General features: G+C 44.6%; 4 protein-coding genes, 1 long non-coding RNA gene and 1 pseudogene across 13 annotated transcripts in view; 2 read left to right on the top strand and 4 right to left on the bottom strand.

Moving 5' to 3' along the window:
• Positions 1 to 25,545, top strand: part of RELB (RELB proto-oncogene, NF-kB subunit) — a 52,162-nt gene extending 26,617 nt beyond the window's left edge. For all 7 annotated transcript variants that reach the window (XM_056540066.1, XM_056540064.1, XM_056540069.1 and 4 more), the window contains 9 exons: positions 2,838 to 3,118; positions 6,791 to 6,951; positions 7,988 to 8,079; positions 11,075 to 11,206; positions 11,289 to 11,393; positions 12,861 to 13,073; positions 17,029 to 17,094; positions 17,186 to 17,257; positions 25,141 to 25,545. In XM_056540066.1, coding sequence (XP_056396041.1) covers positions 2,838 to 3,118; positions 6,791 to 6,951; positions 7,988 to 8,079; positions 11,075 to 11,206; positions 11,289 to 11,393; positions 12,861 to 13,073; positions 17,029 to 17,094; positions 17,186 to 17,257; positions 25,141 to 25,460 — 1,442 coding nt within the window. In that variant the 3' untranslated portion in view covers positions 25,461 to 25,545. The remainder of the gene's footprint in view (positions 1 to 2,837; positions 3,119 to 6,790; positions 6,952 to 7,987; positions 8,080 to 11,074; positions 11,207 to 11,288; positions 11,394 to 12,860; positions 13,074 to 17,028; positions 17,095 to 17,185; positions 17,258 to 25,140) is intronic.
• Positions 25,546 to 26,993: 1,448 nt separating this feature from the next.
• On the bottom strand, positions 26,994 to 47,131 carry LOC130290566 (proton-coupled zinc antiporter SLC30A1-like). Of its 2 annotated transcripts, none has more exons than XM_056538387.1 (3): positions 46,911 to 47,131; positions 34,881 to 35,264; positions 26,994 to 28,010 (listed from the first exon to the last, which is right to left on the bottom strand). In XM_056538387.1, exons 1-3 carry the CDS (start codon positions 46,966 to 46,968, stop codon positions 27,439 to 27,441), a joined length of 1,014 nt encoding a protein of 337 aa, XP_056394362.1. In that variant the 5' UTR covers positions 46,969 to 47,131; the 3' UTR covers positions 26,994 to 27,438. The 2 variants fall into 2 exon arrangements, with proteins under 2 accessions (XP_056394362.1, XP_056394363.1); XM_056538388.1 differs by lacking the exon at positions 46,911 to 47,131 and adding an exon at positions 40,017 to 40,168.
• A 28,367-nt stretch (positions 47,132 to 75,498) lies between these two features.
• On the bottom strand, positions 75,499 to 145,442 carry PPP1R37 (protein phosphatase 1 regulatory subunit 37). Of its 2 annotated transcripts, XM_056539231.1 has the most exons (14): positions 145,218 to 145,442; positions 131,850 to 132,512; positions 103,004 to 103,101; positions 99,620 to 99,665; positions 98,955 to 99,055; positions 98,615 to 98,734; positions 96,867 to 97,017; positions 93,023 to 93,178; positions 83,033 to 83,145; positions 82,744 to 82,885; positions 79,286 to 79,452; positions 77,465 to 78,131; positions 77,054 to 77,149; positions 75,499 to 76,946 (listed from the first exon to the last, which is right to left on the bottom strand). In XM_056539231.1, exons 2-13 carry the CDS (start codon positions 132,454 to 132,456, stop codon positions 77,055 to 77,057), a joined length of 2,463 nt encoding a protein of 820 aa, XP_056395206.1. In that variant the 5' UTR covers positions 132,457 to 132,512; positions 145,218 to 145,442; the 3' UTR covers positions 75,499 to 76,946; position 77,054. The 2 variants fall into 2 exon arrangements, with proteins under 2 accessions (XP_056395206.1, XP_056395207.1); XM_056539232.1 differs by lacking the exon at positions 75,499 to 76,946 and having other exon boundaries at positions 76,993 to 77,149.
• Positions 145,443 to 145,548: 106 nt separating this feature from the next.
• On the top strand, positions 145,549 to 172,215 carry LOC130290959 (uncharacterized). Its single transcript, XR_008847748.1, has 4 exons — positions 145,549 to 145,594; positions 147,991 to 148,087; positions 171,818 to 172,006; positions 172,099 to 172,215. It is a non-coding gene; the product is annotated as an uncharacterized LOC130290959 (long non-coding RNA).
• On the bottom strand, positions 147,591 to 147,700 carry LOC130292098 (U2 spliceosomal RNA; annotated as a pseudogene).
• NKPD1 (NTPase KAP family P-loop domain containing 1) lies at positions 171,299 to 198,089 on the bottom strand. Its single transcript, XM_056539233.1, has 3 exons — positions 198,022 to 198,089; positions 188,174 to 188,305; positions 171,299 to 173,444 (listed from the first exon to the last, which is right to left on the bottom strand). The coding sequence occupies exons 1-3, from the start codon at positions 198,032 to 198,034 to the stop codon at positions 171,397 to 171,399; spliced, it is 2,193 nt and encodes a 730-aa protein (XP_056395208.1). The 5' UTR covers positions 198,035 to 198,089; the 3' UTR covers positions 171,299 to 171,396.
• Between the last annotated feature and the right edge of the window lie 31,911 nt (positions 198,090 to 230,000).

The raw sequence follows: 230,000 nt of genomic DNA, 5'->3' as shown, positions 1-230,000 counted from the left end.
AAAAATTGTCAGTTTTTCCCATTTTACCCCCAAAAAGCATAAAATGTTTTTAATAAACATATTTAATATCGCTGCGTGCGTAAATGTCCGAACTATCAAAATATAATGTTAATTATCCCGTATGGTGAAAGGCGTAAACGTAAAAAAATAAAAAAAAAGTCAAAAAATTCTGCTTTTTTGATCTGACAGTTTTATATATGCAAATGGGGTATCTAAAAAAAAGTACAGATGAGTACCGCCCTATATACGGAAAAATGAAAAAGTTATAGGTGGTCAAAATAGGGAGATTTTAGATTACTGATTTTGTACAAAAAGTTTTAGATTTTTTTTAAGCGGTACAAAATATAAAAGTATCTAGCCATGGGTATCATTTTAATCGTATTGACCCACAAAATAAAGAACACGTGTCATTTCTACCATAAAGTGTGCAGTGTGAAAACAAAACCCTCCAAAATGTGCAAAATTGTGGTTTTCATTTAAATTTCCTCCCTAAAAAATATTTTGGGTTCTGGGTTCGTCGTACATTTTATGGTAAAATGAGGTTTCATTACAAAGTACAATTGGTCACGCAAAAAACAAGCCCTTATATGGGTCTGTAGATGGAAATATAAAAGAGTTATGGATTTTAGAAGGCGAGGAGGAAAAAACAAAAACGTAAAATTCGCCTGTCCCTTAAGGTGAAAATGGGCTTGGTCCTTAAGGGGTTAAGGCCAAAATGGACTAAATTATTAAGGGGTTAGAAATAATAATAACAAATATTATTATATTGCTAATAATAATATTGATAATAATTATGATGATGATGATAATGAAATAATCATCATAATAATATGTAACTCTAGCTGACAGCCGCTCAACAACTCTAAAAATGCATTCTGGGATTTGTAGTCTTGAAACGAACTATTCCTCCGAGCTCTATCGCTGCGTAGACGCTCATCGCCTCTTTATGGTACGTTCTCTCCCCGGTCCTCCTTCGCCTCTATGGTGGCTGCTGACGCGGCAGGCGCTGATTGGCTCAGCTGTTTTCTGGCGTCGCAGCCTGGCAAGAGACCTGAGACAGAGACATGTGACCCGGAAACGGAGTTTAAGTTAAAAGCCTCTGAAAAATAAAGAAGCAATCTGATTGGTTGCTAGGGGCAACTGCACCCCTCTTCCTCTGCACAGCTTTTGATGAATTTCCCCCTCGGAGTATAAATTCCGGGTAAGCTTGTTCATACATGAGCCTGAAATCCTTCTGAACACAATTGCCGCTATGAATGCTGGGTAGTGGGTATATCTAGCAGTGCCCCCAGTCTTGCGTGTACTTTTTCATTGTAGAATATCTGGAAATTCAATCTTTTCCAAACTTAAAAATGGGCCCAGGTATTATCTATTGCAAAAAAAAAAAGAGAACCTAAATGGTTATTTGGTTCCTATATAGACCCATCCCTTCCTACAGGTATATTCGAAGACTCACATTGGATTTTTTTTTTTAAACTACACAATGTGTGGATAAAAAAACCCCTGCGGGTTAAAACAATATGGGCCAGTAGCTGTTTTCATTTTATTGTATGCTACTCCTGAAAATCTCGCACATATTGATGGTAAGTTAATACCTGGAATCCCAGCCACTAGTATTTAGAGATGAGCGAACTTACAGTAAATTCGATTCGTCATGAACTTCTCGGCTCGGCAGTTGATGACTTTTCCTGCGTAAATTAGTTCAGCTTTCAGGTGCTCCGGTGGGCTGGAAAAGGTGGATACAGTCCTAGTAAAGAGTCTCCTAGGACTGTATCCACCTTTTCCAGCCCACCGGAGCACCGGAAAGCTGAACTAATTTATGCAGGGTAAGTCATCAACTGCCGAGCCGAGAAGTTTGTGACGAATCGAATTTACTGTAAGTTCGCTCATCTCTACTAGTATTATTCAGCTGCTAGCTCAGATTATTTAAAATGAAAAAAAATTCACATCCAGGACAATGTCCATTCCTCCCCAACATGTTTCACTGTAAGTACAACTTCCTCAGGGGACCAGGACATAAAAGTATTATCCATGGTAACCTTTGCATTCCTTAAGAGTATTATAGTTTTGAAAATAAGAGTCATTGTATAATGAAAAGTTGTTGTAATTTTCTGCTTCCAGCGGATATACCCTGTCCAGGTCATGTGATGCGCACACACAGGTGCATGGCGCAGTACACGACGCAGCGCTGATAACTGTACGGTAACCTGCTCTTTACCTGTGTGATCGTCACATGGTCAGGACAGATTTGTATTTATTAGAAGTAAACAGGTAAAGGGTTACTCCGGTGCTGAGCGTCCGGAACAAATAGTTCCCAAAGCTTAGAGCCTGCGTTGGGGCCTGTGACGTCACGGCCCCCGCCCCCTCAATGTAAGTCTATGGGAGGGGGCGTTGCCCCCTCCCATAGACTTACATTGAGGCGGCGGGGCGTGATGTCTCGCGGGGGCCGTGACGTCACGAGCCCCGACGCCGGCTCTAAGCTTTGGGAACTATTTGTTCCGGACGCTCAGCATCGGTGTACCCCTTTAAGGTTTTCAAAAATATACCAGGACCTGTAGTTCTTCAGGTGCCGTATAAGTAAAATATTATCTGTTTACCTGATGCCGATAGCAGCACATAGTGCACCCGTAGTGTGAATCTGTCCATCCTTCGTGCCCTTATCTGATGGCACTGCATTTGACGTGGGCATCAGGAGTCAGAAGTTGTCGGAGGCAAGCAATGTTTTACATGCTGCGTGAGAATAAAGAAAAGGGATTTCCCAGCCCGGGGGGAAGGTGGAGTCCATATTTAGCTGGAGGAGTATGAACTCACGTTGTGCTTTGCATTTGTTGTTATAGAAGAAGTTATGGATTACATTACTGCAGACTCTGGTAGACCTACATGGGAAGGTGAATCCAGCATCCTCAGCACCGTCACGGTCGGCCAATGGACACCCCCAGTGGAACTTCCCCCCCAAAACTGGGTACTAGGCCAGAACACTCCAGCACCACAACTTATCATTACAGAACAGCCAAAACAGCGCGGGATGAGGTTCCGGTACCAGTGTGAGGGGCGGTCTGCCGGCAGTATCCTCGGAGAGAGCAGCACTGACCACAGCAAGACGCTTCCCGCTATTGAGGTGAGGACATTAGTCGCTTAGACCAATCTGCCTGCAATAAAGGGGTACTCTGGTGGAAAATCTTTCTTTTTTTAATTTTTTTAAATCAACTTATGCCGGAAAGTTAAACAGATTTGTAAATTACTTCTATTAAAAAATATTAATCCTTCCAGTACTTATTAGCTGCTGAATACTGCAGAGGAAATTGTTTTCTTTTTGGAACGCAGAGCTCTCTGCTGACATCACGAGCACAATGCTCTCTGCTGAGTAGGAGAAAATCCCCATAGCAAACATATGCTGCTCTGGACAGTTCCTAAAATGGACAGAGGTGTCAGCAGAGAGCACTGTGCTCTTGATGTCAGCAGAGAGCTCTGTCTTCCAAAAAGAAAATAATTTCTTCTGTAGTATTCAGCAGCTAATAAGTACTGGAAGGATTAAGATTTTTTTTTAATAGAAGTCATTTAAAAATCTGTTTAACTTTCTGGCACCAGTTGATAAAAAAAAATAAAAATAAAAGTTTTCCACAAGAGTACCCCTTTAAGTAATAGCGCTTATGGTGCTGAAAACTTTATCATCTGTTGCACCGTTCTTTCTAAATATACAAAACAAGAAGGTTGCATCAGCACTCTGGGTCTAAAATTGGAGGCTCTTAACGCACTTTTTGATCAAAACGTGTCCCCCATCCACCACACGGAGGTGGCCTCACTTTGGATGGGACCCTAAGATGCTAATTTCAAATTCTTTATAAATATGGGTCTTAGGTAAATCCCCCAGTGCACGAAGGATGCTCATTTGCATATCTAGAATAACCATATCTAGTTACCACTATTAACCAATACAGGCAAGATAGTACAGTGGTCCCTCAAGTTACAATATTAATTGGTTCCAGGACGACCATTGTATGTTGAAACCATTGTATGTTGAGACCAGAACTCTATGGAAACCTGGTAATTGGTTCTGAAGCCACCAAAATGTCATAAAAAAAATAGGAAAAAGTGAGGATTAAATAAAAATAAGTAGATAACTAATATAGATAAAGCAAATCCTTACATATAAAAGTAAGAAACATCTGCTGGGAGCTGTAATCACTGTCTATGTCAGTGTTTCCCAAGCAGGGTGCCTCCAGCTGTTGCAAAACTACAACTCCCAGCATGCCCGGACAGCCAAAGGCTGTCCGGGCATGCTGGGAGTTGTAGTTTTGCAACAGCTGGGGGCACCCTGCTTGGGAAACAGTGGTCTATGTAGAGGACAGGAGCTTCTTCAGGGTCCTGTACAGTACAGGCAATGTCCCAAAAAAGTAACATGGAGCCCCCCCTCACCTGGTGTCCAAAGGAGCAGGTAATCCTGGTACAGGTAAAGAGTACAGAACATGTAATACCTCCCTGTACTGTAGGGGGCGCTACCAGACATCAGTCAGTGCATACGCTTCAGTAATACAAGGGTTTTACCAGTAAATGTCCATTGTGATTGGTCAGTTCTTCCGGCCATTGACAGGTATCACAGATCTGGACTGTCTGTACATTGTATGTTGAGTCTGGTTTCAACTTACAATGGTCCAGAAAAGACCATTGTATGTTGAAACTATTGTATGTTGAGGCCATTGTAAGTTGAGGGATCACTGTATAGGATCCCCTTTTAAATGCCCCCCCAAAAAATTCCAAAATTGCATTTAATGCAGATTACGATGTTTTATTTGCGTTGACATCCGGGTGAAGCGTGACCTGTGTGAACGTGGCCTAAGAGTGGTGCCAGCATTCTTACCTTCTTCTCTAACTCAGTTACCGTAGGTGCAGATATGACTGTGATTGTAACATGGTGGCATAAAACAAGAAGCAAAGCTAAAGGGGTCTGTGCACACTTTTATACGTGTGTAGGGGGACTGAAAAAGAATGTCACTGGCTACTCTAGGGACTGGCTATGGCCGCTGATCCTTAGCAACTTCCTCCTGTTACTGGCTCTGGAGCACAAACTTCTGCTCTCTCGAGTGGAACACTGTGCCAACTAAGAGGAATCATCATGTGCACTTTTAAGTTTATTATTTAAAGGGGTACGTTGCTAATGATATCACGCCACGCCCCCTCAATGCTAGTCTATGGAAGGAGGTGTGACGACTGTCACACCCCCTCCCATAGACTTGCATTGAGGGGGCGGGGCATGACATAATGAGGGTGCGGAGCTATGATGTCACAAGCTCCCGGCTCCAGCGTTCGGAACAGTTTGTTCCTAACACTAAGCAGCAGAGTACCCCTTTAAAGGGTATTCTAATGGGGCGGTCAGTTTTCTGAAAAATCTATTTCAATTTTGGCGCTTAAATGTCGAAATGGGGCGCCATACTTCCTGTTTTCTTCCCGTTTCGTCTTTATAGCAGCTGTCTCCGGTGTAAGACCCAGCACTGTAGAACAGCATTATGTGGGTTCTTAAAGGGGTTCTCCACTGGCCAGCGTTCGGAAGTAAATGCCGTCACGAGGGGCGTGGGCGACCCCTGCAGCGCGAAAACAGCATTCGGAACATTTACTTCCGAATGCTGGCCAGTGGAGTACCAACTTTAAATGAAGACAGCTGCTATGGGTACAGAGCAGGAAGCTGCACTCATATGCGACATGCAGCAGGGAGACCGGCGCCTCGTTCCGACATTAGGTGCCAAACATTTAATACATTTCAGTTTGAAAAATGACTATACCGCATAGTGCTCCACAGTCATTTGCCAAATCCACATGACCACCGTATCTGAGCTCAGCCAGTCACTTGCTTTCAGAAGTCACATGTGTCGAACATCATTGCTGGAGCCGGAAGTACATGGACCGGGGTAGCATTGGAAGCAGCAGAAAGTGAGTATACTCATTTTATATTCAGTGTTTTTTCTGACAGATTTCTCTCGTTCATTCAAGCAGCATTTTCTGCAGCAAATCCGACCCGTGTGAGTGTACCCTAATAGCAGGGCATTAGTTTAGCTTAGTTTTACCCTTAGCAGGGTATTGCCTATACAGTTCACAGACTTAAAGGGGTATTCCGGGCAAAAACATTTTATCCCTTATCCAAAGGATAGGGGATAAGATGTCTGATCGCGGGGGGCCTACTGCTGAGACCCCCCGCGATCTCCCTGCAGCACCCGCATTCTATGTAGGTGCTGAATCTCCAGTTTCTGAAACCTCCAGGTTTCCGGGACTGAGGACGTGACGTCATGTCCCCTCCCATAGACATGAATGGAGGGGGTGTGGTGTGACGTCACGTCCCCAGTTCCGGAGGTTTCCGAAACCAGAGACGCAGTCCCCGCATAGAATGCGGGTGCTGCAGGGAGATCGTGGGGGTCTCAGCAGCGGGCCCCCCGCGATCAGACATCTTATCCTCTATCCTTTGGAAAGGGGATAAAATGTTTTTGCCCGGAATACCCCTTTAATGCATATAAAGATGGCAGGGCTCCCAGGCACCGTGCCCTTCATCCTTCTCTTGTATAATTTACTGGTGTTGCCTTTTTGTGCTGGCACCATGCCGCAGCGTGCCCATTTTATGGTGCAGGAAGTTGTTCTATTGACATAGTTGCCATGTACAGTTTGGTTGGTTAGTACACAGTTACTTGGCTGTAATTTGTAGTTATATTTACTGCTTCGCCTCCTTTGGAAAGTACCTGAGATCCCCGCTCCTTCCCGACTTGCCTCACCTGTTACCTTTCTTCTGTTATCACTTCTGTTGTAGCTAGTGAACTGCGAGGGAATTCATGACGTAAAAGTCAGCGTCTGCCTGGTTTGGAAAGATCCCCCTCATCGTATCCACCCACACGGCCTGGTGGGTAAGGATTGCCATGATGGTATTTGTGAGGTTATAATGCATCCTGATGAAGGACAGACTCAGCATAGGTGAGCTGAACACTAAAAAAAAAGGAGTTACCTTGCGAATCGTACTCTTACCAGCCTTTCTCGAAAGACTGTTTATAGTTCCTTTTAAGTCATTTACAGTGTTCCTAGCATAAAATATAAACCAATTTCTTTATTTTTGCTTTAAATTACCCCCCCTTTTGGTGCTGCTTCTAATCTGTGCTCCTTGGAGCTCTGGAGAGAATCAGTGTCCTTCCACCTCTGGCAGCTGACAGTATTGTCATCCCCTGCATGGCTTTTCTCAACCTGAAGCTGTGGCTGCAAACAGTCAAGGTGCTCACTCTCTTAAGACATTGGTGCCATATTGCTAGGTGGAGGTCTGACAAATGTAACCCCTAAAGTAATGGCTCTAATACTAATGGCCCTAAGTAATGCTACCAATAAAAACTACAGCTCTTGGCGCGAAAAAATGAAACATGGTCAAAAATTCTGGATTCCAATATTTTTTTTTGCTGTTTCCTGATTTTAAAACAAATCTGTCAAGCCCTGCCCTAGAGGACCCCATGCCACCATATATTATGGGATCAACTGTTCCACTAAATTGGCGCTATATGCTACAGGTTAAACTAGAAAAATTTGAATATTGTGCAAAAGGTGAAACTAATATATGAGAGACTCATTACATGCAAAGAAAGATAGTTCAAGCTGTGATTTGTCATAATTGTGGTGATTATGGTTACAGCTCATGAAAACCCCAAATCCCCAATATATGATATGATTTGGGAGCCATGTCACCTGCTGGTGTTGGTCACTGTGCTTCATTAAGTCCAGGGTCACCGCATCCGTCTACCAGGAGATTTTGGGGCACTTCATGCTTCCTCCCGCAGAGGAGTTGCATTACTGAAATAAATGAACTTTTGCACAATATTCAAATTTTTCGAGTTTCACCTGTATGTGCAGCAGGAGATACAAAATATTAGAGGATCTTTGCGTTTACACGTACAGTACATAGTTATTGAGTTGACATTTGGCAGTTTTGAGCCCAGTTTAAAATGTGGTTTTATTCTCCATCCTGCAGCTTTAGCAATCTGGGTATCCAGTGTGTTCGGAAGAAGGAAATTGAGTCATCTGTGAAGGCGAGACTGAGTCTGGGCATAGATCCCTACCATGGTGAGCACTGACCCCCGGGTCCAGGATGAAGGTGCAGATGTGGAATATCAATGGCTGCCAAACTTTACGTTTCACTGTTTCCTTCACAGTACAGTTCAATTTGCTGTATACAAAAACTTAGTCAACTACGCTATTACATGCAGCAAAAACCTTATAATCCAAATGTTTTTATTTTTCATCTTTTTTTTTTTTTTAAGATAATGTAAGAAACGGGGATTCAATGGGAAAGGATTCTACTGTATGGCATACAGCAGAATCCATTTTTAGCATCTGGTAAAGTATACATTTTCATCCAGGACTATAGATGATTGATTGATAGATAGATACAGTCATGGCCGTAAATGTTGGCACCCCTGACATTTTTCTAGAAAATGAAGTATTTCTAACAAAAAAGGATTGTAGTAACACATGTTTTGCTATACACGTTTATTCCCTTTGTGTCTATTGGAACTAAACCAAAAAAGGAGCTGTACTTGGATACAGTTGTTACAACTCTCCTCTGTCAAAACTGCTACAATCGCAACAGTAACTTCTTTACAAATATCTACTTACCCAGTGGAGGATTGGAATCATTCTTTGTGTAGCACTTTGAACTTCCTATTTATTGTACTCAGCACTTTGAATTATGCTACAGTGAATTTTGCACAAGCACTTTGAACTCTACATGGCACTTTGAATTTTGTTACAGTGCAGAATCATTGAAGAATTATATTCTCACATAGAACTTCATCTCCAGCTGCTGCAATTAGGGACTGCTGCTCTTTTATTGCATTAATCTCTATTGGATCAATCCATTGTATCAACATATTACAGCTATCTATTGCATATATTTATATTTAGTATATGTATTTTATCTTTTTTGTTTTAATTAGTCATTAAAGGTGAGGTCAGTGCAAGGGCCCTGCACAACCACACACGAAATAATAAATACATTAAAATCTATATTACTATAACTTTTATCACTTAGCCTGTATTCATTCTATATATAATTTATTTATTAATACTAAATTTATCTAATCTAACTATATTTATTAGTTATGTTATTTTGGTAATCTGACATAACATCCAGTCAGTAATATACAATAATTAACATACTATCACCACATCCCGACACCAGATCATTAATCACTACATATTCCATCTTGACATCCCACATAGAATATTAGCATATGAGTATCTAGAGGTCTGTATCTCCATATATATTCCTATATTATACACAGACACGTAGGGTTAACGAGTATCATACAGTCCTGCAGGCTCAGGGAGCATCAGTGTCAGCGCAAACTATCTGTCGACATTTAAATGAAATGAAACGCTATGGCAGGAGACCCAGGAGGACTCCACTATGGAGGAGACCCAGGAGGACCCCACTATGGAGGAGACCCAGGAGGACCCCACTATGGAGGAGAACCAGGAGGACCCCACTATGGAGGAGACCCAGGAGGACCCCACTATGGAGGAGACCCAGGAGGACCCCACTGCTGACACAGAGACATAAAAAAGCAAGACTACATTTTGCCAAAATGAACTTGAGCAACCAAAATCCTTCTGGGAAAACGTCTTGTGGACAGATAAGACCAAGATAGAGCTTTTTGGTAAAGCAAATCATTCTACTGTTTACCGAAAACGGAATGAGGCCTACAAAGAAAAGAACACAGTACCTACAGTGAAATATGGTGGAGGGTCAATGATGTTTTGGGGTTGTTTTGCTGCCTCTGGCACTGGGCGCCGTGAATGTGTACAAGACATCATGAAATCTGAGGATTACCAACGGATTTTGGGTCGCACTGTACAGCCCAGTGTCAGAAAGCTGGATTTGTGTCCGAGATCTTGGGTCTTCCAGCAGGACAATGGCCCCAAACATACGTCAAAAAGCACCCAGAAATGGATGGCAACAAAGCGCTGGGGAGTTCTGAAGTGGGCAGCAATGAGTCCAAATCTAAATCTAAAGCCCATTGAACACCAATAAGAGAGACCTGGAGCAGTTTGCAAAGGAAGAGTGGTCCAACATTCCGGCTGAGAGGTGTAAGAAGCTTATTGATGGTTATGGGAAGCGACTGATTTCAGTTATTTTTTTCCAAAGGATGTGCAACCAAATATTAAGTTAAGGGTGCCAATAATTTTGTCCAGCCCATTTTTGGAGTTTGGTGATATTATGTCCAATTTGCTTTTTTTCCTCCCTTTTTTGGTTTAGTTCCAATACACACAAAGGGAATAAACATGTGTATAGCAAAACGTGTTACTGCAATCCTTTTCTGTGAGAAATACTTAATTTTCTTTAAAAATTTCAGGGGTGCCAACATTTACGGCCATGACTGTAGATGGATATCCAAACAGAGTTGAGCACCACTACCAGTAAAAAAGTTGGCGGGTGCAAGCAGTCCCACGGCCAAGTCACAGGCACTAAAAGCTATGTATGCTTGAAAATGGCCGCATTGGGCAACGTTGCATCTTGTTGGATGGAATAAATTTCATAATTTTTCACTCATCTGGAGTGCTGCAGTATTGTCTTCTGCATAGATATATATGAGATAAATAGATATTATTGGATATGAGAATCAATCAATGAAAAATCAATGAAAAAGTAGTACAAATAATAAAAAAGAAAAAGAACAAAATGCGAATATGTGAATTTCGCGAACATAGGACAAATATTCATCCATATATTTGCGAAATACTACAAATTCGAATATGGCCCCTGCCGCTCATCACTTGTGGGGAATATGGCACAGATCCAGTGTTCTATGCTGACTCTGCATTACGGTGCCATTCAGTACATAATAGCACAATACAGTGGTCACATGACTGATTCAGTGTTCTGTCCTATCTCTGTAGAATGATACCATACGCCGCCTCTGCTTACAGACAAGAAGGGCGGCCATGCATCTGCACTATTCGTGTTATCCTTCTCAGTGTCTTGCCGCTGATCTATGTCATTTATTGATTCATAGTGACTATCATGGCTTCCTGATGCATTTATTATTCCCCCCAATAGCTGGCATGTGGCGGCACCATGAAGAGGTGGATCTGAACGTTGTTAGGCTCTGCTTCCAAGCCTGGTATAATACCTCAAGCGGAAAGGCTTTACCCATTGGCCCTGTGCTGTCAGAGCCGGTGTACGATAAAAGTAAGCATCCTGGTGAATCGTACGCTGCGGTGTTACCGTCTTGTCTCACGGCTAAAATATTCCATCCGTCTTCACCCCCCAGAATCCACTAACACATCAGAACTGAAGATCTGCCGGATGAATAAGGATAGCGGCCGCTGTGAAGGCGGAGAGGAGATTTATATCCTGTGTGACAAGGTGCAGAAAGGTGAGAGGTCACGCTTCTTGTCAGGGTGTAGGATACTGTGGGAGATCCATTGCTGCATGACAGGGAAGCTTTATATCTGTGATTTCGCTTTAGGGACAGTGTCCTGGGGGGCCGCTTCTTGTCAGGGTGTAGGATACTGTGGGAGATCCATTGCTGCATGACAGGGAATCTTTATATCTGTGATTTCGCTTTAGGGACAGTGTCCTGGGGGGCCGCTTCTTGTCAGGGTGTAGGATACTGTGGGAGATCCATTGCTGCATGACAGGGAATCTTTATATCTGACTGTGATTTCGCTTTATGGACAGTGTCCTGGGGGGCCGCTTCTTGTCAGGGTGTAGGATACTGTGAGATCCATTTCTGCATGACAGGGAAGCTTTATATCTGTGATTTCGCTTTAGGGACAGGATCCTGGGGGGCCGCTTCTTGTCAGGGTGTAGGATACTGTGAGAGATCCATTGCTGCATGACAGGGAAGCTTTATATCTGTGATTTCGCTTTAGGGACAGGATCCTGCACATATTTTAGGCTTTAGATTTCAATGTAAACTAAGTGACTGAACCCAGCTTCAAATCCTGCGCATCAAATAGGAGGATACTCCACGTGTAAATACACCCCTAGGGTAGGGTCACAGGTGGCGTATACGCTGCGTAATTCACACTGCAGGAAATCCGCCGGGCAGCAGGCAATAGGCAGACAACCAGGGCTTCTCCACCGCATCACTGTGTGTGCAGTGAGGTTTAGAGACGGGCTCATTGCGCCAATGTAACTGTGACCCGCGGGCCTGCCTCTGAACCTCACTGCGCACACAGGGCTGGGGCATAGAAGACCTGTTTTCTGCTCATAGGAGAAAATACTGCCCGGCGAATTTCCTGCAGCATGAAATACACAGCATATATGCTATGTGTGATCCTACCCTTAAAGGAATCTGTCAGCAGGTTAGGACATCGAACATAGAGGCTGTTACCACAATCATTTTAGGACATTTAATATGGTGCCTTGTTTATCTGTTTTATGGATATGCAAATTAGGCTGTTCATAAAGGAACATCTCCAGTGTAAAACTGAACGTATGAGGCTATGGAGTCGAGATATGAGCATGAGATATAAGGATGGGATAGGAGGACGAGAGCGCCATTCTTGCTTTTCCTCTTCCACAAGGTTTAGTTAGGAAAACCGGGAAAAATTGGGTACTCACCCGAGTGCCATAAGAAATCTTCTATTATGCTAATGGTTAGACCCCTATTAGAGTCTATCAGCAGAATAGGATAGAATAGGATACCCTAACCTACTGACACATCCCCTAAAGGGAAATCTAGTCAATGACCTGTGGATCTCCCTAAATTTCTACGAATAGGCTCAGACCCCTTTTAGTCACTACTTACAGATTTCTTGTACTGGAACGATTACAATTGTATAAGCCAAGGATCCCTTATATGCCATGTAGACAATCATCTCCTTTTTCCACTTAGAGGATATCCAGGTTATGTTCATAGAAGGCAAATGGGAGGCACGAGCCGATTTCTCACAGGCCGATGTTCACCGACAGATCGCCATCGTCCTGAAGACGCCTCCATATTATGATTTACACATACAAGACCCGGCCCCTGTCCAAGTATGTCTACAGAGGATCACAGATGGGATCCGCAGCGATGGAGTGACGTTTACGTACATACCACGGGACGGTGAGTGTGGGTCCGGAATATTATGGATTGACACATCTGAAGCATTTCCAGTATATTTTCTTTAGTCCCTCATGGATATTCTTGTACAGCATGCTGCCGCGACCACCCAATCCCAATCCTTCATTTTTCACAAAAGGATTTATTTGTAAAGCAACGTTATTCGCCTATTTATTTATTTTTATTTTTTGACTTTTAGGGTACATTCACGCGTACAGTATCCTGCGCAGGATTTGAAGCTGTGTTTACATTGAAATCTGCAGCATCAAATTCTACACATGAAATATGCGCGGGATACTGTACATATGAATAGACCCCTAAAGAGGTTATCCAACATTAGAAACACATAGCTGCTTTCTTCCAAAAAAAACAGCACCACATCTGGACTCAGGTGGTGTGTAGTATTACAACTCATCGCCATTCTCTTAAAGGGGTTGTCCACTGCCCTGACTTGCGGAGCTCCACTCGCAGCGTCCGGAAGTTCATTACTCTGAATGCTGTGTGCGGGCTTCCGTGTTCGAGGCCGCCCCCTTCCCATAGACTTTCGTTAAAGGGGGCGGGCGTGACGTCACGAGGGGGCGGCCTTGAACACGGAAGCCCGCACACAAGCGGAGTAATGAACTTCCGGACGCTGCGAGCGGAGCTCCAGAAGGCAGGGCAGCGGAAAACCCCTTTAAAGGGGTATTCCAGAAAATAAAATAAAAATTATATCAACTGGCTCCAGAAAATTAAACAGATTTGTAAATTACTTCTATAAAAAAATCTTTATCCTACCAATAATTATCAGCTGCTGAAGTTGAGTTGTTCTTTTCTGTCTGGCAACAATGCTCTCTGCTGACATCTCTGCTTGTCTCGGGAACTGCACAGAGTAGAAGAGGTTTGCTATGGGGATTTGCTTCTACCCTGGACAGTTCCCGAGACAGGTGTCATCAGAGAGCACTTAGAAAAGAACAACTCAACTTCAGCAGCTCATAAGTACTGAAAGGATTAAGCTTTTTTTATAGAAGTAATTTACAAATCTGTTTAACTTTCTGGAGCCAGTTGATGTATATAAAAGTTTTTTTCCTGGATAACCCCTTTAATTGGAACTGAGTTGCAAAGCCACAAAACCTGAAGACAAGAAATGGCGCTGTTTCTGGAAGAAAGCAGCTTTGTGTTTCTATTCCTGGATAACCCCTTTTTATAGCGCAACTGTCACCATTTTTTTTAATCCCCATTCTTTAACTACCATGATAGTACTGATGACAAGAAATTAAATGCAGCCTTACCTTTGGCGGCGCTTTTTCACACATAAAATCTTTATCTTCTGTGGTCAATCACAGTCGCATGGCTTGGGGTTTGCAATGCCCTGCCGCCACCACGCCTATCCTCTCTACGTCAGTGCTAGAACCACTGTGTGATAAGGCCCAGCGTGAATTCACAGAGCGAGCGCTCGCTCCCACCTCCATGTACCTGTGCAGTGCTAGAGGCAGGGAGCAAGCGCTCACACTGTGATAAATGTAAGGTAATGCACATGGGGAGGAAAAATCCGGGCTGGGATTATGTATTAAATGGGAGCACACTTGGGACGACTGACGTAGAAAAGGACTTAGGAGTCTCAGTTAACAGTAAATTTAGCTGTAGTGACCAGTGTCTGGCAGCTGCTGCCAAGGCAAATAAGATCATAGGGTGCATCAATAGGGGCACAGATGCCCACGACAAGGAAATAATTCTACCGCTGTACAAATCACTAGTCAGACCACACATAGAATACTGTGTACAGTACTGGTCAGACCACACATGGAATACTGTGTACAGTACTGGTCAGACCACACATAGAATATTGTGTACAGTACTGGTCAGACCACACATGGAATAGTGTGTACAGTACTGGTCAGACCACACATGGAATACTGTGTACAGTACTGGTCAGACCACACATGGAATACTGTGTACAGTACTGGTCAGACCACACATGGAATACTGTGTACAGTACTGGACAGACCACACGTAGAACACTGTGTACAGTACTGGTCAGACCACACATGGAATACTGTGTACAGTACTGGTCAGACCACACATGGAATACTGTGTACAGTACTGGTCAGACCACACATAGAATACTGTGTACAGTACTGGTCAGACCACACATGGAATACTGTGTACAGTACTGGTCAGACCACACATGGAATACTGTGTACAGTACTGGTCAGACCACACCTAGAATACTGTGTACAGTACTGGTCAGACCACACCTAGAATACTGTGTACAGTACTGGTCAGACCACACATAGAATACTGTGTACAGTACTGGGCACCAGTGTACAAGAAAGATATAGTGGAGCTGGAGAAGGTTCAAAGACGAGCAACCAGAGTAATACGGGGAATGGGAGGACTACAGTACCCAGAAAGATTATCAGAATTAGGGTTATTTAGTTTAGAAATAAGAAGGCTTAGGGGTGACCTAATAACTATGTATAAATATATCAGGGGACAGTACAGAGATCTCTCCATGATCTATTTATACCCAGGACTGTATCTATAACAAGGGGGCATCCTCTACGTCTAGAGGAAAGAAGGTTTCTACACCAGCACAGACGTGGGTTCTTTACTGTAAGAGCAGTGAGACTGTGGAATTCTCTCCCGGAGGAGGTGGTCATGTGAGCTCTGTAAAAGAATATAAAAGGGGTCTGGATGCATTTTTGGAGAGTAATAACATTACAGGTTATGGATTCTCGATTTATAGGGACAGAAGGTTGATCCAGGGATTTATTCTGATGCCATATTTGGAGTCGGGAAGGAATTTTTACCTCTAGTATGAGGGTTTTTTGCCTTCCTCTTGATCTACTCAGTAGGGACTCATTAGGGTTATAGGTTGAACTTGATGGATTCTGGTCTTTTTTTAACCTTATGAACTATGTAACTCACGCTGCCAGCGCGCACGTCCAGGACATCAGCGGCACTTGCGCGGAGGACCTCTGTATCTCGTCACACAGCAGTCCCAGCGCTGATGTAGAGAGGATACACGTGGTGGCGGCGGCGGGGCATTGCAAACCCCAAGCCAAGCCTAGCCGACTGTGGTTGACTGCAGAAGATAAAGATTTTATGAGTGATTAATGATGAAAAAAGCGCTGCCAAAGGTACGGCTGCAATTCATTTCTTGTCATCAGTGCTATCATGGTAGTAGTTTAGGGGGTTAAAAATTGGTGACAGTTGTGCTTTAAAGCATAACTCCAATGTTGGTCCTGTTCAAATCTCCCAGCAACTTCATACTTGCCTGAGACTACGAATTTGCCCGGCCATCGCATAGACTTGCATGGGACTTCTGTATCCTGATTGCTTTAACAGGGGGGAAAGTCTCAGGCTACGAACAGATACCTTGCCGCCAAACGAGCCTCAGAGTTACACTTAAGTGATCTCCAGCTTTTATTATTCTGTTGATTTTTAGGTTTAAAAAAAAAAAAAAAAAGAAATGTAAATGTTTTACTGATACAGAGCTCCAAGATAACATCCTGGTTACTTGCCAAGTATAGCGCTCCATTCACACTACTCAACCTCTGTTCTGGATGCCAGAAATGGGACCCCAAGGATTATACATTTTTTTACTACCTACCTGCGAATGAGTATGTTGTGTAAATAGGCAGTAAGCTCTTATGCTCCCTCTAGTGGTGGCTGCAGGTAGCCAACATCTTATCTTTTTGGTAATGTCTATGCAGGGGATTTGGAACTCTGTATTAGGAAAGGATTTTCTGGAATCCTTGTCATTTAACCTCTAAAGGCAGTGTTTCCCAACCAGCGTGTCTCCAGCTGTTGCAAAACTACAACTCCCAGCATGCCTGGACAGCCAACGGCTGTCCAGGCATGCTGGGAGTTGTAGTTTTGCAACAGCTGGAGACACAGTGGTTGGGAAACACTGCATACTGTTCTTCATTTATACCAGTCCTGTGGATCTTCTAGCGTTGTCAATCTCTTCCTGCAGATTCCTATGGAGTGCGCAAAAAGCAACCACGTCTCTCTACTTCCTACGAGGATCTTAGCGTCCCGGGTACGTTGCATGATCCAGTTATTTAGAAGGAACAGTAGGTACAGGGAGAAACAGAATTGTAATCCCTGCAGCTGACTTTTTTTTTTTGCAGATCCTCATTTTATTGAAAGTAAAAGGAAACAAGTCAGGCCTGACTATAGAGAACACTGCGCTCCCATGACAGGTAAATAATCCTTATATACTGTCATAGAGACACGTTAAACATACTGATATATGGAGAGGAACAGCAAAAGATTCCTGCGCTCTGCCTATTCCATAAACCTAGAATTTCATTTACATGAGACATTTGTACAAACATGTCAGCAGGACAGGAAAAAAGCTTGACTTGTTTTGGGGGGAGTCACCCCTTAGTCATAAGCAATAATAATAATGCTTATGACTAAGGGTGACCCATTCCCCAAACGCGTCAAAATTTTACCTTTCCTGCTAAGATGGTTGTGCGGCCCGGCCTGCTGAGATCTTTTGCTGTTTCTCTCCATACTTCTCACAAGCACCTTGGGTGAGCTGACTGAACCTACTATATATATGATGGGAGTTGTAGTTTTTCAACAGTTGAAGGGCTATAGTTTGGAGACTACTCAAAATATATAATATATATATATATATATATATATATATATATATATATATATATACACCAGTAGTCTGCAAACTATAGCCCTTCAGCTGTTGAAAAACTACAACTCCCTGAATACCAGAAGTTGTAGTTTTGCAACATCTGAAGGGCCACAATTTGTAGACCACTGCTTTATACCGATATATAATGTAATAAAATGCTTCTCAGCTTGAATTTAAAGGGGTACTCCTGTGGAAAACTTTTTTTTTTTTTTTTAAATCAACTGGTGCCAGAAAGTTAAACAGATTTGTAAATTACTTCTATTAAAAAATCTTAATCCTTTTAAGTACTTTTAAGGGGCTGTATACTACAGAGGAAATGCTTTTCTTTTTGGATTTCTCTGATGTCATGACCACAGTGCTCTCTGCTGACCTCTGCTGTCCATTTTAGGAACTGTCCAGAGCAGGAGAAAATCCCCGTAGCAAATATATGCTGCTCTTGACACTTCCTAAAATGGACAGCAGAGGTCAGCAGAGAGCACTGTGATCATGACATCAGAGAAATCCAAAAAGAAAAGCATTTCCTCTGTAGTATACAGCCGCTAATAAGTACTGGAAGGATTAAGATTTTTTTAATAGAAGTAATTTACAAATCTGTTTAACTTTTTGGCACCAGTTGATTTAAAAAACAAAAACAAAAAAGTTTTCCATGGGGAGAGGTCTCATAAGTGATCAGTGAGAAATGTCCCGGGACGAAACCAGTAGAGATGAGCGAATTTACAGTAAATTCGATTTGTCACGAACTTCTCGGCTCGGCAGTTGATGACTTATCCTGCGTAAATTAGTTCAGCCTTCAGGTGCTCCGGTGGGCTGGAAAAGGTGGATCCAGTCCTAGGAAAGAGTCTCCTAGGACTTTATCCACCTTTTCCAGCCCACCGGAGCACCTGAAAGCTGAACTCATTTATGCAGGAAAAGTCATCAACTGCCGAGCCGAGAAGTTCGTGACGAATCAAATTTACTGTAAATTCGCTCATCTCTAAACACCAGCATAGTGAGGGTCCAATACCTCTACTCCTAGTATATTGCCTAACCTAGACAAAGAGTGTAGTGCAAGCTATGGCCGTCATGTTTTATAAAGAGCATTGGCAGTCAGACTGCACAGTCAGCGGTACATTCAGGACTAGGACGGATCTAGTTATGGACCTGGACTGAGTGTTCTGATAAAAATAAAGTGTGATGCTACAGGGTGCCATACTTTGCACACAGTCATGTAGTGGTTATGGTGCATTGCAAAACACTGCTGTGAGAGCGCTATACTTAGCACAAGTGTACAATGCCCCCAGGGATCAGCTGTTGACGAAACTGGCATTAGGTGTTCGATTTCCCTACAGTGCCTTCACCGGAGATCTGAAGCATTACACAGTGACCATTCACATTAAAGGGGTACTCCAGAGGAAAATCAGTGCCAGAAAGTTATTCAGATTTGTAAATTACTTCAAAAAATCTTAATCCTTCCAGTACTTATCAGCTGCTGTATACTACAGAGAAAGTTGTGTAGTTCTTTCCCCTCTGACCACAGCGCTCTCTGCTGACACCTCTGTTCATGTCAGAAACTGTCCAGAGCACTGTTGTCAAACTGGAGAGAAATACACAACTTCTGTAGCGTACAGCAGCTGATAAGTACTGGAAGGATTAAGATGTTTAATAAGTAATTTACAAATTTGTATAACTTTCTGGCACTAGTTGATCACATTTTTCCCCCTGCATTGGATTCCCATAGACTTCTATGGGATGGAAATGCAAAGATTTCATAAAAATAAAAAAAAATTGTCTCAACATGCTGCGGTTTTGAAAGTCACACACTAAGCCCAAAAATGCTGAAAAACGCCAAAGTGGAGTGAAGATGGCAAAGACAAAAATGCTAAGTGGATTTGGTGCTTCATAAATCCTTACGGACTTTCACCTAACATCTGGCTGTGGCTTTTATTTTCAGCGAAAAACATTTGTGGCTTTTTTTCTGTGTGTTTTTTTTTTTTCGGTGGCTACGTGGAATGAACAGTATAAACAGTTAAAGCTTTTGGAAGGCTTGGATCAAAACCCTAAATTGCTGTGTTGATAAAGGAGTTAAAGAGGCTAAAAGTTCAGACAGATTTTTTAAATAATTTTTTAAGGCCGGCGAATGCGCCCCGACCAGAATCACATGCAGCAGCACTGCCTCCTAGAGGTGAAAAAGTGAAGGAATAGCCAATAATTGAAGACATATTTTACCTACAATCTCGCTTTATACCGCATGTTAAAATATTGCGCGTTGTATTCTGTCTCGAGTAAAAACAAGGGGAAAAGAGGCAACAAAAGGAACCCGTCACGTAAGTGAATTCTAGACGCGGTAAATTCTGTTCTGCCGCCCACTCAGGACACTATAACAAATGGATCCGTTTACTCCCGGACTGAGCTCGGAGCCTCTTGGGATAAAAGTGCATTACAAATGGTTGTTCTCAGGGTTTATTTGTTGTTTGCACCTTTATTACCATTCAGATATATTAGCACAAGGAGTGGATATATTTCATTATGTAGTGTTCTACATCAGATTCTGTATATATTACTCCATATATTTCCCAAAAGCACCGCTTCCAGGGGAGATATATAGTCACGCTATGTTGCAGTCTGAAGAACTCCAATACTGTTCTGTATTAAATAATGCATTCTATAGGTGTGAGTGGGGCCTAAGATCAGTATTTTCCAACCAGTGTGCCTCCAGCTGAGGAAAAACTACAACTCCCAGCATGCCCGGACAGCCTTCGGTGAAAAAAATTTTTTTTTAATGATCTGGTGCCAGAAACTTAAACAGATTTGTAAATAACTTCTAATAAAAAAATCTCAATCCTTCCAGTACTTATCAGCTGCTGTATGCTCCTGAGGAAGTTGTATAGTTCTTTCCAGTCTGACCACAGTGCTCTCTGCTGACACCTCTGTCCATGTCAGGAACGGTCCAGAGCAGAATAGTAGGGATCGACCGATATCGGTTTTACAGGGCCGATACCGATAATCGGTGGAGGTTAGGGCCGATAGCCGATAACTTATACCGGAATATCGGTATAAGTTATCAGCTATTTAACCCCCCGCGACACCGCTGCAGATCATTGATTGATTTAAAGCGGGCGCTTTAAATCAATGCACTGCAGTGGCTTTTGCGGTGCCATAGGCTGCCGCCACCACCACCCGCTACTCTCCCCCTACCTGTCAGGGTGGTCCGGGACATCCATCGTTCCTGTAGTGTCCGGGGGCGTTCCTGGTGAAGGGTGAACCAGTCCGGGCTGTCCTTCTCCGGCGGTCATCTTCTCCACTCCGGGCAGGCTTCGGCCTAGTACACTGCATAGACACCGCTGCGCAGTGACGCCTGTGCGCAGCGACACACCTGACGTCACGGCGTCTATGCAGCGTACTAGGCCGGAGCCTGCCCGGAGTGGAGAAGATGACCGACTGAGAAGAAGGACAGCCCGGACCGGTTCACCCTCCACCGGAAATGCCCCCGGACACTACAGGAACGATGGATGGTCCGGGCCACCCCCGTTACAGGCAAGTTAAATTTTTTTTTTTTATTGATTGGGAGGGGCCTGACCAGTATAGCGGTATGGGCAAAAATCCATACCGGTATACCGCCCAGCATCACGGTGGGGGGTGCAACGCGGTGTGGTGGGTCGGGGGGGCGGGTGCGGTGCGGCAGGGCGTTCGTGGGGTGGTGTGGGGGGGGGGGGCGGGGCTTTATCGGCAAGGTAATTGCCGATACCGATAATGCCCAAAATCGTGATTATCGGCCGATAATATCGGCCATACCGATAATCGGTCGTTCCCTACAGAATAGGTTTGCTATGGGGATTTGCTTGTACTCTGGACAGTTCCTGACATGGATAGAGGTGTCATCAGAGAGCACTGTGGTCAGACAGAAAAGAAATTCAAAAAGAGAAGAACTTCCTGTGGAGCATACAACAGCTGATAAGTACTGGAAGAATTAAGATTTTTTAAATAGAAGTAATTTACAAAATTGTTTTCCACTGTAGAACCCCTTTAAATCCATAGTTTGCTATCTGCAAATACATCCTATCGTAGCTAATTGTAAGAATTCACTAAAGAGAATTTGGTCTTTATATCTCCACTTTATAAGAAATACGTCCTTTTATCTGACTAATATATTCAGCTAACTACTGCCCTAAATAGGACAAAAAAGAAAGCATCAATAACAAGAAATAAGTATTTAGTATGTTTTCCCACTGCCAAACAAATGATCAGTCTAGAATTTCATGGTCGGTTTATATGAACAGTGAGAGGATAAGAACAAAAAAACTCCCCTGCAATCTACCTCAACACGTAGCGTTCTAAACAAATACCGGGTTCTGGTGGCAGTGGTCATGACATCACAGCCACACTATTAATGACATCACAGCCACGCTCATAATGACATCACAGCCACGCCCATCATGACATCACATCCACGCCCATCATGACATCACAGCCACGCCCATCATGACATCACAGCCACACCCATAATGACATCACAGCCACGCCCATCATGACATCACAGCCACGCCCATCATGACATCACTCCACACCCCCTCCATTCATGTTTACAGGAGGGGTGTCCTACAAGCCCCCTCCCATAGTCCTGAATGGAGGGGCGCAGTGTGACATCACAATGGGCGTGGCTGTGATGTCACGGCCGCCCATTCAGAACGCTGGGGCAGGGGAGTACCCCTTTAACAACAGAAAAGAGTCAGATCACCCATTGCACAATGGACACCAACAGATCCCATTGACTTTAATGTGGCTCATCTGTTTATTAGCGGGAAAAAAGTCAAAAGCTTTGCTCATGTCCCGCTATTTGAATGATTCTCCATACAGAGTTCCACAAATGGAGCTCCAACCCAGATGTGAACTCAGAAGAAGTCTAAGGAGAAGAGCGGGAAAAAATGCCTTATACAAGTTTGTACATATACACATTCTTATCCTGAATAGTTACCTGAAAATACAAGTACACTGTAAAGGAGTAGTGCAGTGAAATATAACTTATCCCCTATCCAAAGGGGATAAGTTCTAGATCGCGGAGGGTCCGAACATCCTCCCCATCCCCTTGCAATCTCCTGAACGGGGCCGTTCCGACCTCCGAAGGAAGGGGGATAAATTATGTTTCACTACAGAACTCCTTTAGGGTGTAACAGTACAGTATACTGCGCAGATTTTCTGCTGCAGATTTCAGTGTAAACTGAATGACTTCAAATCCTGCGCATCAAATCTGCACAGAATACTGTTCGTGTGAATAGACCCTTAGGGTGTATTCACATATACAGTGACCCCCCCCCCGACCTACGATGGCCCCGACATGCGATCATTTCAGCATACGATCACTCTCAGAGGCCATCGCATGTTGAAGGCAGCATCAACATATGATGCTTTTGTATGTCGGGGCCATCGCATAAACGGCTATCCGGCAGCACAGACTGCTTCAGCTGCCACCGGATAGCCGTTTACGGTGCCCCGTGTGGTCCGCTGACGATCACTTACCTGTCCTCGGGGCTCCGGCGCGTCCTCTTCAGGATCCCCTGCATCGTCGGCGCTCTCCATCTATGTCATCACGTCGCTGCGCACGCCGTCCCGTCATCCAATAGGAGCGGCGTGCGTAGCGATGTGATGGCGGGCGACGGAGAGCGAGGATGCCGGGGAAGCAGAGGCCTTGCCGGAGCGTCGGGGAGACACCCCGGGGACCCGGCGACAGCGATGGAAGGCGACATCCAGGGCAGCGGTGACGAGCAGTGAGGGTCCGGAGCGGCGGGGACAGGTGAGTACAACTTCCTATAACAGTGGTCTACAACCTGCGGACCTCCAGATGTTGCAAAACTACAACACCCAGCATGCCCAGACTGCCAACGGCTGTCCGGGCATGCTGGGTGTTGTAGTTTTGCAACATCTGGAGGTCCGCAAGTTGTAGACCACTGTCCTATACTTTACATTGCACGGATCCCTCAACATACGATGGTTTCAACAAACGATGGTCTGTTTGGAACGGATTACCATCGTATGCTGAGGGACCACTGTACAGTATTCTGCACATATTTGATGCGCAGGATTTGAAGCTGTGTTCAGTCATTCAGTTTACATTGAAATCTGCAGCTTCAAATCCTGCGCATCAAATATGATGATACCTTGAAGGGTAATGATACAGAATTCCAGACCTGCAGTGATGAAGTATGTTGTTTGTAGCCACTCTATAGAGATTAGAAGATTACTGCTTACTATGATATGACTGTTTATCTGTAGACAGAGATCTTCTCCTTGGTGACAGCTACATCTGGTCTGAACCATTCAACTCTCTGGCTGAGGGAAAAGAAGCAGCGGGTTTGGAGTTTAGTTACAGCAAAAAACTGAACTACACACACATATTATCAGTCATGAGTTCTTAACCTAAAAACTTAAAAGGGGTACTCCGGTGGAAAACAAATTTTTCCCAAATCATCTGGTGCCAGAAAGTTAAACAGATTTGTAAATTACTTCTATTAAAAAATATGAATCCTTTAAGTACATATCAGCTGCTGTATACTACAGAGGAAGTTGTGTAGTTCTTTCCAGTCTGACCACAGTGCTCTCTGCTGACACCTTTGTCCATGTCAGGAACTGTCCAGAACAGGAGCAAATCCCCATAGCAAACCTCCCCTGCTCTGGACAGTTCCTGACATGGACAGAGGTGTCAGCAGAGAGCACTGTGGTCAGACTGGAAAGAACTACACAACTTCCTCAAGAGCATACAGCAGCTGATAAGTACTGGAAAGATTAATATTTTTTAATAGAAATAATTTACAAATCTGTTTTAACTTTCTGGCACCAGATAATTTGAAAACAAATTGTTTTCCAGCGGAGTACCCCATTAAAGGGGTATTCCAGGAAAAAACTTTTTTTTAAATATCAACTGGCTCCAGAAAGTTAAATAGATTTGTAAATTGTAAATTACTTCTTAATCTTAATCCTTTCAGTACTTATGAGCTTCTGAAGTTAAGGTTGTTCTTTTCTGTCTAAGTGCTCTCTGATGACACATGTCTCGGAAAACACCCAGTTGAGAAGAGGTTTGCTATGGGGATTTGCTTCTAAACTGGGCGGTTCCCAAGACACGTGTCATCAGAGAGCACTTAGACAGAAAAGAACAACCTTAACTTCAGAAGCTCATAAGTACTGAAAGGATTAAGATTTTTTAATAGAAGTAATTTACAAATCTATGTAACTTTCTGAAGCCAGTTGATATATATATATATAAAAAAAGTTTTTTCCTGGATAACCCCTTTAAAATTGTAATATTTAAAATCAGTACAGCTCGATAAGTCCCAGAGAACCCCTATTACAGGGGATACCTGACAATAACTTTCTTGTGTTTGAATGCACAAATAGCATTTTAAATCAATGTATTGCTGCATTTGTTTAATATTTAAATTTCTTTGTTTTATTTTTAAGATGTCTTTTCCACACATAAACCCGCCTTTTCTGGCTTTGATTATTTGCCTGTGATGAATATGATGGGCACCAATGAACCTGTATACCATGAACCTTCTCATATCGAAGACACCACTGCAAATTTCGAAACCCTAATGTCATGGTTTCCCTCAGGAATCAATGATTTAACGGACCCGGCGACCTTTGACACCTTGCTGTCTGTTCCGGAGGATGAAGCGACAGCCAGTTTGGTGGGAAACAGCCTGGCCCTTACTGGGGAGCTTGGACGGCAGTTCCCGGATTGCGCTTTCTCAGAGGACTCGAGAATGGGCGGCTGTTGACCACTGTTAAAGAGTCACAAAACTTTCATGAATGCACTTAAAGGAGTACTCCGGCGCGCACTTTTTTTCCTTTTATCCCGTCCGGGCTGCAAAATAAAAGAAAACACACTTTCTCTTACCTGCCAACGAGCCCCCGGAGCTCCGGTACACTCCGGTACAGGTGTTCGGTCCCCGGCTGTATTCTTCTTACTTCCTGTTAGCCCAGCACGTCACACGGAGCTTCAGCCTATCAATGGCCGAGGCGGGACATCGCTGCGGCCGGTGATAGGGTGAAGCTCCGTGTGACGTGCCGGGCTAACAGGAAGTAAGAAGAATACAGCCCGGGGACCGAACACCCATACCGGAGTGTACCGGAGCTCCGGGGGCTCGTTGGCAGGTAAGAGAAAGTGTGTTTTCTTTTATTTTGCAGCCCGGACGGGATAAAAGGAAAAAAGTGCGCGCCGGAGTACTCCTTTAATTATCCTGAACTCCATTTTGAGACCCCAGTAGGATCCCATACATTGGACAACTTCACATTGATCTCAGAAGAATATATTTCTGGTCCTGGTGTAAATATACAAGTCAATGGAGCATCCACTAACAGATAAAAAACAGCATTAACATCCCACTACATCTTTCTACTGTAGAAGAAAACTGGATGGTTTATTGGACTCGCCTCACTGGGTCTTAACCGCTGTACAATGCTACCATTAGTTTTATCTTCCATGGTAGGTGAATATAATGGACTATAGTGAGGGAAGACCGTGGGGATGCACTTTATGTACAGTTACCCCACAAGATCTAAAAATATGGCTGCAAAGTGGTCACTGGTGTATGGCTGGGCGGAATACCGGTTCATACCGAATACCGAATTTTTTGGGCTGCATGATATGAATTTTCCCCCATACCGCAATACCGGTTGGGCCCCTCCCCCTCGGGAATGTATTATCAGCCTAGCGCAGCGCTGTCCCCACATTGGGGAATTAATCCTATCTGACCCGCCAGCACTGTTCTGCCCCCCCCCCCCCAATTAATGATCAGCCCAGCGGGGTACTACTCACAGATGTCAAGCACTGCCCTCCTCCTCTTTGTTATGGGCCGCCGGGCGCTGGAACTCACTGTACGCCAGTGGTCTCCAACCTGCAGACCTCCAGCTGTTGCAAAACTACAACTCCCAGCATGCCCGGAGTTGTAGTTTTGCAACAGCTGGAGGTCCGCAGGTTGGAGACCACTGCTGTAAGCTGTATCCCTATGCCAGGGCTGCAAAAGATACAGAAAATAAACTTTTAGCTCACCCACCTCGGCCGCATGCAGGGGACGGGGGAGGACAGCGCTGGCAGGTCACATGATTTGGGGGGGGTGAAAATACCGTTATATACCGTGGAACCGCCGTAAGTTAAAAAAATACCGTGATACACATATTTGGTCATACCGCACAGCCCTACACTGGTGTAACTAATAGGGTTGTAAAAAAATCAATTGTGGTTTTGTATTGGGAAGCAGGGATTTGTATTGGAAATCTCGTCTGTGAAGTAAAAAAATAAAAGCACCAAGTCAAAGCACTAAGATTTAATGTAGATATTAATAAAAATCATATTTTGTAAAAACACTTTGTGTTACATGTGTTTGGTCTGAGGTTAGATACCGAGCAAAAGAAAGGTCACGAGTTGTGAAGAACTATCGCCCTGGGGAGAAATTAGAGGCTATCGGTTCAGCTGGCTATCGGTTCAGCTGGCTATCGGTTCAGCTGGTTATCGGTTCAGCTGGCTATCGGTTCAGTTGGCTATCGGTTCAGTTGGCTATCGGTTCAGTTGGGTATCGGTTGAGTTGGTTATCGGTTCAGCTGGCTATCGGTTCAGTTGGTTATCGGTTCAGTTGGTTATTGGTTCAGCTGGCTATCGGTTCAGTTTTCTATCGGTTCAGTTCTTTCTAATATTCCATAAATCTCCTTAGAGTCCATTACCAAGCAATGAATTTCATCTTCATGATACAGATATATTCAGGTGCAGACGTTGGCCAAGACTAAATCATTACTTAATGAATGAGGAGCGCGGCAGCAGGAGTGGTGGGCACAAGCGGGTCCACAAGCCAAAGCACATGCTCCTGGACTGCCAAACTCTGGTTGTATGGTCAACTCTCTTATACCATGGCGCTTAAATAGAACTTTAGCCTGGCTTAAGATGGTCTTGTATTCCTCCATTCCCGAACAATGAACATGTAGAGATGCCACTCCATGGTCTGGCGCAAGGGCCCATATGTGAAGCTCATGGTGTCCGTTAGGTCCACAGAGTAAGTCTAGATCCAGCTTTAGGCTTTGTAATTTAGTAGAGGGAGGCACAGCTTGAAGGAGAATACTGCCATTTTGAACAATGTCCGAGTAAACCGAAGCAACCATGATCGCTATAGAAACCAAGGAGAGAGCAGGATCTAAGTAGTGCACGGCCGGGTGACTGAAAAGGTGAAGCAGCAAGCTGCTGGCGAGGAGGAGCGATGAAGGAGCAAGGGAACAAAGCATGCGTAAGACCAGATACCACCTGGGCTGATACTGCTGTAGTTCCGAGAGACACAGACCTGGTTTTATCAGATGGATATAAGAGAAAATAGACGTTAAATGTCTGGTATACAAAAACACATTACTTTTTAGTATCATCGGAGGCATAACATAGACCCCAATACAAAACTGTCCCTGAGCCTTCCACCTATCATGTGACATTTAGAGTACTGGGGTTTTCTTACATTATAGAAATGCATTATAGCCCCCTCAGGTATCGGAGCAGGTGTAATCGCCACCTCTGTACCCTATATATATACAGTGATCCCTCAACTTACAATGGCCTCAACAGACAATAGTTTCAATATACAATGGTCCTGGACCATTGTAACTTGAAACCAGACTCAACATACAATGTACGGACAGTCCAGATCTGTGAAACGTGTCAATGGCCGGAAGAACTGACCAATCAGAATTGGCATTCACTGGTAAAACCCCTGTATTACTGAAGCGTATGCACTGTCAGGTGTCTGGTAGCGCCCCCTACAGTACAGGGAGGTACTACATGTTCTGTACTCTTTACTTGTATTACTGAAGTGTATGCACTGACTGGTGTCTGGTAGCGCCTCCTACAGTACAGGGAGGTATTACATGTTCTGTACACTTTACCTGTATTACTGAAGTACATGCACTGACTGGTGTCTGGTAGCGCCTCCTACAGTACAGGGAGGTAGTACATGTTCTGTACTCTTTACTTGTATTACTGAAGTGTATGCACTGACTGGTGTCTGGTAGCGCCTCCTACAGTACAGGGAGGTAGTACATGTTCTGTACTCTTTACTTGTATTACTGAAGTGTATGCACTGACTGGTGTCTGGTAGCGCCTCCTACAGTACAGGGAGGTAGTACATGTTCTGTACTCTTTACTTGTATTACTGAAGTGTATGCACTGACTGGTGTCTGGTAGCTCCCCCTACAGTACAGGGAGGTATTACATGTTCTGTACACTTTACCTGTACCAGAGTTACCTGCTCCTTTGGACATCAGGTGAGGGCGGCTCAATGTTACTTTTTTAGGACACTGGGTACTGTACAGGACCCTGAAGAAGCTCCTGTCCTCTACATAGACCAGTGTTTCCCAATGAGGGTGCCCCTAGCTGTTGCAAAACTACAACTCCCAGTATGCCCGGACAGCCTTTGGCTGTCCGGGCATGATGGGAGTTGTAGTTTTGCAACAGCTGGAGGCACCCTGGTTGGAAAACAGTGAAATAGACAGTGATTACAGCTCCCAGCAGATCTTCTCTTTCTTATATATAAGGATTTGCTTTATCTATATTAGTTATCTACTTATTTTTCTTTACTTCTCACTTTTTCCTATTTTTGGATGACATTTTGGTGGCTTCAGAACCAATTACCAGGTTACCATAGAGTTCTGGTCCCAAACATACAATGGGTTTCAACATACAATGGTCGTCCTGGAACCAATTAATATTGTAACTTGAGGGACCACAGTATATATTTATTATGCTTTATATATTTTAGCAAAAAGTTGAAGGGTGCAGAAACTTGGCCAAACTTTATGACTAGACTCCTAGTACAGTATTTTGATCAGACAGATTCTATAGGGCGGGTATATGAATGTACATGTAGCCAATTGGTTGCAGAAATGTATAGTTCCATTTATAGGAACGAGGTTGTTTTTGCCGCATGTGCATGGATTTCTGCAGATTCCATCCGGATAAATGGGGCAGTTGCAACAATTTCTTCAACAAATCATCTACCAAGTGTGATCTGTTGTTAGGTCAGTGTCAGGTAAGTGTGATATGGCCACATTGTCACTTCTGTATTATGGGCACAAGTCACAAAATGACTGTAGGACTGATGGCCTAAGCTGAAAAAGATTATAATGCTAGTGTCACCCCATGATTTGTGCCTCCGAGATAAGTCAGAAACTGTCAAAACGAGGTGGATGTATCCGTGCTTAGACAGGTACGGGCCTTATTGCTGCAAACCACCTTTCTCAGTCCGAACCAAAATTGTAGAACCTTGGGAAATGACCCGAATGTAGTGACCAGCTGACTACGCTCAAGCCATTGAAATAAATGGGGCCCGTGCCTGTCCAAGCAGGGATACATAGACTTGTCATCTGGACAGTTTCCTGACGTATCCATGCCTCAGACGCACAATTGGTGGCGTGAACGAGGCATAAAGGATTTAAGGTGCTTTCAGTTCATATCATAAGATCCACAGTCAGGATGAGATTTGCGGCTGTAATAGAAATGCAAAAGTGAAGTCATGTTACGCTAGTTAGAAATCAGTCTTAGGAAGGCCTAAAAATTACCCTGGACAAACTATCGGTCTGGATGAGATACAGTGGGGCAAAAAAGTATTGTCAGCCACCAATTGTGCAAGTTCTCTCACTTAAAAAGATGAGAGGCTGTAATTGTCATCATAGGTTATAACCTCAACTATGAGAGACAGAATGAGAAAAAAATCCATAACATCACATTGTCTGATTTTTAAAGAATTTATTTGCAAATTATGGTGGAAAATAAGTATTTGGTCACCTACAAACAAGCAAGATTTCTGTCTCTCACAGACCTGTAACTGTTACCAGCGGGGGACAACTTCTGCAAGCCCCCCCCCAGGACCATCTGTGGATGGTCCTGGTCAGTGATCACTGTGATTGGTCCCTGTGGACCAATCATAGTATCTCAGCTGACTGGGGGGGGGGGGAGGTTAAAGTTCATTTCCCCAGCTCTGCTCGCCCCTAGAAGTCAGGCAGAGCGGGGGAAGAGGATCCCGAGAGCTGCGGTGGGACCGGCGGCAGGCACACGTGGACGCGGCAACCAAGTGAAGGCAGCAGTGAAGATCGCCAAAAAGTGATCTTCACTGCTGCTTCTAGGAGTTTCAAAACTACAGCCTTTGGCTGTCCGGGCATGCTGGGAATTGTAGTTTTGCAACATTTTGAGGGCCGCAGTTTGGAGACCACTGTGCAGTGGTCTCCAATTTGTGCTCTTCCAGATGTTGCAAAACTACAACTTTCAGCATGCCCAGACAGTCCAGGCATGCTGGGAGTTGTACTTCTGTAACATCTGGCCCTTCAGATGTTGCCGGGCAGTCTGGACATGCTGGGAGTTGTAGTTTTGCAGCAACTGGGGGTACACTAGTTGGGAAACATTGTCTGTTAACTAAGTCAGTGTTTCCCAACCCGTGTGCCTCCAGCTGTTGCAAAACAACACTGACAGTACATGCATGCTGGGAGTTGTAGTTTTGCAACAGCTGGAGGCACGTGGGTTGGGAAACAGTGAGTTAAGCAACAAACTCTGTGTTTTGCAACCAGTGTGCCCCCAGCTGTTGCATAACTGCAACCCCCAGCATGCACAGACAGCCTAAGGGCATGCTGGGAGTTGTAGTTTTGCAACAGCTGGAGGTTTGCCCCCCCCCATGTGAATGTACAGGGTACAGTCACACGGGCAGGGGTTTACAGCGAGTTTCCCGCTGCAAGTTTGAGATGCAGAAAATTTTCCGCCGCAGCTCAAACTCCCAGTGGGAAACTCGCTGTGAACCTCCGCCCGTGTGAGCGTACCCTAAAAACACTACACTACACTACACAAAATAAAGAGTAACACTACATATACACATATCCCTACACAGTCCCCCTACACTGTGATTTTATGGATTTTTCTCATTATGTCTCTCATAGTTGAGGTATACCTGTGATGAAAATTACAGCCTCATCTTTTTAGGTGGGAGAACTTACACAATTGGTGGCTGACTAAATACTTTTTTGCCCCACTATATAGGAAGCAGCAAGATCATTATCTATAAAAAAAAAAAAAAAAAAAAAAAATCTCCAGGACTCTAACCTCCAAAACTCTCCCTAAACCACAGTAATCCATAAATTGTTCAAAAGACACTGATTCAAAATGTCTAATTTTAGACTTTTTGCTCACTTGCATTCCCCACTGTAAGCCTGCAAATGGGGTATGATTATGAATAGATAGGACTACCAAGGTCAGCACTATAACAGTGAGGACTACCAAAGTCCCTTTAAAAACTTCTGACGTGTCATAGTGATAGGTCAGAAGTTTTTATTGGTGGAGGTCCAGGTGATTCCCACGATAACTAAAATATCGGACGGAGTAGGATGGAGAGGTAGAACGCATGTCCAACTACCTTTCCATCCAACCAGGAGAGACATGACCTTAACTAGACACTCATCACCTATCAACTACACTGAGGAGTGTAGTGGGGGTAGAGCATATATGCCAACACCAAAGTCTATGGGACTGACAGAGATAGCTGAATACAGTGCAGGATTATCTCTATTAGTCCCATTGACTTTGAATGGAGCAGCAGCATGCACTGTCACTTATTTGTGATGGAAATGCTTAGACCACTGCATATAGGCTCACTGACCACTTTATTGGGTACTCCTTGCTAATGCTGGGTTGAAACCCCTTTTGCCTTGAGAACTGCCTTCAATTTTTATGGCATATATTTTACAAGGTGCTAGAAATATTCCTCAGAGATGTTCCTCCAAATGGACATGATGACATTGCACAGTTCTTCTATATGGACATGATGACATCACACAGTTCCTCCATATGGACATGATGACATCACACAGTTCCTCCATATGGACATGATGACATCGCACAGTTCCTCCATATGGACATGATGACATTGCACAGTTCCTCCATATGGACATGATGACATCACACAGTTCCTCCATATGGACACGATGACATTGCACAGTTCCCCCATACGGACACGATCACATCGCACAGTTCCTCCATATGGACACGATCACATTGCACAGTTCCCCCATACGGACACGATCACATTGCACAGTTCCCCCATACGGACACGATCACATCACACAGTTCCTCCATACGGACACGATGACATCGCACAGTTCCTCCATATGGACATGATCACATCGCACAGTTCCCCCATACGGACACGATCACATCGCACAGTTCCTCCATACGGACACGATGACATCGCACAGTTCCTCCATATGGACACGATCACATTGCACAGTTCCCCCATACGGACACGATCACATCACACAGTTCCTCCATACGGACACGATGACATCGCACAGTTCCTCCATATGGACATGATCACATCGCACAGTTCCCCCATACGGACACGATCACATCGCACAGTTCCTCCATACGGACACGATGACATCACACAGTTCCTCCATACGGACACGATGACATTGCACAGTTCCTCAATATGGACACGATGACATCGCACAGTTCCTCCATACGGACACGATGACATTGCACAGTTCCTCAATATGGACACGATCACATCGCACAGTTCCCCCATACGGACATGATCACATCGCACAGTTCCCCCATACGGACACGATGACATCGCACAGTTCCTCCATATGGACACGATGACATCGCACAGTTCCTCCATATGGACATGATGACATCACACAGTTCCTCCATATGGACATGATCACATCGCACAGTTCCCCCATACGGACACGATCACATCGCACAGTTCCTCCATACGGACACGATCACATCACACAGTTCCTCCATACGGACACGATGACATCGCACAGTTCCTCCATATGGACATGATCACATCGCACAGTTCCCCCATACGGACACGATGACATCGCACAGTTCCTCCATACGGACACGATGACATTGCACAGTTCCTCAATATGGACACGATCACATCGCACAGTTCCCCCATACGGACACGATCACATCGCACAGTTCCCCCATACGGACACGATGACATCGCACAGTTCCTCCATACGGACACGATGACATCGCACAGTTCCTCCATACGGACACGATGACATCACACAGTTCCTCCATACGGACACGATGACATCGCACAGTTCCTCCATATGGACATGATGACATCACACAGTTCCTCCATACGGACACGATGACATTGCACAGTTCCTCAATATGGACACGATCACTTCGCACAGTTCCCCCATACGGACACGATCACATCGCACAGTTCCCCCATACGGACACGATGACATCGCACAGTTCCTCCATACGGACACGATGACATCGCACAGTTCCTCCATGTGGACACGATGACATCACACAGTTCGTCCATATGGACATGACGACATCACACAGTTCGTCCATATGGACATGACGACATCACACAGTTCGTCCATATGGACATGATGACATCACACAGTTCCTCCATATGGACATGATAACATCACACAGTTCCTCCATATGGACATGATAACATCACACTGTTGCTGTAGATTTGTCAGCTACACATCCATGATGAGAATCTCCTGTTCCACCACATCCCAGCGGTGATCTATTGGAGGAGATCTGGTGACTGTGGAGGCCATTGGAGTCATGTGACCTCATTGTCATGTTTGAGATTACGTATGAGATTGTATTCTGCATACCTTGTTAGTAACAAGTGGTTAGTGTTGCCTTTCTGTCATCTCAAACCAGTCTGCCCATTCTTCTCTGATAAACAATAAAAAAATGTTGTTATCCACACAACTGTCGCTCAATGGATATCTTCTCTTTTTCAGGCCATTCTCTATAAACCCTAGAGATGGTTGTGTGTGAAGATCCCAATAGATCAGCAGTTTCTGAAATACTAACCCGTCTGGCACCATCAACCAGTCACTTGAATACACTTTCTTCCCCATCCTGATGCTCGGTTTGAACGTCACCAAGTTGTCTTGACCACATCTACGTGTTAATGCATTGAGTTGCTGCCATATGATTGGATATTTGTATTAACAAGCCATTGATCAGGTGTACCTAATAAGGTGGCCAGTGAGTGTAGGTTCAACAGAACATCCATTTGTCATTGAAAACCTCAACAACTTCTTTTTACACTGCCTCCCACAAGAAAATGAACCAAATGTATTTAGGGTGCTTTCCCCACCCATGTAACATCCCCTAGAACCTGTCTTACCTTGAAAAGCTCCAGTAACCGCCATATACGTCACATTAAACAGCAGACCGAGGACTCCAGCCACAAAGATGAGAGCCGGACGGTGAGAGTGGTGCGGATGCACAAGATGTCCAAGTGACCCTAGGGTGAGAGACAAACAAAGGGAAGAAAGAAAAAGCGGGGAGAGTAGCGAGAAGAGAGTGGGAAGGCGGGCCTTGGCCTGTGGAGGTATGGAGGGTAAGTAGGTAACAATAAGACTGGGACAGAGAGCAATGACGATAGAGATGGTGTGAGCAGAATCAGCCAAAGTGAGCAGCGAGTCCGACAGTCTGCTAAGTACGATCTGCGTTAAAAAGACAGCAAATGAGACAGCAAGGAGCACAGCGTGCGAAACCATCGTGGAAACTACATGGAAAGCAGAGGAAACAGGAGAAAGAGATAAAAATACAGTCAGAAAAAAGCATTACCAGATTATAAAACAGGTTTATCCTCTAACAAAAGGTAGTAAGGCCACTTTCACACTGAACTTTTAGGAATTATATGGCAGAACCAAGAGAACTTCTGTTTAAAGGGGTACTCCGCTGCTCAGCATTTGGAACAAGCTGTTCCGAACGCTGGAGCCAGGAGCTCGTGATGTCATAGCCCCGCCCCCTCAATGCAAGTCTATTGGAAGGGGCGTCACGCCCCCTCCCATAGACTTGTATTGAGGGGACGGGGCGTGATGTCATGAGGGGGGGGGGGGGGGGCTATGCTGTCAAAAGCTCCCGGCGCTGGCCACTGGTGCCAGAAAGTGAAACAGATTTGTAAATTACTTCTAGTTAAATATCTTAATCCTTCCAGTACTTATTAGCCGCAGTATGTTCCAGAGAAAGTTCTTTTCATTTTGAATTTCTTTTCTGTCTGACCACAGTGCTCCCTGCTGACACCTCTGTCCATTTTAGGAACTGTCCAGTGTAGAAGCAAATCCCCACAGACAACCTCTCCTGCTCCGGACAGTTCCTAAAATAGACAGAGGTGTCAGCAGAGAGCACCGTGGTCAGACAGAAAGGAAAATAACTTCCTCTGGAACGTACAGCGGCTGATAAGTACTGGATGGATTAAGATTTTTAAACAGAAGTAATTTACAAATCTGTTTCACTTTCTGGGATCAGTTGATTTAAAAATAAAAAGGTTTTCCAGTGGAGTACCCCTTTAAGCTATTACCGTATTTACTTCATTATAAGACAAGGCAATTTTTTTAGGAGATAACTGCTGAAAAAAACGACTGTTATTAATATAGGGAATGTTTCTATTACACAGTTAGTCTCTTTAGTCTGCTCCAGTCTGGTATCCTCGTTTCCCATACAATCCGTTTACTCAGTAATATATGTGACATAAACACATCCCAACCCTTTATACACTACTAAAGTAACACACAACCCTCGCAGATATTTTTATAAATAAAAACACTTTACATTGCACAGCACTATACATTACATTACATTACGATACAATACATTGCATAGAGAACACTACCACACACAGCTGCCTCCTTTCCTATCTCTCTGGATATCAAGCACATGTGGCCAATAATGTGTATGTGCATATACAGTATAATATAAATATATATACTGTATATATACAGTCGTGGCCGTAAATGTTGGCACCCCTGAAATTTTTCTCACAGAAAAGGATTGCAGAAACACATGTTTTGCTATACACATGTTTATTCCCTTTGTGTGTATTGGAACTAAACCAAAAAAGGGAGGAAAAAAAGCAAATTGGACATAATGTCACCAAACTCCAAAAATGGGCTGGACAAAATTATTGGCCCCCTTAACTTAATATTTGGTTGCACATACTTTAGAAAAAATAACTGAAATCAGTGGCTTCCTATAACCATCAATAAGTTGGACCACTCTTCCTTTGCAAACTGCTCCAGGTCTCTCTTATTGGAAGGCGCCTTTTCCCAACAGTAATTTTAAGATCTCTCCACAGGTGATCAATGGGATTTAGATCTGGTAGTAAGACGTAGATGGGATGGGCACTACAACACCTGAATTAAATCAGCTGTAAGCAAAGACCATGTAAAGGAGACTCGGTGTGAATTAGGTTCTATGGGGTGCCAGATAAAAAGGAGTAGAGTCAATTCCACAATTCCAATAGTAGAGAAAAAATAGTCTGCACTCACCATATGCTTCCTTTTAAAATCGGACTTTATTCAGCCGGCAGGCAGTGTCCATACATAGAAAAGTTCACACCCGAGTGCACAGGGAGGGGGAGCAGCTAGCGGCTAGGCAGCCGAAGTATACTGGAACAACTGCACCGTTTCTCGTCTGTGACGCTTCTTCCGGTTCCGGACGAGAAACGGTGCTGTTGTTCCAGTATACTTCGGCTGCCTAGCCACTAGCTGCTCCCCCTCCCTGTGCACTCGGGTGTGAACTTTTCTATGTATGGACACTGCCTGCCGGGTGAATAAAGTCCGATTTTAAAAGGAAGCCTATGGTGAGTGCAGACTATTTCTTCTCTACTATTGGAATTGTGGATTTAGATCTGGACTCATTGTTGGCCACTTTAGAACTCTCCAGTGCTTTGTGGCCATCCATTTCTGGTGCTTTTTGACTTATGTTTGGGGTCATTGTCCTGCTGGAAGACCCAAGATCTCAGACACAAACCCAGCTTTCTGACACTGGGCTGTACAGTACAACCCAAAATCCATTGGGATTTCCTCCGATTTCATGATTCCTTGTACACATTCAAGGCACCCAGTGCCAGAGGCAGCAATACAACCCCAAAACATCATTGAACCTCCACCATATTTCACTAGGTACCGTGTCCTTTTCTTTGTAAGCCTCATTCTGTTTTCGGTAAACAGTAGAATGATGTGTTTTACCAAAAAGCTCTAATCTTGGTCTCATCTGTCCACTAGACGTTCTCCCAGAAGGATTTTGGCTTACTCAAGTTAATTTTGGCAAAATGTAGTCTTTATGTCTCTGTGTCAGCAGTGGGGTCCTCCTGGGTCCCCTGCCATAGAGTTTCATTTCATTTAAATGTCGACAGATAGTTTGCGCTGACACCGATGTTCGCTGAGCCTGCAGAACAGCTTAAATATCTTTGGAACTTGTTTGGGGCTGCTTATCCACCATCCGGACTATCCTGCATTGACACCTTTCATTAATTTTTCTCTTCCGTCCACACCCAGGGAGATTAGTTACAGTGCCATGGGTTACAAACTTCTTGATAACGTTGCGCACTTTGGACAAAGGAAAATCTAGATATCTGGAGATGGACTTGTAACCTTAAGATTGTTGATATTTTTCCACTTTTTTGGTTCTCAAGTTCTCAGACAGTTCTCTTTCTTTTGTCCATGCTTAGTGTGGCACACACAGACACACAATGCAAAGACTAAGTGAACTTCTCTCCTTTTGATCTGCTTTCAGGTGGGATTTTTATATTGCACACACCTGTTACTTGCCCCAGGTGAGTTTGAAGGAGCATCACATGCTTGAAACAATCTTATTTTTTGCCACAATTTTGAAAGGAGCCAATAATTTTGTCCAGCCCATTTTTGGAGTTTGGTGTGACATTATGTCCAATTTGCTTTTTTCCTCCCTTTTTTGGTTTAGTTCCAATAAACACAAAGGGAATAAACATGTGTATAGCAAAACGTGTTACTGCAATCCTTTTCTGTGAGAATACTTCATTTTCTAGAAAAATTCAAGGGGTGCCAACATTTACGGCCATGATTGTATCCAGATCCTCATGCATACATTATAAATAAAAAAATATATACATGTAGCAACACATACTTACACCTAGATTATCCATATGTACACATGTACAGTCTGATGTTCTTATACTTTATATACACACACATAATATACCTGATCTTACTACTACTTGTTTGTCCATAGCATCAGGGCAACAGGGAGAGACGCTACAGTCCACATGGCTTTAATCCCCTCCTCCTTAAGACCACACATATATGTATCTTGCAATGTGAGAGGTAGGAATGTTGACCAGCTGCCCAAATCTGTCATGGCTTCTGGACTCACTGATCCCTCTCGGTGGCCTAATATCACTGTCTATTATCAGTACATACTATATAGAATTGGTAGCTAAGTGCTACAAAAAAAAACGGTCTGTAGGAGGCGCTGCTCGCATATGTAAAAGGACAGAGAAACTCAGGTCAGCACAGGTAAAACTTGTTTATTGTGCAAAAAAGTGGACAACGCGTTTCGGCACACACAAAGTGCCTTCCTCAGGTCCAAAAAGTACAATGAAAACTCGCTGTGCCGCTGCACACAGGATCATCACCAGTAACTCTGCATATTATCAAAGAAGTTTGCATTGTACTTTTTGGACCTGAGGAAGGCACTTTGTGTGTGCTGAAACGTGTTGTCCACTTTTTTGCACAATAAACAAGTTTTACCTGTGCTGGCCTGAGTCACTCCGTCCTTTCACATATGCGAGCAGTGCCTCCTACAGACCGTTTTTTTTGTAGCACTTAGCTACCAATCCTGTTTCTCCACTGGCTCTTGCATAAGAGCCCAGACCCGGTCGGAGCGCCGCAGCTCCCATTCATCAACTCACAACCACATTCTGTGAGCTTCAAGCTAAATCTGTAACAAGATTCTGCATTGCATTTTTCTCTGGGAGCGCCCCCTTTTTTTGTCTTTCTCTATATATATACTATATACTGGGTATGTTATATGTGGTCCCAGGAACAATGTTCTCCTCTAAGGCAAATTTCGTTCTGCAAAACTTGCTACGGAATTTTTGGAGTTAAGAAATTTTAGCAGAACTTCGGTGTGATCAAAGCCCCATTCACTTCACGGATTCCTCCACTGAATTCTGCAAAATTTAAAGACATGTTCAATCTTTTTGCAGAATCCATAAAGCAGAATTTCTGCAGCAAAAATTCTCCACAATGAGGGGAATTTATCAAGCAATTTAGACCGCTTTTTTCATCTAAATTTGTTGCAGTCTGGTTCCATGCGACTTTTCCAGCGACATTTCATTTAGAACGTTTAATTTTTATTACCACAAAGTGATCTAATTATTCTGTGCAGTGGTAACTAATTTATCATGTGCAACTTTTCTGCAAAAAATTCTGCACAGAAATTCTGCCGTGTGAACATAGCCTCACACTTATCGGGTTAGTTTTAGAATCTGTACCTTCCCTTGTTTCAGCCTGGAGCTGGCTCCCAGTAGTGCCTAGTTATGGGAGGAAGTGATGTTCCATTTGATGAAGTAACTTCTTCCCAGTCCCAGAGCTCTATGGTACCGATTTATGTGGTGGATCCGCATGAGTGGGAAGAAAAGACAGCAGAGAAGTTCCCCGACTTGAAATCGCTGAATCCCATCCAGGTATGTATATTCGACATTATGTGGAGGAATGAGGGGTACATGGTATGAGGGGCGACACGGAATGAGGGGCGAGACGGAATGAGGGGGACACAGAATGAGGGGGACACGGAATGAGGGGGACACGGAATGAGGGGGACACGGAATGAGGGGGACACGGAATGTGGGAACATGACATGGAATGGAGTAAATTTGATACGAAAGGGGGGAATGGACATAAAGTAGTCTTACATTCCCGGCCTTTTAGGGTTGTCTTATAATCAAGCAATTACGGTATTATGCACATCTATAGAAATTCCACATTTACATTTCTGTGAACATAATTTATGTAAACTTGACATTGTCAGAACAATGTATTATTCTTTTTCTTCCACTGGAAAAATTGATGGACTTTTGAGTATTGTGACACAGCACATCAGTGGGGCTAACATCAAGGCTACCTGACTATTTTAACGCTATACCTGACATCTCTTTAGACACTACCTCCCTCTCTCGTTCTGTCTCAACCACCCTTTCCCCACTCCTATATAAGGAAGAGCTATATGAAATTTGGAGAGTGCACCATGATATTGAAAGGGATTACACCTTTTTGTCCACGGTTCATAATTCCTATTCTCGTATAGATTTGTTTTTAGTCGACAGGTCCCTCCTCCCTACATCACTCAAATCTACCATACAACCCATCTCCTGGACAGATCATACTGCCGTAACACTGACACTATGCGAAACGGTCTCTTCTCCTCATACTTATACGTGGAGGAGTAACCCTTTCATTTGGTCCCACCCCAAATATGCAGAGTGTTTACAAAAAGACATTGCGGAATATTTTTCCCTTAACTCAGATTCGGTCCCTGACCCCATTATAATTTGGAATTGCCATAAAGCTGTTATTCGTAGTTTCTGTATCAAATATGGGTCCTTATTAAAAAAGCAACGAGATCAAAAACTGCATGACATAATGCAAAGCTTACAAGTAGCAGATCGAGCGAATAAAGCTGCCCCATCTGCGGACTTGGTGTCTGAGATTGCTTCTCTGCGTAGAGACCTTCGTTGCATTTTATTGACGACTTATGAAAAATCAAATCGCAAGTTGCGTGCAACCTACTACTCCCAAAATGATAAAGCTTGCAAGCTACTTGCCCATCGACTAAAAAAATAACAGGCTAAATCCCGCATCCCATACCTCCTACACCCAGATACCGGTGTTAAACTAAACACCCCTTCGCGAATCGCTAATGGCTTTCTTTCTTTTTATGCTCAGCTATACAACCTGAAAGATTCCATATCTTCTTCCCCAGACTTATCCTCTCTAACCACCAAGTTCTTAGATTCCTTGCACCTCCAATCATTGACACCTTCTCAACTAGAAGCCCTGAACTCAGAAATTACTGTAGACGAACTCCTTAAAACTATTAAATCCCTCCCATCTGAAAAAGCTCCCGGCCCTGATGGCTTTGTTAATGCATATTACAAAAAGTTTCAAGCCCTGTTGTCCCCCCATTTGACTAAGTTTTGTAATGCTGCAATGTCAACTGGTCAATTACCCACAGAAAATTTACAAGCCACCATCACAACATTACCTAAACCGGGCAAGACTTCGGACCCCCAAAATGTTCGCCCTATTTCACTCTTAAACCAAGATGTCAAAATGTATGCCAAAGTTTTAGCTACACGCATATCACTATTACTACCTCACCTTCTATCCGCGGACCAAGCAGGTTTTGTAGCGGACCGGCAGGCTTCTGACAACACCAGACAGTTAGTTAATGTCTTTGCCTTTCTCGAGCGTTCTGGCACGCCGGCAACTGTTTTAGCGCTAGACGCTGAGAAGGCGTTTGACCGCCTCCGATGGTCTTTCGCATTTTCAGTCCTCTCCCGTATGGGTTTTTTAGGCCCAGTAGTCTCAGCAATAGCTTCTCTCTACTCTTGCCCAACTGCCAGAGTGCTAGCGAACGGTTCCTTATCTGACACTTTTCACATCACAAATGGGACTCGGCAGGGCTGCCCCCTGTCGCCACTCTTGTATGTTCTGTCCATGGAACCGCTGGCTCAAGCCATCAGGCAACATTCCGAAATCTCAGGGATTAAAATTGGAGGCGGTACACACGTCATATCTCTCTATTCTGACGATGTGATTTTGACTTTCACCAACCCACTTATATCTGTGCCAGCGGTGATGGATGTGATATCTAAGTTTGGTGATATCTCCTATTACCTACTGAATGCAACTAAAACGCAAGCCCTCTCTATCAACTTACCGACCGACCATCTCAAGCTTTTGCAAACACATTACCTGTTTGAGTGGCGTTCTACGTCTATTCAATACTTGGGTATTCGACTTTCCTATCCCCACAGTACGCTTTACTCTGAGAATTACCTCCCCCTACTGCAGAAAGTTAAAGCTTCAGCGGAACAACCCTCCAAGTCAGAAGTTTCTTGGGTTGGTAGAATCGCAGCTTTTAAAATGTTCCTCCTCCCATTATTTCTTTATTTTTTTTGTACCCTTCCCATCACGCTACCACCCACTTTTTTTTACACGAGCTCAAACAATATTTACCTCCTATGTTTGGGAGGGCAGGCGGCCAAGACTTTCTGCGCACATTCTTCAGAAACCAAAATTATCGGGGGGTCTAGGGTCTCCTAATTTAAAATACTAACACGGCTACTTTGGTATGAATGTTGCGGCATTGGCAGCAGGGATGTACAGCCCTACCATGGGTAGATATTGAACATGATTCCATACGGCCCCATAGTATCAGTGACTTGTTATTTTTTCCCTATTGGAACATACCAACACCTTTGTTTTCTAATCCGTTGGTGAAAGCATCTTACTCGGCGTGAGTTTCTTACATTTCACGAACACTCACTACGAGCAAACCCAATCTTCGTGATTTGCCGCTCACATTTTTGCAGGGTTGCATTTCCAACATAGAATTGACTACATGGATCTCTAGAGGCGTCACCCACGTTCGTCACCTTTATGAGGGTTTCTCCATGCTTCCCTTTTCTAGCCTCATGTCAACATATAGCATACCTAAACATGATTTTTATAAGTATCTACAGGTGCGTCATTTGTTGAATAATATGCGGCCATCAGTGACCCCTCTGGATTATTCGGCCCTTAGGTTGCTATCCTCTCCGACGCCAGGTCTTAAACCATTCTATCAAAGTTTGTTGCACACTGAGGTTTTTTCTAAGACCTATCCCTTGAGACTATGGGAAAGAGACCTGGGAATCACACCCTCACTTGAGAACTGGCAGAAAGTTTTTAAGACCATAAATAAAGCTTTTCAGTGTTCCACACATATGGAATCTGCTTTCAAAACAGTCCTTAGGTGAAACTATACACCAGACCATTTAAACTATATTTACGGTGATGTATCGGATGGTTGTTGGAGGGGCTGTGGAGCTAGGGATACCCTTACTCACATTCTATGGTTCTGTCCTAAGTTGCAACCTTTCTGGTCAGCATGCTCGCAATTAGTGCAAGAACTCTTTGGTAATCTTGTCCCCTGGTCTCCCCAGTCAGTACTGTTCTTTCTGGAACTCCATGATCTACCTAAAGAGTATCAAGATCTCTATTGCATAGTGTGTATATTAGCTGAGATTGCAATTGTGAGCCATTGGAAATCCACTGCTATTCCTACAATAGAAACATTAATACACAAAATACAATTAACCTACGCTTATGAAAAAATTATAGCACTAGGATCAGGTAGATTGCCTTTTTTTTTTTCTTTACGTTGGCACCAATGGACACTCTCCCAGCATTGCCAAGAAATGTGACACTCGGAATACTTGACTAATAGTGGTAATAACCCTCTGAGACTAATGCGATTAGCCTATTCACTGTTTGATACATATACAGGCCTTCGTTCTATTTAAGATCGATCTCGTTCAAGTGGTGTATACGCTTGATAATATAGTAGTTTTTCTTTACTATTCATTCATGCTGACTACCTAATATTTCTATAGCGTTGTAATAACTGTGTTCTCCTGTTTGGTTTTTGTTCCCAATGTTGGACTTCACTGTCCTTGTTTCAGGACTGTATTGACTACACTGCATATACCTTGTGCCTTCCCTTGCATGTATTCCATGTATGTACGACAAGCTTAGCGGTGTATACCATTGCACATTCTTCTCATAAGCATACAGTCTTAAGTTTTTATTTTGTAATACGGAAAAATCTCTTAATAAAAAACTATTTAAAAAAAAAAAAAAAAAAAAAGCGGCTACCTGACTAGGAATTCACACGAGTTCCTTGTCAGAGAAGTAACGCATCACTATTTTGTTTCTGTGGCACAAATTTCATATCTGCACCAGAAAAGACATGCACTGCAGCTTCCCATTACAATCCAAGGGAAGAAGAATTCACGAGGTTCTCACAAGTATTATGTGTGAACAAGACCTTATGTGCATCCACCTGACATTGCACTGGATAACATTCCCAGAATTACCATTCTTTCCATAAACCTTCCCTCTATATGTACCATAAGTCCTAAAATACAAATGATTGGGCTTAAAGGGGTACTCCGCCCCTAGACAATGCAAGTCTATGGGAGGGGAAGTGCACACCTCCTCCCATAGATTTGCATTAAGAGGGCAGGGCGTGACTTCATGAAGAGGCGTGGCCGTGACATCACCTTCCTCTGGCCCCTGCATCGCCAGTCATCAGGCACGAAGCAAAGTTGGCTCTGTGCACCAGATGTCTGGGGGCTGCAGGAGAGATCGCTAACTTTGCTCCGTGCCGATGACTGGCGATGCGGGGTGGAGGCTTGTGACGTCACGGTCACGCCCTGCTAGTGACCTCACGGCCACACCACCTCAATGCAAGTCCCATTGACTTGCATTGAGGGGGCATTGCCGTGATGTCACAAGCCTCCGAAGCTGCACTTGACGCTCTAAACGAATGCCGGGTGCAGCAGGGAGATCGCGGGGGGTCCCCAGTGGCGGGACTCCCGCGATCAGACATTTTATCCCCAATCCTTTGGCTAGGGGAAAAGAAGTGTAGGGGCCGAGTACCCCTTTAAACCAAATGCATATGCATAGACTTTATTTATAAATGTCATTACCTCCTCCCTATACCTTTCTTTTATTTGGGGTGCAACCACTAGGCCTGAAATGCATCTTTCATTTTGCGCTGTGTAAATCAAGTTTATTTTATCCCTATTTGCCTAGGTGTACATCATGTCTACTTCTCCAACATTTTTTCAAAGATGTGCACGTTCTTCATAAATAGGCAAAGTAGCTTAGATGCAGACAAGTCGCTATACGTGGTCCGGGCTGGTGTGAAGCTACCTAAAAATACACAACATTATGCAGCTTTACTACCAAAGTGAAAAAACAAAGATAAATCCCCCCCATTCATGTTTTGTCTGAAAGGTTTCTTCAGCAGCTGCACTGTTCATATAGATCTGTGTCCCAGCTGCTGCAGAACATCACAATGCATATGTAACATGGCATTGAGACATGAATTCAGGAACCTATAAACGTTAATAAAAAATCTTTGCACCAGCAACATTTCCATATAGCGTATGTAGTGGAGTTATTCCATTTGGCATAGATTACCAATGGATAAGCTGAATATTAAAAGGGGTACTCCGGTGGAAAACTTTTTTTTTTTTTTTTAAGGAACTGGTGCCAGAAAGTTAAACAGATTTGTAAATTACTTCTATGAAAAAAAAAATCTTTATCCTTCCAGTGCTTATAAGCAGCTGTATGCTACAGAGGAAATTCTTTGCTTTTTTTTTTTTTTCTTTTTTGTCTTGTCCACAGTGCTCTCTGCTGACACCTCTGTCCGTGTCAGGAACTGTCCAGGGTAGCAGAGGATTTTCTCCTGCTCTGGACAGTTCCTGATACGGGCATCAGGTGTCAGCAGAGAGCACTGTGGACAAGACAAAAAAAAAAGAAATTAAAAAAGAAAAGAATTTCCTCTGTAGCATACAGCTGCTAAAAAGTACTGGAAGGATAAAGATTTTTAATAGAAGTCATTTACAAATCTGTTTAACTTTCTGGCACCAGTTCATAAAAAAAAAAAAATATAATAATAAATAATAATAATAATAAATAATAATAATAATTATATATATATATATATATATATATATAATAATAATAATAATGTTTTCCATCAGAGTACCCCTTTAAACACACATTGCTGCCCTTATCTTCTGCTCCTGGTACTGCCAATGCATGAATGCTTTTGTGAGGGATGCAACAGGTTATTTGATGCAGTGGTATCCAGAACATTGCAGCCTGGGCAAAACCCCAAGGAATTTGAGAACGGTACTCAAGTCAGTGTTTCCCAACCGGGGTGCCTCCAGCTGTTGCAAAACTACAACTCCCAGCATGCCCGGACAGCCTTCGGCTGTCCGGGCATGCTGGGAGTTGTAGTTTTGCAACAGCTGGAGGCACCCTGGTTGGGAAACACTGACTTAACTATTCACTTGAAACAAAGTAGTACTACAAGAGCAATGGAGCATCTGGTTGCTAGGATTTCTCTAATAAAAGAGTGAAAGGGCATGCAACCGCATTCCTAAATCTGCAGGCAGTGTAGGGGAGACAAGAGGGGGCCTTACACCAGCAGCTGATCCCTGCTTCTCATTGCTGTCACGTTTATGGAAGTTTTCTGCCCAGTTCTCCATACACTGCTGTATCCCAGGATGGTTGCAAACCCTTTTTCCATATTTCTTGGATTCGCTTACCTTTCCCGACTTGTCCCACTCTCTGCTCCTCGGTTGTGTCTGCGGTGCCCCCCTCCATGGATCATGCGCTTGTCACACTCCCCTTTTCGTGTTGTGCCCCTGGGCCACTGTCAGCAGGGCTCCTCCACCCCTCGCTCCCTGAGGCACCACTTCTCCCACCTTGGCTCCAGCAGATCATGTGCCGGCTCCTTTTCTTTTCAGGAGTTGTTTTATTAATCATATTTCCCTCTTTTCAGCCCCTATCTCCCCCCCCCCCCCCCTCCATCTCCTCCCCGTCCATGCAATCCCTTCTCAGCTGACACTAGACTACAACAATGGCCATTTATATAGGGAGAGGAGAGCAGATGAGAATATCCAATGGCCTGGTACAGAATGAACTGTGTCACCCCATCTCAGCAATAAAGTCTCCTACTCTGCGTCAACATATCTAAGAGATCACACAGAAGTCCCAAGTCCAGGAATAGGTGCATGTCAGCTGTTTTTAGCCCTTATACTGTACACTATATACTGCACACATTAGTCTTTAATGTGTGAGATTAAGATAGCAACCTAAAGTTAATGTATCACCTACTGGGGGGGGGGGATCAACGAAGGATGGAGGATAGCCTCCGTATTCATAACATACCACAAACTTTATTAAAGGGATTTTCCAGGATTTTTTTTTTTTTACACACATTATATATATATATATATATATCTCAACTGGCTCCAGAAAGTTAAACAGATTTGTAAATTACTTCTATTAAAAAAATCTTAATCCTTTCAATAATTATCAGCTGCTGAAGTTGAGTGGTTCTCTTCTGTCTGGCAACAGTGCTCTCTGCTGACATCTCTGCTTGTCTCGGGAACTGCACAGAGTAGGAGAGGTTTGCTATGGGGATTTGGCTTCTACTCTGGACAGTTACCGAAACAGGTGTCATCAGAGAGCACTTAGACAGAAAAGAACAACTCAACTTCAGCAGCTAATAAGTACTGAAAGGATTAAGATTTTTTAACAGAAGTAATTTACAAATCTAATTATTGAATTGGCAAGCGCTGTATCAGACACAAATCTATTATGGCTATTATGGCTAGGTGGTGGGGACTAACCTGATGCTGCTGTAGGAGGAGGGAAGGATCCTGATGGTATGGAAAATACTATTGATGGTGTGAGGAAGTGCTCACCTGGTGATCGAAAAAATTGGGAATGCAATGACTGGATTACATAAAGATATGCATATTAATTTGAATGAACTCTATCTGTAAAACATGGTCTACCTTTAAATGATCGGTCACGCTGGTGCGAGCGATGGTGGTTGGAATGGCTGATGTGGTAAGCTGAAGGAGTGATATTCCTACGAATTAAACAATCTAGTTATGGTGAAAAGTATGATGGATACTTTCAGCAGTGTCGTTCTTATTAATACCTGTTCATGAGCTGTATTTCTGATTCTGTATGGGTATTGTAGAGGCAGATGCTTGATGCTGTGGGCTCTCCCTGAGGGTACTCCAGAGGTTTAAAAGAAATGCAAATGAAGCCCCTTTAAACCGTTCAGCTCTGTATAATTTATAATAATAATATAGTCACAGCAGAGTATTGTAAGCTAATGGAATGTCCACAAAGTATAGGGGTATTTGTATAAGTAGATGATTACTATTAGGACACTTAGTGGCGTACCTGGTAAATCTCCCGTGACTTCTTTGAGTAGTTGCAAAATGTGCGCCGTATCTTTCAGATAGGCTGGTAGTTGTATGACACATGGTTGGAGGTGGGTATCTATATATCTTGATAGGTTAGACGTAAGGCAACCTATGCCTGAAATAATAGGTCTCCCTGGTGGATTGTCTAAATTTTTGTGGACCTTCGGAATTTGATAAAATATGGGGATCCTGGGGTCTTTAGTGTTTATAAAATCCCTTTCTTCTTTAGTGATAATGCCCATTTGTGTTCCCCTATCTAGTAATGATGCGAGTTCTTTCTGGTATTTAATAGTTGGGTCACTTTTTAGTTCTTGATATGTCTGTGTATCGCCCAGGAGGCGCATACATTCCTGGTGATACATGTCATAATTTAAAATCACTACACTTCCACCTTTATCCGCTGGACGGATCACTATATTATTATTGGTTTGGAGTGTTTTTATTGCTTGTTGCTCTTGATGTGTTAAATTATTTTTCTGGTACTTGTGGTTAGTTTTAATTTTTCTAAGATCCCTGCTCACCAAACTTTCAAAAGCTTGCATAGCCTCAGAGTATTCATACTGTGGAAAGAACGTTGATTTCTTTCGTAAATTAGTATGAATATAGGGTGTAGTAATTGCATTACCCGATACTGTTTCTGCAATTATGGGATTTTTGATAAAATACTTCTTGAGAGTGAGTTTCCTCATGAATTTTTTGACCCCTATATAGGCGTCTAATTTGTTGATGGGTGCAGTAGGCGCAAATTTTAGGCCTTTTTGGATCAACGCTTGTTCCCCTATAGTGAGAGTATGGTGGCTCAGGTTAAATATTTTCTGTTGTTGTTGTTGAGGTTGTTCTTGCTGACGTTCTGAAATTTTGGTTAATGCTGTCTTTTTTTGGGAGTGTTTCCCGCCCCTTTTACCTCTTTTTTTGATGTGTTTGGTCCTCGTTTTTGAAAAAAATCCTGTTTAATATTTATCTGTTTGGGTGGCATATTGGTTTTTTGTTTTGGTCTCGTGTCTCCTGTTGGGTCCCTATATTCTGGCGTGATGCTGCTAGGGTTTAATTCATCCTGACGTAGTGGTGTATATCTGTTTGCAGTCTGTACGTTATATTGACTCACAGTAGGGATCATGTCCCTATTGTTGTTTATAGGGTCTAATATACTGTTGTGTACCTCCATCACGACTGGGTTGTGAGTACTAGAATCCTGGCTTAAACTAGGCTCATGAATAGTGAGGATGGATAGATCTAAATCGTTAGGGGGTTCAAGTTCTTCCCCTATTTGGTCTACTGTTTCTAGTTCTTCGAAGTTGTAAGACTTTTCCCTATTTGGATCTACATTTATGTTGGTCACGTCTCTACTTAATTTACGTTGTTTCTTTTTGATGATATCGTTTTCTTTTTGTCTGATTCTGCCTTTTATGCTACTTGATAATTTTACAATATCTTCATGATCCGTATATGGTCTAATGTTGTCAAACAGTTGTGCTATTGTTTGTTTATTTCTTAGTAGCCCCTTCTTGCGTTTATTGATGATAAACTGGACAGCCTGCTTGGAGAATTCATGTAGCATTCTGTCCCATTCGTCAAGGGTGTCTGGATCTCCCAGGTCTCCTGAGAGCGCCTTATGTATGATCAGCCCTTTGGGTACTAAGTCTTTTTCTAAATACTGTTCTAAAGTAGCTACCTCCCACATGTCTCTCATCTCCGTGATGAGTAATCTTTCTAGTTTTTTCAAATTCATTTTTGCCTCTATGATTTCATCTAAGGTAGTAGTGGGTGCCTCCAAAGTCGTTTTATGGAGATTGGTTTTGTAGTAGGTTTGAATATGGGTGATTCTATCTCTACGATCCATCCAAAGTTCCATCCTGCCGCTCTGTGATTTACAGGAGAATGGATAGGTGCTAATTCTCCTGTAAATCACAGAGCGGCAGGATGGAACTTTGGATGGATCGTAGAGATAGAATCACCCATATTCAAACCTACTACAAAACCAATCTCCATAAAACGACTTTGGAGGCACCCACTACTACCTTAGATGAAATCATAGAGGCAAAAATGAATTTGAAAAAACTAGAAAGATTACTCATCACGGAGATGAGAGACATGTGGGAGGTAGCTACTTTAGAACAGTATTTAGAAAAAGACTTAGTACCCAAAGGGCTGATCATACATAAGGCGCTCTCAGGAGACCTGGGAGATCCAGACACCCTTGACGAATGGGACAGAATGCTACATGAATTCTCCAAGCAGGCTGTCCAGTTTATCATCAATAAACGCAAGAAGGGGCTACTAAGAAATAAACAAACAATAGCACAACTGTTTGACAACATTAGACCATATACGGATCATGAAGATATTGTAAAATTATCAAGTAGCATAAAAGGCAGAATCAGACAAAAAGAAAACGATATCATCAAAAAGAAACAACGTAAATTAAGTAGAGACGTGACCAACATAAATGTAGATCCAAATAGGGAAAAGTCTTACAACTTCGAAGAACTAGAAACAGTAGACCAAATAGGGGAAGAACTTGAACCCCCTAACGATTTAGATCTATCCATCCTCACTATTCATGAGCCTAGTTTAAGCCAGGATTCTAGTACTCACAACCCAGTCGTGATGGAGGTACACAACAGTATATTAGACCCTATAAACAACAATAGGGACATGATCCCTACTGTGAGTCAATATAACGTACAGACTGCAAACAGATATACACCACTACGTCAGGATGAATTAAACCCTAGCAGCATCACGCCAGAATATAGGGACCCAACAGGAGACACGAGACCAAAACAAAAAACCAATATGCCACCCAAACAGATAAATATTAAACAGGATTTTTTTCAAAAACGAGGACCAAACACATCAAAAAAAGAGGTAAAAGGGGCGGGAAACACTCCCAAAAAAAGACAGCATTAACCAAAATTTCAGAACGTCAGCAAGAACAACCTCAACAACAACAACAGAAAATATTTAACCTGAGCCACCATACTCTCACTATAGGGGAACAAGCGTTGATCCAAAAAGGCCTAAAATTTGCGCCTACTGCACCCATCAACAAATTAGACGCCTATATAGGGGTCAAAAAATTCATGAGGAAACTCACTCTCAAGAAGTATTTTATCAAAAATCCCATAATTGCAGAAACAGTATCGGGTAATGCAATTACTACACCCTATATTCATACTAATTTACGAAAGAAATCAACGTTCTTTCCACAGTATGAATACTCTGAGGCTATGCAAGCTTTTGAAAGTTTGGTGAGCAGGGATCTTAGAAAAATTAAAACTAACCACAAGTACCAGAAAAATAATTTAACACATCAAGAGCAACAAGCAATAAAAACACTCCAAACCAATAATAATATAGTGATCCGTCCAGCGGATAAAGGTGGAAGTGTAGTGATTTTAAATTATGACATGTATCACCAGGAATGTATGCGCCTCCTGGGCGATACACAGACATATCAAGAACTAAAAAGTGACCCAACTATTAAATACCAGAAAGAACTCGCATCATTACTAGATAGGGGAACACAAATGGGCATTATCACTAAAGAAGAAAGGGATTTTATAAACACTAAAGACCCCAGGATCCCCATATTTTATCAAATTCCGAAGGTCCACAAAAATTTAGACAATCCACCAGGGAGACCTATTATTTCAGGCATAGGTTGCCTTACGTCTAACCTATCAAGATATATAGATACCCACCTCCAACCATGTGTCATACAACTACCAGCCTATCTGAAAGATACGGCGCACATTTTGCAACTACTCAAAGAAGTCACATGGAAAGAGGAGTACATTATAGGAACTCTGGATATTACATCCCTGTATACGGTAATAGAAAACAAACAAGGCCGGCATGCAGCGGAATATTTTTTAAATAAACAACAAAACATGCCACCGACCCAAACTAATTTTATCGGAGAATGTATTAATTTTATACTCACCCACAACTATTTTAAATATGAAAACACGTTTTTTAATCAGGAGTGGGGAACCGCTATGGGGTTTGCGCCCAGTTACTCAAATTTATATGTCTGACTCTGGGAGGAGGAAGTAATCCACCCAGGAGGAGTCTTGTGCGCAAACCTCGTCCTCTGGCGTAGATTTATTGATGATATTTTATTTATTTGGAAAGGGGGGCCTGACAGTCTGGCTACATTTTTAATAGATATCAATAAAAATTCGTACTTTTTAAATTTCACCGCGTCCTTTAGCCAGACTTCTGTTCACTTTTTAGACCTTACTATCAATATTTTTAACAATCAGATAACTACACATACATATTCCAAACCAACAGATAGCAATTCGTTTATCCAGAGAGATAGTTGCCACTTACCAATTTGGCTGAAAAACATCCCCAGAAGTCAATTCCTTAGGCTAAGAAGGAACTGCACAGAGGTAACACAATATAGCCAGGAATCCGAGGACCTAAAGAAGAAATTCATTAATAAGGGATATATAGAGGAAGATTTAAATCTAATCCAACAACAAGTATTTGAAGAAGACAGAGAAAAATTACTAATACCAAAAGATAAAACAACTGGAAAGAAAGAAGGCACAAATTGCAATACAAAAATCCCAATAATAACTCAATACAATAAACATAGTCTGCAATTTCAAAAAATAATCAAGAACCATTGGGACATTCTACTGGAAGATAAAATCTTGGGGGGCATTATACCAAAGGTACCGACTTTTGTCTATAAAAAGGCCCAAAACATCGGAACATTCATAGCACCCTCAATACAGAATAAAACAACAAAAAAGAGGAATATAGAAAACACCAGTTGTAACTTTTTGCCCCTAAAAAATGGTTTCTATCCCTGCAAAATGTGTAATGCATGCAAAGCTATGGAGAATAAAGATCCTACAACAAGTGTGGAAAACAGCAAAGAACAAACAGAATACAAAATCAGAAGTCACATACACTGCAAGACACAGGGAGTCATATACGCAATTAGATGTCCCTGTGATAAAATATATGTGGGTAGAACCAAGAGGCAATTAGGTGTGCGTATTAAAGAACATATTTATAATATACAACGAGGCTTTGAGGGTCACCCGTTATCTGCACACTATAAAACTATGCACAAACAATCAGTTAAAATGTCCCAATTTTTCGGATTAGAAAAAATCACCCCCCACTGGAGGGGAGGTAATTTTATTGCACAACTATCCAGAAGTGAAACCAAATGGATATTTAACCTCAATTCTTTAGTACCTCACGGTTTAAATGCTGAACTGGAACTGTTCGCATATCTGTAACTACGAGCAACAACACATTGCTAATCCGGTCAGTAGGGGGTTAACATCGGAGACACGCCGCTATAAGAACTGGACCAGCAAGCCACTAGTTCTATCCAGACGAAGGAAGCCGACAGCCTTCCGAAACGCGTCGATAGGTTTGTGGACCATAGAGGATACCGTAGTGACGTCACTCAGATCCAAATCACCTCCACCTGATTCACCTAATAGCGAGCGTGCAGGTAGGTTGAGACGCCACCGGCCGGGGCGCACTCCCACTGCCGTCAAACGCTCCCTTGAACTAACCGGATTACAACCAACGATTTCCCGGACTGAACTTCAACTCCACACTTGTTTACTAATCCAGGAAAACCTTAATTGAGGGCCCGCAACAGTGCTGACCGCGCAACAGGTACCCGCGGGAGATTTACCAGGTACGCCACTAAGTGTCCTAATAGTAATCATCTACTTATACAAATACCCCTATACTTTGTGGACATTCCATTAGCTTACAATACTCTGCTGTGACTATATTATTATTATAAATTATACAGAGCTGAACGGTTTAAAGGGGCTTCATTTGCATTTCTTTTAAACCTCTGGAGTACCCTCAGGGAGAGCCCACAGCATCAAGCATCTGCCTCTACAATACCCATACAGAATCAGAAATACAGCTCATGAACAGGTATTAATAAGAACGACACTGCTGAAAGTATCCATCATACTTTTCACCATAACTAGATTGTTTAATTCGTAGGAATATCACTCCTTCAGCTTACCACATCAGCCATTCCAACCACCATCGCTCGCACCAGCGTGACCGATCATTTAAAGGTAGACCATGTTTTACAGATAGAGTTCATTCAAATTAATATGCATATCTTTATGTAATCCAGTCATTGCATTCCCAATTTTTTCGATCACCAGGTGAGCACTTCCTCACACCATCAATAGTATTTTCCATACCATCAGGATCCTTCCCTCCTCCTACAGCAGCATCAGGTTAGTCCCCACCACCTAGCCATAATAGCCATAATAGATTTGTGTCTGATACAGCGCTTGCCAATTCAATAATTTGTTTTGTCATATCCATTATATATTGGTGTGCATTATCAGGAGAGCACATCTATTGGCCAAGTCCATTCAGCGCTAGTGAATCTTTCTAATTTACAAATCTGTTTAACTTTCTGGAGCCAGTTGATTATATATATATATATATATATATATATATATATATATATATATATATATAAAGTTTTTTCCTGGATAACCCCTTTAACATAAAAAAAAATAAAAAATACACTCTCTCTAAGTTTACATTGGTGACAAGGCAGATCTCTAGGCAGTAGTGCAGCCAGCATATCCTCAAAGAAGAACTCCTCTATTTTAATGATACGTGGTCTCAGGTCCCTCCGATACAGTCCTTAAAAGGGTACTCTGCCCCTAGACATCTTATCCCCTATCCAAAGGATAGGGGATAAGATGTCTGATCACGAGAGTTCCACCGCTGGGGACCCCCGGGATCTCCCTGCTGCACCCAGCATTCATTTAGAGCGTCAGGTGCAGCTCCAGAGGCTTGTGACATCACGGCCACGCCCACTCGTGACATCACAGCCACGCCCCCTCAATGCAAGTCAATGGGAGGGTGTGTGACTTACGTCACACCCCCTCCCATAGACTTACATTGAGGGGGGTGTGGCCGTGACATCACAAGCCTCCACCCCGCATCGCCAGTCATCGGCACGGATGTCTGGGGTGCCATAGCAGAGATCGCAGGGGGGGTCCCTATGGATAAGAGATAAGATGTCTAGTACCCCTTTAATATAGCCCCACAGAATGAAGTGGAGGCCACCATAACATTGGTGAATTGTTTTTCCAAAATTGTGGTACAGTTTCATTCAGATATTGGTGAACATCCATATGGAAATGTGAAGGTGACCATACTAATAATTGACTATGTTTGACAGATCTTCCTCAATTAGTGGCATAAGCCTTCTTTTAAAGAGTACCTGTCATGATGGCCCAGCGGTAGGATATGTTCAAACTTCCCGGGCAATCTCATAGCCAAGACTTACCTTGAGACTAACTCGATCAGAAGTAGAACGCAAAGTCTATGGAACTTCTGGAAATCTGTCTTCTGATCGTGTTAGTCTCGGCTACGTGATTGCTTAGGAATTTTAAACATATGGTCCGGCTGGACAATCATGACAAGTATTCTTTAATATGTCCAGATAGGAGTGACCAGTTACCGTGTCCTCGGCAAAACAAAAAGAAGGGACCATAGACTTTGCGCCGGCTAAGTACATATTTACTTTGGGGGAATCTATCATGTGCTCAATAGAGGCAAATGGTTTTACTGAACCCCAAATGATAACATTGTGGTGAATGACCTTCCCACTGAGGAGAAAGGTCACCTCATCGCTGAACCGGCCGGTCAGTAAATTTGTTCTCTTCCAATAACCAAGCAAAAGTCAATCCACATAGGAAATAATAGACTGGCGTGGAATTTTTTTTACTTCTGTGGGAGAGTTTTCTAGACATGCTTTGTAATCTGTGCAGAGGTCCTAGTGCAGACAGAAAAGGGAGGGGGATCAGTGACAATCACCTGTTGTGAATGGCCTCATCTTCTCTTTTCTATCTACTGGTGTTAACTTTTATTTTAATTCAAAGTTGATTGCGGCATCTAAAAGTGCCAAAATAGACTTGTCGGTTAGCTCAGGGTGTTGATTGGGACCAGTGCAGTGAAATTGCGGGGACATGGTCAGAGGATGGCAGAAGGTCCCTTATCTGTGCAGGCAGCCTCAGGAGCCTGTACAAGTGGAGCATTGGTCACACTGATGACACAGCATTGTTCAGTGTTTGCAATTGAAAGATTCCATATTATAGTTCCATATGGGTGCTAAAAATAAGTGAAATTTAATTATTATTTTTTTTTATAAAAGAAGGGGGCCCTTTTAAAGGGGTACTCCACTTGAAAACACATATATATATGTATATGTATATATATAAAATGGTGCCAGAAAGTTAAACAGATGTGTATATTACTTCTATTACTTCTAACCCTTCCAGTACTTATCAGCTGCTATATGCTCCACAGGAAGTTCTTTTATTTGTGAATTTCTTTTCTGTCTGACCACAGTGCTCTCTGCTGACACCTCTGTCCATGTCAGGAACTGTGCAGAGCAGGAGAGGTTTGCTACGGGGATTTCCTCCTGCTCTGGACAGTTCCTGACATGGACAGAGGTGTCAGCAGAGAGCACTGTGGTCAGACAGAAAGGAAATTCAAACAGAAAGGAACTTACGTATGTACAAGTAGAAATGAAGTGGACGGCAACTCACTTGAATCCACGGCTTCTTTATTTGCTGGAACGAGTGCAAAGGCAAACAGGTACCCGAACTAAGAAAAGAACTTGCAGTAGTACTGGAAGGATTAAGATTTTTTCATGGAAGTAATTAGGGCTGCACAATATGGGGAAAATGTGCGATTGCCATTATGGGCCTAAATATTGCGATTTCGATAGGCGATGGGATATAATAAATAAATGGTGAAATCCCACCATTTCATGTCCAATCTCCTCCCTTTTACATCTATCCACTCATTTTATGCCCACCGCCCATTTCACATCTCCCCGTTACATTCACTCCCCATGGTCACATTTTCTCCCATCACATTTTCCTCCTATGTCACATCCCCCCCTCCCCTGCCACATTCTCCCCCCATATCACATCTCACCACCCAGTCACATTTCCCCCCCCCTCCTCCTGTCACATTCTCCCCCCATATCACATCTCCCCCCCCAGTCACATTCCCCCCCTCCTCCTGTCACATTCTCCCCCCTGTAGGTAGCTTTTTGTACTGCAGCAATACACAGGGTTTCCCGGGCAGTTTTAAAATCTACCATCGGATCTGGGAAACCCAGTGTGTTTGCAGCCGAAAAAGACCTTTACCCATCAGCCAATCATTGGCTTGACACGTGACACAGCTGCAGACAGTGATTGGCTAAAAAGGGAAAGATCCTACTACTTATATAGTAAAGAGGAGACATCGGACCGCACAGAGACGAACCGCATCTGCAGGGACCAGGAGTAGGTGAGCAGAAGTTTTATTTTTTATTTTTCTCCCTGCGCCCTTTTACTTAGCTCAGTGTTTTTATACCAGGGTGCCTCCAGCTGTTGTGAAACTACAACTACCAACATGCCTTTGCCGGTCCAGGCATGCTGGGAGTTGTAGTTTTGCAACAACTGGAAGCACCCTGGTATAAAAACACTGACTTTTAGCATTTAAATTTGTTTTACCTGCTCTGCCCGGCCCCAGCCTGCAGCAGCTTACGGGAGCCGGCCCGAGCAGATAATCGTAAGTTTTCCCGGGGGGCCGTATCGCTATATCGCAAAAAGCAAAAATCGCGATTCGATTGCTTTTGTGATATAATGTGCAGCCCTAGAAGTAATTTACAAATAATTTACAAATGTTTTCCAGTGAAGTACCCCTTTAAGCATAAAATTTCCTAACAAAAAGTTATAATTTAGTGAAATAAAACAAAACCTATATAAATTGGTCATGATTGTAATTGTATGGACTTACAGAATAAATATAAATGACCCTAATTTATCAAAAATGTGTGAGAAAAAGTGGAGAGATTTTGCCCTTAACAACCAATCACAGCTCAGCTTTCCTATCTTAACAAGCTTTGGTAAAGTGAAAGCTGAGCTGTGGTTGGTTGCACTGCGTGGAAACAAAACAAAACAAAAAATTAGCAAAATGACTTTTTTTAATCTTGTCCCACAAAGTTGTTTTTTTTCGCAGATCTTGTGGTAAAACGAGTGATGTCATTACATAGTACAATTGGTGACACAAAAAACAAAAACAAAACACAACCTCTCATATGGGTCGGTATGAGAGCGTTATGACTATTGGGCAGGGTTCACATGGTGGAAAATGTGCAGAATATGTGGAACTTGCAGACATTACATACATTTGACTAATCTGGCGGGCGCTAGGACCGCTCGGAAATGCGCCGTCCCATAGACAGCAATGCATTTCCTTGCAGAATCCGCAGAAAGAATAGAATTGGTAAAATTTGGTAAAACTTTTAGTGACAGGAAAATGACAGATTGCTGAGAAACCATATGGAATTTGGATTTACCACACGTTTCCCTATATACAGTACATGTGGACCCTATATGGAGGACATGTTCCCCAATTTGCAGTACATGTGGCCTGTAAGAGATGGTTTTGACGGTATACCCTCCATTTATACAGAACGTATACATCCCAACAGTTAAGAACTAGACCCTAGTGATCTTCTCCAAAGTCATTTTCTTTTAAAATGGGTCTGGAGGACCCTTTGTTACACTGCTGGGTTAGTCTGACCCTTTTCTCGACACAGTCTTTATAAGAATTACTACTCTTCTCAAAAATAAAATAAAGGGAACACTAAGATAACACATCCTAGATCTGAATGAACGAACTAATTGTATGAAATACTTTCGTCTTTTCATAGTTGAATGAGCTGACAACAAAATCACACAAAAATTATCAATGGAAATCAAATTTATCAACCCATGGAGGTCTGGATATGGAGTCACACTCAAAATCACAGTGGAAAACCCCACTACAGGCTGATCCAACCTTATGTAATGTCCTTAAAACAAGTCACAATGAGGCTCAGTAGTGTGTGTGGCCTCCACGTGCCCGTATGACCTCCCTACAACGCCTGGGCATGCTCCTGATGAGGTGGAGGATGGTCTCCTGAGGGATGTCCTCCCAGACCTGGACTAAAGCATCCGCCAACTCCTGGACAGTCTGTGGTGTAACGTGGCGTTGGTGGATGGAGCGAGACATGATGTCCCAGATGTGCTATTGGATTCAGGTCTGGGAAACGGGCGGCCACTCCATAGCATCAATGCCTTCCTCTTGCAGGAACTGCTGACACACTCCAGCCACATGAGGTCTAGCATGGTCTTGCATTAGGAGGAACCCAGGGCCAACCGCACCAGCATATGGTCTCACAAGGAGTCTGAAAATCTCATCTTGGTACCTAATGGCAGTCAGGCTACCTCTGGCAAGCACTTGGAGGGCTGTGCGGCCCCCCAAATAAATGCCACCCCACACCGGTCATGCTGGAGGATGTTGCAGGCAGCAGAACATTCTCCACGACATCTCTAGACTCTGTCACGTCTGTCACATGTGCTCAGTGTGAACCTGCTTTAATCTGTGAAGAGCACAGGACACCAGTGTTCTCTGCCAAATGCCTAAGGTCCTGCACAGTGTTGGGCTGTAAGCACAACCCCCACCTGTGGACGTCGGGCCCTCAAACCACCCTCATGGAGTCTGTTTCCGACCGTTTGAGTGGATACATGCACATTTTGCAGCCTCTGGCAGTGCTCCTCCTGCTCCCCCTTGTACAAAGGTGGAGGTAGCGGTCCTGCTGCTGGGTTGTTGCCATTCTACGGCCTCCTCCACGTCTCCTGATGTACTGGCCTGTCTCTTGGTTCCTCCTCCATGCTCTGGACACTACGCTGACAGACACAGCAAACCTTCTTGCCCCAGCTCGCATTGATGCGCCATCCTGGATGAGCTGCACTACCTGAGCCACTTGTGTGGGTTGTAGACTCAGTCTCATGCTACCACTAGAGTGAAAGCACCACCAGCATTCAAAAGTGACCAAAACATCAGCCAGGAAGCATAGGAACTGAGAAGTGGTCTGTGGTCACCACCTGCAGAACCACTCCTTCATCGGGAGTGTCATTTGCTAATTGCCTATAATTTCCACCTGTTGTCTGTTCTATTTGAACAACAGCAGGTGCAATTGATAATCAGTGTTCTTTTGCTTCCTGAGTGGACCGTGTGATTTCACAGAAGTGTCATTGACTTGAAGTTACATTGTGCTACGTGTTCCCTTAATTTTTTGAGCAGTGTATAAAGCGACCCCCCCCCCCTCCTGTTATACCTTTCATAAATATGAGTAGCAAAAGTGCATTGCAAGGATTAAGGTGCCCCCCTATGGTGAGATTATCGGGGTATTTCATGTCACCTTGGAGCTTGGTGCTTGTGGTATTAGAAGCCCTTATACTCCTTCTGCAAGTTTTAATCATCTTTAAACTGTAACAGCATAAAAAATACAATAAAAAAAAAAAAACACCCTGAAAAATGTATCCTCAGCGTTCTTAAAAATCATGAACCTAAAGGTTGAAGTACTGGTAGTGTCTGAGGGAAATAATAGAATATAGAGGGTAGAGCAGTGTTTTCCAACCAGGGTGGCTCCAGCTGTTGCAAAACTACAACTCCCAGCATGCCCGGACAGCCGAAGGCTGTCCGGGCATGCTGGAAGTTGTAGTTTTGCAACAGCTCGAGGCACACTAGTTGAAAAACACTGGATTAGAGCCTTGTTTTTTCAATATAAAGAACCAAATACCCTACATAACCATAGAGTTGAAAGTGTTTTTCTGTCTATGGCCACCACTAGAAGGCGCTTACTACATACTGTGTTATTGTTAAAGGGAACATGTCACCAGTTTTATACTGCCCAAACCACGGGAAGCATAAAACTGGTGCAGGCAGCATGATCCCGACACATTATCATCTACTCTGATAGTTCGGACGTTTCAGAGAAATCATTTAAAATCATTTAAAATCGTTTAAAAATGCCACCGGGACTCGTGGAAATAAATGCCGTAATTTTCTGGGCGGATCTTTATGTCCGCCACCCTAACGTTTTTGGTTTCCTGTGTCTTTGTTATACCCTCCTTAACATTGAAATTGCAATAGCAAGAAAAAAAAAAAAAAGTTGTGGCGTTATGGAAATAAATGGATTGATAGACATGTTTATGATAAGCAAAACATCTCAATTTATTCAGTATTAAAGGGGTACTCCGGTGGAAACCTTTTTTTTTTTTAAATTAACTGGTGCCAGAAAGTTAAACAGATGTTAGATGTCAGATGTAAATGACTTCTATTATAAAAAAAAAATCTTTATGCATCCAGTACTTAGCAGCTGTATACTACAGAGGAAATTCTTTGCTTTTTGAATTTCGTTTTTGTCTTGTCCACAGTGCTCTCTGCTGACACCTCTGTCCGTGTCAGGAACTGACCAGAGTAGCATCGGTTTGCTATGAGGATTTTCTCCTGCTCTGGAAAGTTCCTGATACGGGCATAGAAATTCAAAAAGAAATTCAAAAAGAAAAGAATTTCCTCTGTAGCATACAGCTGCTAAAAAGTACTGGAAGGATAAAGATTTTTTTTTTAATAGAAGTAATTTACAAATCTGTTTAACTTTCTGGCACCAGTTTATTTAAAAATATAACAATTTTTCCACCGGAGTACCCCTTTAAGTATGAGTGCCTCACGTAGAAATGCATACATTAACATGCCTTAGTCATGTTATCAATGAGGTTATTAATAGTTGTCTGAGGAATGCTCTGCCACGCTGAACGCACCTGGACACGCAAATCACCAGGATTTTCAGTTGCAGACCAATGCTGTCCCAGTTGTGCTTGATGGAAGACAAGTCCAGAGACAAGACAGGTTAAAGAGGAATGGCAATACCACTGGTTCCCCAACCAAATTATACAATATACCATGCCCCACTATATTCCCAGGAGTAGGACACATGTTCCCTCGTGAAGGCTTCTCCATGACATTGATAATGTGGTCTCCAGACCAATTTCTGGCTATTATTGTTCCCGGGACAAAAGCAGGACTCATTGCTAAGGAGGATAGACCTCCGTTCCAGTCTCCGCTACGGTCTGGAACTGCACCATGGTGGCCTTTGAGAGCAGTGGCATGCAAGAGCCTTCTGATGGTTTGTGCAGACACTGTTCGATGCCCTAGGCTTGGTATGTCAACTAGTTTCACCCGCAGTACAGAATGAAGCACTTGCGCCATTCTTCTGATCTGATTTTTCCGTGCAGAGTTTTGCCTCTGTGCACCTCTTGTAGCCTTTTTTAGTTTGTCTTTGGTCTCCCAACCACTGGGAATCGTGCTGACATCTTGATTTACGCATGCAGCGATCTACCAGAGTGATAAACCAATGTCTCTCAGTTCAAAGAGTCTGCAACACGTCGTGATAACTTGCACATCAACGAACAGGAGGCATCACACAATCATACTGTGCTGACTTGATCCGATTTCTGAGGTTTCATGTGGCTGAAAAAATGTGCTTTTGCTTTTTTTTAACCTGACTTTTATACCACTGAAACCCTCTCCTTGTGTCACAGATTGGTTTTACGTAACTTCCTTGATTTACGTAACTTTACGCCTTGTCCTTCTTGGTGTTGCAATTTCACTGTTGAGGACTGTAAATACCCCAATACATTGTGTCACTACGATGTGACTGCTACAGGGTAACAGAACTAAGCTGCAACTTTCCGATGGTGTAAATAGGACAACAGCCCAAGCACACAGGCGGATTGCCCTGGCTCTGCAGCAACTAACAGGGCCAAGCTCAATTCAGAGGTTACATGCAGTTATGGATCACAGGGGAGGATGGAAAGTAAATGTGGTAGATACTAAACAAAATGCTGATCACAAAGGATTAAAAAAACACAAAAAACAATGGCTTCATTCAGAAACCACAATTCTACCACATGTAAACACAGCCTTGAGGAGTCATTCTAGTCCTGAACTCTCGGACTGTCATGGCAAGGCAGTACCGCGTGGTTTCTTGATCTGCTCCGGGCACATTGGATGTCCACTAACTTTAGATTTCTGACCTATTTAATGACTTCTCACTGTACATGATCTCCTATCACATGGAGTACTAATAAACAAACCCTGTGTGAGAATAGTACCATGCATACAGCAGTATACCAGCACATAGCATAGTTCATAAGTTTAATAGGAGGGTGTACAGCATAAGTATTGTATCGGGCCATAGATTTACTGCAAAGTGTAGGATCTGACCCTATACTATAGGTAGGGCTCCTCTACACAGGTTTTGATGAATCTCCCCCGTAGGCACTACTAGAACTCAATGGCCACACGATAGATCAAAATAATAAATGCCTTGCGACCAGCACCCATTAATAATCAATGTTAATGGCTGAAAGTTTTTTAGGACAAAACTCCAATTAAGCCCATAAACCTCTGTATAGGATGACACGGTATGAGTAGACTGTTAGCAACAGCTGGTAATTTAAGATTTTAATGCAAAAAGGCGAGCAGTGCAGTCAAATACCCGGGACAGAAGAGTTCAATACAAAATGGTGGACGGACAGAGGGCCAGGTGGAGTCTTCTTGTAGTGGTTAGTGGTCAAGCGGTTAGGACAGGCGGCAGACAGAAAAATGTGGTCAGGAAACCAGCCATGTCAGGATCTGGGTGATCAGAACAACTTTGCACATCACAGAAACCTTATAGCTCAGGCAAGGAGCAATCTGTGCTTGAGCCTAAGGGTAGGGTTACGCAGAGTGTACACTGCATATTCTCCTATGAGCAGACACACAGGACTACCCTGTGGCAGCTGTGTGTGTGCAGAGGTTTGAAGGAGGGCCCAGCGCGCTGACATGACTGTGCCACAGGGGCCCATCTCCAAACCTCACTGCTCATAGAAGACGCAGCATATTTCCCGCTGCACAGCAGATTTTATTCTCCATTATTACGCTGCATATACGCTATGTGTTACCCTACTGTAGATCCGGCTTCACACTGCATAAAATACCGCATGGTGCATTTTCTTCTGTAGTCTTCAAACAAACTGTCAGAAAAAAATTGCAGTGGTTTTTCAAAGATTATGGATGTAAATGCGCTGCGTAAAATAAAACATGTTGCCAAACTTTACACCTTGTGACTAGGAAGCTTCCCTGGTACACTAACCCCACCAGCCTACATACTGTATGAAACAAAAAACATACCAAAGATATTAAATCCACACCGCAGGGCAAGGCAGAGCTCAACTGGAACTAAGCAACTAAAGGAGAGAAATGAGAATAATCACCTCCAGGCTCTCACCGCTGCAGCTTCCTTATTACGTCTCATTTCACTGATAGCGGGTTATATGTAGCTTTAATCAGCTGAAATAATAGGTGCCGGTTCCCACTCCATGAAGCAGATGCTGGTTTCACATGTGCTACTGTAAAACAAAAGCATAATGTTTAACCTGTTCAATGATAAAACCAACAGGAGAACCAGGCCCGATTCAAAGGTTTACGTTCTCCGCAGGTAGGTATAGGACCACGTTGCTTGCTTTTAGATTACATTTACATATATAGTTGAAAAAGACAAGTGTTTATTAAATCCACCTTAATGGTTAAAAAATAAGAACAGGAGGAAGGTGCTATCTGGTGCCATTATTCTCAAAGAAAAACGGCTTACTGACCACATGACCACATGACCAATGACCATAAATGTTCAAATTCACCAACGGGCCCGCCTCCAACGCGCAATTCAGCGCAGAAAGAAGCTGATCTTCAGAGGGACCGGGCGCCGGACTGCGGGTATGTATATTAGTCAGAGACCCCGCATCGGTCTCCTGTTCACTCGCACTATAACCTGGTGTATTGGGTTTAGTGTGGGTGAACAGGACGACCGTTTTCCTTTAACATATAGAGGTGAATAGAGAAAAAGTGGTGGTACACTCACCTGGCTAAGTTGCGCTCTGGTACATGGATATAATATTAGTCTAAGAGCAGCGTGCATCTGATACAAGGGGCCTGGAGAGGAGCGCTATAATACCAGAAGCCAGGGAAGAAGATCCAGAGAGATCATGGAGAAAGTGGATGTTCTAATCGGTGCAAACCTGATGAAGAGGGTTTCACTCCTCGAAACGCGTAGTTTAAATAAAATACTAGTGATGGTTAAGGAGGATCTGTGGCCAATTTCGATTGCATTATCATTAAATAGCTTTCGGGGCCCTGATCACACAGCATTTTACAGTTTCATGAAACACCCTTTCATTCCCGAGACATGAGAATTTCCAGTTTGTCTGACAATTTAGGGAATAAGTCAAAAGTACAACATTTACACCATGACTCTATAGAGGTTTTACTGCAGCTCCTTCTGCCTCCTCTCACGAATGCACATGAGGGACTTATAAAAACCTCTCTGAAAGACCCCCCAGACCAGATTTTCAGTTCCTCAGTTGTTATGCATTATTTGAAAGACCAGAAGACAGCCTATTATGTATTACCCCAGTGTTCAGTGACCCTGCTCAGGGGTCCACACAGAAAACAGACTTTAAGTCAGGAGTAATGTTGAAATCCAAAGTGGACTCTTATTTGCAGTACAGTAAAATAATAAAAGGACCAATAAGCATTTTGAGGTGCACTCCCCTTTCCTCAGGTTTACTAATCTGAGGAAGGGGGGAGTGCAGCCCTTAAAGGGAATCAGTCCTTAGTGTCATCCACACTAACCTACTGGTACAGGCTGGAAGTGCAGGAGACACTGATAATAACGATACTTACCTATCCCAAATCCATGGTCCTTTTCCCCATTATCCTCCTTATTTAGGTGGCAGGCTTAGTGTGTGGACGGCGCTCCAGGAGCACACTGATGTCATGACTGTTGCTTCCTCACTCGGCCCGGCTGTGAGCAGGTCTGTGACCAAGCAAACGGGACCAGGGGATAGGTAAGTAACATTATCATCAATGCCACCTGCACTACCAGCCTGTACCAACAGGTTAGTGTGTGGGAAACCGATGACAGCTTCCCTTTAAAACTAACGTCAATGTGATATGTATGCACTGTACACATGTTGAACTCTCATTTTTAAGGTGTGGTACATATAAACTGAGCTTTTATTGACTCTACAACTCGAAAACCTTCCAGCTTCTGGATCACAGTGTCTAATAAGTTGAAACATGTATTCAACCCCCCCAAACTGCTATCCAACAGCAATAAAAATACAATTATACTTATCAGCCCTGATCCCGAAGGAGGATGGTTCCAAAGGAGCAGAGATTCATGCCTTCCTATCAACATGCAGGAGGGACCCACTTAGCAAATTACTGGACATAGCCGGTGGTAGTGGGAACTTTAAAAACAGAAGCCTTAGTAACAGCTTATTCTTAAAGAGTGCTTACTGAAGCTCTCCACTCCATCATATTACAAGGGGTTATCCACCATAAGGTGATTTTAGTACTTACCTGACAGTAACAGAAAATGCTTGGGAAGGATCCGTGCTAGTCTTGGAGCAAATTGCTGTGTTGTGAGTCCACTATAATGCTGCTGATTTCTTTCTGAAAAGTGGCTATTTTCTGTTATGGTTCCCTCCCAACTACAAGTCCCAGGATCCCTTGTTTGTAAGTGTGAGGTCACTTTTCTCCCTTCCACACATCAGTCACCCCACCCATTGAAGCAAACCTGGGACAATCTCCTGTAGCCCTGTGGAGATCACCCTTCCACCCAGCGGTTGCTCCACCCATTGAAGCAGACAGACACCCTTTCAACACCTGACTAGTGATATAATGTCTTGGACTGCACTGGAACCTGGGAAATCAGGCTGACCTTTCGTATGCTGCTAAAAATAAACATTGAGGCAAAGATCACATAAGAATGGGGAGACCATCCATCAAACACAGGTACAGACATATTATGAACTAAACTAACTTTATTCCACCTGCATGGTGGAATAAAGATAAAATCCTGGAATACCCCTTTAATGCCATTAGACCTTGCGGTTAAATAAAGAACTGTACCGTCCACAGTCAAAAACTGATGTAAGGAGGTGTTTCACAACCAAGGTGCGTTCAGCTGTTGCAAAACTACAACTCCCAGAATGTCTGGACAGCCAAAGGCTGTCCAGACATGCTGGGAGTTGTAGCTTTGCAACAGCACGAGGTGCTCTGGTTGGGCAACACTGGTGTAAGGTTAAAGCAACTGCATTAGAATTTTACACACAACTGTCAGGGCCCGTGCACACTTCAAAAATTCAGCTCGGAATTATCCCGAGAAGAATTTCGATTGCGGCATTCTTTGCCAGAATCAGCGCTTAAAGGGGTTATCCACCATAAGGTGATTTTAGTACGTACCTGGCAGACAGTAACGGACATGCTTAGGAAGGATCTGCGCTTGTCTTTGGGCTAAATGGCTATGTTGTGAGATTACCATAACACTGTGGCTAGCTGTTTGTGAACTGGTATTTCCTAAGTGTTTGAGTTTTCTTTTTTGCCTACAAATCCCATAATTCCATTTTCCTCCCTCCCACACATCAGCCACCCCACCCACTGAAACATAAATGATCTGCATCCATTCAAAAGACCTGTGGTTTTCAATCAGGGTGGCTACAGCTGTTGCATTAGTTGCAGATTGATCTCTCTCCCACCAAGTGATCACTCCACCCATTGAAGCAGACAGGCTCCCTGTCATCAGCTGACTAGTGAGTCAGGTCTCGGCCGCATTGCAACCTGGGAAAAATCTGAGACAACAGTCATTTTGTATGCTGTTAAAAATAAAAATTGGAGTGAAAATGACAGAAGAATTGTGAGAAAACCGTCACACACAGGTACAGACACTATATTATGAACTACACTAACTTTACAGCCCCTGTAGCATAGTCAAATAAAAAACATTCCTGGAATACCCCTGCAATGTTTGGGCTGATATTTAGCACAGTCCTATTGACTGTAGTAGTTCCAGGCAGATTCTACCAAAAGACATGTTCATTTATTTGGCAGAGTCCAGCTCTGCCTCAGAAGTTCCTCTACAGACCGTCAGAAATGTACACAAATCAGTGGAATCCCATGGAAAACAATGGGATTCTGCGGCAAGAAGGAATTTTCATAGTGTGCATGGGCCCCCGCCGTAAAGTCTTGGAGCACTTCATAACCAGAGATGGCTACGTGGTCAGATCCAGCTCCGGCACAGTAGAGAGAAACGCAATGAGACATATAAGAAATCATTTTATTTTGACAATAGGAAGAAAACCCTTTTAAAACACAGCACATAATTGTAGGGTGTATATAAGGGGTGACCATATAGGTAACAAGAGGTGTGCAAAGCTATGTGTAGTGTTCAGGTAACAGGGGGGCTGTATTGCACATCATTTTAGGTTTGCATTTCCCATATCGCACCTTTTGAGGATCATTTCTTTTAGCATTTTTCCGATATCTAGAAAATGGGGGCGGCGATCAATAAAAGGAGATGGTTAAAAACAGATGAATGTGTGCTCTTTTTATACAGATTCATACACACAGACTTGCATAAATATAAATAAATTACAAATAAAATTACTTCTGTAAACATGCCAGTCTCTTACACTGTACCTGACCATTACACTCGGCCGCCGTTCAGTGAATGGAGTCTGTGCAGGTTCACAGGTCTAGTAGTGCACGGCAATGGCGGAGGAAATGGGCTGCTGGAGTCTAATGGACAATACAAAGACAACTGCAGCTTACGTTAACTTTAACACCACATAATCCTTGGGGGGAGTTAACTTCTTGCTCCATTACAAGTTTTGGAAAGTGAGGGAGGAGAGAATCTTCTTTTGCGGAATAGTAAATATTTTTGGGGAATTCATCCGTGCCTGTTGGAGATCAGTGGCAGATGCCGAAAAGAACACTTCATCCTAAAAATGATATAGGGCCCTTCGGTCATAGCCCCAAAACACTTCCCACATTGGTTGCCACTTTTAGCTTTTTTTAGGGTCCTAAATGGCAAATTACACTTATATGGCTGCATCTGTTTTGTCACGCATATTTTTTTTTTATTTTTTTTTTTCAAAAAATGGAAATGTATCTCAGCGCAGGAGAGTGAATACTTTCCTGAACAGGCTTTCTCCATCTCCCATACACTGGGATCCATTCTCGTGTTTGACCAGACAGGTCTCCTTGACGGCACCGTATATCCAGCCCTAAACGGAAAGGTATTCGAAAAGCATGGCAGTAGAAAGGAGCTTAGTACACAATTGCCAAATCAGAAACTCTGGCTACGGAGATCGAATTTTTTTGGTCTATAGCATTGTTTCCCAACCAGGGTGCCTCCAGCTGTTGCAAAACTACAACTCCCAGCATACCCGGACAGCCTTCGGCTGTCCGGGCATGCTGGGAGTTGTAGTTTTACAACACCTGGAGGCACCCTGGTTGGGAAAACACTGCTATAGACAAAAGTAGAAATATGAATGTCCAGCGCAATGCAGATCCAGCGTAGCAATTTATTTAAGGGGTATTCCAGGAAAAAACTTTTTTTTATATATCAACTGGCTCCAGAAAGGTAAACAGATTTGTAAATTATCTCTATTAAAAGTTCTTAATCCTTTCAGTACTTATGAGCTGCTGAAGTTGAGTTGTTCTTTTCTGTGTAAGTGCTCTCTGATGACACGTGTCTCGGGAAACGCCCAGTTTAGAAGCAAATCCCCATAGCAAACCTCTTCTTAACTGGGCGGTTCCCGAGACAAGTGTCATCAGAGAGCACTTAGACAGAAAAGAACAACCTTAATCCTTTCAGTACTTATGAGCTTCTGAAGTTAAGATTTTTTAAAAAAAAGGAGCCAGTTGATTTATATATAAAGTTTTTTCCTGGATAACCTCTTTAATAAAACCTCAGTACATGGACATAGCAAGCACAGGTGACGCGTTTCGGCCTACCTAATGGGCCTTAGTCATACTAAGTATGACTAAGGCCCATTAGGTGGGCCGAAACGCATACTAAGTATGACTAAGGCACATTAGGTGGGCCGAAACGCATACTAAGTATGACTAAGGCCCATTAGGTGGGCCGAAACGCATACTAAGTATGACTAAGGCCCATTAGGTGGGCCGAAACGCGTCACCTGTGCCCGCTATGTCCATGTACTGAGGTTTTATTAATAAATTGCTATGTTGGATCTACATTGCGCTGGACATTCATATTTCTTCAGTTTCTGCTTCTGGCACTGCCCATGCCAGTTCGAGCACATTGGCGTTTGAGGTAAAGAGCTGGGAACACACTGCTATATATAGACAAATGTAGTTTGGCTTTTCAAGTGTTTCAAATACCTGGAATTTGTCCAGGGAATCTAAGCACTTGAAAAGCGTAACTACTTTTTTCTAGTCTAAATAAACTGATGTCCGCTGCTTGAGATTCAGATTTTGGCGATTCCTACCGTAAGTTCGCTCATTAATATATGGAAGCGTCGAGAGAGTGCCATCTTGGCTGTGTCTGGTATTTTAGTTTTTAGTGAATGAGCTGCAGTACCAAACACAACCTATGGACAGGGGTGGTGCTTTTCCTGGAAATAAGCAGCCTTATTTTCTGTAATCTTATCCAGTCTTCTGGACTGAAAACACATAGCTGCTTTCTTCCAAAAAAAAAACCAAGAAAGCGTCTTTCCTCAGGTTGTGTGTTCTATATTAAAGGGGTACTCCAGTGGAAAACATTTTTTTTTTAATCAACTGGTGCCAGAAAACTAAACAGATTTGTAAATTGCTTCTATTTGAAAATCTTAATCCTTCCAGTACTTATCAGCTGCTGTATGCTCCACAGGAAGTTCTTTTCTTTTTGAATTTCCTTTCTGTCTGACCACAGCACTCTCTGCTGACACCTCTGTCCATTTTAGGAACTCTCCAGAGCAGGAGAGGTTTGCTATGGGGTTTTGCTTGTACTCTGGACAGTTCCTAAAATGGACAGAGGTGTCAGCAGAGAGCACTGTGGTCAAACAGAAAGCAAATTCAAAAAGAAAAGAACTTCCTGTGGAGAATACAACAGCTGATAAGTCCTGGATGGATTAAGATTTTTAAATAGAAGTAAATTACAAATCTGTTTAACTTTCTGGCACCAGTTGATTTTAACAAAATATGTTTTCCAGTGGAGCACCACTTTAACTCCATTTCTACTGAAAGCAAGCACACACACAACCAGTGGACAGGTGTAGCCTTGCTTCTAGAAGAAAGCAGCCATGTTCTGCTACTCCTTCAACATGCAAAAATAGTAGCAGGGCATGTGTCATGGCATTACCAGACAGATTTGTCATTCTGGACTCCAAGCTCCAGAGCAGTCTAATGGACATAACACCTTCACACTGTAGGGCACAGTCAACTGTTCACAGATATGGAGTTCCATTAAAGGGGTACTCCACTGGAATAAAAACATTTTTATCAACTAGTGCCAGAAAGTTAAAACAGATTTGTAAATTACTTCTCTTAAAAAAAATCTTAATCCTTACAGTACTTATCAGCTGAAGTGTCAGCAGAGAGCACTGTGGTCAGACAGAAAGGAAATTCAAAAAGAACTTCCTGTGAATCATAATAGCAGCTGATAAGTACTGGAAGGATTAAGTTTTTTTAATAGAAGTAATTTACAAATCTGTTTAACTTTCTGGCACAAGTTGATTTAAAAATAAAAAATGTTTTCCAGTGGAGTACCCCTTTAAATATGTGGATTAGAAAAGTTGAATCCTCTTCAACTGTATCTTATTTTGGAACAACAGTGTATTCATTTGGGTAATGCCTAAGCAAGGCTAAGATGTTGCAGAGCAAAAATGGAATGCAAAATATGAGACCGTTGTACAGGATACAGCTCTTCTGATCCACTCATTTAATGGAACTTCTGTGGACAGATGACTGCACCCTAGGGTGTGGCGGTGTTTCATCCATTAGCCTGGTCCTGGCTGCTTCTGATTTCCATTTTGCATCTCTGTCGTGGTCTGTGGGAGTCTCCACAAGGTGCTGCAGTGATTAAGCCTCATCTTCTAGCGCTTAATGGTGTCGTGCCCGACTTGAACAAGCTTAGGTCAGTCTGTATGGGCTGTGAGAAATGCTGATAACCAATATGGCAGCCATTACATCTCCCACAGGGGTTATACACCAATTCACCCCAAAGGGCATAAGGGGCCCTCCTCAAACCCCAGGGCCATAGCCCGGGGTAAAACACCCCTATAAGAATACCCCTAAAATATTAGTGATGTACACCAGGGTATAAAACCCTCACGCTCCAAAGGTTGGGGTACTGCAGATACCCTACAACCCTATCTGGAGATCATTAAAATAAACACACTGGATTGCCAGCCTCTACATGTTTCGCCGTTACAACAGCCTTCTCAAGAGGGAAACAAACAAAAGAGCCATTGTCACTGTTTGCCTGTGGAGAACACTGTTGTAATGGCGAAACATGTAGAGGCTGGCAATCCAGTGTGTTTATTTTAATGATCTTCAGATAGGGTTGTAGGGTATCTGCAGTACCCCAAGGGTTTTATACCATTAAGTACATCACTCATACATTACCCATCTGCCATCTGTTTTTAATATTTCTGGGTTTATATAGGTTTTAATTGAGCACTGATTAAAAGTTATATTTTAGGGGTATTCTTATAGGGGCGTTTTACCCCATGCTAAGGCCGCAGGGGTTATCACACAGCTTTCTCAGAATCACCTGGCGGCGATAACTCAAAGGTCTCAATCATTGGTAAAAGGGAAATGCTATATAACTTACGCTTCGTTGTATACGTCATGCACAATAAATGTCAGTGTGTCTCAATCGGGAAAAATCTAATGCCAGACATAAATCTGCATGGTTTTAACAAACATGTAATGTGCCAACACAAATCCAATGACGTATGCCTCATCACAACATCATATTGCGTGTGCTTCAACAATACGTGCAGGTTCTTAGCCAAACCATTTTGGTGTGCATTCTACTTCACTGCAGAATTATATATATATAAAAATGTGCCCCTCCACACCTGACGGGACAGGACAGGACAAACTACATATAGTTTAAGTGCATATTTACCTTACTAGGGCCAGGAATGGAATGAGTAGGGATACATTGGTATGGACAGTCATCCTTTGGCTCCAGAACTGAATACAATTTGGGAAATTTACAAAACTGGCATGACTAAGGAAAACAATTGTATAATACATCTAGTCGGTGAGGGGTTGGGGTGGAATTACAGTGTTCCTAAATGGGTTAAAGGGGTACTCCGGCGCAAAGACATCTTATCACCTATCCAAAGGGTGTGATCTTCCACGCCGCACCCAGTTAGAATCAGCCCCCGGTGCTCGCTCCGGGTCTGAATACTGGTGATCACAGGGACGGAGCATAGTGACATCAAGGCTCCGCGCCGTGTGAGGTCACGCTCCACCCCCCCTCAATGCAAGCCTATGGGAGGGGGCGTGACAGTCAGTGATCAGACCCGGAGCGAGCACCGGGGGCTGATTCCAACGGGGTGCGGTGTGGAAGATCATGGTGGTCCCCAGCGGCGGGACCCCCGCGATCAGACATCTTATCCCCTATCCTTTTGATAGGGGATAAGATGTCTTCGCACCGGAGTACCCCTTTAACCACGAATAGAAAAACAGCATTTTTTTCCAAAAACCGCTCCACCTCTGTACTCCGGATGGGCATGGCATTTGTATTGCAACTTGACTGCATTTTAAATTTGAGCTGCAACACTACAAACAACCTGAGGATAAGTGTAGTGCTATTTTTTTTGGAAGAAATCAGCTCTGTTTTTCTAATCATGGATAACCCCTATAAAAGTCTTCATGTAAAGACATCTGAGTCAATCCACATAGTTCACCATTTAGCAAATTTGCCAGTCTATAGTTGCTGGATATTTGCCAAGGGTAAACCACAAAGTGTGTGACAGCGAGCATATAACTATGAATTTGCTAATAAATTCAATCATTTCTGTTTATAAATGCTCTATATCAGTGTTCTCTGGTTGCAAAACTACAACTCCCGACATGTCCTTTTGCAACAGTTAAGCCAGTGTTTCCCAACCAGGGTGCCTCCAGCAGTTGCAAAACTACAATTCCCAGCATGCCCGGACAGCCAAAGGCTGTCCGGGCATGCTGGGAGTTGTAGTTTTGCAACAACTGGAGGCACCCTGGTTGGGTAACACTGAGTTAAAGCGCAACTATCATGAAATCTGGGTGCTATAACCTGCACACAGCCTTTGTACTGTGTGCAGACTCAGATTGTGTGTACAGCAATGTTTTTCCAAATTTTTGCAGGCTTTCATGACCCCCAAAAAATGCTTTTGATCACAGCCCGACAGTCGGATAGGCGTGGCGCGAGGTACGCGATGCCCCGCCGCTGCCGCCGCCACGCCCACCACCTATATGTCAGCGCTTGGACCGGTGTGCGATTGACACACGGGTCCCAGCGCATGCGCCCTTCAGCTCATCTAACGTGCGCGCCTCTGCGTTTTACCCAGGCAAGCGCTTGCTCCTCCAGCGAGCTCTCGTTCCCGCCACCGTCTGCCTCCTCAGTATGCCTGCGCAGTGCTAGATGCAGAGAGCGCGCTTCTTCTCTGCCTCTAGTATCGAGATTTGAAGGGCGCATGTGCTGGGACCTGTGTGTCAATCACACAGCGGTCCCAGCGCTGACATACAGGTGGTGGGGGTGGCAGCGGCGGGGCATCGCGTACCTTGTGCCACGCCTTTCGGACTGTCAGTGGCTGTGATTAGAGATGAGCGAACTTACAGTAAATTCGATTAGTCACGAACTTCTCGGCTCGGCAGTTGATGACTTATCCTGCGTAAATTAGTTCAGCCTTCAGGTGCTCCGGTGGGCTGGAAAAGTTGGATACATTCCTAGGAAAGAGTCTTCTAGGAATGTATCCACCTTTTCCAGCCCACCGTAGCACCTGAAAGCTGAACTAATATATGCAGGAAAAGTCATCAACTGCCGAGCCGAGAAGTTGGTGACGAATCAAATTTACTGTAAGTTCGCTCATCTCTAGCTGTGATCAAAAGCATTTTTGGGGGTCATAAAAGCCTGTAAAAATTAGGTAAAAACATTGCTGTACACACCATCTGCACACAGTACAAAGGCTGTGTGCAGGTTATAGCACCCAGTTTTCATGACCGTTGCGCTTTAAGCACTACTATATATTATAGCTACTCCCTAAAACCTGATTGCTTTTTTTGACAGTCACTAGCAAAAACAATAGGTAGCTATTTAGAGGAGGGGGGGATAACGCTGACAAATTATTGGGAGTCATGTCAACGGCTGCACTTCCTCCAAAGAGGTGTAAAGAAAATTCTGTTTCCCTGATTTACAAGGCAATTGCCCCAATGTTACATTCACTATTTACCTGGTATATGGACATAAAGGAATATTGCAAGAATTTTTTCTTTCTTTCAAGGGATCTCACATCCACCAGCATGTTAACATATTTATGCTGACATAACATAAGACTGAAAAAGACCCCACTGCTATAGCTTTGCATTTGTGATTCTCCATAAGCTTCTTTAAAGGAACTTGTTGTAGAAAGAGTCTGGGCACTAATCACAGATACCAATCACCATCATAGCTTTCTGTAACCCTATGTAACTTACTAGCTAACAAGGTGATCTAGGTGGTGTGCCAGGGATGGTGGTTAACAAGAAATACGAGCATCTCATCGATCTACGTTTGGTGGATGATGGTCCTTAAAAGAGGATACTGGAAAGAACATGCTTTGGGAGTAAAACTCTAAAATAACCAGAGCAGTATAGGGACAAGTAAGGAAAAAAAAACCCTCAAAGAATGGAATAAATAGGGTGTTTGTTCCATCAGTCATTGATTCAGCCCTAGTAACATCACATGGCTTGAAGCAGGCAGACCAGTTATTCACTAATAAGGAAGTTTTCACTCCTATATGCATGAACCCCTATATCACCCTATATTGTCCCGGCCATAGAGAACGCCGTTTTTTTTTTATATAGAACACAGTCAGACAGGTTAAATCCCAAGAGGCTGATGCTATTGTGAATGTAGTGAATTCTGTACCCATACATGTAACTCAAGCAGTGGGATGTACATAAGGTAAGGCTGAAAACCCTATTATGTTGTATAATGTAGATGGATGGATGTTCCACTGAGTGTGGGCAATGGGGAGGGTCAGTTTATTTGTCCTTAGCAGCCCTCGTCTGCAGATTTCCCCAGAATCAGTAACAGTCCAGTGTGTTTCGGAGAGACCAGCCACGTCCCTTTCTCCGGGAACCCGTAACGCAACCTTCTGTCTGGGGAACATCAGCTTGAAGCAACGTTTACTCTGTGCAAATTCCATTACCTGCAGGATCGGTGCCTGTCCTTATTGCCATTATATGAGGGGGGGGGGGGGAAGCAAATTTAGGATCAGTTGAACGTTCTCAAAAGGGAACTCGTGTCATGTGATCCCATAGGGCCCCATTTCTTAAGGCGAGATGAATGGGGTTGTAAAAAGGATTCAGGGTGTGAAGAAAAGGTAACCCAAAGAGCCGGAAGAATAAATCCTAAATAGGAGGAAAAAAAAGACAATGTAAACCACCCCAATGGGAAGACTCTAGTGTCACAGAACGACACCTGCTTTGACAGTGCTTTATTTAAGACATAGTGATACCTTATAGTGCTATAACGTTCAGAGAAGGGTCTGGCTCTGTGGAGGCTTCGCGTAGTAAATCCTCCAACTCTGTATCACAATATGATCCATGAGAACCTGTATAAAGAAACAGAAGGGAAAAAAAAGGTACACTTAATGCAACATACAGACTGTGGTCATTGCTTATGCTTCTATGGCAGAGAAATAAAAGAGCAAAATATAACTTATTAATAATCCAGGATACTGATACACTTATGCCTGTGTCAGGCAGTGTCTTCACTAGACATAACAATGTTTCCCTTTTTTTTTGAGTGTTTCTTAAACTGTATTTTAACATACAAGTGTTAAAGAGGTCCAGTCCGCTCTTCTGACAAGTCCCCATAATAGCAGTACAGAAATGGCTTAGAATCTAATAGCATATGTGACACCCACCCTTGTTATCACAGCATGTTGGTGCCCTTTCAAATTCAGCCTGAAGTCCATTGGCAAGGGCAGGGCTTGCTGGCGCAGCCACACCTGTCCCTGAAGATTCTCTATTTTCCGGAACTCCCTTTCCTCCATCAACTGTATTTGGATTCTCCACCCTTGTAACCAAAAATACTTTATGGCCTCTACCCGGGCTGGACACTGCCACGGGTGCCGGGCTGGACACTGCCACGGGTGCCGGGCTGGACACTGCCACGGGTGCCGGGCTGGACACTGCCACGGGTGCCGGGCTGGACACTGCCACGGGTGCCGGGCTGCTCTGTACAGGAGGTTCAGCTGTCTTTTCTGTCGCCTCTATTACTTCTTCTTCATCTTCTGTATCAGAGTCAGAATCTTGACCTTGGGGGTCTGGGGCAGGAGTTATCTCTTCTTCCTCTTGGTCATCAGAGTGAGGTTTGCTGTTTTCATTGGCAGTGTTGGAGTCCTCAGTAGCATGGCTAATCTCTTCTGGGGCAGTGCTTGTATCCTCCTCTTCAGCAGCACTGGCGATCTCTGCCATTGATGCTGAGTGTTGGAGACGTTCTTCTTTCTCTTTGGCTAAGACAAAGTTTCTCCTGCAACCGTTCTGAATTTCTGTCAGCAAAGCCTTCTGTGTTTCAATAAAGCTCTTGACCTGATAAAACAATCAAAATGGTCACTAAAAGCAATGAATGAACTTTAAACACACATACTATTTTATCAACATATACGGCAACATTTTGGGGAGTAAACAGTGCAGACTTCAGACACCCTTTTGGGTGTCTGGCTGGGTATTTATCTCATTTGTGTATATATAAATTCTAAGGAATTGTCTCCAAGTCCAAAATTGGAAATATATTAATTACTTAAAGGGTAAAGGTATTCCAACATCAGACAAAGGCCTGGTTCCACTTGAGAAGCTCCGAGCGATGACTAAATTAGCCAGCGCTAGGACCGTCCAGGCATTGCCGTCCCCATATACAGCACCTATATGATCACTAAGGGTCTCCACTATAACTTACACGATTACAGGAATGGGGGTATGGTGCCTTCCCAGCGTAAAACAGGGTGGTGGCAGAACACGTGCACTGTTGCTCTAGTCACTTGCTATGGGACTAATGGAGATAGAGCACAACACTTGGCTATATTGAGAAGTCTTATAGCAAGTGAATACATTAGCAGCCAACTATGGGCTCTGCTCCTCTATTCACTTGGTGCACAGGGGATCCCTGTTTTCATGATCAATGGGGATTGTAAGTGGTTGGACTCTCATCAGATACTGATCCACCCCATAAGAATGATATTCTTGGCATAATCCCTGTGAGGAGCTTTTGACAATGTTTGAATGAAATTTTAACTTTGCAACCATTAAATTCTTAAAGTTATTGAAGGAGATGTCTCATGCAGAATTTTTTTTTCAGTATTATGCCTGGGCTGCCTACATATAAAACAATAACTCAGACTCACCTGTCACCGCTCCCTCGGTGTCCGGGTATCAAACTCTAATCCTCCACTGCCGTCTTCTTTGTGATTTGCCGGTGGTCAATGTATCACACTGGCACTCAGCCTATCACTGGCCAAGGCAGGACATCGCTGTGGCCGGTGATTTGAGCCACAGTGTGACGCATTGACCTCAGGCAAACCAGGTAGAAGACCTCAGTGGAAGACTAGAGCACGATACCAGGATACCAAGGGAGCAGCAGCAGGAGAGTCCGCATTATTGTTTTATGTACAGGCAATCCGGGTATAGTAATAAAAAGAATTTCAGCATGAGACCTCTCCTTTAATGAAAAAAGAAGCAACTCTTACAGTCTCTTTCTTGGGCTCCCTGTCCAAATCCATCCTGAGAAGAGACTGGTTGACGCGAAGAGCCAAGGACAGAGCCATTAAACCTCCAGTCTTTATTTCATTCTCCCTCAGATCCAGACGCAATAGACGGGGGGATTCAGCAACAAACTCCGCTACAGCCACAGCACCTGTAAACACAATAACGTATATACTATATAATAGTAACAGTACTATTCACTTATCTTTAGAATTCAGAGACAAATGATTGTCTTAGTGGCATGCATTAGAACAATTCCAATAAAATAATGCCCATTATCTGGTTGTAAAGGCTAAAATGGGGGAAAAAAGAAGTGGTCTGACTGGTTGCAATGGGCAATACTGACCCTTTTTGTGTCATAACAGGTTTTATGCATGTGGCCCATTGTATTCTTCTACTGCTTTCCTGATGAGAAATCCCTTATAACTATAGCGATGCTGTATGCCATAACTAAAAGGGAATCATGGTAGCCATACAGCATCGCTACAGTTATAAGGGAATCATGGCAGCCATACAGCATCGCTATAGTTATAAGGGAATCATGGCAGCCATACAGCATCGCTATAGTTATAGTGATGCTGTATGGCTGCCATGATTCCCTTAAATTTATAGCAATGCTGTATGGCTGCCATGATTCCCTTATAACTATAGTGATGCTGTATGGCTGCCATGATTCCCTTATAACTATAGCAATGCTGTATGGCTGCCATGATTCCCTTATAACTGTAGCGATGCTGTATGGCTGCCATGAATCCCTTATAATTATATGGGAATCATGGCAGCCATACATAATCGCTAAAATTATAACGGAATCATGGAAGACAGATGGTGATATAGTGGCAATAGCGATACAGATGAGGCCAGCTTTATCAATGGCTGAATTCAGCTGACCATAAGGAAGGTGGTCTTATACAGGCTATCATTTTGATTGGCATGTAGGTAGTGCCAATCACAGCAAGAGAAAAAGGTCAAGTTATTTGGTACAGGAAAGTAATCATGTCCCAGGAGAAAGAGAGTCCTGACACATGAGGCCATTAAACGGGTACTTTGGTGGAAAACAATTATTTTTTTTAAAATAATCTGGTACCAGAAAGTTAAACAGATTTGTAAATTACATCTATTTAAAAATCTTAATACTTCCAGTACTTATTAGCTGCTGTACACGCCACAGGAAGTTATTTATTTTATTTTTTTAGGAAAAAAATTTCAGAGCAGGCGCAAATCCCCATAGCAAACCTCTCCTACTCTGGACAGTTCCTGAAATGGACAAAGGTGTCAGCAGAGAGCACTGTGGTCAGACAGAAAATAAATTCAATAAGAAAAGAACTTCCTGTGGAGCATATAGCAGCTGATAAGTACCGGAAGGATTAAGATTTTTAAATAGAAGTAATTTACAAATCTGTTTCACTTTCTGTCACCAGTGGATTTAAAAAAAAAATTTGTTTTCCACTGGAGTACCCCTTTAACCCCTTAACGACCACGGACGTAAATGTACGTCCTGCTAGCAGCAGCCGGGGACCCGCCCGTAATGGCCGACATCCGCGATCGCGCGTATGTCCACCATTAACCCCTCAGATGCCGTGATCGGTACAGATCACGGCATCTGCGGCATTGCGGTACTTTGATTGGATGATCAGATCGCCCGCAGCACTGCTGCGGTGATCCAATCATCCAGCATGGCGGCCGGAGGTCCCCTCACCTGGCTCCGGCCGTCTCCCGGGGTCTTCTGCTCTGGTCTGCGATCGAGCTGATAACACTGATAACACTGATCAGTGCTGTGTCCTATACATAGCACTGCACAGTATTAGCAATCAAAATATTGCTATAGATAGTACCCTATGGGGACATAAAAAGTGTAAAAAAAAAAAAAGTTTAAAAATGTAAAAATAAAAAGTAAAAAAAAAACAAAAAAAAGTGAAAAATCCCCTCCCCCAATAAAAATTAAAATTGGCAGTTCTTCCCATTTTACCCCCAAAAAGCGTAATTTTTTTTTTAAAACAAACATATTTGGTATCGCCGCATGCGTAAATGTCCGAACTATCAAAATATAATGTTAATGATCCCGTACGGGGAATGGCGTAAACGTAAAAAATAAATTAAAAAAAATGCTGCCTTTTTGTCACATTTTATTCAAAAAAAATTAATAAAAAATGATCTAAAAGTTTTATATATGCAAATGTGGCATCTAAAAAAAGTACAGATGACGGCAAAAAATTAGCCTTCATACCGCCCTATATACAGAAAAATGAAAAAGTTATAGGTGGTTAAAATAGGGCGATTTTAGATTACTGATTTTGTACAGAAAGTTTTAGATTTTTTGTAAGTGGTACAAAAATATAAAAGTATCTAGCTATGTGTATCATTTTAATCGTATTGGCATTTTTACCTTAAATTGTACAGTGTGAAAACAAACCCCTCCAAAATGTGCAAAATTTTGGTTTTCATAAAAATTTCCTCCCTAAAAATGTTTTTTTTTTGGGTTCGCCGTACATTTTATGGTAAAATGAGGTTTCATTACAAAGTACAATTGGTCAAGCAAAAAACAACCCCTTATATGGGTCTGTAGATGGAAATATAAAAGAGTTATGGATTTTAGAAGGCGAGGAGGAAAAAAACAAAAACGCAAAAATAAAATTGGCCGGGTCCTTAAGGTGAAAATGGGCTTGGTCATTAAGGGGTTAAAGTGAATGGACCCGCTGCCGTGAGCCTCAGTATATGCTGACATTTTTTTTTCTTTTGATGGAATGCAGACAAATAGCTTCAATATACACGGCTCAAAAACTAAAGGGAACACTAAGATAACACATCCTAGATCTGAATGAATGAACTAATCGTATGAAAAACTTTCGTCTTTACATAGTTGAATGTGACAACAAAACCACACAAAAATGATCAATGGAAATCAAATTTATCAACCCATGGAGGTCTGGATATGGAGTCACACTCAAAATCACAGTGGAAAACCACAATACAGGCTGATCCAACATTATGTAATGTCCTTAATACAAGTCACAATCAGGCTCAGTAGTGTGTGTGGCCTCCACGTGCCCGTATGACCTCCCTACAATGCCTGGGCATGATCCTGATGAGGTGGGGGATGGTCTCCTGAGGGATGTCCTCCCAGACCTGGACTAAAGCATCCGCCAACTCCTGGACAGTCTGTGGTGCAACTTGGCATTGGTGGATGGAGCGAGACATGATGTCCCAGATGTGCTCAATCGGATTCAGGTCTGGGGAACGGGCGGGTCAGTCCATAGCATCAATGCCTTCCTCTTGCAGGAACTGCTGACACACTATATAATGACTTCTGACATGTCACTAAGACATGTTAGACTTAAAAAGTAATGGGTGCTCTTTAAGTAAAGTAAAACACAAAATCCAATTGTAGCACTTTTACAACTGCAGAGAAAGTCAAACATATTAACATACAGGGAATTTTTACCTTCACATGTGAGTTTAGCACATGCCAGGCCAAGCCGGAGGACACTGCGATTTCCAATTAGACCATTCTTAAGATGACGGACACCTTCATTACCGATTGCATTATGACCAAGGTTCAAAGTCTCTAAAGTCTGAGTGTGAGGCTGGGACAAACAGAAGAGTATTATTGCATTAATACAAGAAAACCACAGATTTAAACTATACACTAAAACTATACACAATTGGAATGAAGCACAGACGGGACAATAATTTTAGCTCCCTGTACTCCCATGTAAGTAGTGAAGTCTTACCAAGCACATGCTCATGTAGACCATGCCGGCGTGAGTCAACTGATTGTTCCAGAGAACAAGGGTCACCAGTCCCTGACGTTGCTCTTTCAGCCCCTCACAGATATAAGCCAGACCTGAAAATTGGGAAAGCCTATAGTCAGCTGACATCACCAGTGTTTCTAATATATAAGTAAGAACAGATTCATAGATAAAGAGAAATCATATGAACATCTAAATAACTAAACTATCATTTTTCAAACCCAGGATGACTGATCCACCACACCCAAGGGGTAAGAATCACCCCAAATCCTAATTGAAAGAGCAATAAAATAGTTTAAAATGATAATGCCTTTTTGGAGCCTTTGAGAGACCATGCAGTGTCTACCATCAGCTGAAATTTGCCTTATAGGGGTACTCCGGCCCCAAGACATATTATCCCCTATCCAAAAGGATAGGGGATAAGATGTCTGATCGCGGAGGTCCCACCGCTGGGGACCCCCGCAATCTCGCATGCAGCACCCACCTGTGGGAGCTGCATGCAGCGCTGCAGCATCAGAGTCTGTCGGGTCGCGACTACGGGGCTGGAGTATCGTGACATCACGACTTCGCCCCTGTGTGATGTCACACCCTGCCCCCGCCATGCAAGTCTATGGGAGGGGGCGTGACTTCACAATACTCCGGCCCCGTAGTCATGACCCGGCAGGACCCCCGCGATCAGACATCTTATTCCCTATCCTTTGGATAGGGATAAGATGTCTTAGGGCCTGAGTACCCCTTTAAAACAGGTCTTGCGTGGCATCTCTAAGGCTGAAGGCCCACTGCCAAGTTCTGGACCTCCCTCACCCCTTCACAGTGACACACAAACAAGGGCGAATGAGCCTCAGAGTGATCGCAGAGTTCCTCCTTAATTAAACCCTAATACCATGAGTATGCTGTGTAATCTACAGACATTTTATTATAGAGCAGGAGTTGCTAAACAGACTGATCTATAGCTTTATTGTACAAGATACTAAATAACTTGTCTTTTTCAATTAAAATCTCTGCAGTTTCTGGTCTTGAGTCCAGTGGGTGGTCTCAGGTATTGTCAGCCTTCTCTTTATAAGTATGCATACAGACACGGCTGTCAATCACTGATTAGGAACGCCAACTGGACTTAGCCCAGAATGATTTCGGGGACTTAAATCAATACATTTATACCAAATCTTTTCCCACACAGCAATACATCAGTTTGCTCCGCTCATCCTGTTCTATAACATGATTCTGCCAGATCAGACTGTTTGTTCAAAGTGATAGTGGGGCAAAAAAGTATTTAGTCAGCCACCAATTGTGCAAGTTCTCCCACTTAAAAAGAGGAGAGGCCTGTAATTTTCATCATAGGTATACCTCAACTATGAGAGACAGAATGAGAAAAATCCATAAAATCTCATTGTCTGATTTAAAAGAATTTATTTGGGGGCGTGGCTTGGCGGTTGAGATGAGCGGTCGCACGCTGTGAGTGCTCCCGCTTAGAACCTGCATTTAACTTATCCTGAGGTGAATCCTGGAGTCCCTGACCCCACAGACTCGGCTGAGGACCCGCATTATGGCCTCTAAACAAGACCCGACGAGAAACAGGGATCGACCGGCCGTGGAAAAGCTCCGGGACTATGCCCGCGCTGTCAGGCAAGATGGCGCCGCTCAGGCCGGGGCGCGTGTTCTACTAGCGGCTGAGGAGGAAGGAGAGGCTCCACATCGTGAAGAGGGAGCAGATTCTACTGACCTTACCCTTCGAGAGGTGAGCGATACCCTCCTGATGGCGATCCAGACATGCCGCACTTCTCTCACCGGAAAGCTTGAAGAGGTCAGGGTGGACGTGGGCCTCCTACGGCAGGACTTTCAGACCCTGAGGGAGCGGGTGACGGAGACTGAGACGCGCATCTCCACCTTGGAAGACACGGTACAACCTCTACCCTCTTCACTCCGCGAGGTACGGGAGCAGCTGGATCTGGCCCGTCAGAAGAATGATGACCTCGAGAACCGGCTGCGCCGGAATAACATTAGAGTGATCGGTCTTCCTGAGCGGGCGGAGGGTCAGAACCCGGGGGCCTATGTGGAGTCCTGGATCAAAGAGCTTTTTCCGGATGCCCCATTCTCAGCTGCTTACGCCGTGGAGAGAGCACACCGAGTACCATCTAAGCCTCCGGTCCCTGGTGCACCTCCTCGTCCTCTATTGGCGAGGTTTCTCAACTGCAATGATCGGGACTTGATCCTCCGCTCTGCCCGGCGGCTGCCGGAGATCATAGTGCAGAACGCAAAGGTGTCCATTTTCCCGGACTTCTCCTCTGATCTTCAACGCAAGAGGGCCTCGTTTACTTCTATCAAGGCGCGGCTGAGAGAGAGAGGGGTACCATATTCCATGGCGTACCCTGCCCGGTTGAGAATCGTGGATGGTGACCGGGCGATTTTCTTCACTTCCCCGCAGGATGCGGATGACTGGCTACGGCGCCAACGTTGATCCGGATCCTGTAGGTGACCCCGAATTACGAGGGGAGATGGAGATGCTGGTACAGGACCTCCTGCCGTCTCCCTCTCCTTACCTCTACCCCCCTGTATGGCCCCGGTCTCCTGGACCCCTCTGCGGAGCTCAAGGTACTGTGCTTCCTCTTCCCCCCTCCCCGGGAGCCTAGTCTCCCCAGACCCTCCACTCTCCCCATGCACCTAGTGCCTCCCTGATGATCCCAGGCCTTACCTCTCCCTTCCCTCGCCCCCATCCTGTTGCTTACTTGGGACTGCTGTGTGCCCTGATTCAGGACTGATCCTCCGGGACTGCATGAGGGCCCTACCCTGACCCTCTGAAGGGATTCACTCTGTCCCTCTCCAGTCTACCTTCCACGTCACCCTGTCCCTTTTTCCTGGGTTGGTCCGTTTTTTTTTCATTTTTTTCCCCCCCTTTTTTTTTTTTTTTTATTTATTATTTTTACTTTTTGAGTCACGGACTTGGAGGACGTCGGCCGCAGGACTACCAGTATGCGATCTTTCTCAGGTCTCCTTCCCCCCTCCCTGATGTGCCATTTTCTCCCTCCCCCTTCCCATTCTCCCTTCCTAACCAACAACCCCCCCCCCCCCCATTTTAGTGCCTTAGGCCTTTTGTTCCTCGCCTACCTGGACTGTCCCTTGCTGTGTGACTCCTGTTTGCTGGGGTTATTTAAATATTTTTTTTTGGTTTTTTTTCTTAATTTTTTATTTTTCCATTTGTGGGGGGGTCGGGGTGGCGGGTGGACAATCTCTTGAGGAGGGGATGGGATTTACTGTTGATCATATGAGTTTCTCCTGTTCTATTTCCTCTCTCTCTCTCCTGCTTCCCCTATCCCTCTTTCCTTCGTAGGACCCTCCCTCCACCCCCTGTTCTTCCCCCTCCCGTCCCCCCTCTCTCTCTCCTTCCTCTCTCCCTCCTCTCTCCTTCCCTTTCTCTTCCTCCTTTTCCCCTTCCCCCCCCCCCCCCCCCCCCCCCCCCTCGTTTTTTTTTTTTTTTTTTTTTTTTTTTTTTCTTTTCTTTTCTTTCTTCCTGTATTCTCCTCCACTTCTTCTCTCGGGTCCCAGTTGGACTGCTATTCTCCTACTGATTGTTGAACATACTCAGGGTTCTCCACTGTTAGCATGTATGAGCAGGTTCTCCCCACTAGATGGAGCTGTTGCTCCACTGATGCTTATGCAACACTGGTATAAATATGTTTACTGTTTGATTTATTTACTGTTCCCCTACTTAGTTTGGGGTTTTATTTTGCCTCCAAGATACCTACCCGCGAGGTCGCCTATTAGTAGGGTTTTGTGTCTAGCCACTTCAGTACTATGGTCTATATATGGTCCCGCGCATCCCTGTCAGTATTTCTCACCCCGGCTGGGGCATGTATGTCTTCTCTGTCTTTACCTCTCCCCCTGCTGTTTTATGTGTTGTCTCTTCTTATGGCTGATATTAAGATAATGTCATGGAATGTTAGAGGAGCACGCACCCCGCGCAAGCGCACTATGATATTCTCCCATATTAGGAAGTATCAGCCTCATATTGTGGCACTGCAGGAGACACATCTTACTCCAGATAGAGCTGGTCAGTTTTCTAAACCCTGGGTCCAATGGTCCTTGCACTCCTATCACACGTCCTTCTCAAGGGGGGTTTCCCTACTAGTTAGTCGGAGAGTGAGGTGGGACCCGGTTACAGTACGTAAGGATTCACAGGGTCGTTTTATCTTTGTATATGCATTTTTAAATAATGTGCCTTTTGTCTTCTTATTCATATACAACCCCCCTCCCGCCTCTATGGATATACTCCATAAGGCGGTTACATTCGCAGCTAGTTATCCCTCTGCCCGTGTCCTCTGTATGGGGGACTTCAACATGGTACCGAATCCGTCCCTAGATCGTCATAGCCCCAGGGGGATCCCGGCGGGAGTTGGGGGTGGCCCTTTATCGCTGTTTCTGGAGGAGGTTGGATGGGTGGACATTTTTAGGGCCAGGTACCCTCAGGCTAGGCAATACTCTTGTCACACTCTGGGCAGAAATGCGCTGTCCAGGATTGACCTTGCATGTGGCAACCCGCTCCTTCTTCCCCAAGTTTCTGCGGTTTCCTATGAACCGCGGGCTATATCAGACCATTCCCCCCTAATGCTTGATGTCTCCATGGTAGATCCTGGTTCACCGCGGAGGTGGAAAATCCACCCTTTCTGGCTGGAACAGATAGGCCCCTGCGACCGTATTCCGGACCAGCTTCGAGTCTTTCTTGAGGCTAATTCCCCTGGGAGTTCCCCCACCCTGGTATGGGAGACACTGAAAGCGTATTTGAGGGGGTGTTTGCGCTCCACTATCTCCTTTCTCAAAAAGTCAGCGTCTAGGCGGGAGGAGGAGCTGGCTGGACGATGTGCGGAGCTGGAGGCCCGATACGTTGCGGACTCATCCGAGGCTAATAAGGTTGACTGGCTGTGTGCGGGGCGGCAATATATGTTGCACCTCTCAGAGAAGGCCAATAGAAAGCTGTTTTTCACAAAACAATTCTTCTTTGAACATGGCAATCAATCTAGTAAGCTGTTAGCACATATAGTCAGGCAGAACTCTTCTGCCCCTGCGATTCTTAAGATAGTGGCCTCGGATGGGTCCGAGCTGTTGGGGGTTGCGGACATTGCGCGTTGCTTTGCCACATACTACTCTAATCTTTATTCTTCACAGGTGCAATATGGTGCTGAGGAGCTGGACACCTACCTGGACGGTATTGACTTTCCGGTACTATCGGATAGTGATCGGATGATGTTGGAGGCCCCCCTCTCCTTACTGGAGATACAGGATGCTATGGGGGACATGACTAAGGGTAAATCTCCGGGCCCTGATGGCCTTCCACTGGAGATTTACTTGCGGTATTCCGACATGCTCCTTCCTTCCCTGCTTGCAATGTTTGAACGGGCATTTGAGGATGGTATTCTACCAGCCTCTATGTATGAGGCAACCATAGTTGTCCTCCTAAAACCTGATAAAAATCCTGTGGAGTGCGGTTCTTACAGACCCATTTCACTGCTGAATCTGGATTATAAGGTGCTTACGAAAGTTTTAGCTAACCGATTGAATAAGGTAATCCTATCCATAATTCACCCAGATCAATCCGGCTTTATGCCTGGCAAATCCACATCCGATAATATCCGTAGGGTGCAGGCGGCTGTCCAGGTGGGTAACGCTCTGGGGGGAGATTGGGCTTTGGCGTCGCTGGACGCCGCCAAGGCCTTTGATTCCGTGGAATGGGGTTATTTGCAGGCTACCCTTGTTAAATTTGGTTTTGGTCCTAATTTTAGAAAATGGGTGTCCCTCCTGTACAGATGCCCGCAGGCCCAGATCCTGGTGAATGGTGTGTGTTCCTCCCCATTTGCTCTCGGCCGGGGCACACGTCAGGGGTGTCCCTTGTCCCCGCTTCTGTTTGCGGTGGCAGTGGAGCCCCTCGCCCTCCGCATTCGGCAGGATCCTGGCTTCCGAGGTATGTCTACGGGGGGCCGGGAGGAGCGCATAGGCCTCTATGCCGATGATATGGTGTTATTCCTCTCTGACCCTACATTGATGCTACCTTATGTCATGACACTCATGGACCGATTTGGGTATTTTTCTGGTCTACTCATCAACTGGACTAAGTCTGCAGTGATGCCGCTTCTGTCTAGGGATTGGCCCCCGGTAATGAATGGCCTCCCGGTGGTTTCCTCATTTAAGTATTTGGGGGTGCACATTCACAGAGATCCTTTGCTTGACCTGTCCGCCAACATACTCACTCTACTTCCTTATGTTAAAGCGAAGTTCTGGGTGTGGACCACGCTCCCATTGTCGGTCGCTGGCCGAATCAATCTTATTAAACTCATTGTCTTACCTAAGTGCCTTTATGCGCTGGAGCATGCCTCAGTGCCTGTACCTAGACACTTCTTTGATTCTCTTCAATCCCTTCTTTCACCATTTATTTGGGGCCCCAATAGACCTAAAATTCGGCTAACCACGTTACAACGCCCCAAGCTGGCGGCGGGAATGTCACTCCCTGATTTTTATTTATATTATTTGGCCGGTCAACTTCGGTATATCAGGCACTGGATCTCTGGGGATGTGGTGCCGGACTCCGAACAGTCCCTAGCTAGGTCTGTCCCGATGATGTCCCTTAGGATGCTGCTAGATAGTCCGGTCCTGGGTGGTAGAGCTTATCTCCAACTTCATAAGCTGGCTATAAAGGTGTGGCGGGCTGTTAAGGGGATATATGGATATACTGACATCGCTGAGGATACCCCTCTATGGCATAATCCTCAACTTCCTCAAGTGAGCGATGCTCTGGACCCAGTCTTCTGGCAGAACGCGGGGGTGCTCACCTTGGGGCAGGTTTATCGTGACAATGTGCTCTGTTCATTTGATCAGTTGCAATCCGGTCATGCTCTTCCCAGAAACAGTTTTTTTAAATACCTCCAGCTCCGACACGCCCTGAATGCCCAGTTCCCCATTGGGAGCCCATTGATATCGGCGTTTCCCCTCATCGGGGTTCTGAAGTCACAGGGTCCCAGGGGGCTGGTGTCCATCCTGTACACGCACCTTATTCAGGCCAAGAACTCCCGCACTCCAGTACCGGCGGTCCGGCATTGGGAATCCCATATCCCTAATTTGACTAAGGATGTATGGGAGGACATTTTTTCCTCCCACATGTTAGTGTCCCCGGCGGCGAATAATAAATTGATCCAATTGAACATTATACACTATAGTTATATCACTCCTTTAAGGCTCAATAGAATGGGTCGTTCAGACTCCGATGCTTGTCATCGTTGTAGCGCTGCCAGGGCAGACTTTTGGCATTTGATTTGGGCCTGCCCATATATCGCAGCTTTCTGGCATGCAGTGCTCACTTTTTTAGCTACTCTAGCCCAACCTTCCCTATCTCTTGATCCTTTGATCTGCCTTTTTGGTATCTTAGATGAAGAGATATGGACACATCACGTACGTACGTTTTTGCGGGAAACTCTGTTCTTGGCCAGGAAGGCTATTGCTCTTAAATGGATGGACCCCGGCTCTCCTACCCTGACTCAATGGAAGGCTATGGTGAATGCTACATTGCCTTTCTCACACATAGTGTACAAAAATAGGAAGTGCCCGGGTAAATTTTATTCAGTGTGGGGTGGTTGGTGTTCCTCTCCCTTGACTCAATGCTCGTATTCTGTGACTCCCTCTGGGACAGTGTAAGATACATTGATGCTATGCTTGCTCTCTGTGGTATCTACTAACCTTCGGTTCTCTTTCTGTGTAAGTTTGTCGATTCTCTTTCTACCTCTTTGGATGCGTGGGTGCCTTTCGGGATTATTTATCATGGGTTATTTGATGGTACCGCTAACTAGTGATAGTATTGGTGCTCCTCGCGGGATGGTATACGATTGCTAATTTTGGCGAATGTTCGCCTTCATGTTCTATATTGTTTTCAGTCTCCCTACCTCAGTTGGGTAGTGTTTTATGACTTCGACGTTTACCATGTGATGTAACCTGGAGTATCCTGTCGCTTACATTCTGTAAATTGATGTATGGTCTCATGACCCTTTTCTATGTATTGTGGATATGCTTCATGTTCACTTTAATGGGCCTGTGGTCTACAGTTATTTACTTTTCAATAAAACGAATTTAAAAAAAAAAAGAATTTATTTGCAAGTTATGGTGGAAAATAAGTATTTGGTCAATAACAAAAGTTAATCTCAATACTTTGTTATAAATACCCTTTGTTGGCAATGACAGAGGTCAGACGTTTTCTATACGTCTTCACAAGGTTTTCACACACCGTTTTGGCCCATTCCTCCATGCAGATCTCCTCTAGAGCAGTGATGTTTTGGAGCGGTCGCTGGGCAACAGGGGCTTTCAACTCCCTCCAAAGATTTTCTATCGGATTGAGATCTGGAGACTGGCTGGGCCACTCCAGGACCTTGAAATCCTTCTTACGAAGCCACTCCTTCTTTGCCCGGGCAGTGTGTTTGGGATCATTGTCATGCTGAAAGACCCAGCCACGTTTCATCTTCAATGCCCTTGCTGATGGAAGGAGGTTTTCACTCAAAATCTCACAATACATAGCCCCATTCATTATTTCCTTTACACGGATGAGTCATCCTGGTCCCTCTGCTGACAAACAGCCCCAAAGCATGATGTTTCCATCCCCATGCTTCTCAGTAGGTATGGTGTTCTTTGGATGCAACTCAGCATTCTTTCGCCTCCTAACACCACGAGTTGAGTTTTTACCAACAAGTTCTACTTTGGTTTCATCTGACCATATGACATTCTCCCAATCCTCTTCTGGATCAGCCAAATTATCTCTATCAAACTTCAGACGGGCCCGGACATGTACTGGCTTAAGCAGGGGGATACGATTGGACCTGCATGATTTGAGTCCCTGGCGGTGTAGTGTTACTGATTGTAGACTTTGTTACTTTGGTCCCAGCTCTCTGCAGGTCATTCACTAGGTCCCCCGTGTAGTTCTGGGATTTTGACACCACGGGGTGAGATCTTTCGTGGAGCACCAGATCGAGGGAGATTATCAGTGGTCTCGTATGTCTTCCATTTTCTAATAATTGCTCGCACAGTTGATTTCTTCACACCAAGCTGCTTACCTATTGCAGATTCAGTCTTCCCAGCCAGGTGCAGGTCTACAATTTTGTTTCTGGGGTCCTTCGACAGCTCTTTGGTCTTGACAATAGTGGAGTTTGGAGTGTGACTGTTTGAGGTTGTGGACAAGTGTCTTTTACACTGATAACAAGTTCAAACAGATAACGAATGGAGGACAGAGGAGACTTGAAGAAGTTACAGGTCCGGGAAAGCTAGGAATCTTGCTTGTTTGAAGGTGACCAAATATTTTACTGAGGAGTTTACAAATTAATTCATTAGAAATCCTACAATATGATTTCCTGTATTCTTTCCCTCCATTATGTCTCTCATAGTTGAGGTATACCTATGATGAAAATTACAGGCCTCTCTACTCTTTTAAAATGGGAGAACTTGCACAATTGGTGACTGACTAAATACATTTTTGCCCCACTGTAGGTTCCCTTTCAAATCATGTTACGAAAAATGTATGTCTTAATTTAATCTACTTGGCCCACAACTAGGTCTATTTAAAAAAAAAAACCTTGACAATGATATATTTTTTATTTCATGGCATCATTAAGTAGCTGAGAGAGCATAATAAAATAATGCCTGTAATAAGATTTGACATGTTCTAGGGCAGTGATTTGCAACTAGGGTATATCCATTGTAAATCCACTTCGTGTAGTCTTCTCCGAACTTGTCCTAGAGATTAGTCAGGACCTGAACACCCAGACCTGAACTGATGAAAACTTCACGTCTCTACACAGTCAGTGGACAGTGCCCATTTAAGGGGTTTCTCTGTGGCCACAATCATTGAAGTTGGCCACAGTGTTAACCTTCAGTGAAAATTGTATGTCTAAATAAAAATGAAAGGAAAGTAATCTAACTTGTTGCCCTGGCGACAGACGAGTCACTACTAACCTGAATCCATAATGTGGTTGTTCCGCAGGTCCAGGATCTGTATACAGCTGTTGAACTTTAGTACATTTCCCAGCTGGGCCGAGTCTTGTAAGCTGTTTAGACGGTTGTCAGCGAGGTAAAGCTCCCGTAATACTATGTTCATCTTTAAAGCAGTGGCTGATGTGGAAAATCAAAGGCAATTTTTTAACCATGCAAACCATACGTCTGGAGAACAAAAACTGTTTATTCAGTAATGCAAACATGTCTATATCCACTGCCTGCTTCTCTGAATGGCCCCCCTGCTGCCTCTTGTGCATGTATACTAATGGATACATCTATAGCTTTCAAATGCACCAAAGTACAAAAGAATTATATATAAACTTAAACAGAGTCTGTCATAAGTTTCATGTTGCCCTAACCAGGGGCATTCTTCAACTGGCATTACAATACACTGTGGCATTTTAGAGAAATGCTTATTTTAAAGATGAGCTGAGAACATAGTATACAGTCAAGGAGGGGACTCTCTGCACTATATCTTACCCTATATGCGTATACTAGAGTGTTTCCAAACCAAGGCCCCTTAGCTGTTGCAAAACAACTCAAAGCATGCCCGGACAGAGTTGAAGTTTTGCAACAGCTGGAGGCACCCTGGTTGGGAAACACTGGTACAGTGATCCCTCAACTTACAATGGCCTCAACATACAATAGTTTCAACATTCAATGGTCTTTTCTGGACCATTGTAACTTGAAACCAGAATCAACATACAATGTACAGACAGTCCAGATCTGTGAAACGTGTCAATGGCTGGAAGAACCGACCAATCAGAATGGGCATTTTACTGGTAAATCACCTCTATTACTGAAGTACATGCACTGAATGGCTGTCTGGTAGCGCCCCCTACAGTACAGGGAGGTATTACATGTTCTGTACTACTCTTTACCTGTGCCAGGGTTAGTTGCTCCTTTTGGACACCAAGTAAGGGCGGCTCCATTTGGGACACTGTGTGTGTACTGTATAGGACCCTGAAGACGCTCCTGTCCTCTACATAAACCATTGTTTCCCAACCAGGGTACCTCCAGCTGTTGCAAAACTACGACTCCCAGCATGCCCGGACAGCCAGCGGCTGTCCGGGCATGCTGGGAGTTGTAGTTTTGCAACAGCTGGAGGCACCCTGGTTGGGAAACACTGACATAGACAGTGATTACAGCTCCCAGCAGATCTTTCTTACTTTCATATATAAGGACTTGCTTTATCTATATTAGTTATCTACTTATTTTTCTTTAATCCTCACTTTTTCCTATTTTTGGATGACATTTTGGTGGCTTCAGAACCAATTACCAGGTTTCCATAGAATTATGGTCTCAATATACAATGGTTTCAACATACATTGGTCGTCCTGGAACAAATTAATATTGTAACTTGAGGGACCACTGTATAGTGACAGTAGGTGACATTTGTGGCTATAATACACAGGTGTAATAGGATATTAGTTTTGCTATTTTCTGTTGGATGCTCAACATACATAAAGTGGTATAAGACAAACAAAAGGAATCATAAAAGCTTTGAAATAGATTATTCGGCCTCAGCCAGAGTTTGCCTGATAGAAAAGGGTTTAAGAGTGGTACTCCGCCCCTAGACATCCTATCCCCTATACAAAGGATAGGGGATAAGATGTCTGATCGCAGGGGTCCGGCCTCTGGGACCCTCTGGTATCTCCGTGCATCACCCGCTGCTCCCATAGACATGAATAGGGGGGAGATTGACCGCTAGGACTCCTCCTTCATCTCCTGTTTGGGATCCCACTCTCGGGGCTATACTTTGCTACAATCTCCTCCTTCAGTCTTGGACGGTAATGGGCCAACACTCCTGCCAATCTCAGAAGTAGTGGTATTGATGAGAAGTCAGGTCCTATACAGGAGATCACGGGGTGCCAGAGGTCAGACACTTATCCCTTATCTTGTGGATAGTGGATAAGTCAGGTTAGGTAGCGGATGTCCCGTAACTTTAGCAATTTAGTGAATTGCTGGGACTGGTAACGGGTACCCAGTGATCTCGTAGCTTTAACCCTTGCACTATCACTAACTCTCTAGTGTCTCTCTTTTTCCATTTTTTCGAATAAAATAATGTAAACGCAAACAAATATTTGGTATCATTTGTGTGCGTAAATGACCAAACTATTAAAGAGTAACTTTCATGAAACCTTTCTGGTCACTTCATATACCAGGGAAAAAAAAAAAAAAAAAAGAACAGAAATCGATCAAAAAGTACAGTTGTGTATATGTAAAAATAAAAAAAAGTGTTATAGGGGTTACAAAAGGACAATTTTAAGCATACTCTTTTTGAAAAGTAGTAATATAAAATAAAACCTATAGAAATTGTGTATCGTCATTGTATGTACCTACAAAATAACAATAACATGTAATTTTTACCGACAAGTGCACTGCGTAAAAAATTAAAACCACCCAAAAGTTGCGAAATTGTGTTTGTTTTTTTATTTTATTCCACAAATAATAATTTTTTGTTTCACTGTAGATTTTGTGGTAAAATGAGCCATGTCATTATGGCTATAAAAAGGCGAGAAAACACACATATGAAAAATCGCTGCATCCTTAACCCAATTAAGGACCAGGCCAATTTTATTTTTGCGTTTTCGTATTTTCCTCCTCGCCTTCTAAAATCCATAACTCTTTTCTATTTCCATTCACAGACCCATATGAGGGCTTGTTTTTTGAGCGACCAATTGTACTTTGTAATAGGGATCGACCGATTATCGGTTTGGACGATATTATCGGCCGATATTCACGATTTTGGACGTTATCGGTAATTAACTTGGCGATAATCCGATAATGCCCCCCCCCACCGCACCGCACGCCGCCCCCACCGTCGCTGTCCCATTGCCTCCCCCACCAACTCCCCCATCCCCGGTTTTATAATTACCTGTTCCCGGGGTCTGGGGCCCGCGCTACTTCTGGCTCCTGCTGCGTCCTGTGTTACGCTGTGCGCTGCGCAATGACAAGTGATGTCCTCACGCGACGTCACCATCAGTGCGCACAGTGACAGCGCAGGACGGGAGCCATAAGTAGCGCAGGCCCCGGACCCCAAGAACAGGTAATTATAAAGCCGGCGGTGGGAGTGGGCGTCAGCGGCGGGGGTGGGGGTTAGCAGCGGAGGTTGGGAGGACCCCCGGACAGGCAGGGGGAGAGAAGCGGGTGGCGGCGGCAGTATCTGGCCCAGCAAAAGCTGCTGCAGATCATTGATTTAAAGCGCCCGCTTTAAATCAATGATCTGCAGCGGCTTCTTCGGGGCCGGGGGGGGGGTGTGATGAAATAGCCGATAACTTATACCGGAATATCGGTATAAGTTATCGGCCTGAAAGGCCACAGATTATCGTATCAGCCCTAAAAATCAATATTGGTCGATCCCTACTTTGTAATGACATCACTCATTTTACCCTAAATGTATGATAAATCCCAAAAAATATTTTTTTACACTGTACACTTTACGATAAAAGTGACATGTTTTCTTTATTGTGGGTCAATACGATTAAAGTGATACCCATGGTGACATGCTTTGCTATTATTGTACTGCTTCAAAAAAAAAATCTCAAACTTTTTTTTTTTTTTTTTTTTTTTTTTTTTTTTTTTTTTTACAAAATCAGTATGTTTAAAATTAACCTATTTTGACCACCTATAACTTTCTCATTTTTCCGTATATGGGGATGTGTGAGCGCTAATTTTTTGTGCCATGATCTGTGGTTTTCTCAGTACCACTTTTGCGTATATGTGACTTTTTGATCGCTTTTTCTAAAAAAAAAAAAAAAAATGAGAACTTTGCTCTCAGAATAAACATCTATCAATCACTCACCCAGCAACATCAGGGGTCTTCCAGAGAGACTGGTGTTCTCAAGGTGCAGGACAGTCAAGCTGCTGCTGATGCGTAGTGCCCGAGCCACAAATGGCGCAGAATGGTCCAGCAAGGGGGTATTTCTTGCATCCAAATACTGCAGGCAATTTGTCTGCAAAAACAAAACCTCATGGTTACATCATTGACAAATTACTTATGTACAGATGCTTAAATATACTAACATTCTCACATATATATATACACATATACATATATACAAACACACACCTACATTAGATATATATAAAAATATATATCTAGTACTAGTAACATAGTTCATAAGGTTTAAAAAAAGATCAGAGTCCATCAAGTTAAACCTAGATCCCTATTGGGTCCCTACTGAGTTGATTCAGAGGAATGCAAAAAACCCTTATACTAGAGGTAAAAATTTAAGAATTAAAAGGGGTATTCCAGGAATTTTTTTTTATTTGACTATGCTACAGGGGCTGTAAAGTCAGTGTAGTTCATAATATAGTGTCTGTACCTGTGTGTGACTGTTTTCTCACAATTCTTATGCGATTATCACCCCAATATTTAACAGCATACAAAATGACTGTTGTCTCAGATTTTTCCCAGCTTGCAATGCGGCCGAGACCTGACTCACTAGTCAGCTGATGACAGGGAGCCTGTCTGCTTCAATGGGTGGAGAGATCGCTTGGTGAGAGAGAGATCAATCTGCAACTAATGCAACAGCTGTGGGCACCATGATTGAAAACCACAGGTCTTCTGAATGGCTAATGTGTGGGAGGGAGGAAAATGAAATTATGGGTTTTGTAGTTAAAAAAAAACTCAAACAGGAAATAGTTCACAAAAAGCTAGCCACAGTATTATGGTAATCTCACAACATAGCCATTTAGCCCCAAGACAAGCGCAGATCCTTCCTAAGCATGTCCATTACTGTCTGCCAGGTACGTACTAAAATCACCTTATGGTGGATAATCCCTTTAATTCCTGAATCCAAATATGGCATCAGAATAAATCCCTGGATCAACGTGCTGTCCCTATAAATCTAGTATACATAACCAGAAATGTTATCACTCTCTAGAAATGCATCCAGACCCCTTTTGTACTCTTTTACAGAGCTCACATGACCACCTCCTCAGGGAGAGAATCCCACAGTCTCACTGCTCTTACAGTAAAGAACCCACGTCTGTGCTGGTGTAGAAACCTTCTTTCCTCTAGACGTAGAGGATGCCCCCTTGTTATAGATAAAGTCCTGGGTATAAATAGATCATGGGAGAGATCACTGTACTGTCCCCTGATATATTTATACATAGTTATTAGGTCTCCCCTAAGCCTTCTTATTTCTAAACTAAATAACCCTAATTGTGATAATCTTTCTGGGTACTGTAGTCCTCCCATTCCCCGTATTACTTTGGTTGCCCGTCTTTGAACCCTCTCCAGCTCCACTATATCTTTCTTGTACACTGGTGCCCAGTACTGTACACAGTATTCCATGTGTGGTCTGACCAGTACTGTACACAGTATTCTATGTGTGGTCTGACCAGTACTGTACACAGTATTCTATGTGTGGTCTGACTAGTGATTTGTACTACTACTACATGCAATACACATAAGTATAGATATTCTCTGATCAGAATGCAGCCAAACTACAGAAAATAAGATTCCAGCATCAAATATAGGTAATTGCTTGAAAACAATGACTTCAGCCTTGGAGAGGATTCAGTCACAAGATGAGCCAGCCTTACCTTACGCATCATATGGGCAGCAGCCTGCCATCCCCGAGTGCCAATGTGCTTGTTAAAGGAGATGTTCAGATGTGTTGCTGATTCATAATACTCAATCATGTCAAACAAAGCCGAGGCTCCCTGTAAAAAAAAGAAGAGGTAAAGAAGGAATGATAAAACTATAGACCTAGCAGGTACAGATATGATAAGAAACAAGTGTCAATAGTGTATGCTAACAGGATCGTGCACACTCAGATGCCTCCAGATCTTCCAATTAAATGATCAGAAGGGACCAGGTCACAATCTCTGGGTTCCTGTACTAAAACTGCAATGATCATATGCTCCACTCTTAACAACTTACATCCTCGTCCAGGTTTGTCTGCTCCAAATCCACCATCTTAAACTGCACCCGCTTAAAGATTTCCTCCAATGCCTCGCATGCCTTATGGTCCAATTTCTCCCCTGTGGAAAAAAATGGTTGAAGAAAACGGTTTACATCAGTGTATGCAATCCAGAGTACCTCCAGCTGTTGCAAAACTACAACTCCTAGCATACCCGGACAGCGGAAAGTAGCTCTGTGTGTCCACTCATAGAGGACATAGAGAGCTACGGGGCTGCAACCATGAGCTCGCTCTGCAGTCCCTTTGTTACTGCTGTCGGTGCATCTGTTAAATATGCTGCGGATGCGCCTTGTGACCCTGCCCTTGAAGAGACTGTTTCTTCAACAAAACCCCACCCAACCTTAGGACAGGTATTTTATTAAATATGTAGGGAAAGCAACTTTAAATTTAAAAAAACAAACAAACATATATGTTTCCGTGGTAACAGACTACAAAGAAACCATGTGTAGTCTGACCTTGCATTTATACTCTGTTCTGTCCTTAATTCACACTGATGTGGTCCACAAAAAAAAAAAAAAAAAAAAGCAGAGGACAGGTGGATGTATAGGTGACAGCCAGACTGTAATCACAGATGGCTACAAGAGACTACACAAAGCTTTTGGATCGGAGACATAAGAGGTCTTACCCTTGAGATCCAGGTTGTCAACTCTCCCTGAAAGATCAGTCAGATCCTGCAAGAAACAGAGCACCCCAGGCTTAGATCACTTTAGACGCTCTACACTGAAGAAAAGCATTGGATTCAACAGTAAAGCATGAAGTTCACAATAAAAGTCTAAAAATGGTTCAGTTGACAAAAAAAGACAAAGTACTGCTGGCTGAACACTAGAGATGAGCAAACTTCCAGTAATTCCATTCGTCACAAACTTCTCGGCTCGGCGGTTTGCTGTCTTTATCCTGCATAAATGAGTTCAGCTTTCAGGTGCTCCGGTGGGCTGGAAAAGATGGATACAGTCCTAGGAGAGAGTCTCCAGCCCACCGAAGCACCTGAAAGCTGAACTAATGTATGCAGGATAAAGTCAGCAAAACGCCGAGCCGAGAAGTTCGTGACAAATCGAATTACTGTAAGTTCACTCATCTCTAGTGAACACTTCATCATCTTGGTTCCACCAGAACTTTAAACAAGGGAAAGCTCCTGATGTGCATGTCCAATGTATTTATGGGGCCACTTGGCCCACATCAGGCAGATATAGGTCTATATACCTTTTTTTTTTTCTACAGTATGGAAAAGTGCAGTATTGCATTATTCGACTCTCCCCTCAAGGAAAGTGCGATGTTTCAGCTAACGGATGTTAGCCGAAACGTTACACTTTATGCTCTGATGCGATAAAAGACTTTTAGCCTGCATTCTACTGGACCTCGTGACTGGTGCTGTTTCCTTGAGGGGAGAGTCGTATTTGGATCCAGTATGGAAAACTGTGGGATACCATGCACCGCACTAGAGGCCATCCTGTGCTGAATCTCCTACAATCCTCATTGTACTGAGTTATTCTATACAGAGGTAGTCATCAAAATTGTATCCTGCCTTCCTCTTCCAACCATATATGCCTTCATTTTAATTACAACAGCTGGCTATGGTAACATAAAAGGGGTACTCCACTGGCCAGCGTGGAACTAAATGTTCTGAATGCTGTTTTCACGCTGCGGGGTCGGCCACGCCTCCTCAATGCAAGTCTATGGGAGGGGGCGTGGTGACTGCCCCTCCCCCTCCCATAGACTTGCATTGAGGGGACGTGGCCGTGATGTCACGAGCGGTGTGGCCGACCCCCCACAGCGTGAAAACAGCATTCAGAACATTTAGTTCCACGCTGGCCAGTGGAGTACCCCTTTAATATAAGCAGCTCTGTTGAGTGTGACTGATGGGGGAATAAAGCAGTAGTGCACTCACTACTGCTAATATGTGACAGAAATTATTAAATGAGTATTGTGCGTATGCATTTGTAATAAAAAAAAAATAATAATTATATATATATATATATATATATATATATATATATATATATACATACACATACATATACACACACACATACACACACACACACACACACACACACACACACACGGGCTGGACAAAATTATTGGCACCCTTTCAAAATTGTGGAAAAATAAGATTGTTTCAAGCATGTGATGCTCCTTTAAACTCACCTGGGGCAAGTAACAGGTGTGGGCATTATAAAAATCACACCTGAAAGCAGATAAAAAGGAGAGAAGTTCACTTAGTCTTTGTATTGTTTGTCTGTGTGTGCCACACTAAGCATGGACAACAGAAAGAAGAGAACTGTGTGAGGACTTGAGAACCAAAATTGTGGAAAAATATCAACCATCTCAAGGTTACAAGTCCATCTCCAGAGATCTAGATTTGCCTTTGTCCACAGTGTGCAACATTATCAGGAAGTTTGCAACCCATGGCACTGTAGCTTATCTCCCTGGGAGTGGATGGAAGAGAAAAATTGATGAAAGGTGTCAATGTAGGATAGACCAGATGGTGGATAAGCAGCCCCAAACAAGTTCCAAAGATATTCAAGCTGTCCTGCAGGCTCAGGGAGCATCAGTGTCAGCACAAACTATCCATCAACTTTTAAGTGAATTGAAACACTATGGCAGGAGACCCAGGAGGACCCCACTGCTGACACAGAGACATAAAAAAGCAAGACTACATTTTGCCAAAATTAACTTGAGTAAGCCAAAATCCTTCTGGGAAAATGTCTTGTGGACAGATGAGACCAAGATAGAGCTTTTTGGTAAAGCACATCATTCTACTGTTTACCAAAAACAGAATGGGGCCTAAAAAGAAAAGAACGCAGTACCTACAGTGACATATGGTGGAGGGTCAATGATGTTTTGGGGTTGTTTTGCTGCCTCTGGCACTGGGTGCCTTGAATGTGTACAAGGCATCATGAAATCTGAGAATTACCAACGGGTCGCACTGTACAGCCCAGTGTCAGAAAGTTGGGTTTGCGTCTGAGATCTTGGGTCTTCCAGCAGGACAATGACCCCAAACATACATCAAAAAGCACCCAGAAATGGATGGCAACAAAGCGCTGGAGAGCTCTGAAGTGGCAGCAATGAGTCCAGATCTAAATCCCATTGATCACCTGTGGAGAGATCTTAAAATTGCTGTTGGGAAAAGGCGAAGAGATGAGCGAACTTACAGTAAATTCAATTAGTCACAAACTTCTCAGCTCGGCAGTTGATGAGTCTCCTAGGACTGTATCCACCTTTTCCAGCCCACCTGAGCACCTAATTTATGCAGGAAAAGTCATCAACTGCCGAGCCGAGAAGTTCGTGACGAATCAAATTTACTGTAAGTTCGCTCATCTCGAGCGCCTTCCAATAAGAGAGACCTAGAGCAGTTTGCAAAGGAAGAGTGGTCCAACATTCCGGCTGAGAGGTGTAAGAAGCTTATTGATGGTTATAGGAAGTGACTGATTTCAGTTATTTTTTCCAAAGGATGTGCAACCAAATATTAAATTAAGGGTGCCAATAATTTTGTCCAGCCCATTTTTGGAGTTTGGTGTGACATTATGTCCAATTTGCTTTTTTTCCTCCGTTTTTTGGTTTAGTTCCAATACACACAAAGGGAATAAACATGTGTATAGAAAAACATGTGTTACTGCAATCCTTTTCTGTGAGAAATTTCAGGGGTGCCAACATTTACGGACATGACTGTATACACACACATATATATATACACGCACACACATTTACATTATATAAATTTCCTGATCCCATAGAGGTTGCAGATGGAGCTAGGAGGGGTCTGGTATTACACAAGAAAACTAGTGATGGTGAATGTGCATAATATGGACAAAAAAAATAAAATAAACACAAAACCTGGAGTGCTTTAAGTGTACGGTCAGCTTTTCTCAAGTTATATAGTCTCAGTTGGACTATTGCATTTATACCTCATTGTATACTTTCCCCCAACATAAAGCCCTGGTGTCAGTAAGGTATTCATGGCTACTATCATAGTTTTGCACGTTGAACAATAGTATACAGCCATCTTTACCTGAAGCTGTCGGATAAGCTTTGGGCTCTGTTTACAGTTCAGTTTCTGGCAGGCTTGTGTATAGGACGCGATGACATCTTCCACAGTGACATTCTGGGCTAAAAAAAAAAACAGAAAAACATACATTAATCTCCGCTTGGTGTCATATTTCTGGAAAACAGTTTTGCTGATATTGTTCTAACATTTCCTACTTCTGTATCTGCATCTTAAATGGGCACTGTCTGATCCAAAAACGTTTTATATGTTGTTACTGATATAATGAAATACCTTTTGTAATATGGTTGTTTAAAATTTCTTTACCATTTAATAAAGAAAAGCGCTCCTGAAAATCCAACCACTAGGGGTCCCCATACCAACTGGGACACTAACCAGCCCTACAGCAGCATCAGGCTTGTCCATGAGTCACGAACAAGAGATGACTCATGGACAAGGCTGCATGAGCAGGTGCACCAATCACCTCCCACCACAAGGAGGGACACACCCATTCCCTGTGAGAGGATTTCTAACACTGTGAGCTAAAGTAAAGAGGTATTTTTACAATAAATATAGGCGCTAGAGGCATAACAAATAGATGCACATGATCAGGATTAGCTACTGAGTAAAAAAAAAAAACTTGGGAGCTACGTGGGATCTGACAGGTACAATTTTAGGCCCCATTCACACTACAGAGATTCTGAGCTGAATTTCCAGGCAGAATGGAATTTCAATGTAATTCTGTAGCTTAATTCACACACAAGTTCCATACTGGAACATTCGGCAAGGAATTGGATTCTGGAGGAATCGCCAGAAAAATGTCAATGGGAGGGCACTTATGTCTCCAAACATTAAGCACAGATTCTGAAGAGCACAGAACGGACCCTATAGTGGTTTTTTTTTTGGGAACATTTACAGTGTAAAAGAATGAAAAGCAGCTAAAAGAGTAAAATAATAAACCTAGCATATCAGAGAGGACGTATTGTTTGGCACGTTCGCAGTCACTTTAATCTTGAGATGGGTAGGCATCTCAGACAGTGGATCACCCCATTGCTAAAGACGCACACAAATAGTTGGCCTCAGGAATTCTCCGCTCTGAGCACTGGACCATTCATGGCTGCAATTTACACCTCTTTTAATGTCCAGGGTGTGGTGCTTCCACCAAATCCTACTGTTGTTCTATCTTCAGATCAGAGATCTAGCCAGGCAACACTGACTTTATCACGACCCCTCAATGCACCCATTTTAAATAGCTAGTCCTAAGGCTAAGTTTCCACTTGGTTTTTTTTCCTGCGTTTTTTTGTGTGGAAAAAAACAACAAAAAAAAAATAAAAAAATAAAAAAAACGCCAGTGCAATTTTTGGCTTCCTCCTTTTTTGTCTGGCATTTTGCATTTGAGTGGAAATTGCATTTTTTGCCCCTTTGGCGCTATTTAAAAAAAAAAAAAAAAAGGATGCAGTAGTGATGGGAAATAATTTATTTAACGAAATTTATATTTTTTATAACAAAATTTTAATCCATTTTTAAACAGGGATCAATTTATGTGGGCACTCATGATAGAAATTTACCTCACTCATTCATATTTTCCACCTAGAGTGGGGATTGGCCGGATGGTGGCAGCCAATCACCGCTCTCTGTGGGAAATATGAATGGTGAGTGGTCGGCCGGAGCACAGAGCAGAGATGCGAGCGCAGGAGAAAGCCGCTCCGCATCTCAGGGATGAAGGATAATCGCAGCGGGTGTCAGTAGTTATACCCGCTGTGATCTTTCCTTAACTGCAGGTACTACTACTCCCAACATGGAGCACGCTCTGCTCCATGATGGGAGCTGGAGTACTTGCATTAATAGACAAATCACAGTGAGTGTCACTTCTGACACCCGCTGTGATCCTCCTGTATAATGCATAGATGCGGCCACTCTTCTATGGTCCCCTACAATGACGTATATATACACCTATTCATATTTCCCACAGAGAGCTGTGATTAGCTGGAACCATCTGGCCAATCACATCTCTCTGCGGGAAATATGTGGATACCGATAGGTGTATATATATAAATAGGTGTATATATACATCAGTGCAGGGGACCATAGAAGAGCGGCTGCCCGTATGTATACATTATACAGGAGAATCGCAACAGTGTGTTCCATGCTGGGAGTAGTAGTACTACCTAAAAAATGGAAGAAAAAAAGTGAAACACACACACACTACATTTTTATTATTGTTGGCAACATTTTAGGGCCCTGCCTGCCCACATCAATTGATCCCTGTTTAAAAATGTATAAAAATGTAGTTAAATACGATTTTTTCCATCACTACTGTATCTTTGATTTTTTTTTAATGGTACCCTACGAAATTTTAATAAAAAAAAGGTATCTCCACCACTTATTTTGGATCGCTAAAGTCCAAAAAAGAATAAAAACTGCCTGAAAAAACACGCTCAACATGCTGCGACTTTGCAAAACCGCCAAGGAGCTGAAAATCGGCAGAAAAAAACAAAAACGCCAAAAGGAAAAAAAAAAATGCCAAACTGAAAAACGCAAAGTAGAAGAAGAATTTTGCAATTTCTCAATGATTTACAGCTAACATCTGGCCACAGCGTTTTTTGGCCGAAAAAACGCCATGTGGTAAATTAGGCTAAGTTTCTACTTGTTTTTTAGGGGGAAAAATGCCAGAGACATCAAAGGCATTTACAAGGTATAATGTATGGCCCGTCTTCCTGATATTGAAATCTATAGGTATAACATGGATACATGATGAAATAAGAGCAGCGCCAGGGCAGAGATATACCTTCTACAAATGGGAGATAATCGGTCACAAAATCATTCTTCACTACACCCTATATACTGAGAACCCATAAAATAATGCAACAGTACAAACATCCAAAAATATTGCAACATTTAACCCTTCCATTTTTTAGACATATGCCCCAGGTCCTAAATGTATATATATATATTTTTATAATTATGGCTGGGGGTGGTGTAAAAAAAATTTTTTTTTTCAAACTTAAAAAAAGAGTCCTACTCCCTAGCCGTGTGCCATCTCAGTCAATGTGGCCAATTGTTGTTGAGACTGAGAAAGCCAAGTCAGGCTGGGTTCACACCACGTTTTTTGCAATACAGTTCCCATATACGTATTCAATTTGAAAACCCGTACGGAACTGTATTGAGAACCGTATGTATTGACTCTCCACTGAAAACCGTATGCCAAACGATGCATCAGGTCGTGTCCGTTTTCCATCCTGTACGGTTTTGGCTGCATTCACATCTTGTTTTTGCAATAGGGTTCCCGTATCCAGTTTCAGTGAAAAAACCGTATGCAATCGTATGGCAAACCGTATGTATAGACAGTTCATAGAAAACCGTATGCCAACCGTAGTATCCAGTGGTGTACGTTTTGCATCATTTACGGTTTTATCAGTTTTTTTTCCCATACACAAAACATTTTTTTTATTTTTTACAGAATAGGGACATTTAGTTTTTCTTATTCTCCTTTATTTTTCTTTTTTCAGGTGGGGACTCAGGAACATAGCGTTCACTGTTTCCCCATTTGCGATTGAGGGGGCACAAGCATCGTGGATGTACTGTTAACCCCCTCTCGCCAACAGTCAGCACTTGGGGTGGTACCTTATGGGTCCGGGTCCCCCACTTTTCCCTGCTTGTCTCGCTTTTCAAGCCCGGCATGACGCAGGTGACAAATAAGCTGGCTGAAGACTTAATGAGGTGAGTTCTTCAGATTGAGGTGAGTACAGTGACCCCCCGACCTACGATGGCCCCGACATACGATAATTTCACCATACGATGCCTTTGAATGTCAGGGCCATCGCATAAACGGCTATCCGGCAGCGCAGGCTGCTTCAGCTGCCGCCGGATTGCTGTTTACGGTGCCCCGTGTGGTCCGGTGACGATCACTTACCTGTCCTCGGGGCTCTGGCGCGTCCTCTTCGGGATCCCCTGCATCGTCGGCACTCTCCATCGTCGTCATCGCATCGCTGCGCACGCCGCCCCGTCATCCAATAGGAGCGGCGTGCATAGCGACGTGATGGCGGCGATGGAGAGCGAGGACGCCGGGGAAGCAGAGGCCTTGCCGAAGCGTTCTTTCACAGTTATCAGCAGCCGCGGCTGCCTTTTTTTTACTTTAGTTTCTTCTGTGCTCTGGCCGCATCCTGCCGCCCCTGCTAGTGTTCTCTCTCTTCTCGTTCCCATCCTCACAGCAACTGCGTGAAGGGACACGGACGCTGGTGAGGCTGTTTCATTTTGTTTTATTCATGTCCGAGCCCAGAACTGTTCCTCCCTCTAAACAGGTACCTGGGGCCCTGGTCACCTACTACACTTGTAAGGGCTGTAACTCCAAAATGACTGGGTCTGCTGTACCCACTTGTTCCGCCTGCACCACTGCACCTCCCGACCCGCCCCCCCCCCGACCCACCGCGTCGCACCCCCACCGTAGTGCTGGGCGGTATACCGGTATGGATTTTTGCCCATACCGCTATACCGGTCGGGCCCCTCCCCCACCCTCCGAGTCAATAAAAAAAAATAATAATAATTTTACCCGTAATGGGGGTGGTCCGGGCCATCCATCCTTCCTTCCTGTAGTGTCCGGCGCCATTCCAGGTGGAGGGTGCACCGGTACGGGCTGTCCTTCTCCGGGGGTCCTCTTCTCCACTCCGGGCAGGCTCCGGCCTAGTACGCTGCATAGACGCCGCTACGCCGTGACGTCAGGTGCGTCGCTGCGCATGGTCGTCACTGCGCAGCGGCGTCTATGCAGCGTACTAGGCCGGAGCCTGCCCGGAGTGGAGAAGAGGACCCTCTGAGAAGAAGGACAGCCCGGACCGGTGGACCCTCCACCCGGAATGCCGCCGGACACTACAGGAAGGAAGGATGGATGGCCCGGACCACCCTGACTGGTAGGGGAGAGAAGCGGGTGGTGCCGGCGGCGGCCTATGGCACAGCAAAAGCCACTGCAGTGCATTGATTTAAAGCACCCGCTTTAAATCAATGACCTGCAGCGGTGTCGAGGGGGGATAAATAGCCGATAACTTATACCGATATTCCGGTATAAGTTATCGGCTATCGGCCCTAACCTCCACAGATTGTCGGTATCGTCCTTAAAAAACCGATATCGGTCGATCCCTACTCCTGACCCCCCTGGTATTTCTATTCAGGATGCTCCCCCAGACCCAGTGGGTTCTGCTGCCCCTCCAATATGGGTGTCTTCCCTCTCTCAGTCTATTTCTGACTTGGCGCAGATCTCCCGCTCCGTGGTGACTGCCTTAGAGAGGTCTTCCTTACACCGTTCCCCTAGAGAGCCTCGCTCTCCCTCACCCTATTTTAAACGCTCTCACAAGCGTAATAAGGGTCATTCCTCTGACTCCTCTCTGGAGTCTTGGTACAGGCGTGGGAGTTCCTCTCATGGGCACCGTCCCTCTGCTACGTCTCCAAGCAAGTGTCTTTCTTCTAGAAGACGCTCCCCGAGTGGCCGTTCTGAATCTCCAGAGCGGCGCGCCAGGTCAGTGTCTCCCTCCTCTAAGGCTGCCTCCACCAGTTCCCACTCCCCTGGTGAACTAGTTGATGAGGCTGCTTCTGTCTTTGACTCAGAAGACCACGCAGACATGACCGATACGGTGGACTCATTGGTTTCGGCCATATGAGACACTTTTCGCTTAGAGGACCCAGGAACTTCAGACACTGTCCCTGAAGTTTCCTTTTATCGTGCCCGTCCGGCACCCAAAACGTTCAGCTCCCATGCTGAATTTGAAGCCTTGCTAGAGTCTGCCTGGAGGCACCCTGACAAGAGGTTTCAAGAAATGAAGGTTCAAGCGCGTTATCCCTTTGCTAAGGACCTTATGACCCAGTGGACCTCACCTCCTACGGTGGACCCACCAGTCTCCCGTCTTTCTAAGACCACTACCTTACCTCTGTCCGATGCTGCATCCTTTAAGGATCCAGTGAACAAAAAGGTGGAAACCTTGGCTAAGTTTGCCTTTGAGGCTACGGGTTCATCTCTTCTCCCTACCTTTGCCTCTGCCTGGGTTTCCAGGGCCCTGGCGATTTGGGCATTTCTTCTGGGGCTTCCTCGGAAGAACTGGCCGATTAAATTTTCCTGCTTTCTAAAGTTCTGCGGAATCTGTAGGCACTATATAAATAAATTATTATTATTATTATGTTCTGCTTCCATGCAGTCGGCCCGCTATTCTGTTTTTGCCATGGGTAACCTTGTGGCTCTCCGTAGATCCACGTGGCTTAAAGCCTGGGATGCGGACGCAGCTTCTAAAAGGTCTCTCACTGAGCTTCCTTTTACTGGCTCTCGGCTTTTTGGCAAGCGCCTAGACGAGATCATCTCGGAAGCCACGGGAGGTAAGAGTTCCTTATTACCTCAAAATAAGGCCCGTACTACTGCCTCCCGTGGTAAATCTACCTTTTTTCGGTCCTTTTGGACCTTCGGGGGCACGAAGGGGACTAGGCAGGCGCCTTCTGGGGACAAGAAGGCTCCCTTCTTCCAGATTCGCCCATTCTGGAAATCGGATAACCGTTCGGGCCGCTCTGCGCCCAAGGCGGGTACCCACAATCCCACCTCTGCCCGAAGGGACGGCACCACCCGCGGATTTTTCTCGGGTGGGACCACACAGGTGCAGGACTCCTGGGTCAGAGACGTGGTGTCCAACGGTTACCGGATCGAGTTTGCCTCTCTTCCTAAAGGTTCGTTTTTCCATTTCCCGAGCTCCGCGGTCTCCCTCTTTGGCAAAGGTTTTTCGGGGTGCACTGCAGTCCCTCCTCATTCAGGGGGGTCATTGTCCCGGTTCCTCCCAGGGAACGCTTTCAAGGTTTTTATTCCAACCTCTTTGTAGTTCCCAAGAAAGGGGGTTCCGTACACCCAATCTTGGATCTAAAGCTTCTCAACAGGCATCTCCTCCTGCGCCACTTCCGTATGGAGTCTCTCCGTTCGGTTGTGGCGACCATGGATCAGGGGGGAGTTTCTTTCCACGGTGGACATCAGGGACGCCTACCTCCATGTTCCGATTTTTCCGGGACACCAGCGGTTCCTCCGATTTGCTGTCCCGGACGGACATTTCCAGTTTGTGGCTCTCCCCTTCGGCCAGGCCACAGCTCCGAGAGTATTCACCAAAGTCCTTGCAACGGTGATCGGCCTGCTTCGGACAAGGGGGGTCTCAGTGATCCCTTACTTGGACGACCTTCTGATCAAGGCTCCGTCCAGAGACCAGAATCTAGAGAGCCTCACCCTTCAGGCCCTGTCTCGCTTCGGTTGGTTGGTCAATCGGGAAAAGTCCAACCTATCCCCCACTCAGTCCCTAGTTTTTCTAGGACTTCGGTTCAACACCCAGTCCGCCCGGGTTCACCTCCCATCGGACAAGCGATTGACCCTTCTGTCAGGGGTTCGTATACTTAGGAGCCCTTCCCCAGTGTCCATCCGATTTTGCATGGAAGTCCTGGGTCGGATGGTGGCGGCCATGGAGGCCGTTCCCTTCGCTCAGTTTCATTTCTGTCCCCTTCAACTTGCGAGTCTATGCCGGGGGAACAGGTCTCCATTGTCCCTCAATTGTTCCTTGGGCATCTCCCCGCTCCCTTCTGTGGTGGCTTCGATCCCCCTTGCTTCTTCAGGGACGCTCCTTCCTGCCCCTCCATTGGCTGGTAGTCACAGATGCCAGCCTTTCGGGTTGGGGGGGGGAGGGTGTCTTCTGAGACCGGACAGTCCAGGGCCTTTAGTCTCCCAGGGAGACGCTCTTCTCGATCAACATCCTGGAACTGAGAGCATCTACCTTTGTCTGTTACATTGGGAGAACCTTCTCCAGGGCTGCCCAGTTCATGTCGTCGGACAACTCCACTGCGGTGGCATACATCAATCGCCAGGGCGGCACCTGCAGCTCGGCGGCGATGGCCGATGTTTCCAAGATCCTTCTCTGGGCGGAGCTCAGGGTTCCGGCCATCTCGGCTATCCACATTCCAGGCGTAAACAATTGGGAAGCGGACTTCCTAAGCTGGTCCTCTCCCGATCCCGGAGAGTGGTCCCTTCATCCGGAGGTGTTTGCAGAGATCTGCGGCCTCTGGGGAACTCCAGATGTGGACCTCTTTGCATCCTGCCACAACAAGAAGGTTCCCCTCTATGTGTCAAAGTCACGGGACCCCTGTGCTCTAGCAGCGGACGCACTGGTAATTCCTTGGTAGGGGTTCACCCTTCCTTATCTGTTCCCTCCTCTTCCTCTCCTTCCCAGGGTACTGGGGAAGCTCAGAATGGAGAACATTCCCACCATTCTCGAGGCTCCAGATTGGCCTCGGAGGGCGTGGTACGCCGACGTCGCCCAGCTCCTGGACGACGTTCCACTGCGCCTTCCACTTCGTTCAGACCTTCTCTCTTGGGATCCCCTGTGCCACCCCAATTTACCATCGCTGCATTTGACAGAGTGGCGGTTGAGACCGTGGTACTAAGGGCCCGTGGCTTCTCAACACATTTGATTCGCACCATGCTTAAGGCACGCAAACCCTCTTCCGCAAGGATTTACCACTGTACCTGGCGGTCTTATTTTTGTTGGTGCGAATCCCAATCTCTTTCTCCAGTCATGTTCTCCCTTCCTCGACTTCTTTCATTTTTGCAGTCAGGGCTGGATCAACAATTAGCTCTCAGCTCCTTAAAGGGTCAAGTGTCTGCCCTTTCCATTCTTTTCCAACGCCCTCTGGCATCTGATTCTCATGGTCGGACTTTTCTTCAAGGAGTGGCCCACGCGGCTCCTCCTTACAGGTCTCCTACACCTCCTTGGGATCTGAATTTGGTCCTTGGCGCTATACAGGGCGCGCCCTTCGAACCCCTCAGGGAGGTTTCCCTTCGTCTCCTTTCCTGGAAGGTGGCGTTCCTTGCGGCAATTACCTCCATCAGACGGGTTTCGGAATTGGCGCCTCTTTCTTGCCGCTCTCCCTTTCTAATTGTCCATCAGGACAAAGTTGTTTTTTCCGGTTCCTTCTCTCTTGCCTAAGCTGGTTTCTGCTTTCCACCTTAATGAGGATATTGTACTCCCGTCCTTTTGTCCCGCACCATCTCATCCCGAGAGCGTTTGCTTCATAAACTTGATGTGGTACGGGTGGTGCGTACCTACCTCTCAGTTACATCAGGGATGTGGAAATCCTATCGCCCAACGCCTGGGACAAGTAGTTTTGGGTGCCGGGCAGGTGAATTGTTCATAGATTTAGCCCTGTATCGGGCTAGCAGGGACAGACCAACTTCCCCCTTATTTTTCTTTAATGCTGGTGTGAGGCGCAGGAGCCGATGCAAGTCTGCACCTCACAGCGGCCCCCAGCTGACCGCAGAGCCCGAGGTCGTAAGTTTGCATTACATAATTAAGCCACGTCCCCTTATCTACCGCTCCCGGAGGATGGAGGACGCAGCTCTAAATTACACAAGACAACACAGCAGGGGGAGAGAAAGGATGTACACAGCTCGGTACACAGCTCCTCCCCTCCCCCGCACACAGCTCCATCCCCTCCCCCTGCTCTGTCTCCACAGGACCTAATCCACCATGTGGAGGCTTCTAGTTTGCACGGGGAAAACACAGAGCAGGGAGGGGAGAGGAGGAGAACGGAAATCTCACCTCACACCGGCCAGTGTGACTACAGCTCTGATCTTCACTCATGGCCAGCTCAGGTGAGGAGACCGAGAATACAGGCGGCAGGAAGGGTGGTTGTATATGTAGGGTGTGAGTGGATGTGTGTATGCATGTAATGTATGATTTGGGGGGAGGGGCAGCGGCTAGTGTATGTATGATGTGTGAATATGTATGGTGTGAGTGGATGTGTGTATGATGTATGTGTGATGTGTGTATGTGTATGATGTCTGTGTATGTGTGGTGTGTATATGTATGTAATGTATGATGTGGGGGGGGGGGGGGGGGGGCAGCAGCAGGTGTATGTATGATGTGTTGTAGTTATCTAGTAACTAAATGCAACTTCCAGCATTTTCTGACACAAAATGCACCACATAAACTGGAGAAGCAGAACACATCCCAGTAAAACATAAGTCTCTATGAAGACTGAAAAATAGTGATTAAAATATTTTTTAAAGTGCGTATATATGTGAACAGGCCCCTTTCCTAATAAAAGTTTCCAATTTTCTTTAAATAAAAATAATGTACAAAAATAAACATAAGTGGTATCGCTGCATGTGGAAATGTCCAGACTATTAAAATATAATGTTAATTAAACCGTACGGTGAACGGTGTAAATGTAAAAAATAGTCCAGAATTGCTCATTTTTGGTCACTTCATACGAGAAATTTTTTATAAGGCGATCAAAAAGTTACATCTAGACTTTTCTGGGCTTGTCTCTGGCGTAAAAGGATCTACAGCTCTCCCGCTGCTAATAGCCTGGCATGCTGTAATCGCTGCGGCCGCTATTAAACCATTAGATCACCGCAGTTGACAGCAGTGTCTAAAGGGATCTTATATCCATCCCTGGTGGTCTAGTAGGGTGAATCGTATTATTTTGGTTGAAATTATTTTATCTACCAGGACAAGTGGATTTTCTTGAGGGACAAGTAGTTTTTTTTTAACATTTCCACACCCATGTACATCTTCTTTTCGTCAGTGTGTTTCCTTTTTTGTTCTTACGGACGGCCACCGTAAGGGTCTACCTGCCTCTAAGCGACCATTTCGCAGTGGATTAGGTCTGCCATTTCGGAAGCTTACCGTTGTAGGGGGAAGACCCCTCCTTTCAGGGTTACAGCTCACTCCACGCGTTCTGTTGCAGCTTCCTGGGCTCTTCATAACAGAGCCTCAGCCTCTCAAGTCTGTAAGGCGGCTACCTGGTCATCCTTGCACACTTTTACTAAATTCTACCAGGTTCATACCTTTGCATTCGCGGATGCTAGTCTGGGCCATAAGGTTTTGCAGGCAGTGGTGGCCCAGCCTGCCCCTTGATTGTTTTCTGTGCCCACCCTAGGGACGGCTTTGGTGCATCCCAAGGTCTGTGTCCCCCAATGGAGCCGATAGAGAAAGAGGGATTTTTGTCTTACCGTAAAAATCCTTTTCTCAGAGGATCCATTGGGGGACACAGCTACCGCCCCTTCTTTGGTGTCGCGGGGGGATAAATAGCCGATAACTTATACCGATATTCCGGTATAAGTTATCGGCCCTAACCTCCACCGATTATCGGTATTGGCCCTAAAAAAACTATATCGGTCGATCTCTAGCTAAAATGATGTGTTATTTTTATTCTGTAGGTCCGTATGCTTACAACAATACCCCATTTATATAGGTTGTGTTGCTAATTAAAAAAATAATAATTATAAGTTTCTGTATGAAAATTAGTCTTCTTAAAATTGTCCGCTTTACGTTTTTTTTTTTATAAAAGGGTAACTTTTTTTTATTCCCCCCCCCCCCATTATTTCTTAGCCCCCCCTCCCCCACACAGGGGTTTATTACATGCAATCCTTTGACTGCATACACAGTTCACAGTTGATCAGAGTTATCGGCCTTTGCTTTTTCTGGCTGCGATGGCTTCCTCTATGGTAGTGTCAGTGACCTCTGGCAGTCATCCAAGCTGGTCAGGACCCTGCGATTATCCTGCAAAGGTCCCGATTTTACCTTTTACATCCTGCAAACTTTGGAAAGGGGGGTTAATGCCAGGCATCGGTAGAAGCCATTTCTAATCATCTATAAAAGCGATTACAGATTCATTAAGCGTTAAAACGGTCATACGAAAATGTATGCCCTGTTGCGTTAACGTATTCCCATCCATTATGTAATTATCCATGGGCTGGAAGGGGTCAAGACCGGGGGGAAAAAAAAAAAAGGGTGGGAACTCACTTAAGATTTCCAATTAAAGGCTGGTCCTGCTAATGGGAATGGGGTTCCTGCTGAGGAAAAAGTGCAGGAACTCCGTTCCCACACATTCCTGCAAGACTTGAGCCCTGGTTAAAAGGAGTTGTGTCGCACAACAATTTTCCCCTGTTCACAATTTAGTTGATAAATATATAATCGCTGGGTCCCATCGGTCGGACCCTTAGGTACAATCTAGTCAAATAAATGTTATTTGTGGTAAAACCTCCCTTAGTGTAAGAGCAAACATGAGCACCAAGAGAGTCTCATGGAATTTTTCACTTATTACCTCTCAGACCGGTATTTTCCAACCAGAGTGCCTCCAACTGTTGCAAAACTACAACTCCCAGCATGCCTGGACAGCCTTCGGCTGTCCGGGCATGCTGGGAGTTGTAGTTTTGCAACAGCTGGAGGCACCCTGGTTGGGAACCACTGTCTCAGACGCTGCATTTATCAGCACAGACTGTCTTGTAGTACAATGTTTATTTGCACAGTTTATTGCGCTGACATTACAGGTTATCACTGTTTACCTCCCTGTGTAAACCCCTTTTCTTTTTATTTCCTTTTTTATAACAAGAAAGCAATTAAACGTGACCTTGATGCGGAGCTAAGATATTGTATAACGCTTCCCAAACTCCACTTCTCACAGGCAGCCATACGGCTTTAGGTATCTGTCAGCCAAAACGTTCTCTCCAAATGAGCACAAGTATAAAAATAGGTTTGCAACCCCCTCGACAAGAAACAGCGCCACCCTAGTCGATTGTCTGTGTCACGTATTGCAGCTTGGACTCCTTTCACGCCACCTTTTTCGCCCGGTAGGTGACGTCCGTTAGGAAAATAGCAGGAGAAAAATTTGTGCATGACAAGTCTTTTTCTCCCTCTATCTTCGGCCACAATAACGGGAGTTATAGCGGATATTAGAGAAATCCTCTTTGCCCGTTGGGATCCTATTTTGCCTGTTATAACTCCCGTTAGGCTCCATTACAATAACGGACGTTAATGGCAGGCAAAGTAGAAAAAAAAAGAGCCATTAAAAGGGGTACTCCAGTGGAAAACTTTTTTTGTTTAAATCAACTGGTGCCAGAAAGTTAAACAGATTTGTAAATTACTTCTATTAAAAAATCTTAATCTTTCCAATAATTCTCAGCTGCTGAAGTTGAGTTGTTCTTTTCTGCCTGGCAACAGTGCTCTCTGCTGACATCTCTGCTTGTCTCGGGAACTGCACCTGTAGAAGAGGTTTGCTATGGGGATTTGCTTCTAAACTGGACAGTTCCCGAGACAGGTGTCATCAGAGAGCACTTAGAAAAGAACTCAACTTCAGCAGCTCATAAGTACTGAAAGGATTAAGATTTTTTTAATAGAAGTAATTTACAAATCTGTTTAACTTTCTGGAGCCAGTTGAGAAAATTATATATATATATATATATATATATATATATATATATATATATATATATGTGTGTGTGTGTGTGTGTGTGTGTATGTTTTTTTCTTGGATAACCCCTTTAATATGGAAGGCTCAGCAGTGAGGAAGCACAATATGAAGTGCACAGTGAGAACTGTAGTTCGCTTTAGCAGCCGGCTAAAGCCAATTTCACACTGCCGCTGGGCTCCGCCACAAACGGCCATATAGGCTTTTTTTTTTTTTGCCTTTAACCCCTTAAAGGACCCAGCCATTTTACACCTTAGGACCCGGCCATTTTTTGCACATCTGACCACTGTCACTTTAAACATTAATAACTCTGGAATGCTTTTAGTTATTCTGATTCAGAGATTGTTTTTTCGGGACATATTCTACTTTAATATAGTGGTAAATTTTTGTGGTAACTTGCATCCTTTCTTGGTGAAAAATCCCAAAATTTGATAAAAACATAGAAAATTTTGCATTTTTCTAACTTTGAAGCTCTCTGGTTGTAAGGAAAATGGATATTCCAAATATTTTTTTTTATTCACATTTCCAATATGTCTACTTCATGTTTGCATCATAAAATTGACAAGTTTTTACTTTTGGAAGACACCAGAGGGCTTCAAAGTTCAGCAGCAATTTTCCAATTTTTCACAAATTTTTTTAATTCACTATTTTTCAGGAACCAGTTCAGGTTTGAAGGGGATTTGAAGGGTCTTCATATTAGAAATACCCCATAAAAGACCCCATTATAAAAACTGCACCCCCCAAAGTATTCAAAATGACATTCAGTCAGCGTTTTAACCCTTTAGGTGTTTCACAGGAATAGCAGCAAAGTGAAGGAGAAAATTCACAATCTTCATTTTTTACACTTGCATATTCTTGTAGACCCAATTTTGGAATTTTTACAAGGGGTAAAAGAAGAAAATTTATACTTGTATTTGTAGCCCAGTTTCACATACCTCATATGTCTATGTAAAGTGTTCGGCGGGCGCTGTAGAGGGCACAGAAGCGAAGGAGCGACAAGGGGATTTTGGAGAGTACGTTTTTCTGAAATGGGTTTTGGGGGGCATGTTGCATTTAGGAAGCCCCTAAGGTGCCAGAACAGCAAAAAAAACAAAAACACATGGCATACCATTTTGGAAACTAGACCCCTTGGGGAACGTAACAAGGAATTAAGTGAGCCTTAATACCCCACAGGTGTTTCACGACTTTGGCATATGTAAAAAAAAATAAAAAAAATAAAAAAAAATACAAAATTCACTAAAATGTGTGTTTCCCCCCCAAATTTCACATTTTTGCAAGGGTTAATAGCAGAAAATACCCCCCAAAATTTGTAACCCCATCTCTTCTGAGTATGGAGGTACCCCATAAGTTGACATGAAGTGCACTACGGGCGAACTACAATGCTCAGAAGAGAAGGAGTTCTATTTGGCTTTTTGAGAGAAAATTTTGGTCAGGGGGCATGTCGCATTTAGGAAGCCCCTATGGTGCCAGAAGAGCAAAAAAAAACACATGGCATACCATTTTGGAAACTAGACCCCTTGCGGAACGTAACAAGGAATAAAGTGAGCCTTAATACCCCACTGGGGTTTCACAACTTTTGAATATGTAAAAAAAAAAAAAATGTTTCACTAAAATGTGTTTCCCCCCAAATTTCACATTTTTGCAAGGGTTAATAGCAGAAAATACCCCCCATAATTTGTAACACCATTTCTTCTGAGTATGGAAATACCCCATTGTGTGGATGTCAAGTGCCCTGCGGTCGAACTACAATGCTCAGAAGAGGAGAAGCGCCATTGAGCTTTTGAAGAGTGAATTTGTTTGGAATGGTAATCAGGGGCCATGTGCGTTTACAAAGCCCCCCCCTGTGGTGCCAGAACAGTGGACCCCCCCACATGGGACCCCATTTTGGAAACTACACCCCTCACAGAATTTAATAAGGGGTGCAGTGAGTATTTACACCCCACTGGCATTTGACAGATCTTTGGTACAGTGGGCTGAGCAAATGAAAAATAAAATTTTTAATTTTCACGAACCACTGTTCCAAAAATCTGTCAGACACCTGTGGGGCGTAAATGCTCACTGTACCCCTTATTACATTACATGAGGGGTGTAGTTTTCAAAATGGGGTCACATGTTGGGGGTTCCATTGTTCTGGCACTATGGGGGCTTTGTAAACACACGTGGCCTTCAATTCCAGACACATTTTCTCTTCAAAATCCCAATGGCGCTCCCTCTCTTCTGAGCATTGTAGTTTGCCCGCCGAGCACTTTACATCCACATTTAGGGTATTTTCTTACTCAGAAGAAATGGGGTTACAAATTTTGGGGGGCTTTCTTCCTATTTTCCCTTGTGAAAATGAAAAATGTAGGGCAACACCAGTATTTTAGTGAAAAAAATATATTTTTCTTCATTTTCCCATCCAACTTTAACGAAAATTTGTCAAGCACCTGTGGGGTGTTAAGGCTCACTATACCCCATTTTGGGGGTCTTTTTTTTCTTTTACCTCTTGTGAAAATAAAAAGTATAGGGCAACCCCAGCATGTTAGTGTAAACATTTTTTTTTTTTTTTACACTAACAGGCTGGTGTAGACCCCAACTTTTCCTTTTCATAAGGGGTAAAAGGAGAAAAAGCCCCCAAAATTTGTAGTGTAATTTCTCCCAAGTACTGATATACCCCATATGTGGCCCTAAACTGTTTCCTTGAAATACGACAGGGCTCCGAAGTGAGAGAGTGCCATGCGCATTTGAGGACTAAATTAGGGACTGCATGGGGTGGACATTGGGAATCACTGGCGTAGGATAAGCCTAACAGGGTGCCTCCAGCTGTTGCTAAACTCCCAGCATGCCTGGGCAGTCAGTGGCTGTCCAAAAATGCTGGGAGTTGTTGTTTTGCAACAGCTGGAGGCTCCGTTTTGGAAACACTGCCATACAAGACGTTTTTAATTTTTATTGGGGGGCGACAGTGTAAGGGGGTGCATATGTAGTTTTTTACCCTTTATTATGTGTTAGTGTAGTGTAGTGTAGTGTTTTTAGTGTACATTCACACTGGCGGAGGTTTACAGTGAGTTCCCTGCTAGGAGTTTGCGCTGCGGCGAAAAATTTGCCAAATTTGCCAAATTTTCAAATACTTGAAGCAGAACGCTTACTGCAAGCCTGCCCGTGTGAATGTACCCTGTACGTTCACATGGGGGGGGGGGGAAACCTCCAGCTGTTTCAAAACTACAACTCCCAGCATGTACTGTTAGACCATACAGGCTGGGAGTTGTACTTTTGCAACAGCTGGAGGCACACTGGTTGGAAAACCTTCAGTTAGGTTCTGTTATCTAACGCAATATTTTCCAACCAGTGAGCCTCCAGCTCTTGCACAACAACAACTCCCAGCATGTACTAATCACCGAAGGGCATGCTGGGAGATGTAGTTATGCAACAGCTGGAGGGATCGAAACTACAACTCCCAGCATGCTGGGATTTGCAGTTTTGCAACATCTGGAGAGCTACAGTATAGAGACCACTGCAAACGGTGGCCCTCCAGATGCTGCAAAACTACAAATCCCAGCTTGCCCAGACAGCAAACAGTTGTGTGGGCATGCTAGGAGTTGTAGTTTTGCAAGATCTGGAGGGCTATAGTTCAGAGACTACCATATAGTGGTCTCAAACTGTAGCTCTCCAGCTGTTGCAAAACTACAACTTCCAGCATGCCTAAAACAGCTATCTGGGCATGCTGGGAGTTGTAGTTTTGCAACGACTGGAGTGCTACAGTATAGAGAGCACTATATAGTGGTCTCGGACTGCAGCCCTCCAGATGTTGCTAGGCAACTTACCGGCTTCCGTCGGATCCAGGGAGCCTGCTGCACGACATCGCCGCCCGCCGATCTCTGACGCCGATAGTCGCCCGCAGCCTCCGCAGATCGGTAAGTGGACTCCGGCGTCGGTCCTCTGTCGTTTCCCCGTTCTGCCCCGCCTATTGTGGGTGGGCAGGACGGGGAAAACGAAAGATAACCTCCCCGCCCCCGATCTGCTATTGGTGGTCGCGTATAGACCACCAATAGCAGGGATAGGAGGGGTGGCACCCCTGCCACCTCACTCCTATCAGTTCAGGGGGATCGTGGGTGTCTTAGACAACCACGATCCCCCTTATATTACGGGTCACCATAGACCCGTAATGACCCGGAATCGCGCAAATCGCAAGTGTGAATTCACTTGCGATTTGCGCCGATCGCCGACATGGGGGGGTCTGATGACCCCCCTGGGCATTTGTGCAGGGTGCCTGCTGATCGATATCAGCAGTCACCTCGGTCCGGTCCCCGCCAGGGGACCGAAATTCCCACGGAGTACGTGCCTGGTCCTTAAGAGGTTAATGTCCGTTAGTGTGACGGAGCCCAACAGGAGGCATAACTGGCACAGAGGATCCCATTCACTTGAATGGGATTCTCTGATGCCCGTTATTGAGGCCGTTATTCCGCCGGAAAATAACGGGAGAAAAAGACGTCGCAAGCACTAATTTTTCTCCCGCTATCTTTCAACGGACCCGGCCAGTAGCGGTGGTGTGAAAGGAGTGGATTGCAAACTACAATTTACGTCATATTTGTGATTCCTCACTGCTGAGCCTCCCATATTAAAGGAGAACTCCAGAATATAAAAATTGTCCCCATACTGCCGGCAGTAAGAAAATAAAGATGTACATACCTTCCTCTGCTTCCCGGGGCCTCCGGTAACCGGCTATGGTCTCCGCCGTGATCCTTTTCCTGGTTGCTTTGTGGTTGGCGAGTCATCCTGCGCTCAACCAATCACCGGCCGCAGCGAAATCCCGACTCGGCCGGCTATAGGCTGAGCGGCAGAGTGAGAACGCTTCAAGAGACAAAATTCTTCACTACACCGGCACCTGCTGCCGGGGCCAAAAACGTCACACTGCCGCTCAGCCTATCGCCGGCCGAGTTGGGACTTCGCTGCGGCCGGTGATTGGCTGAGTGCAGTATGACTGGACGAAAACCGGCAACCAGGAAGAGGATCATGGCGGAGACCGGAGATGGTTACCGGAGGAGCGAAGGAAGGTATGTACATCTTTATTTTTTTTACTGCCGGCAGTATGGGGGACAATTTTTATATTCTGGAGTTCTCCTTTAAAGGGGCTATCCAGCTATTAATCACTTATTCCATATCCACAGGACAGGGCCTTACTCTCCCGGGTGAACCCTCCAGACTCCACCTTCTGAGAAGTACTCATCCCGGCATTAATGGCCCGATCGGCCAATCAATGACTGGCTGAGCAGACAGTCACTGCAGAGATAAGTATGTCTGAGAAATTGGGGGACAGAGGGTTCAGCAAAGAGTTGGGGCCTGTTCTGGAGACATATTTTTAATAGCTGGATAACCCCTTTAATTCTCATCATCTGCTGTTTCATAGACAAAGAACTCCATAACCCTCCAATGACACCTAGAGCTGCAACTGAGCATGTGCCCTCCTGACATTTTTTTGGGATGGAATTTGGTGCATTTAGTTTTTGCGCAAAGCATTTGTGTGCAATAGACACTTTCTGCAAGACTGTGAAATACAGTGAATCATTATTGACACTGCAGTAAGAGATATTTACCATGTGCGCCTTTTTGAAAAAGTGTACAAAAAAACAAAAACGCTTTTTCATACCACGTCTGCCTTGCTTTATAAAAGGGACAGTCTACAGCAAGTTCTGATGTAATTTTTAATTTGCGCAAAATGTATAAAATGCCTGTTCGCCTTTTTGATAAATTTGGCGCAAGTAAGCCAAAAACACCGAAAAAAGGCAGGAAGGAATGAATGCACACAGCCACACTATGAGAAAATCCCCACCTATAGTTTGAGCCAGTAAGGTTTAAAATACTATATATTGAGGATCTTTCCTTGTACCCCATACTTTTGTATACCAGACCACCTCTTTAACAGAAGGGTAACCATGAGTGTTGTGATTTGGTAGTTTGGATAGATTTGGTAGTTTGAGGATTTTAATCTTTAAAGGGGTACTCCGCTGCTCAGCGTTTGGAACAAACTGTTCCGAACGCTGGAGCGTGTGACATCATAGCCCCGCCCCTCATGATGTCACGCTCCCATAGACTTGCATTGAGGGGACTGGGGAGTGACGTCATGAGGAGGCGAGGCTATGACGTCACAAGCTCCCAGTGCCAGCTACAGCGTTCGGAACAGTTTGTTCCAAACGCTGAGCAGCGGAGTACCCCTTTAATGAATTCTTCTTAGAAGATAACACATTGAGGTCGGTCTACAAATCTGTCAACATAGTAATTTGTCAGGAACATTCAAACTCAAGGGAGACCAAAAATTCACTCTCTCGACACGACCCTCACTCACCAACCAAGATCACTCTGGTTAACCTCTCTAATTCTAAGGACGTGGTCCCTCTACTAGACCCCAGTCCCTCTACTAGTCCCCACTGCATCTGGACGTGTCCATGGGACAGAAGGTTATGTTCTACTTTACAACATACAAGACATAAGTAGGATCCTCTATTCAGAGCTGTCGTTTTTTTCCACATCCCATCAATTCCAGCGACCGCTCTGCTCATTTTCCAATGTGATGTCTTCTCTAACTAAAACCTCTCCCTCGTACACTGACTCAGCTGCGTTGGCACATTTTGGGCATCAGATGACTCATAAAAGTGACATCTTCTAGAAACACTCCTGTTTGTGTTAAATCCGATTTGCTATAACGCACCCGCCATGCCAAACCTAAGGCTTTCAGGCTCTGCTAGGTGATAAAACCCAATTCTACTTGTGTGGACTGAAAGGTGAAACTAGTAACTAAGGCGATTTTCAAATAAAATATTAGAGAACTAACAGGTGCAGGGTTCCCCGAGTAAGACCCTCATCTATAAAATGGGGTTTTCCACCAATAATGTTAATCACCTTTTTGCAGAATATGTGCTGAGTATCTGATCGGCGGGTTCAGACCCCTGAAACTCCAACTCCACTGATGACAAGTACAGGGGTCTTGTGTCCCCCTGCAGGAATGGAGCAGTGATCGGACATGTTCAGTGCTGCTCCATTGAACTTTATAGGCCTGACATAGGATCCAGCCAATTTCAGCATGCACGTCCCTCTGCAGCTTCACCTAAATGGGGAGAGGGTCCACATATTGGTTGGACCCCAATCAGGTGATGAGTATTATAGGTGAAAAGCCCCCTTTAACCAGAGAGAAAGGAAGCCTCTGGAGAGCAAACCCGTCCATGTTCTTCACTGACAGCCCACTGTTTCCTTTAGAATTAGTTTTCCATGCGGTTGGTTTACCCACAGATTACAGCACTTGAAAACCTTATTGTCAAGCGGCACTTCTAGTAAAATGGAACTCTCCAAACTGGACAATCCCTTAAAAAGTGGTTTATGGTGTACAAACGTTATACTCTCCTAAAGCAAAACCAATAGAAGTTAATGAGTCCTAATGATTTCCTAAGTCACCCCTAGATCTACATTGCACTTGTAAATTCTTTAGATCCTTTTACTTTTTCCACATTTTGTTATGTTGCGTCTTGGTCTAAAAAAAATATATAAATTTCCCCCTTCATTCTGCATTCAATACTCCATAATGACCACGTGAAAAACGCAGAATTTTTTTAAATTTTTTTTTGCAAATTTAATTAAAAAGGGAAGTCTAAAATAGACACTTTACTCTGTACTTTGTTGAAGCACATTTGGCAGCAGATTACCACCTCCAGTCTTGTTTCTGTACTTTTCTCCATTCAGCTTTACCTTAACCAGTCCCCCTGTCTTCCAGACATGATGCTGCCCCCACCATGATCACTGTAGGGATGGTATTGGGCAGGTGATTGGCAGTACCTGGTTTCCTCCAGACATGATGCTGCCCCCACCATGATCACTGTAGGGATGGTATTGGGCAGGTGATTGGCAGTACCTGGTTTCCTCCAGACATGATGCTGCCCCCACTATGATCACTGTAGGGATGGTATTGGGCAGGTGATGGGCAGTACCTGGTTTCCTCCAGACATGATGCTGCCCCCACCATGATCACTGTAGGGATGGTATTGGGCAGGTGATGGGCAGTGCCTGGTTTCCCCCAGACATGATGCTGCCCCCACCATGATCACTGTAGGGATGGTATTGGGCAGGTGATGGGCAGTGCCTGGTTTCCTCCAGACATGATGCTGCCCCCACCATGATCACTGTAGGGATGGTATTGGGCAGGTGATGGGCAGTGCCTGGTTTCCTCCAGACATGATGCTGCCCCCACCATGATCACTGTAGGGATGGTAATGGGCAGGTGATGGTCAGTGCCTGGTTTCCACCAGACATGATGCTGCCCCCACTATGATCACTGTAGGGATGGTATTGGGCAGATGATGGGCAGTGCCTGGTTTCCACCAGACATGATGCTGCCCCCACATTGATCACTGTAGGGATGGTATTGGGCAGGTGATGGGCAGTGCCTGGTTTCCTCCAGACATGATGCTGACCCCACTATGATCACTGTAGGGATGGTATTACACAGGTGATGAGCAGTGCCTGGTTTCCTCCAGACATGATGCTGCCCCCACCATGATCACTGTAGGGATGGTATTGGGCAGGTGATGGGCAGTGCCTGGTTTCCTCTAGACATGATACTGCCCCCACCATGATCACTGTAGGGATGGTATTGGGCAGGTGATGGGCAGTGCCTGGTTTCCTCCAGACATGATGCTGACCCCACTATGATCACTGTAGGGATGGTATTACACAGGTGATGAGCAGTGCCTGGTTTCCTCCAGACATGATGCTGCCCCCACCATGATCACTGTAGGGATGGTATTGGGCAGGTGATGGGCAGTGCCTGGTTTCCTCCAGACATGATACTGCCCCCACCATGATCACTGTAGGGATGGTATTGGGCAGGTGATGGGCAGTGCCTGGTTTCCTCCAGACATGATGCTGCCCCCACCATGATCACTGTAGGGATGGTATTGGGCAGGTGATGGGCAGTGCCTGGTTTCCTCCAGACATGATGCTGCCCCCACCATGATTACTGTAGGGATGGTATAGGGCAGGTGATGGGCAGTGCCTGGTTTCCTCCAGACATGATACTGCCCCCACCATGATCACTGTAGGGATGGTATTGGGCAGGTGATTGGCAGTACCTGGTTTCCCCCAGACATGATGCTGCCCCCACATTGATCACTGTAGGGATGGTATTGGGCAGGTGATGGGCAGTACCTGGTTTCCTCCAGACATGATGCTGCCCCCACCATGATCACTGTAGGGATGGTATTGGGCAGGTGATAGGCAGTGCCTGGTTTCCCCCAGACATGATGCTGCCCCCACCATGATCACTGTAGGGATGGTATTGGGCAGGTGATGGGCAGTGCCTGGTTTCCTCCAGACATGATGCTGCCCCCACCATGATCACTGTAGGGATGGTATTGGGCAGGTGATGGGCAGTGCCTGGTTTCCTCCAGACATGATGCTGCCCCCACCATGATCACTGTAGGGATGGTAATGGGCAGGTGATGGTCAGTGCCTGGTTTCCACCAGACATGATGCTGCCCCCACTATGATCACTGTAGGGATGGTATTGGGCAGATGATGGGCAGTGCCTGGTTTCCACCAGACATGATGCTGCCCCCACATTGATCACTGTAGGGATGGTATTGGGCAGGTGATGGGCAGTGCCTGGTTTCCTCCAGACATGATGCTGACCCCACTATGATCACTGTAGGGATGGTATTACACAGGTGATGAGCAGTGCCTGGTTTCCTCCAGACATGATGCTGCCCCCACCATGATCACTGTAGGGATGGTATTGGGCAGGTGATGGGCAGTGCCTGGTTTCCTCCAGACATGATACTGCCCCCACCATGATCACTGTAGGGATGGTATTGGGCAGGTGATGGGCAGTGCCTGGTTTCCTCCAGACATGATGCTGCCCCCACCATGATCACTGTAGGGATGGTATTGGGCAGGTGATGGGCAGTGCCTGGTTTCCTCCAGACATGATGCTGCCCCCACCATGATTACTGTAGGGATGGTATAGGGCAGGTGATGGGCAGTGCCTGGTTTCCCCCAGACATGATACTGCCCCCACCATGATCACTGTAGGGATGGTATTGGGCAGGTGATGGTCAGTGCCTGGTTTCCACCAGACATGATGCTGCCCCCACTATGATCACTGTAGGGATGGTATTGGGCAGGTGATGGGCAGTGCCTGGTTTCCTCCAGACATGATGCTGACCCCACTATGATCACTGTAGGGATGGTATTACACAGGTGATGAGCAGTGCCTGGTTTCCTTCAGACATGATGCTGCCCCCACCATGATCACTGTAGGGATGGTATTGGGCAGGTGATGGGCAGTGCCTGGTTTCCTCCAGACATGATGCTGCCCCCACCATGATCACTGTAAGGATGGTATTGGGCAGGTGATGGGCAGTGCCTGGTTTCCTCCAGACATGATGCTGACCCCACTATGATCACTGTAGGGATGGTATTGGGCAGGTGATGGGCAGTGCCTGGTTTCCTCCAGACATGATGCTTACAATTAAGGCTAAAAAGTAAAACTTTGGAAGAATACAAGAAAATCTTGTCTTTTACTGAGGAGAGGCTTCATTCTGTATTCCCTGCTTATACTAGCCGCTGACTGTGCAGCCTTCCATTAAAGGATTTGTATAGGTCTTAAAGAACCTGCTGACGCCTGCATTTCTCAGGCATATTTCTAATTCATTTTGTCAACCTTGAACAGGCATAGTATTGCAAATGCCTAAAAAAAAAAAAAAAAAATTATAATAATATAACCAAATAAAAAAAATAATAAATGAATCCAACTGTTTAATTGGATTAAGATTACCAATTAGACCCTGATCCTCTGCACAAGAATTTGTGGTAAAAAATTCCAGGAATGTAATTCGGTAAAGAGAACACATTACAATAAAAGCATCGGGATAGCAAGCGGCTACGGTTAATAAATAACTAATAAGAGCTCGGGTCCGATTTATAATTAATCAGCCCAGAAAGAGGTCAGATTTGGTTACAGACCAATGTAACAGTATAGGTGCAGAACCATCCAGCGTTGCTGGGCTGTGTTTACCATGCCTCCATGGTACTTGTCTACAATGCATTCAGAAAGTCTTTAGAAGCTTTCTCTATTTGTTATGGGGCAGCCATGCGTGTAGGAATAAATAAATATTAAAAATAAATAGAAATAATGAAAAAAAAAAAAGTTATATACATATTATATATATATATATTGGGGAATATGCAAAGCAGCTCATTACACAACCTTTTCAGGTAGTGTTCCCTGGTATCAGCTTAGCTCCTGTTAAGGAATATAAAAAGCTGATCGGGATTTTATGCCAAGCCAGACTACTCCCCAAAAGGGAAGTTTCTACCCATCTGAGAGCTCTCAGGCTTCTTAGCCCAGCCAAGCCAGATCACCCTGCTCTGTACTGACGAGTGGCAAAAACCACGAAACAGCTGTCTGCAGATGGGTAGAAACTTCCCTTTTGGGGAGTAGTCTGGCTTGGCATAAATTCCCGATCAGCTTTTTACTGTGACTTTTTTTTTTCTATTTTAGCACAAGGCCGCATCACAACAAAATGTGAAAAAGGTGAAGGGTACAAAAACTTTCCGAATGCCCTGTAAGTGAACATCATGAGGAATTTTGATAGCAGGATGTGTCACAGTGTACCATTGTTCCCATCGGTTGTGAACCTTTACCGCAGCATTGTAGACACTTACCATGTTATTTACTGCTTGAAAAATAATTGTGCCCTACATTCCATACATGTTATAGTGTATTGGCGACTCATAAGGGTCCATGTCCTCAATCTAAGTTCCAACTTAACCTATAAGTATGTTCATAGAATGTTAGAGGAAACCTGGCAAAAAAAAAACAAAGCCCTGCACACACGGGGAGAACATACAAACTCCAGATATAGATGTTGCCCATGGCAGTATTTGAACCCAGCTATCCGGGCTCTAAGACCCCCACCAATCACTAGGGACACAGGTATGAAACTGCACCCGCTGTGCCCCTTCCTTTCTGCTTAGCACAGATATAACAAGTGACAATTTAATATACCAGAAGTCCCATAGACTTTCATTGTAGCCATTGTATCACACTTGTGTCCTTTCATTCCAGTGATCACTGGGGTCTCAGCATCTGGACCCCCCCCCCAATGCAAACTTCTGACAAATCACTATGATAATAGGTATACTTTAAGGGTATTTATTTTATTCTATTTTTTTTAAACACACATGGCAGAAATTTCTGTACAGAAATATATGCACACTCTGCAGAAAAGTCTGCAACATTACTGTGGCATGCAAATATATACCTTAAAGGGGGTACTCTGCTGGAAACATCTTACCCCCTATCCAAAGGATAGGGGATAAGATGTTAGATCGTGGGGGTCCCCATGATTTCCGGCACGGCACCCCTGTCATTACGTGCACGGAGTGAACTCCGCTCCGTGTCCGATGACTGGCGATGTGGGCAGCCCTCCATTCACTTCTATGGGAGGAGGCGTGACGGCTATGTACCAGCCGTCACTCCCCCTCCCATAGACATGAATAGAGGGGGCGTGGCGTGAGGTCACGAATGTGGAAAATGCAAGCTTCCATGTTCCAGACGCCGCCGCTGCCAGCCCGGAGATCTCTACGATGTTACGAACGGAGTGCCCCTTTAAGGCTGAATTCACACTGCAGAATTTCGGCGCTGAATTCTGCATGAATTTATAGCCCACTTCAATGTAATTCGTGCAGAAGAAATTCTGCTGTGTGACAGTGGGACAGTGGAATCCCATTGAAGTGTATTGGTTATAATTCATGCAGAATCCAGCACAGAAATTCTGCCATATGAATCTGGCCTAAGGCTGGGAACATACATTGCAGATTTTCTTTTAGAAAAATAAATACATGAGTGAATTCAGCAGGAACTTAGAAGTATAACACCCTGCTTTATATTTCCTATTCCTCTACTGGCTTATTTTCTGGTAGCCCCGTGGTACGCTTACACGTAGTGCACACAATTTGGTATTAGGGCCCATGCACACTACAGAAATTCCACTTGGAATTATCCACTTGCAGCAGGATCCCATTCATCTCAATGTGGTTCTGCTGCTTAGTGCACACAAAAGATGTTCTGTAGTGGAACTTCTGTCGCGGATCCGGATTCCACAGAATGAACATGTCCTATCTATTTATCATACACTTTTTCAATTCCTGTTCACATCCACCATATGCCACGATATCTATACACATTTTAAAACATACATTTTAAAATATCCTTCATAAGAAGTTGATTTTAACACATCATCCACGTTTTGCCTCACAACACTAGGACTATCAGAATCATCTGTATACAGTCCACATTTTATGTACGACAACAAACACTATCCAATCAGAAGGTTGCTGCAGGTATATATATTACCTTTCCACAAGCAGCTGGCCATTGCTATTGAAAAAGAGCTGGAGGAGTACTTTGAAACGCGTCTAGCCTACCAGACAACCACCTGTACCCCAATATTGGCAAACTCGACGATCCTCCCCACCATTCACCGGACTGCAAGGATCACACCAGAGCACGCTCTCGGGACTGCACGCATCCCGCCTGCTAGTGCATGTCTCCCCAGTGAAAACCCACGTCCGGCAACCACGCTCCAGGACATTGCTGGTAAGAGGCACAGTGTGCCAAACCCCTAATCCACTTGCAGTGACTTTCCCCATACCACCGGGATAGTGGTCCACATTTGAGCGCAGCCGCATATAGCCAGAGGATTACAAATAAGAGACTATCCCACTCACTAATCTCTATCCCTGCACAGTCAGGGTAGAGTGGGACATCGACGAGGAGTTTCCAGTGCTGCAGAGCAAACACAAATCCAGTCATAGTCCTACTTAGCCTTTACTTACCAGCACGCTGCCGCACGCAGTATCTCTATAACATACGAGCCATACAGAGACATTGTTGCTCAAACTGCGAGACATTGTATCCTACTTGCACAGTAGATCTCCGTGCATGTACCTATAGCGCTTCATACAATTTGCCAATTGGGATACCGGTACCATATTTAGAGATGAGTGAATTTACAGTAAATTCGATTAGTCACGAACTTCTCGACTCGGCAGTTGATGACTTATCCTGCATAAATTAGTTCAGCTTTCAGGTGCTCCGGTGGGCTGGAAAAGGTGGATACAGTCCTAGGAAAGAGTCTCCTAGGAATGTATCCAATTTTTCCAGCCCACGGGAGCACCGGAAAGCTGAACTCATTTATGCAGGATAAGTCATCAACTGCCGAGTCGAGAAGTTCGTGACGAATCGAATTTACTGTAAATTCGCTCCTCTCTAACCATATTGTATAATATATGCTGATTTTATTGTATGAGTATTATATACATTTTACTATATTCTTATCGTGGTGAGTCCGATGTAAGGGCCCTTCATAAGGACACCACATGAAGAATTACCATTGTTTTACAAATAAATTGTATTAATTGAATTCACTGGACATACATTATCCTATTTTTATACTATATATTTTACAACATTTACCCATTACCCTGGTTTAAATTAAAGCCCAGGCTTGAGGAAAGTGTACCCTGACTCTTTACATGTTTATTCTTTTTTGTTGGAATTCCACCCGAAAAAGCCCATTGTCAATTATACTTTAAAATGCAAGGGTTTATTTTCACTGCAAATTCTACGCAAAATTAACCCCAATTCTGTGCCGGGTTCACACAGAAGAATTCACTAAATTTTTTCTACTTCTCCATGCAAAAACCATGGCACACAAGTAATTTGAGGAAGATCCAAGCAGAATACCCATGAGAAAACTCTGCCAGGAATCCTTGTGGAATCAACGTCCCATAGATGTCAACGGAAGTTCCTGAAGATTATTTTCAGTGTGGGAAATTCTGCCATGTGAACCTAGACTTAGAGCATCAAAATGCAAGAATCAGACTAGATTGTTTTTATAGTCCAAAATCGGGTTCCTCCAGAGATGCAGGAAGGCCGCTTATCTCCTCCTGCTGCGCAGAAATAAAAAAGCCAAGAAAAATGCTTCAATCCTTGTTTAATGTGTATGCAGGTGCCAAAATCGCTGATTGGTCAAGCACCCCACTGATCAGATACTGATGGCCTAAGGGTACGTTCAGATGAGCGGATTTTCTGCGCGTATTGCGCTGTAGATCCGCCGCTAAAGGCCCTCTGTATGCAGCCTTTACATGTGCAAGCTCAGAGCGCCAATACGCCGCTACGAGCAGACACTGCGATGTCGCTGCGCACATGCGCAGTATACTCGCACATCACGGCAGCTCTCGGCCTAGCTCATAGAGCAGAGGAGCGGCCGCCATGTGTGCGAGTACACCACGCATGCGCAGCGACTCGCACATGGCTTCATGGTATCTGCACGTGCACTGTAAATCCGCTCATCTGAATGTACCCAAACATAGCATTTCCCAACCAGGGTGCCTCCAGCTGTTGCAAAACTACAACCTCCAGCATGCCCGGACAGCCGAAGGCTGTCCGGGCATGCTGGGTGTTGTGTTTTGCAACAGCTGGAGGCACCCTGGTTGGGAAACGCTGGCCTAACATATGGATAGGCAGTCAAAAAAAATTTGGAAACGCAGTTGAATATAAATATTATAACAGTAAGTAAGGGATCACAATCCTCACCATGTCTCCATGGGTCTTTGGGTTCTAGGGCACCAGAAACAATGTCATCGTCACTAGGAAAGGTGACCCTTTTCGGCCCCTGTTTGCCACGACCATTATCGTCCTCTGGAGCCCCTTCCTCCTTGGCCCCATCGGTATCATTCCCTTGGTCCGCTCTTTCAGTAGGTAGCGTGCCCTCACCACCCTCAGCCTTTGCTTCATCTCTAATATCCGGACTGGAAGAAGCCGGTTCGGTCCTGTGAGGCAAGGCCTCCAAATCCTGGTTAACTGGCAATGAGGCATTGGAAGACAACTCCTTGGTCTGTTCATGGGCACTACCCGGGGAACATGCAGCTCCTGAAGAACTGTCCACGTTTAGTTCCACCCTGGTGTTCTCTTGAGGAACAGGGTCTACATTTCCTAAATTGTCTATACCGTCTTTCTGGGCAGATACCTCGCCGACATCATCTGCGCCCTCTTCTTGTTTAGCGTTTTCTCTCGGACATTGTTCATCACCTTCCTGCGTGCAAAAAGAGTCACCATTGTCCTCTGCCTCGGTATGTTCCTCCTGGTTGTGTGACCCCTCAGAGGGAAGATTCGCACTTTCCAAGACAGCAGGCATCTCCATAGTAGCAGGTGCTCTATCCAGCCATGGAAGCCATTGTTCGTTTACGCACCGGAAGCCTGAAATACATCAGATGCATTAGATTATAAAGATGCTTAATAAACTGCTTTATATAGTTTACCTGTCATGATGTCTGGCGGAAGACTAGGTTTGAAAACTATCTGAAATCTTGTAGCCCGAGATAACGCAGTCAGGAGAGACATGGCCGAAACTCCAATAGATTTGCAGTGGAATTCTGAAAATAAGTCTCCTGATTGCGTCATCTCAAAGCTTTGCTCTATCTGTATACTGCGGCTGCTGCTATCTCTGTGGGATCAGGATATATAGTAGTTATACATCTCTCCTCCAGCTCTCTCTCTCTATGAAATCAAAATATATAGTAGTTATACACCCCCCTCCACCAGCTCTATCTGTATACTACTACTGCTGCTAGCTCAATGGGATCAGAATATTTATTAGTTATACAACCCCCTCCTCCAGCTCTATCTGTATACTGCTGCTGCTATCTCGATGGGATCAGGATATATAGTAATTATACAGCTGCCGTGATTTCCCCAAAACATGGTGATATTTTACCACAATTATGCAAATCACAGTAAAAACCTGTAATTTTTTACTTAGGTTTTTGGAGAATCACAGTAAAAATCTAAATACAGTAAAAAAAAAAAAAAATTTAAGAAATAAAAAACAACATGTGAACACAGCCTTAAGACTTGAAATCTTTATAAAACACCAAGTCTGAATAAAGATCAAATCACTTTTGCCTCATGGAAATATTTCTCATAAAAACACACTTGGAATAGGAAGAGGCATCCGAACTGCAGTGTGAACTGACCCCAATCCACTTATGAGTCTAATAAGTTCACATGAGTGACCTACAGTAGCAGCAGCCTGATTAGACGACCTGGTGCAGTGATCAAACGTCCCACCCAAAACCTGAGTTTACATAGGCTGCAATACAAAACCACTTTAGCGATGGAATTGCAAACCAACATGGAGCCAATCTCATGCCTGCTACATCAGCTCAAAACAGGTAAGCACGAGGTATACACAAAATCCTCTATATTATTGTCAAATAGTAGTCTATGCTGCACTATATTAGCAGAAAAAAAAATATTTGGAGTGCTTCTGTAAAAGAATGGAACTGAGCTTTAAAACCAGCCAAAGCTGCTAGAAGTACAGAACAATGCAAACTAAGAAGGGTATGAGGCACTCCCCAAAGCACTAGAGTTCCTTCAGGAAAAAAAAAAAAAAGCTAATCATTGGGGGTGCCAAATATTGACAAACTACTCTAGTCCCACTTTCCATATTTGAGGCAGTCACCACAATCTAGCCATTTATGTAACTCTCAAGACTTCTGCGCCTGTCTCCAGGTATCTTGGCCCACTCCTCATAAGATCCTGCTCCAGCTGTCTCAGGTGTGAAGGTGTCTTCTCCAGACTGCAGGTATCTTGGTCCACTCCTCATAAGATCCTGCTCCAGATGTCTCAGGTGTGAAGGTGTCTTCTCCAGACTGCAGGTATATTGGCCCACTCCTCATAAGATCCTGCTCCAGATGTCTCAGGTGTGAAGGTGTCTTCTCCAGACTGCAGGTATCTTGGTCCACTCCTCATAAGATCCTGCTCCAGCTGTCTCAGGTGTGAAGGTGTCTTCTCCAGACTGCAGGTATCTTGGCTCACTCCTCATAAGATCCTGCTCCAGATGTCTCAGGTGTGAAGGTGTCTTCTCCAGACTGCAGGTATATTGGCCCACTCCTCATAAGATCCTGCTCCAGATGTCTCAGGTGTGAAGGTGTCTTCTCCAGACTGCAGGTATATTGGCCCACTCCTCATAAGATCCTGCTCCAGCTGTCTCAGGTGTGAAGGTGTCTTCTCCAGACTGCAGGTATCTTGGCCCACTCCTCATAAGATCCTGCTCCAGATGTCTCAGGTGTGAAGGTGTCTTCTCCAGACTGCAGGTATATTGGCCCACTCCTCATAAGATCCTACTCCAGGCTGTCTCAGGTGTGAAGGGGTCTTTTTCCAGACTGCAGGTATCTTGGCCCCACTCCTCATAAGATCCTGCTCCAGATGTCTCAGGTGTGAAGGTGTCTTCTCCAGACTGCAGGTATCTTGGCCCACTCCTCATAAGATCCTGCTCCAGATGTCTCAGGGGTGAAGGTGTCTTCTCCAGACTGCAGGTATCTTGGCCCACTCCTCATAAGATCCTGCTCCAGATGTCTCAGGTGTGAAGGTGTCTTCTCCAGACTGCAGGTATATTGGCCCACTCCTCATAAGATCTTGCTCCAGATGTCTCAGGTGTGAAGGTGTCTTCTCCAGACTGCAGGTATCTTGGTCCACTCCTCATAAGATCCTGCTCCAGCTGTCTCAGGTGTGAAGGTGTCTTCTCCAGACTGCAGGTATCTTGGCCCACTCCTCATAAGATCCTGCTCCAGCTGTCTCAGGTGTGAAGGTGTCTTCTCCAGACTGCAGGTATCTTGGCCCACTCCTCATAAGATCCTGCTCCAGCTGTCTCAGGTGTGAAGGTGTCTTCTCCAGACTGCAGGTATCTTGGCCCACTCCTCATAAGATCCTGCTCCAGATGTCTCAGGTGTGAAGGTGTCTTCTCCAGACTGCAGGTATATTGGCCCACTCCTCATAAGATCCTACTCCAGGCTGTCTCAGGTGTGAAGGGGTCTTTTTCCAGACTGCAGGTATCTTGGCCCCACTCCTCATAAGATCCTGCTCCAGCTGTCTCAGGTGTGAAGGGGTCTTTTTCCAGACTGCAGGTATCTTGGCCCCACTCCTCATAAGATCCTGCTCCAGATGTCTCAGGGGTGAAGGTGTCTTCTCCAGACTGCAGGGTTCAGCTCATTCCACAGATGTTCAATAGAATTCAGATCAGGGCTCAAAAGGATTCTTCAGATAAGGCCTGTGACCGAGACCAACCTTCCTGACGCTGGGCAGCACATCTCGCTCCATAATGTCTTGATAGTCTTGAGATTTCATTGTACCCTGTACAGATTCAAGACAACCTGTGCCAGATGCAGCAAAACAAACCCAACGGCCTCCTCCATGATTCACCATAGGTACAGCCTTCTTTTCTTTGTAACCCACCAAAATATACAAGATCCCTGATGGGTCCCAGGAGGGTGTTATCCCCCAAAGGGTTGTTGTGATTTTCTTTCCTTTGTAGGCTTCATTTTTGTGTCTGTGAACATAGAGCTGATAAAGCTCCAGTTTTGTCTCATCTATCCAGAGGACAAACCACAAAGCTTGAGGGAGATTGTCCTTTGGACTGCAGTCTTTTGGTGAGTCACATCAGCTCTATGTTCTAAAGTCACAGGTCACAGGTCCTACAACAGGATAATGACCCAAAACACATAGCTATAACACCCAAAAATGGCTAAAAGCAAAACGATATAGCTTCTATATGCCCTGACCTAAATTCCTTTGAACATCTGTGGAAGGAGCTGAACTCTGCAGTCTGGAGAAGACACCTTCACACCTGAGACATCTAGAGCAGGATCTTATGAGGAGTGGGCCAAGATACCTGCAGTCTGGAGAAGACACCTTCACACCTGAGACAGCTGGAGCAGGATCTTATGAGGAGTGGGCCAAGATACCTACAGTCTGGAGAAGACACCTTCACACCTGAGACATCTGGAGCAGGATCTTATGAGGAGTGAGACAAGATACCTGCAGTCTGGAGAAGACACCTTCACACCTGAGACAGCTGGAGCAGGATCTTATGAGGAGTGGACCAAGATCCCTGCAGTCTGGAGAAGACACCTTCACACCTGAGACATCTGGAGCAGGATCTTAAGAGGAGTGGGCCAAGATACCTGCAGTCTGGAGAAGACACCTTCACACCTGAGTCAGCTGGAGCAGGATCTTATGAGGAGTGGGCCAATATACCTGCAGTCTGGAGAAGACACCTTCACACCTGAGACATCTGGAGCAGGATCTTATGAGGAGTGGGCCAAGATGCCTGCAGCCTGGAGGAGACACCTTCACACCTGAGACATCTGGAGCAGGATCTTATGAGGACTGGGCCAAGATGCCTGCAATCTGGAGCAGGATCTTATGAGAAGTGGGCCAAGATCCCTGGAGTCTGGAGAAGACACCTTCACACCTGAGACATCTGGAGCAGGATGTTATGAGGAGTGGGCCAAGATGCCTGCAATCTGGAGCAGGATCTTATGAGGAGTGGGCCAAGATCCCTGGAGAAGACACCTTCACCCCTGAGACATCTGGAGCAGGATCTTATGAGGAGTGGGACAAAATACCTGCAGTCTGGAGGAGACCCCTTCACACCTGAGATATCTGGAGCAGGATCTTATGAGGAGTGGGCCAAGATACCTGCAGTCTGGAGAAGACACCTTCACCCCGAGACAGCTGGAGCAGGATCTTATGAGGAGTGGCCAATAAGCCTGCAATCTGGAGCAGGATCTTATGAGGAGTGGGCCAAGATCCCTGGAGAAGACACCTTCACCCCTGAGACATCTGGAGCAGGATCTTATGAGGAGTGGGCCAAGATACCTGCAGTCTGGAGAAGACATCATCACACCTGAGACATCTGGAGCAGGATGTTATGAGGAGTGGGCCAAGATGCCTGCAATCTGGAGCAGGATCTTATGAGGAGTGGGCCAAGATCCCTGGAGAAGACACCTTCACCCCTGAGACATCTGGAGCAGGATCTTATGAGGAGTGGGACAAAATACCTGCAGTCTGGAGGAGAACCCTTCACACCTGAGATATCTGGAGCAGGATCTTATGAGGAGTGGGTCAAGATACCTGCAGTCTGGAGAAGACACCTTCACCCCGAGACAGCTGGAGCAGGATCTTATGAGGAGTGGCCAAGATGCCTGCAATCTGGAGCAGGATCTTATGAGGAGTGGGCCAAGATCCCTGGAGAAGACACCTTCACCCCTGAGACATCTGGAGCAGGATCTTATGAGGAGTGGGCCAAGATACCTGCAGTCTGGAGAAGACACCTGAGACATCTGGAGCAGGATCTTATGAGGAGTGGGGCCAAGATACCTGCAGTCTGGAGAAGACACCTTCCCCCCTGAGACATCTGGAGCAGGATCTTATGAGGAGTGGGCCAAGATACCTGCAGTCTGGAGAAGACATCATCACACCTGAGACATCTGGAGCAGGATCTTATGAGGAGTGGGCCAAGATGCCTGCAATCTGGAGCAGGATCTTATGAGGAGTGGGCCAAGATACCTGCAGTCTGGAGAAGACACCTTCACCCCGACACAGCTGGAGCAGGATCTTATGAGGAGTGGCCAAGATACCTGCAGTCTGGAGAAGACACCTTCACACCTGAGACATCTGGAGCTGGATCTTATGAGGAGTGGGCCAATATACCTGCAGTCTGGAGAAGACACCTTCACACCTGAGACATCTGGAGCAGGATCTTATGAGGAGTGGGCCAAGATACCTGGAGTCTGGAGAAGACACCTTCACCCCGAGACAGCTGGAGCAGGATCTTATGAGAAGTGGCCAAGATACCTGCAGTCTGGAGAAGACACCTTCACACCTGAGACATCTGGATCTTATGAGGAGTGGGCCAATATACCTGCAGTCTGGAGAAGACACCTTCACACCTGAGACACCTGGAGCAGGATCTTATGAGGAGTGGGCCAAGATACCTGCAGTCTGGAGAAGACATCATCACACCTGAGACATCTGGAGCAGGATCTTATGAGGAGTGGGCCAAGATGCCTGCAATCTGGAGCAGGATCTTATGAGGAGTGGGCCAAGATCCCTGGAGAAGACACCTTCACCCCTGAGACATCTGGAGCAGGATCTTATGAGGAGTGGGCCAAGATACCTGCAGTCTGGAGAAGACACCTTCACCCCGAGACAGCTGGAGCAGGATCTTATGAGGAGTGGGCCAATATACCTGCAGTCTGGAGAAGACACGTTCACACCTGAGACATCTGGAGCAGGATCTTATGAGGAGTGGGCCAAGATACCTGCAGTCTGGAGAAGACACCTTCACACCTGAGACATCTGGAGCAGGATCTTATGAGGAGTGGGCCAAGATACCTGCAGTCTGGGGAAGACATCTTCACACCTGAGACATCTGGAGCAGGATCTTATGAGGAGTGGGCCAAGATACCTGCAGTCTGGAGACTCCTTCACACCTGAGACATCTGGAGCAGGATCTTATGAGGAGTGGGCCAAGATACCTGCAGTCTGGAGAAGACACCTTCACACCTGAGACATCTGGAGCAGGATCTTATGAGGAGTGGGCCAAGATACCTGGAGTCTGGAGAAGACACCTTCACACATGAGACATCTGGAGCAGGATCTTATGAGGAGTGGACCAAGATATCTGCAGTCTGGAGAAGACACCTTCACACCTGAGACATCTGGAGCAGGATCTTATGAGGAGTGGGCCAAGATACCTACAGTCTGGAGAAGACACCTTCACACCTGAGACATCTGGAGCAGGATCTTATGAGGAGTGGGCCAAGATACCTGGAGACAAGTGCAGAAGTCTCATTGCTGGATTGTTGTGACTGCCTCAGAAGGTTGTGCAAGAAAATATTAAGTTCCGGGACCGTCATTTTTGTCCAGGGCAGTTTTATTATTTTGTTTTGAAAAATGATTCAGTTGAACCTCAATTCACAAGCAATGTCTGGTGTTTATTCATTATTTTTGTTATTTTGCAGGAGCCTTGTGGGTTTTTCTGTCTTTGACGGAAGGGTACCAACAATTTTGTCTACGTCTGTACTTAAGCACTTGTGAAATTCCACACTACACTGCAGCTTTCTAACGGAAACAAGTGGTGGATTATCAGGTTTCCTGGATTATCAGATGACAGATTAAGGGAATTCCACTGTATTGCTGCAAAGTGCCCTGATAATAAGTAGCAGTCTGCAGATACACATGAAAGATCACTAGATGATCACTCCTCCTAAGTATAGGGTCACACGTAGTGTATATCATGCTGTGTGAAATCTGCTGCGGGATCTCATATTAGAAGACTCACGGGGCAACCTGACATCAGCCCTATGTGCGCAGTGAGGTTTGGAGGTGGGGCTGCGCATCAGTGTCACGATGTCCAAACCTTACTGCACACACATGGCTGCTGCCGAGTTGCCCTGTAAGTCTGCTCATTGGAGAATACACAATGTATTTCCTGCGGTGCAGCAGATTTTACCCAGTGTGTAACCCTACCCTTACAAAGTTTTTCCAAAAATTAACAAACAAAAAACATAATTAACAAGACCCAGAGGCTTTGTGCACAAATATGTTTTAGGGTTGTTTTGCTTTTTATACCTTAAATGGCCCCAAAGTGACTATACTTTTGTTCCAATAAGTTCCATTTAACTCAGTCAGGAAAATGGCCATTTGTTCTCAGTTTCATTTTTATGGCTGTACTTGTTATGACCGTAAAATTAAGCATCGGGCCCTTTTATTGGCATATCATTTCAACCATAAACTCAGCTGTTGCTACAAACTGCAAGTATATCTGACATTTTCTGAAGATTTTCACCTAAAAAAAAAAATAAAGTCTCTGTTTTGATCTGTAAATACTCCAGAAAATATGTTGTGTGCACTGAGGCTGACTCGTCTTCTGTCAAGGCTTATCTGCTTATGGAGACCTTAGAACAGTGATCTGCAAATTGTGGACCTCCAGCTGCTGCAAACTACAACTTCCAGCATGCTATAGGCAGTCTGGGCATGCTGGAAGTTGACGTTTTGTAACACCTGGGGGTCAACAATTTAGAGACCACTGTCCTAGAAGCTCCAAAGCATTTACAATCCGGCTCCCAAAACCATCTCAAGGGTGGGCCCATATAAGCATTTTTCCTTTATAACTTGCAGTGTGTTTCCTGCTGCGGGTTTGAAAGGGACTGACTCTCCACGGGAGAATCTCTGCCGCAGACTCCATTGACTTAATTGGGGTCCTGACATGGACAGAGGTGTCAGCAGAGAGCACTGTGGTCAGACTAGAAAAACTATACAACTTCCTCTGGAGCATACAGCAGCTGATAAGTACTGAAAGGATTAAGATTTTTAAATAGAAGTAATTTACAACTCTGTTTAACTTTCTGTCCCCAGTTGATTTGAACAATGTTTCTTTTCCACCGGAGTAACCCTTTAAGCTTGTCCTCTTCTGACTCCTATAAGATTTTTTTTTTTTCATATGCAGGGATGTATATGGCTTATTTTTTGCACAGTGTTCTGTAGTTTTTATTGGTACAGATATTGTTTTGATGGGACTGTTTGATGACTGCGACCAAAAATCAGTGATTCTGGTAAGGGACCGTAGCATGTATTTCTCCCCCCGTACACAACTGTATAGTCAACTATGTTTTTGCAGCAATATTAAAAGGTACCTTAATGGAAACAGACAAAAAAAAAGCAGTGGCCAGCATGTTCCAACTGTTGCAAAATTACATCACCCAGCATGCTCTGCATTTGAATTTTTTTTTTTTACATTTTGGACTACAGGCCTACCTGTTTATCTAGTACTGTACAATATATTTCTATGGGACTTTTACATGTGTGTGTATACAGGATCTTTTTGTTTTTGTTTGTTTTTTCTACCTGACTGCAGTGGGTTTTGCGCAGTGTTGATTCCACTGCCGAAAATTTCCTGCGCCAAAAGGTGAGTTCACAGGTCCTTATTTTTTGTTGCGGATTTGCAACCTATTTACTTTAATGGGAAGCAAAATCTGCAAGAGCAAATCTGCAGCAAAAAATAAGGATGTGTAAACTCACACGTGCGTATTTTGCTGTGTATATTGCAGATTTTCCACAGCTGATAACTGTTCCCATTGACTTCCATGGGTAGCAAAATATAGACATGTGAACATACTCTAACTGCTTGTTCTGAATGGAATGGTAACACACGTTTGACCGCTACACTATTTAAACAAGGGACATCGGCCTCGTGATCATCGGGGGTCCCAGTAGTCATACCCTCATCTATCAGACGCTCCCGAGTGTTGTTGCTGAGAAAATCTATTTAACAGCAAACCTGTTCCCAATGACCAAACAAATTTACCAAAACTTTAGAAAAGTATGTTGTCGCAGAGTCATGGTGGTCACATTGACTCTTAAAGGAAATATGCAGCGAAAACAACTTCTCCCCTAACCACCAGATAGGGGATAAGTGTCTGATCGGGGGGGGGTCCAAACGCTGAGACCCCCCCCACAATCTCCTGCACGGGGCTATGGCTCTCCCGTGCAGAAGGAGCGTTTGCCGCAATATGACATTGTGGCCGACACGCCCTCTCCATGTATCTCTATGGGAGAGGTGGGGAGTCAGCATTCGTCCATCTCCGCCTCTCCCATAGAGCTGTAAGGGGAGGGGGTGTACTGTCGATCTCAGTGAGGTCGACGCTACGCGCATTAGCCGGCACACAGCATGGCAATGCAGAGCACACCATTCAGGAGATCGCAGGGGACCCCAGCGGTCGGACCCCCCCGTGATCAGACACTTATCCCCTATCATGTGGATAGGGGATAAGTTGTTTTCACTGCAGATGTTCATTTTTTCCTCTTCGCTTCTAATTCAACTTCAATTTTCCCCCTTACAGACCTTATGAGGGCTGGATTTTCTGCACCACCAAATGACATCAATCATTTAACCACAAAATCAATGGTAAAACAAAATATTCTGTAAAAAATTTAAAAACCAAACAATTTTTCAACTTTTTAGATGGTTTTGTTTCTATGCAGTGCACTTTCATATAAAAATGACACATTGTCCCTCCTTTACTAAGAGTGTCGGGTTTTTACTAGTGTGAACTGTTTGAGACCTGCAGGATTCCTCTCTATTTACTAAGTGGATTCTGACCAGTTATTTCTAAGTGGAAATTTTCAGCCATTTATTCACAGGACTGACCACGCCCCTTTGTGACAGACCACACCCCTTTTGCAGCTTTTCACAATGCAATGTTGGGTTTTTCGGATTTTCCTGGCGCACAAGTTGCAGACACTATGCGCCAAAATAACCCGACAGAAACTATCTGCTTTTAGCTTAGTAAATAAGGGCCATTATCTTTGTTCTATCAGTCCATAGGGTTACAACTATACCCAGTTTATATAGGTTTTGTTTTATTTTCCTACTTTTAAAAAGTTATACATTTTGTAAAAAAAATTTGTATGCATAAATATTTTAATTAATTAATATTTTACACGGGTAAACCGGTGGAATTTTTTTTTTTTTTTTAAATCAACTGGTGCCAGAAAGTTAAAACAGATTTGTAAATTACTTCTATTAAAAAATCTTAATACCTCTAGTACATATCAGCTGCTGTATGCTCCAGAGGAAGTTGTGTAGTTATTTTCTGTCTGACCACAGTGCTCTCTGCTGACACCTCTGTCCCTGTCAGGAACTGTCCAGAGTACAAGCAAATCCCCATAGCAAACCTCTCCTGCCCTGGACAGTTCCTGACATGGACAGAGGTGTCAGCAGAGAGCACTGTGGTCAGACTAGAAAGAACTATACAACTTCCTCTGGAGCATACAGCAGCTGATAAGTACTGAAAGGATTAAGATTTTTAAATAGAAGTAATTTACAACTCTGTTTAACTTTCTGTCCCCAGTTGATTTGAACAATGTTTCTTTTCCACCGGAGTAACCCTTTAAGCTTGTCCTCTTCTGACTCCTATAAGAATTTTTTTTTCCTTATGCAGGGATGTATATGGCTTATTTTTTGCACAGTGTTCTGTAGTTTTTATTGGTACAGATATTGTTTTGATGGGACTGTTTGATGACTGCGACCAAAAATCAGTGATTCTGGTAAGGGACCGTAGCATGTATTTCTCCCCCGTACACAACTGTATAGTCAACTATGTTTTTGCAGCAATATTAAAAAGGTACCTTAATGGAAACAGACAAAAAAAAAAAAAAAAAGCAGTGGCCAGCATGTTCCAACTGTTGCAAAATTACATCACCCAGCATGCTCTGCATTTGAATTTTTTTTTTTTTTTACATTTTGGACTACAGGCCTACCTGTTTATCTAGTACTGTACAATATATTTCTATGGGACTTTTACATGTGTGTGTATACAGGATCTTTTTGTTTTTGTTTGTTTTTTCTACCTGACTGCAGACGCTGTTTACAAAAGGTTTTGTACGGCAAAAACCACAACCACGCTTGTGGGCATGTTAACACACATACGCACGCATGCATGCTGGTTTTGGCCTCACGGCCAGGAAACCCAATGTGAATGGAGGTTTCCCATAAGAAGCGCTGGATATCTTTGGCGCCATTTATCTTTCTCCATTATCGCATGGACCTTGCCTCCTAGCTTTAAAGGGGTACTCCAGCACTAAGACATCTTATCCCCTATCCAAAGGATAGGGGATAAGATGCCTGATCCCTGGGGTCCCGCCGCTGGGGACCCCTGTGATCTTTCACGCAGCAACCCCCTCTCATAGGCTTGCATTGAGGGGGCGAAGCCGTGACGTCACAATACTCTGGCCCCGTGTTCGCCAGTCATCAGACCTGGAGTGAACATGCTCCGGAGGCTGATGGTAACGGGTGCTGTGTGTAAGATCACGGGGGTCCCCAGCGGCAGGAACCCCGCAATCAGGCATCTTATCCCCCTTTAAGTACCCCTTTAAAGCTAGGAGGCGAGGTCCATGCGATCATGGAGGAAGATAAATGGCGCCAAAAGGTATTTACACGGTAGAATTTCTGCTTGCGGAATTCCGCCTCAAATTAAAGCCTATAGACTTCTCTATGGGATTCCGCATCTCCCATTCACACTACTGAATTTCCGCTTGCGGAATTCGGCAAGCGGAAATTCAGGAGTGTGAATGGGAGATGCGGAATCCCATAGAGAAGTCTATGGGCTCTAATTTGAGGTGGAATTCCATAAGCGGAAATTCTGCCGTGTGAATAGACCCTTAGGGTATATCCACTCTGAGGAGTAGAGAAGGAATTTACTCACGTAATTCCGTATTCAGTTCTAATTCTACATTGAATTAAAGTCCTATTGATTTTAATGGGTTTTCCGCCGCTCTCTTCACAACTAAATTTTCCACGGATGAAATTCTGACGCGGAATCGTATTCCTCCAGACGACTGAACATGTTTGTTTTTCTGTTAGAATCTACTGGTAGAAGCCCATTAAAGTCACTGGGACCTTATTCTTCCTGACAAAATGAGTTTGGAGCGGAATTGACTCAGAACTGAAGTGCGAATCAAACCCTAAAACGGCTGCATTTCATCCACAGCATTTCCTGATCCTCCTCCCCCTCCTGATTTTTGCGTCAAATTCTGCGCCAATTTGACACAAAATTCCAGGTCAGGCAGAAATAATTCCTCGTCAATTGAACAAAGCCCTTACAGGGGAGATTTATCAAAACCAGTGCGAAGGAAAAGTTGCCCAGTTGCCCATAGCAACCAATCATATCGCTTCTTTCATTTTGCAGAGGCCGTGTTAAAAATGAAAGTAGTGATCTGATTGGTTGCTATGGGCAACTGGGCAACTTTTCCTCTGGACAGGTTTTGATACATCTTCCCCTATAAGACCAAAACAAATACACCGGGAAAGGGGCGTCACTGTCTGTGGCCATGATCCAAAAAAAACTGTATCACTAAACTTTATTAACAAGTATCTGGTGGACACCTACAACAATTAGTAAAATGTCGCACAGAGCTGGCCTGTCATGGTAAACTTACACAGCGGACGTAGTCATGGCGACGACAGCCTCATTTTCACTGGGCATATGCCAAATCCCCCCCAGCAGAGCTGTGCACATAATGTCACATGATACATGTACACCCAGACACTGCCATTACCTCTCAGTGCTGCAGGTCTAGGGACAGCTCCATCTCTTCTCAGTAGTCCCGGAGCTCCAGCTCTGCAGGGTGTGAATGAGCCCCCTCAGTGACCGCACATAGGACAGGCTCCCTCTCAGCCGTCTCCCCCCGCGCAGGTGTCTCTGCTCCTTGTTTGTGTCTCTGTCGTTCCAAGAATGTCTCTTGCTGTCTAAACTCCGTTTCCGGGTCACATGTCTCTGTCTCAGGTCTCTTGCCAGGCTGCGACGCCAGAAAACAGCTGAGCCAATCAGCGCCTGCCGCGTCAGCAGCCACCATAGAGGCGAAGGAGGACCGGGGAGAGAACGTACCATAAAGAGGAGACGAGCGTCTACGCAGCGATAGAGCTCGGAGGAATAGTTCGTTTCAAGACTACAAATCCCAGAATGCATTTTTAGAGTTGTTGAGCGGCTGTCAGCTAGAGTTACATATTATTATAACTACTACCGCTACTACTATTATTATAATAATTATTGTCATAATCATAATTATTATTATTAATATTATTAACATAATAATATCATTATTATAATTAATAATAATAATAATTATTATTATTAGAGATGAGCGAACTTACAGTAAATTCGATTCGTCACAAACTTCTCTGCTCGGCAGTTGATGACTTATCCTGCGTAAATTAGTTCAGCTTTCCGGTGCTCCGGTGGGCTGGAAAAGATTGATACATTCCTAGGAGACTCTTTCCTAGAACTGTATCCACCTTTTCCAGCCCACGGGAGCACCTGAAAGCTGAACTAATTTATGCAGGATAACTCATCAACTGCCGAGCAGAGAAGTTTGTGACGAATCGAATTGAGTTCGCTCATCTCTAATTATTATTATTATTAATAACCCCATAACCTCTTAAAGGGGTACTCCACTGCCCCAGATTTCGGAACATTTATTTCCGAAAGTTGGGTGCGGGGTCGTGATGTCATAGCCACGCCCCCTCAATGAAAGTCTATGGGAGGGGGCGTACGCCCCCTCCCATAGACTTGCATTTAGGGGGCGTGGGGGGGATGTAACAAGGGGGCGTGATGTCAGGATCCCACAGCCCGCACCCAGCTTTTGAAAATAAATGTTCCAACCGCTGGGGCAGTGGAGAACTCCTTTAAGGACTAAGCCCATTTTGACCTTAACCCCTTAAAGGAGTACTCTAAACTAAATATTTTTAACGCCATTAGCTCTGATTTACAAAGTTATATAATACTCCCAATTACCTCCATTGCCTTCTGTGTACGCATCGTTGTTTTACAGCGAATCCGGAAGTGCAGCCTCCCTCACAGCATTATGACTGTCGTTCCTCAGTATGTGCGCGTCAGCGGCCATGTCTGCAACAAAACGTCATCGTTTCTCCGTTCCTCCCCTCTGTCAGCCCTCCCCAGACAGTGCGTCCATGTCCGCCCCAAGTTGAATATTCATAACGCTGTTCGCTTACTCAGCCGGCATTCGCTGGGCTGAGTAAACGCCTCTCTAACCTCCCTCCTATCATCCGGCGAGTCGCGCGCATGCGCATTCACCAGCATACAAGGACCGGACATGTGATCTTGTTCCACCAGTTTTTTTTGTTTTTTTTTAAAGCCGAGGAACGTGCTCTCGATTCACCCAAAGTGCAAGAAAAAGTGCAAACGTGTTACACTAAAAAAAACGTGCACAAAGGATGCGGTCTATCGCAAGCCCTTCTCCGATAGTAGAGAGGCCCCCCCAACAAACCTTACCCTTCGCCTCCGGACCAAAAGGTACCTGCGAGGTTCCAGGTTCGATGTCCCTTTTCGCCGAAGCTACTAGGGGACCACAAATGCTCCCGGCATCCCCCTTGGCGTTAGCCAAGGTATCTGCCCACAGAGCCGATAACGGTAGGTACTCTGCCAAAGCAGGAGTACCCGGGGTGTTTGCAGGGAGGTGCGGAACCTAATGGCCACACACACCTCCCCTAGACCACCAGGAGGGACACCCAGAAGGGCTACCGCATCCTGACAAATCCTGTGAACACACAACATGCAAAAAGTGACACAGTGAGACAAAAAGAAATAAATAAGTGAATGTGTGCAGATATACTGCCCGGACATCCGGCCGGATCTATAAAAATTTCTCTGATCCTAGCCAGAAGGCCGGGAATCAAGAGGTGAGTGCCACAAGGTGAAGAGATTATGGTGCCCGTGCTTCAACTCAGTGAGTCTATCCTCCTAGTGAACTTCGGCACCTCGGGGTCACCACTCCCCGAGGCACAAAAGTACCTCGGCTCTAGACCCTCTCAGCCTCATGGCGAGACCCGGAGGGAACAGGTCACATCGGGGCAGCCGTCGAGCTGATTCCTCAGAACCAGCCCCGGAAAGCCCTGGTACACCTGCATCCTCCATGCAGCACCCATCCCCACCAGCCCCATACCGGCGTCACAGTACACCGGCATGAAAAACTGATAAGAACAGATACTACACTTGATCTTAGCCAAAAGGCCGAGAAGCGATCTTATTCCACCAGTAATATAACAGATAGTTACGCCGCCATAACTATCTGTTATATTCACAAAGCAACCTACGCCAATATGCAGCGCAATCTCAGCTTGATTGGAGGATGTAGGGGGGGAGGAGATAGCGTAGTGGCTCTGGGTGGTGGCTAGAGACAGGGAGAGGCAAATACGAGGCAGTGAGGGGCGTTGTGAAGAATAATTTTAGGGGTGGGGAGAAAGACTGAGGGAGGGCTTGTGACCGGAATCATATGCTCTAGGAATGATGGGTAATGTCAATTATGACGTCAGTTTCAGACGTACAGTACCCGGAAGTATGCGAAATTACCGGGGGCTGTAGCTGGAGAACCGCTGGACCGATCCTGGAGATCACCACCTCTATTTTAAGGTATTTATGAACCCTATTCTATGTTGATATTTATTTGCTTATCATAGTACTCCTTTAAGGACCAGGTTTTTTTCTGTTTTTGCACTTTCATTTTTTCATCCTTAATTAAAAAAAATGCCTAACTCTTTCAATTTTGCACCTATAAATCCATATGATGGCTTATTTCTTGCGCCACCAATTCTACTTTGTAATGACATCAATCATTTTACCCAAAAATCTTCGACGAAGCGGAAAAAAAATCATTGTGCGACGAAATTGAAGAAAAAACGCCATTTTGTAACTTATGGGGGCTCCTGTTTCTACGCAGTACATTTTTGGGTAAAAATGACACCTTATCTTTATTCTGTAGGTCCATACGATTAAAATGATACCCTACTTATATAGGTTTGATTTTGTCGTACTTCTGAAAAAAATCATAACTATATGCAGGAAAATTTACACGTTTAAAATTGTCATATTCTGACCCCTATAACTTAAAATTTTTCCGCGTATGTAACCAAAAATTCACTGTTTTGGACTTTGTAATTTTTTTTTGCGTGTACGCCATTGACCGTGCGGTTTAATTAATGATATATTTTTATCATTCGGACATTTCAGCACACGGCGATACCACATGTTTATTTTTATGTACACTTTTATTTAAATGGGAAAAGGGGGGTGATTCAAACTTTTATTAGGGAAGGGGTTAAATTATATTTATCCACTTTTTTTTCACTTTTTTTGCAATGTTATAGCTCCCATAGGGGGCTATAACACTGCACACACTGATCTTTTACATTGATCAATGGTTTCTCATAGGAAACCATTGATCAATGATTCTGCCGCTTGACTGCTCATGTCTGGATCTCAGGCACTTAGCAGTCATTCGGCGATCGGACACACAGCTGTTTGGGATGCCGCGATTTCACTGCGGCAATCCCGAACAGCCCGCTGAGCTAGCCGGGGGTAGTTTAGTTTCACTTTAGATGCTGCAATCAACTTTGAACGCCATGTCTATAGGGTTAATAGCGCGCAGCACCACGATAAGTGCCGCGATCTATTAGCCACGGGTCCCGGCTGTCACGATGCCGGCTGGCAGGAGGTGGATCCTCTGTGCCAGAGAGGGATTGGCGTGGACCGTGCTAGTGGACCGGTTCTAAGTCACTACTGGTTTTCACCAGAGCCCGTCGCAAAGCGGGATGGTCTTGCTGCGGCGGTAGTGACCAGGTCGTATCCACTAGCAACGGCTCAACCTCTCTGACTGCTGAAGATAGGCGCGGTACAAGGGAGTAGACAGAAGCAAAGTCGGACGTAGCAGAAGGTCGGGGGCAGGCGGCAAGGTTCGTAGTCAGGGTGGATAGCAGAAGTTCTGGTACACAGGCTTAGGACACACAAAACGCTTTCACTAGGCACAAGGGCAACAAGATCCGGCAAGGGAGTGCAAGGGAGGAGACCAGATATAGCCAGGGAGCAGGTGGAAGCCAATTAAGCTAATTGGGCCAGGCACCAATCATTGGTGCACTGGCCCTTTAAGTCTCAGGGAGCTGGCGCGCGCGCGTCCTAGAGAGCGGAGCCGCGCGCGCCAGCACATGACAGCAGGGGACGGGAACGGGTAAGTGACCTGGGATGCGATTCGCGAGCGGGCGCGTCCCGCTGTGCGAATCGCATCCCCGACGGCCATGACAGTGCAGCGCTCCCGGTCAGCGGGACCGACCGGGGCGCTGCGGAGAGAGAGACGCCGTACGCGCTCCGGGGAGGAGCGGGGACCCGGAGCGCTAGGCGTAACACCGGCCATTGTTAGAGGCCGAGCCCGACCTGCTATGACGTGGGACCACCCCGTGGCCCCGCATTATAGAACGGGAGCGGACTCAAGGCGTACAGGTACACCCTCAGTCCTTAACAGGTTTAGGACCAGGCCAATTTTCGTTTTTTCCTATTCTTCGAAAAAACACTTTCAATTTTGCACCTACAGACCCATATAAGGGCTTGTTTTTGTGACGCCAATTGTACTTTGTAGTGACATGAATCATTTCATTAAAAAATCTACGGTAAAACATAAAAAATTTATATATTTGTGGGGTGAAAGTAAAAAAAAAAATCAAGGCCATTTTGCAATTTTGGGGGCTTCTGTTTCCACGGCACTTTTCGGTAAAAATGACACATTATCTTTATTCTGTAGGTCCATACAGTTACAAGGATACCCAATTTATGTAGGTTTTGTTTTATTTTAAATCTCAGATAATTGGGGGTGAGGTATGGATAGTGATATTTGTATAACACTTAAATCACATATAATGTCCCCTATATACAGTGGTCCCTCAACATACGATGGTAATCCGTTCCAAACGGACCATCGTTTGTTGAAACCATCGTATGTTGAGGGATCCATGCAATGTAAAGTATAGGACAGTGGTCTACAACCTGCAAACCTCCAGATGTTGCAAAACTGCAACACCCAGCATGTCCGGACAGCCGTTGGCTGTCCGGGCATGCTGGGTGTTGTAGTTTTGCAACATCTGGAGGTCCGCAGGTTGTAGACCACTGTTAGAGGAAGTTGTACTCACCTGTCCCCGCCGCTCTGGACCGTCACCGCTCGTCACCGCTGCCCTGGATGTCGCCTTCCATCGCTGTCGCCGCGTTCCCGAGGTGTCCCCGATGCTCCAGCAAGGCCTCTGCTTCCCCGGCATCCTCGCTCTCTGTCGCCGCCATCACGTCACTACGCACGCTGCTCCTATTGGATGACGGGACGGCGTGCGCAGTGACGTGATGACGATGGAGAGCGCCGACGATGCAGGGGATCCCAAAGAGGACGCGCCGGAGCCCCGAGGACAGGTAAGTGATCGTCAGCGGACCACACGGGGCACTGTAAACAGCTATCCGGTGGCAGCTGAAGCAGTCTGCGCTGCTGGATAGCCGTTTATGTGATGGCCCCGACATAAAAAAGCATCATATGTTGATGCTGCCTTCAACATGCGATGGCCTCTGAGAGGTGATCGTATGTTGAAATGATCGTATGTCGGGGCCATCGTAGGTGGGGGTGGGGGGGGGGGGTCACTGCACGCCGTGCTCTATAATCTCCTCCACAGAATTTGCACACAAGAAAAACTGGAGTCATTTAACAATTTATGAAAAAATTACACAATCTTTATTGACATGTAATTATAAAAGATAGGAGGATATCCACCCAGGAGGGGGATGACAATAAACAACAGGTATCACTCCGATATCATATAAAGTGCCTTGGTGCATAAGATAAAACAAACCTCATTGCAACAGGTAAGTAATATAATAATAGTAACTATAGTAAAATAATAATAACTATATGCACCAAAATTATTATGTTTTTAATTGTCATCTTCTGACCCCTATAAGTTGCATACAGGGCTATATGTGGGCTCATTTTTTGCACTGTGATCTGTAGTTTTTATCATTGCCATTTTTATTTTGATGGAACTTTTTGATTGTTTTTTATTAGTTTTTTATGGTATATGAAGTGATCAAAAAATGCACAGTTTTGGACTTTGATGTTTTTTTACATGTTCACCATCGACCGTGTGTTTTAACTAACATTATATTTAAATAGTTCGGACATTTACACAAGTGACGGTACCACATATGATTATGTTCATTTTTTTAAATTACATTATTTTATTTAAAAAATGGGAAAAGGGGAGTGAATCAAACTTTTATTAGGGAAGGGGTTAATTCACTTTTATTAACTTTTATTTATTTATTTTTTTATACTTTTTTATTTTTAGTCCCCGGAGGGGGCTATAACACGCAATCTGTAGATTGCATACACTGTTCAGTTCTATGTTATAGGATAGCATTGATCAGTGTTATCGGTGCTCTTCTGCTCTAGCCTGCCATCACTAGCCAGAGGACCAATCGGACGATGAGGAGGCAGGTGAGGGCCCTCCCACCGTCCACTCAGCTGATCGGGACCCGCAATTTTGCCTCGGATGTCCCGATCAGCTGACCTGAGTTAACCCACATAGTTAATCCCACACTTTAGGCACCGTGATCGACTTTGATTGCGGCATCTAAAGGGGTAATGCTCACAGCATCCGAGACCGACTGGGTTTGAAGCGTGCTCCGCTCGTGAGCACGCTTTAAAACCCGGTAACTGGACCAGGGCATACAGGACGGCATACAGGTGTGACCTTGGTCTTTAACCCCTTAATGATGCAGCTCATTTTCACCTTTTCTGCAAGTCTGACCACTGTCACTTTATATATTAATAACTCTGAGATGCTTTTACGTCTCATTCTGATTCCGAGATTTTTTTTTTCTACTTTAACATAGTGGTAAATTTCATTGTTACTTGCATCCTATCTTGGTAAAATATACCAAAATGTCATGAAAATTTTGCATTTTTCTAGCTTTGAAACTCTCTGCTTGTAAGTAAAATGGACATTCCAAATATCCATTTTTACTTTTTGAAGACATCAGAGGGCTTCAAAGTTCAGCAGCAATTTTCAAATTTTTCATGAAAATTTCAAAATCTGCATTTTTCAGGGACCAGTTCAGTTTTGAAGTGGATTTGAAGGGCTGTTAGAAATACCCCATAAATAACCCCATTATAAAAACTGCACCCCTCAAAGTATTCAAAAGGACATTCAAAAGTTTGTTAACCCTTTAGATGTTTCACAGGAATAGCAGCAAAGTGAAGGAGAAAATTCAAAATCTTCATTTTTTACCCTCGCATGTTTTTACAAGTGGTAAAAGGAGAGAAATCACCCCAAAATTTGTAACCCAATTTCGCTCGAGCAAGGAAATACCTCATATGTGGATGTAAAGTGCTCTGTGGGTGCACTAGAGGGCTCAAAAGGGAAGGAGCGACAATGGGATTATAGACAGTGAATTTTGCTGAAATGGTTTTTGGGGGCATGTCACATTTAGGAAGCCCCTATGGTGCCAGAACAGCAAAAACAAAACAAAACACATGGCATACTATTTTGGAAACTACACCCCTCAAGGAACGTAACAAGGGGTACAGTGAGCCTTAACACCCCACAGGTGTTTGACGACTTTCTGTTGAAGTTGGATGTGTAAATGAAAATGTGGTGTCCCCGTACCGCATCCTATACGGTACCTGTATATAGGTCCCATAGCCAGAGTCCCTAGGACGTTGGGGTCCTTCTTATTTAGTCCACCCCTTGTCGCCTCTCATCTAGATATCAGTTATCTTACAGTTTACTCAGGATTTATATAAATATAATAGTACAAATGTATATAAGTGGTTAATTACCTGTACGGAGCGTAGCAGGACCTGCGGGTCACGTGATCAGGTAAACTCTATGTTTTTTTGCTTAAGGACCTTTGGAGGTCCCTGTGACGTATTGTGCCCACAATTCCTTGTAACAGTGAGTGACAGATATTCGGACCAATTAAAACGGCCCTGCCCCTGCCCATATAAGGGAGTGGCGGCCATAGCTCGCTCTCTTGTTCCTGGGCTTTCATGAGAGAAGGATCTGCGCTGCTGTCATCAGCGAGTTTAGGCCTGAGCCTTGCGGCAACGGCTGATTGTAACCAAACCGTGAGTGTATCAACCCCTAAGCACTCTGCAAGATCACCGGACCATATCAGTCCCCTAAATCCGGACGGATCTTCGCAATTAACCCTAAATCTAGAGACTTATAAAACAAGTCAAGGTCCGCAACAACTGTCAGTAACTGAAGTGTATAGAGACTGTATTAATGAGACTGTTGCTGTTCATTGGATGTATCGCAAGCCTTTAAGTAAAGTTTATCCAAGTTCAAGTTCAACTATCTTGTGGACCTTCAGTCATTATTTGCATGCACCTATCGTTACTGGGAAGGGCGGCGATAGACCGGAGAATTACCTCAGCCTACTAGCCCTCAGCCTGGCATCACGAACTATAGGGTTAACCTTAACCCCTGATATACTGAAGCAATACCCTGACTGCATTACCCCTACCCCAGAGGCCTACCACAAAAACATTTTTTTTTCACAAAAATGCTGGCTTTTCCCCAAATTTATCATTTTTACAAGGGGTAATAGGAGAAAATGCCCTCCAAAATGTGTAACCTTATTTCTCCTGAGTATGGAAATACCCAATGAGTGGACGTCAAGTGCTCTGGTGCCAAACTACAATACTAGATGAAGCACCATTGAGCTTTTGGAGAGAGAATTTGGTTGGAATAGAAGTTGGGGGCCATGTGCGTTTACAAAGCCCCCATGGTGCCAGAACAGTGGACCCCCCACATGTGACCCCATTTTGTAAACTACACCCCTCACAGAATTTAATAAGGGTTGCAGTGAGCATTTACACCCCACTGGCATTTTGATAGATCTTTGGAACAGTGGGCTGTGCAAATGAAAAACTACATTTTTCATTTTCACGGACCACTGTTCCAAAAACCTGTGGGGCGTAAATTCTCACTGCACCCCTTATTACATTATGTGAGGGGTGTAGTTTCCAAAATGGGGTCACATGTTTGTGTGTGTGTGTGGGGGGGGGGTGTCCATTGTTCTGGCACAATGGGGGCTTTGTAAACGCACATGGCCGTCAATTCCAGCCAAATCCTCTCTCCAAAATCCCAATGTGCTCCTTCTCTTCTGAGCATTGTAGTTCGCCCGCAGAGCACTTTACATCCACATATGGGGTTACAAAGAAATGGGGTTACAAATTTTGGGGGGCTTTTTTTCCCCCTATTTTCCTTTGTGAAAATGAAAAAGTTAGGGTAACACCAGCATTTTAGTTAAAAAATGTTTTTTCTTAATTTTCCCATCCAACTTTAACGAAAATTCGTCAAACATCTGTGGGGTTTTAAGGCTCACTATACCCCTTGTTACGTTCTGTGAGGGGTGTAGCTTCCAAAATGGGGTCACATGTGGGTATTAATTTTTTTGCGTTTATGTCAGAACCGCTGTAAAATCAGCCACCCCTGTGCAAATCACAAATTTAGGCCTCAAATGTACATGGTGCGCTCTCACTCCTCAGCCTTGTTGTGTGTCCGCAGAGCATTTTACGCCCACATATGGGGTATTTCCGTAGAAATTGTGTTACAAATTTTGGGGGTCTTTTTTTCCTTTTACCTCTTGTGAAAATACAAAGTATGGGGAAACACCAGCATGTTAGTGTAAATTTTTTATTTTTTTACACTAACAGGCTGGTGTAGACCCCAACTTTTCCTTTTCATAAGGGGCAAAAGGAGAAAAAGGCCTTCAAAATTTGTAACGCAATTTCTCCCGAGTATGGAAGAAGTGAGAGAGCGCCATGCGCATTTGAGGACTGAATTAGGGCTTGCATAGGGGTGGACCTAGGAGTATTCTACGCCACTGATTCCCAAACAGGGTGCCTCCAGCTGTTGCTAAACTCCCTGCATGCCTGGACAGTCAGTGGCTGTCCAGAAATGCTGGGAGTTGATTTTTTGCAACAGCTGGAGGCTCCATTTTGGAAACACTGCCGTATGATACCGTTTTCATCTTTATTGTGGTGTTGGTGGGGGGGTACAGTGTAAGTGGGTTTAAATGTAGTGTTTTACCCTTTATTTTGTGGTAGTGTAGTGTTTTTAGGGTACATTCACACGTGTGGCGGGTTTATGGTGAGTTTACCGCTAGGAGTTTGCGCAAATTTTCTGCTGCAGCTTAAACTTGAAGTAGGAAACTCACTGTAAACCCGCCTGTGTAAACCCTGTACATTCACATGGTGGGGGAGGGGGCAAACCTCCAGCTGTTGCAAAACTACAACTCCCAGCATGTACTAACAGACCATGCATGCTAGGAGTTGTAGTTTTGCAACAGCTGGAGGCACACTGGTTGGAAAACCTTCCATTAGGTTCTGTTACCTAACTCAGTATTTTCCAACCAGTGTGCATCCAGCTGTTGCAAAACTACAATTCCCAGCATGTACTGATCGCCGAAGGGCATGCTGGGAGATGTAGTTATACAACAGCTGTAGGGAAGCAACTACAACACCCAGCATGGTGAGACAGCCGTTTGCTGTTCGTGCAAGCTGGGAGTTGTAGTTTTGCAAGATTTAGAGGGCCACAGTTTAGAGACCACTGCACAGTGACCTCCAAACTGTAGCCCTCCAGCTGTTTCAAAACTACAGTTCTCAGCATACCCAAACAGCTGTCTGGGCATGCTGGGAGTTGTAGTTTTGCAACATCTGGAGGGCTACAATTTAGAGACCACTGTATAGTGGTCTCCAAACTATAGCCCTCCAGATGTTGGTAGTCAACAACTCACCGGCTTCCGTAGGATCGCTGCACCAGGGAGCCGCACGTCTTCGCCGCCGATCGCCGCCTGCCGCTGGTAAGTGACCTCCGGCGCTGTTAACCGCCGATTCCCCCATTCTGCCTGGACCCCATTCTGCCTGGATTACAGTGGGTGGGCAGAGCGGGGGAACCGAACTTTAACTCCCCCCGCCCCCATCTGCTATTGGTCGTCGCTTCTGACCGACCAATAGCAGGTATAGGAGGGGTGGCACCCCTGCCACCTTACTCCTATCCCTTCAGTTGGATAGTGGGTGTCTTGGACAGCCCCGGTCCCCCTTATTTTCTGTGTCACCGCTGACCTGGATGACCCGTAATCACTGCAGATTGGTTGTCTGAATTGAGCGGCGATTTGCAGCGGGGTTTGCACGGGGTGCCTGCTGAATGATTTCAGCAGGCATCCCGGTCTGGTCCCCGCCCAGCTAGCGGTGGGAACAGAAATTTCCACGGGCGTACAGGTACGCCCTGGGTCATTAAGTACCAGGGCGTACCTGTACGCCCTGGGTCCCAAACTTTAATCTTTGTATCTGGCTGGTAGGGTATTGGACACTGGGGTGGGAGCTGGTGGTGGCATGGGATCGGCTGCCGCCCCCCAGGGGCACAATTTTCTTAGGACTTCCTGGCTCTATCACCTGAATAACCAGCCTCTTAACTTGAGCGACCAATTGTACAAATATAACACAATGTAACAAAACTTTAACCACAAGGGGGCGCTGTTTCATTAGATTTGTCTTGCTTTTGCTTTATTCATTTTCCTATAATTAGATTAGTGCAGCTTTGTTGCTGTATATTTATATATATTTTGAGACACTCTCTAACAAAGGTGTATTTGCCGAAGCGGGCATTGCAGTGGTGTCATCCGGAACCCTGCACTCTCTCTTCATTCTTTTATATAGGATTTGTACACAGTATATCATGTTTTTCTACTTTATTTTTTTTACTATATACTGGCACTTGGCACTTTATATGGTAAATTGGCACTAGCACTTTACTCTTTTGATGCACGTTGGCATTTTTTGAGTGCTATTGTGTTTAGTTATTATTCTGTATAGGAGTCTTGCAATCTTTTTATTTTACATTTTGCATGTATATTCTACTCTTTGGTACTGTTTACCATATACTATAGTGCAGGTTTTTGGTAATGTCGCACTGGTCTATGATGTATGAATTACTAAATAAATCAGAACGGGTGGCCCACTAAGGTAAACTTTTGACATCTGACATCTCTGCCCTATGTGAAAAAAAAGCCTAGCTACCTTTTTTTTTTTTTACCAATATGGCTGCTAGTCCTGGTCCTACCAAAGGTCTAACGGCCAGAAGTGACATAGACACCAATGATTATATAAATTTGGGACACTAGACGATACAGATATGTACTGGTATTACACTTGTGGGAAAGTAGCCTTAAAGGGGTACTCCGCTGCTCAGCGTTTGGAACAAAATGCTCCGAATGCTTAGATCCGGCGCCAGGAGCTTGTGACGTCATAACCCCAACCCTCACAACGTCATGCCCTGCCCCCTCAATGCAAGTCTAAAGGAGGGGCGTGACAGCCATCACGCCCCCTCCCATAGACTAGTATTGAGGGGGGCGTGGTGTGATATCATGAGGGGTGGGGCTATGATGTAACGAGCTCCTGGCACCAGCTCTAAACATTCGGAACATTCTCAGTCACCAAGTTCACCTTGGGCCCTTATATAGAGTACATTCACATTGAGAACTTTGGGCAGAAATTCAGAGTGAAGTGGTCAGTGCCAAAATCTGTTTTATGACCGTGCTGACCTGTGCCGTCCCTCTTGACGGCAATGCAGTCCGTATGAAACTTCAGTCATGAAATTGGATTTTGCTGAAAAGATGAACATGTTCATTCTTTTTGCAGAATTTCACACGGACTGCATTGCTGTCAAGAGGGACGGCACAGGTCAGCACGGTCATAAAACAGGTTGGTTTTGGCACTGACCACTTCACTCTGAATTTCTGAAGTTCTCAATGTGAATGTACAGGGTGGGTCATTTATCTGGATACACCTTAATAAAATGGGAATGGTTGGTGATATTAACTTCCTGTTTATGGCACATTAGTATATGTGAGGGGGGAAACTTTTCAAGATGGGTGGTGAACATGGTGGCCATTTTGAAGTCAGCCATTTTGAATCCAACTTTAGTTTTTTCAATAGGAAGAGGGTCATGTGACACATCAAACTTATTGGGAATTTCACAAGAAAAACAATGATGTGCTTGGTTTTAACATAACTTTATTCTTTCATGAGTTATTTACAAGTTTCTGACCACTTATAAAATGTGTTCAATGTGTTGCCCATTGTGTTGGATTGTCAATGCAATGACCAATCCACTTTCCAGGAAACTGTTCATCTAGGAATGTTAAGACCTGACACCCATAATGTGGTGGTGCACCATCTTGCTGGAAAAACTCAGGGAACGTGCCAGGTCCGAGCATTCCTAGATGAACAGTTTCCTGGAAAGTGGATTGGTCATTGTGGGACAGTTGAATGGCCCCCAAGGTCTCCCGATCTGAACCCCTTAGACTCTTATCTTTGGGGTCATCTGAAGGCAATTGTCTATGCTGTGAAGATCCGAGATGTGCAGCACCTGAAACTACGGATACTGGAAGCCTTTGCTAGCATTTCTCCTGCGGTGTATATAGTAGTATATAGCAGTGTATACGGATACTGGAAGCCTGTGCTAGCATTTCTCCTGCGGTGTATATAGTAGTATATAGCAGTGTATACGGATACTGGAAGCCTGTGCTAGCATTTCTCCTGCGGTGTATATAGTAGTATATAGCAGTGTATACGGATACTGGAAGCCTGTGCTAGCCTTTCTCCTGCGGTGTATATAGTAGTATATAGCAGTGTATATGGATACTGGAAGCCTGTGCTAGCATTTCTCCTGCGGTGTATATAGTAGTATATAGCAGTGTATACGGATACTGGAAGCCTGTGCTAGCATTTCTCCTGCGGTGTATATAGTAGTATATAGCAGTGTATACGGATACTGGAAGCCTGTGCTAGCATTTCTCCTGTGGTGTATATAGTAGTATATAGCAGTGAATACAGATACTGGAAGCCTGTGCTAGCATTTCTCCTGCGGTGTATATAGTAGTATATAGCAGTGTATACGGATACTGGAAGCCTGTGCTAGCATTTCTCCTGCGGTGTATATAGTAGTATATAGCAGTGTATACGGATACTGGAAGCCTGTGCTAGCATTTCTCCTGCGGTGTATATAGTTGTATATAGCAGTGTATACGGATACTGGAAGCCAGTGCTAGCATTTCTCCTGTGGTGTATATAGTAGTATATAGCAGTATATATGGATACTGGAAGCCTGTGCTAGCATTTCTCCTGCGGTGTATATAGTAGTATATAGCAGTGTATACAGATACTGGAAGCCTGTGCTAGCATTTCTCCTGCGGTGTATATAGTAGTATATAGCAGTATATAGAGAAGAGGGTTGCATTGACAATCCAACACAATGGGCAGCACATTGAACACATTTTATAAGTGGTCAGAAACTTGTAAATAACTCATGAAAGAATAAAGTTACGTTAAAACCAAGCACATCATTGTTTTTCTTGTGAAATTCCCAATAAGTTTGATGTGTCACATGACCCTCTTCCTATTGAAAAAACAAAAGTTGGATTAAAAATGGCCGACTTCAAAATGGCCGCCATGGTCACCTCCCATCTTGAAAAGTTACCCCCCTCACATATACTAATGTGCCACAAACAGGAAGTTACTATCCCCAACCATTCCCATTTTATTAAGGTGTATCCATAGAAATGGCCTACCCAGTACTCTATTTAAGGGCCCAAGGTCAGCTTGGTGACTAAGAATATCAGGGAGGAGGCCAGGGATTTGTCAGCCCTTCCCTGCGTTGATCCCAGATCTGCCTGCAGTCGGTGATCTGGTGTTATGTGAGCAGTTACCGCTGCAGCCGATCAGGGACCTCCAGGGTAATGCTCTGTATGAAGTGTCACATCACTGCCGAGTCTGCTGATTGGCTGCGGCAGTCACATGACACCAAAGCGCCGTCCTAAGACATCAGATTCTAAACACTGGAGGGAGAATGGGGGATCAGCGTGGGAATGGAGGGGAGGTAATTAAAAAAAAGTTTTTATTTTTTTATTTTTTAGATGAGAGGACACACAGGTGGAAGTTGAGGGGACAGTAGTAACTGAGACACAGAATGGGGGATGAGGGGACATTAATGAATATAACACACGAGGAAGATGTTGGGACAGTAATGACTATGACACACAGTAGAGATGAGGGGACACTAATGACTGATCAAATGACACTACATAATATCCCCTTGCATGACGTAACAATGCGTAATGTGCTGCATCCTGAAATCCTAACTTTTTTTCTGGCTACTAGATTTATAACAAATTTGTCAAGTTCTGCCCTAAATATAATGGTGAATCTGCATTTTATTTGTATCTTCTTGTTTGAAATTGTCGCCCCCTGAGGAAGCTTTGTGAGCGAAACATATGTTGGGGTCTGTACACGTATTGGTAAAGCTTGTATGTATGTAATGGACACCGGGACTTGTTAATCACTGTCTAATACTTGCAGTCTGATTTATATGCACTAAGCACCTTATTGTTACTGATTAGACTGCTATGATCTTTAGGATACTATGATTGTTTATATGACATATACTTGTTCTTGTGTCCCTTTGTTGTAATAATACTGTCACCCTGCCTATCCCAGTAGTGTACTCCCAGTTAAGATTTATATTTAATGCCAATTGATGTACAGTGGTCCCTCAGCATACAATGGTAATCCGTTCCAAATGGACCATCGTTTGTTGAAACCATTGTATGTTGAGGGATCCGTGCAATGTAAAGTATAGGACAGTGGTCTGCAACCTGCGGACTTCCAGATGTTGCAAAACTACAACACCCAGCATGCCCGGACAGCCAACGGCTGTCCGGGCATGCTGGGAGTTGTAGTTTTGCAACATCTGGAGGTCCGCAGGTTGAAAACCACTGGTATTGGAGGTTGTACTCACCTGTCCCCACCGCTCTGGACCGTCACCGCTCGTCACCGCTGCCCTGGATGTTGCCTTCCATCGCTGTCGCCGGGTCCCCGGGGTGTCCCCGATGCTCCGGCAAGGCCTCTGCTTCCCCGGCATCCTCGCTCTCCGTCGCAGTCATCACGTTGCTACGCATGCCGCTCCTATTGGATGACGGGACGGCGTGCCCAGCGACGTGATGACGACGATGGAGAGCGCCGACGATGCAGGGGATCCCGAAGAGGACGCGCCGGAGCCCCGAGGACAGGTAAGTGATCGTCAGCGGACCACACGTCGCACCGTAGACGGCTATCCGGTGGCAGCTGAAGTAGTCTGCGCTGCCGGATAGCCGTTTATGCGATGGCCCCGACATACAAAAGCATCGTATGTTGATGCTGCCTTCAACATGCGATGGCCTCTGAGAGGCCATTGTATGTTGAAATGATCGTTATGTTGGGGCCATTGTAGGTCGGGGGGTCACTGTATTTGCTATGTATTTTTAACTTATTTCTGTACTTTGGATTAATGAAGATTAATATGCGTTATTGTAATTTTTGGTGTTAGTCTTTGAATTTGGAGTTACTTTGTTTGAAATTGTCTTTCACACTGCTGAGCACTACAGAGCTTTAAAGGGGTGGTGGTCCAGGTATTAAAAATGTATGCTGCACTGGGATCCACTGCCATCTCCATGATGGGGCTTGTCTCTTATATCTGAGCGCTCTGGCCCCCACCTTCTCGGCAGTGATGCCCTGCTTAGGCTATCACCTGCAGCATTGTCCTGCCACAGTCGTTGATTGGCAGAGCGGCTAGTCACTGCAAAGCCCAGTTTGTCTCACAAGGTGGGGGCCAGAGTGCTCAGAGGTAAGAGATCGGCTCCCTTCTGGAGATAGCGGGGGGTCCCAGTGGTCAAAACCACTGCAATCATCGTATGGATAGGGAATACATTTTAAATAACTGGTCAACCCCATTAATGATGTATAGTAAAAGGGCTTTAATATCCATTTGGGGTCTTTGCCAAGTTCTAATGGTGAAAACACTCGATCAGTTTGAAAACTGAAGTGATGCAGTTATAAACAGCAACACAACCTGATTATGTGGTTTCACCCTAAGAAAGATGCTCCAAAATGCCTATGGCATGAGGAATACAATTTTTCACTAAAACAGTCTAGTCAGATGGAGAATGGCCCACTTTGAAGACCCATTAAATGAGTTGTCTGGCATTTTTAGTTCTCCCTTTTTTTAAGGACGCGAGTGGGTAAAACTAAGCATTACTCACCTCTCCCTATCCCCCACCACTGCTCTTCTGACGCTTATTAGGACCCGCTGGTCACACTTCCTGGTTCACTCTTGACGCACTAAAAATGTCAGCTCAGCACTCGTTGGCCACAGTAGTGACCCACCTTAGCTTGTGATTGGCTGAGCGGCTCTTTTCAGCCATTTACTGTGTGTCATGACAAGATCAGGGAGTAGTGATCAGCAAGGGAAGTGTCTCGGACTTCATTGGCAGGGGAAGGTGACGCTTCAAGAAAAACGAAAATGCAAGACAACCTCTTTGATAACAGCTCATGTTCCTACTTACATTTAGTGTTGCTCGCGAATATTCGCAATTCGAATTTTATTCGCGAATATCGCATATTCGCGAATTAGCGAATATTCGCGAATATAGCGCTATATATTCGTAATTACGAATATTAGTTTTTTTTTTGTATTTTTTTTTTTTTTTTTCACAGTACACATCACAGTGATCATCCCTGTCTGCTTCCAGCTTATGTGGTGTAAGAAGGCTCTAATACTACTGTGTGAGACTGGTGTGCGAATTTTCGCATATACGAAAATTTGCATATGCGTATTTTCGCTTATGCTAATTTTTATATATGCAAATTTTCGCATATGACAATTTTCGCACACGCGAATATTCGCATATACGAAAATAAAACGGAAATATTACGACTGCGAATATTCGCGAATATGACGAATATTCGTCCATATATTCGCGAATATTCGCGAATTCGAATATGGCCTATGCTGCTCAACACTACTTACAATAACATTCTTCTGTTTCATCACAATGTATAAGAGGGAAGGCAGCAAGGATCTACGTGATTTACCAGGTACCATCAAGGGGTTGGGCTGTTAACCATTGTGTATGGAAGGTGTTAGGAAGACAGACACAGGCAAGTTGTCACAGGTTAGCCTCTTTATTGGGGTCCGCATGGCAGGCTTGCTGGTACTTACAAGTGAGGCACAATTTGTAAAGGGAACTTGTCACATTGAAAGTGCATTACCATCTGCAGGCATCATGTTATAAAGCAGGATGAGCTGAGCAGATCGAGATATAGTTTTATGAGGAAAGTTCCAGGATAACTTGTTATTTATTTATATAAATGTCTGTTCATTCTGGGCCAAGTACAGTACAGTGACCCTCCCGACCTACGATGGCCCCGACATACGATCATTTCAGCATACGATCACTCTCAGAGGCCATCACATGGTGAAGGCAGCATCAACATACGATGCTTTTGTATGTCGGGGACCATCGCATAAACGGCTATCCTGCAGCGCAGACTGCTTCAGCTGCCACCGGATAGCCGTTTACAGTGCCCCGTGTGGTCCGCTGACGATCACTTACCTGTCCTCGGGGCTCCGGCGCGTCCTCTTCGGGATCCCCTGCATCGTCGGCGCTCTCCATCGTCATCATCACGTCGCTGCGCACGCCGTCCAGTCATCCAATAGGAGCGGCGTGCGTAACAACGTGATGGCGGCGACGGAGAGCGAGGATGCCGGGGAAGCAGAGGCCTTACCGGGGACACGCCGGGAACGCGGCGACAGCGATGGAAGGCGACATCCAGGGCAGCGGTGAGGGTCCGGAGCGGCGGGGACACGTGAGTACAACTTCCTGTACCAGTGGTCTTCAACCTGCGGACCTCCAGATGTTGCAAAACTACAACTCCCAGCATGCCCGGACAGCCGTTGGCTGTCCGGGCATGCTGGGTGTTGTAGTTTTGCAACATCTGGAGGTCCGCAGGTTGTAGACCACTTTCCTATACTTTACATTGCATGGATCCCTCAACATATGATGGTTTCAACAAACGATGGTCGGTTTGGAACGGATTACCATCGTACGTTGAGGGACCACTGTATATTGTTTTTAAACAGCATTTTGTGATATGCTTTACAGTGAGCCCCAAGGCACAATAGACTGGATGCACTTCTGTGAGAGTTTTCTAGTCATGCTCTGTAACCTGTACAGATATCATTGTGCAGGGAGGGGGAGAAGGGGAGCTCTGACCATCTATTGGGAATGGCCTGATCCTGTCTTATCTATACTGGTTTCATCACTTTGCACCTGTCTTTGACGATAAAGAGGAGACTGCTAAAGAATTATCTTTACAAAAAAACAAGTGTCTGTTTATTATTAGGCTTAGTGGTCAGAATGAAAACTGCAAGATTTTGAGATTATTATAAATTATAGATAACAAAATTAGAAAAGAAACCACCCAAAAAAAAAAAAAAACAATAAGCAATTTTCTGATGATATGCATTTATTTTTTTGTTAAAAATAGATCTGAGTAACATCTATATATTTTAAACATAAATTTGGATCCATAAACAGTATATATTCTTGCGCTCAGAATATATACTGTTTATAACTTGCTTATATATGGTAAATAGGGAACCATATTTTTCCTGTTTCAGTAGGGCATCACTCACCTTGACAAGCGCTGTTTAGATACATATAGTGCTATAAATTTGGATCCACTTTTGAGCCCATATTCGAGACCTGATCACAGGTTTTACAGCATTATAGGGATCTATGATATTGAATGAAGTCCATAGACCTGATTGGTTGGCCCAGGGTTTGTAGCCATAATTTAGGCACAAAACTGCATCTGTATTACAACCTTGTAAAACTGCATTAAAGCACAGTAACTTATTCTATACCTGTAAACATAGTTGCGGAAATAATAGTGGAAGATATATCGAAACCTGCGCAGAGGAAAAGTGGCGCAGTTGCCCATAGCAACCAATCAGATAACTGTCACGATGCCGGCTGGCAGGAGGTGGATCCTCTGTGCCAGAGAGGGATTGGCGTGGACCGTGCTAGTGGACCGGTTCTAAGTCACTACTGGTTTTCACCAGAGCCCGCCGCAAAGCGGGATGGTCTTGCTGCGGCGGTAGTGACCAGGTCGTATCCACTAGCAACGGCTCAACCTCTCTGACTGCTGAAGATAGACGTGGTACAAGGGAGTAGACAGAAGCAAGGTCGGACGTAGCAGAAGGTCGGGGGCAGGCGGCAAGGTACGTAGTCAGGGTGGATAGCAGAAGTTCTGGTACACAGGCTTTGGACACACAAAACGCTTTCACTAGGCACAAGGGCAACAAGATCCGGCAGGGAAGTGCAGGGACAGAGAGCAGATAAAGGCTGGGAGCAGGAGGAAGCCAATTAAGCTAATTGGGCCAGGCACCAATCATTGGTGCACTGGCCCTTTAAGTCTCAGGGAGCTGGCGCGCGCGCGCCCTAGAGAGCGGAGCCGCGCGCGCCAGCACATGACAGCAGGGGACCGGGACGGGTAAGTGACCTGGGATGCGATTCGCGAGCGGGCGCGTCCCGCTGTGCGAATCGCATCCCCGACGGCCATGACAGTGCAGCGCTCCCGGTCAGCGGGACCGACCGGGGCGCTGCGGAGAGAGAGACGCCGTAAGCGCTCCGGGGAGGAGCGGGGACCCGGAGCGCTAGGCGTAACAGTACCCCCCCCCTTAGGTCTCCCCTTCTCTTTGCCCGGTAACTGCCTCCCCTGGGATGAGGAGACCGGGAAAGAATGGAGGGTTTCCACAAGGGCAGGCAGTACAGCAGGAGTGGGAATGGGGAGGGAGGGCAGAGGGCGAGGCCTGGCACGGGGCAGTGTGACACCAGGACGGGGGCCATGGGGAGGCACCGAGGCTTGCCTGACTGGACTGGGAGGGAGGGAGAGGCACTTCTTATGGCAGGGCGGCAGACCGGTTACAGGGGGAACCACAGGGTCACGGCAGGGAGTACTGGGAACCGGTTTAAGGCAGTCCTTGAAGCAAGAGGTACCCCAGCTCTTGATCTCCCCTGTGGACCAATCCAGGGTTGGGGAATGGTGTTGAAGCCAGGGTAGTCCAAGGAGAATTTCGGAAGTGCAATTGGAGAGGACCAAAAACTCAATTTTTTCGTGATGATTTCCGATGCACATTAGGAGGGGCTCCGTGCGGTAACGCACGGTGCAATCCAACCTGGCTCCGTTGACCGCGGAAATGTGGAGTGGCTTGACAAGACGGGTCACCGGGACGCGGAATTTATTCACCAAGGACTCCCGAATAAAATTCCCAGAGGCACCAGAGTCCAGGCAGGCCACGGCTGAGAGGGAAGAGCTGGCTGAAGTAGAAATCCGTACAGGCACCGTGAGACGTGGAGAAGCCGACTTAGCATCAAGAGACGCCACACCCACGAGAGCTGGGTGCGAGCGTGCGTTTCCCAGACGTGGAGGACGGATAGGGCAATCCACCAAAAAATGTTCGGTACTGGCACAGTACAGACAAAGATTCTCTTCCTTACGGCGATTCCTCTCTTCCAGGGTCAGGCGAGACCGATCCACTTGCATGGCCTCCTCGGCGGGAGGCCTAGGCGCAGATTGCAATGGAGACTGTGGGAGAGGTGTCCAGAGATCTAAGTCTTTTTCCTGGCGGAGCTCTTGATGCCTCTCAGAAAAACGCATGTCAATGCGAGTGGCTAGATGAATGAGTTCATGCAGGTTAGCAGGAGTTTCTCGTGCGGCCAGAACATCTTTAATGTTGCTGGATAGGCCTTTTTTAAAGGTCGCGCAGAGGGCCTCATTATTCCAGGATAGTTCAGAAGCAAGAGTACGGAATTGTATGGCGTACTCGCCAACGGAAGAATTACCCTGGACCAGGTTCAGCAGGGCAGTCTCAGCAGAAGAGGCTCGGGCAGGTTCCTCAAAGACACTTCGAATTTCCGAGAAGAAGGAGTGTACAGAGGCAGTGACGGGGTCATTGCGGTCCCAGAGCGGTGTGGCCCATGACAGGGCTTTTCCAGACAGAAGGCTGACTACGAAAGCCACCTTAGACCTTTCAGTAGGAAACTGGTCCGACATCATCTCCAAGTGCAGGGAACATTGCGAAAGAAAGCCACGGCAAAACTTAGAGTCCCCATTAAATTTGTCCGGCAAGGACAGGCGGAGGCTAGGAGTGGCCACTCGCTGCGGAAGAGGTGCAGGAGCTGGCGGAGGAGATGATTGCTGCTGAAGTTGCGACTGAAGTTGGTGCACAATGGTGGACACTTCCGACAGCTGGTGGGTTAGATGGGCGATCTGCCGGGATTGCTGGGCGACCACCGTGGTGATATCAGAGATATAAGGCAGAGGGACCTCAGCGGGATCCATGGCCGGATCTACTGTCACGATGCCGGCTGGCAGGAGGTGGATCCTCTGTGCCAGAGAGGGATTGGCGTGGACCGTGCTAGTGGACCGGTTCTAAGTCACTACTGGTTTTCACCAGAGCCCGCCGCAAAGCGGGATGGTCTTGCTGCGGCGGTAGTGACCAGGTCGTATCCACTAGCAACGGCTCAACCTCTCTGACTGCTGAAGATAGACGCGGTACAAGGGAGTAGACAGAAGCAAGGTCGGACGTAGCAGAAGGTCGGGGGCAGGCGGCAAGGTACGTAGTCAGGGTGGATAGCAGAAGTTCTGGTACACAGGCTTTGGACACACAAAACGCTTTCACTAGGCACAAGGGCAACAAGATCCGGCAGGGAAGTGCAGGGACAGAGAGCAGATAAAGGCTGGGAGCAGGAGGAAGCCAATTAAGCTAATTGGGCCAGGCACCAATCATTGGTGCACTGGCCCTTTAAGTCTCAGGGAGCTGGCGCGCGCGCGCCCTAGAGAGCGGAGCCGCGCGCGCCAGCACATGACAGCAGGGGACCGGGACGGGTAAGTGACCTGGGATGCGATTCGCGAGCGGGCGCGTCCCGCTGTGCGAATCGCATCCCCGACGGCCATGACAGTGCAGCGCTCCCGGTCAGCGGGACCGACCGGGGCGCTGCGGAGAGAGAGACGCCGTAAGCGCTCCGTGGAGGAGCGGGGACCCGGAGCGCTAGGCGTAACAATAACTTCTTTCATTTTTCAGAAACCTTTTTAAGAATTAAAGGAGCAATCTGGTTACTATGGAAAACTGGACAACTTTTCCTCTACACAGGTCTTGATAAATCTCCCCCATAGGTTAAAGGAGTACTACGGAACTAAGACATCTTATCCCCTATCCAAAGGATAGGGGATAAGATGCCTGATCGCGGGTGTCCCGCTGCTGGGGACCCCTGTGATCTTGCACGCAGCACCCCGTTACAATCAGTCCCCGGAGCTTGTTCTCTCCGGGTCTGATTACTGGCGATCACAGGGGCGGAGCATTTTGACATCATGCTCCGCCCCCTCAATGAAAGCCTATGGGAGGGGGCGTGACAGCTGTCACGCCCCCTCCATAGGCTTGCATTGAGGGGGAGGATCGTGACGTCACACCGGGGCGGAGCCGTGACGTCACAATGCTCCGGCCCCGTGATCGCCAGTAATCAGACCCGGAGTGAACACGGGTGCTGCATGCAAGATCACGGGGGTCCCACGCGGAGGGACCCCGCAATCAGGCATCTTATCCCTTATCCTTTGGATAGGGGATAAGTTGTCTTAGCGCCGGAGTACCCCTTTAATTCATGGTGTTTTGACTTTATAGCACCAGGCCAAGAAACACACTGGCGAAGGGCTTACATTTCTATAGAGTAGACCTAAACATCCAGAAGTCCAAGTCTCCTAAAGAAAAAGTAAATAAGGAAATGAAAAGAGATACCTTAGTACTAAAATAAATAATAGACTCAATAATCTGCAAACACCACACATAATGCTGAATATTTCTCTAAACACCACACATAATGCTGAATATTTATTTACACTACTTCTATATTATAAAAATTGTCTGCTGTGGAGAAACTCTTTTTGTTGTAAAAGTTCACAGATGATAAAATGTAAACAGCTGGAGAACCTGCAGTAAATCCTCAATTCCCTTTACCGCATGACCTCAAATAAAAGGGTTTCCCAAAACTTAAATACTTTTTTTTCTCAACTTATCAGGCCATGTTCACACAATCGAAATTGGGCAAAAATATTGGCAGACATTCCGCACATTTTCTTGATTCAGCACTAGGACCGCTCAGAAATGTGCTATCTTCATAGACGGCAATGCATCTCTGAGTGGAATACGCAGAAATATTGATCGATTCAACAATTGAATGATTCAATGTTTCTGCGGATGCCAGAATCAGAATTTCCACGGCAGAGTCATCTGTCACGGAAATTACATTGTGTGCATAATGCAGCAGAATCCCATTGAATTCATAGGACTCTGCTGCAGAGGAATTTCCGAGCAGTTCACCACATGAATATAGCCTGAGGCCCCTTTCCTGCTCTTTTTTTTTACTTTTATTCACACTGAAAAACACAGCTCAATAATATCTTGTGTATATAAAACAGACTTGCAGTAGTGCTGGGCAGTATGCTGTTTCATACCGAATACCGGTGTGTTTTTTCTTTACAATATGAATTTTTCACATTCCGCAATACCGTTTCCATAGCAACCAACTCCAATGCTTGATGGCGTAGAGAAACGTCCGTCCGCACAGCGTCTCTGGGAAGTGTAGTCCGAGCCGCACTGAACTTACTGTGAGGAGCTGGGAGGGGACTACAACTTCCAGCGAGCACGTGACTTCTGGGCGGGCGTGAGAAACTCAAAAAGAGCTGCAGAGACATGGAGGAGGGTTACCAGGGGGCTTGACCGAGACCCCGGGTACCATGGTGAGGACCCCCGACCACCTGACACTATACTGAGGAACCTCCCCCCTGAAATACTGTTAAATACCGTGAAACTGCCATAATTTAGAAAAATACTGTGATATACATTTTTGGTCATACCGCCCAGCACTACCAAGTGCTTATTAAAGGGATCACATACAAGTCTAAGGAAGTCAAAGCAAGAGAGAAAGAAGCAAACTGAAAATAGACTACACAAGAGTTAACTGTTAGTATTAGACCTGGATTCACAGCTTAGACTATTCAGTACTGCTCTATAATGCCCCCACGCTGCTGCTTCTGCTCCTGAGGATGTGCTATAGAGATATAGGGCAGCAGGATTCCCTCTTCTGTGTGTGAAAGGTATGGGAGCCATCATAGAGGCTAGGTCCTATCAGACCCCCTACTTATCAAATATCAGGACCTATCTAACACTTAAGTCCCCAATACCTTGATTGCCTTAATGTCAATAGCCTGTCCCTCCCCAGAAAGAGATAGAAGTACTACCACCACTATTCCATGCATGAAGGATAGAAATGAGGGTATTTAAAAATGGAATGCCAAAACTCTACAATGGATTTAAAGGAGATATCCAGTGCTGAAAAACGTATCCCCTATCCTAAGGATAGGAGCTTAGTTTCAGATCGCATGGGGTCCAACTGCTGGGGCCCCCCGCGATCTCCTGTATGTGGTTCCGGCAGCCCACGGGAAGGGGGCATGTTGACCGCACGAAGCGGCAGCTGACACGCCCCCTTAATACAACTCTATGGCAGAGCCGGAGCGCTGCCTTCGGCAATCTCCGGGTCTGCCATAGCGATGTATTGAGGGGGCGTGTCTGCCGCCGCTTCGTGTGGTGGTCAACACACGCTATCTGGCCAGCGAGCCGGGGCCCCGTACAGTAGACCGCGGGGGTCCCCAGCGGTCAGACCCTCTGCGATCTGAAACTTACCCCCTATCCTTAGGATAGGGGATATGTTTTTCAGCACTGGACTACCCCTTTAATGTTTTAAGAGAATTTTCACTAGAGCTAAAATAAAGCTGCAGATTTGGAAATGAAAAACTGCTTGCATTATAAATGTCCCAAATGCTACTCCCACAATATAGCCAATGTTACTACTTCTTCTCCTACAAGACAATTAGGAGAAATAACTTTACTTAGACAGAAGGGCCCAAAAGATACTCATTACAGTAAAGTTTCCCGTTCTCTATATTGCTCTTTTGTTTGCATTCCGTAGGCTTTATTGTATTGCCATAACATTTCTTCGTCATATGAGTCCTTTCTAATAAAGCTGTCAATTTCACTCGTATCATTATTCCCCAAGTCTTCTTTTACCATATTCTGCTCACAAAACGTGTGTCCTCTGGATTGCTCCTCACTCTTGTTGTCCTGCATTATTCCAGTTATACCATCTTCTTTCTCCTGATGTACCTCAGCTCTACAATATACCTCTTTCTCACACTGAGTCCTTTCCTCATTGTTCTCTTTCCCAAAGTCTTTATTACACTGAGTAACCTGCACGTCAACCATGTCCTTGATTATTGTGTTATTGATATACAAGGTTTCTATTTTCTCAGTCTTATTTACTACAGTTGTCGTTTTCCAGTCATTTTGAAGGTTGTTAATTCCACGGTGAAGACCCATCTTGTGTTTAATAGAATAATCCAGATTAATCGTACACTTCATCATTCTCCTGGATTCCTCAACCGTGAAAGGAAAGTCTTGAGAGAGAAACTTTTGAAAGATCTCTGGATCTCCATCTAAGTCCAAAAGATTCTTCAGCCCAGTTTTTAAAGTAAAAAGTTCCTTGCTGTTCTTCTTAAACATTTCCCAGAGCAGACAGTTGTTGAATCCTTCATTATATCCTTGTTGTTCTTCATCCTCCAGACATTGAAGGATCCAGCTTAGTCTACAAGGCCACTGGTTGCAGAGAAGAACCCAAGCTGCTATGGACTTAGAAGGCATGGTGCCCCATGGTATTTTGCTTAGCATCATCAAGTGGACCATAACAGGGATAGCATTCACGATTCGTTTCATTTGACATATGCTGTCCGGAATGTATTCATGCAGAACTTCACGCTCACTACAAAGGGCATAAAATGTCTCCTGAATGCAGTAAGCTGGTTGATATGGTGGCAGGTTCACCTCTGGTTCATCGTCTTCCGTAAGCTCTTCTTTGATCAGCTTCATGGGTACTGTAATGCCCGTCTTGGTGCCACGATTCGCATCATTCCTGCAGGGCCAGTCGATGAGATCCTCAGTCCTCTGTACAGCCTTCTTTAGAAGTTGAAGCTTGGTTTTCTTGCCAAGTGTCGGTACAGAGAAAGGCAGGGTTACTGTACGATTGAGAAACATGTAGCCGTTGTCTGCCATACCTTTTAGAGAACTTGCGTTTTCCAAGCATGTGACAATGATGTTGGGGTCAACTACCAGTATAGAAATAAATGGAGATCTCCGGTCGGACAGTAAGGTGTTCATTGCATCCAGTACTCCAACCACTTTGTCGGGTGCACAAAGTTCCAAACTAGTGATCTGCAAAACCACTCGGATTTTCTGCTTTTGGAAAATTTCAAAGAACTGAACCATTTGTGTTATCAATTCGACTTCTTTTTTCACCTCATTCATGAAACCCATCTGAGAACTAAACTTCTGGCTGTTGACAAGTCGCTCGATCTTATGTTTTTGGCTAATAAGGACGCTCTTGCACAGCTTATATAGTGTCATGGCTATGCCCGATCCAGCCACAGCTGTTGCCAAACTTCCAAAAACAGTGGAGACTCTTTCTTCCCCTCCTTGGCTGTTAGAGTTGATTGGTACAACTAGTAGGAGCAACCCCACAACAAGTAAAACAATGATGACTGCCAGTAAAATGCAGAAGGTCTTTCTGAAGGTCCACTCTTTGACATCAGATTCTAGATCCCTTTTAGGTTTGGAACCCAAGACGTTAAATAAACAGAGTGCAACAACTCCGAAGTGTCTCCTTATTTCCTCACAGAGTGTGGTGACCATGCCAGCCCACAGCCGGTCACTGCCTGCATACTGCCAGGCACTGAAGTGCACGAATATGAACTGAATGCTTTTGCGTTCTAGATGACGCTCAGTTTCTATAGGGCAGTAGAAAAGAAGACGCCACAGTAGATGTAGGAAGCCACATCCGGTAGGTTTCACTGTTTTCTTCTGTAAATCTTTTTCTTCCTTTTCTGTTATACGTAATGCTTCCTCCCGCATACATTCTAGAAAAGTCAGACCAGAATATGTTATACATAGTGTTATACAAAAATCTTATCATATAACATTATACAGTGATCCCTCAACTTACAATGGCCTCAACATACAATAGTTTCAACATACAATGGTCTTTTCTGGACCATTGTACCTTGAAACCAGACTCAACATACAATGCTACGGACAGTCCAGATCTGTGATACCTGTCAATGGCCAGAAGAACTGACCAATCAGAATGGGCATTTTACTGGTAAAACCGCTGTATTAGTGAAGCGTATGCACTGACTGGTGTCTGGTAGCGCCCCCTACAGTACAGGGAGGTATTACATGTTCTGTACTCTTTACCTGTATTACTGAAGTGTATTACTGACTGCTGTCTGGTAGCGACCCCTACAGTACTGGGAGGTATTACATGTTCTGTACTCTTTACCTGTATTACTGAAGTGTATGCACTGCCTGGTGTCTGGTAGCACCCCCTACAGTACAGGGAGGTATTACATGTTCTGTACTCTTTACCTGTATTACTAAAGTGTATGCACTGACTGATGTCTGGTAGCGCCCCCTACAGTACAGGGAGGTATTACATGTTCTGTACTCTTTACCTGTGCCAGGTGAGGGCGGCTCCATGCTACTTTTTTAGGACATTGCGTGTACTGTACAGGACCCTGAAGAAGCTCCTGTCTAGAGATGAACGAACTTACAGTAAATTTGATTCGTCACAAACCTTCCTAGGACTGTATCCACCTTTTCCAGCCCACCGGAGCACCTGAAAGCTGAACTAATTTATGCAGGAAAAGTCAGCGACCGCCGAGCCGAGAAGTTCATGACGAATCGAATTTACTGTAAGTTCGCTCATCTCTACTCCTGTCCTCTACATAGACCAGCATTTTCCAACCAAGGTGCCTCCAGCTGTTGCAAAACTACAACTCTCAGCATGCCCGGACAGCCTTTGGCTGTCCGGGCATGCTGGGAGTTGTAGTTTTGCAACAGCTGGAGGCACCCTGGTTGGGAAACACTGACAGACAGTGATTTAGAGCTCCCAGCAGATCTTTCTTACTTTTATATGTACGATCTTGCTTTATCTGTATTAGTTATGTATTTATTTTTCTTTAATCCTCACTTTTTCCTATTTTTGGATGACATTTTGGTGGCTTCAGAACCAATTACCAGGTTTCCATAGAGTTCTGGTCTCAACATACAATGGTTTCAACATACAATGGTCGTCCTGGAACCAATTAATATTGTAACTTGAGGGATCACTGTATGTATATATATATATATATATATATATATATATATATATATATATATCTACATTAACCCCTTAACCCCTTAAGGACTCAGCCCATTTTGGCCTTAAGGACTCAGACAATTTAATTTTTACGTTTTCATTTTTTCCTCCTCGCCTTCTAAAAATCATAACTCTTTTATATTTTCATCCACAGACTAGTATGAGGGCTTGTTTTTTGCGCGACCAGTTGTCCTTTGTAATGACATCTCTCATTATATCATAAAATGTATGGCGCAACCAAAAAACACAATTTTTGTGGGGAAATTAAAACGAAAAACGCAATTTTGCTAATTTTGGAAGGTTTTGTTTTCACGCCGTACAATTTATGGTAAAAATGACATGTGTTCTTTATTCTGAGGGTCAATACAATTAAAATGATACCCATTATTATATACTTTTATATTATTGTTGCGCTTAAAAAAAATCACAAACTTTTTAACCAAATTAGTACGTTTATAATCCCTTTATTTTGATGACCTCTAACTTTTTTATTTTCCCATATAAGCGGCGGTATGGGGGCTCATTTTTTTGCGCCATGATCTGTACTTTTTTTTGATACCACATTTGCATATAAAAAACTTTTAATATATTTTTTATAATTTTTTTTTAAATAAAATGTATTAAAAAAGTAGGAATTTTGGACTTTTTTTAATTTTTTTTCGTTCACCGCCGTTCACCGTATGGGATCATTAACATTTTATTTTAATATTTCGGATATTTACGCACGCGGCGATACCAAATATGTCTATAAAAAATGTTTTTTTACGCTTTTTGGGGGTAAAATAGGAAAAAACGGACGTTTTACTTTTTTATTGGGGGAGGGGATTTTTCACTTTTTTTTTACTTTTACTTTTACATTTTTTTACATTTTTTTTTACACTTGAATAGTCCCCATAGGGGACTATTCATAGCAATACCATGATTGCTAATACTGATCTGTTCTATGTATAGGACATAGAACAGATCAGTATTATCGGTCATCTCCTGCTCTGGTCTGCTCGATCACAGACCAGAGCAGGAGACGCCGGGAGCCGCACGGAGGAAGGTGAGGGGACCTCTGTGTGGCGTTATGAATGATCGGATCCCCGCAGCAGCGCTGCGGGCGATCCGATCGTTCATTTAAATCGCGAACTGCCGCAGATGCCGGGATCTGTATTGATCCCGGCACCTGAGGGGTTAATGGCGGACGCCCGCGAGATCGCGGGCGTCGGCCATTGCCGGCGGGTCCCTGGCTGCGATCAGCAGCCGGGATCAGCTGCGCATGACACGGGCATCGCTCCGATGCCCGCGGTTATGCTTAGGACGTAAATGTACGTCCTGGTGCGTTAAGTACCACCTCACCAGGACGTACATTTACGTCCTGCATCCTTAAGGGGTTAAGGACCGAGCCCTTTTTCACCTTAAGGACCGGAGCGTTTTTTGCAATTCTGACCACTGTCACTTTAAACATTAATAACTCTGGAATGCTTTTAGTTATCATTCTGATTCCGAGATTTTTTTTTCGTGACATATTCTACTTTAACTTAGTGGTAAAATTTTATGGTAACTTGCATCCTTTCTTGGTGAAAAATCACCAAATTTGAAAATTTGCATTTTGCATTTTTCTAACTTTGAAGCTCTCTGCTTGTAAGGAAAATGGATATTCAAAATATTTTTTTTTTGGGTTCACATATACAATATGTCTACTTAATGTTTGCATCATAAAATTTATGAGTTTTTACTTTTGGAAGACACCAGAGGGCTTCAAAGTTCAGCAGCAATTTTGAAATTTTTCACAAAATTTTCAAACTCGCTATTTTTCATGGACCAGTTCAGGTTTGAAGTGGATTTGAAGGGTCTTCATATTAGAAATACCCTATAAAAGACCCCATTATAAAAACTGCACCCCCAAAGTATTCAAAATGACATTCAGTAAGTGTATTAACCCTTTAGGTGTTTCAAAGGAATAGCAGCAAAGTGAAGGAGAAAATTCAAAATCTTCATTTTTTACACTCGCATGTTCTTGTAGACCCAATTTTTGAATTTTTGCAAGGGGTAAAAAGGAGAAAATTTTTACTTGTATTTGAAACCCAATTTCTCTCGAGTAAGCACATACCTCATATGTCTATGTTAATTGTTCGGCGGGCCCAGTAGAGGGCTCAGAAGGGAAGGAGCGTCAAATGGTTTTTGGGGGGCATGTCACCTTTAGGAAGCCCCTATGGTGCCAGAACAGCAAAAAAACACACATGGCATACCATTTTGGAAACTAGACCCCTCAGGGAACGTAACAAGGGGTAAAGTGAACCTTAATACCTCACAGGTGTTTCACGACTTTTGCATATGTGAAAAAAAAATTTTTTTTTTACCTAAAATGCTTGGTTTCCCAAAAATTTTACATTTTTAAAAAGTGTAATAGCAGAAAATACCCCCCAAAATTTGAAACCCTATTTCTTCCGATTCAGAAAACACCCCATATGGGGGTGAAAATTGCTCTGCTGGCGCACTACAGGTCTCAGAAGAGAAGGAGTCACATTTGGCTTTTTGAAAGCAAATTTTGCTCTGGGGGCATGCCGCATTTAGGAAGCCCCTATGGTGCCAGAACAGCAAAAAAAAAAAAACCACATGGCATACCATTTTGAAAACTAGACCCCTCGGGGAACGTAACAAGGGGTAATGTGAACCTTAATACCCTACAGGTGTTTCACGACTTTTGCATATGTAAAAAAAAAATTTTTTTTTTTTTACCTAATATGCTTGGTTTCCCAAAATTTTTACATTTTTAAAAAGGGTAATAGCAGAAAATACCCCACAAAATTTGAAGCCCAATTTCTCCCGATTCAGAAAACACCCCATATGGGGGTGAAAAGTGCTCTGCTGGCGCACTACAGGTCTCAGAAGAGAAGGAGTCACATTTGGCTTTTTGAAAGCAAATTTTGCTCTGGGGGCATGCCGCATTTAGGAAGCCACTATGGTGCCAGAACAGCAAAAAAAAAACCACATGGCATACCATTTTGGAAACTAGACCCCTTGGGGAACGTAACAAGGGGTAATGTGAACCTTAATACCCTACAGGTGTTTCACGACTTTTGCATATGTGAAAATTTTAAATTTTTTTTACCTAAAAATGCTTGGTTTCCCAAAATTTTTACATTTTTAAAAAGGGTAATAGCAGAAAACACCCCCCCCCCCAAAAAATTTGAAGACCAATTTCTCCCGATTCAGAAAACACCCCATATGGGGGTGAAAAGTGCTCTGCTGGCGCACTACAGGTCTCAGAAGAGAAGGAGTCACATTTGGCTTTTTGAAAGCAAATTTTGCTCTGGGGGCATGCCGCATTTAGGAAGCCCCTATGGTGCCACGACAGCAAAAAAAAAACACATGGCATACCATTTTGGAAACTAGACCCCTCGGGGAACGTAACAAGGGGTTAAGTGAACCTTTATACCCCACAGGTGTTTCATGACTTTTGTATTTGTAAACAAAAAATTTTTTTTTTTACCTAAAATACTTGTTTTCCCAAAAATTTTACATTTTTAAAAAGGGTAATAGCAGAAAATACCCCACAAAATTTGAAGCCCAATTTCTCCAGAGTACGGCGATACCCCATATGTGACCCTAAACTGTTGCCTTGAAATACGACAGGGCTCCAAAGTGAGAGCGCCATGCGCATTTGAGGCCTAAATTAGGGACTTGCATAGGGGTGGACATAGGGGTATTCTACGCCAGTGATTCCCAAACAGGGTGCCTCCAGCTGTTGCAAAACTCCCAGCATGCCTGGACAGTCAGTGGCTGTCTGGCAATACTGGGAGCAGTTGTTTTGCAACAGCTGGAGGCTCCGTTTTGAAAACAGTGGCATACCAGACGTTTTTCATTTTTATTGGGGAGGGGAGGGGGGCTATGTAGGGGTATGTGTAGTGTTTTTTACTTTTTATTTTATTTTGTGTTAGTGTAGTGTAGTGTTTTTAGGGTACAGTCACACGGGCGGGGGTTCACAGTAGTTTCTCGCTGGCAGTTTGAGCTGCAGCAGAAAATTTGCCGCACCTCAAACTTGCAGCCGGATACTTACTGTAATCATCCGCCCATGTGAGTGTACCCTGTACGTTCACATTGAGGGGGGGAGGGGAACATCCAGCTGTTGCAAAACTACAACTCCCAGCATGTACGGTCTATCAGTGCATGTTGGGAGTTGTAGTTTTGCAACCGCTGGAGGCTCCGTTTTGGAAACAGTGACGTACCAGACGTTTTTCATTTTTATTGGGGAGGGGGGCTGTGTAGGGGTATGTGTATATGTAGTGTTTTTTACTTTTTATTTTATTTTATTTAGTGTTAGTGTAGTGTAGTGTTTTTAGGGTACAGTCGCACGGGCGGGGGTTCACAGTAGTTTCTCGCTGGCAGTTTGAGCTGCGACAGAAAATTTGCCGCAGCTCAAACTTGCAGCCGGATACTTACTGTAATCCTCCGCCCATGTGAGTGTACCCTGTACGTTCACATTGGGGGGGGGGGGGGAAACATCCAGCTGTTGCAAAACTACAACTCCCAGCATGTACGGTCTATCAGTGCATGCTGGGAGTTGTAGTTTTGCAACAGCTGGAGACACACAGGTTGTGAAACACCGAGTTTGGTAACAAACTCAGTGTTTTGCAACCAGTGTGCCTTCAGCTGTTGCAAAAGCTACAACCCCCAGCATGTACGGACAGCGGAAGGGCATGCTGGGTCTTGTAGTTATGCAACAGCCGGAGGCATACTACATTGGCTGAGGATTGTAGTTATGCAACAGCTGGAGACACACTGGTTTACTACTTAACTCAGTGTGCCTTCAGCTGTTGCAAAACTACAACTCTCAGCAGTCACCGACAGCCAACGGGCATGCTGGGAGTTGTAGTTATGCAACCACCAGATGCACCACTACAACTCCCAGCATGCACTTTAGCTGATTGTGCAAGCTGGGAGTTATACTTACACAACAGCTGAAGGTACACTTTTCCATAGAAAGAATGTGCCTCCAGCTGTTGCAAAACTACAAGTCCCAGCATGCCCATAAGGGCATGCTGGGAGTTGTGGTGGTCTGCCTCCTGCTGTTGCATAACTACAGCTCCCAGCATGCCCTTGTTGCATGCTGGGAGCTGTTGCTAAGCAACAGCAGGAGGCTGTCACTCACCTCCAACTGCTGCTCCACGATGCCGCCGCACAGGTCAGTCCCTTGCCGCCGCCGTCGCTCCTGGGGCCCCGATCCCAACAGGGACGCCGGGGATCGGGGTCCCCAGCACCGGGGGTCGTCTTCCCGCACCCGCTCACGTCCTCCGGAAGAGGGGCGGAGCGGGTTGCGGGAGTGACACCCGCAGCAGGCGCCCTGATTGGTCGGCCGGTAATCCGGCCGACGAATCAGGGCGATCGTGAGGTGGCACCTCACCCCTGCTGGCTCTGGCTGTTCGGGGCCGTCTCTGACGGCCCCGATCAGCCAATAATTCCGGGTCACCGGGTCACTGGAGACCCGATTGACCCGGAATCCGCCGCAGATCGCTGGACTGAATTGTCCAGCGATCTGCGGCAATCGCCGACATGGGGGGACATAATGACCCCCCTGGGCGATATGCCGGGATGCCTGCTGAACGATTTCAGCAGGCATCCGGCTCCGTCTCCCCTCCGGCTAGCGGTGGGGGCCGGAAATGCTCAGGGCGTATCCATACGCCCTCGGTCCTTAAGGACTTGGAAACGGGGGCGTATGGATACGCCCTATGTCTTTAAGGGGTTAAAAGGCGGTTCACTTTATAAATACAATGCACTTCCTAAATTGTACCGATTCTGGGTTACAGCCTAAATGATAACAATTCTGCTGGCTGCCATTGGACGCAGACAACAAGTTTGCCATTAGATACAGACCTAAATGATTAGGCTAACTCTTGCAGTTAGGGTATGTTCACATGGCCGAAATTTTGCACAGAATCCGGTTAGAAATATTCAGCTCGAAAAATTCAGCTGCATGAAGTTAAATCGGTATTCCAGGCAAAACTTTTTTTTATATATCAACTGGCTCCGGAAAGTTAAACAGATTTGTAAATTACTTCTATTAAAAAATCTTAATCTTCCAATAGTTATTAGCTTCTGAAGTTTTCTGTCTAACTGCTCAATGATGATGTCACGTCCCGGGAGCTGTGCATGATGGGAGAATATCCCCATAGGAACTGGGACGTGAGTCATCAGAGAGCAGCTCCCGGGACGTGAGTCATCAGAGAGCAGCTCCCGGGACGTGAGTCATCAGAGAGCAGCTCCCGGGACGTGAGTCATCAGAGAGCAGTTAGACAGAAAACAACAACTCAACTTCAGAAGCTAATAACTATTGGAAGGATTAAGATTTTTTAATAGCAGCAATTTACAAATCTGTTTAACTTTCCAGAGCCAGTTGATATATATAAAAAAGTTTTGGCCTGGAATACCCCTTTAACACTGTCATGAGTGGAATTTTTGGTGTCCCATTCAGGTGACTGCACAATGTCTCGTGCAAATATTACTATTTCCATAGGGTAGATTGTAAGAAAACTGCAAAAAGATTTCACACAGGAAGCTTGGAGAATTGGGAATGTAGCTCAGGACAGACAGGGCTATAAGAAACAGACTAGGCTTCAAAATAGGTTATGAAAGTATTTACAAATTTACTTAATTAAAGGGGTACCCTGGAGGGAAAACAATGTTTTCAAATCAACTGGTGCCAGAAAGTTATACAGGTTTGTAAATTACTTCTATTAAAAAATCTTAATCCTTCCAGGACTTATCAACTGCTGTTTGCTCCAGAGGAAGTTGTGTAGTTCTTTCCAGTCTGACTACAGTGCTGTCAACTTCTGCCATCTCTGTCCGTGTCAGGAACTGTCCAGAGCTTAACCCCTTAAGGACGCAGGACCTAAATGTACGTCCTGGTGAGGTGGTACTTAACGCACCAGGACGTACATTTACGTCCTAAGCATAACCGCGGGCATCGGAGCGATGCCCGTGTCATGCGCGGCTGATCCCGGCTGCTAATCGCAGCCAGGGACCCGCCGGCAATGGCCGACGCCCGCGATCTCGCGGGCGTCCGCCATTAACCCCTCAGGTGCCGGGATCAATACAGATCCCGGCATCTGCGGCGGTTCGCGATTTAAATGAACGATCGGATCGCCCACAGCGCTGCTGCGGGGATCCGATCATTCATAACGCCGCACGGATGTCCCCTCTCCTTCCTCCGTGCGGCTCCCGGCGTCTCCTGCTCTGGTCTGTGATCGAGCAGACCAGAGCAGGAGATGACCGATAATACTGTTCTGTTCTATGTCCTATACATAGAACAGATCAGTATTAGCAATCATGGTATTGCTATGAATAGTCCCCTATGGGGACTATTCAAGTGTAAAAAAAAATTTAAAAAAATGTAAAAGTAAAAGTAAAAAAAAAGTGAAAAATCCCCTCCCCCAATAAAAAAGTAAAACGTCCGTTTTTTCCTATTTTACCCCCAAAAAGCGTAAAAAACATTTTTTATAGACATATTTGGTATCGCCGCGTGCATAAATGTCCAAACTATTAAAATAAAATGTTAATGATCCCGTACGGTGAACGGCGTGAACGAAAAAAATAAAAAAAAGTCCAAAATTCCTACTTTTTTAATACATTTTATTAAAAAAAAATTATAAAAAATGTATTAAAAGTTTTTTATATGCAAATGTGGTATCAAAAAAAAGTACAGATCATGGCGCAAAAAATGAGCCCTCATACCGCTGCTTATACGGAAAAATAAAAAAGTTAGAGGTCATCAAAATAAAGGGATTATAAACGTACTAATTTGGTTAAAAAGTTTGTGATTTTTTTTAAGCGCAACAATAATATAAAAGTACATAATAATGGGTATCATTTTAATCGTATTGACCCTCAGAATAAAGAACACACGTCATTTTTACCATAAATTGTACGGCGTGAAAACAAAACCTTCCAAAATTAGCAAAATTGCGTTTTTCGTTTTAATTTCCCCACAAAAATAGTGTTTTTTGGTTGCGCCATACATTTTATGATATAATGAGTGATGTCATTACAAAGGACAACTGGTCGCGCAAAAAACAAGCCCTCATACTAGTCTGTGGATGAAAATATAAAAGAGTTATGATTTTTAGAAGGCGAGGAGGAAAAAATGAAAACGTAAAAATTAAATTGTCTGAGTCCTTAAGGCCAAAATGGGCTGAGTCCTTAACCTCTTCAGGACATAGGGCGTATGGATACGCCCTGAATCCCGAGTCCTTAAGGACCGAGGGCGTATCCATACGCCCGTGGGAATTCCGGCCCCCACCGCTAGCCGGTTGGGGACCGGAGCCGGATGCCTGCTGAAATCGTTCAGCAGGCATCCCGGCATATCGCCCAGGGGGGTCATTATGCCCCCCCATGTCGGCGATCGCCGCAGATCGCTGGACAATTCAGTCCAGCGATCTGCGGCGATTCCGGGTCAATCGGGTCTCCGGTGACCCGGTGACCCGGAATTACTTGCTGTTCGGGGCCGTCTCTGACGGCCCCGAACAGCCAGAGCCTGCAGGGGTGAGGTGGCACTGATGCCACCTCACGATCGCCCTGATTCGTCGGCCGGATTACCGGCCGACCAATCAGGGCGCCTGCTGCGGGTGTCACTCCCGCACCCGCTCCGCCCCTCTTCTGGAGGACGTGAGCGGGTGCGGGAAGACGACCCCCGGTGCTGGGGACCCCGATCCCCGGCGCCCCTGTTGGGATCGGGGCCCCAGGAGCAGCTGCGGCGGCGGAGACGACGAGGGACTGACCTGTGCGGCGAGGATCGTTGGAGGTGAGTGACAGCCTCCTGCTGTTGCTTAGCAACAGCTCCCAGCATGCAAAAAGGGCATGCTGGGAGCTGTAGTTATGCAACAGCAGGAGGCAGACCACCACAACTCCCAGCATTCCCTTATGGGCATGCTGGGACTTATGGTTTTGCAACAGCTGGAGGCACATTCTTTCTATGGAAAAGTGTACCTTCAGCTGTTGTCTAACTACAACTCCCAGCTTGCACCAACAGCTAAAGTGCATGCTGGGAGTTGTAGTGGTGCATCTGCTGGTTGCATAACTACAACTCCCAGCATGCCCGTTGGCTGTCGGTGACTGCTGAGAGTTGTAGTTTTGCAACAGCTGAAGGCACACTGGTTGTGAAACTCAGTTTTTTTTTACCTAACTCAGTGTTTCACGACCGGTGTGCCTCCAGCTGTTGCAAACTACAACTCTCAGCAGTCACCGTACACCATGCACCGTACATGCTGGGAGTTGTAGTTTTGCAACAGCTGGAGGCACACTGGTTGTGAAACACTGAGTTAGGTCACAAACTCAGTGATACATAACCAGTGTGCCTACAGTTGTTGCAAAACTGCAACTCTCAGCAGTCACCGACAGCCAACGGGCATGCTGGGAGTTGTAGTTATGCAACAGCTGGATGTCCCCCCCAATGTGAACGTACAGGGTACACTCACATGGGCGGAGGATTACAGTAAGTATCTGGCTGCAAATTTGAGCTGCCGCAAACTTTCTGCTGCAGCTCAAATTGCCAGCGAGAAACTACTGTGAACCCCCGCCCGTGCGACTGTACCCTAAAAACACTACACTACACTAACACAAAAAATAAAATAAAAAGTAAAAAACACTACATATACACATACCCCTACACAACCCCCCTCCCCTCCCCAATAAAAATGAAAAACGTCTGGTACGCCACTGTTTCCAGAACGGAGCCTCCAGCTGTTGCAAAACAACTCCCAGTATTGTCGGACAGCCGTTGACTGTCCAGGCATGCTGGGAGTTTTGCAACAGCTGGAGGCACCCTGTTTGGGAATCACTGGCGTAGAATACCCCTATGTCCACCCCTATGCAATCCCTAATTTAGGCCTCAAATGCGCATGGCGCTCTCACTTTGGAGCCCTGTCGTATTTCAAGGCAACAGTTTAGGGTCACATATGGGGTATCGCCGTACTCGGGAGAAATTGTGTTACAAATTTTGGGGGGTATTTTCTGCTTTTACCCTTTTTAAAAATGTAAAATTTTTGGGAAAACAAGCATTTTAGGTAAAAAAAAATAAAAATGTTTTACATATGCAAAAGTCGTGAAACACCTGTGGGGTATAAAGGTTCACTTAACCCCTTGTTACGTTCCCCGTGGGGTCTATTTTCCAAAATGGTATGCCTTGTGGGGTTTTTTTGCTATCCTGGCACCATAGGGGCTTCCTAAATGCGGCATGCCCCCAGAGAAAAATTTGCGTTCAAAAAGCCAAATGTGACTCCTTCTCTTCTGAGACCTGTAGTGCGCCAGCAGAGCACTTCTCACCCCCATATGGGGTGTTTTCTGAATCGGGAGAAATTGGGCTTCAAATTTTTAGGGGTATTTTCTGCTATTACCCTTTTTAAAAATAAAAATTTTTTGGGAAAACAAGCATTTTAGGTAAAAATTATTTTTTTTTTTTTACATTTGCAAAAGTCGTGAAACACCTGTGGGGTATTAAGGTTCACTTTATCCCATGTTACATTCCCCGAGGGGTCTAGTTTCCAAAATGGTATGCCATGTGGTTTTTTTTTTGCTGTTCTGGCACCATAAGGGCTTCCTAAAGGTAACATGCCCCCCCAAAAACCATTTCAGAAAAACGTACTCTCCAAAATCCCCTTGTCGCTCCTTCCCTTCTGAGCCCTCTACTGCGCCCGCCGAACACTTTACATAGACATATGAGGTATGTGCTTACTCGAGAGAAATTGGGCTACAAATACAAGTAAAAATGTTGTCCTTTTACCCCTTGTAAAAATTCAAAAATTGGGTCTACAAGAACATGTGAGTGTAAAAAATGAAGATTGTGAATTTTCTCCTTCACTTTGCTGCTATTCCTGTGAAACACCTAAAGGGTTAATACACTGACTGAATGTCATTTTGAATACTTTGGGGGGTGTAGTTTTTATAATGGGGTCATTTATGGGGTATTTCTAATATGAAGACCCTTCAAATCCACTTCAAACCTGAACTGGTCCCTGAAAAATACTGAGTTTGAAAATTTTGTGAAAAATCGGAAAATTGCTGCTGACCGTTGAAGCCCTCTGGTGTCTTCCAAAAGTAAAAACACGTCAATTTTATGATGTAAACATAAAGTAGACATATTGTATATGTGAACCAAAAAAAAATGTATTCGTAATATCCATTTTCCTTACAAGCAGAAAGCTTCAAAGTTAGAAAAATGCTAAATTTTCAAATTTTTCATCAAATTTACGGATTTTTCACCAAGAAAGGATGCAAGTATCGACAAAAATTTACCACTATGTTAAAGTAGAATATGTCACGAAAAAACAATCTCGGAATCAGATTGATAAGTAAAAGCATCCCAGAGTTATTAATGTTTAAAGCGACAGTGGTCAGATGTGCAAAAAACGCTCCGGTCCTTAAGGCCAAAATGGGCTCCGTCCTGAAGGGGTTAAGGGGTTAAAGGGGTACTCCCGTGGAAAACTTTTTTTTTTTAAATCAACTGGTGCCAGAAAGTTAAACAGATTTGTAAATCACTTCTATTAAAAAATCTTAATCCTTCCAGTACTTTTTAGGGGCTGTATACTAAAGAGAAATCCAAAAAAGAAATGCATTTCCTCTGATGTCATGACCACAGTGCTCTTTGCTGACATCTCTGTCCATTTTAGGAACTTTCCAGAGCAGGAGAAAATCCCCATAGCAAACATATGCTGCTCTGGACAGTTCCTATAATGGACAGCAGAGGTGAGCAGAGAGCACTGTGGTCATGACATCAGAGGAAATGCATTTCTTTTTTGGATTTCTCTTTAGTATACAGCCCCTAAAAAGTACTGGAAGGATTAAGATTTTTTAATAGAAGTAATTTACAAATCTGTTTAACTTTCTGGCACCAGTTGATTTAAAAAAAAAAAATAAGTTTTCCACGGGAGTACCCCTTTAAGCACATCTCCACAGCAAACCTCTACTGCTCTGGACAGAGGTGTCAGCAGAGAGCACTGTGGTCAGGCTGAAAAAAACTATGCAACTTCCTCTGCTTTGTAGTCCAGTTAACAGGCTTCTGAAGGCTACTTGGAAAGGAGAGTGTATCACTTGGCTATTAATTCCCAAAACTCTCTCACTTTTCAATGACATTATATTGACCTATACTATCAATATCATTTTCTTTTTTTCTTTTCTTTTTTTTTCTTTTTTTTAAAATTCCACATAAAAGCAATATAAGTGGTACAAACAACAGTGTAGACACTATGAAATACAGTGATCCGTCAACTTACAATGGCCTCAACATACAATAGTTTCAACATACAATGGTCTTTTCTGGACCATTGTAACTTGAAACCAGAATCAACATACAATGTACAGACAGTCCAGATCTGTGAAACGTGATGTCTGGTAGCGCCCCCTACAGTACAGGGAGGTATTACATGTTCTGTACTCTTTACCTGTATTACTGAAGTGTATGCACTGACTGGTGTCTGGTAGCGCCCCCTACAGTACAGGGAGGTATTACATTTTCTGTACTCTTTACCTGTACCAGGGTTAGCTGCTCCTTTGGACACCAGGTGAGGGCGACTCCATTTTTTTTTAGGACATTATGTGTTCTGTACAGGACCCTGAAGAAGCTCCTGTCCTCTACATAGACCAGTGTTTCCCAAGCAGGGAGCCTCCAGCTGTTGCAAAACTACAACTCCCAGCATGCCCGGACAGCGAAGGCTGTCCGGGCATGCTGGGAGTTGTAGTTTTGCAACAGTTGGAGGCTCCCTGCTTGGGAAACACTGACATAGACAGTAATTACAGCTCCCAGCAGATCTTTCTTACTTTTATATATAAGGATTTGCTTTATCTATATTAGTTATCTACTTATTTTTCTTTAATCCTCACTTTTTCCTAGTTTTGGATGACATTTTGGTGCCTTTAGAACCAATTACCAGGTTTTCCATAGAGTTCTGGTCTCAACATACAATTGTTTCAACATACAATGGTCATCCTGGAACCAATTAATATTGTAACTTGAGGGACCACTGTATATGGCATCGGGAATAGGGAAATCCAGTATAATCTTTACTCCTCATAGACTTTTAACCCCATAGACTCATTGGGGGGGGGGGGGGGGGGGGGGGGGGGGGGTCATACACCAATGGGGCGACTTAATAAAATAACCCCTTTGTTTTGATTTGGGATCTGTGCACATTGCTTCAGTGAGCTGACATAAAACTTTCTGTCTCTATGTACTAATGTAAAGGACCCCATATGCATTGGTCGGGATTTCAATGAAGGTGGCTGACTGTCTAATTTGTGCTTATATTTGGATTTTAACTGTCTGAACTGTTTTCAGAGGAGTCTGGCAGCAGCTTACCTCTCCTCTCTTCATTGAGAACATATGACCGCATGACCGATTGGGAGAGATAGCTGCTGGCTAGACCAGATTTTAGCAATTACTTTAATACAGTTTTATAAAATCTAATAGCTTACTTGTTATGCGATCCAGTAGCATGTACACCCTGCCCCCGAATGGGGCATATAATCCAACAGTAACTGGGGTGGCCACCTGACATAATGCTTTTGACAGGCAAGCACAATAGATGTCATCTTCTGTCGCTTTTCCTGTAAGAATAATACAAACAATTTTACATAATTACACACACACACACACACACACACACACACACACACACACACATATATACACTGCTCAAAAAAATAAAGTGAACACTTAAACAACACAATGTAACTCCAAGTCAATGACACTTCTGTGAAATCACACTGTCCACTCAGGAAGCAACACCGATTGACAATCAATTTCACATGCTGCTGTGCAAATGGAACAGACAACAGGTGGAAATTATAGGCAATTAGGAAGACACCCCCAGAAAAGGAGTGGCTCTGCAGGTGTTGACTACAGACCACAGTTTTGGTTACTTTTGAATGCTGGCGGTGCTTTCACTCTAGTGGTAGCATGAGACAGAGTCTACAACCCACACAAGTGGCTCAGGTAGTGCAGCTCATCCAGGATGGCACATCAATGCGAGCTGGGGCAAGAAGGTTTGCTGTGTGTGTCAGCATAGTTTCCAGAGCATGGAGGCGCTACCAGGAGACAGGCCAGTACATCAGGAGACGTGGAGGAGGCCGTAGGAGGGCAACAACCCAGCAGCAGGACCGCTACCTCCACCTTTGTGCAAGGAGGAGCAAGAGGAGCAAAATGACCTCCAGCAGGCCACAAATGTGCATGTGTTCACTCAAACGGTCAGAAACAGACTCCATGAGGGTGGTATGAGGGCCCGAAGTCCACAGGTGGGGGTTGTGCTTGCAGAACAACACTGTGCAGGACATTTTACATTTGCCAGAGAACACCAAGATTAGCAAATTCGCCAATGGCACCCTGTGCTCTTCACAGATGAAAGCAGGTTCACACTGGGCACATGTGACAGACATGACAGAGTCTGGAGACGCCGTGGAGAACATTCTGCTGCCTGCAACATCCTCCTGCATGACCGGTTTGGCGGTGGGTCAGTAATGGTGTGGGGTGGCATTTCTTTGTGGGGCCGCACAGCCCTTCATGTGCTTGCCAGAGGTAGCCTGACTGCCATTAGGTACAGAGATGAGATCCTCAGACCCCTTGTGAGACCATATGCTGGTGCGGTTGGCCCTGGGTTCCTCCTAATGAAAGACAATACTAGACTTCATGTGACTGGAGTGTGTCAGCAGTTCCTGCAAGAGGAAGGCATTGATGCTATGGCCCGCCCGTTCCCCAGACCTTAATCCGATTGAGCACATCTGGGACATCATGTCTCGCTCCATCCACCAACGCCACGTTGCACCACAGACTATCTAGGAGTTGGTGGATGCTTTAGTCCAGGTCTGGGAGGACATCCCTCAGGAGACCATCCTCCACCTCATCCGGATCATACCCAGGCGTTGTAGGGAGGTCATACGGGCACGTGGAGGCCACACACTCTACTGAGCCTCATTGTGAATTGTTTGAAGGACATTACATAAAGTTGGATCAGCCTGTAGTGCGGTTTTCCACTGTGATTTTGAGTGTGACTCCATATCCAGACCTCCATGGGTTGATAAATTTGATTTCCATTGATAATTTTTGTGTGATTTTGTTGTCAGCACATTTGTCACGATTCGGCTTCCAGGTAGTGGATCCTCTGTGTCAGCGAGGGATTGGCGTGGACCGTGCTAGTGGACCGGTTCTAAGAGACTACTGGTTTTCACCAGAGCCCGCCGCAAAGCGGGATGGTCTTGCTGCGGCAGTAGCAACCAGGTCGTATCCACTAGCAACGGCTCTACCTCGCTGACTGCTGAGAAGGCGTGGGACAGAAGGACAAGGCAGAGGCAAGGTCAGACGTAGCAGAAGGTCGGGGGCAGGCGGCAAGGTTCGTAGTCAGGATGGATAGCAGAAGTTCAGGTACACAGGCTTTGGACACACTAAACGCTTTCACTGGCACAAGGCAACAAGATCCGGCAAGGGAGTGCATGGGAGGAGATCAGATATAGCCAGGGAGCAGGTGGAAGCCAATTAAGCTAATTGGGCCAGGCACCAATCATTGGTGCACTGGCCCTTTAAGTCTCAGAGAGCTGGCGCGCGCGCGCCCTAGAGAACGGAGCCGCGCGCGCCAGCACATGACAGCAGGGGACCGGGACGGGTAAGTGACCTGGGATGCGATTCGCGAGCGGGCGCGTCCCGCTGTGCGAATCGCATCCCCAACGGCCATGACAGTGCAGCGCTCCCGGTCAGCGGGACTGACCGGGGCGCTGCAGGGAGAAAGACGCCGTGAGCGCTCCGGGGAGGAGCGGGGACCCGGAGCGCTAGGCGTAACAGTACCCCCCCCCTTAGGTCTCCCCTTCTCTTTGTCCGGTAACTGCCTCCCCTGGGATGAGGACACCGGGAAAGAATGGAGGGTTTCCTCAACGGCAGGCAGTACAGCAGGAGTGGGAATGGGGAGGGAGGGCAGAGGGCGAGGCCTGGCACGGGGCAGTGTGACACCAGGACGGGGGCCATGGGGAGGCACAGAGGCTTGCCTGACGGGACTGGGAGGGGGGGAGAGGCACTTCCTGTGGCAGGCAGAGTCCCAGTTCCTGATCTCCCCGGTGGTCCAATCAATGGTGGAGGAATGAAGCCGGAGCCAAGGCAGACCGAGGAGGACCTCAGAGGTACAGTTGGGGAGAATGAAGAACTCAATCTTTTCGTGGTGGGGTCCAATAGACATCAGGAGGGGTTCTGTGCGGTAATGCACGGTGCAATCCAATCTGGCTCCGTTGACCGCGGAAATGTAGAGCGGCTTGAAGAGACGGGTCACCGGGATGCGGAATTTATTAACAAAGGACTCCAAAATAAAATTCCCAGAGGCACCAGAGTCCAAGCAGGCCACGGCTGAGAAGGAGGAGTTGGCTGAAGAAGAAATCCGCACGGGCACCGTGAGACGTGGAGGAGCAGACTTGGAACCAAGAGACGCCACACCGACGTGAGCTGGGTGCGTGCGTTTCCCAGACGTGGAGGACGGATAGGGCAATCCACCAAGAAATGCTCGGTACTGGCACAGTAAAGACAGAGATTTCCTTCCCTACGGCGATTCCTCTCTTCCTGGGTCAGGCGAGACCTATCCACTTGCATGGCCTCCTCGGCGGGAGGCCCAGGCGTAGATTGCAACGGATACTGTGGGAGAGGTGCCCAGAGATCTAAGTCTTTTTCCTGGCGGAGCTCTTGGTATCGCTCAGAAAAACGCATGTCAATGCGGGTAGCCAAATGGATGAGTTCTTGCAGGTTGGCAGGAATCTCTCGTGCGGCCAGCACATCCTTGATGCGACTGGATAGGCCTTTTTTAAAGGTCGCGCAGAGAGACTCGTTATTCCATGATAACTCGGAAGCAAGAGTACGATATTGGATGGCGTACTCGCCCACTGAAGAATTACCCTGGACCAGGTTCAACAGGGCAGTCTCGGCAGAAGAAGCTCGGGCAGGCTCCTCGAAGACACTCCGGACTTCAGCGAAGAAGGCATGGACTGTGGCTGTGGCAGGATCATTGCGGTCCCAGAGCGGTGTGGCCCAAGACAAGGCCTTTCCTGAAAGAAGGCTTACTACAAACGCCACCTTAGACCGTTCTGTAGGAAACAAGTCCGACAACATCTCCATATGCAGGGAACACTGAGACAAAAATCCACGGCAGAGTTTAGAGTCCCCATCAAATTTGTCCGGCAGGGACAAGCGGAGGCTAGGAGCGGCCACTCGCTGCGGAGGAGGTGCAGGAGCTGGCGGAGGAGATGGTTGCTGCTGTAGCAGAGGCAGAAGTTGCTGTAACGTGGCGGTCAACTGCGACAGCTGCTGTCCTTGTTGGGCAATTTGCTGCGATTGCTGAGCGACCACCGTGGTAAGGTCAGCGAGACTTGGCAGCGGCACCTCAGCGGGATCCATGGCCGGATCTACTGTCACGATTCGGCTTCCAGGTAGTGGATCTTCTGTGTCAGCGAGGGATTGGCGTGGACCGTGCTTGTGGACCGGTTCTAAGAGACTACTGGTTTTCACCAGAGCCCGCCGCAAAGCGGGATGGTCTTGCTGCGGCAGTAGCAACCAGGTCGTATCCACTAGCAACGGCTCTACCTCGCTGACTGCTGAGAAGGCGTGGGACAGAAGGACAAGGCAGAGGCAAGGTCAGACGTAGCAGAAGGTCGGGGGCAGGCGGCAAGGTTCGTAGTCAGGATGGATAGCAGAAGTTCAGGTACACAGGCTTTGGACACACTAAACGCTTTCACTGGCACAAGGCAACAAGATCCGGCAAGGGAGTGCATGGGAGGAGATCAGATATAGCCAGGGAGCAGGTGGAAGCCAATTAAGCTAATTGGGCCAGGCACCAATCATTGGTGCACTGGCCCTTTAAGTCTCAGAGAGCTGGCGCGCGCGCGCCCTAGAGAACGGAGCCGCGCGCGCCAGCACATGACAGCAGGGGACCGGGACGGGTAAGTGACCTGGGATGCGATTCGCGAGCGGGCGCGTCCCGCTGTGCGAATCGCATCCCCAACGGCCATGACAGTGCAGCGCTCCCAGTCAGCGGGACTGACCGGGGCGCTGCAGGGAGAAAGACGCCGTGAGCGCTCCGGGGAGGAGCGGGGACCCGGAGCGCTAGGCGTAACAACATTCAACTATGTAAAGACAAAAGTATTTCATACAATTAGTTCATTCAGATTTAGGATGAGTTATCTTAGTGTTCCCTTTATGTTTTTTGAGCAGTATATATATATATATAGCATATTATAGAAGAAATATATAATTGTATCCAAATTTGTCAATTATTACAAATGCAGAACTATTTCTTGCGCCAAAATAAATAACATCATACAAGTCCTCATTATAAGTCAAGGGCGTCATTTTGGTGCCAGTATTGTCCTTCATGTGTCAACATAAGGCTCCTTTCACACTGCCGTTAGTGCCAAGCAGTGTGACGGCCATTAGAGGAGAGCGGAAGAAAAATTTGAGCTTGCAACGTCTTGTTTTGTCCTGCTATTTTCCAGTGGAATAACGGCCGCAATAACGGACGTCAGAGAATCCCATTCAAGTGAATGGGATCCTCTGTGCCCATTATGCCTCCCGGTAGGCTCCGTTACAATAACGGACGTTAAAGGCAGTCAAACGAAAAAAAAAAAAAAAAAAAGAGCCCTTAACGTTTATAGTGTGAAAGTAGCCTTACCTCATGTCCTGTCCAACGATAAAGCCTGGCAGGACCAGGCTTTATCAATCGAGCGCAGAGAACACAGATCAATGTGATTCTATGAAACCACATTGATCTGTATGAGGAATCTAATGATTCCTCCTAAAAGTCCCCTAAGGGGACTAAAAGTGTAAAAAAAAAAGTTGAATAAAAAGTTTAAAAACTTTACACACAGAGGAGGAGATCCTGCACTTCTATATCTCTATACACTGTACACAGAGGAGGAGATCCAGTACTTCTATGTCTCTATAAACTGTACACACAGAGGAGGAGATCCTTCACTTCTATGTCTCTATACACTGTACACAGAGGAGGAGATCCTGCACTTCTATATCTCTATACACTGTATACACAGAGGAGGAGATCATGCACTTCTATATCTCTATACACTGTACACACAGAGAAGGATATCCTGCACTTCTATGTCTCTATACACTGTACACAGAGGAGGAGATCCTGCACTTCTATATCTCTATACACTGTACACACAGAGGAGGAGATCCTGCACTTCTATGTCTCTATACACTGTACACACAGAGGAGGAGATCTGCACTTCTATATCTCTATACACTGTACACAGAGGAGGAGATCCTGCACTTCTATATCTCTATACACTGTATACACAGAGGAGGAGATCCTGCACTTCTATGTCTCTATACACTGTACACACAGAGGAGGAGATCCTGCACTTCTATGTCTCTATACACTGTACACACAGAGGAGGAGATCCTACACTTCTATGTCTCTATACACTGTACACAGAGGAGGAGATCCTGCACTTCTATGTCTCTATACACTACACACAGTGAAGGAGATCCTGCACTTCTATATCTCTATACACTGTACACACAGAGGAGGAGATCCTGCACTTCTATATCTCTATACACTGTACACAGAGGAGGAGATCCTGCACTTCTATGTCTCTATACACTGTACACACAGAGGAGGTGATCCTGCACTTCTATGTCTCTATACACTGTACACACAGAGGAGGATATCCTGCACTTCTATATCTCTATACACTGTATACACAGAGGAGGAGATCCTACACTTCTATATCTCTATACACTGTACACACAGAGGAGGATATCCTGCACTTCTGTGTCTCTATACACTGTACACAGAGGAGGAGATCCTGTACTTCTATATCTCTATACACTGTACACACAGAGGAGGAGATCCTGCACTTCTATATCTCTATACACTGTAAACACAGAGGAGGAGTCCCTGCACTTCTATATCTCTGTACACTGTACACACAGAGGAGGAGATCCTGCACTTCTCTGTCTCTATACACTGTACACACAGAGGAGGAGATCCTGCACTTCTATATCTCTATACACTACACACACAGAGGAGGAGATCCTGCACTTCTATATCTCTATACACTGTACACACAGAGGAGGAGATCCTGCACTTCTATGTCTCTATACACTGTACACACAGAGGAGGAGATTCTGTACTTATATGTCTCTATACACTGTACACACAGAGGAGGAGATCCTGCACTTCTATATCTCTATGCACTGTACACACAGAGGAGGAGATCCTGCACTTCTATATCTCTATACACTGTACACAGAGGAGGAGATCCTGCACTTCTTTATCTCTATACACTGTACACAGAGCAGGAGGAGATCAAGCACTTCTATATCTCTATACACTGTACACACAGAGGAGGAGATCCTGCACTTCTATGTCTCTATACACTGTACACAGAGGAGGAGATTCTGCACTTCTATATCTCTATACACTGTACACAGAGGAGGAGATCCTGTACTTCTATGTCTCTATACATTGTACACACAGAGGAGGAGATCCTGTACTTCTATATATCTCTATACACTGTACACACAGAGGAGGAGATCCTGCACTTCGATGTCTCTATACACTGTACACACAGAGGAGGAGATCCTGTGCTTCTATGTCTGTATACACTGTACACACAGAGGAGGAGATCCTGCACTTCTATGTCTCTATACACTGTACACACAGAGGAGGAGATCCTGCACTTCTATATCTCTATACACTGTACACACAGAGGAGGAGATCCTGCACTTCTATGTCTCTATACACTGTACAAAGAGGAGGAGATCCTGCACTTCTTTATCTCTATACACTGTACACAGAGCAGGAGGAGATCAAGCACTTCTATATCTCTATACACTGTACACACAGAGGAGGAGATTCTGCACTTCTATGTCTCTATACACTGTACACAGAGGAGGAGATTCTGCACTTCTATGTCTCTATACACTGTACACAGAGGAGGAGATCCTGCACTTCTATATCTCTATACACTGTACACACAGAGGAGGAGATCCTGCACTTCTATGTCTCTATACACTGTACACAGAGGAGGAGATCCTGTACTTCTATATATCTCTATACACTGTACACACAGAGGAGGAGATCCTGCACTTCGATGTCTCTATACACTGTACACACAGAGGAGGAGATTCTGTACTTCTATATCTCTATACATTGTACACAGAGGAGGAGATCCTGCACTTCTATATCTCTATACACAGTACACAGAGGAGGAGATCCTGCACTTCTATATCTCTATACACTGTTCACACAGAGGAGGAGATTCTGCACTTCTATGTCTGTATACACTGTACACACAGAGGAGGAGATCCTGCACTTCTATGTCTCTATACACTGTACACACAGAGGAGGAGATCCTGTACTTCTATGTCTCTATACACTGTACACAGAGGAGGAGATCCTGCACTTCTATATCTCTATACACTGTACACACAGAGGAGGAGATTCTGCACTTCTATGTCTGTATACACTGTACACACAGAGGAGGAGATCCTGCACTTCTATGTCTCTATACACTGTACACACAGAGGAGGAGATCCTGCACTTCTATGTCTCTATACACTGTACACACAGAGGAGGAGATCCTGCACTTCTATATCTCTATACAATGTACACACAGAGGAGGAGATCCTGCACTTCTATGTCTCTATACACTGTACACACAGAGGAGGAGATCCTGCACTTCTATGTCTCTATACACTGTACACACAGAGGAGGAGATCCTGCACTTCTATGTCTCTATACACTGTACACACAGAGGAGGAGATCCTGCACTTCTATGTCTCTATACACTGTACACACAGAGGAGGAGATCCTGCACTTCTATGTCTCTATACACTGTACACACAGAGGAGGAGATCCTGCACTTCTATATCTCTATACACTGTATGCACAGAGGAGGAGATCCTGCACTTCTATATCTCTATACACTGTACACAGAGGAGGAGATCCTGTACTTCTATATCTCTATACACTGTACACACAGAGGAGGAGATCCTGCACTTCTATATCTCTATACACTGTACACAGAGGAGGAGATCCTGTACTTCTATATCTCTATACACTGTACACAGAGGAGGAGATCCTGTACTTATATGTCTCTATAAACTGTACATGGAAAAGAGTGTGGTCCTGAGATGGAGTAGCTTCAGCAGTTTCCAGGGGAGACAAAAAAGTGGATGGTATATGTGGCCCCTTGAGGATATAGTCCAGTCAAACAAGCATCCTAGGTAATTAGGGTTACTTATTTATTTCAAAAAAGAAGTAACAATCCATACATTTTGCAGAAATATATGGACCGATGTACAAAATTAAATGAAGTAAAAGAATAAAAAGACAATGTATGAGAAAAAATACTTTTTATTCTTTTGCTTCATTTTATTTTGTACATCGGTCCGTATATTTCTGCAAAAATGTATGGATTGTTCCTTCTTTTTTGAAATAAACAAGTAACCCTAATCACCTAGGATGCTTGTTTGACTGGACTATATCCTCAAGGCGCCACATATACCATCCACTTTTGTTCTCCCCTGGAAACTGCTGGAGCTACTCCATCTCGGGACCACACTCTTTTCCATTGCAATAACCGACACAGCTGCTGTTCGGGTTTGGATGTGAGGCTGCCAGAGGATCAGTGAAGAGCTGCCATACTCTTTCAATGGTGCCTGCCATACAACACTAATAGGTGAGTGAAATACCATTCACCTTTATCAGACATATTAACACTGACTTCTTGTGACGTGCATTTATATATGTAATTACTGTTCGAGCCAAGGAAAACGCGTACCTCCATATATATTGCAGTCAGAAATAGAATATATATTTTTTGGTTATTTTACCACTGATCACGGCACTTAGAGAGCGCCATTCTCTGTTCCTATTTTCCACATATATCCTGCATCTATACACTGTAAACGCAGAAGAGGGGATCCTGCAGGAGAGGGGAGTGGGGTGGGAACGAATCTTGATTACAGGAGAAAGAAGCATTTTTGTTTACGTTCTTTGAATTCTTACTATTGATATTGACTTCTACCATTGATCTATGTAAAATCTGTAGAAATGACAGTGGCTATATAAACTTTGCTTACATGAATGGAGAATGGAAAACCCCTTTAATTATGTAGTAACAGATTATGCAATTATTTTATTACTCCAGTCACTGACAGAGGATTTGTCACTACAGGAAGTAGAAAGAAATCATTTAAATTCCAACTTCCTCAATGTTTAACTCTGTTAATCCCCATAAGTGAAAGCTAAATGTTGTAATCATACGTTCATTACCTTTTGTTGCCATTTTGTCCCAGAATTCTAAAAAACAGCATTATCCTCAATTCATGGATAAATTCATACCTATAAAGTAAGGGACATAGTATTAGTACTGCAAATGATCTTAAAGGGATCATTTTTTTTTTATAACTTTCCATTTTGCTATATATATATATATATATATATATATATATATATATATATATATGTTATAATAATCCTGAGGTCTTTCAGTTTCCATTTTGGACACTAGGTCGAAACTGAACTGAGGTTCCTGTTCCGTAAAAATCATTTTTCAGCATTACCTTTCTTCTCATCAGCCCAGTGAAAGGTGATACCAGATATGGATAACACTGGATCCACCACCATTCACAGCAGTGATTAGTTTCCCTTCTCCCTGTAGAATGACCTCTGAAAAGGACTCAAATTTATCTGAATGGGACAAGTCCTGTCTATTGCTGTCTATGGTCCATGGGTTCTGCAGTAAAGCATAGGACTAAATGCTGTTACAAACAGCTCAGGCAAGATGGCTTTCCCCCATAATACAAATGTACTAAATATTAACCCCTTAACATCATTGGATGTAAATGTACTGTACAGTACTAATCACGGCATATGTGGCAATGCAACGTTTCTAGTGGCTGATCGGCTTGCCCGCGCCCGGGGTCTTCTTCTCTGGTTTGCCTTCTAGCAGCTACAGCTAATGAGCTAATGATGTGAGAGTGAAGAAATTAGAATATTCATATCAGGTGTGAGCATAGTACTGAATATTGAAGAAGCAGGGGAGCTCGGGCAAGCCGACTCCCTGACTCCTTTGCGCACAGCAGCGCTATAGCAATGCCGCTACCAGGAGGGATAACTTTTATCTGCTGTACAGAATTATGTAAGTAACTCCTATTTTTAATGCTGTTAACCCACACTATAACCCATTGTATTGGGTTTAGTACGGGTGAACAGGATGTCAGTTTCCCTAATACATTAGCCTCTGCAAAATTCTCGTGGCAAAATTCCAGACTCCATAGGAGATAGATCATGGGTTCAAATTTATGGCTGCACACAATACAGAAGAGAGATATTATAAGGTGCCGTATTTTTCGCCGTATAAGACGCACTTTTTCTTCCCCAAAACTGGGGGGGAAAAGTTGGTGCGTCTTATACGGCGAATACACCCCTATCGTGGCGGTCCCTGCGGCCATCAACGGCCGGGACCCGCGGCTAATACAGGACATCACCGATTGCGGTGATGCCCTGTATTAACCCTTCAGACGCGGCGATCAAAGCTGACCGCCGCATCTGAAGGGAAAGTGACACTAACCCGGCTGGTCAGTCGGGCTGTTCGGACCGCTCTCCTTCCTCGTCATCACGTCATCGCGTACGTGCGTCGGCAGTGCGTAACGACGTGATGGCGGCGACGGAGAGCGAGGATACCCGGCCGGCAGCAGAGAGGTTCCGGAGCGACGGGGACACGGGGACAATGATGGAGCGACATCCAGGGCAGCGGTGACGGGTTCGGAGCGGCGGGGACACGTGAGTATTACCTCCTATGCAGTCGTCTTCAATCTGCGGACCTCCAGATGTTGCAAAACTACAACTCCCAGCATGCCCGGACAGCCAACGGCTGTCCGGGCATGCTGGGAGTTGTAGTTTTGCAACATCTGGAGGTCCGCAGGTTGAAGACCACTATTGGGTTAAAAATCTTTATTTTTTTAGATTTTGCACCTTTAAATTGGGTGCATCTTATACGCCGGTGCGTCCTATAGGGTGAAAAATACGGTACTCATAGACTTCTATGCCACCCTACTGTACCTCTGTATGACTTTAATTTAATACGAAGGAACACAAAGTGCTTTATTTTCATTAGCCTCTTAATTATTCATAAATTTGAGGATGTACTACAAAAAATAACCCTGTAATATGAAGCTGTATGTACAGTGACCACAGATTCATTGTATGAAGCTGCAGGGACTCTGTGTGCTTGAGGCCTTGATCACTGTGCTACCTGATGGATATGTTCATCAGTCCTGTAATGATTATTTTTTATTTTTATATACAGCAGGTGAAATAAATATTAAACAATTCACCATTTTTCTCACTTAATATATTTCCAAAGGTCTTACTGACATGACATTTTTACCAGATGTTTCTAACAACCTATGCAAACCATATATATATAACATAACCAAACAAATAAATTCAGAAATTAGGTTACTGTATATACTCGAGTATAAGCCGACCCGAATATAAGCCGAGGCCCCTAATTTCACCCAAAAACCCAGAAAAAAAAAAAAAAAAAAAAAAAAAAAAAAAAAAAAAAAAAAAAAAAAAAAAAAAAAAAAAAAAAAAAAAGTTATTGACTCGAGTATAAGCCTAGGGTGGGAAATACATAATCCCCCATCCAGACCCCTGTCATTAACGACCTCATCATCAACATCACCCTGTCATCATCCCCCCTTCATCATCATCACCTGTCATCATCCCCCCCTCATCATCCCCCCTTCATCATTACCCTGTCATCATCCCCCCCTTCATCATCATCACCTTTCATCATCCCCCCCTTCATCATTTCCCTGTCATCATCCCCCCTTCATCATTACCCTGTCATCATCCCCCCCTTCATCATTACCCTGTCATCATTCCCCCTTCATCATCCCCCCTTCATCATTACCCTGTCATCATTCCCTCTTCATCATCCCCCTTCATCATTACCCTGTCATCATTCCCCCTTCATCAATCCCCCCTTCATCATTACCCTGTCATCATCCCCCCTTCATCATCCCCCCCTTCATAATTACCTGTCATCTTCCCCCCTTCATCATCCCCCCTTCATCATTACCCTGTCATCATCCCCCCTATTGACTCGAGTATAAGCCTAGGGTGGGAAATACATAATCCCCCATCCAGACCCCTGTCATTAACGACCTCATCATCAACATCACCCTGTCATCATCCCCCCTTCATCATCATCACCTGTCATCATCCCCCCCTCATCATCCCCCCTTCATCATTACCCTGTCATCATCCCCCCCTTCATCATCATCACCTTTCATCATCCCCCCCTTCATCATTTCCCTGTCATCATCCCCCCTTCATCATTACCCTGTCATCATCCCCCCCTTCATCATTACCCTGTCATCATTCCCCCTTCATCATCCCCCTTCATCATTACCCTGTCATCATTCCCTCTTCATCATCCCCCTTCATCATTACCCTGTCATCATTCCCCCTTCATCATCCCCCCTTCATCATTACCCTGTCATCATCCCCCCTTCATCATCCCCCCCTTCATAATTACCCTGTCATCTTCCCCCCCTTCATCATCCCCCTTCATCATTACCCTGTCATCATCCCCCCTATTGACTCGAGTATAAGCCTAGGGTGGGAAATACATAATCCCCCATCCAGACCCCTGTCATTAACGACCTCATCATCAACATCACCCTGTCATCATCCCCCCTTCATCATCATCACCTGTCATCATCCCCCCCTCATCATCCCCCCTTCATCATTACCCTGTCAGCATCCCCCCCTTCATCATCATCACCTTTCATCATCCCCCCCCTTCATCATTTCCCTGTCATCATCCCCCTTCATCATTACCCTGTCATCATCCCCCCCTTCATCATTACCCTGTCATCATTCCCCCTTCATCATCCCCCCCTTCATCATTTCCCTGTCATCATCCCCCCTTCATCATTACCCTGTCATCATCCCCCCCTTCATCATTACCCTGTCATCATTCCCCCTTCATCATCCCCCCTTCATCATTACCCTGTCATCATCCCCCCTTCATCATCCCCCCCCCTTCATAATTACCCTGTCATCTTCCCCCCTTCATCATCCCCCCTTCATCATTACCCTGTCATCATCCCCCCTTCATCATCCCCCCCTTCATCATTACCCTGTTATCATCCCACACCACCCCCTTCATCATCACTGCTTGTCAATGTCTGATTTAACAGTTCCAAAACTACAACTCCCAGCATGCCCGTTCAGCCGATGGCTGTCCGGGCATGCTGGGAGTTGTAGTTTTGAAACATCTGGAGTTCCGCAGTTTGAAGACCACTGAGGGCGGAGAGTTCACTCGAGTATAAGCCGAGGGGGGGTGTTTTCAGCACGAAAAATCGTGCTGAAAAACTCGGCTTATACTCGAGTATATACGGTATGTGCAATAATGTCAAATAACACAGGGAAAAAGTATTGAACACATGAAGAAAAGGAGGTGAAAAAAGGCATGGAAAACCAAGACAACAGCTGAAACCTATCAGTAATTAAAACTCAATTCAGCCCCTTTTCAGTGCATATTAATATCAGCTGGTTCAGTCCTAACTGATGGCTACAAAAAGTCTTATTGCCAAGATGTCACATAAGACACATGTCATGATGAGTAAAAGCAAAGAGCTGTCTCAAGACCTGCACAACCTACCTGTTGTAAAATATAGCCATTCTAGCTGGATTTCTAAGCTACTGAATGTTCGAGTGAGCACTGTTGGGGCCATGATACAGAAGTACAAAGACAATCAGTTCACCATAAATTTGCCTCAACCAGGTGCTCCTCACAAGCTTTCTGAGGAGTGAGAAGAATAGTCAGAAGAGTTGTCCATGAGCCAAGGACACTTGTGGAGAGCTTCAAAAAGACCTAGAATTAGCGGAGACTGTTGTCAAAGAAAACAAGTGTTAAGCCAATCAGGCTGTATTTGTGCGAGGGGCGGAACTATTTCACCCCCTGTACTACTAGGCGTGGGAATTAAAGTGTTGGTGTGGGGGGCATGATATAAAACGCCCCCTGCACGTACATCACATTTTTGTGGATGAACCGTGTGTTGTTGGACGCTGTTGGGGGAAGTGCAGCGCTGAATTTCCGGCTACTCTCAGGAGCCCTGACAGTCGCTTCTACTCTTGTAGTCACCAGGCACCAGAAGCTGCAGTAACCGGGTAAGGTCGGGCCTTGCCGTCCGCCGGCTCTGCCTGCAGTGCTGCAGGAGCAGGAGCAGGAGCAGGAGCAGGGGGGGGGGTGGGGGGGGGGGGGGATTACAGGCGCGGCCCCGTCGGTTTTTGAGCCTGCATTATTGCCCAGCTTTCAGGTATGATGGGGACCTGGGGAGGGGGTTTTGGCAAGGGCCGCGGCGAGGTCTGTTGGGGAGTCTAGTTTCTGCCATGGTGTTATGTGATACCGCCGAGTCCCGCGCGCATCAGCTGGAGGCTCTGGTGCCAGGTTTTATGTTCGTACCTTGGTAAGGAAGGCAAGTTCTTCTCAGGCCATGGTGGGTGGGGGTATGACACAGGAGGTCAGGGGACGGTGCTGGGTCCCGCGCGCTCTTCTCCTGCGCTTTTTATGCTGACCGGGGAGCTGCAGATGGTTGTTACTCTTGGTGTCACTGTATAATTCTGGTGTACACATGTGTCACCTGTAAGTGGCTGAGCTGCGTAAGGAACAACTTGGTTCTCACGCTATGCACTGGGGTGCACTGTGGTGGATACATTTTCATTATACTTCCTTCTACAATGCAATTTGTCTATGGTTCCATCGCATATCTGCATAAAAACAAAACAAAACAAAAAAACGCTCGATCATAGACTTTCTATCTTACAAACACTGGTGACATTGGTACGGACATACGCTCGTGATTTTTGTATATACGCTTGTAGCTTTATACGTACATATGCTAGTAGTTTTAATACCATTCGTACGCTAGTAGTTGCCATACTGTACATACGCTAGTAGTTATTGTTCGGTATGTACGCTTGTACCATTTACACTGTACATACGCTAGTATGACTAAGGCGACTAAGGTTGCTGAAACGCGTCACTCTACTCCATGATCCATGTTGCTGTTTGCTGTGTGAATTCACAATAAATCATCTTTTTGCATCGTGCTTTTGTGCTGGACATTCCTCTATTTTCTACTTATCCGTCTTCGTGGTGTCCGCACGAGTCCGTGCACTGAGGCGGCGGTGGTGAGCTGGACGACGTCCCTTTTCTCATACGCTAGTAGTTGTTATACTGTACACACGCTTGTACCATTTATATGATACAAACACTTGTTTAATTTATACTGTACACACACTAGTAGTTGTTAAACTGTGTATAAGCTAGTACAGTGGTCCCTTAACATACGATGGTAATACGTTCCAAACGGACCAGCGTTTGTTGAAACCATCGTATGTTGAGGGATCCGTGCAATGTAAAGTATAGGACAGTGGTCTACAACCTGCGGACCTCCAGATGTTGCAAAACTACAACAACCAGCATGCCCAGACAGCCATTGGCTGTCCGGGCATGCTGAGTGTTGTAGTTTTGCAACATCTGGAGGTCCGCAGGTTGTAGACCACTGTTAGAGGAAGTTGTACTCACCTGTCCCCGCTGCTCCGGACCGTCATCGCTGCCCGGGATGTCGCCGTCCAACGCTGTTGCCGCGTCCCCGAGGTGTCTCCGACGCTCCGGCAAGGCCTCTGCTTCCCCGGCATCCTCGCTCTCCGTCGCCGCCATCACGTCGCTACGCGCGCCGCTCCTATTGGATGAGGGGACAGCGTGCGCAGCGACGTAATGACGTTGATGGAGAGCGCCGATGATGCAGGGGATCCCGAAGAGTATATGCCGGAGCCCCGAGGACAGGTAAGTGATCGTCAGCGGACCACACGGGGCACCATAAACGGCTATCCGGTGGCAGCTGAAGCAGTCTGCGCTGCCGGATAGGTATTTATGCGATGGCCCCGGACATACAAAAGCATCGTATGTTGATGCTGCCTTCAACATGCGATGGCCTTTGAGAGTGATCGTATGCTGAAATGATCGTATGTCGGGGCCATCGTAGGTCGGGGGGTCACTGTAGTTGTTATACTGTACATATGCTTGTTCCATTTACACTGTACACACGCTAGTAATTGTTATATTGTACACATACTGGTACCATTTATACGATACATACACTTGTACCATTCATACTGTATTTACGCTAGTACTTGGTATACTGTACACATGTTTGGAGTTTTGATACTGTACATGTGCTAGTAGTTGTTATACTATATACGCTTGTATCATGTATGTGAGACTTACCTTTGTACCATTTTCATTGTACATTCACTAGTAGTTTTATACTGTACATACGCTATTAGTTGTCATACTGTACATACACTAGTAGTTGTTATAATGTACATACGGTAGTTGTTATATGGTACATACGATAGTAGTTGTTATACTGTACATATGTTAGTAGTTATACTGTAAACATTGTAGTAGAGGTTATACTGTACTGGGCGCCTGTAGTATGTTGCGGTCATAGCATTTGTAATTGGTTCTTTATAGCATCTCATAGCATTATATGTATACAGTTTTACTGCATTTGTCCATAGCTTTCCGGTTCATACACTCATAGGGGGATATTTATCAAAGCTGTCTATGTCCCGCATCAATATAGACCAAACTACAGAGGGTTAGGCTGGTCTATTGTGCGCCTAATTTATCAAAAGTCGCACTGCTCTTGATAAATTCTGTGTACAGACTTCGGGATCTATGCTTTAGACTGTATTTAAACCTGCTCCAGCATGGTCTGACATTTCGGCGTACTTTCAGCCGATGCGACTTGTCGCTGAAAAGTCGCTATTGATAAATTCAGCACCAATGCATTTTTCTGTGTAAAATAGACTAGAATGCATCATGTTCTAAAAATCCTCTAAAGCAAAAGTCGCAGAAAAGTTGCACATATTTAGACTGCGACTTTCTGTGCGACAAATTTAGACAGGAAAAAACTGTCTAAATCCTGTAGTATCAACGCAAGCTCCACTCTGATCCCCTTCGTGAGAGGAAGGTTGTTCAGCTGAAGGTGGCCCTGGCATGGGCTGAAAATTCCAGCAGCGTGAAGAGTGTCTAGCGTGTCCGCAACAGGTGCATCTGGGTGAATTGTTTTCAATTTCTTTGCATCACTTTTTCATGAAACGTTTGGAACTTTTGTATGTAAGCAAGAAATTTACACTAAAGCTTCTAATGATCCATTGGAATGGTTGTGTGGCGTTTCATTCTTTTGTTTATGCAAAGACCTGCCATTTTTGCAGGCTCGATGATTACGCAAAGACTTGCCATATCTGCAGGCTCAATGATTAGGCAAAGACCTGTCATGTCTACAGGCACGGTGGGTACGCAAAGACCTGTCACGTCTACAGGCACGATGGTTACTCAAAGACCTGTCACGTCTACAGTCACAATGGTTACCCAAAGACCTGTCACATCTACAAGCACGAGGGTTGCACAAAGAACTGTCCCGTCTACAGGAATGATGGTTACGCAAAGACCTGTCACTTCCACAGGCATGTTGGTTATGAAATGTTCGGTCACCCACAGCGGGCCATCATTCCCGAGACCAGTTGGTTGGCAGCGCAGAGTATGGCTGATGGTACAGTCCGGGTAGTCTTCAGGTAAGTTGCTTATTTGAGCCTAGTTTTGTTTACAGGCGAATAGGAGACCATTGTCAAGGTCTGTCAGGTGGTTTGGTTACTTTTGTGTCATTTCGCTAACAGTTTATTTTTGGCCCCTTATTGGCAGGGACTTGGATAGATTTGTGCCAGGCCTGACAGGCATCAGTTTCCCTCTACCACAATGTCACAGGGTGATATATTTAGCTAGTATGCCAGCCTGGTCCTGATTCGGTGCTGGCTTGTTCTTACAGAATGAGCATAGTGGCCATAGATTCTCAGTACTGGGTACCGCCTATTTTATAACTAGTTGGCAGATTCTACTCTGTCTTAAAGTAGGGTGTGAAATAGGGTGTTGTGATGGTCAATGTAGTTAGGGTGTGGTACTGTTCATGACGTTTATGCATTCTGCTATTTACCCTGCCAGGTTATTTTTTGCTCACTAAAGGCGTGCCCTCGGACGTGGTTATGGGCACAGATCTGACCACTTTTGTTAAGGTTAATGTTTTCCATTCAGGTGTGTATGTGAAGTTTATAACCACGAGCACAAGTGTGTAGCCCTAGCACAAGTGTTAAGCCTATGAGGCTGTATTTGTGCATGGGGCAGAACTATTTCCTGCCCTGTACTACTAGGCGGGGCATAAAGGTGTTGGGGGTGGGGGGCATGGATATAAAATGCCCCCTGCACGTACTGACGGGGCATACATCCCGTTTTTGTAGATCCCTCCCAACCCTCCCTAGTTATTTATTTTATTACATTAATTCATTGCAGGGCATGTCCACTAAAGGTGTGCCCTCAGATGCGGTTATGGGCACTGATCTGACCGCTTTTGTTAAGGTTAATACTTTCCATTCAGGTATGTATGTAACGTTTGTAACCACGAGCATGAGTGTGTAGTCCCGAGGTCACATATGGGCAGCAAAGGAGTGCACACTATTCTCGCTCGCACCCCTGTCCCTGCCTACTTACCTACCTGCCCTAAACGACAGGTCCATAACCACGAAGACAGTCCCTTCCTAGATACGTGAGGGGCGTAATTTGCCAAAATAATAAACTACAATGACACAGATTTAGGTCAAGGGACAGTAGGATAACAGACAGACTAACAAAGTAAGACTACACACTCACACAAAAGTCCAGAGTCAACTATCCGTGTCTAAACCAGGGGAAGTCAAAGTACCAAGTCGCTAATACCAGAGAGAAGTCGAGATGAAAGCCAAAAGTCAAAGATGCCGGGTAAAACAGGAATACAGGAAATACACGCTAGCTACTGGAGCAAAAAGACTCTTTCACAGGCTCTAAATGAAAGCAGACTGCCAGGTTAAATAGGCAACCCCATAGGTGCTCTCATCAAGCGGTCAGCTGACCAGCCAGACAGCCAGGTATAACCCGGCAACAAAAATAAACAAAGAACCTGTCAGAACCTTTTAACCCTATAGGTTCGGACATCCGAGCACAATTAAGTAATACACTCCATCGCCTTACACAGTCACCACACAAGACCCTATTTCTGAATAAAAAGTATGTTAAAGCTTGATTAAAGTTTACTGCACAACATTTGGAAAAGTCATTGAAATACTGGGATAATATAGTTTGGTCAGATGAGAACAAAATAGAACTGTTTGGATGCTATAATACACATCATGTTTGGAGGAGAATGGTACTGGAAAACTTCACATAATTGAAGGAAGGATGAATGGACAAATTTACCAGGGCATTTTTGACAATAATCTGCTGCCATCTACTTGGATAATGAAGATGATGAAGATGACACAAGGGCATTTCAGCAAGACAATGATCCCAAACACACAGCAAAGGAAACTCTCAAATGATTTCATAGAAAGAAAATCATGATTTATAGAAGAGGCCCACAGAACCTTCAAGATCCGGAGACAGTTTGTGTGGAAGAATGGGCCAAAATCCCCCCAGAGCAATGCAGTTTCTCCATACAGGAGGCATCTTGAAGCTGTTATTACCAACAAAGGCATTTTTACAAAGTATTAAATAAATATCACTAAGCATGTTCAATACTTTTTCCCTGTGTCATTTCACATTATTACACAACTAAATTTCTGAGCTCATTTGTTTTAGTTTCTTTGTATGTATGGATTACTTGGGTTGCTACCAATAGCTGGTGAAAATTTCATGTCAATAGAACCATGGGAAATATGTTTAGTGAGACAAATGGTGACATATTCAGTACTTATTTCCCCTCTGCATATAATTGTATGTTATTACTTCATGACATGGCATATATTAGGATAATCATTTTAACACTTTTGTTGTTAAACCGTAATACATATAAGTTGTTGACATACATCTATGAATTACTCTTGCTTTAATAAACCTCCAGTCTACGATATCATCTCCCAGCCCTCTGCCAGTTGTAAGGATTAGCTCTGTAGAACGAGTCAAATAGTGGCAAGATCAGCAGTCAGAGACAGGGACATGAAATTAACATTAAAACAGTGCTTCTCCTGTCTTTATTTTTACTGTAACAAAACAAATACAGCCCTCAATAAACAAAATAAACCTGCTTGTCCAGCACTATGTCTCTACAGGTGGCTTACTACCAGCCACCCAACACAACAGTCAACAAATGTGTTACTCACACAGGTAACAGTGCCCTCTTTTTAAAGCTACAACCTCAGGATTCAAACTCTCATCAAAGGTTCCTCACAACCTCACTTGCAGATTGACTCTTACCTAGCTTTAAAGCCCAGTGACGAGCTGTCTTCGGCACCTGTGCAGATCTAGGCTAGTCTAAAAACCTAGAATAGTCCAGGAAGAGCCTAAAAGCCCAACTACTAAACATTCTTTCATCTCATAAAAAATCCAGGCCCGAAAATGGGTCTTGCTAAAGTCCCCAATAGCAAACTAAATCTCGCCAGGGATTTTAACTCTTTCTCTCGCCAGGGATTTTAACTCTTTCCGTAGATGAGATACGCGCTTCTTTAAACCTGGTATCCGCATGCGACAAGTACCTTGAGGAAATATAGTGATCCCTGATGGCTGTTCCTGTCCCCGTCTCAAACTATTTTATATATTTTATATAACAGTTTAACATAACACCAAGTTGACTAATAACAGAGAAATTAACACCCTCATTTTATAACATATCGCCTTACACCTCACACTAGTAGTTACTTCCTCTAAGATCTTTTCAGTGTAACTTGTTGGACCAGTCAGGTATAATTATAGGGTTAACTATTACGCGGCATAGTCATCTAACAGAGGGTGAGACATTTATACAGTATGTCAACTATTTGCTAACACATTTATAATCATGCTGATGTATGTGATATTGTCCTATGTTTGTGTTTTTATCTTTTTTTTTTCCAGATTCTCCATCAGACACGTCACAAAGGTTATTTTGGTAGAAGTCTAAGGAGAGGAGGAGAAAAATGTGGTCATCACACACCTACATGTAAGCCGGTTAGCTCTCAGCATGTCCCATTTGTGTTTTAAGTGTGGACCTGAGGATGGCGAAAGTGAGCTCTGAAATGCGTTGTCCTGTTTTTCCCTGATATTAAATTAAGCTGTCAGAAAATACCGGCCTAAAAAGACCCAAGTCAGCATTCGTTTCCTCAATACACAGGTTTCCATCACTTTTATTGGACAATTATTTCTCTGTTTAAACCATTGTTATGGCCCATTTATTTTTTCCCAGTTTACCAATACTGTGACCTTTTTAGAAATGCTCAAAAAAAAAAATGAAAAAAATAAATGATGGCTGTTTGCGCTGGCGCTGTGCTCCGTCCCGCTCTGGGTCAGGTTAGCACTTTTTGCATGCTCAACAGCCATAAAAATGAGCCGACGCACAATGGACCCCATTGGGTCATCACCGGGTCCCGAAGGATCCTATTGACTTGAATGGGGTCTGTCAAAGATTCACTAGTTTACCGGAGGAAAAAAAATTACTGCATACACTATTTTTTTTCCTTTGCTAAAATCAATGGAATTGCCAATGGAGCTCCACATATCGGAACCACAGGGCAATTGTGAAAGAGGCCTAAGAACATGTAAAAAAATATAGGGAAAACAATTACATACCTAGTACTAAAGGCTTTATATATCTGTAGTCTTGGCTCATTGCCTTAAATGGCATTAAAATTATTCTTTTGCATATAAAACAGCAGGTAAAAATTATAAGATTTGTAATTTACTCCCTTTTACTCCCTGTAAAAAATGTATTTTAATGTCGCTTTCATGGCCTTATAAATCTGGCCACTAGGGGCCGTCTGCTCAAAAGTACAGACTTTGGTCTCCTGCTGGACTGGCAGGAGACCAAACTCAGGAAGATCAAAGTCTGAGCAGACGGAATGCAGTCTGGACCAGAAGAGAGACCCCAAGTGGCCAGATTTATAAGGTCATGAGAATGACCTGAAAAGACAATTTTTACCGGGAGTAAATTACAAATCTTATTTATTTTACCTGCTTTATCATACGCAAAAAAAATAAAATAATAATAATTTTATTGACAGTGCCCATTTAAGTCTCTCCCTACCACCACCAGATTCAGAAAATGGCCCATTTTGACACGTTCGGAAAATTGATGAAATCTTTGGGAATACAAATGGGGGTCTCCATAAAAATCAGAGAAAGAAACCTGTGAATAATGGGACTTAAATTAAAGGGGTTATCCAGGAAAAAACTTTTTTTTTTTTTTATATATATATATCAACTGGTTCCAGAAAGGTAAACAGATTTGTAAATTACTTCTATTAAAAAATCTTAATCCTTTCAGTACTTATGAGCTTCTGAAGTTAAGGTTGTTCTTTTCTGTCTAAGTGCTCTCTGATGACACGTGTCTCGGGAACCGCCCAGTTTAGAAGAGGTTTGCTATGGGGATTTGCTTCTAAACTGTGCGGTTCCCGAGACATGTGTCATCAGAGAGCACTTAGACAGAAAAGAACAACCTTAACTTCAGAAGCTCATAAGTACCAAAATGATTAATAATTAGTAATTTACAAATCTGTTTAACTTTCTGGAGCCAGTTGATATATAAAAAAAGTTTTTTCCTTGAATACCCCTTTAAAAATGTACAATTGACCACCGAGGTGGTCACTAAAGCCCTCAATTTCCCATCCATCAGAATGGAAATAAGACGTTAATTTTAATTGCATACCTATAAAAGTTAAAAACCTCAACCCATTGGTCTTATCAGTATATGTTATTGCCCACTATTTCGCAATGCACACACTAGACTATGTATTTGGGTGGTAAGGCTGCAGTCTACACAGACCACACGTAAACACAGGACCAAGCAGGTAGATATTAAAACCTAACCGATAAACCACAACCACCCCCCCACCTGATGTTTTACTACACAGTAGCTTTATCAAGGGCCTTATGGCCTTATTTCTATTTTGGTGGATGGGAAATTAGGAATTCTGGTTACCGTAGATTTGTATTTGAAGTATTAACCCTCCAGCCATTTGTCCAACATATTTTTAAGTGTGACTTGAGGTCAAGTCTTGAATGAGGGTCAAAAGGAAGGATAAAAACTGGAGAAGGTTGAGAGGAATGCCCATCAATGAGTGATCCCTTAGCAATATACATTACATATGACCCTTAGGATTCCTTCATGTGGCTCACCAGTTGAGGGCATTGCTGAAACTGGGTGCTAACATCAGAACCACATGTATCGCTAGGCATTTTCTTTGGGACAATAATCCCGATAATTTTCCTGTATAAAAGGGCCTTTAAACGGATAAATCTGGAAGTGGGTAAACTTCAGAGACATTTGTCTTTTTTCTTAAACTAATGTTAATGTTATCTTTTTACGACAGTTTTCTTCTTTACAAGTTCATGTGTATATAGCATCCTATAAAAACCATGTTCATTGCTGGAGAGCTTCTGGTTTCCTAGAAATACATTAAATTCCTGGTAGCCAAATGGCTGGTTATCACTATCAAATAGCAATTCAGGTAATAATGTACACCCCAAACTCCCAGGACATATGATTTATGTCTTTGCATTTTAATTAATGCTTCATTCACATCATGATTTGGGCATACTGCAGCTAGATCCAATGTGAGAATTAAACAACTGGCGTATCCTCGCCATGCCCCATTTATTCCAATGAGCCAAACTAGCTAGTGACTCTGGATGGGACCTTTTTGTTGCCGGACTAAAAACCATGGTCTGCTGACTCCATTCGGCTCATTAACCCCTTAAAGACTCAGCCCATTTTGGCCTTAAGGACTCAGACAATTTAATTTTTACGTTTTCATTTTTTCCTCCTCGCCTTCTAAAAATCATAACTCTTTTATATTTTCATCCACAGACTAGTATGAGGGCTTGTTTTTTGCGCGACCAGTTTTCCTTTGTAATGACATAACTTATTATATCATAAAATGTATGGCGCAACCAAAAAACACTATTTTTGTGGGGAAATTAAAAAGAAAAACGCAATTTTGCTAATTTTGGAAGGTTTCGTTTTCACGCCGTACAATTTACGGTAAAAATGATGTGTGTTCTTTATTCTGAGGGTCAATACAATTAAAATGATACCCATTATTACATACTTTTATATTATTGTTGTGCTTAAAAAAAATCACAAACTTTTTAACCAAATTAGTACGTTTATAATCCCTTTATTTTGATGACCTATAACTTTTTTATTTTTCCGTATAAGCGGCGGTATGAGGGCTCATTTTTTGCGCCATGATCTGTAATTTTTTTTGATACCACATTTGCATATAAAAACTTTTAATAAATTTTTTATAAAAATTTTTTTATAAAATGTATTAAAAAAGTAGCAATTTTGGACTTTTTTTTTCTTACGTTCACGCCGTTCACCGGATGGGATCGTTAACATTTTATTTTAATAGTTCGGACATTTACGCACGCGGCGATACCAAATATGTCTATAAAATTTATTTTTTACGCTTTTTGGGGGTAAAATAGGAAAAAACGGACGTTTTACTTTTTTATTGGGGGAGGGGATTTTTCACTTTTTTTACTTTTACTTTTAAATTTTTTTACATTTTTTTTTACACTTGAATAGTCCCCATAGGGGACTATTCATAGCAATACCATGATTGCTAATACTGATCTGTTCCATGTATAGGACATAGAACAGATCAGTGTTATCGGCTATCTTCTGCTCTGGTCTGCTCGATCACAGACCAGAGCAGGAGACGCCGGGAGCCGGAAGCAGGAAGGTGAGGGGACCTCCGTGCGGCGTTCTGAATGATCGGATCCCCGCAGCAGCGCTGCGGGCGATCTGATCATTCATTGAAATTGCGCACTGCCGCAGATGCTGGGATCTGTATTGATCCCGACACCTGAGGGGTTAATGGCGGACGCCCGCGAGATCGCGGGCGGCGGCCATTGCCGTCGGGTCCCTGGCTGCGATCAGCAGCCGGGATCAGCCGCGCATGACACGGGCATCGCTCCGATGCCCGCGGTTATGCACAGGCCGTAAATGTACATCCTGGTGCGTTAAGTACCACCTCACCAGGACGTACATTTCTGTCCTGCGTCCTTAAGGGGTTAAAATGATGCATTCCCAAATTGTCATGTAAATGCAACCATACTGTCATATATAATAGTGTTTACTTTTTCAAATAACAGAAATAGACGTAAGGCATATAACCTAAACATAGGTATATAACAGTATAAAGGGAAACCAACAGCCAGAATGGTACAGTATCTCAAGGTGACCTTCAGTAGTCACACTTGGGGGAGAAAATTAGTTCTTTGTGTTCTTTGGAAAAATAACAAAAGGCAATAAAGGGGGGAGTCATGAACCCCACCATAGAGAATAAAGTGAAAAGAAGAAGAGAGAGGAAAAAGGAGGTCAGGGCCATTCAGGACCTAGTTGAACATGGTCCATGTGGGTTCTATTATATGTTAAGAATACTAAAATGTGAAAAAGAATTTACTGATAGTAAAAATATAAGCAAAAATCCCTTTGGGTAAAGTCTGATCTGAAGCCCCCTCTTCGGGATCAAGAAAGTAGGAGAAGGCCAACCAATAGAACCAGGTTTTACCAAATAGATCTAATTCTTTGAGAGTGAAAGTGATCATTTCTTCTATGCATAGGGTTTGGGCCGCCTTCACAAATATGCTTCATTTTGGCTGGAGGGTCTGCTAATTTCCAGTGCCAAGGGATAATAGTTTAGTAAATAATTTTCCTAGTTCTGTTGGTTTTCTTTGTATCGAGTTCATAATTTGATCATAATTTGAATATATTTTAGAACTGAGCAACCTGCCATAGGGAACACCATATAAGTAGCATTGGGGCCGGCTTTAGGAATGTCTATGCATATGTCTTTGTATACCATGGGACACTCAAGCCCAAAAGGCCCAGCATGGCCCGAGGCTTAGCTTATACAGACACTAGTCCTGAGTAGTACATACACATATGGAAGGGATTTATAATCCAACATTGCAAGCATTTGGCTTTATAGATTCATTACATGGTTGTCTGAGAAACAAAGAATTATGAAGCTACTTACCTGTGCTTTTTCCTACCAGTAAGACAAATCTTCAACCAATGATGCCTCAATCATGTCAGAAGCTCCGATCACAGAGAATCCTTTTCTATGTGTAACTTGTACAATAAGAGATGCTGGCTTCTGTGTGTAGGATGACCTACAGTACAGATTATCATTACTAACCTTCTATATTGCTCCACCCAATGACCCGTGACAGCATCCCAAAACTTGCTCACTCCCTGGCATTTAAAGTTCAGGCTGCCTGTCTGGTTCAACAAGTCCATATTTGTAATTGCTACCGGAATTATTATGTATCTATAGAGAACTTCTGTCCAATATATAAACTAACTAGAATGTAGGGAAAAGTGGAATCACTGCAGACTGACCATATGCTGTATTATGTGTTGTTTTGTCTTATTGTAGGACCTATGTTATCTAGGCCTAGAAATATTTTTTTTTCACATGATAATTATATATTGTTATATGACAACATATATTTACTTCACTTCATGTAAAAATATAGTTATTTACAATCCGAGATGTTTTTGCTCTGGTACATGGTTCTACATAACCATATAGGATATAATTTGTAAGGGCATGAGGGAGGGAGCTGTGATAGCAACATTGCTACACCAAAGGGTATTAAAGGTAATCTGTTGGCTCTAGATCATGTTCATAGCTCACATGTCAAGGAGGCGGTGCTGAGTTGCAGCATGTATGCCTCCTCACTCCCCCATCCATCCCTACCATCACTGATTGAAGTACAGGGCTTAGTACTGGGAGCCAAACCTTACATTTAACAATTTCTCTCACCAGAGGAATTGTCTATAATGACTACAGATGAGCGAATTTTTGAAAAATTTGATTCGGCCGATCCGCCGAATTTTCCGAAAATATTTGGTTCGGTCCGAATTTATTCGCGGGAAATCACTATTAAAATGGCTATTTCTGGGCTACAGAGAGCCTCAGTAGGGTTGCCTTGGCCTTGCCATAGCACGCATAGGGAGTGTGCTGTGTTAGTGAAATAATACTGTTATTCAGTATGACATACAGATTACAGGCATCGCTAGTAGAATCCCTGTCTCAGAGTGGCACAATGACAGAGCCTAGAGGTGGCATCAATATGAGGAGAGCATATAGTGGCTGAATGACACAGCGTGGAGGTGGCAGCAGCATGAAGAGACCATATATTGTCCAAATGACACAGCGCCAAGGTGGCGGCAGCATGAGGAGACTGAATAACCCAGCCTGGAGGTGGCAACGGCCTGACAAGACCATAGGGCCACACAATTGAAAAGATTAAAGATATTTCTTAACATTTAAATTGAAGATTTCAAATAGATGAACCTAAAAAGTTTTATTTAATGTGCCAGCAGCATGAGGAGACCACATGGCGGCACAGTGACAAAGCCTGGAGGTGGCAGCAGCATGTGGAGACCATAATCTGGCAGAATGACACAGCCTGGAGTTGGCGGCAGCAAGAGGAACCCATATAGTGGCTGAATGACACAGCCTGGAGGTGGCGGTAGCATGAGGAGACCATATAGTGGCTGAATGGCACAGCCTGGAGGTGGCAGCAGCATGAGGAGACCATATAGTTGCTGAATGACACAGCCTGGAGCTGGTGGAAGCATGAGGAGACCATTTAGTGGCTGACTGACACAGCCTGGAGTTGGTGGAAGCAAGAGGAGACCATATAGTGGTTGAATGACACAGCCTGTAGGTGGCGGCAGCAAGAGGAGACCATTTAGTGGCTGAATGACACAGCATTGGAGTTGGCGGCAGCAAGAGGAGACCATTTAGTGGCTGAATGACACAGCCTGGAGCTGGCATCAGCATTAGGAGAACATATGGTGGCAGAATGAGACAGCCTGGAACTTGCATCAGCATAAGGAGAACATATGGTGGCAGAATGAGACAGCCTGGAGCTGGCATCAGCATGAGGAGAACATATGGTGGCAGAATGAGAAAGCCTGGAGGTGGCATCAGCAGCATCAGGAGTCCTGAAAGTGACCCAGTGACAGAGTGGGGAGGTGGGTGGCAATACCAGTACATGGTGATGAAGTTGGGTGAAAAAAGGAGAACTTGGCATCAGATGTGTGGCATCAGGTGGGTGGCAGGATCAGAATAGTAGCTGAGGCAGATATGCAGAAGAAAACGGTCTCTTTTGTAAATGTGTTAGTGTTGAGGCTATGCATTACGTAAAATGTAACTTTTAATAATATTCTTAGGATAAAATATATGGAGCCCCCAAAAAAACATATATTTTTTTAAATTTAACAATAGGAAAGACCTCTAAAAAGGTGGAAGGGAACAACGTATGGTCCATTGTAGCAGGTGGAGGTAAAAACTTCCTATGTAAGGCCTTACTCTCGTCTCATTAATTAACTTCTTTGCAAGTGTTACCCGCACTAAAAAGGGCGGCCCCACACAGGAAACTCTCCCTATTTCCACCTAAAAACCCTGGGAAATGGCAGTGTTTGTAGGTTGAAATAGGAAGGGGTTCCTGTGTGGGGCCACCCTTTTTAGGACAAGTAACACTTGCCAAGAAGGGAATTAATAATGCGAGAGCAGGGCCTTACAGGGGAAGTTTTTACCCCCACCGGTTACAATGGACCATACTTTGTTCCCTTCCACCTCACAGAGGTCTTTGCATCACATCAATACTTGGTGGTATAGGTGGCACATGGTGTTTTCTGTACACTTTTCATTTTCTTAGATGCGCAAGGCGCATGTTCTTCCCGTTGTCGGTCAACGTGGTTCCTATTTCCAGTTTTCTTGGAGTAAGCCATAATTCGATTTCTTGATGAATGACTTTGAGCAGTTCCTCCCCTGTGTGACTCAGTTCACAAGGCAAACTATGTGATGAACAACGTGACACCGCCGTGCCCCACACACATGGTATGCTGGAGGGGCACTGAGACTTATCCGTGCAGTGGAGGCTGAGGACACGGGGGAGGATGAGGAGGCGGAGTCGCCCACTGTCACTGGACCAATGGCCTGAGAGTGTGGAGGTGGAAGCGGTGTGACCTGTCCAAGTTTCTGTTGTGGCTGTGCAAGAACCCCATTTACCCAGTGGGCCGTAAAGGACATGTATTGTCCCTGACCGTAGTTACAGCTAATCACGTGGGTGCTGCCGTGCACTTTGATACACATCGACAGGCTCCAGTACTGGCCCACCTTCTGTTCCACAAAATTGTGCATGGCTGGTACTGCCTTTTTCGCAAAGAAATGACAGCTTGGGACTCTCCACCTCGGCTCGGCACAAGCCATCAGTTCTCTGAAAGGTGCAGAGTCCACCACTTGAAAAGGGAGGGACTGAAGCACCAGCAACTTGGACAGGATAACATTCAGCTTCTGTGCCGTTGGATGAGTGGGCACATACTGTTGTCTCTTGGACATGGCTTCGCCTTTGGATTGCTGGCAGAATGACTAACTCGAAGTAGGAGGAGCAGGAGCATCTGGAGCGACAGAAGATGGGTATGACACAAAGCTCCCTTAGGCTGAGGTGGTGAAGCCTTGGCTGGCTGAAACAGGGAGCAGCATGCCACTGGGTGATGCAGCAGGCTGGACCACTGCATTGGAGCCAGGGCCATGGTGCCAACATTGGGACCCTGGCCACGCTTCACCTTCTGCCAACACATTTTGCATGTGGCCAGGTTAACATTCTCTGGATGCTTGATGAAAAACTGCCACACCACCGAGTGGCTGATTTTCCACCCAACAGTCTGCACTGTTTGATGCTACTGTCGCCGACTCCAGGAACCCCTGTTCCCGGGAAGGTAGGCTGCCACAAAGCAGGTGGTCTACCCCGGGCACGTTTGGCTCATGATTTCCCACTTCTGCCACCATGCTGACTCCCAACCATGCTACCACCTTGCTGGCTTAGCTGCTGCCTCACGGGCAACCTGCAACCCTCTTCTCCTGATGATGATGAAGCCCCTTCTGCACTCTGCTCCCAAGTGCGATCGGCTTCATCATCATCGAGTTGTGTCAGCACGTCACTGATGTCCGCCTCAGGTTCTTCATCAGTGTCTGCTTCTGGAGCCTGAACGCTCGCAACACCACCTGATACGCCACTCTCCTCATCACTGCTTGCCTGCCTAGCGGAGGAAGTGGCAGATGTCTCCTCCACTTCTTAACTGGGCAGTAGCTGCTGACTGTCCTCTAGTAGATCGTCCTCACTAAATAGTGGAGCTGAACCCACAGCATAAGATACTTCTGTGGGAGAGGGAACAGCATAGGACAGAGGTAATGGGAGGACAGGGACTACTCCAGGGCCATGCCAACTGAGGGTTGTGTCTAAGGAACAAACCGACTGTTGACTGAGGGTGTCAGATGTCACATGTGATGAAGTGGTCGACCGAGTTGACCAATCGATGTCGGCAGATGAGATGCTGGTCGAGACACGACCACAAGCTGATACCGGGAGCTCAGGCCTCTTGCTGCAACTCCTGCTGCCATTCGCCCCTAGTCTGCTGCGACCTCTGCCTGCCCCTGATGAATTTAGGCCTCTGCCACTCCTCTGTACACGTCCTGGCACTTCTCTGCCTGACATACTTAGTGCGTATGAGGGGAGGACTATACACTCCACTACGCTTAAAACAGTATTTGTCTAGAACAGCATCAGGTGTGTACTTTTGGCTGGCCTTTCACAGTAACTAGGTCCTTAAGACTTTAACAGGAACAAAATGGTACACCACGTAGATGTACGTACATGGTATGCACTTATGAGTGGAGGACAATACCGTCCACTATGCTTAAAACAGTATTTGCCTACAACACCAGCAGGTGTGTACTTTTGGCTGGCCTTTCACAGTAACAAGAAGCGTTTCGGCTTATACAGCCTTTTTCAATCATATGATTAAAAAAGGCTGTATAAGCCAAAATGCATCTTGTTACATGTTTAATATGCTATATTACAAATAAATCCTTTATTTGCATTCAAGTCGCTGGTGCCGGGAATTTTATTTTCCATTGGATTTATACAGTCCAGGGGCACAGTGCATCACATCCTGGTGCCATCCTTTACTACACGGACCATTTCCCAGTAACTAGGCCCTTAGGACTATAACAAGAACATAATGGTACACCGCGTAGATGTACGTACGTGGTATGCACTTATGAGGGGAGTACAATACGCTCCACTACACTTAAAACAGTATTTGTCTAGAACAGCAGCAGGTGTGTATTTTTGGCTGGCTTTTCACAGTAACTAGACCTTAAGGACTATAACAGGAACAAAATGGTACATCACATAGATGTAGGTAGTATGCACTTATGAGGGGAGAACAATATGCTCCACTACACTTAAAACAGTATTTGTCTAGAACGGCAGCAGGTGTGTACTTTTGGCTAGCCTTTCACAGTAACTAGGTCCTTAGGACTATAACAGGAACAAATTGGTACACCACATAGATGTACGTACATGGTATGCACTTATGAGGGGAGTACAATACGCTCCACTACACTTAAAACAGTATTTGTCTAGAACAGCAGCAGGTGTGTACTTTTGCCTGGCCTTTCACAGTAACTAGGCCCTAAAGACTTTAACAGGAACAAAATGGTACACCACCTATGTATGCACAGGTTACACTTAATAGAGGACAATATGCTCCTCTAGGCAATCTGTATTAGGCACTAAAAGCAGGTGATTATGGCTTTTAGTGCTCTGCTCACCCTAACTGGCTGGCTACTATTAGCTTTTCAGTTGTTGTACACACCAGTGCTGCAGCACACAGTCACTGTGTAGTACAACCAAAATTGCACTCTCTCTTTCTCAATCTCTCTCCCTTCCCTATCAGTGCTTCTAGGCTGGATTTGGGCTTGAGGTGAATCGCTGCTGTAAGAATGCTTTTCTGTGCAACACACACTGCTCTCTGTCCCTCTCTCTCTCTCTGCAATAAAATGCTGAAGTGACTGGCATCACAGGGGTGGCTGGCTGCTGATAGGCTGCATGTTGCATGTGATTCAGGGTAATCCCGCCTACCCGGCTTGCCGCCTTCCCAGAGTTCCTTGCCCCATGCCCTGACATGTGGAGCCATCATCTTAGATGCCCTGGACCGCACTAAATGGAGTTTAATGAAGCAATTTGTGCAATCGAATCGTGGCGATATTCGGATTCGTTGCAAAGCTAATTTTTCCTGAAATTCATAACGAATTCGGATTCGTCAGATTCGATTCACTCACTCATCCCTAATAATGACCACTCCAGCAGATAATTATTATTATTTATTTATACAGCATGGCACTTTACATTTCATTAGGGAACAAGCACAGGAACAGTGATTGTGACAGTGGTAATACCACTATACTGTTATTAACAGGACACGGACCAAAATGAGCCCCACGCAGTTGCCACAGTATGGAGGTTATTCTTATATTGCAGTGACTACTGAGGGGGCATTTCTCAGGTGGGAGTTATTCTCTTTCCTTTCCTTCTCCATCCAGCCCAGACTGTTTGGATGATTTCTTCAAGCTACAACTCATCTTTGCAAAATCTGTTGGACAAACTTTCTGGGCACTCTTGAGCAAAACAACGATCAAAAATTGTAATGTACGCCAAATTGGTACAGATAAAAATTAAAGATCACAAAAAAAAAAACAAAGCCCCTACATAGTTTCATAGGCAAAAAATGAAAAAAAAAATTATTGGGGTCAGAACAGGGTAATTTAAGCATTATCATTGATAACCTGGAATATGAGGACAGGATTTGAGGACTGGATATGAGGAGGTCTGGATAAGAGGATGGGATATGAGGAGGGGATATGGGGATGAGAGCTTAAAGGGTAACTCCGCTCCCCAGCATCCTGAACATTGAGTTCCTGAACACTGTGTGTGGGCTTCCATGTTCATGCCCGCCCCCTTGTGACGTCACACCCCATCATGTGACATCACGTCTCGACCCCTCAATGTAAGTCTATCGGAGGGGGCGTGATAGCCGTCGCGCCCCCTTCCCATAGACTTTCATTGAGGGGGCAGGCCGTGACGTCACGAGGGGGCGGGCATGAACACAGAAGCCCGCAGACAGCGTTAAGGAACTCAATGTTCCGGACGCTGGGGAGTGGAGTTACCCTTTAATATTTGCTTTTTCTCTCCCACAAGGTTTAGGTAGCAAGACCGGGAAACGCTAGTTTTCGTGTAAGCAGAAGAATTTTTTTTTTTTTTGTGAAGTAGCATAGAATATGAATTCGGGATATAAGAGCAAAATATCCCAACTTCATATCCTGATATCATACCCTGACCTCATATCCTGATCTTATACCCTGACCTCATATCCTGATCCTATACCCTGACCTGATATCCTGATCTTATACCCTGACCTGATATCCTGATCCTATACCCTGACCTCATATCCTGATCCTATACCCTGACCTCATATCCTGATCTTATACCCTGACCTCATATCCTGATCTTCTACCCTGACCTCATATCCTCATCTTATACCCTGACCTCATATCCTCATCTCATACCCTGACCTCATATACTGATCTTATACCCTGACCTCATATCCTGATCCTATACCCTGACCTCATATCCTCATCTTATACCCTGACCTCATATCCTGATCCTATACCCTGACCTCATATCCAGATCATATACCCTGACCTCATATCCTCATCTTATACCCTGACCTCATATCCTGATCTCATACCCGGACCTCAAATCCTGACCTCATATTCCGACCTCATATCCTGATCCTATACCCTGACCTCATATCCTGATCTTATACCCTGACCTCATATCCTGATCTTATACCCTGACCTCATATCCTCATCTTATAAACTGACCTCATATCCTCATCTCATACCCTGACCTCATATACTGATCTTATACCCTGACCTCATATCCTGATCCTATACCCTGACCTCATATCCTCATCTTATACCCTGACCTCATATCCTGATCCTATACCCTGACCTCATATCCTGATCATATACCCTGACCTCATATCCTCATCTTATACCCTGACCTCATATCCTGATCTCATACCCGGACCTCAAATCCTGACCTCATATTCCGACCTCATATCCTGATCTCATACCCTGACCTCATATCCTGATATCATACCCTGACCTCATATCCTGATCTTATACCCTGACCTCATATCCTGATCCTATACCCTGACCTCATATCCTGATCCTATACCCTGACCTCATATCCTGATCTTATACCCTGACCTCATATCCTGATCTTATACCCTGACCTCATATCCTCATCTTATACCCTGACCTCATATCCTCATCTCATACCCTGACCTCATATCCTGATCTTATACCCTGACCTCATATCCTGATCTTATACCCTGACCTCATATCCTGATTTCATACCCTGACCTCATATCCTGATCTTATACCCCGACCTCATATCCTGATCTCATACCCTGACCTCATATCCTGATCTCATACCCTGACCTCATATCCTGATCCTATACCCTGACCTCATATCCTCATCTTATACCCTGACCTCATATCCTGATCCTATACCCTGACCTCATATTCTGATCATATACCCTGACCTCATATCCTCATCTTAAACCCTGACCTCATATCCTGATCTCATACCCTGACCTCAAATCCTGACCTCATATTCCGACCTCATATCCTGATCTTACACCCTGACCTCATATCCTGATATCATACCCTGACCTCATATCCTGATCTTATACCCTGACCTCATATCCTGATCCTATACCCTGACCTCATATCCTGATCCTATACCCTGACCTCATATTCTGATCCTATACCCTGCCCTCATATCCTGATCTTATACCCTGACCTCATATCCTGATCTCATACCCTGACCTCATATCCTGATCTCATACCCTGACCTTATATCCTGATCTTATACCCTGACCTCATATCCCGTACAATCTATGCAGTCCAATAGTAATGTGATCAAGGGATGTCCCAGAAGTCTCTTAGACTTTAGAGAGAAACTCCCACCCTCACATAAGGGGGTGGGTTAGGGTTGATTTAACTCCACTGTATTTTTAGTTGACAAATATGTAACATGTGTACCAAGTTTCATCAAAATATCTCTAGTCTTTTAGAAGTTATTCACATATATTTGTTTTAGATAGATAGATATGAGATAGATAGATAGATAGATAGATAAAGGATGTCCTTACAGAGCACAATTGGTCCAGAAAAAAACAAAACTAAAAAAAACTCTCATTTGGGTCTGTAGCTTGAAAAATAAAGGAATTATGGCTATCTTCCTCCTTCTTTTTCCCCCTCTTCTTCCTTATCATCAATATTATTACAAATAGCTATATATAGTATACAATGCATAACATGTTTGGATATAAATGATGGACGTCAAACTATTGCATAATGGGAGCAGGCGAGTTCCAGTAAATATATTGTGTCTCCTGGGCACACCTCAGTGTGGGATTACCTGAACACTGTAAACAAGCGTAACCCAGGAACTTCACACAATGATTCACACTCACGTGAAACGTCAAAACCTCTGCAAAATAATAGTCTAGGACACGTCCATGAATATGTCGTGTTTTACACCTCTGATTTTCGAAAGGTCCCGCGCCACTTGAGAAACCTTGGCGTTGGTGTGCGGGCTCAGGTATGTCCTTTATATAAGGATACAGTGACCCCTCGACCTACGATGGCCACGACATACGATCATTTCAACATACAATGGTCTCTCAGAGCCCATCACATGTTGAAGGCAGCATCAACATACGATGCTTTTGTATGTCGGGACCATCGCATAAACGGCTATCCGGCAGCGCAGACTGCTTCAGCTGCCCCCGGATAGCCGTTTACGGTGCCCCGTGTGGTCCGCTGACGATCACTTACCTGTCCTCGGGGCTCCGGCGCGGCCTCTTCGGGATCCTCTGCATCGTCGGCGCTCTCCATCGTCGTCATCACGTCGCTGCGCACGCCGTCCGGTCATCCAATAGGAGTGGCGTGCGTAGCGACGTGATGGCGGCGATGGAGAGCGAGGATGCCGGGGAAGCAGAGGCCTTGCCGGAGCGTCGGGGACACCTCGGGGACGCAGCGACAGCGATGGAAGGCGACATCCAGGGCAGCGGTGACGGTCCGGAGCGGCGGGGACATGTGAGTACAACTTCGTCTAACAGTGGTCTACAACCTGCGGACCTCCAGATGTTGCAAAACTACAACACCCGGCATGCCCGGACAGCCAACGGCTGGGTGTTGTAGTTTAGCAATATCTGGAGGTCCGCAGGTTGTAGACCACTGTCCTATACTTTACATTGCACAGATCCCTCAACATACGATGGTTTCAACAAACGATGGTCCATTTGGAACGGATTACTATCGTATGTTGAGGGACCACTGTATACTGGCAAATGTCCCAATTTTACATCGGTGTTGAGGGATTAGCCAATGTCATTGTTTACATCTACCACAGTACTGCACCTAAATTCTTGTATTGTATTATTCTGATTTTCGAAAGCCATAACGTTTTTATTTTATGTTCATATGAGTACTTTTTTTTACGAAGAGTGGAAGGAATAGCAACAATTTTTGGTAACACAATGTATTATATAACTTTTATCTAAAGGGTTGGGGATGGAAAAAGTTGCATTTCCACTATTGTGTTTATTGTTTTTTTGGATAACATGTTTATGGCATTTACTATGCAATATGAAAGATATGATAACTAATATCTATCAAGCGTTACGCCTGTAGTTGTAATATGCAGGGGTTATGTAGGGCAGGGCAGCATATTAGGCTGGTATCTACTTTAATGCCTAGTTTCTCCATACATTAAGGGGTTATCAATATTTTGTAAAAATAAATAAATATTATGATGCTGGGGCAAGGGGGGGTTGGAATTGAAAAAAAAAAATACCTGGTCCACTATTGATCCTCCACAGCTCTTGTTCACTTCTATCCGGTCCCCCAAACTTCTGTCTTCTTTCTGCTTCCGAGACGATCGATTGGAGCAGGACCTGTCAGCTCAACCAATCACTGGCCGCAGTGCTGTCCAGTCTCAACTAGCGAAAGGCTGAGCAGCAGTGTAATGTAACGGGCCCGGGTGCCAGGTAGAAGGAGACCAATATTGGCACCATGGGAGTGGTAAAGATTATTATCTCTTTGGCGGCAGCTTGGGCATACAGTTGGATTGTTGTGCGCTGTGATTGGTCAAGGGGCAGCAAAATTAGCTTTCGTCTAGGGTGGCAAAAATCTTTGCACCAGCCCTGTCCACACAAGTTCATTAACTCAATATAAACATGTTTACGTTGTTTTACATGTTCCGAAGGATATATTCGTTTAATATTTCTTTAATGCCCCTTTAAACATTTCCCAGGATTTAACTCCCACAGAACAAACAAGTTTCTTACAATATTGTCCTACGGGCGTATGCCCAAGCTGAGATAAATTCTTACATCAAATGTGGCTTGTTTGTTATGTTTTTTTTATTTTTTTTTATTAAAGGGGTACTCCACCCCTAGACATCTTATCCCCTATCCAAAGGACCCGCCGCTGGGGACCCCCCGCAATATAGCATGCAGCACCCACCTGTTACTGCTCCGGAAGCGCTGGAGGGTCTGGGCCCCGATCCCAGGAATGGAAGATTGTGACGTCACGACTCCGCCCATGTGTGACGTCACGCCCCGCCCCCTCAATGCAAGTCTATGGGAGTGGGCGTGACAGCCGTCACGCCCCCTCCCATAGACTTGAATTGAGGGGGCGGGGTGTCACCCCTTTAATCTCTGCTTTTAGAACTGCCCATGAGTTCACTCCACAACCATTGTGTCCTCCATTGTACATGAAGATGAAGTCAACGTTGAACGGAAATTCCATTCATGTACTATATATTTTAGTTGATGATAATTTAGTTTAATTTCCTTTAGTTTAGTTTATAATTAAAGGGGCACTCCGCCCCTAGACATCTTCTCCCCTATCTGAAGGACAGGGGATAAGATGTCTAGAGGCAGAGTACCCCTTTAAGATAATTTTGGATGATATTAAGATTATGTATTAGTATTATTATCATGATTTTTACAAAATCCGTTAGTAATAAATAAAGCTGTTAGTACTAAAACTTTTTTTTTAATTATTTTACTGTCATATATTATGTTTTTTTTTTATATCCCTCATCCTCCGGTTAGCGCCAGTGAGGCATCTATTTCTTCCTCTATTGGATTGGTCACTTTTTCGACTTCACAACCCTTGAGACCTTCACTGTACATGAAGATGAAGTCTCCTGTTACTGTACACCCCTTCTTGTGTGCCCAGATATGCAGCTGATAGATCAGAAGTTGCTCTAGTACAGATTTCATAGCACTGCGATACTGACTAATGCGGCCTTCCCCCATGACCTGACCTGACACATTGTACCTGCTGCTCACAGCATTGGATGATTCTCTTGTCACTGAAAAACACTGAACATCAACATAACCGTCATAAAAAATGTAAAATATACAAAGATGATTCAAAGGTAATTTTTTGGGACTTACAGGATGAAATAACTAAAGCGTACCTGTCACATGATGAAAAAACAAGAACAAAACCCCCAGGCTTACCCTGTGTTATTGATAGATTATTTCTAGGGTGTTCACAACCTTTTCCGCAGTTTTTCTCAGCATTAAAAACCTTTTTGTTATGTTACTCACTGCCTTGCAATCCTCTTGAGAGGAGGGAACATTCCTCTTGGCAATGATATGTACAGTGATCTCTCAACTCACAATGGCCTCAACATACAATGGTCTTTTCTGAACCACTGTAACTTGAAACCAGACTCAACATACAATGTACAGACAGTCCAGATCAGTGAAATGTGTCAATAACTGGAAGAACCGACCAATCAGAATGGGCATTTTACTGGTAAAACCCCTGTATTACTGAAGTGTATGCACTGACTGGTGTCTGGTAGCGCCTCCTAGAGTACAGGGAGATATTACATGTTCTGTACTCTTTACATGTACCAGTGTTAATTGCTCCTTTGGACACCAGGTGAGGGCGGCTCCATGTTACTTTTTTAGGACATTATGTACTGTACAGGACCCTGAAGAAGCTCCTGTCTTCTACATAGACAGTGATTACAGCTCCCAGCAGATCTTTATTACTTTTATATGGAAGGATTTGCTTTATCTATATTAGTTATCTACTTATTTTTCTTTAATCCTCACTTTTTCCTATTTTTGGATGACATTTTGGGGCTTCAGAACCAATTCCCAGGTTTCCATAGAGTTATGGTCTCAACATACAATGGTTTCAACAAACAATGATCATCCTGGAACCAATTAATATTGTAACTTAAGGGACCACTGTATTAGAGGAATTAGTGGATAATTGGCATTCACAGACACTACCAACTCTGTTTGATGCAAATATGAGTTTACATACAGTATAGTGAACCAAAGGGACGATATTACATCTGAGGAAGAGGCTACGATTAGCCTAGAAAAGTGTTATGATGATGGCCGTTCTGTAAAGTATATTTGCTAAATCTATCTTAGGAATACAGTAGGTGTGCACTGAACATGCAGATTTTTACCTCCCGCTTGGACCCAATACATATACTGGATATTGGTGGCCTGATATTCCGTCAGATACCTGGAGGCAGCATCACGTGGGGTACTTTTAATCATACAAAGCCCTTCATAGTTGTTGTGGTTTATATACAACAAGATAAGGTAAGCAGCTTCCCGAAGGGGGTACCCTACATTGCTGACTCCCCAAACTTGGATAGGCGTACTGTTTTATGAGGTGCCCTACTGTTTTAGTTTTTACAGGATATTCTCAAAAATGGTGATATTTGATATCACATGCCGTGCAGGAACTTCCACCCTTACTCTACTTTGCAGAGTGTTACGAGAGTGTGCACCCTCTGCAACCAATCAATACAGGTGGTTGGCAAGACAAACCCTGGGCATATACCTGTTAGCTCCAGGCAGGAGAAGAGGACACAACAGGACACAAAACCGTGGTTGACTACGGTTTGGTGCATGGCAAAAAAGTACAAAAAATTACTCAACCGGATACATCCTGATGTGTAAGTTTTTGTATGGGAGGTCAATGTATACAGTTTGCTATACGGTTGTATATGGTTTTCAAATACAAAAGCGTCTATGGGAATTGTATAACAAAATTGTGATGTGAATGCACCCTAAGGTGCAGGCAGTATTCTTTTCTGGAGTTCAGAGCCACATTGAGCACAGCATGCGATCACTGCAGTCTGATTGACAGGACAGACGCGAGCACAGAGCAACTCCAGCCCCGCCGGACCTCCTGGACTTTGTCCTAGCGACTGCATCAGCTGGGACAAAGAAGACACAGCAGCTACTCAGCTCTCATTGGTATGGGGACCCCTAGTGGCCATCATTTCAGATGATTTCTATGCAAAGGATATACATTTTGCCAACAATTGGATATCTGAAAACAACTTATATGCCCCCCCCCCCCCGAACAATTCTGGTACCCTCAGATATCTATTCGCAAAAGTAAAATGAAAAAGAAAAGCTCACAGATAGCAAAACAAAAGAAGCCAAAAACCCCTACCAGTGCACTAACCCCCACTTAACGTTTCACTTCTTGCTTCATCAGGGGGATGTCTATGTGCTTGAAACAAGGCTATTAAAACCAAACCCGACCAATGATATCTGCTAGAAAATGTACCAGGGCGGTGTTAATGGTGGTGAACTGGCGACAACAATCTCCATGAACCAATGCATCCATCTGGCCATGAATATGCAAATATATGTGTGTATAAAAAATCCATTAATTTGTATTTATTTTTAGATAGGATGCCATATTACCATGACAGATTTACAGTAGAAATACTAAATAGTAAATTATGAATAAAACTCAGCTACAGGTCTATATAGTGAAAATAACCCTGCGCGATGACAAGTATCAGCATGCTGGAGATTATACAGTAACATTCTCCATTGAAATAAATGTGGGTGCATATAACTACAATGATCTATACAGTGTTATTTACAGACCACAGCGGCCACACATCAGCAGTTTTCCTGTGAACATCTACATCTCCATCTGCATCAAGGGGCAGTAAAAAGCGCTGAAAAGCAGTAAATCTTAGAGTGTCGAAATAGGACAATCGTGTCCTTCCGCAGCAACAGGTATGGGTAACTCAACCACAGGGAAAAAATGACGTTTTCGGTTGTATTATCCCCAAATTTACT

This window comes from Hyla sarda, chromosome 9 (genome assembly GCF_029499605.1).
Source record: "Hyla sarda isolate aHylSar1 chromosome 9, aHylSar1.hap1, whole genome shotgun sequence".
Lineage (NCBI taxonomy): Eukaryota > Metazoa > Chordata > Amphibia > Anura > Hylidae > Hyla > Hyla sarda.
Note: the sequence above shows the minus strand (reverse complement) of the source record. Positions and strands in the feature narration are given on the sequence as shown.

Coding starts and splice junctions, on each gene's coding strand:
- PPP1R37 (XM_056539231.1), bottom strand. CDS start 132,456: ATGGAGATGCCTGCTGTCTTGGAAAGTGCGAATCTTCCCTCTGAGGGG. Junction 99,666..103,003: donor AGCTTATCCGACAGCTTCAG/GTAAAGATGGCT, acceptor TGTTTCTTGCAG/GATCTGACTGATCTTTCAGG. Junction 79,453..82,743: donor TGCTAAACTCACATGTGAAG/GTAAAAATTCCC, acceptor TTGTGTTTACAG/GTGCTGTGGCTGTAGCGGAG.
- LOC130290566 (XM_056538387.1), bottom strand. CDS start 46,968: ATGGAGGGGGGCACCGCAGACACAACCGAGGAGCAGAGAGTGGGACAA. Junction 35,265..46,910: donor AGTGGGACAAGTCGGGAAAG/GTAAGCGAATCC, acceptor CTTTCCATGTAG/TTTCCACGATGGTTTCGCAC. Junction 28,011..34,880: donor GGTTACTGGAGCTTTTCAAG/GTAAGACAGGTT, acceptor TGATAAAACCAG/GTCTGTGTCTCTCGGAACTA.
- NKPD1 (XM_056539233.1), bottom strand. Junction 173,445..188,173: donor GCTACTGGATCGCATAACAA/GTAAGCTATTAG, acceptor TGACTTTTCTAG/AATGTATGCGGGAGGAAGCA.